This window comes from Anomaloglossus baeobatrachus, chromosome 4 (assembly GCF_048569485.1).
Source record: "Anomaloglossus baeobatrachus isolate aAnoBae1 chromosome 4, aAnoBae1.hap1, whole genome shotgun sequence".
Classification (NCBI taxonomy): Eukaryota; Metazoa; Chordata; class Amphibia; order Anura; family Aromobatidae; genus Anomaloglossus; species Anomaloglossus baeobatrachus.
Window position 1 is genome coordinate 78,711,753 of NC_134356.1, and position 278,772 is coordinate 78,990,524.

At 47.4% G+C, this 278,772-nt stretch overlaps 3 protein-coding genes across 4 annotated transcripts in view; all 3 read right to left on the reverse strand.

The window, feature by feature from the left end:
• Nucleotides 1-33,973: 33,973 nt before the first annotated feature.
• LOC142301233 (kinesin-like protein KIF27) lies at nt 33,974-129,631 on the reverse strand. Its single transcript, XM_075342255.1, has 18 exons — nt 129,603-129,631; nt 126,263-126,314; nt 123,661-123,737; nt 116,991-117,038; nt 113,944-114,090; nt 108,702-108,776; nt 103,865-103,947; nt 97,180-97,278; nt 92,642-92,767; nt 79,363-79,490; nt 77,884-78,095; nt 65,733-65,810; nt 61,501-61,651; nt 58,369-58,466; nt 57,903-58,040; nt 56,354-56,521; nt 45,667-45,817; nt 33,974-36,256 (listed from the first exon to the last, which is right to left on the reverse strand). The coding sequence occupies exons 1-18, from the start codon at nt 129,615-129,617 to the stop codon at nt 36,216-36,218; spliced, it is 1,887 nt and encodes a 628-aa protein (XP_075198370.1). The 5' UTR covers nt 129,618-129,631; the 3' UTR covers nt 33,974-36,215.
• Nucleotides 129,632-134,800: 5,169 nt separating this feature from the next.
• On the reverse strand, nt 134,801-183,825 carry WDR55 (WD repeat domain 55). Its single transcript, XM_075342256.1, has 9 exons — nt 183,734-183,825; nt 162,761-162,811; nt 162,267-162,421; nt 147,268-147,368; nt 144,557-144,644; nt 143,380-143,559; nt 142,106-142,205; nt 139,487-139,656; nt 134,801-135,572 (listed from the first exon to the last, which is right to left on the reverse strand). Exons 1-9 carry the CDS (start codon nt 183,749-183,751, stop codon nt 135,230-135,232), a joined length of 1,206 nt encoding a protein of 401 aa, XP_075198371.1. The 5' UTR covers nt 183,752-183,825; the 3' UTR covers nt 134,801-135,229.
• Nucleotides 183,826-206,472: 22,647 nt separating this feature from the next.
• The window catches only part of C1QTNF2 (C1q and TNF related 2), a 75,350-nt gene continuing 3,050 nt past the window's right edge, over nt 206,473-278,772 (reverse strand). For both annotated transcript variants that reach the window (XM_075342258.1, XM_075342257.1), the window contains exons 2-3: nt 211,574-211,831; nt 206,473-207,661 (exon numbers count right to left, since the gene is read on the reverse strand). In XM_075342258.1, the coding sequence (XP_075198373.1) occupies nt 207,009-207,661; nt 211,574-211,823 (903 nt within the window). In that variant the 5' untranslated portion in view covers nt 211,824-211,831 and the 3' untranslated portion in view covers nt 206,473-207,008. The remainder of the gene's footprint in view (nt 207,662-211,573; nt 211,832-278,772) is intronic.

Below are 278,772 nucleotides of genomic sequence, written 5' to 3' on the forward strand. Positions count from 1 at the left end.
GAGGGCTCACATATACAGTTAGGTCCAGAAATATTTGGACAGTGACACAATTTTCGCGAGTTGGGCTCTGCATGCCACCACATTGGATTTGAAATGAAATCTCTACAACAGAATTCAAGTGCAGATTGTAACGTTTAATTTGAAGGTTTAAACAAAAATATCTGATAGAAATTGTAGGAATTGTACACATTTCTTTACAAACACTCCACATTTTAGGAGGTCAAAAGTAATTGGACAAATAAACCAAACCCAAACAAAATATTTTTATTTTCAATATTTTGTTGCGAATCCTTTGGAGGCAATCACTGCCTTAAGTCTGGAACCCATGGACATCACCAAACGCTGGGTTTCCTCCTTCTTAATGCTTTGCCAGGCCTTTACAGCCGCAGCCTTCAGGTCTTGCTTGTTTGTGGGTCTTTCCGTCTTAAATCTGGATTTGAGCAAGTGAAATGCATGCTCAATTGGGTTAAGATCTGGTGATTGACTTGGCTATTGCAGAATGTTCCACTTTTTTGCACTCATGAACTCCTGGGTAGCTTTGGCTGTAAGCTTGGGGTCATTGTCCATCTGTACTATGAAGCGCCGTTCGATCAACTTTGCAGCATTTGGCTGAATCTGGGCTGAAAGTATATCCCGGTACACTTCAGAATTCATCCGGCTACTCTTGTCTGCTGTTATGTCATCAATAAACACAAGTGACCCAGTACCATTGAAAGCCATGCATGCCCATGCCATCACGTTGCCTCCACCATGTTTTACAGAGGATGTGGTGTGCCTTGGATCATGTGCCGTTCCCTTTCTTCTCCAAACTTTTTTCTTCCCATCATTCTGGTACAGGTTGATCTTTGTCTCATCTGTCCATAGAATACTTTTCCAGAACTGAGCTGGCTTCATGAGGTGTTTTTCAGCAAATTTAACTCTGGCCTGTCTATTTTTGGAATTGATGAATGGTTTGCATCTAGATGTGAACCCTTTGTATTTACTTTCATGGAGTCTTCTCTTTACTGTTGACTTAGAGACAGATACACCTACTTCACTGAGAGTGTTCTGGACTTCAGTTGATGTTGTGAACGGGTTCTTCTTCACCAAAGATAGTATGCGGCGATCATCCACCACTGTTGTCATCCGTGGACGCCCAGGCCTTTTTGAGTTCCCAAGCTCACCAGTCAATTCCTTTTTTCTCAGAATGTACCCGACTGTTGATTTTGCTACTCCAAGCATGTCTGCTATCTCTCTGATGGATTTTTTCTTTTTTTTCAGCCTCAGGATGTTCTGCTTCACCTCAATTGAGAGTTCCTTAGACCGCATGTTGTCTGGTCACAGCAACAGCTTCCAAATACAAAACCACACACCTGTAATCAACCCCAGACCTTTTAACTACTTCATTGATTACAGGTTAACGAGGGAGACGCCTTCAGAGTTAATTGCAGCCCTTAGAGTCCCTTGTCCAATTACTTTTGGTCCCTTGAAAAAGAGGAGGCTATGCATTACAGAGCTATGATTCCTAAACCCTTTCTCCGATTTGGATGTGAAAACTCTCATATTGCAGCTGGGAGTGTGCACTTTCAGCCCATATTATATATATAATTGTATTTCTGAACATGTTTTTGTAAACAGCTAAAATAACAAAACTTGTGTCACTGTCCAAATATTTCTGGACCTAACTGTACATCACAGGCAGGTAGGAGGGCTCACATATACATCACAGGAGGGTTGGAGGGCTCACATATACATCACAGGAGGGTTGGAAGGCTCACATATACATCACAGGAAGGGTGGAGGGCTCAAATATACATTACAGGAGGGGTGGAGGGCTCAGATATACATCACAGGAGGGTTGGAGGACTCACATATACATCACAGGAGGGGTGGAGGGCTCAGATATATATCACAGGAGGGTTGGAGGGCTCACATATACATCACAGGAGGGGTGGAGGGCTCAAATATACATCACAGGAAAGGGTGTAGGGCTCACTTATACATCACAGTCAGGTTGGAGGGCTTAGATATACATCACAGGAAGGGGCAGAGGGCTCACATATACGTCACAGGAGGGGACGGATGGCTCACATATACATCACAGGAGGGGTGGAGGGCTCACATATACATCACAGAAGGGTTGGAGGGCTCACATATACATCACAGGAGGGTTGGAGGGCTCACATATACACTCACATATACATCACAGGAGGGGGTGGAGGACTCATGTATACATCACAGGAGGGCTGGAGGGCTCACAAATACATCACAGGAGGGGTGTAGGGCTCAATAAATATTAGAGGAGGGTTAAAGGGCTCACAGCTACATCACAGGAGGGGGTGGAGGGCTCACATATACATCACAGGCAGGTAGGAGGGCTCACATATACATCACAGGAGGGTTGGAGGGCTCATATATATATCACAGGAGGGTTGGAGGGCTCACATATACATCACAGGAGGGGTGGAGGGCTCACATATACATCACAGGAAGGGTGGAGGGCTCACATATACATCACAGGAGGGGTGGAGGGCTCACATATACATCACAGGAAGGGTGGAGGGCTCACATATACATCACAGGAAGGGTGGAGGGCTCACATATACATCACAGGAAGGGTGGAGGGCTCAAATATACATCACAGGAAAGGGTGGAGGGGTCACTTATACATCACAGTTGGGTTGGAGGGCTCACATATACGTCACAGGAGGGGTGGAGGTTTCACATATACATCACAGGAGGGGTGGAGGGCTCACATATACATCACAAGAGGGGTGGAGGGCTCAATAAACAGAGGAGAGTTAAAGGGCTCACATCTACATCACAGGAGGGGGTGGAGGGCTCACATATACATCACAGGCAGGTAGGAGGGCTCACATATACATCACAGGAGGGTTGGAGGGCTCACATATACATCACAGGAGGGTTGGAAGGCTCACATATACATCACAGGAAGGGTGGAGGGCTCAAATATACATTATAGGAGGGTTGGAGGGCTCACTTATACATCACAGGAGGGGTGGAGGGCTCACATATACATTACAGGAGGGGTGGAGGGCTCACATATACATCACAGGAGGGGGTGGAGGGCTCACATATACATCACAGGCAGGTAGGAGGGCTCACATATACATCACAGGAGGGTTGGAGGGCTCACATATACATCACAGGAGAGTTGGAAGGCTCACATATACATCACAGGAAGGGTGGAGGGCTCAAATATACATTACAGGAGGGGTGGAGGGCTCAGATATACATCACAGGAGGGTTGGAGGACTCACATATACATCACAGGAGGGGTGGAGGGCTCAGATATACATCACAGGAAGGGGCAGAGGGCTCACATATACGTCACAGGAGGGGGCGGATGGCTCACATATACATCACAGGAGGGGTGGAGGGCTCACATATACATCACAGGAGGGTTGGAGGGCTCACATATACATCACAGGAGGGGGTGGAGGACTCATGTATACATCACAGGAGGGCTGGAGGGCTCACATATACATCACAGGAGGGGTGGAGGGCTCAATAAACATTAGAGGAGGGTTAAAGGGCTCACAGCTACATCACAGGAGGGGGTGGAGGGCTCACATATACATCACAGGCAGGTAGGAGGGCTCACATATACATCACAGGAGGGTTGGAGGGCTCACATATATATCACAGGAGGGTTGGAGGGCTCACATATACATCACAGGAGGGGTGGAGGGCTCACATATACATCACAAGAAGGGTAGAGGGCTCACATATACATCACAAGAAGGGTAGAGGGCTCACATATACATCACAGGAGGGGTGGAGGGCTCACATATACATCACAGGAAGGGGGGAGGGCTCACATATACATCACAGGAGGGGTGGAGGGCTCAGATATACAGTTAGGTCCAGAAATATTTGGACAGTGACACAATTTTCGCGAGTTGGGCTCTGCATGCCACCACATTGGATTTGAAATGAAACCTCTACAACAGAATTCAAGTGCAGATTGTAACATTTAATTTGAAGGTTTGAACAAAAATATCTGATAGAAATTGTAGGAATTGTACACATTTCTTTACAAACACTCCACATTTTAGGAGGTCAAAAGTAATTGGACAAATAAACCAAACCCAAACAAAATATTTTTATTTTCAATATTTTGTTGCGAATCCTTTGGAGGCAATCACTGCCTTAAGTCTGGAACCCATGGACATCACCAAACGCTGGGTTTCCTCCTTCTTAATGCTTTGCCAGGCCTTTACAGCTGCAGCCTTCAGGTCTTGCTTGTTTGTGGGTCTTTCCGTCTTAAGTCTGGATTTGAGCAAGTGAAATGCATGCTCAATTGGGTTAAGATCTGGTGATTGACTTGGCCATTGCAGAAGATTCCACTTTTTTGCACTCATGAACTCCTGGGTAGCTTTGGCTGTATGCTTGGGGTCATTGTCCATCTGTACTATGAAGCGCCGTCCGATCAACTTTGCGGCATTTGGCTGAATCTGAGCTGAAAGTATATCCCGGTACACTTCAGAATTCATCCGGCTACTCTTGTCTGCTGTTATGTCATCAATAAACACAAGTGACCCAGTACCATTGAAAGCCATGCATGCCCATGCCATCACGTTGCCTCCACCATGTTTTACAGAGGATGTCGTGTGCCTTGGATCATGTGCCGTTCCCTTTCTTCTCCAAACTTTTTTCTTCCCATCATTCTGGTACAGGTTGATCTTGGTCTCATCTGTCCATAGAATACTTTTCCAGAACTGAGCTGGCTTCATGAGGTGTTTTTCAGTAAATTTAACTCTGGCCTGTCTATTTTTGGAATTGATGAATGGTTTGCATCTAGATGTGAACCCTTTGTATTTACTTTCATGGAGTCTTCTCTTTACTGTTGACTTAGAGACAGATACACCTACTTCACTGAGTGTGTTCTGGACTTCAGTTGATGTTGTGAACGGGTTCTTCTTCACCAAAGAAAGTATGCGGCGATCATCCACCACTGTTGTCATCCGTGGACGCCCAGGCCTTTTTGAGTTCCCAAGCTCACCAGTCAATTCCTTTTTTCTCAGAATGTACCCGACTGTTGATTTTGCTACTCCAAGCATGTCTGCTATCTCTCTGATGGATTTTTTCTTTTTTTCCAGCCTCAGGATGTTCTGCTTCACCTCAATTGAGAGTTCCTTAGACCGCATGTTGTCTGGTCACAGCAACAGCTTCCAAATGCAAAACCACACAACTGTAATCAACCCCAGACCTTTTAACTACTTCATTGATTACAGGTTAACGAGGGAGACGCCTTCAGAGTTAATTGTAGCCCTTAGAGTCCCTTGTCCAATTACTTTTGGTCCCTTGAAAAAGAGGAGGCTATGCATTACAGAGCTATGATTCCTAAACCCTTTCTCCGATTTGGATGTGAAAACTCTCATATTGCAGCTGGGAGTGTGCACTTTCAGCCCATATTATATATATAATTGTATTTCTGAACATGTTTTTGTAAAAAGCTAAAATAACAAAACTTGTGTCACTGTCCAAATATTTCTGGACCTAACTGTACATCACAGGAGGGGTGGAGGGCTCACATATACATCACAGGAGGGGTGGAGGGCTCAAATATACATCACAGTCGGGTTGGAGGGCTCAGATATACATCACAGGAAGGGGCAGAGGGCTCACATATACGTCACAGGAGGGGGCGGATGGCTCACATATACATCACAGGAGGGGTGGAGGGCTCACATATGCATCACAGGAGGGGTGGAGGGCTCAATAAACATTAGAGGGGGGTTAAAGGGCTCACAGCTACATCACAGGAGGGGGTGGAGGGCTCACATATACATCACAGGCAGGTAGGAGGGCTCACATATACATCACAGGAGGGTTGGAGGGTTCACATATATATCACAGGAGGGTTGGAGGGCTCACATATACATCACAGGAGGGGTGGAGGGCTCACATATACATCACAGGAAGGGTGGAGGGCTCACATATACATCACAGGAGGGGTGGAAGGCTCACATATACATCACAGGAAGGGTGGAGGGCTCACATATACATCACAGGAAGGGTGGAGGGCTCACATATACATCACAGGAAGGGTGGAGGGCTCACATATACATCACAGTCGGGTTGGAGGGCTCACATATACATCACAGGTGAGGTGGAGGGCTCACATATACATCACAGGAGGGGTGGAGGGCTCAATAAACATTAGAGGAGAGTTAAAGGGCTCACATCTACATCACAGGAGGGGGTGGAGGGCTCACATATACATCACAGGCAGGTAGGAGGGCTCACATATACATCACAGGAGGGTTGGAGGGCTCAGATATACATCACAGGAGGGGTGGAGGGCTCAAATATACATCACAGGAGGGGGTGGAGGGCTCACTTATACATCACAGGCGGGTTGGAGGGCTCACAAATACATCACAGGAGGGTTGGAGGGCTCAAATATACATCACAGGAGGGGTGGAGGGCTCATATATACATCACAGGAGGGGGTGGAGGACTCAATAAACATCAGAGGAGTGGTAAAGGGCTCACATCTACATCACAGGAGGGGTGGAGGGCTCACATATACATCACAGGCGGGTTGGAGGGCTCATATATACATCACAGGAGGGTTGGAGGGCTCACATATACATCACAGGAGGGTTGGAGGGCTCACATATACATCACAGGAGGGGGTGGAGGACTCAATAAACATCAGAGGAGTGGTAAAGGGCTCACATCTACATCACAGGAGGGGGTGGAGGGCTCACATATACATCACAGGCGGGTTGGAGGGCTCATATATACATCACAGGAGGGTTGGAGGGCTCACATATACATCACAGGAGGGTTGGAGGGCTCACATATACATCACAGGAGGGGGTGGAGGGCTCACATATACATCACAGGTGGGTTGGATGGCTCATATATACATCACAGGAGGGTTGGAGGGCTAACATATACATCACAGGAGGGTTGGAGGGTTCACATATACATCACAGGAGGAGTGGAGGGCTCACATATACATCACAGGAGGGTTGGAGGGCTCACATATACATCACAGGAGGAGTGGAGGGCTCACATATACATCACAGGAGAGTTGCAGGGTTTACATATACATCACAGGAGGGGGTGGAGGGCTCACATATACATCACAGGAGGGGGTGGAAGGCTCACATATACATCACAGGAGGGTTGGAGGGCTCACATATACATCACAGGATGGTTGGAGGGCTCACAAATACATCACAGGAGGGGGTGGAGGACTCACATATACATCACAGGAGGGGGTGGAGGACTCAATAAACATCAGAGGAGGGGTAAAGGGCTCACATCTACATCACAGGAAGGGGTGGAGGGCTCACATATACATCACAGGCGGGTTGGAGGGCTCATATATACATCACAGGAGGGTTGGAGGGCTCACATATACATCACAGGAGGGTTGGAGGGCTCACATATACATCACAGGAGGAGTGGAGGGCTCACATATACATCACAGGAGGATTGGAGGGCTCACATATACATCACAGGAGGGGTGGAGGGCTCACATATACATCAGAGGAGGGGTGGAGGGCTCACATATACATCACAGGAGGGGTGGGGGGCTCACATATACATCACAGGAGGGTTGGATTGCACAAATATACATCACAGGAGGGGGCGGAGGGCTCACATATACATCACAGGAGGGAGCGGAGGGCTCACATATACATCACAGGTGGGGGCGGAGGGCTCTTATATACATCACAGGAGGGGGCGGAGGGATCACATATACATCACAGGAGGGGGCGGAGGGCTCACATATACATCACAGGAGGGGGCGGAGGGCTCACATATACATCACAGGAGGGGGCAGGGGGCTCACATATACATCACAGGAGGGGGCGGAGGGCTCACATATACGGCACAGGAGGGGGCAGAGGGCTCACATATACGTCACAGGAGGGGGCGGATGGCTCACATACGTCACAGGAGGGGGCGGAGGGCTCACATATACATCACAGGAGGGGGTGGAGGGCTCACATATACGTCACAGGAAGGGTGGAGGGCTCACATATACATCACAGGAGGGTGTGGAAGACTCACATATACATCACAGGACGGTTGGAGGGCTCACATATACATCACAGAAGGGGTGGAGGGCTCAAATATACATCACAGGAAAGGGTGGAGGGCTCACTTATACATTACAGGAAGGGGCAGAGGGCTCACATATACGTCACAGGAGGGGTGGAGGGCTCACATATACATCACAGGAGGGGTGGAGGGCTCAATAAACAGAGGAGAGTTAAAGGGCTCACATCTACATCACAGGAGGGGGTGGAGGGCTCACATATACATCACAGGAAGGGTGGAGGGCTCACATATACATCACAGGAGGGTGTGGAGGACTCATATATACATCACAGGAGGGGTGGAGGGCTCAGATATAGATCACAGGAGAGTTGGAGGCCTCACATATACATCACAGGAGGGGTGGAGGGCTCAAATATACATCACAGGAAAGGGTGGAGGGCTCACATATACATCACAGGAGGGTGTGGAAAACTCACATATACATCACAGGACGGTTGGAGGGCTCACATATACATCACAGAAGGGGTGGAGGGCTCAAATATACATCACAGGAGGGTGTGGAAGACTCACATATACATCACAGGACGGTTGGAGGGCTCACATATACATCACAGAAGAGGTGGAGGGCTCAAATATACATCACAGGAAAGGGTGGAGGGCTCACTTATACATCACAGTTGGGTTGGAGGGCTCACATATACATTACAGGAAGGGGCAGAGGGCTCACATATACGTCACAGGAGGGGTGGAGGGCTCACATCTACATCACAGGAGGGGTGGAGGGCTCACATATACATCACAGGCAGGTAGGAGGGCTCACATATACATCACAGGAGGGTTGGAGGGCTCACATATACATCACAGGAGGGGTGGAGGGCTCACATATACATCACAGGAGGGGTGGAGGGCTCAAATATACATCACAGGAAAGGGTGGAGGGCTCACTTATACATCACAGTTGGGTTGGAGGGCTCAGATATACATCACAGGAAGGGGCAGATGGCTCACATATACGTCACAGGAAGGGGCGGATGGCTCACATATACATCACAGGAGGGGTGGAGGGCTCACATATACTTCACAGGAGGGGCGGAGGGCTCACATATACATCACAGGAAGGGTGGAGGGCTCACATATACATCACAGGAGGGTGTGGAGGAATCACACATACATCACAGGAGGGGTGGAGGGCTCAGATATACATCACAGGAGAGTTGGAGGCCTCACATATACACCACAGGAGGGGTGGAGGGCTCAAATATACATCACAGGAAGGGGTGGAGGGCTCACTTATACATCACAGTCGGGTTGGAGGGCTCAGATATACATCACAGGAAGGGGCAGAAGGCTCACATATACGTCACAGGAGGGGGCGGATGGCTCACATATACATCACAGGAGGGGTGGAGGGCTCACATATACATCACAGGAGGGGCGGAGGGCTCACATACACATCACAGGAGGGGCGGAGGGCTAACATATACATCACAGGAGGGGTGGGGGGCTCACATATACATCACAGGAGGGTTGGATTGCACAAATATACATCACAGGAGGGGTGGAGGGCTCACATATACATCACAGGAGGGTTGGAGGGCTCAAATATACATGACAGGAGGGGGTGGAGGGCTCACTTACACATCACAGTCGGGTTGGAGGGCTCACATATACATCACAGGAGGGGGCGGAGGGCTCACATACATCACAGGAGGGGTGGAGGGCTCACATCTACATCACAGGAGGGGGGTGGAGGGCTCACATATACAGTTAGGTCCAGAAATATTTGGACAGTGACACAATTTTCGCGAGTTGGGCTCTGCATGCCACCACATTGGATTTGAAATGAAATCTCTACAACAGAATTCAAGTGCAGATTGTAACGTTTAATTTGAAGGTTTAAACAAAAATATCTGATAGAAATTGTAGGAATTGTACACATTTCTTTACAAACACTCCACATTTTAGGAGGTCAAAAGTAATTGGACAAATAAACCAAACCCAAACAAAATATTTTTATTTTCAATATTTTGTTGCGAATCCTTTGGAGGCAATCACTGCCTTAAGTCTGGAACCCATGGACATCACCAAACGCTGGGTTTCCTCCTTCTTAATGCTTTGCCAGGCCTTTACAGCCGCAGCCTTCAGGTCTTGCTTGTTTGTGGGTCTTTCCGTCTTAAATCTGGATTTGAGCAAGTGAAATGCATGCTCAATTGGGTTAAGATCTGGTGATTGACTTGGCTATTGCAGAATGTTCCACTTTTTTGCACTCATGAACTCCTGGGTAGCTTTGGCTGTAAGCTTGGGGTCATTGTCCATCTGTACTATGAAGCGCCGTTCGATCAACTTTGCAGCATTTGGCTGAATCTGGGCTGAAAGTATATCCCGGTACACTTCAGAATTCATCCGGCTACTCTTGTCTGCTGTTATGTCATCAATAAACACAAGTGACCCAGTACCATTGAAAGCCATGCATGCCCATGCCATCACGTTGCCTCCACCATGTTTTACAGAGGATGTGGTGTGCCTTGGATCATGTGCCGTTCCCTTTCTTCTCCAAACTTTTTTCTTCCCATCATTCTGGTACAGGTTGATCTTTGTCTCATCTGTCCATAGAATACTTTTCCAGAACTGAGCTGGCTTCATGAGGTGTTTTTCAGCAAATTTAACTCTGGCCTGTCTATTTTTGGAATTGATGAATGGTTTGCATCTAGATGTGAACCCTTTGTATTTACTTTCATGGAGTCTTCTCTTTACTGTTGACTTAGAGACAGATACACCTACTTCACTGAGAGTGTTCTGGACTTCAGTTGATGTTGTGAACGGGTTCTTCTTCACCAAAGATAGTATGCGGCGATCATCCACCACTGTTGTCATCCGTGGACGCCCAGGCCTTTTTGAGTTCCCAAGCTCACCAGTCAATTCCTTTTTTCTCAGAATGTACCCGACTGTTGATTTTGCTACTCCAAGCATGTCTGCTATCTCTCTGATGGATTTTTTCTTTTTTTTCAGCCTCAGGATGTTCTGCTTCACCTCAATTGAGAGTTCCTTAGACCGCATGTTGTCTGGTCACAGCAACAGCTTCCAAATACAAAACCACACACCTGTAATCAACCCCAGACCTTTTAACTACTTCATTGATTACAGGTTAACGAGGGAGACGCCTTCAGAGTTAATTGCAGCCCTTAGAGTCCCTTGTCCAATTACTTTTGGTCCCTTGAAAAAGAGGAGGCTATGCATTACAGAGCTATGATTCCTAAACCCTTTCTCCGATTTGGATGTGAAAACTCTCATATTGCAGCTGGGAGTGTGCACTTTCAGCCCATATTATATATATAATTGTATTTCTGAACATGTTTTTGTAAACAGCTAAAATAACAAAACTTGTGTCACTGTCCAAATATTTCTGGACCTAACTGTACATCACAGGCAGGTAGGAGGGCTCACATATACATCACAGGAGGGTTGGAGGGCTCACATATACATCACAGGAGGGTTGGAAGGCTCACATATACATCACAGGAAGGGTGGAGGGCTCAAATATACATTACAGGAGGGGTGGAGGGCTCAGATATACATCACAGGAGGGTTGGAGGACTCACATATACATCACAGGAGGGGTGGAGGGCTCAGATATATATCACAGGAGGGTTGGAGGGCTCACATATACATCACAGGAGGGGTGGAGGGCTCAAATATACATCACAGGAAAGGGTGTAGGGCTCACTTATACATCACAGTCAGGTTGGAGGGCTTAGATATACATCACAGGAAGGGGCAGAGGGCTCACATATACGTCACAGGAGGGAACGGATGGCTCACATATACATCACAGGAGGGGTGGAGGGCTCACATATACATCACAGAAGGGTTGGAGGGCTCACATATACATCACAGGAGGGTTGGAGGGCTCACATATACACTCACATATACATCACAGGAGGGGGTGGAGGACTCAATAAACAGAGGAGAGTTAAAGGGCTCACATCTACATCACAGGAGGGGGTGGAGGGCTCACATATACATCACAGGAAGGGTGGAGGGCTCACATATACATCACAGGAGGGTGTGGAGGACTCATATATACATCACAGGAGGGGTGGAGGGCTCAGATATAGATCACAGGAGAGTTGGAGGCCTCACATATACATCACAGGAGGGGTGGAGGGCTCAAATATACATCACAGGAAAGGGTGGAGGGCTCACATATACATCACAGGAGGGTGTGGAAAACTCACATATACATCACAGGACGGTTGGAGGGCTCACATATACATCACAGAAGGGGTGGAGGGCTCAAATATACATCACAGGAGGGTGTGGAAGACTCACATATACATCACAGGACGGTTGGAGGGCTCACATATACATCACAGAAGAGGTGGAGGGCTCAAATATACATCACAGGAAAGGGTGGAGGGCTCACTTATACATCACAGTTGGGTTGGAGGGCTCACATATACATTACAGGAAGGGGCAGAGGGCTCACATATACGTCACAGGAGGGGTGGAGGGCTCACATCTACATCACAGGAGGGGTGGAGGGCTCACATATACATCACAGGCAGGTAGGAGGGCTCACATATACATCACAGGAGGGTTGGAGGGCTCACATATACATCACAGGAGGGGTGGAGGGCTCACATATACATCACAGGAGGGGTGGAGGGCTCAAATATACATCACAGGAAAGGGTGGAGGGCTCACTTATACATCACAGTTGGGTTGGAGGGCTCAGATATACATCACAGGAAGGGGCAGATGGCTCACATATACGTCACAGGAAGGGGCGGATGGCTCACATATACATCACAGGAGGGGTGGAGGGCTCACATATACTTCACAGGAGGGGCGGAGGGCTCACATATACATCACAGGAAGGGTGGAGGGCTCACATATACATCACAGGAGGGTGTGGAGGAATCACACATACATCACAGGAGGGGTGGAGGGCTCAGATATACATCACAGGAGAGTTGGAGGCCTCACATATACACCACAGGAGGGGTGGAGGGCTCAAATATACATCACAGGAAGGGGTGGAGGGCTCACTTATACATCACAGTCGGGTTGGAGGGCTCAGATATACATCACAGGAAGGGGCAGAAGGCTCACATATACGTCACAGGAGGGGGCGGATGGCTCACATATACATCACAGGAGGGGTGGAGGGCTCACATATACATCACAGGAGGGGCGGAGGGCTCACATACACATCACAGGAGGGGCGGAGGGCTAACATATACATCACAGGAGGGGTGGGGGGCTCACATATACATCACAGGAGGGTTGGATTGCACAAATATACATCACAGGAGGGGTGGAGGGCTCACATATACATCACAGGAGGGTTGGAGGGCTCAAATATACATGACAGGAGGGGGTGGAGGGCTCACTTACACATCACAGTCGGGTTGGAGGGCTCACATATACATCACAGGAGGGGGCGGAGGGCTCACATACATCACAGGAGGGGTGGAGGGCTCACATCTACATCACAGGAGGGGGGTGGAGGGCTCACATATACAGTTAGGTCCAGAAATATTTGGACAGTGACACAATTTTCGCGAGTTGGGCTCTGCATGCCACCACATTGGATTTGAAATGAAATCTCTACAACAGAATTCAAGTGCAGATTGTAACGTTTAATTTGAAGGTTTAAACAAAAATATCTGATAGAAATTGTAGGAATTGTACACATTTCTTTACAAACACTCCACATTTTAGGAGGTCAAAAGTAATTGGACAAATAAACCAAACCCAAACAAAATATTTTTATTTTCAATATTTTGTTGCGAATCCTTTGGAGGCAATCACTGCCTTAAGTCTGGAACCCATGGACATCACCAAACGCTGGGTTTCCTCCTTCTTAATGCTTTGCCAGGCCTTTACAGCCGCAGCCTTCAGGTCTTGCTTGTTTGTGGGTCTTTCCGTCTTAAATCTGGATTTGAGCAAGTGAAATGCATGCTCAATTGGGTTAAGATCTGGTGATTGACTTGGCTATTGCAGAATGTTCCACTTTTTTGCACTCATGAACTCCTGGGTAGCTTTGGCTGTAAGCTTGGGGTCATTGTCCATCTGTACTATGAAGCGCCGTTCGATCAACTTTGCAGCATTTGGCTGAATCTGGGCTGAAAGTATATCCCGGTACACTTCAGAATTCATCCGGCTACTCTTGTCTGCTGTTATGTCATCAATAAACACAAGTGACCCAGTACCATTGAAAGCCATGCATGCCCATGCCATCACGTTGCCTCCACCATGTTTTACAGAGGATGTGGTGTGCCTTGGATCATGTGCCGTTCCCTTTCTTCTCCAAACTTTTTTCTTCCCATCATTCTGGTACAGGTTGATCTTTGTCTCATCTGTCCATAGAATACTTTTCCAGAACTGAGCTGGCTTCATGAGGTGTTTTTCAGCAAATTTAACTCTGGCCTGTCTATTTTTGGAATTGATGAATGGTTTGCATCTAGATGTGAACCCTTTGTATTTACTTTCATGGAGTCTTCTCTTTACTGTTGACTTAGAGACAGATACACCTACTTCACTGAGAGTGTTCTGGACTTCAGTTGATGTTGTGAACGGGTTCTTCTTCACCAAAGATAGTATGCGGCGATCATCCACCACTGTTGTCATCCGTGGACGCCCAGGCCTTTTTGAGTTCCCAAGCTCACCAGTCAATTCCTTTTTTCTCAGAATGTACCCGACTGTTGATTTTGCTACTCCAAGCATGTCTGCTATCTCTCTGATGGATTTTTTCTTTTTTTTCAGCCTCAGGATGTTCTGCTTCACCTCAATTGAGAGTTCCTTAGACCGCATGTTGTCTGGTCACAGCAACAGCTTCCAAATACAAAACCACACACCTGTAATCAACCCCAGACCTTTTAACTACTTCATTGATTACAGGTTAACGAGGGAGACGCCTTCAGAGTTAATTGCAGCCCTTAGAGTCCCTTGTCCAATTACTTTTGGTCCCTTGAAAAAGAGGAGGCTATGCATTACAGAGCTATGATTCCTAAACCCTTTCTCCGATTTGGATGTGAAAACTCTCATATTGCAGCTGGGAGTGTGCACTTTCAGCCCATATTATATATATAATTGTATTTCTGAACATGTTTTTGTAAACAGCTAAAATAACAAAACTTGTGTCACTGTCCAAATATTTCTGGACCTAACTGTACATCACAGGCAGGTAGGAGGGCTCACATATACATCACAGGAGGGTTGGAGGGCTCACATATACATCACAGGAGGGTTGGAAGGCTCACATATACATCACAGGAAGGGTGGAGGGCTCAAATATACATTACAGGAGGGGTGGAGGGCTCAGATATACATCACAGGAGGGTTGGAGGACTCACATATACATCACAGGAGGGGTGGAGGGCTCAGATATATATCACAGGAGGGTTGGAGGGCTCACATATACATCACAGGAGGGGTGGATGGCTCAAATATACATCACAGGAAAGGGTGTAGGGCTCACTTATACATCACAGTCAGGTTGGAGGGCTTAGATATACATCACAGGAAGGGGCAGAGGGCTCACATATACGTCACAGGAGGGGACGGATGGCTCACATATACATCACAGGAGGGGTGGAGGGCTCACATATACATCACAGAAGGGTTGGAGGGCTCACATATACATCACAGGAGGGTTGGAGGGCTCACATATACACTCACATATACATCACAGGAGGGGGTGGAGGACTCATGTATACATCACAGGAGGGCTGGAGGGCTCACAAATACATCACAGGAGGGGTGTAGGGCTCAATAAACATTAGAGGAGGGTTAAAGGGCTCACAGCTACATCACAGGAGGGGGTGGAGGGCTCACATATACATCACAGGCAGGTAGGAGGGCTCACATATACATCACAGGAGGGTTGGAGGGCTCATATATATATCACAGGAGGGTTGGAGGGCTCACATATACATCACAGGAGGGGTGGAGGGCTCACATATACATCACAGGAAGGGTGGAGGGCTCACATATACATCACAGGAAGGGTGGAGGGCTCACATATACATCACAGGAAGGGTGGAGGGCTCACATATACATCACAGGAAGGGTGGAGGGCTCACATATACATCACAGGAAGGGTGGAGGGCTCAAATATACATCACAGGAAAGGGTGGAGGGGTCACTTATACATCACAGTTGGGTTGGAGGGCTCACATATACGTCACAGGAGGGGTGGAGGTTTCACATATACATCACAGGAGGGGTGGAGGGCTCAATAAACAGAGGAGAGTTAAAGGGCTCACATCTACATCACAGGAGGGGGTGGAGGGCTCACATATACATCACAGGCAGGTAGGAGGGCTCACATATACATCACAGGAGGGTTGGAGGGCTCACATATACATCACAGGAGGGTTGGAAGGCTCACATATACATCACAGGAAGGGTGGAGGGCTCAAATATACATTATAGGAGGGTTGGAGGGCTCACTTATACATCACAGGAGGGGTGGAGGGCTCACATATACATTACAGGAGGGGTGGAGGGCTCACATATACATCACAGGAGGGGTGGAGGGCTCACATCTACATCACAGGAGGGGGTGGAGGGCTCACATATACATCACAGGCAGGTAGGAGGGCTCACATATACATCACAGGAGGGTTGGAGGGCTCACATATACATCACAGGAGAGTTGGAAGGCTCACATATACATCACAGGAAGGGTGGAGGGCTCAAATATACATTACAGGAGGGGTGGAGGGCTCAGATATACATCACAGGAGGGTTGGAGGACTCACATATACATCACAGGAGGGGTGGAGGGCTCAGATATACATCACAGGAAGGGGCAGAGGGCTCACATATACGTCACAGGAGGGGGCGGATGGCTCACATATACATCACAGGAGGGGTGGAGGGCTCACATATACATCACAGGAGGGTTGGAGGGCTCACATATACATCACAGGAGGGGGTGGAGGACTCATGTATACATCACAGGAGGGCTGGAGGGCTCACATATACATCACAGGAGGGGTGGAGGGCTCAATAAACATTAGAGGAGGGTTAAAGGGCTCACAGCTACATCACAGGAGGGGGTGGAGGGCTCACATATACATCACAGGCAGGTAGGAGGGCTCACATATACATCACAGGAGGGTTGGAGGGCTCACATATATATCACAGGAGGGTTGGAGGGCTCACATATACATCACAGGAGGGGTGGAGGGCTCACATATACATCACAAGAAGGGTAGAGGGCTCACATATACATCACAAGAAGGGTAGAGGGCTCACATATACATCACAGGAGGGGTGGAGGGCTCACATATACATCACAGGAAGCGGGGAGGGCTCACATATACATCACAGGAGGGGTGGAGGGCTCAGATATACAGTTAGGTCCAGAAATATTTGGACAGTGACACAATTTTCGCGAGTTGGGCTCTGCATGCCACCACATTGGATTTGAAATGAAACCTCTACAACAGAATTCAAGTGCAGATTGTAACGTTTAATTTGAAGGTTTGAACAAAAATATCTGATAGAAATTGTAAGAATTGTACACATTTCTTTACAAACACTCCACATTTTAGGAGGTCAAAAGTAATTGGACAAATAAACCAAACCCAAACAAAATATTTTTATTTTCAATATTTTGTTGCGAATCCTTTGGAGGCAATCACTGCCTTAAGTCTGGAACCCATGGACATCACCAAACGCTGGGTTTCCTCCTTCTTAATGCTTTGCCAGGCCTTTACAGCCGCAGCCTTCAGGTCTTGCTTATTTGTGGGTCTTTCCGTCTTAAGTCTGGATTTGAGCAAGTGAAATGCATGCTCAATTGGGTTAAGATCTGGTGATTGACTTGGCCATTGCAGAATGTTCCACTTTTTTGCACTCATGAACTCCTGGGTAGCTTTGGCTGTATGCTTGGGGTCATTGTCCATCTGTACTATGAAGCGCCGTCCGATCAACTTTGCGGCATTTGGCTGAATCTGGGCTGAAAGTATATCCCGGTACACTTCAGAATTCATCAATAAACACAAGTGACCCAGTGCCATTGAAAGCCATGCATGCCCATGCCATGACGTTGCCTCCACCATGTTTTACAGAGGATGTCGTGTGCCTTGGATCATGTGCCGTTCCCTTTCTTCTCCAAACTTTTTTCTTCCCATCATTCTGGTACAGGTTGATCTTGGTCTCATCTGTCCATAGAATACTTTTCCAGAACTGAGCTGGCTTCATGAGGTGTTTTTCAGTAAATTTAACTCTGGCCTGTCTATTTTTGGAATTGATGAATGGTTTGCATCTAGATGTGAACCCTTTGTATTTACTTTCATGGAGTCTTCTCTTTACTGTTGACTTAGAGACAGATACACCTACTTCACTGAGAGCGTTCTGGACTTCAGTTGATGTTGTGAACGGGTTCTTCTTCACCAAAGAAAGTATGCGGCGATCATCCACCACTGTTGTCATCCGTGGACGCCCAGGCCTTTTTGAGTTCCCAAGCTCACCAGTCAATTCCTTTTTTCTCAGAATGTACCCGACTGTTGATTTTGCTACTCCAAGCATGTCTGCTATCTCTCTGATGGATTTTTTCTTTTTTTTCAGCCTCAGGATGTTCTGCTTCACCTCAATTGAGAGTTCCTTAGACCGCATGTTGTCTGGTCACAGCAACAGCTTCCAAATACAAAACCACACACCTGTAATCAACCCCAGACCTTTTAACTACTTCATTGATTACAGGTTAACGAGGGAGACGCCTTCAGAGTTAATTGCAGCCCTTAGAGTCCCTTGTCCAATTACTTTTGGTCCCTTGAAAAAGAGGAGGCTATGCATTACAGAGCTATGATTCCTAAACCCTTTCTCCGATTTGGATGTGAAAACTCTCATATTGCAGCTGGGAGTGTGCACTTTCAGCCCATATTATATATATAATTGTATTTCTGAACATGTTTTTGTAAACAGCTAAAATAACAAAACTTGTGTCACTGTCCAAATATTTCTGGACCTAACTGTACATCACAGGCAGGTAGGAGGGCTCACATATACATCACAGGAGGGTTGGAGGGCTCACATATACATCACAGGAGGGTTGGAAGGCTCACATATACATCACAGGAAGGGTGGAGGGCTCAAATATACATTACAGGAGGGGTGGAGGGCTCAGATATACATCACAGGAGGGTTGGAGGACTCACATATACATCACAGGAGGGGTGGAGGGCTCAGATATATATCACAGGAGGGTTGGAGGGCTCACATATACATCACAGGAGGGGTGGAGGGCTCAAATATACATCACAGGAAAGGGTGTAGGGCTCACTTATACATCACAGTCAGGTTGGAGGGCTTAGATATACATCACAGGAAGGGGCAGAGGGCTCACATATACGTCACAGGAGGGGACGGATGGCTCACATATACATCACAGGAGGGGTGGAGGGCTCACATATACATCACAGAAGGGTTGGAGGGCTCACATATACATCACAGGAGGGTTGGAGGGCTCACATATACACTCACATATACATCACAGGAGGGGGTGGAGGACTCATGTATACATCACAGGAGGGCTGGAGGGCTCACAAATACATCACAGGAGGGGTGTAGGGCTCAATAAATATTAGAGGAGGGTTAAAGGGCTCACAGCTACATCACAGGAGGGGGTGGAGGGCTCACATATACATCACAGGCAGGTAGGAGGGCTCACATATACATCACAGGAGGGTTGGAGGGCTCATATATATATCACAGGAGGGTTGGAGGGCTAACATATACATCACAGGAGGGGTGGAGGGCTCACATATACATCACAGGAAGGGTTGAGGGCTCACATATACATCACAGGAGGGGTGGAGGGCTCACATATACATCACAGGAAGGGTGGAGGGCTCACATATACATCACAGGAAGGGTGGAGGGCTCACATATACATCACAGGAAGGGTGGAGGGCTCAAATATACATCACAGGAAAGGGTGGAGGGGTCACTTATACATCACAGTTGGGTTGGAGGGCTCACATATACGTCACAGGAGGGGTGGAGGTTTCACATATACATCACAGGAGGGGTGGAGGGCTCACATATACATCACAAGAGGGGTGGAGGGCTCAATAAACAGAGGAGAGTTAAAGGGCTCACATCTACATCACAGGAGGGGGTGGAGGGCTCACATATACATCACAGGCAGGTAGGAGGGCTCACATATACATCACAGGAGGGTTGGAGGGCTCACATATACATCACAGGAGGGTTGGAAGGCTCACATATACATCACAGGAAGGGTGGAGGGCTCAAATATACATTATAGGAGGGTTGGAGGGCTCACTTATACATCACAGGAGGGGTGGAGGGCTCACATATACATTACAGGAGGGGTGGAGGGCTCACATATACATCACAGGAGGGGGTGGAGGGCTCACATATACATCACAGGCAGGTAGGAGGGCTCACATATACATCACAGGAGGGTTGGAGGGCTCACATATACATCACAGGAGAGTTGGAAGGCTCACATATACATCACAGGAAGGGTGGAGGGCTCAAATATACATTACAGGAGGGGTGGAGGGCTCAGATATACATCACAGGAGGGTTGGAGGACTCACATATACATCACAGGAGGGGTGGAGGGCTCAGATATACATCACAGGAAGGGGCAGAGGGCTCACATATACGTCACATGAGGGGGCGGATGGCTCACATATACATCACAGGAGGGGTGGAGGGCTCACATATACATCACAGGAGGGTTGGAGGGCTCACATATACATCACAGGAGGGGGTGGAGGACTCATGTATACATCACAGGAGGGCTGGAGGGCTCACATATACATCACAGGAGGGGTGGAGGGCTCAATAAACATTAGAGGAGGGTTAAAGGGCTCACAGCTACATCACAGGAGGGGGTGGAGGGCTCACATATACATCACAGGCAGGTAGGAGGGCTCACATATACATCACAGGAGGGTTGGAGGGCTCACATATATATCACAGGAGGGTTGGAGGGCTCACATATACATCACAGGAGGGGTGGAGGGCTCACATATACATCACAAGAAGGGTAGAGGGCTCACATATACATCACAAGAAGGGTAGAGGGCTCACATATACATCACAGGAGGGGTGGAGGGCTCACATATACATCACAGGAAGGGGGGAGGGCTCACATATACATCACAGGAGGGGTGGAGGGCTCAGATATACAGTTAGGTCCAGAAATATTTGGACAGTGACACAATTTTCGCGAGTTGGGCTCTGCATGCCACCACATTGGATTTGAAATGAAACCTCTACAACAGAATTCAAGTGCAGATTGTAACATTTAATTTGAAGGTTTGAACAAAAATATCTGATAGAAATTGTAGGAATTGTACACATTTCTTTACAAACACTCCACATTTTAGGAGGTCAAAAGTAATTGGACAAATAAACCAAACCCAAACAAAATATTTTTATTTTCAATATTTTGTTGCGAATCCTTTGGAGGCAATCACTGCCTTAAGTCTGGAACCCATGGACATCACCAAACGCTGGGTTTCCTCCTTCTTAATGCTTTGCCAGGCCTTTACAGCTGCAGCCTTCAGGTCTTGCTTGTTTGTGGGTCTTTCCGTCTTAAGTCTGGATTTGAGCAAGTGAAATGCATGCTCAATTGGGTTAAGATCTGGTGATTGACTTGGCCATTGCAGAAGATTCCACTTTTTTGCACTCATGAACTCCTGGGTAGCTTTGGCTGTATGCTTGGGGTCATTGTCCATCTGTACTATGAAGCGCCGTCCGATCAACTTTGCGGCATTTGGCTGAATCTGAGCTGAAAGTATATCCCGGTACACTTCAGAATTCATCCGGCTACTCTTGTCTGCTGTTATGTCATCAATAAACACAAGTGACCCAGTACCATTGAAAGCCATGCATGCCCATGCCATCACGTTGCCTCCACCATGTTTTACAGAGGATGTCGTGTGCCTTGGATCATGTGCCGTTCCCTTTCTTCTCCAAACTTTTTTCTTCCCATCATTCTGGTACAGGTTGATCTTGGTCTCATCTGTCCATAGAATACTTTTCCAGAACTGAGCTGGCTTCATGAGGTGTTTTTCAGTAAATTTAACTCTGGCCTGTCTATTTTTGGAATTGATGAATGGTTTGCATCTAGATGTGAACCCTTTGTATTTACTTTCATGGAGTCTTCTCTTTACTGTTGACTTAGAGACAGATACACCTACTTCACTGAGTGTGTTCTGGACTTCAGTTGATGTTGTGAACGGGTTCTTCTTCACCAAAGAAAGTATGCGGCGATCATCCACCACTGTTGTCATCCGTGGACGCCCAGGCCTTTTTGAGTTCCCAAGCTCACCAGTCAATTCCTTTTTTCTCAGAATGTACCCGACTGTTGATTTTGCTACTCCAAGCATGTCTGCTATCTCTCTGATGGATTTTTTCTTTTTTTCCAGCCTCAGGATGTTCTGCTTCACCTCAATTGAGAGTTCCTTAGACCGCATGTTGTCTGGTCACAGCAACAGCTTCCAAATGCAAAACCACACAACTGTAATCAACCCCAGACCTTTTAACTACTTCATTGATTACAGGTTAACGAGGGAGACGCCTTCAGAGTTAATTGTAGCCCTTAGAGTCCCTTGTCCAATTACTTTTGGTCCCTTGAAAAATAGGAGGCTATGCATTACAGAGCTATGATTCCTAAACCCTTTCTCCGATTTGGATGTGAAAACTCTCATATTGCAGCTGGGAGTGTGCACTTTCAGCCCATATTATATATATAATTGTATTTCTGAACATGTTTTTGTAAAAAGCTAAAATAACAAAACTTGTGTCACTGTCCAAATATTTCTGGACCTAACTGTACATCACAGGAGGGGTGGAGGGCTCACATATACATCACAGGAGGGGTGGAGGGCTCAAATATACATCACAGTCGGGTTGGAGGGCTCAGATATACATCACAGGAAGGGGCAGAGGGCTCACATATACGTCACAGGAGGGGGCGGATGGCTCACATATACATCACAGGAGGGGTGGAGGGCTCACATATGCATCACAGGAGGGGTGGAGGGCTCAATAAACATTAGAGGAGGGTTAAAGGGCTCACAGCTACATCACAGGAGGGGGTGGAGGGCTCACATATACATCACAGGCAGGTAGGAGGGCTCACATATACATCACAGGAGGGTTGGAGGGTTCACATATATATCACAGGAGGGTTGGAGGGCTCACATATACATCACAGGAGGGGTGGAGGGCTCACATATACATCACAGGAAGGGTGGAGGGCTCACATATACATCACAGGAGGGGTGGAAGGCTCACATATACATCACAGGAAGGGTGGAGGGCTCACATATACATCACAGGAAGGGTGGAGGGCTCACATATACATCACAGGAAGGGTGGAGGGCTCACATATACATCACAGTCGGGTTGGAGGGCTCACATATACATCACAGGTGAGGTGGAGGGCTCACATATACATCACAGGAGGGGTGGAGGGCTCAATAAACATTAGAGGAGAGTTAAAGGGCTCACATCTACATCACAGGAGGGGGTGGAGGGCTCACATATACATCACAGGCAGGTAGGAGGGCTCACATATACATCACAGGAGGGTTGGAGGGCTCAGATATACATCACAGGAGGGGTGGAGGGCTCAAATATACATCACAGGAGGGGGTGGAGGGCTCACTTATACATCACAGGCGGGTTGGAGGGCTCACAAATACATCACAGGAGGGTTGGAGGGCTCAAATATACATCACAGGAGGGGTGGAGGGCTCATATATACATCACAGGAGGGGGTGGAGGACTCAATAAACATCAGAGGAGTGGTAAAGGGCTCACATCTACATCACAGGAGGGGTGGAGGGCTCACATATACATCACAGGCGGGTTGGAGGGCTCATATATACATCACAGGAGGGTTGGAGGGCTCACATATACATCACAGGAGGGTTGGAGGGCTCACATATACATCACAGGAGGGGGTGGAGGACTCAATAAACATCAGAGGAGTGGTAAAGGGCTCACATCTACATCACAGGAGGGGGTGGAGGGCTCACATATACATCACAGGCGGGTTGGAGGGCTCATATATACATCACAGGAGGGTTGGAGGGCTCACATATACATCACAGGAGGGTTGGAGGGCTCACATATACATCACAGGAGGGGGTGGAGGGCTCACATATACATCACAGGTGGGTTGGATGGCTCATATATACATCACAGGAGGGTTGGAGGGCTCACATATACATCACAGGAGGGTTGGAGGGTTCACATATACATCACAGGAGGAGTGGAGGGCTCACATATACATCACAGGAGGGTTGGAGGGCTCACATATACATCACAGGAGGAGTGGAGGGCTCACATATACATCACAGGAGGGGTGGAGGGCTCAGATATACATCACAGGAAGGGGCAGAGGGCTCACATATACGTCACAGGAGGGGGCGGATGGCTCACATATACATCACAGGAGGGGTGGAGGGCTCACATATGCATCACAGGAGGGGTGGAGGGCTCAATAAACATTAGAGGAGGGTTAAAGGGCTCACAGCTACATCACAGGAGGGGGTGGAGGGCTCACATATACATCACAGGCAGGTAGGAGGGCTCACATATACATCACAGGAGGGTTGGAGGGTTCACATATATATCACAGGAGGGTTGGAGGGCTCACATATACATCACAGGAGGGGTGGAGGGCTCACATATACATCACAGGAAGGGTGGAGGGCTCACATATACATCACAGGAGGGGTGGAAGGCTCACATATACATCACAGGAAGGGTGGAGGGCTCACATATACATCACAGGAAGGGTGGAGGGCTCACATATACATCACAGGAAGGGTGGAGGGCTCACATATACATCACAGTCGGGTTGGAGGGCTCACATATACATCACAGGTGAGGTGGAGGGCTCACATATACATCACAGGAGGGGTGGAGGGCTCAATAAACATTAGAGGAGAGTTAAAGGGCTCACATCTACATCACAGGAGGGGGTGGAGGGCTCACATATACATCACAGGCAGGTAGGAGGGCTCACATATACATCACAGGAGGGTTGGAGGGCTCAGATATACATCACAGGAGGGGTGGAGGGCTCAAATATACATCACAGGAGGGGGTGGAGGGCTCACTTATACATCACAGGCGGGTTGGAGGGCTCACAAATACATCACAGGAGGGTTGGAGGGCTCAAATATACATCACAGGAGGGGTGGAGGGCTCATATATACATCACAGGAGGGGGTGGAGGACTCAATAAACATCAGAGGAGTGGTAAAGGGCTCACATCTACATCACAGGAGGGGTGGAGGGCTCACATATACATCACAGGCGGGTTGGAGGGCTCATATATACATCACAGGAGGGTTGGAGGGCTCACATATACATCACAGGAGGGTTGGAGGGCTCACATATACATCACAGGAGGGGGTGGAGGACTCAATAAACATCAGAGGAGTGGTAAAGGGCTCACATCTACATCACAGGAGGGGGTGGAGGGCTCACATATACATCACAGGCGGGTTGGAGGGCTCATATATACATCACAGGAGGGTTGGAGGGCTCACATATACATCACAGGAGGGTTGGAGGGCTCACATATACATCACAGGAGGGGGTGGAGGGCTCACATATACATCACAGGTGGGTTGGATGGCTCATATATACATCACAGGAGGGTTGGAGGGCTCACATATACATCACAGGAGGGTTGGAGGGTTCACATATACATCACAGGAGGAGTGGAGGGCTCACATATACATCACAGGAGGGTTGGAGGGCTCACATATACATCACAGGAGGAGTGGAGGGCTCACATATACATCACAGGAGAGTTGCAGGGTTTACATATACATCACAGGAGGGGGTGGAGGGCTCACATATACATCACAGGAGGGGGTGGAAGGCTCACATATACATCACAGGAGGGTTGGAGGGCTCACATATACATCACAGGAGGGTTGGAGGGCTCACAAATACATCACAGGAGGGGGTGGAGGACTCACATATACATCACAGGAGGGGGTGGAGGACTCAATAAACATCAGAGGAGGGGTAAAGGGCTCACATCTACATCACAGGAAGGGGTGGAGGGCTCACATATACATCACAGGCGGGTTGGAGGGCTCATATATACATCACAGGAGGGTTGGAGGGCTCACATATACATCACAGGAGGGTTGGAGGGCTCACATATACATCACAGGAGGAGTGGAGGGCTCACATATACATCACAGGAGGATTGGAGGGCTCACATATACATCACAGGAGGGGTGGAGGGCTCACATATACATCAGAGGAGGGGTGGAGGGCTCACATATACATCACAGGAGGGGTGGGGGGCTCACATATACATCACAGGAGGGTTGGATTGCACAAATATACATCACAGGAGGGGGCGGAGGGCTCACATATACATCACAGGAGGGAGCGGAGGGCTCACATATACATCACAGGTGGGGGCGGAGGGCTCTTATATACATCACAGGAGGGGGCGGAGGGATCACATATACATCACAGGAGGGGGCGGAGGGCTCACATATACATCACAGGAGGGGGCGGATGGCTCACATATACATCACAGGAGGGGGCAGAGGGCTCACATATACATCACAGGAGGGGGCGGAGGGCTCATATATACATCACAGGAAGGGTGGAGGGCTCACATATACATCACAGGAGCGGGTAGAGGGTTCACATATACATCACAGGAGGGGGTGGAGGGCTCACATATACATCACAAGAGGGGGTGGGGGACTCACATATACATCACAGGCGGGTTGGAGGGCTCACATATACATCACAGGTGGATTGGAGGGCTCACATATTCATCACAGGAGGGTTGGAGGGCTCACATATCGATCACATGAGTGGGTGGACGGCTCACATATACACTCACATATACATCACAGGAGGGGGTGGAGGACTCATGTATACATGACAGGAGGGCTGGAGGGCTCCCATATACATCACAGGAGGGTTGGAGGGCTCCCAAATACATCACAGGAGGGGGTTGAGGGCTCAATAAACATTAGAGGAGGGTTAAAGGGCTCACATATACATCACATATTGGGGTGGAGGACTCGCATATACATCCCAGTCGGGTTGCAGGGCTCACATTTGCATCACAGGAGGTGGCGGAGGGCTCACATATACATCACAGAAGGGGGAGGTTGGCTCACGTATACATCACAGGAGGGTGTGGAGGGCTCACATATACATCACAGCAGGGGGTGAAGGGCTCACATATACATCACAGGAGGGGTGAAGGGCTGACATATACATCACAGAAGGGGTGGAGGGCTCACATATACATCACAGGAGGGGGTGGAGGACCCACATTTACATCACAGGAGGGTTGGAAGGCTCATATATACAATACATGCACATATAGACACACACAGCCTTGACACATTTACTTACACACACACTAGACATTACTACATCTTGCAGTTCCTGATCAAAACAAGACAGGAGAAGAGCCACCGGGACCTGCACAGAGGCTGCAGCAGCTGAGCAGTTACAGGACCTTCCTATTCAACTTACCGGTCATGTGAACAGGCACATGATCAGTTACTTGAAGTGAAATGTCCTGAAATTCCAAGTACAGAAAGTCCTTCAGCTGGACGGCTCCTGCAGCCTCTGTTCCTGTCTGGTAAGTTTCCTCTCTTGCACTGCGCTGATCTGGTTATATATTATGTTGGAACTTATATATATATATGTGTGTACAGGAGGGGAGAGGGCAGCTCTGTGTAAGCAGGCCGGGCCCCCCTCTTTGCTTCTGCTCCCCAAGCCCCATACACCAGAAAGTGCAGTAATGCCCTGATTGCGGCCCTGTGCCATTATAATCTCCACACATATTACATACACATATCTATACACACTATACATACAGTGCACTTACTGTATGTATAGTGTGTATACTACATATACATGTATACTACACACATATATCCACCACATGTACACTATTGCTTACATCAGTATTTGTAAGCGAATACTGGGAAAGAAGCATAAATAGATAAACTCTATTATGGAAAGTTCTGCACCTCATTTGTGTTTTGCACTTACTCCTGGTTTTGCCTTACAAATTCCAAACCCAAATCCAGGGCAAGATGTGTCTGTGTGAATGTGTTCTTAGTGTTACTAAGTATCCAAGGCCTGAAGAACGACAACTCTTCTGTAAAGTACTTAGGTTACAGCAGCAGGTGTCATACCCCCCCCCCCACCCCCTCGCATGTGTAGTGCTATTGCCTGAAGCTGAAGGAGCTGTGCGGCCTGATGTGAGCGCAAAAGGCCAATTCCTAAGGAAAGGATTTATTCTTGTACCCATAGGATAGAAGCAGCAGTAATATGGGATAGTTTTATTTATCATTTCTCTCATTTTCTTCAACTTCAGCCCCTCAATAAACAGATATGGTCCTGGTGCGAGGTGTGACAACTGCTGCAATCCCTCAAACCTGTAGTATTGCGGCCATTGTTCTGGGGTTCTAGAGAGGTATACTACAGGGAACACAGCGGAGGGAAGAAACACAGCGGGAACAAGAAAGTCTGAATGTCACTCCCTGCCTATAGAAAAACATATAGAATGACATTACTGATACTTATCTGACACTTTGTGATGAACTTTTCCTTAAGAGTCTGAGATGATTAAATCCCAATCTTCCATCTCTAGCATGGAGAGAACGCTGGTCGTGTTCAGCATCTAAGGGGACACATCTGCTGGGAAGACAACTGCTCTGCTCAAGTGATCGCCTACAACTGGTGCGTGTGGAACATCGAGCTGTGTCATAACGGAGAACACGATGATGTCATAAGAGAGAAGACGATGATGTCATAAGAGAGAAGACGATGATGTCAAAAGGGAGAAGCCCAGAACTAGCAGAGCAATTCCTACAACAATTCTGTATTTTCTATAGATTGAGAACATGGTAATAAATTGTATAATCTGCACATTTATTTAGCGGTACCTCTCTGTTAAACTCCTTCCCCACAAAATACCACTATGGAAAATTACCCCATAACCAGTATTATTATGAACAGGATAAAATGTACAAATATATAAAGGACTCATCATGGTACTAATATTAATCAGAGCCAGTTTTATCTGATGTACAGCTCTGACTCCTCTTTATAGAGATTGATTTAAAGGGAACCTGTCAGATCCCCTCCGCCCTCCAACCCAGCAGCATTCACAGTGTATGCCAAATTCCCTGCATAACCAGCCCTGTATACTGCTATTTACTAAAATCAATATTTCAAAAAAAGAATTTATAAAGTTTGCTGTTCCTATGCTAATTAGGGCCTTGACTAGTTGAAGAGTCGTTAGTTTCCCAGACTAGTCAGCCCTCTTTCCATGTTATCACGCCGATGTGGGTGTGATAACATGATTTCCATGAGCCGACATCATCGCAGCTCCTGGAAATCTTGTGCATGCACGCGGCTCGTTTTTGCAGTGTCAGTGCACCTCAGACGCTGGGTGCACCTCAGACGCACTTCCAATTATGCACAATGCGCCTCTCTGAATGGCGAGACCCATACACCCGGCCTCTGAGGACTGATAACATGGAAAGAGGACCGACTAGTCTGGGGAAACAACATCCCTTCGGCTGGTCAAGGCCCTAATTAGAATAGGAAAAGAGAAATTTATAAATGCTTTTTTTAAAACACTGATTTTAGTAAATAGCTTTATACAAGGCTGTTTAGGCAGGGAATTTGGCATACACTGTGAACGCTGCTAGTTTGGAGGGCATAGGGAACCTGACAGGTTCCCTTTAAAATTAATGATGAATACCTGCTGCCACCACTAGAGGGAGCATAAGAGCTACTGGAATAAAGCTATACATTACATGTTCTGTATATTCTCCTCTGGCATGGAGAGAAAGCTGGTCGTGTTCAGCAGCTAAGGGGACACATCTGCTGGAAGAAGACTGCTCTGCTCAAGTGATCGCCTGCAACTGGTGCATGTGGAGGATGGAACTGTGTCATAAGGGAGAAGACGATGATGTCATAAGGGAGAAGACAATGATGTCATAAGGGAGAAGACAATGATGTCATAAGAGAGAACATGATGATGTCATAAGGGAGAACACGATGATGTCATAAGGGAGAACACAATGTCGTCATAGACAGGAGCAGTCGGTGCTCGTGTCCGAAGAGTGTCAGTCCGTTCGGGGAGATGCCCATGCGAGACTGCACGAGTCACACGTAAGTGGAACTCCGGCCTCAGTGTCAGCCAGCATCTCACTCTGTATAAGCCGCTGCTGTACAGAGTGTGTAGCAGAGTTGACATTGCTCATTGCTCTCTCTGCTTCTCACACTGTATAGACTGTCTGTACAGAGTGATGAAGCAGAGGTGACATTACTCTCACTGTGGACTACGTCGGACTAAGGATTTTTTATAATAAAGATGGAGTCTCTAAATGTTTTTTTTTTTATTTCTAATAAAAAAAAATTCTGTGTTGTGTTTTTCTTACTGTTTACTAGAAATTCATGGTGGCCATCAGAAGAAAACCTCTCCTGCATCCCCACCATAAAAATCAGCGTTAAAATTAGGCAAAAGAACATCTAAACAAGCCTGATGCATTTTGAAAACAAGTCCTGTGGGCTAATGAGGTTAAAATAGAACTCTTTTGCCACAATAATCAAAGGTATGTGTGGAGAAAAAAAGGCACAGAATTTCAGGAAAAGAATATCTCGCCAACCATTAAGCATGGGAGTGGATTAAGCATTCTTTGGCGTTGTGTTGCAGCCAAAATAGGGGCAGGAGAATTGCACTGCAAACAAATGTGGATGACTTGAAATAACAGAGAATAAAAAATAAAATAAATAATAATAATAATAATCATGAACCAGGAGGAGGAGATCCAAGTGAAGGAGGAGGTGGAAGTGGTGGTGTAGGTGGAAAAGGTGGAGGTAGCAAACAGTTATTTTTTTATTTTTTATTTGGGGAGGCCCCAAAACATAGGGAATGGCAAAAAGAGAATAAAAATGGCTGGGTTTCTCTAGTCAGCTAAAGGTACAGACAAGTCTTGTGTAATCTACGCCTGGTTCATTTAAAGGAAAGTGACCTTGCCCACTTTGGGTGTGGACAGGCGGATGCGCCTGTCTGTGGTCACACACCCGGCTTTGCTAAGTACACGTTCTGACAGTACGCTTGCCACACAGCAAGCCAGCACCTTCAAAGAGTAAAGGACAACCTCAGGCCATGTATGTAATTTGGACACCCAAAAGTTAAATGGGGCAGACTCATCAGTTATACATGGAGATGTGTAGACATGTACTCTTGCACCATATTGAAACACTGCCTTCCGCTAATACGAACTGTATCTGATGGTGGTGCTGGATGTTGTGGCATGCTGAGGAAGGTTTTCCACATTTTGCCAAGCTAACCCTCTTTTCCGAGCAGGTGCCAGTGCCCCAGCTGCTTAGTCACTTCCTCCTCCTCTGCTTTGTTCATCCATTGAGCCCTCACTGTCCGGTAGGAATTCCATCAGTAGTGGATGTACCAAGGTGTTCTTGTATACCCGCATTTTCCGATCAAGCTCCAGTGACAGAAATAAGGATGGTACGTTTTCCTTGTAGTGGGGATCAAGCAAGGTGGCCACCCAGTAATCAGCACTGGTACCAATATGGGCAAATTGGCAGTCATTACACAGGCACCACAGCAAGCATTGGCTCATGTGTGCCAAGCTGCACAGAGGCAACGGCAAGCTGTCCTCGGTGGGTGGTCTATGGTTTGTATCTTCTGGTTTGAGTGCCATCCTGCTATGAACATGGTTCTTCCTCCTTCTCCTCCAAAACTGTCCCCAGGCTGGACAGTTGTGTATATGGTCACTGTTGGTACAAGAACCCACCCACCAAGCCATTCATGGTGTGAATGGTCCCTGTTACTCCTCCTCCTGTGCCACCAGCTCATCCAGTATTTCATGAAATTAACATATCGCCAACTATTAAGCATTGGGGCGGATCAATCATGCTTTTGGGTTGTGTTGCAGCTAATGTCAAGGGAAACATGTCACGGGTATGGATTCAATGAAATTTCAACAAATTATTGATGCAAACTTAACATGATCTGTAAAAAAGCTGGAGTTCAAAAGAGGATGGCTTCTACAAATGGATAATGATCCTAAACACACATAAAAATCCGCAATAGACTACCTCAAAAGCCGCAAGCTGAAGGTTTTACAATGACCCTAACAGTTCCCTGATCTGGAGAAACTAAGGCCCTGTGCCCACGCTGCGGAAAATGCGCGGATTTTCCAGAAATCTGCAGCACAGCTACCCCCCAGCCATTTCTATGGCATTTGGGAAATGCTGTGCCCATGCTGCGGATATTTCCGCAGCGGAAATCGTGCGGATTTTCGTGCGGAAAAATCTGCAGCATGTCAATTATTGTTGCGGATTTCTCCGCAGGGTCCCATATACTTACCTGCCTTGATAGAGACCCGAGTCACTTTCTCCGTCCGGTGTAGCGGCAGCGGCAGCAGTGCGGTGGATCCAGCCAGATACAGGAAGGAAAAGGTGGGCGGGGCCTGCACGAGCTCCGGTCATGTGACAGCCGGAGCTAGTTCAGGCCCGCCCACCTCCAGCACAGTGCACCAGACGCTGCCTGATAGTGACCCGGCCGCCGGAAAGGGAGGTGCTGCGTGATGGAGGTAAGTATAAACACCCCGATCACTGCAGCACTTGTTCTGCATTGAGGATGCAGTGCCGAAGCCATGGTACTGTATCCTCAATGCAGAATGTCCGCACTATATCCGCAAGACATTCCGCTGTATATCCGCAGCATTGAAATAGAGAAAGTTCTGTTGCGGATTTCTGGGAGCACCTGCGGAATGTCTTGCGGATATATCCGCAGGACAATGTCCCCGTGGGCACATAGTCTAAGGCAGAAAACAAGCACAATAGGGTCTTAACTTACAATAGAGGTGGAGATGAGATTAATATCTCCTCACCTGGGATAGTTGTGTGTGACACAACTACTTATGAGTGTGTATCAGGCTACTGCACATCCATGGGTGATTTACACCACAATAGAAGATGATCAGGACAAAATGCACTACTTCCTCGCTGTCTCAATGGCCGAAAAAGATTCCAAATGGATTCAGTTCAAAATGGTTTATTAGTCTACGCGTTTCAAGGCATTCCAGCCCCTTTCTGAGGACCAAACCATAGTTTTGTCCTAATGAAGGGGCTAGATTGCCTTGTAATGCGTACACTAATAAACCATTTTCAACTGAATCCATCTAGCATCTTTTTCGTCCATTGAGGCAGCGAAGAAGTACTGCATTTTGTCCGGGTAGTTCCCTGATCTGAACATCATTGAAAATCTGTGGCAAAACTTCAAAAGAGCAGTGCATGCAAGATGACCCTGGAGTCTCACAGAACTGGAAGATTTTTCCAAGGAAGAAGGGATGAGAATCCCACAAACAAGAATTGACACACTATACTGGCTACAAAAAGCATTTCAAGCTGTGATTCTTGCCAAAGGGGGTGCTAAAAAGTACTAACCATGCAGGGTGCCCAAACGTTTCATCGGCCCACTTTCCTTTTTGGTTAATTTAAAAATGTAAACGATGAAAATATATATATTTTTATGCCTAAAATATAAAGGAAATGTGGTGTCATCTGTAACTTTATGCCTTTTAGACATCGTTTCATTTTCAATTTGCTAAATGGTTGATAACAACAGTAATTTTGGCGAGGGGTGCCCAAACCTTTGCATGTAATTGTAGATAAGCACATGGAGCTAGTCACATCCGGAATTTATGGATGTGACTGGCCAAGTTTTAGTACAGGTCGGGTTAATTATCCTTCTCTTTACAATTACAGACACATTTAAATATTCAAACACCGATACACTATATACAGACAGTGGCTGAAATAAATATTGAACACGTCACCAATTTTCTTATTAAATATACTTTTATAAAGGTCTTGTTGACATTAATTTCTCACCAGATATCGGTAACAACCCATCCAATCCACACAGGCAAAGAAATCAAACTATAAATATCCATAAATTGATATGTGTAATAATGGGAAATGACACAGGGAAAAAGTATTGAACACGCCTACTGAAATGTATTTAATATTTCGTACAAAAGCCTTTGTTGGTGATGACTAGTGAAGAATGATCACTACAATGCTCGGTACTAGCTATAAGCAGGTCGGATGCTCAGACAGGCTTGACTTGAGTACCGAGTATAATGGAAGTCAATGGGAAACTCAAGTATTTTTTCTGGAAGATGTTCCCATTGACTTGTATCATACTCGATTCGAGCCCGACTGAGGGTCTGACCTTTTCGGTTTGAGTTCTGAGCACCCAAGCATGGTAATGCTCACATGCATAGCTTTAAGATGTCTCCTGTATAGAGAAACAGTGGTGACTGTGTGTAGACAGAGCAGAGCTGACCGGTGGGTGGCAGCTGTTAGAGGAAATTGCACCCCTCCCCCTGTGATATGAAGGCTGCCCAAGGCAGCTCCCTACCCTGCCTATCCCTTGTCCCAGCCCTGTTGATGACAACCCATTCTTGTCTAATGAATGCTTGACGTTTATCACAATTTCTGTGTTTTTATGTATGTTTGAGGATTGACCACAGGTTCTCAATGAGACTAAAATCTAGAGAATTTCCTGACCACGGACCTGAAATTTCAATGTTTTGCTCACCGAGCCACTCAGTTATCACTTTTGCCTTATGACATGGTTTCCGTCATGCTGGAACAGTCATTGTTCGTCATCAAATTGCTCCTGGATTGTTGGAGAAGTTGCTTTTGGGTGATGTTTAGATGCCATTATTTATTCATGGCAGTGTTCTTAGGCAAAATCATAAGTCAACCCACTTCCTTGGATTTATTTTACTCATATAGCACTATAATATTCAGCAGCACTTTACAGACATCATCATCACTGTCCCCACTGGCGCTGACCATCAAAATTCCCTATTAGTTCTGTCTTTGGAGTGTGGGAGGAAACTGTGTACCTAGAGGACACCCGTGCAAAAAAAACGAGAACTTCTTGCAGATTTTGTCCTTGATGGGATTTTGAACCCTTGGATAGAAAGCAACCCCCTACATAAATGGCCTCAGGACACTTTACTGAGTGGCTCTCAGCTTTTTATCTCCGCGCAGTCATCCACCAGATGTCCCAAACAGTCTGAAGGGGGCTTCAATAACTTGCAGAATGTACAGAGATCGTATAAGCTGAGGACTATGTTAAAGTTATTTTCTGATGAAGCCCCCTTAAGCCTGTTTGATACATCTGGAAGAATAGGTGAAAGCTGCCATAAGTCCTGGTTCATGAAAACAGTAAAGCATACCAAGTCCGTTCATGTGCGAGGGGCTTTTGTCCAAGGGAATGGGATAAATGTTGTGCTAGACTGAGACTGATATCCTGCGCCCTTCAAGCAGATCACTAGTCACGCGCCAACATGGGATAGCTTTCTTTCTATGCTGAAACCAATGCTGAAGTGCCATAGGACTGGCAACAGGTAAAAATCATAAGGCTACATGCGCACGCTGCTTTTTTTCCTGCTTTTTTGCTGCTTTTTTGGCTGCAGTTTTGTTGTCAGAACTTTCTGACATTTGACTTCCCAGCAAAGTCTATGAGAAGTCAGATTTGTCATGCGCACGTTGCAGTTTATTTGTCAGCGTTTTATTTGTCAAAGGTTTGTGACAAATAAAATGCAGCATGTTCATTCTTCCTGCGTTTTTGTCAACATTTGTCACAAAAACGCAGGAAAAACACAGGGTGTGAAAAACGCACCGAAAACGCACCAACAACGCACCTAAAATTACATGCGTTTTTTGTGACATTTCCAGGCTCTCTCTGACAAGGTGCAGTTTTGGCTGCATTTTGGCTGCAGTTTTGGCTGCAGTTTGTGAACACAAAAAGATGCAGCGTGCGCATGTAGCCTAACAAGCAAATTTTAGAGAAAAATCCCCACTGATCTTTGTTTACAGCGCTGCAGAGAAGACGCCTCGTCTCCCCATGTTACTGCTGCTCTGGCCTCAGTGGTGTTGGACACAGGACCACAGTCCTGGCTGCAGCAATCACGTGGGTAGACGGGCACGTTATTGCTGCGGCATGAAAAACACGGGAGGAGCACTGGATTGCCTTCATCAGATGAGTAAGGGTTCTTCCTTTATGATATTTCTCTGTAGGCATCTCTATTACGTAGAGTTGTCACTCAGGATTTCTTCACATCATTTCTTTTTAGCTCTGTTAAGCCTGAAATAGGACATTAAAGAAACAATTAAATATAATAATCAGACCTTTCTGAAATACTAATAGAGTATCCCATCATAAATATAGTACAACTTGCTGGATGCTCTTAAGGCCGCTTTACACGCGATCTCGCTAGTGAGCGTACCCGCCTCCGTCGGTTGTGCGTCATGGGCACATCGCTGCCCATGGCGCACAACATCATTAGGAACAGTCTCATGTACTTACCTGCCTAGCGACGTCGCTGCGACCGGTGCCGCCTCTTTTCTAAGGGGGCGGTTCGTGCGGTGTCACAGCGACGTCACTAAGCGGCCGCCCAATAGAAGCGGAGGGGCGGAGATGAGCGAGCAGGACGAACATCCCGCCCACCTTCTTCCTTCCGCATTGGCGGCGGCCGCAGGTACAGTGATGTTCCTCGTTCCTGCGGTGTCACACATAGCGATGTGTGCTGCCACGAGAACGACGAACAACCTGCGTCCTGCATCAGCAACGATATTCGTGAATAGAGCACCGTGTCAACGATCAACGATAAGGTGAGTATTTTTGCTCGTTAGCGGTCCCTCGTAAGTTTCACATGCAACGACGTCGCTAACGAGGCCGGATGTGCATCACGAATTCCGTGACCCCAACTGCGTATAAAGCGGCCTTTAGTCATTATTTTAACCACCAAGGTCCTGGATTGTCAGACATTCTGATCTTTTAGAAGTACTGGATACTGCAGGCACATGAAGGGTGTGTGGATATGAATACATATTTTTTTCTTACATTATATACACATTTCCAAAATGGACTCGGATCACAATGTTAAGGTTTAAATGGTTTGTCCACTGCTGGAGAACCTCTGCTTAATCAATTCAGGTCCCCATTGAATATAAAAACAATGGATACTCACCTCCCGCAGCAGCCACATTCCAGCAATGTCAGCACTGCTATTCCCATTGGGCTAAGTGACATTATTGTGTCATGTGACCCGTACACCAAATCAGGCACTACTGACTGGCGACACTGGTCACATGACACAACAATAGCAGCGCTAACAACACTGGAACAAAACTGCTGAGGGAGGCGAGTGTACATGCTTTATATTTTCTTTGTGGCCCTGAAAATTGATTAAACAGGTATTCTCTAATAGTGGAAAACCCCTTGAATATGGAATAGGGTCAACTCTATGTATTCATACAGATTGTAGAGCAGTCAGTGGGAGCTGTATAGGTATGTGCTGTGTACATCAGCTTCTACTAGCCGCAGCTCTTATGACAGAACCTTGGCATGAAGAGAAAGCATGTTACTGCCACCGCTGGACACCCTGGCATTGTGGTTCCTATACGGATGATATCCTTTCACTTTCAATGTTCACATGTTAAAGGGGTTGTCTAAAACTCCTAAAAGGGAATATATCACCAGGCTTTTGCCACATAATCTGAGAGCAGCATAACGTAGGGATCCTGATTCCAGCAATGTGTCACTTACTAGGCTGCTTAGTGTAGTTTTGATAAAATTAGAGTTTAATCAGCAGTAGATTATCATTACAGGACTACTTAGTGTGCTGCAGGTAGTCCAGCAAATTCATGAGCTCTGTATAACTGCTAGATCTGCAGCAGAGAAAACAGTAATTTTATTAAAATGACAGCAAACAGCCCAGTAAGCGATTTCTGGAATCAGGGTCTCTGTCTCTATATTATGCTGCTCTCAGATGGGGTGATGTGGCCGCTGATTGGCTGCAGGAATCGCAGGGTAAGTATAAGTTTTAACCTAACCCTTTCAGGAATGGGCAATTTTCCGTTTTTGCGCTCATGTTTTTTCCTCCTCCAAAGGCTATATAGTTATAACTTTTTATCCCACTGGCATAGCAATATGAAGGCCTTTTTTTTGTGGGGCAGATTATATTTTTGAATAACACCATTCATTTTACTGTATCATGTACTGAAGAAAAAAAAACAAGGGCCGGCACATCTGCTACTATATAAGTCATATATGCAGGTTCCAATGTACACTATGGCCATTAACAAAAAAACCTAGAATACAAACATATGCACAAGCACTCTGCAGCAAGGGAACAAAGAGCAGCACATGTGTAAAACTCAGGGTACTTGGTTAACATTTTTGTGATCAAAAAAGCATAAGGCTATATGCTACCCAGGACAACGTACCCGCGGACTTTGCCGCAGTTTTATCCACAGGTTTCATGCAGCTGCTGGCCGGAATCCGCAGCTATCCATTTTGTTGCGTTAAACCTGCGGGACAAGTTCCCAAAATATCTGCGGACGTCCCGCTCTCTATCTCCATAGTAGGAAGGCGGGACATCAGCAGATATTTCCGCATGAATAATTGACATGCAGTTATGTGCGGCTGTGGGATATACGCAGCATTTTCCGCAGCTGCACGTACCGCAGCATTGATACAGCATTCCCCAAATCCCATAGGATAACAAGGGGAGTGTCTGTACTTGCGTTAACCTGCAGATTTATCTGGAAAATCTGCAGCAAAGTCCGCGGGTATATTGTCCCGTGGGCACATAGCCTAAAAGCGATTGCATTGTGACAAGGTGTACCAAATCAGGATTGTCTCAGACTCCAATGACTTACCTCGCTATGTGCCAACCAGGCCTCAAGATAGAGGCAGGCATAAGAGTACCAGTGCCTGAGTGTATTGGGACCTGCCTGTGGAAAGCTAAATAGATAAGGTGCACAGTCCAGGGAGGAGGTACGGGCACGACCTGAGTACAAAAAAATAAAAACAAAACAAGGGGCAGCACACCTGTCACTATAAGTGTAATGTGCAGGTGTACATGGGCTGGGAATCATATATTCAGCTTTCAGAACCCAGTACAGTCAGGCCCAGGTCCTATTCTGCCCCGCCTATCTTGAGGCCTGCTAGCACATAGGAAGGTAAGTCACTAGAGTCAGGGAACATCCAGACAGGCGTTTTTATTGATACCATTTTGGGGACTATACACTTATATGCATATATCTTTTGATTACTTTTTATTGTAGTATATTTTTTTAGGGAGGTGTGGCGATCGAAAAAAAAAATTGCAATTGTGGCATTATTCTTCTTTTATCATTACAGTGTGTACCAATCAGGTAATTGCTTTTATTTTGGACACTTACGAATATGGAAATACCCGATATGTAATTTTTGTACACTTCCGAATATGTCAATACCGGTTATTTCTTTATTTTTCATAGGAGAAAAGGGGAGTTCATTTTTTTTAATAGTTTGTCATAATGTAACATGGCTTCATCATAATTTGGACATGAACCAAGAGTTTGCAATCTAACACTACATCTTACCCCTGTCCAGCGTTCATTGAAATAGAACCCCATGGTGTGGACAGGTAATTGAACTGGTATATCTGCTATAAAGCAGACAAAAAAGCCTGTGCTTTGTATATACAGAGATTGAGAAGCGATCCTTCTGTCACCTCTGGAGTTGGCTGAATTTCAAAAGACTTAAGACCCTGTCACACACAGAGATAAATAAATCTGTGGCAGATCTGTGGTTGCAGTGAAATTGTGGACAATCAGGTTTGTGGCTGTGTACAAATGGAACAATATGTCCATGATTTCACTGCAACCACAGATCTGCCAAAGATTTATCTCTGTGTATGACGGGGCCTTAACAGTAGCCGGATTGCAGCCAGGGCCAAATTGTGAATATTTAGGGTTTTGTGGTAAGCGTAGATCCTACAGTTATGGGAGACACATTTTCTGCATCGTGAGTCCAAGGAGAATAACTTGCATGTTATTACTTAACTATGCCGCCTGTGCATCAGGCCCAAATTCATATTGATCAAATGGATTATACTATCCATGCCAAGTTTCATCTCTATAGAAAGGTAAAATCGTGATAGGAACCATCACCATGATATCTTTTGTCTGAGACCTCCAGGGGCAAAGCTATACTGAAAGCTGGGTATCTCATAATTTTCTACAGACAGGAGCCACATCCCATGGACAGCCCCGGTCATTAAGGGGAGGCATGTGAGCATAAGCTTGATCTAATAAAAATCAGATTTTAGTTTTCTGTCAGTTTTACTATGCTGTTGTTCCATATTTTTTTAGTAGGAGAGCTTCCCTTCAAAAAAGAGAATTGTGTCACCCCTGCAAACACAGGTCAAGTACTTTTCTTTTGTTAATACCTTTTATTTTATGTAACTGTATACACTGTATTGTTTTGTCCCCTTTGTAACATTTTTGTGTATTTTTTATAAAGACTGCCTACTTTTCAGATTAAGAAAAGGAGAAATTCCAGCAACTCCAGGAGAAAGTAGAATTTTCTTTAAAAACAGATTCTTTATTGATAATAAAAATATTCCATCTAAGCAAGACAAAAATAGAGAGGCAAGACAGAGGAGCTGTTTCCTACGCGTTTCAACCTGAATAGGTCTTAATCATGGAATGCGCAGAGAAAATCTCTAAGACAGTATTTAAAGTCTGTGCACAACAAGAACAGGTTGAATTGATTGGATGTGTTACCACCCAGCTCATTTAATGCTGAGAGCACAGAGAGAAAAACAAAGGGAAGAATAGAAACTGAGACACTGCACCGAAATTTCAGCACAACAAATAATAAATAAAAAGAAAAAACACCAATATATATACATAAACTGATTAAAAATAGAAATAACCAGAGAGATCAAATGATAAGAAATATATATATGCCCGGTATAATTTATAGAGAAGGGGGCTCTTTTAAAGACAAGAAAGATTTTTTCTGACAGGGACAAAAAAAGGGAAAAAAGGAAAAAAATCGTTACTGCCCATATTGCTATATAGTGAAAATTTAAATTCAAATGTTAAAGGAATAACCTTGAACCATCAAATATTTGATAATCACTAGAGTATGATATAATATAATTATTAGTACTGAGAAAGGTATGTCCTATAAAGAACAAATAATATAGGGATTTCAAGTATACTGCATAACAAGATCTCTCCTCATATTCAGACCATGCGGCATTCTCGTGCCCAATTTAAAAATCCAGAAAGATTCTCTGTTGAGAATCTTTCTTTTAAGATCCCCCCCTCTCTTAGGTCTGGAAACTTTTTCAATGCCTGTGAAAACAAGATTATCAAGACATCTGTTGTGAACAGAGGCAAAGTGTCTAGAAACAGCAGACACATTTACCGCAGATGTATTTAATGTGTCTACGTATTCTTTGTTTAAGGGGACAACTGGTGCAGCCAACATATTGAACGTGGCAGGAAATACACTCAATCAAATAAACCACATTTGGGGTATTGCAGTTTATAAAGCGGTTAATGTTATAGGAAAGTCCTGTATAATTAGATGTAAATGATTTGCATTTTTTTGCATGTTTGCACGAGATGCAAAAGTTGTGCCCACAGCCAAAAAAACCTGTGCAGGATAACCAATTCTTAGAGATGGCATTGTCCTTTTTACTTACAACCAAACTAGGGGATAAAATATTGGCAAGATTAGGGGCTCTTCTGGCCACAAAATTGATTTTATTTTTAGTGAAAATCCGATTTAATAAATCATCGCTAAGTAAAATAGGCAGATGTTTTTGTACTATTTTAACTATATCATGGAATTGAGGAGAAAAATTCGTTATAAACGTCACACCATTATTCCTACTATACTTGTTCTTATTTTTATTATTATCTCTAAATAAATCCGATCTATCTATTTCATTAACTATAATTTTTGCCCGATCTAGACACCATTTCGGGTAGCCCCTGTGTTTTAGCTTGGTAAGAGCACAGTCCATTTTCACTTGTAGAACCTCTGGACAAGAACAATTGCGCTTTAACCTGATAAGTTCACCAAGCGGAATATTTTTGATGACATGCGGAGAATGACATGAACTAGCCATTAGAATGGAGTTGGAGTCCGTGTCCTTATGGTAAGGAAGGATCTCCACTACACTACCCTTCCCCATCAAAGTGACATCTAGATAATTAATGCTAGTGGAATTTGTTTGAAATGTGAATTTGAGATTAAAAGAATTTTGGTTGAGATGGTTAATGAAAGAATGTGCAGTGACCACATCCCCCTTCCATATAATTAATACATCGTCTATGTAACGTGTGTAAAAAATTATATGATCTGAAAATTCATTATCATCATTGAATATGTAAAATTCCTCAAAAATGGCTACAACAATATTAGCAAGGGAGGGAGAGAATTTCCCTCCCATGCTAACGCCACATTTCTGCAGAAAAAACTTTTCATCAAAGGAAAAATAATTGTGCGTTAATAAAAAGTTAATTGCAGTGATGATAAAATTTTGTTTGTGAATGGGATATGAACTGTGTTTTCTAAGAAACAACAGCAAACAATCAATAGCTACATGATGTGGAATAGAAGGATAAAGGCTGACAATATCACACGTCAGCCACATGTAGTTGCCCTGCCAGGATATAAAGTTCAAATTATTGATAAGGGATTTAGTGTCTCTGAGAAAACCTGGCAATTCTCTAACTAAAGGCTGCAAAAAATGATCCAACCAAGCACCAAGTTTTTCACCAAGGGAACCAATGCCGGATATAATGGGCCTAAATGGAGGGGGAAAAACACCTTTATGTAGTTTGGGGAGGGCATGGTACACAGGAATCACAGGATGATCCACTTTAAGATAGTCATACATTTTTTGTGTAAAAATGCCCCCCTCCAAACCAGCCTGAAGCATTTTATCCATCTTTACCTTAAAGAAATTGGTTGGGTCCCCTTGTAAATGTAAATAGAATGATCATCAGACAAAATGGCATGGTTCATTTTAAAATACAAAAGTGCATCCAAAACAACAACCCCACCCCCCTTGTCGGCTTCCCTGATAATTAAACCGGTGTTAGATTGTAAATCTTGTAAAGCCAAAACCTCTTGGGGGTTGAGATTGTTGTTTCTGACACCTGTGATCCTATCAAGAGCAACCAAATCCTCCTCAATGTGTTCTTGAAAAATATCTAATACAGATGGTCTGGACTGAACAGGATAAAAAGAAGAATTACTTGTGATAAACCTGTCAGGAAGAAAATCATAATTTCTGGATTCTGATTCAAGTTGCCTCAAATCAGAAAGTTTTTTCAACTCACAAAACCTAGGAATCACATTAGAATCAGACATATCAGAACCCAGAGTAAGACTGGAATCATCCTGTGAATCTTCATTATCGGTGAAGTGGCACTTCAAAGTCAGATTTCTGGCCAATTTGTTAATGTCCAGCAGCGTATTGAAGAGATTGAATTTATTCGTGGGACAAAAACTAAGTCCTTTAGATAATACTGATAAGTGGGGCTGTGAAAGAATCTGGGCTGAGAGGTTCCAAACTGGACAGGTTAATATCTCCGTTTCCTGCGGTCCGGATATCTGGTATTTCCGATGTTTGCGACCTCCTCTCCTGATGCGTTTTTTGAAGTATGGTTTTTCTTGTTTTTAAACCTTTTATCAAGTGGAGCGGGTGTCATAACTCCCTCCGAAGAAGAATCAGAAGAAATATCCACTGAATAATTCGTAGTAGCTGAGGAAATACTGGTATCGCCGAAACTGACTTTCCTGTTGTAGTTTTTTTGAAAAAACCTCTTATTTTTATATTGCGATCTTAAAATGGAACTTTGGTGCTGTTGATTCCTCCAAGTATAAATCTTGTCAGTCTGGTAGTCCATGGTGTCTCTGTCAAATTTACGTTTTTTCCTTTCTGCGATTTTATCATCCAAAATATTCAGATGTTTGTCCAAGTTGTCATTAAGTGTGGTAAAATCAGAAATGTCCTTAAATTTGTCCAACAAAGTCTCTGTTTCCAAAATAGATTTTTTAACCGCTTCTAATTCCTGTTCCTCATGCTTAATAATAAGCTCCATTAACTGGATGGAACATTTAGAAAGAATAGTATTCCAATCTGATAGGAAATTTTCAGAGAATGTAGCAAACGTCGGAGACTTAATAATCCTCAGACCACGAGGTATCATATTCTTGTCTACATATGAGCGTAATGATGTGGAATCCCACCATAACCTGGCTTCTCTGGATTTGTGTTTTTCCAACAATCTGTGTAGCTGAAGTAGCTCCTCATTATCTTTAACAGTAGCCTCTATAGAAGTAGTGCCATTGCGAGGGTTAAAAATGGAATTAAATTTAGTTCTCCTGTGCAGAGGTAGATCCATAAGGAGTGGAAAATAAGCAGGTTAAATAATCTTAAAAGAAAGATTCTCAACAGAGAATCTTTCTGGATTTTTAAATTGGGCACGAGAATGCCGCATGGTCTGAATATGAGGAGAGATCTTGTTATGCAGTATACTTGAAATCCCTATATTATTTGTTCTTTATAGGACATACCTTTCTCAGTACTAATAATTATATTATATCATACTCTAGTGATTATCAAATATTTGATGGTTCAAGGTTATTCCTTTAACATTTGAATTTAAATTTTCACTATATAGCAATATGGGCAGTAACGATTTTTTTCCTTTTTTCCCTTTTTTTGTCCCTGTCAGAAAAAATCTTTCTTGTCTTTAAAAGAGCCCCTTCTCTATAAATTATACCGGGCATATATATATTTCTTATCATGTGATCTCTCTGGTTATTTCTATTTTTAATCAGTTTATGTATATATATTGGTGTTTTTTCTTTTTATTTATTATTTGTTGTGCTGAAATTTCGGTGCAGTGTCTCAGTTTCTATTCTTCCCTTTTTTTTCTCTCTGTGCTCTCCGCATTAAATGAGCTAGGTGGTAACACATCCAATCAATTCAACCTGTTCTTGTTGTGCACAGACTTTAAATACTGTCTTAGAGATTTTCTCTGCACATTCCATGATTAAGACCTATTCAGGTTGAAACGCGTAGGAAACAGCTCCTCTGTCTTGCCTCTCTATTTTTGTCTTGCTTGGATGGAATATTTTTATTATCAATAAAGAATCTGTTTTTAAAGCAAATTCTACTTTCTCCTGGAGTTGCTGGAATTTCTCCTTTTCTTCATATGTTCTCACCCAGGTCAGGGTGTTTCCGTGCACCGGAGGTAAGATTTGGGAGTGAAGAGGGGAGAGCTGAAGTTTCTTCGTTTTTGACATTACTTTTCAGATTAGGTATATAAAATTGAATAGCTTTGTTCCTCTTGCTCTAAAATCTGCATCCCTGAACCCATACGTTACCTGTAACTTGTGTCCAATCAACCTGTGCATGAGCATCCCACAATCACATAATGGGAGGCTGATGGATGCTCGCATCGGTTGTAATGTCATTTAAATGCCAGTTGTTAGAGACTGAAAGTCTCGTTTCAATGGTTATTAGCCTTGGCTGTTAGAGACATATGCCAGCTATTTAATATAGCCAGCATCAGCCACTTGTGGAGCGAGCGAAGCTCCCCATGCAATCACCCTGATATGAATGTACAGTTACACACATATACACACAGGGATTTTGAAAACTATGAAACTTAGATTGACTTTCTTACTGTTTTGTAGTTCCTTGTTCTCGATTTCCAGATCTTGGTTTCGAGCAGAAAGTTGAACGGCATCCTGGATAGTTTCTTCTAGAAGTTTTCTGTAGCGATGTTCCTGAGTGTCCATTTGTTCCTCCAGCAACCCCCGATAAGCATGGAATATCTGACCACATCAGAGATAAGGCTATATTAGAAGTGGATATATAGAGAGAATATTTTATGCATCCAAACCTTTGAGCCATAATCTAATATTCTGTAAGTTTCCTTTGAGCTACTTGAGTCATTTATGCTGCAAGTCAACTGAAGGTGTCTGAAGACTTGAGCAGCAGATCCCTCTCGAAGTGGGTCACTTCGTGGGTTGGATGTGTTTCAATGCCTTAATTTTGAGCCTTCAGCTGTTGGTAAGTATAGGTATGTGTGAACGTAGCATCCACATGACCCAATGTATCCCAGGAGAACATTCCCCTGGGCATCACATTGTGTTCTTCCCTTAAAGGGAACTTGTCATCAGTTTTGGGGCCTATAAGCTGCGGCCACCACCAGTGGGCTCTTATAAACAGAATTCTAACATACTGTATATAAGAGCCCAGGCTGCTGTGTAGAACGTAAAAATCACGTTATAATACTTACCTAAACAGTCGCTGCGGTAGAGTTGGGTCATATGGGCGTCTTCGTTCTCCTGTACCGGGGCCTCCTCTTTCGGCCATCTTTGTTGTCCTTCTTCTGAAGCCGGAGTGCAGGACGAGTCCTACGTCATCCACACTCGCCGGCTTTGAGGTCCTGCACAGGCGTACTTTGATCTGCCCTGATTAGCCTACTGATGGTGGCTGCAATTTATAGGCCCCAAAACTGCTGACAGGTTCCCTTTAATGCATTGTGGGGCAAAATCTTTTACACGTCAGCTTTACACATATCAAGCATCCTCATGAGAGAAGTGAAAATATAAAACGTCACCCCTTAACCATTACGGTACTCCACGGTCTAGTTCTGATACTTATCTGCCCATTGTAGTTCGTGGATATTGCGACTTTGACCTGATCTCTAGTTCAGCAGATCTTTTTCTCTGGACTAGTTTTGGATGGCACTGACCACTGGATATTGTGAACCCATCACAAGACCTGGAAATGCTCTGACCCAGTTATTTAATTTTTATAATTTCACCCTGTTCAAAGTTACTCAGTTCCTTAAAGGGAAAATCCAAAATTAGAAAATCATGTTCGCTTTCTTCCAAAAATAGCACCCCTCCTGTCTACAGGTTGCTTGTGGTACTGCAAATCCGTTTAATTAAAGTTAATTGACCTGAATAGGGATGAGCTATATTATACACTATCTGTATGCATGAATGGTACTGTTTTTGAAAGAAAGCAGTAATGTGATTATTATTTTGGATAACCCCTTTAAGCTTGCTCATTTTTCTTGTTTCTTGCATATAAACCACAAGTACCATTGTTCTCTTGCCGCCTATTACATTCCACCCCTTGACAGGTGCCATTGTCACAAGATAATCGATGGTATTTGCTTTATGCATTAGTTGTATTGAAGGGAACCTGACAGCTGATACGTGCTGCCTACGGTTTGGGCATCATTTATCAGCTATCAGGTACCATTTAAAGTATACCTCTGATTATAAAACTACTTTCCATAAATCAGTAGTGCACTTGAAGATAAGAAACTTTATACTGTATTGTGAATTAGAAAATAAAATGTTTCTTTCTTCCCACTTCATGTTACTTTCTTTTCAACCTTCCCAATCTACCTTGCTAAATAATTCATACACCGAACAAAATGGATATGGCTTTTTAGCTTCACTGGTGAATCAGGTCACTTACTGCTACAAAGATTTCTAGGGAGGAGAGTAACTGCTTTGATGTGTCCTAAAGAAGAAAGACAATGCTTCCCATCTCTCACACACATAAGTAGCAGCAGCAGCAGCATGGAGGACATGATACAGCAATACTGAGCAGTGTAGCTGTTAATCCTAGTATATTGCTTTTTATGCCGTTCCCTATGAGATACGTTGAGTATGGCATGTTATCTGTAAAATATGTTAGAAGAGCTTGTACCTGCAAGATATACAGTTTATTGACCTTTCAGATATGTCGATAATGGACTAAAGGCCACTTTACATGCTACGATATCGCAAGCGAGCGTACCTGCCCCTTCGTTTGTGCGTCACGGGCAAATTGCTACCTGTGGCGCACAATATCGCTAACATCTGTCTCACACACACCTTTCTAGCGACGTTGCTGTGGGCAGCGAACAACGTCTTTGTTAAGGGGGAGGTTCATGCGCCATCACAGTGACGTCACACAGGGACCGACCAATAGAAGCGGAGGGTCGGAGAGCAGCTGCATTAACGACACGCCCACCTCGTTGCCGGAGGACGCAGGTAAGCTGCTGTTCGTCGTTCCCGGGGTGTCACACGTAGCGATGTGTGCTGCCTCAGGAATGACAAACAACCTACGTCGACAACGACCAACGAGATTTTGAAAATGAACGATGTGTCAACAATCAACGATTAGGTGAGTATTTTTGATCGTTAACACTCGCTCGGAGCTGTTACACGCAACGACGTCCCTAACGACGCTGGATGTGCGTCATGAATTCCGTGAGCCCGACGACATATCGTTAGCCCCCTTAACTTGTATCTACAGTTGAAACCAGAAGTTTACATACACTCTCTAAAAAGGCACATATATACATATTTTTCTGACTATCTGACATGAAATCATAATAAACCTTTCCCATTTTAGGTCAATTAGGAACTAAAATTATTTATATTTGCCAAATGCCAGAATTCTGAGAGAGAGAGAATTTTTAAGGCCTTTTATTACTTTCTGCAAAGTCAAAAGTTTACATGCATTTCATTAGTATTTGATACCATTGTCCTTAAACTTTATGACTTGGGTCAAATGTTTTGGATCTCCTTCCTCAAACGTCTCACAATAGTTGGTAGGAATTCGGTCCCATTGCTCCTGACAGACCTGGTGTAACTGAGCCATATTTGTAGGTTGCCTTGCTCGCACCGGCCTTTTTAGATTTGCCCATAAATTTTCAATAAGATTGAGATCAGGGTTTTGTGATGGCCACTCCAAAACATTGACTTTGTTATCCTTAAGCCACATTGTAACCAGTTTGGCAGTATGCTTCGGGTCATTGTCCATTTAGAAGACCAATTTCCACCCAAGCTTTAACTTCCTGGTTGATATTTAGAGATGTTGCTTCAGTGCTTCAGCACATAATCTTCTTTCCTCATGATGACATCTATTTTGGGAAGTGCATCAGTCCCTCCTGCAGCAAAACAACCCCACAACATCATGCTGCCACCCACATGTTTCACAGTTGGGATGGTGTTATTAAGCTTCAAAGCTTCTCCCTTTTTCCTCCAAACGTAACAATGGTCATTATGGCCAAATAGTCCAATTTTAGTTTCATCAGACCACGGGACATATCTCCAAAAATTTACCCCCTTCAGCCTGGGGTGATTTTCTGGTTCTCGTTTTTCTTTTTTGCTCCCCTTCTTCCGAGAGCCGTGACTTTTTTATTTTTCAGTCAGTCTTGCCATATGAGGGCTTGTTTTTTGTGGGACGAGTTGCACTTCTAAATTAAAGCATGAGTTTTACTATATAGTGGACTGGAAAACAGCAAAAAAAAATCCGAGTGGGGAAAAATTGCAAAAACAATTGCAATTGCATGATAGTTTTTGGGATATTTTATTCACCGTGTTCACTACATGATAAAACTGATGTGTCGGTGTGAGGCCTTAAGTTGATACGAGTTCGTAGATACCAAACATGTATAAGTTTACTTTTATCTAAGGGGTTAAAAACAAAAATCAGAATTTTTTCCCAAAAAAGTGGCACACTTTTTGTGTCATTTTCCGCGACCCGTAGCGTTCTCATTTTTTGGGAAATCAGGCTCCTTGATTGCTTAGGTTTTGCATTGTGAGCTGACATTTTTAATGATACCTTTTTTTTAGCAGGTGCAATGATTTTTGATCGCCTGTTATTGCATTTTGCGCAAAATTTGCAACGACCAAAAAAAATTAATTTTGGCGTTTGGATTTTTTTTTTGCCGCTACGCAGTTTACCGATCAGATTAATTGATTTTATATTTTGATAGATTGGGCATTTCTGAACGCGGCAATTCCAAATAGGTGTGCATTTTTTTAACTGTTTAATTTTCAATGGGGCGAATGTGGGGTGATTTGAACTTTTAGATTTCTTTATTCATGGTGGGTTTAATTCATATCTATTATCTATAAGGATTAATTTACCGTATTTTTCGGACTATAAGACGCACCGGACCATAAGACGCACCCTGGTTTTAGAGGAGGAAAATAGGAAAATAAAATTTTAAGCAAAAAATGTGGTCATGACACACTTATGGGGCGAGGATCTGCTGCTGACACTGTTATGGGGTAATGTCCTGCTCATATACTCCCCAGCCTGCTATATACCCTCATCCTGCTCATATACTCCCCATCCTGCTCATATACTCCCCAGCCTGCTCATATACTCCCCAGCCTGCTCATATACCCTCATCCTGCTCATATACTCCCCATCCTGCTCATATACTCCCCATCCTGCTCATATACTCCCCAGCCTGCTCATATACTCCCCAGCCTGCTCATATACCCTCATCCTGCTCATATACTCCCCATCCTGCTCATATACTCCCCATCCTGCTCATATACTCCCCATCCTGCTCATATACTCCCCAGCCTGCTCATATACTCCCCAGCCTGCTCATATACTCCCCATCCTGCTCATATACTCCCCAGCCTGCTCATATACTCCCCAGCCTGCTATATACCCTCATCCTGCTCATATACTCCCCATCCTGCTCATATACTCCCCAGTCTGCTCATATACTCCCCTGCCTGCTATATACCCTCATCCTGCTCATATACTCCCCATCCTGCTCATATACTCCCCAGCCTGCTCATATACTCCCCAGCCTGCTCATATACCCTCATCCTGCTCATATACTCCCCATCCTGCTCATATACTCCCCATCCTGCTCATATACTCCCCAGCCTGCTCATATACTCCCCAGCCTGCTATATACCCTCATCCTGCTCATATACTCCCCATCCTGCTCATATACTCCCCAGCCTGCTCATATACTCCCCAGCCTGCTCATATACCCTCATCCTGCTCATATACTCCCCATCCTGCTCATATACTCCCCATCCTGCTCATATACTACCAAAGCCTGCTCATATACTCCCCATCCTGCTCATATACTCCCCAGCCTGCTCATATACTTCCCAGCCTGCTATATACCCTCATCCTGCTCATATACTCCCCATCCTGCTCATATACTCCCCAGCCTGCTATTTGCGCTCATCCTGCTCATATACTCTCCATGCTGCTCATATACTCCCCAGCCTGCTATATACCCTCATCCTGCTCGTATACTCCCCATGCTGCTCATATACTCCCCATGTTGCTCATAAACTCCCAATGTTGCTCATAATATACCCCTATCCTGCTATATGCCCTCATCCTGGTGTATGGCCGCATCCTGTGGCACATAAAGAAAATAAATGTTCATACTCACCTTTCCTCACTCCCTGCACTTACCGTCTATGTCAGCGGCAACGCCGCTGAATGCAGCCGTCCCCCTGCAGCATTGCGATGTCCCCCGGTGGTATGTGCCGGCGGCTGCGTGTGGACACGTGCGCACAGCGATGACGTCATCGCTGTGCGCGCCGCTAGTTACGCAAGTCAGCTGACCGGACAGACGGGAGGAGGAGCGATGCTGCAGGGAAACGGTGAGTAATGTGTACTGATTCACTGCCCCCCGCACTGATGATGATGCGCTGGGGGCAGTGAATACAGCCGCACATGATCACTCCAGGCTGCAGTTGCCAGGGGTGATCATGCGGGCCGGCTGTTTATCCCTCGCCCATCCTCCCGCCTACCTGTCAGTGCCGGCTTCACCGCTGAGAGATGGGCGGGAGCATGGGGGTGCATATTAAATGAGCGGGTCCACGTGGTCACGGCAGGCTGCTACAGCCTGCTCGTGCCTCCGATGACCCGCTCCACTGCAGCACCCTCATTCCCCGCAGCCACAGTCAGACCATAAGACGCACCCCCCACTTTCCCCCAACATTTGGGGGAAAAAAAGTGCGTCTTATGGTCCGAAAAATACGGTATTTGCCCTATGCACTTTATATAATCTGACATTTACAGAATTTATTATCTTTTGATAGTGATATATATAAGATTTGTTTATATAACTTACACTGTGTGCAGAATTATTAGGCAAATGGGTATTTTCATCACATGATAATTTTTATACATGTTGTCCTACTGCAAGCTGTATAGGCTTGAGAGCCAACTACCAATTAAGTAAATCAGGTGATGTGCATCTCTGTAATGAGGAGGGGTGTGGTGTAATGAGATCAACACCCTATATAAGGTGTGCTTAATTATTAGGCAACTTCCTTTCCTTTGGCAAAATGGGTCAGAAGAGAGATTTGATGGGCTCTGAAAAGTCCAAAATTGTGAGATGTCTTGCAGAGGGATGCAGCAGTCTTGAAATTGCCAAACTTTTAAAGCGTGATCACCGAACAATCAAGCGCTTCATGGTAAATAGCCAACAGGGTCGCAAGAAGTGTGTTGGGCAAAAAAAGCGCAAAATAACTGCCCATGAATTAAGGAAAATCAAGCGTGAAGCTGCCAAGATGCCATTTTCCACCAGTTTGGCCATATTTCAGAGCTGCAACGTTACTGGAGTATCAAAAAGCACAAGGTGTGCCATACTCAGGTACATGGCCAAGGTAAGGAAGGCTGAGAAACGACCACCTTTGAACAAGAAACATAAGATAAAATGTCAAGACTGGGCCAAGAAATATCTTAAGACTGATTTTTCAAAGATTTTATGGACTGATGAAATGAGAGTGACTCTTGATGGGCCAGATGGATGGGCCAGAGGCTGGATCAGTAAAGGGCATAGAGCTCCACTCCGACTCAGACGGAGGTGGGGTACTAGTATGGGCTGGTATCATCAAAGATGAACTTGTGGGACCTTTTCGGGTTGAGGATGGAGTGAAGCTCAACTCCCAGACCTACTGCCAGTTTCTGGAAGACAACTTCTTCAAGCAGTGGTACAGGAAGAAGTCGGTATCGTTATACATGATTTTCATGCAGGATAATGCTCCATCGCATGCATCCAACTACACCACAGCGTGGCTGGCCAGTAAGGGTCTAAAAGATGAAAAAATAATGACATGGCCCCCTTGTTCACCTGATCTGAACCCCATAGAGAAACTGTGGTCCCTCACAAAATCTAATATTTACAGGGAGGAATAACAGTACACCTCTCGGAACAGTGTCTGGGAGGCTGTGGTGGCTGCTGCACGCAATGTTGATCGTAAACAGGTCAAGAAACTGACAGAATCTATGGATGGTAGGCTGTTGAGTGTCATCATAAAGAAAGGTGGTTATATTGATCACTATTTTTTGGGGGTTTTGTTTTAGCATGTCAGAAATGTTTATTTCTAAATTTTGTGCAGTTATATCGGTTTACCTGGTGAAAATAAACAAGTGAGATGGGAATATATTTGGTTTTTATGAAGTTGCCTAATAATTCTGCACAGTAATAGTTACCTGCACAAATAGATATCCTCCTAAGATAACCAAATCTAAAAAAAAAAACACTCCAACTTCAAAAAATATTAAGCTTTGATATTTAGTCTTTTGGGTTGATTGAGAACATAGTTGATGATCAATAATAAAAAAAATCCTCTAAAATACAATTTGCCTAATAATTCTGCAGACAGTGTATAACATCCACTTAATCCTTATTTTTATACCCTTTGGCACTATTTTTTTTCATGTGTGTTGACGCCCTGTTTTTGTAACCATTTTTGTCACATATTTTAAATTCATAAAGATGTTATATTTATGACTTTTTTGCGGCTTTTTGTCTACTGGTCCTCATTAATTATTCCGTTTGGTCAATTCCAGTCCCAAACTCATGCACTCAGTATATTTTATACTTACCTATTATATACTTTTATTATCATTGTGTGCATGCATGGGTTCTTCTTCTTGATTTAATGGGTTACATTTCTGACTTTGCAGAAAGTAATAAAAATGCCTTAAAACATTTTCTCTCTCATTATTCTGGCATTTGACAAATATAAATAATTTGGGTTCCTAATCCACCTAAAATGGGAAAGGTTTATTCTGATTTCATGTCAGATAGTGAGAAAAGCATGCATATGTGTCTTTGTAGATAGTGTATGTAAACTTCTTGTTTCCACTGTATGTTGTTTGTTGGCTGGTACCTGTAAGATATGTTATGTAAGGATTTCTAATTGTAAGATATGTAGTTTATGGGCTTGACCTGTAAGATATGTTGTGTATGGGCTTGTACGAGTAAGGTATGTGGTATATATATGGATTTGTACCTTTAAGATATGTTGTGTATGGATTTGTATCTGTAATGTATATACTGTAGTTTATGGGCTTGTAACTGTAAGATATGTTGATTATGGGCTTTACCTGTAAGATATGTTGTTTATGGGCTTGTAACTGTAAGATATGTTGATTATGGGCTTTACCTGTAAGATATGTTGTTTATGGGCTTGTAACTGTAAGATATGTTGATTATGGGCTTTACCTGTAAGATATGTTGTTTATGGGCTTGTACCTGTAAGATATGTTGATTATGGACTTGTACCTGTAAGATATGTTGATTATGGGCTTGCACCTGTAAGATATGTTATTTATGGGCTTGTACCTGTAAGATATGTTGATTATGGGCTTGCACTTGTAAGATATGTTGTTTATGGGCTTTACCTGTAAGATATGTTGTTTATGGGCTTGTACCTGTAAGATATGTTGTTTATGGGCTTTACCTGTAAAGGCCCCGTCACACTAAGCAACATCGCTAGCAACATCGCTGGTAACGAACAACTTTTGTGACGTTGCTAGCGATGTTGCTGTGTGTGACATCCAGCAACAACCTGGCCCCTGCTGTGAGGTCGTTGGTTGTTGCTGAATGTCCTGGGCCATTTTTTAGTTGTTGCTGTCCTGCTGTGAAGCACAGATCGCTGTGTGTGACAGCGAGACAGCAACAACTAATGTGCAGTGAGCAGGGAGCCAGCTTCTGCGGAGGCTGGTAACCAATGTAAACATCGGGTAACCAAGAAGCCCTGTCCTTGGTTACCCGATATTTACCTTTGATACCAGCCTCCTCCGCTCTCACTGTCAGTGCCGGATCCTGCTCTGTGCACATGTAGCTGCAGCACACATCAGGCAATTAACCTGATGTGTGCTGTAACTAGGAGAGCAAGGAGCCAGCGCTCAGTGTGCGCTGCTCCCTGCTCTGTGCACATTTAGCTGCAGCACACATCGGGTTAATTAACCTGATGTGTGCTGTAACTAGGAGACTGGGGGCTGGTCACTGGTTGCTGGTGAGCTCACCAGCAACTCGTGTAGCCACGCTCCAGCGATCCCTGCCAGGTCAGGTTGCTGGTGGGATCGCTGGAGCGTCGCAGTGTGACAGCTCACCAGCAACCTCCTAGCAACTTACCAGCGATCCCTATCGTTGTTGGGATCGCTGGTAAGTTGCTTAGTGTGACTGGACCTTAAGATATGTTGTTTATGGGCTTGTACCTGTAAGATATGTTGTTTATGGGCTTGTACCTCTAAGATATGTTGTTTATGGGCTTGTACCTCTAAGATATGTTGTTTATGGGCTTGTACCTGTAAGATATGTTGTTTATGGGCTTTACCTGTAAGAGATGTTGTTTATGGGCTTTACCTGTAAGATATGTTGTTTATGGGCTTGTACCTGTAAGATATGTTGTTTATGGGCTTTACCTGTAAGATATGTTGTTTATGGGCTTTACCTGTAAGATATGTTGTTTATGGGCTTGTACCTGTAAGATATGTTGTTTATGGGCTTTACCTGTAAGATATGTTGTTTATGGGCTTGTACCTGTAAGATATGTTGTTTATGGGCTTGTACCTGTAAGATATGTTGTTTATGGGCTTGTACCTGTAAGATATGTTGTTTATGGGCTTGTACCTGTAAGATATGTTGTTTATGGGCTTTACCTGTAAGAGATGTTGTTTATGGGCTTGTACCTGTAAGATATGTTGTTTATGGGTTTTACCTGTAAGATATGTTGTTTATGGGCTTTACCTGTAAGATATGTTGTTTATGGGCTTTACCTGTAAGATATGTTGTTTATGGGCTTGTACCTGTAAGATATGTTGTTTATGGGTTTTACCTGTAAGATATGTTGCTTATGGGATTTACCTGTAAGATATGTTGTTTATGGGTTTTACCTGTAAGATATGTTGTTTATGGGATTTACCTGTAAGATATGTTGTTTATGGGCTTTACCTGTAAGATATGTTGTTTATGGCCTTGTACCTGTAAGATCTGTAGTTTATGGGCTTGTACCTGTAAGATATGTTGATTATGGGCTTGTACCTGTAAGATATGTTGATTATGGGCTTGTACCTGTAAGATATGTTGTTTATGGGCTTTACCTGTAAGATATGTTGTTTATGGGCTTGTTCCTGTAAGATATGTTGATTACGGGCTTGTACCTGTAAGATATGTTGATTACGGGCTTGTACCTGTAAGATATGTTGTTTATGGGCTTGTATCTGTAAGATATGTTGATTATGGGCTTGTACCTGTAAGATATGTTGATTATGGGCTTTACCTGTAAGATATGTTGTTTATGGGCTTGCGCTTCTTCCTTGTAAAAGTGACAGAGCAAGTCCAGGTCCTTTTCTGCCTCATTTCTTTCCCTTCTTAATGCTTCTAGTTGCAATACCATAACAGACTTCTCTTTTTGTAGATGTTGAACTTCCTGCTCCATTGTGCTAATCTGTCAAAGGTAAAAGTACTAGAAGTTATGGTAGCAATTGTAATATTCAGCAAATGTTATACACAAGGCATGAGGCTTTCTCTAGCTCAGGATCCTGGAGCTCAGGTCAATGGTCAATGCTGTTATTTTACTTTTTGACTGGGTTAAAAATAAGAACCTGGACCGCTAAAGGATTTGAAAAACATGGCTGCTTTCTCATAAAACATTGTCAAATGTAACATTTATTGTACATGGAATATGTTTGTTCTCCCTTTGCTTGTGTTGTCTTCCTCCTTTCACGTCCCATCCAATACACATATTGAATTCTGTCTTGAGACTCGCACTACATTTAGACTTAGAACTGATGCCCAAGTATTCTCTCCTGGAAGTTTTACTTTTGGGGAGAATATCTCTGATAAATATAGCCCACCGTGTTTGTGTCATGGTTGTGCTGCTAGGTTATTATGCTGGATAATTTTCATAATTTCTTGAGATATTAAAGGCTGCTTTACACCTAGCGACATCGCTAGCTATGTTGCTCGTGAACACACCCGCCCCCGTCGTTTGTGCGTCACTGGCAAATCGCTGCCCGTGGCTCACAATATCGCTAGGACACGTAACACATACTTGCCTTCCTAGCGACGTCGCTGTGGGCGGCGAACAACCTTTTTTTTAAGGGGTAGGTTCATTCACCGTCACAGCGACTTCACACAGCAGCCCACCAATAGAAGTGGAGGGGCGGAGACCAGCCGCATTAACAACACGCCCACCTCGTTGCCGGGAGGACGCAGGTACGTTGTTGTTCGTTGTTCCCGGGGTGTCACACGTAGCAATGTGTGCTGCCTCAGGAACGACGAACAGCCTGCGTCCAGCACCAGCAACGATTTTTTTGAAAATGAAAGACGTGTCAACGATCAACGATTAGGTGGGTATTTTTCATCGTTAACACTTGCACAAAGGTGTCACACACAACGACGTCGCTAACGAGGCCGGATGTGTGTCACAAATTTCGTGACCCCAACGACATATCGTTAGCAATATCGTTGCGTGTAAAGCCCCTTAACACATTTCTCTTTTTGTTGTTTACAGCTTGTTGCCTTGGAAACCGACCACTACTGCTTGACAGTAAAACATGTACAGTGCCTACAAGCTCCTATCTGTTTAGCTTGTAAGCACTGTGCTGACTACCTCCTATTACCGGCCAGCTTCTGTACAGTTCTTACAGGATTTATAGCAGCGGTGGTCGGTCACCTAGACAATAAGCTGTAGATAATAGTAAAGTTTTAATATCTCAAGAATGCCTTTAAAACATAACAAGCAGTAATATTCAAGAGTGCTTGTTTTCATAAGCACTATCTGAAAATATCCATCTATGAAGATAGGAATAAGCCTGTAAACAAACCTCCTGGTTATCCTTGTCTTGCTCCAATCCAATAATTTCCATATGGATCAAGGCTTTGTGTTGCTCCTTCAACCATTCCCTTCTTGCTTGTGCCATTAAGAATTCCAGCTCCATCCCCAGACATTCTGATAATAACCTCTGCCAAAACAATGTTCAGTCAATAAGACTATCGTCATGATGCGTCACATTGCTTCTCCTATGTGTAGACGTTACCGGTGACTTTATAAATCTATATGCTGTTTTAATAATCCTTGGAGCATGAGCAGAGCAGTCCTGCTTGTCCTCTGAGGATCAACTGAGCGCTTCTGTCCCCTAATTATAGAGAACGAAGGGTCTTATAGGATCTAGACCCTCACTTATCAACACTTATGACATCCTTCAAGAGCAAGTACTTATGGATTAAGATTTTATATATTTTAAATTATGTAAATTAATGGTCACCAGAAGCTTTCCCCTTGCTGCCTACCTTATTAGATGTTGTTTCCTGGATACAGGTATCTCTTGAATTGTATTTTTCATTTTCATCCAGGGTGAAGTCACAGTTCTTGGTTGATTGTTTCATATCTATGAGGCAAAGTATTGACATTTATCAAAACTCAGCAACTAATATCACTCATGCAAGGTCATGCCTCCAAGTCAGTTTGCCTGTTAGTCAGTAGCTTGTGGATGATGCAAAGGGATGTCACAATGTTACTTCGGGATATCGAAGAACAGGGGCCTCATATACTGTCCCTTATGCTAGGGGACCCTAGGCTATCCCTCACTTCTGGATTACTTCTAATGGTGAAGACGCCAGAGTCCCATGTCTTACTATACTCCTGGGAAATACTACTCTGGTATCCCCCTCCCCTTAGGGAGGGACGGGGCAAGAGTGAGATGGTAAACAGATAAGGACATACAAGGAGAAAACAAAACACTGACACACTACACATACACACAGGAATAGACAAAGAGAGACTCAGGAGAAAAATAAGAGCAGGAGGGTATAAAAAAAAAGGCAATGAGGGTTAACTCCACAACCACACAAAGCAACAGGTGTGACACCAGATAGTCTGGATCACTAAACCTCCCAAGACCAACTAAAATAATTTACAGCTGATATAGGTGGAAGGATCTAGCCAGCTTATATAGGAGAGCAGATGTGACTGGCTTCCCACAGCAGATGATCAAAGGAGACTAATAAACAGACTAGCAGAGATTAACTCCTGCTAGCCAGCCTCTGAATTTGCACTTAGCCTGTTGATGCCCTAGTCTGCCTGCGTAGATCACAGACACCAGAGGAGTTATCAGGCCTAGTGTCAGAATCTGTAGTCTGAACAGAATCTGATGCTGCCATGGCAATTGGCAAAGTTTCTGAAAATTTCTGTGTGACAAGGAGTGACTTTTTTTTTTGTGGGGAGGTGTTGTTGTGATAGGGTTAATCAATCATACCTCCGATGTGTCTCTTCTGTACAATAAAATATTCAATATTGAAGTGTATTAGCTACACACCATTGACCATTAAAGATGTATGCTTCCTCTGTGTGTTCAATTGTGCAAACGTATAGAGAAATAATAGTTTATTGGAGGTGTCCTCCCATGCACAGATAATAGAAATTGGCAGGCTAAGTCTGGATTGTATTGTAAGGAACGCAACGTTGCATTGTATAATATGGGCACTGTTTGTAGTTGCCTGACAGCTCCAAAAATGGCTACCAAGAGCAGACTTGGGGCTAGCCACTCCATTTACCAGATGCCTGGGTTGCACTGGCCTCCACCCTATAACCCTTGTACAGGGATCTGGTCTTAAACAGGGGTCGGCTGATATTTGGTGTTGCAGGCTGGCAGAAATGATCAGTTAGCTAGATCAAAACCAGAAGGATAGAAAAGGTCCGAAAACATCATACAAGAGAATGGTCAGTAAACAAGCTAAAGTTAGAGAAAAATCCACTAAAAATGAGGGGTGGAAAATATGTGTGGACTAGGGGTGTGTGCACCAGGAAAGTACAACGATATCTGGCAGCTTCTAAAAAGAAGCTGAAGTACTGTAAGTGGTACGGGAGGTTTCCGGGACTGTGTTGCTGACACGACCTGAGGCGGTCTTGCTGTACATGTTTTCAATGTACCAAAAAGCTTACAAAAAATCTGTGTTGCGACACCTTCTGCAGGCCGCCAAGACCGTTATTCCTCGCCACTGGAAGACCGCAGACTCTCCAACCTTGGAGGAGTGGATCGACGAGGTGAATGCGGTCTATCGGATGGAGAGGGTACTGGCCCAATTGCGGGAGGATGTGGAGTCTGTGATCACAAAATGGTTTTATTGGGAATCCTATTTGGAGGGGTCTAGCTTGAACCTAAGGCTAGGTTCACATTTCCGTTGTTTTGCATCAGTCACATGCATTGCTTGATGCTTGTGACTGATGCGTTGTACAGCAGATGACAATAATTGTAATTAGAAAGCGGATTCCGTTGTAAAACGAGAGCGAGAGAACGATCAGCTGATCGCTCACAGAAGCCGGCCGCCGGGTGATCAGCTGATCGTTCACTGCAGCTGGCCACCGGGTGATCAGCTGATCGCTCACAGCAACTGGCCACCGGGTGATCAGCTGATCGCTCACAGCAACTGGCCACCGGGTGATCAGCTGAATGCTCACAGCAGCTGGCCGCCAGTTGATCAGCTGATCGCTCAAAGCAGCTGGCCGCCGGGTGATCAGCTGATCGCTCTCATTAGCCGGCTGCCGGGTGATCAGCTGATCGTTCACAGAAGGCGGCTGCTGGGTGATCAGCTGATCGTTCAGCCGCCGAGAGAGCATGCGCAGCGAAATCCTAAGGATTCCGCTGCTCAAAAAACATTACACTCTGCGTTCCTGCCACCCAACGGTCAGTCGTTCCACGACTGATCAGTCGGGCGGAGGATGCAACGCAAGGGCATCAGTCACAATCCGCCGCTCATATAAGTCTATGGGAAACAACGGAATCCGCCAAACGGATTGCATTGTTTATCAGAGCGGCGGATTGTGACTGATGCAAAACAAAGGAAATGTGAAGCTAGCCTAAGACATAACTTCACTTTTGTAAGACACTCTCCGTCTTCCCATATGGACATGGTTGGCAGGTGGTGGCCGCATGGTTTCTTCCTCTTTGCTCTCCCTTCCTTCCTTCTTCCTCTCACTCTGTGATACTTTCTCTATTAGAAGTTTTTCTCTTGTAATAAGTTTCCTTTGTGGGGGGGGGGGAGGTTTCTTGCATAAGGATTTTCTGTATTTGATACACCTGATAATTGTCACAACGAAGTATAAGAGAAACACTTTTTTTTTTTTGGTTGGACTTTGTGGTCCCTATATTCTCAATGTGGTATGTAAGATGTAATTACGTGTTGTGACCTGTTCTGTTTTTCATGAAAAATAATAAAATATTTAAAATATAAAAAGAAGCTGAGAGTATTAATAGGGTGTGGTGCTGTCCATTTTGCCAAGTAGGAAGTTCATTACCCGACTACACACACACCCGTACTGCCAGACTGGACGGCACTACAGGTTCACCAACACCAGCACCGCTAGCAAGAGGAATATGGTGACATCACAGAAGCAGGCCCTGGAAGAGATATGACATATGGTACCTTTATCTTTGCCATTTTCTTCCCAGTTCTCATTAAGTTGTTGCTGTCTACTCTGGTAAATCAGATTGACAAGTCGCTGGTGGGGAGAAGGATCAGCAGTGACAGGTTCTGAAATATCTGATAATCGATAACACTGACAGTTCTGGCATTCCTAAACCAAAAATATAAAGATCTGTAAGAAGGTATATAACTGTCTAGTATATATCATTACACCAACACAGGATGAAAGACTCATGGTATCTTCTGTGAGCCGTGAGCTGGAACACATGGACATATACACTATAGAAGTTAAACATGTACCTACATAGGAAGTAGGGGGATGCAGCTTAGACTAAAATGAAGAACAACATCTGAGACATTGTGTTATTTTGTCTTGGAGAAATGGTCAGGAAAGAAAAAGTAAATAACAACAGTTAAACATAATCTGTCACCAGGGTTTTGCTGACCCATCTATCAGCATTATGCAGAGACCCGGACTCCAGTGTGTGTCCCTTACAGGGCTTATTGCCGTAGTTTCAATAAAATCACTGTTTCATCTGCTGCAGCTCTGACAGTCCTCTCAATGATGAGCTCATGATAGATAGTCCAATATATATATACAGTCATATGAAAAAGTTTGGGCACCCCTATTAATGTTAACCTTTTTTCTTTATAACACTTTGGGTTTTTGCAACAGCTATTTCAGTTTCATATATCTAATAACTGATGGACTGAGTAATATTTCTGGATTGAAATGAGGTTTATTGTACTAACAGAAAATGTGCAATCCGCATTTAAACAAAATTTGACCGGTGCAAAAGTATGGGCACCTCAACATAAAAGTGACATTAATATTTTGTAGATCCTCCTTTTGCAAAAATAACAGCCTCTAGTCGCTTCCTGTAGCTTTTAATGAGTTCCTGGATCCTGGATGAAGGTATATTTGACCATTCCTGTTTACAAAACAATTCCAGTTTAGTTAAGTTTGATGGTCGCCGAGCATGGACAGCCGCTTCACATCATCCCACACATTTTCAATGATATTCAGGTCTGGGGACTGGGATGGCCATTCCAGAACATTGTAATTGTTCCTCTGCATGAATGCCTGAGTAGATTTGGAGTGGTGTTTTGGATCATTGTCTTGCTGAAATATCCATCCCCTGCGTAACTTCAACTTCGTCACTGATTATTGCACATTATTGTCAAGAATCTGCTGATAGTTAGTTGAATCCATGCGACCCTCAACTTTAACAAGATTCCCAGTGCCGGCATTGGCCACACAGCCCCAAAGCATGATGGAACCTCCACCAAATTTTACTGTGGGTATCAAGTGCTTTTCTTGGAATGCCGTGTTTTTTTGCCTCCATGCATAACGCCTTTTTGTATGACCAAACAACTCAATCTTTGTTTCATCAGTCCACAGGACCTTCTTCCAAAATGTACTTGGCTTGTCCAAATGTGCTTTTGCATACCTCAGTTGACTCTGTTTGTGGCGTGCTTGCAGAAACGGCTTCTTTCGCATCACTCTCCCATACAGCTTCTTCTTGTGCAACGTGCGCTGTATTGTTGACCGATACACATTGACACCATCTGCAGCTAGATGATGCTGCAGGTCTTTGGAGGTGGTCTGTGGATTGTCCTTGACTGTTCTCACCATTCTTCTTCTCTGCCTTTCTGATATTTTTCTTGGCCTGCCACTTCTGGGCTTAACAAGAACTGTACCTGCGTTCTTCCATTTCTTTACTATGTTCCTCACAGTGGAAACTGACAGTTTAAATCTCTGAGACAACTTTTTGTATCCTTCCCCTGAACAACTATGTTGAATAATCTTTGTTTTCAGATCATTTGAGAGTTGTTTTGAGGAGCCCATGATGCCACTCTTCATAGGAGATTGAAATAGGAGAACAACTTGCAAGTGGCCACCTTAAATACCTTTTCTCATGATTGGATACACCTGCCTATGAAGTTCAAAGCTCAATGAGGTTACAAAACCAATTTAGTGCTTTAGTAAGTCAGTAAAAAGCAGTTAGGAGTGTTCAAATCAAGAAATTGATAAGGGTGCCCATACTTTTGCACTGGTCAAATTTTGTTTAAATGCGGATTGCACATTTTCTGTTAGTACAATACACCTCATTTCAATCCAGAAATATTACTCAGTCCATCAGTTATTAGATATATGAAACTGAAATAGCTGTTGCAAAAACCCAAATTGTTATAAAGAAAAAAGGTTAACATTAATAGGGGTGCCCAAGCTTTTTCATATGACTGTATACAGTATATACAGACACACACATATGCTCTGGCTATTATTGCCCCCTAGTCATGGCAGTTTTGTAGTTTTGTACTTATGCACACTGTAATAGGAAAACGGTCAATCAGTGGTAGCATTAAAGGGAACCTGACGCGTCCTACGTCATACACACTCGCCGGTCCTGCGCAGGCGCACTACAATACTTTGATCTGCCCTGCTCAGGCAGATCAAAGTGCGCCTGCGCAGGACCTGAATGCCGGCGAGTGTGTATGACGTCGGACTCGTCACGCACCGGGGCTAGAGAAGGAGGACGAAGACGGCCGAAAGAGGCAGCGCCAGCACCGGAGACGCCCATCTGGCCAACCGAGCGACCGTTAGGTAAGTATTATAAAGTGTTTTTTATGTTCTCACAGTGGCCTGGGCTGTTATATACAGCATGTTAGAATGCTGTCTATAAGAGGCCGGTGGTGGTGGCCGCAGCTTATACGCCAAAAACGTGGTGACAGGTTCCCTTTATGTTAAAAAGAGATCATTACTAAGAGGACTAGCAGAGCTGCAGCAGATAAAAGGTTTTTTATAAATCAAAACTACAGCAAGAAGCCCAGTCAGTCTCGCACACAGCTAGAGTCAGGTTCTTGGTCCATAGTTCGTGCTTCTCTCAGTTGAGAAACATAACCCTAGTCACAACTCCCTTTTAAAGGATTTTCCCAAAAATTACATTACTCAAGTACCCACAAGAGAGTTTATAAAGGTACAATTGCTGGGAATGGGCACTAGAACAGTCATGTAGTACCAAGGTATTTGAACGAATCAGCAGTGGAGCATGCAGCCAGCTCCTAATATTTGAGTCCATGGAACTGATGGAGACAGCTGAGCATAATGTTCTACAATTTCCATAAGCCCCCAAAAAGTGAAGGGGTGCATACTGGACTGCCGCTCTATTCAATCTGCTCCTCATTGCAGTTATGTTGTGTGAAAAAAAAACTGGGAACTCCCCTTCTAGAGAAAATCCCTTTAATAAGGTTTTCATTGACGTTTTAAGTGGAAATCTTAAGCTGCTCCTAGATCTTTTTGCTATTAATCTAAGACACTAACGACCTGATTCATCAAGATATTTTGACCTGTTTTCAGGCGTAAAAGACCTTGAAACTTCACAAAATATTAGTACAACTTGAAGGTTGACCTTGACATCACATTTTATGCCACCTTAGTGAAGTAAATTACTCCAGTCCCTGATTGGAGTAACACTTCTGCTGGAGGCACACGGGACTTTCAAGATGTTTTTAATTCATTAACTATAGTTCACCTCTCCATGAATTATTTTCGTCTAAAGGGTGCTTTACATGAGACGACGGATCGTGCGATGCATCGTCGGGGTCACTGTTTTCGTGACGCACATCCGGCATCATACACGACGTCGTCTCGTGTGAAACCTCTGAGCGACGCAGTATCGCTCACAAATCGTGAGTCGTGTACTCGTCGCTCAGTTTCATAATATCGTTTATTTTTACTTGTGCCTGTTGTTCATCGTTCCTGTGGCAGCACACGTCGCTCCATGTGACACCCCGGGAGCGATGAACTCTGCTTACCTGTGTCCCACGGCTCCCACCGGCTATGCGGAAGGAAGGAGGTGGACGAGATGTTTACATCCCGCTCATCTCCGCCCCTCCGCTTCTATTGGCCGGCGGCTGTGTTACTTCGCTGTGACGCCGAACGTCCCTCCCCATTCAGGAAGTGGACGTTCGCCACCCACAGTGAGGTCGCTCAGCAGGTAAGTGCGTGTGACGGGGTTTTCACGACTTTGTGCGACACGGGCAGCGATTTGCCCGTGACGCACAAACGACGGGGGCGGGTACGATCGATTGTAAAATCGCACAATCGGTCGCCCCGTGTAAAGCAGGCTTTACTCTAGTGTTGCCTTCCCTAAGTTTATCATATACATTGCCAATGATAAAGAATCAAGACAGAAATGTGGAATATAAGACAAATTGTTTCTTCTCACCTCATGATGGCACCTTTTCTTTTCTCCAAGTTGTCGTGATACTTCTCTCTTTTCTTTCCAACTTTGTTTCTTCACCATCTGTGTGGCAGAAAACAGATAAAATGTATTTTTACTTGCATTTTACAGAAATTTTGTTTGGCTGAGACCAAGATACAAGTGAGTTATTGCAACAATAATCTGTACTGCAGGCTTAGTTCATGGGGAATTGAAGCTCGTAAAGAAACAACTGTATTATCAGCCAGTCTGCGGTCAACAAATCCTACTGCCATGTAGTAGCAGATCATACTGATTGAAAATTATATTTTAAGTCATTGTTGCAAAAAACAGTAGGACAGAGGAGGAGAAGTGGACAGGATTGTCTTTGTATACAGTTTTCTTTGTAGATATATTTATTTGCATACATTACTATGTAATTTAAAGACTTTTTTTATATTGTGCAGGTTAAGTGAATTTGTTCATTATTTACTGTTCAAATTCAATTATGTTCATACTAAATAACCTGTTGGATTAATGCTAAAGGCTTAACCAGTAAATAATACTCATATAATAATACAAACTCATCTGTTCAGAAATGCATATAATCTCCAATGACCTCGCTGCCTCACCACCGTGCCGAAGCTGCTGCCTCACCACCGTGCCGAAGCTGCTGCCTCACCACCGTGCCGAAGCTGCTGCTTCACCACCGTGCCGGAGCTGCTGCTTCACCACCGCGCCGCAGCTGCTGCCTCACCACCGCGCCGAAGCCGCTGCCTCACCACCGCGCCGAAGCCGCTGCCTCACCACCGTGCCGAAGCCGCTGTCTCACCACCGTGCCGAAGCTGCTGCCCAACCAACACCCCACCTACTGTCTCCTGTTTGAAAGAGGTGTCAGATTTTTACCTTGTGGGAGTGTCTCTCCCAATAATATAGGCTGAATGTGAGGGCTTTGTGTGTCCAGAATGCTGCTATATTCATAGATCATATATCAGCATAGCTTCTATTCTACACTCATTTCCTCTTCATTTGCTTTCTTCCTTTTTAGAATTGTTTTTTCATTGCTGAGTGGTGGCCATTGATGTGGTTTTTGTCAGTGGGGCAGTGTGGCCTGGAGTCATGGGGCTCAGCCTTGCAGCATGGGTGTTGTGAGGCCCCAAGTCGCCTACTGTGCTGGTGCCCTGTTGCTGCGGCGGTAGTTGGCACGAGGCATCGCACCTTTAAGGGTGCTTTGACACATCCGGTTTTCGCCGTCAGGCACAATCCGGCAATTTCTGGATATAGTCTTGTGTTAGTGCCGGATTGTGCCGCATGGCCTTGTGTTTCATCCGGCGAAATTTTCTGGTCTGGCTGCCGGAAAGGATGCACACTGGGACGTTTTTTTGTCTCAGGCAAATAACCACACCGCCCCAAATTCCGGCGCTGTGTGGCATGTTATATAATGAAAGTCTATCGGCGCCAGATCCATCATAATGCGGCAAAAAATGCATTCCACCGACGGATCCGTTTTTTTTAACTGAGCATGCTCAGATGAGATGTAAGTTCATTTCTGGTCTCTCTCTGTTGTTCGGTGGATCTCTCTCTCTCTCTCTGTCTGTCGGTTTCTCTCTGTCGATGTCAGTCTCTCCCTTTCACCCACTCTCTCATACTTACCAATCACTGGCGCGGCGCTGCACAGCTGTCACACTGCTCCGGTGGCTTCTCCAGCTTTTGAAAATGCCGGCCGCTCATTATTCCATCTCATATTCACTGCTTCCCCCCGCCCACCGGTGCCTATGATTGGTTGCAAGTCCAAAAGATGGTCTGGCTCACTGAGGGGTGCTCAGGGAAAAAGAGGCCATACTTGTAAAAAGATCCCGACACTCAGAGTAAAAAATTCAAAACAACAGGATTGTAATGAAACTTATGTTTATTAATGTAACGTTTCGGCTATTTGCCTTCATCTAAAAACTATTTGATACGAAGAAAAGCAAGGTATATTCATATGTAGAGGACATCAATGAACATTCTCGATGCAGAGATAAAGAGGGTATAGTGAAATCCTATGGATGATAAGGTGTAATACCGCTATGCAGAAGGCTGTGCCAAAGGTGATCAGCGGTGAAGTGTGATGATCACCTCTGGCACAGCCTTCTGCATAGCGGTATTACACCTTATCATCCATAGGATTTCACTATACCCTCTATCTCTGCATCGAGAATGTTCATTGATGTCCTCTACATATGAATATACTTTGCTTTTCTTCATATCAAATAGTTTTTTGATGAAGGCAAATAGCCGAAACGTTACATTAATAAACATAAGTTTCATTACAATCCTGTTTTGAATTTTTTCCTCTGAGTGCCGGGATCTTTTTACAAGTATGATTGGTTGCAGTCAAACGAGCCCCCACGCTGAGTGACAGCTGCTTCACTGCAACCAATCACAGCTCCCGGTGGGCGGGTCTATATCTTGCAGGAAAATAAATAAACGAAACCGGCGTGTGGTCCCCCCAATTTTGATACTAGTCAAGGTAAAGCCACACAGCTGAGGGCTGGTATTCTCAGAATAGGGAGCCCCACATTATGGGGAGCCGCCCAGCCTAAAAATTATCAACCAGCAGCCGCCTGGAAATGCTGCATCTGTGGCGCCCCTGACCTGGTCAGGCACCACTGAGTACTGCACCCATGCTGGTGTAACGCCCCTGTAAACTGGTCGTTACAGGGTATTAAATGTTACCCCATTTTTCCCGGGTAGGAGGAAGAAGGGTCCCCACAACACACACTAACATCACACTGGCAGGAAGGAGTTAACAGCATTTGCAGCATGAAGCTTGTTCTGAGTCCATGACTCATCCTGTCTCCTTAATGAGCAGGTGGCTGGACACAGGCAGGTCCCCATGACAACCAAGGGGAGGGGGGCCTGAATAGGAGTGAGTTTAGTGCAGAGCACAAAGAAGTTTCAAGCAGAACGTCAGAGGCTGCAAGGGAGTGCAGACGTCCAGAGAACAGCTCCTGTTGAGGAGATGCCACGAGACCAGGGCTGATAACACCTAGAGGAGGGGAATGGAGCTGAAGACTGGGGTTCCCTGGAGAAAGTTGTATCCGGTGGTGGTTGTGTTGGTCCGCTACCGGGGATGAGAGAGACAGACAGGCGGCGAGTTCCCAAGATGCTCTATGCCACGGGGACGGCACTAATGCACCGAAAGGGAGAGACCCCCAGAACACCTCACCGGACACCCCTTCCTCCTACCTGCCCGGGAGCGACCAAAGGCTACAGGCGGCGAGGACCAGCACCCGGGTGCGATGTGAAACGGACTTTAAATAAAGAACAACTGGAACCGCACACCGTGACTGCTGTGAGTAATGCAGCCACACTGTGCCCCCGGTGTCCCTGAGGACTGTTGCCCTGGGTCTCATTAACCTCCCGGGGCTCCCCCGCTCCACCCGTGGGGAGCGATTCCATCCGGCTGCCCGTAACACCTGCCCCGGAGAGAGACCGCGCAGCGGCGGCTGAACACCTGGCCGCAAACCACGGGTGGCGCTGCAAGCATCCCCCGTCCCCGTCCCGTTTCCTGGGGGAAAACGATGGCAAGCCCCCCCCAGGGACCCCGTTACCCTCCTTCCGTCCCCCTTGTAACACCGGACTGACGGTCGGACTTTCCTTTTTATTGAAACATGCCGGGGGTCACGGAAGCCGGGTCGGGCCACTCACAGCCTGACCCCGAATACCACCGGCCCGGTGACCGTGCGAGCCCTGCAAGCCCCGGCGTGGGCGTTTCACTGGCTCAGTATAATAAAGGTAATCACAGAGGCTGACTAGTGTGTGGACACACGGAACACTTAGTAACCAGAACACACACACAGCTAGAGGGGACCCCTGAGCAGACTCAGGGAGGGGGCGTGGCCCTCACCTTCCAGCTAGTGGTGGGTGGTGTCACTGAGAACGAGGGAAGTGTGCAGAGGCAGCCGAAGGAGCAGGAGGTGGAGGAGTCGCATCTGGAGGGCAGAGCAGTGGAGCAGGGCCCTTCCAGATACTGCACCGTTCGTGGCTGCTGGCGGGGGAGAAGGGCTACTGTTCAGTGCTGCCTGAAATCCACCTGGCGTAGAGGTGGCTGAGTAAGGGGACTGTCAGTAAACCCAGCCCGCACGGGGTTACAGGTCCCCAGAGCAGGGGCCCATTCAGTTGGCCTGCCAAACCTGCTGGTGAGGGCACTTTATGCGCCTCACCAAACTACACAGAGTCCGCAGCTACAGCAGCAACGAGGGGGCCCATAAGTGACAGAAGGCAAGCAGCCAGAATTACTCGGTCCACACTGCCCGCAAATGGGCTAGAAAGGGGAGAACGGCGTATGCGACTTCCCTGGGTGATCCCAGCAAGACTTCAGGTCGTGGGTCACCTCAAAACAAGAAGGGCTAGGAAGGCGAGTCACCAGTTACCCCTACGTCAGCCGAAGGGATACCTGGTTCCTCCTGGTTCATCATAGCATCGCCCGGGTTGACTCACAGCTACCATCTGAAAGTGAGTAAAAACCCTGAAAGACATTGCTGCTTGTGTGTGAGTTCTTCTGCGACCTGTGGTACTACACACTTACACTGGGCCCTGGGGCCAGCCTCACTCTCGGGAGGCTACAACATCTGACTGCATCTAACATCAGCCCCAGGCGTCCCCTAAACTGCAGTGGCGGTCACCCCTGACCGCAAATACAGAGAGTGGCGTCACGAATCCCCCATTGAAGGTAACCTACCTGTGACCAGAAGATTTCCAAGCCCGTGGAGACCCTGCGGCGTCCTGCATCACAAGGTAATGCGGGGCTCCACACATCCATTAGATGCGATAGTCCCGGGACCTTACCTAGCTCTTCCCGCATTGCTCTGGTGTGTTGGCAATCTGGGTAACAAGGAGTTAATGGCAGCCCATAGCTGCCACTAAGTGCTAGGTTAATCATGGCAGGCGTCTGAGACACCCCCCATGATTAACCTGTAAATTAAAGAAAATAAACACATACATCTGAAAAATCTTTTTTTCTTTTATACCAAATAAAGAACACCCTCTTTCACCACTTTATCAATCCCCAAATACCTCTCCAGGTCCGACGTAATCCACACGAGGTCCCACGACGCTTCCAGCTCTGCTACATCGGAAGCTGACAGGAGAACACTGCTGCTCTCTGTGAACTCCACGGAGGAACTGAAGTGAGTCAAGCTGTCAGCAGTGACATCACACAGGTTACCCGTGGCCACTGCTACAACAGATCAGTTTTTTAACGGGTCCGTCCCATCAGTTTTGCCACAATCTGCGACGCATCAGTCACAAACCGGATCCGGATGTGTGAAAGCACCCTAAGGCTTCAAATAAGTTAAGGACCCACTCATAGGTTTGCTGTGACGTGGCAGTGGCTTCATTCAGTCTGATCACAATGTTAAATCAAGAACCTCATGTTCAGATATATAAATGTTTGCCTGGCGGCATTAGATCAAAGTATGTTTTTTTTGATGTGCGATTCATGTCTTTTTCTACAGGATGACATACACAATAGATATAAGTCAATGAACTAGCATGTCATCTAAAATGTATGGGGGCCTCCGGACTTTCCTCTGAAAGTTTCTCAAGAGACATAAAGACCTGATCGTTTTAATTTTTCACCCATTTTTTGTTTTGTTGTTTAGTCTGTCAACAGCGCAGCTCCACTCTCTCCATGTAGAACCATATGAACTGTAATATGTATGGGAAAGTTTGTAGAGATAGATGTTGGCTGACAGTTATCTAGGGTGTATGTCAGCCAATATTGTGATCTACAGTAGAAGTAAGCCCCTCAATACCCACCAAACCTTTTGTTGTTTCTAAGGAAAAAAAACAACCTAAGAGAATTGTGCAAGCAGCTAAAGCCAGCTTTACACGTTGCAATTTCGCATACGATATCGTATGCGATTTGCAACGGCCCCATAGTATGTGCGGCACGTTCAATTTGTTGAACGTGCCGCACAAACGACTAACCCCCGTCACACATACTTACCTTCCATACGACCTCGATGTGGGCGGCGAACGTCCACTTCCTGGAGTGGGAGGGACGTTCGGCGTCACATCGACGTCACGCGGCAGCCGGCCAATAGAAGCGGAGGGGCGGAGATGAGTGGGACGTAAACATCCCGCCCACCTCCTTCCTTCCGCATAGCCAGCTGGAGCCACAGGACGCAGGTAAGATCTGTTCAATGTTCCCGGGGTGTCACACACTGCGATGTGTGCTGCCTCGGGAACATTGAACAACCTCATGTTCAATTCATGAGGAATGAACGACGTGCATGCGATGAACGGATTTTCGTTCAATCGCAATCGCATGTACCTGTCACACACTGCAATGTAACTTACAATGCCGGATGTGCGCCACTTACGACGTGACCCCGCCGACACATTGTAAGATACATTGCAGCGTGTAAAGCGGGCTTTACTCTGGTTTTCCTATTGAAAACACAGTCTGCTACGTCTGGGTATTCGCCTCCAGAAAGCGTTTACTCCCAAAAATGGCGCACGACAGAGCACACAGTGACTCCACCTGCACCATTATAGTCAATGGCCACGTCGGCGCATGCATCCGAAACCCATTTTGCGGGTTGTTTAGATGGAAGTCCTGATGGGACCACTGAATAGCAACGTAAGAGAAAAAGGAGTGATAGTGTTTGGCTAACAGCCAAATGTTTGGGCATGTTTAGTGTAGCTATCCATATGAAATAATCAAAATAATAGGGGAAAAATAATTGTAAAGAGTGCCAAATAATCAATCATGGGTTAATCATGTACTATTAATGAATAGAATGGCTAGGACCAGTATTTGTGTATTTGATGATCCTGAAAGATGCCTGTGCTGCACCCGTGCCAGCAGCCGCCGCTGCTCGGATCCGGACCTTCCGGGGTGGTGGCTCGGGAGTCTCCGGACCCGGGGGTCTCGCTGACACGCCAAATAAAATGGGGGACGTAGATGTCCGGGCTAGGCCGTAATAGGTTTGTGACGCCACCCACGGTGTGTGGTGAGGTGAGACACCACTGCTGCTGTTACGGGCCACCCGGGGGAGATGTTGTGCAGCAAGTTGTTAACCCCTCCGTGGGTGGGGATGGTGGCCCCAGAACCTGGTTGGTGCGTGCAAGGGATGGCGACCGCAGGGTTCTGCTGGTGTACTCACAGTTAGAGACACACACAAGTCTCTGGTAAACTAAGGTGATGGTGACCGGTGCCGCGGCCGATTGCGTTCTGGTCCCCCACTCGGCTGGTGGTCGCTATCCTTTTCATGCACCATTTTTTAGCAGAAAATGACTTCCCAGTGTGAAACGTAGGAGTCCGCTCCCGGCTGGATGTGGCCTAAGGAGCCGTGCCCGCAGACGCTGGTCCGTGGGATCTATGGGCCCTGGCGGTGAACTCTTATCCCTAATCGGTGGGCTGTTGTCTTCTATGAGGGACTTTGGGTGGGACAGGACCTCTAGTCTTGGCCTCAATCGGTTAATTAACCAGTTCCAGTAGGTTCCGGCTCCTGGCTTCAGGGTCCGAGTACCCCCCTTTGTGCTACGGTTCCCCGTGTCAGTACCGGCGGGCTACAACCCTGGTCCGGTCCACCTCGGTTCCACCAAGCTGTCTTCCCGTCTTCTACTGTCACCGTCTACCTCCTAGCCAAGGCACCAGGGCTCCTACCCTGGCACCGCTCAACTTGTACTTCACTGCAGGGGCCTAACTATGACTCCCTGGTTTTGCCAGGGCGTCACAATGCCCAGGCATTAATTATAGAACCCCCTCTCGGTAACTATAGTGTCCTGTAGATCTAGAAATGATCAAAATTGACCCCATATGACCTAGAATTAATAACAACCGGAATAATTTCTATGTCTACAGGGTGGATTAAACCCCATAGTCCCCGAAAGATATGGTGACTCACAATTAGAAGGGAAACCCATTAGTTCATGAATATATGTGCACTCTTTTGTGCAATGATCAAGGGATTCTAGAGCGTCAAAGCAGCTGAGCTGCAATAGCATGAACAACCCATACGTAGGTGTGTACTATTTCTGAAAGAAGGCAGCCATGTTTTCCTATTTTTAAGAATGCCTTTACAGTTCATTTAATCATATCCCCATGACTTCTATGCTCCATGTAATGGCATGTTTAGGTTATTCTTTGACATGCACTGTAATAATTGTAGTGGGAATACAATTAGCATGCAGAAGTCTTTCGAGCTCATACTTTTATATACAGAGCTTGTTTAACTCCAGCTAGTGGGTCGGCAATCTGAACTGAAGCAATACTTGTATGTCATTTTCCTTCTGGCTGAAACAGGTTGCCATGGAGACAGCACTATATGGCCTTTGTCTGGAAACAATGTCCTCCTAAGGGATCTCATCAGACCAAGCAGAAGTCAAAGATTTTATGATCTCAACCACAATGTTCTTACGAAAAACATCTGAAAAAACTGTTCAATTAGTAGAGCTGAGGGGACTCGCAAAAACCCTGCTCATTTTCTTAAAGAATCCGGATAAGGTCCGGAATCTGGTACCCATATAAGTCTATGGGAACCAGAATTCGGGGATTAAAAATGTGGGTGAAAGGGATAGGGGGATAGGAGCGCATGCGGTGTACTCACCCACGCTCCGTGTCATAGTGGCAAGCTGCTTCCGGGTCGTGCATTCACTTCCGGAGCTACATGGGTCTAGATCGTGCACTAAAAGTAAAGGTACAGTAGCTAGAATGTATGTGCTCCTTCCAGGTATGGCGTAATTTGTCACGTGATAGGGGGGCATGTTCAAAATGCAGCCCACGATGTGTTCTGCTTTGCTCAGCCTATGCGGCCTGCTTCATGAAGCAGGCAGCCCAGAATGAGCAGCGCCCACGAGGTGTACTCCTCTGTTCAGCCTGTGCCTCCTGGTGCATGAATCGTGCACCAGGAGGCCCAGGATGAGCTGCACCAGCGATGTTTCTTCCTCTTCTGAGCCTGCACTTCCCAGTGCATGAATCGTGCACAGGGAGGCCCACGATGAGCCGCACCGGCGATGTTTCCTCATCTGCTTAGTCTGCGCCTCCCGGTGCATGAATCGTGCACCAGGAGGCCCAGAATGAGCCGAGCCGGCGATGATCCGCTGACAGCGTCTATGAGCGGAAGCAGTCAGACGCTGTCACAAAGGCTGGGGGCGCGTCTGACTGCACCAATCTCAGACACCAGGCCGGATGGTGGGCAGGGAAAGCCATGCATATGAAATGAGCATCACTGGGAAGCAGCAGGAGCAGCGTACAGTCAAGCCAGAGCCTGGGTAAGTGTGAGGCTCTTGCTTCATTCTTATTTTCTTTATTTCTGCTTTATTTTTTTTTATTTTCTCGAGTGCCGAATCCTGATTAAACACCCAGAAGCCCGGGCCCGGGTCCGGCACCCGGGCAACTTTAAAACCGTGCGGATCCGGACTTTTACAGTACGGGTCCGCTCAGCCCTATTTATTAGTTCAACCAGGAAATTAAGTGATTGGGAAAGAAAAGAGTCACGAATGGCACACTGCTAAGAGAGAGCGACGAGCACATCTAGGGCTGTGCCTCATAGCCCTGAGATTAAGTATCGTGTCTACTGATCATCAGGCAACTGTTACTGTCTGCAAATCTTTTCAAATTCCCTCAGAAATATGTCCAACTACCTGTCCTTTGCTATGACTGCAAAATGCTTGGGTCCGGGTTTAAAGATGTTGACATTACTGGACTCACTGTTCAAGGGGTAGATTGCTCGTTCTAAAATTGGATTAATTTAAGCTGATACTCTTGCTTGGCTTGACGCTTGGCTCTCTCAGCCTGGACCACCTCCTTGGTTTTCTCAGCCTGTCACTCAGTGGCCTCTCACTCATCTTGGGCCTGCCCCTCTACAAGCTCACACGCTCTGCTTTGCGTTCTTGAGGCAAAAGCTGAATCTACATTTGAGGGTCACATCCTCCCTGTTGCTGCAGAATGCATGGCAAGGAACGGTCCGTTCCACTCTGAGAGCTAAGGCCGCTAGTGGCTCCTTCTGAATTGGATAGTCCTGGAACCAGATCCATAACTGGGTCTCCTAGTGCTCCACTGACTCTGGCCTCTGGTGCTACATTGCGCTGGTCCCTGGTATCATCCTCCACCAAGGTACAGATCAACATCTCTGGTTTTTTTGGACCTTCACTCTTCACGCAAACGCATCAGCACTGCTTTCTCATGCTTCTGATAAGCACCTGTCATCTTAGCAGTCACTTGCCAAATAAAAGATAGAACAGAAAGACAAGGGAGGGGAAGAGGTGTAACTGCTACACATACAGTAATGTCCCAGGTGTAATTAAACACTGAGTTCAATCAAAACTTTGCACAAAATGTGCAAGTTTTAGTGACAGGAACTCAAACCACTCAATCACTAATGCTTTATAATAACACCACTTGCCACAAAATTGTCAAGAACAGCACTTTGCTGCCTCCAATTGACAGGAGAATATACCATTGACTGACAATTAATGAACGAGGCGCTACCAGACCAACTATTGGGGAGCTAACAGAAAGGGTATCGTATATATTCAACCAATTCCAATTTCCAATTCATGGAATATATATATATATATATATATATATATATATATATATATATATATATATATATATATATATCGGTACAGTCGAAGCTAAGCTTCACAATAACCCAGGAAAAACTATTAGCTGCCACTACCAATTGCTTTAAAAGCCTATTGGATTCCCATTAATGGTAGCGTATGGCTTTAAGGTTGCAGTTTATAGAGCTGGAGGAAATAAACTATTACATTTTATATATTTCATCCAGGAAAATAGGGAGTGTTTATAAAAATATACAAAAGATGTTGAGAAAAGGGAACAAAACAATACAATAAATACAGTTGCAAGAAATAAAAAAGATAAACAAAAGAAAATTACTAAACCTGATGCCACTGCAATGGCTTCAGAGGTTAGAAGAGGGTGGTATTCCTTAAGAAAATGGACAGAACCCACAGCAAGCTGTACCTTCTAAAAAGTGACAAAAGATTTTGGCTTTTTATTAGATTAAAGTTACAACCACATACCTCCCCTTGATTAGCTCATATAGGAGACATTTATGGGATGTGCTCAGCCCTTCAGAATTTTAGGAGATCCCCAACTTATCTCCCCTGGAGTTCCCAGGAGGAAGATTTTAATGCAATACTTCCTATCACTATTTTACCTTTCCACAGATAGGAAACATGATATATGTACTGTCAAACATCCGCCTGATATTAATTTGGAGCTCATAGGCGGGCCTCACATATATGAAAAAATATGCTTTTTCTTCCTCTTGTGACCAAAATTTGATTTGCCTCCCATAAATATCAGATCCATACGAACCCCAATATTCATCACTCATCACCAGTGCCCAAGTGTTTAGCAAAGGCGCTTTGATGAGAGAAAGTGTATGCAGTTGGGAAGCAATTCTCCTCTGTGTAAACGAAACTCTTGCTGGCTTTTCCCAAGCATTCTTCTGTTGTAATTACCTGTCCACACCAGGGGTCCTAGCTGAACAAGGGGCAGGTTGTTAGATTGCAAGCTTTCATTCGTCGTCAGTTATAATTATTTTTTTTTCTCCCCAGCTTTACTTAATAAGTTTTACTTTACTTGTTCAGTTTTGGGGTGGATATGTTCTCTCAAAATCACCTGCAGAACAACATGTTTTCTAATACACGCCAGATATTGGTGTATATTATTGCCCAAATGTGGAAAAGCTCAAAATTAGTACATATTTCATTTTCAGCAGTACAGAAATGCATGTGCCTTCATCCCATGTTTAAATGGGTTGTCCCATATTAGAAAAAAATGTGGTTTCTCTCTTTCAAAAACAGTGCCACCTTTGACTAATCGGTTACACGTGGTACTGCACCTCAGTTCCATTCATTACAATGGGGAGGAGTTTCAATACCTGACACAAGGGATAGTCAGGAGCAACATGGTTTCTGAAAGAAAACAGTTATGTTTGTCTAATTGTGGATATGCCTTTAAACTAGCATAGGATAATCCAGTTTTAGTAAAAAGTATGAAAATAAAATGCATCACAAGAGGTGAGTAATCATGACATGAAACTGCCCCTAATAGGCCACAGCAGTAGATATAGGATTATCAAGCACTGAATGCAGTGACAATCGTGATTCTAGGTATAATAATTGGGATTGCAGCATTGTCACTGACCTGCAGCTCCTTCACGGCTTCTGCCAGTTGTCTGACTGCACTTTCCTCCAGTGTGTTATCATTTAGAAGCTGGGATCGCAGGTCTTTAATTTGTCCTCTAAGTTTTCGGGCAGTTTCCTCAGGGTCCCAGCGCATTGCTGAAACTTTTTTTGATATTCCTCTGACACGATCAGCTACTGACAGAGCAGAGAGGATCTCCTTCCCAGACAGCTCTGTAACAACAAAATGTGAGGATAGCCATCACAGCTTTCACTCCCCCAAATGCCTCATGGGCAGCCCTAGTGGGGTACACAAGGGGTAAATGAGGGTCAGGACTCTAAAGAGAATGTATATTGGATGGTATGAAATTGTTTACTGACCAAGTAGAGTCTTGAACAAATTTCGTCAGTTGTCACGGCAGCATCAGGCTCAGTTCACTTTGTATATTCTGACACTCCACCCCATGGTTTCTCGGGTGTCTTTGATCAACACAGGCAGACTCAGGCGTCAACCTGCTGTGTGTTTAGTCATAATCAGGCTAGGAACAGTTAATCTCTGGTAGCCTGCTTGTTAGGATCCTTTGATCACATATTGGGAGGAAACCAATCACTTCTGCTTCTCTCATATTTAGGCTGGATGAAATCTCCTACCCATGCCAGCTATAGAATGTTAGTCTGGGACACCAAAACTCACAGACCATCTGGAAAGTGTTGCTTTTTGCCTAGAGTGGTTGCGGAGATTACCCATCGTCTTGTTTCCTCCCTGCTCTTTCTTTCCTCCTTATCTTTTATTGTCTTTTACCTGTGTGAGAGTGTGCTGTCTGACAGAGTTTTGGTTTACCCTGTCTGTGTTTTTGTGGGTTTAATCTTACTCCTGTCCCAGTCCCCGCTGGGGTAGGGGGTTATCAGATCAGGGCTGCTCAGGAGCAGGGCCAGGAAGGGGACTCAGGCATCCCCACCTTTAGGGGTATCCCTGAGACTAGGGATAGTATAAGGCCCCTAGCCTGAGGGTCAGCTTAGAAGCCCTGGTTTTCTGCTATTCGCATAATCATTGTGACATAGATAGTTAATGTTACTGTGCATCTATCTACCTATCAAAATCATTATGGCTCTAATTCATTATTGCCTTTGCCCCTGTTTATTAATCTAGTATTGTATATTTTGCAATTATTTTTTTTTTCACTCAATTTATTATTCTATTTGTGCCTTTTTTAAAATCTAACAATTGCAAATGTTTTTGCCTGAATCATCAATTGCCAGTTTTTCAAAAGTCGCAAAATTTTGCCACAATTTTCAAGACTTTTGGCACCAAAAGTCTTATGAACAGTTTAAAAGAAAAAGAGAGCCCATTTTTAACTTTGCACCAAATTTATTAATTGCGGTCGCAATTTTTATGAATTTGGCATTGTAATGACAACTAATACCACAAGACAAAAAAGGAAAGGGACTTAAGAAAAACACACATTTTTATTCATTGATATAAATCTTTGGCTAAATTTACCTTCAATATTCAAGCAGGTAAGTAAAATGGTCAAGCTGTTTCCCTCCAAAGCTTCTTTCAAAAGTAAAGGAAGTAATTTCTCATTGCGTTCAGTTTTTTCTAGGATATGTAACAGTGGCCATGTGCTTCTAAAGGGAGTAAAGGATCATCATCATATTGATTGTAAGAGGTAGTACAAAGAGAAAATAAAAAAAACATATAAAATGGCGTCTCGTGCCAGATCAAACCAGCAAACCCATTAACCCTAGAACGCGCAACCATAGAAATCTACACTTTCACATACCTGGGGCCTTTTAGGCCTGTGTGCAAATAACATGGAGTAACTCAAATAGAAATACTTTTCAAAATTATTTCAGATGTGAAATTTACAAAACATTATAATTATGTGTATAAAACAAAAAAAAGGAATTACACCGGCTTAAAACGCCCAATATATGAATTCTATATAATTTGTTTTTTATATATATATATATATATATATATATATATATATATATATATACATACATATTGTGAGATACTGGGGCCATTGATATGTGACGGACGGTATGTATCTCCCAGAACGTGTACAGAAACATATTAGAGCCCTATATAGTGGTCAGTCCAGTAACCTCCAGGCCGGGTTATGCAGGTGGCTCATGGCCACAGTTCTCGTTTAAAAGCTCTTTGTAAAGGCCTGGGTGGGGCAGAGTCTGTTTTGTAAGCTGCAGAGCAGGAAGCCTGGGAAAGTTCAGGCCTGTGTGGAACGATTATAAGTCTGTGGACCCTCCTGGAACAGCCAAACGGGGTATCGTAAGACCGTCTCCTACGGCAAGGGGTGCCTGTGTGACGGGGACCCGTATGGACGGTGCATAACCCGGCTGTGTTCCGGATGACTTTACCTGTACAGCGAGGACAATAAAGCTGTTTGGATTGGACTGTTTTGGGTCACTGCCTCTTTGTCGTCCTGGGGGACCCCCACCCCGCTACATTTTATATATATATATATATATATATATATATATATATACATACATATATATATATACATACATATATATATATACATACATACATATATATACATACATACATATATATATATATATATATATATATATATATATACACATATATATATATATATATATATATATATATATATATATACAGACACAGTGCAGACCAACAGTTTGGACACACCTTCTCGTCTCTAGAACAACTATTAAGAGGAGACTGTGTGCAGCAGGCCTTCATGGTAAAATAGCTGCTAGGAAACCACTGCTAAGGACAGGCAACAAGCAGAAGAGACTTGTTTGTGCTAAAGAACACAAGGAATGGACATTAGACCAGTGGAAATCTGTGCTTTGGTCTGATGAGTCCAAATTTGAGATCTTTGGATCCAGCCACCGTGTCTTTGTAGAAAAGGTGAACGGATGGACTCTATATGGCTGGTTCCCACCGTGAAGCATGGAGGAGGAGGTGTGATGGTGTGCGGGTGTTTTACTGGTGACACTGTTGGGGATTTATTCAAAATTGAAGGCATACAGAACCAGCATGGCTACCACAGCATCTTGCAACGGTGTGCCATTCCATTCGGTTTGCGTTTAGTTGGACCATCATTTATTTTTCAACAGGTCAATGACCCCAAACACACCTCCAGGCTGTGTAAGGGCTATTTGACTAAGAAGGAGAGTGATGGGGTGCTACGCCAGATGACCTGGTCTCCACAGTCACCAGACCTGAACCCAATCGAGATGGGTTTCGGTGAGCTGGACCACAGAGTGAAGGAAAAAGGGCCAACAAGTGTTAAGCATCTCTGGGAACTCCTTCAAGACTATTGGAAAATCATTTCCGGTGACTACCTCTTGAGGCTCATCAAGAGAATGCCAAGAGTGTGCAAAGCAGTAATCAAAGCAAAAGGTGGCTACTTTGAATGACCTAGAATATAAGACATATTTTCAGTTGTTTCACACTTTAAGTATTTCATTCCACATGTTTTAATTCATAGTTTTGATGCCTTCAATGCGAATCTACAATCTTCTGAGTCCTGAAAATGAAGAAAACTCTTTGAATGAGGTGTGTCCAAACTTTTGGTCTATATATATATATATATATTATATATATATATATATATATATATACACAGTTAGGTCCAGAAATATTTGGACAGTGACACAAGTTTTGTTATTTTAGCTGTTTACAAAAACATGTTCAGAAATACAATTATGTATATAATATGGGCTGAAAGTGCACACTCCCAGCTGCAATATGAGAGTTTTCACATCCAAATCGGAGAAAGGGTTTAGGAATCATAGCTCTGTAATGCATAGGCTCCTCTTTTTCAAGGGACCAAAAGTAATTGGACAAGGGACTCTAAAGCCCGCTTTACACGCTTCAATATATCTCACAATCCGTCGTTGGGGTCAAGTTGTAAGTGACGTACATCCGGCATCGTTTGTGAGGTGTCTGCGTGTGACATCTACTTGCGATCAGGATTGAACGCAAAACCGTTGATCGCAAACACATCGTATCATTCTCTAGAATTGAGCGTTTTGTTGCACGAACCTAGTGAATTGTAACGTGTGACATCCCTCATACGATTTTGGTGTCTGAGGCTATGTGCGCAGGTGTGCGCTCTGCACCGCAGCTTAAAAAAGGTCCGCTTCAGAGCGCAGCTGAAAAGCTGCGTTCTGAAGCGCCTCACAATGTCTGTCATTCACTAATCTCTGTCAGTCGGTCACTATCTCTGTCCCTCACTCTCTGTCCATGTCAGTCTATCCCCCTCTCTCATATACTCACCGATCCCCGGCGCTGCACGGCATTCACACTGCTCCGGCGGCTTTTACTGTTTTGAAAAAGCCGGCCGCCCATTAAACAATCTGGTATTCCCTGCTTTCCACGCCCACCGGCGCCTATGATTGGTTACAGTGAGACACGCCCCCCACGCTGAGTGACAGGTGTCACACTGCACCCAATCACAGCAGCCGGTGGGCGTGTCTATACTGTGTATTGAAATAAATAATTAAATAATTAAAAAAAACGGCGTGCGGTCCCCCCCCAATTTTAAAACCAGCCAGATACAGATAAAGCCATACGGCTGAAGGCTGGTATTCTCAGGATGGGGAGCTCCACGTTATGGGGAGCCCCCCAGCCTAACAATATCAGTCAGCAGCCGCCCAGAATTGCCGCATACATTATATGCGACAGTTCTGGGACAGTACCCGGCTCTTCCCGATTTGCCCTGGTGCGTTGGCAAATCGGGGTAATAAGGAGTTATTGGCAGCCCATAGCTGCCAATAAGTCCTAGATTAATCATGTCAGGCGTCTATGAGACACCTTCCATGATTAATCTGTAAGTGACAGTAAATAAACACACACCAGAAAAAATCCTTTATTAGAAATAAAAAACACAAACACATTCCCTCATTACCAATTTATTAACCCCCGACAAACCCTCCATGTCCGGCGTACTCCACAGTCCTCCAGCGTCGCGTCCAGCTCTGCTGCATGCAGGTGACAGGAGCAGCAGAAGACACAGCCGCTCCGGTCACCTCCACGCAGGTAATGAAGACAGCCGGCGATCAGCTGAGCTGTCACTGAGGTTACCCGCTGTCACTGGATCCAGCGGTGGATGCAGCGGTGGCCGCGGGTAACCTCAGTGACAGCTCAGCTGATCGCGCTACTCACCTCAGTTGCTGACTGGAGCTGACCGGAGCGGAGGTGAGTAGCGCGATCAGCTGAGCTGTCACTGAGGTTACCCGCGGCCACCGCTGCATCCACCGCTGGATCCAGTGACAGCGGGTAACCTCAGTGACAGCTCAGCTGATCGCCGGCTGTCTTCATTACCTGCGTGGAGGTGACCGGAGCGGCGGTGTCTTCTGCTGCTCCTGTCACCTGCATGCAGCAGAGCTGGACGCGACGCTGGAGGACTGTGGAGTACGCCGGACATGGAGGGTTTGTCGGGGGTTAATAAATTGGTAATGAGGGAATGTGTTTGTGTTTTTTATTTCTAATAAAGGATTTTTTCATGTGTGTGTGTTTTTTTACTGTCACTTACAGATTAATCATGGAAGGTGTCTCATAGACGCCTGACATGATTAATCTAGGACTTATTGGCAGCTATGGGCTGCCAATAACTCCTTATTACCCCGATTTGCCAACGCACCAGGGCAAATCGGGAAGAGCCGGGTACTGTCCCAGAACTGTCGCATATAATGTATGCGGCAATTCTGGGCGGCTGTTGGCTGATATTGTTAGGCTGGGGGGCTCCCCATAACGTGGAGCTCCCCATCCTGAGAATACCAGCCTTCAGCCGTATGGCTTTATCTGGCTGGTTTTAAAATTGGGGGGGACCGCACGCCGTTTTTTTTAATTATTTAATTATTTATTTCAATACACAGTATAGACACGCCCACCGGCTGCTGTGATTGGGTGCAGTGTGACACCTGTCACTCAGCGTGGGGGGCGTGTCTCACTGTAACCAATCATAGGCGCCGGTGGGCGTGGAAAGCAGGGAATACCAGATTGTTTAATGGGCGGCCGGCTTTTTCAAAACAGTAAAAGCCGCCGGAGCAGTGTGAATGCCGTGCAGCGCCGGAGATCGGGGATTGGTGAGTATGAGAGAGGGCTGCTAACTTCAGTCACTTAGGAGATTAGCGGTCACCGGTGAGTCTTCACGGGTGACCGCTAATCAGGGCGCGACACAGACAGAGCCGCAGCATGACCGTGAAGTCGGGTGAAGTTCACCCGAGTTCATTCTGACAGTGCGGCTCTGTCTGTGTCTGCTGTCATCTGCCATTCAGCTCTGCTACATGGCTGTCTGTGGCGGCTGTTAGCGGCCATTCAGCTCTGCTACATGGCTGTCTGTGTCTGCTGTTAGCGGCCATGTAGCAGAGCTGAATGGCAGATGACATAGTAAAAACGCATCCCTACACATTACACACGCTTGGCAAGTCAATAAAAAAAAAAAAAAAAAGGTGCCCAATGCATACGTCACAGAACACATGATCTAAAGGATCGCACACAAAATTGACCAATTTAACATAGACTACTAACGCTCGTGTGACAGCAAATGAACGACCAACGTGAAATCTCATAGATCCCGTATGCAACCTGGGCGTGTCACATCGCAAATGCGATTGTACAACTAATTGCAACGTGTAAAGTGGGCTTAAGGGCTGCAATTAACTCTGAAGGCGTCTCCCTCGTTAACCTGTAATCAATGAAGTAGTTAAAAGGTCTGGGGTTGATTACAGGTGTGTGGTTTTGCATTTGGAAGCTGTTGCTGTGACCAGACAACATGCGGTCTAAGGAACTCTCAATTGAGGTGAAGCAGAACATCCTGAGGCTGAAAAAAAAGAAAAAATCCATCAGAGAGATAGCAGACATGCTTGGAGTAGCAAAATCAACAGTCGGGTACATTCTGAGAAAAAAGGAATTGACTGGTGAGCTTGGGAACTCAAAAAGGCCTGGGCGTCCACGGATGACAATAGTGGTGGATGATCGCCGCATACTTTCTTTGGTGAAGAAGAACCCGTTCACAACATCAACTGAAGTCCAGAACACTCTCAGTGAAGTAGGTGTATCTGTCTCTAAGTCAACAGTAAAGAGAAGACTCCATGAAAGTAAATACAAAGGGTTCACATCTAGATGCAAACCATTCATCAATTCCAAAAATAGACAGGCCAGAGTTAAATTTGCTGAAAAACACCTCATGAAGCCAGCCATGGGAAGAAAAAAGTTTGGAGAAGAAAGGGAACGGCACATGATCCAAGGCACACCACATCCTCTGTAAAACATGGTGGAGGCAACGTGATGGCATGGGCATGCATGGCTTTCAATGGCACTGGGTCACTTGTGTTTATTGATGATATAACAGCAGACAAGAGTAGCCGGATGAATTCTGAAGTGTACCGGGATATACTTTCAGCCCAGATTCAGCCAAATGCCGCAAAGTTGATCGGACGGCGCTTCATAGTACAGATGGACAATGACCCCAAGCATACAGCCAAAGCTACCCAGGAGTTCATGAGTGCAAAAAAGTGGAACATTCTGCAATGGCCAAGTCAATCACCAGATCTTAACCCAATTGAGCATGCATTTCACTTGCTCAAATCCAGACTTAAGACGGAAAGACCCACAAACAAGCAAGACCTGAAGGCTGCGGCTGTAAAGGCCTGGCAAAGCATTAAGAAGGAGGAAACCCAGCATTTGGTGATGTCCATGGGTTCCAGACTTAAGGCAGTGATTGCCTCCAAAGGATTCGCAACAAAATATTGAAAATAAAAATATTTTGTTTGGGTTTGGTTTATTTGTCCAATTACTTTTGACCTCCTAAAATGTGGAGTGTTTGTAAAGAAATGTGTACAATTCCTACAATTTCTATCAGATATTTTTGTTCAAACCTTCAAATTAAACGTTACAATCTGCACTTGAATTCTGTTGTAGAGGTTTAATTTCAAATCCAATGTGGTGGCATGCAGAGCCCAACTTGCGAAAATTGTGTCACTGTCCAAATATTTCTGGACCTAACATATATATACATATATATATATATATATATATATATATATATATATATATATAAAAATCGTTTTTTTTTGTCTAAAAGTTTTTTTATATAAAAGTTGTAGTAAACATGGTGCACAAATATTTCTTTTCAAAAACTTTCCTTTTCAACATTACTGATTACCCCAATAATTTTCACATATTTTTTTGGAAGAATGTTCCTTGCAGACATTTTGTCCACAAGTAGTACAGAAATTCCAGATTTCCTTTCCTTCCTTGCTGGACAAATATAACAGTGCTTTCTTTTTTTTTCTCTTGGCTCTGGATGTTCCTGAAAACGTATACTACATCGGATCATAGCTTCTGTAACTTGCCTTGGCAAGCATTTCGTGTTGCTTTGCTCCATCATGGTAGGCATCAAAAGTTCAAAGACAAAGTAAGACAAGATAAAGACAAAGACAAAGTCTTCCCCAGTAACAGTACAGACAAAAAGACTGAGGATCACATGTACACCAAGTAAAGGTCTAAAAGGTCCCAGGTATGTGAACATGGGGTAGTCCCAAAAAAGAGTTATTTTACTGAAATGCCTATAACAACTATATACCTGAGGAATACTTAGAGTTTCAAAATTCTAACTAAAGTAATCTTGCAGAAAATAGAAAACAAGTAACCTAGCAGGCCTGCGAGGCCCCAGGTATGCGTTCTAGGGTTAATTGTAGGCAGGAATGCCAAGCTTGTTGCCTCTTTACTAGCATTTATTATAATGAGGTTATAATACCCTTTTGCCTTTGAACCCATTATTTCCTTGCTAGCCTTGAAGTGATTGTGGGAAGAAAATTGCCTATTGTTAAGCACCTGTCTTGTCTTTGGGTACGAGTTATACTCCCTTCCCCTGTGACTGCTGTCCTTTGCTCTGCTGCATGTCCATTTTGCAAGTGGCCTGAACATCCTTAGAGACATAATCTCCCAAGGCCTATTATGACCTATTTGAATACACCCCTGTGCCTGAGTATTGAGTCCGTAATGTGTTTACTAGTTTTTTGGGATTTGCCACTATCCTTTTCCTTCTGTTTCCACCTTCTGCTCAGACTTCATGATTTTCCTTATTTGCATCTGCTCTTGATAACCTATCAATTGCTGCTAGCATCATTAGTAGAGTCTATTTTTCTTGCTTCTGCTGTTAGTTACCCATTGTTTGCTGCAAGCATCACAAAGTGTTTGAGAGACTGTTCTCACTACATTACAATCTGCTATGGATAAACTACATCTGTTCTGCATCTCTGCGTTCTGGTCTGTACTGCCTTGCTTAGTTGTCTGCTGCTAATTGAACTCCGAATGGAAATTTCATTGGTACAGTACTGTATCTGGGAGAAAAGCTGGGATCTGTTTGGCTGCCGAAAGCAACATCAATTCTAAGGAGCTATTGCACTGAAACGCGTTGAAATAAATCACTATATTTTCCAAAGAAGAGTCGAGTCAGATATATCATATGGCACTGCGGTGGTTAGCCCCTTCTCCTCCTACTCCCTTTGATCAAATCGCTACCGGCACTGCAGCAGCCGAGGATTTTCTCCCATATGCCCTTACAGTGGTTGTGACTCTCATAACCACCCCAGGTGAGCAACCTCTTATCTCATCTTCCCCCTGATCTCCACCCGGGTAAGACCCGATCTGTGCTGGTTTTGACTGTCCAGCTCCTGCATTGCTAATTGACCTCCGAAATTTATTGGGCGATTCATGGATCAAACACCAGTTAAACATGTGCATTCAAAAGTTTAGATAAGGTCACATTACGTTCACCTGAAAAGGTTAGATTGCAGGTGAAGCTGAAATTTCACTGGAAAGCCAAATATCGCTAATAATTTGTGAGTAGTGTATACTCCATACCATACCTGTTTAGTTGATCAACTGGACTGAAAATCTGAATTAGGTCCAAACTGTTTATATATGTAATTTTTTAATTACTTATATCTGCATGTACCCTTTTCTTACTATGTGTATGGGGATCCTGTGATGTATTTTATTGTCCAGACCTGAGTGTTTTTTACCATATATTATATATGATTTTTTTGCAGTATTATTAAAAATGTGATCATTTATACTACGCATGTTTTTTTTTTTTACTCCAGATTTTGTTGTGTATGTGACACTTCCACGGGGTCTGGGGTGACTCATTACTGGGCCACGGTTCTGCTTCTGGGACGCCGTGGTGGCCAGGCCCGATCCGTAACTCCGGGGCGGTGTCAATAAATGGGGGAATGATGATGGAGATGGTAGTTATTCGTGACACCACCTGTGGTGTGCGGCTAACATGGGAGCCGCCGCTGTGAGAGGTGTCCTCCCGGGGCAGATGGTTGCGCAGCTTAGTTGTTGCAGCTCTACAGACAGAGCTCAAGCCCCAGGGATGTTGGGAGTTGTAGTTTCCTGCTGCCGTGCAGCTAAGGCAAAGGCAGAGCGCGGGAAGAATTGGACGACACAGGGGTTGCAGTCAAAGTTCTTTTACTCACTCAGATGTTCTCAGCAGCACATGTCCGGTCATACGCCACCCTCAGAGTGCCGGGCTTCGCTGTGATGGGCTCTAGCCAATCTCGGGTAGCTCAGAGATCAAGACCGGTGCACCCTCCTGTGTTCCTTCCCTGGTCGTCTCTCTGCGCTGACTCTCTCCCGCCTGTCCTGTGCCTATGCACACAGTGCCCTGAGCCAGTGTCCGCGGACCCTGTCGGGTGACTTATAGCTCCGTCCCTTGGCCCTATGTGGTCACCTTTTCACTGGATGTGTACGGATGTTAGCCTGAGGCACTTGCAATGCCCTTCGGTGTTACTAGCGAAGTTATATTGTTCTTATCTAGCCTAGGGGCCGAGTCCCTGAAGGCGGCCTAGTCCCTCCACTTCTATCAGCTGTCCATGGAACAGGTCCCACGGGTGGCTCACACCCTTCGCTTAGCCCTGAAACTACTTTCTATTTGTCCTCCGTGTCCTCCTCTGTTCTCCTCCTTCTGGTCCTGGGACAAGTTCTTCCAGCCTCCTGTCCCCAGGACCTCTCTCCTGCAGCTCTGCTTCTTCCTTCTCTCCCCTCAGACCGTTTCTTCCTGTCTGTGTGAAACTGCTGACTCCCTCTTTTTTAGACACACCTTCCTCCCACTCACTACACTCTACCACCGAGTAAGCCGGAATAGGGTGCTATCACCAGTGGTGGCTATCTCTAGCATTAATGGGCTACCCCACCCATGTCCCGGTGGAGAGCTGCTAACTGAGAGTGCTATGTTGTGCATACCAGTGAATGACCTCCTCCGTACCCAGGATGGGATACCACACCTCTGGTTGAGGTGCAGTACCTCTTTGTTGACTGAATCTGCGGGGGCGCCACATATGAATTATATCAGTTTTGCAGTTTATCCTGTTTTTCAAACTGAATAGAAAAATTCACTTTTCTTTTTTTATGATGTCAATTGTGTTTCAGATGATCCTGACTCTACATCTGCAAACAAGTCTACTTTACGACCCTCATCACATCATTAGCCGTCAATCTAAAACAAGTCGTCAAAACGTTCCCTTGCCTACTGAGCCCTAACGTACAGGCCTCAGTCACAGATCTGAGTGCTGACAATCTAGCCACTTAATTCCTAGAAAAAAAAATCAACCATTTTAACCAAGACATTTTACACAATTCCCACAGAGCCTGAATCCCCTTCTCTCCTGCACCTCAAATTACATTTCCACCTTTTAGCCTGTTACAAAATAAGTGACCAAGATGCCAAAATGTGCATTCTGGGCCTGATGGATGAAGGAACTGACCTGTCCTTCCGAACTCCGACAGTATTGAGCATCCTACAAATTCTGCATCAGGCCAGAAAGCTTCTGGCATACCATTGGCTAGCCACTTCTTCCCCGACCATTAGAAAATTAAAAAAAACAAGATGAACAATGCAATACATCTAGGAAGAGGTGTTTATTTCAAAATAAATACTTTATACACATTCTATAAGGTCTGGGATAGGTGGATTGATACCCGTGTCCAGGGCCGGATTATAGGCAGGGCAGGCGGGGCTGCCGCCCAGGGGCCCCCACCACAAGAGCCTCCAAGGGGGCCCCCACCACCAGCTGTCTTCGGCTCCCTGTGTTGGTGGCCCCCATGATCATAGCTGGCTTTATCTATATGTGAGTAGTGCAGTTGCACAGTGTGCCGTCCGCCAGGCTCCAGAGGGGGGCGGTGCAGGGAGACAGATGTCATTTTGATTTTCAGTTTCCTCTCTGCCGCTGCTATCTGCCCGAGAGGATTGTGGGGGCGGGAAATTCATCGTCTCTGATGTGTCACCAGCCATTCTGCTGCTGTGGATGCAGCTAGAGCCTGCACCGTCCATGAGAGATGCAGGCTGTGATAGAAGGACGATGTCAGCTGTGAGAGTAAGGTCACTCAGCAGGGCAGGGGGAGGGGGGTGTAGAGGGGGCCACAGTGCTCTCCAAGTAACTCCACAACAGAGCAATCAGTAAGGGGGAATAACTGCATATAGCTGCACATGAAAGGTGGAGACAGGGACATGGGGGGGGGGGTCATTTTACTGCAAGAGGTGAAGTGTGTATGAACGACCTACATAGGAGCTACATATTGCAGTATAGTCACTGCCACCCATCATTGTTTAAACCTACCTACACCTCCTTAATTACACTATTCCCTTTTCATATAATCAGAATGTAAGCCCCTTCCCTAGATTATAATCATATAATAATGCCCCCTCCCCCACTAGATTGTAATCATATGATAATGCTCCCTCCCCCACTAGATTGTAATCATACAATAATGCCCCCTCCCCCACTAGATTGTAATCATATAATAATGCCCCCTCCCCCACTGGAGTATAATCATAGGATAACACTCCCCTCACCTGGAGAGCAATCATAAAATAATGCCCCCCCCCCCTTCCCCTGGAATATAATAGAGTAAAACACCTCACTAATGGAGTATAATCATAAAATAAAGCCCCCTCCCTAGAGTGGAGTATAATCATAGAATAATGTCCCCCATCCCTTTGACTATAATCATTATCCCCTTTTTGAGTATATTCATACACTACCTTATTGTGATATAAACGCCTCCTGGAGTATAATTACATACACCCCTTGCAGTAAAATGATGCCCCCCGGAGTTTAATGTGTTCTTTCCATGTACATGTGCCAGACATATTGCTGAGTGCCATTCACTGACAGCTATCAGTTTTGTTATTCATATTGACTTCATAAAATTTTGTCATAGTATTATAGTACTCAAAATTTAACTCCTTCACCCCGATTTTCCGTTTTTTTTTTTGTTTTTTTCTCCCCTTCTTCTGAGAGCCGTGACTTTTTTTTATTTTTCCATCAATCTTGCCATATAATTTTATTTTTTATTTATTTTTTGTGTGACAAATTGTACTTTTGAGTGAAATCATCAGTTTTACCATATATTGTACTAGGAAACAGGGAAAAAAATCCAAGTGCGATAAAATTGCAAAAAAAGTGCAATTGCACGATTGTTTTTGGGTTATTTTATTCACCATGTTCACTATATTGTAAAACTACCATGTCAGTATGATGCCGAGTTCATAGATACCAAACAGGTATACTCTTACTTTTATCTAAGGGGTTAAAAAAATTCAGAAGTTTGTTAAAAAAAAAAATGTGCTTTTGGTGCCATTTTTTGAAACCCGTAGTGTTCTAATTTTTTGGGATGTTAGGCTCAGTGACTCCTAATATTTTTGCATCTTGAGCTGGTGTTTTCAATTATACAATTTTTATGAAGTTGCTACTTTTTGATCGCCCGTTATTGGATCTTTTTAAAAATTTTGTGGCGACCCAAAAACATAATTTTGGCATTTGGATTTTTTTCTCGCTACACCATTTACCGATCTGATTAATTGATTTTATATTTTTATTGATCGGGCATTTCTGAACTCTGAGATATCAAATATGTGTATATTTTTTTAACTGTTTTATTTTCAGTGGGGCGAATGAGGCATGATTTGAACTTTTTATTTATTTTTTTACATTTTGTATTTATTTTACTTGTCCCCTTGAGAGCTATAAGGATCAGCAGTCTGATCGCTTGTGCATCCCTGTTGATCAGAGCTGTACAGCTCTGATTAGCAGAAATACAGCATTCCTGTGTGAGTCGGCGCTCTATCGACTGTGACAGAAAATATGTCATGATAGCAACAGGGGTCATTACATGGCCCGCCGCTACCATAGCAACCATCGACTTCCCGTGATCGTGTCAAGGGGCCACCGATGGCGGCAGGGAACAGCGCGATCCTTGATCTTTCTGTGTGTAAGTGGAGAGCTGTGAGTGATCCTGGACTGTGTCTGTATTGTAGTACTGTAAATCTGAATGTGGCAGAACAGGATAAGATAAATGTTCATTGGATTTATATCTAAATGCTACAGTTCGCGCTTTACTGTTATGGCTAAAAATGTTAACGTTATGGGGCCCCCACCAGATTTTCTGCCCAGGGGCCCCCACCAACCTTAATCCGGCCCTGCCCGTGTCTACTGTCCCTCACCCTACTTTGAGATAAAATGATGGATCAATTCATAGCTCTTATACTTTGTACTCATATGTTTGTATGTTAAAAGTTGAAATCTTGTTTAATAGAAACAAACCTAATTTTAAATAAAAAGAAACCAGTGAATCTAACTTTTAACAGAAAGACAGAAAAAGGACATATAAAAACATAATTTAGAGGATATTTTTCATTTTGGTGGAAATGTTGATTATAAAAAAAAAATCCCAGGCATCACTCAGATAATGTCATACGTACATATTTTCCTTGGTTTGTAATGATTTCTCGCTAAGTTCAAAAATCTTCACCATGGATCGGACATACATTGATGACCCTGTGTTGCTGCCTCGTTCACTTCTCTCCATCGTAATCTTAAATAATATGCTGCAAATGAATAAATCACATATATTAGAGTTTTGTATATGTTATAAACTTATCAGATGAGACAGTACAGGGCACTCCTTCCTTTCTTAATCCTTCCTCCCTTTTGTACCCCGTTTCTGTTAAAGAAAAGGTGTCATCCAAAAAAAAATTTCAATAACTGAAAAAAATGTAAACTATTAATGTTTTGTTTAAGTATTATTTGTTTTTAATTAAGCAAAATATTTTAAAAAATTAAAAAGTTTGATATTTTCCACTCTTAAACACTAGGGGGAGCAGCTGCTGAAATCCAACTGTAGAACTACTGTAGAACTAGCTCACATTACAATTGCAGTAAAAGTGAGTGGAATTTGCTCTCCTGTGTGTGATGTCACTTCCCCCTCCCAATCTGGGTGTTTCCAAAAAGATAAGGGAAGATGAAGTTTAGGGTCACAGTGCAGAGCCATTTTGGTGGTGACCGCAAAGTGATCCTAATATTTCTTAAGTGTCACCAAGGACAGATGCATGGTGCTCTGCCGCAAGAATGTCCACCTGCAATGCTCTGCAGCATGCACGCCTGCAATGCTCTTCTGCACGCCTGCCCGCAGTGCTCTGCCGCACGCACTCCCGCAATATTCTACTGCACGCCCACCCACAATGCTCTGCCGCATGCACGCCCGCTTGCAATGCTCTGCCATATGCACGCACGCCCGCAATGCTCTGCCGCATGCACGCAAGCCCACATTGCTCTGCAGCATGCACTCTCGCCCCCAATGCTCTGCCACATGTGCGCAATGCTCTGCTAAACACACGCCAGCAATGCTCTGCTGCACGCCCGCCCACAATGCTCTGCTGCATGTACGCCCACTTGCAATGCTCTGCCGCATGCATGCCTGTCCGCAATGCTCTGCCACACACACACCCACAATGCTCTGCCACATGCATGCAAGCCCGCAAAGTTCTGCTGCATGCATGCCCACAGTGCTCTGGCACATGTACACACGCCTGCAATGCTCTGCCGCCCGCCCGCCCGCAGTGCTCTGACCACTGATGTACATAACACATCATGAGCAGGTGTCGGTTCATGCATGTTTATGTGCTATGTACGTCATGGCTTTAAATTGTCACTGTGTGAAAACACAGTGACAGCTCTTTGTCGGAAGCGGTCACTCACAGCTGACCAACACGGCCAGTAAAGTGGAAACCAATTTCATCAGTCCCCACTCTCTGATCTCTGTAATCAGTGGGTGAAATATCAGCACTTCCAAAACTTTTACCGCCGGAGCATGGCTCAGCTGACACCTGAGCTCCTACAGTAACAATTAGGATCGGCGTGCATGCCACCCCTGACTGATTATCCATCTAAATGCTGTGATCGAGAGCGATCATGGCATTGGAAAGGTTGGGTGTAATCTCTTTTAATTAATATTAAAGTTAACATTTCACAGAAATAAAGTAAAAACAAACAGGTACAGCATTATATAGCCGAGGGAACCACCTCCCGGCTGCAATATCACACATTGGCATAGGAAAGGTTGTGAGACAGAGGGGACTCCCTCTCGCACCCCCATCAGCACCCCCTTGACAAAATCATGGGGAGCCAATAGTTAACTTGTCACACAAGGACCTACTGGTGTGCCAAGTATGGTGGCCTGTTGGACCCAGCCATAGGTAGAATCTAACAGGCGTTCTGCCTATGTGATCTAAGTGGTCACATATATTGCAATACATGTTTACTTTAATGCAGTGACCAGTGATCAGAAAAATGAAGTTTAAAAAAGTAGAAAAAAATGTAAAAATACGATGAAAAAAAAATTGCAAAAGTTATTCAAAAACAAAAAAACAAAACACAACATAAAGAACAAAAAATATTACATCAATAAATATGATTATTTATATAAAAATAAACTAATAAAGTACACATATTCGGTAATGCCGCATCCAGACCATCACTATCTATAAAAAACTGTCTCACTATTTAATCCCTACAGTAAAAATAATAAAGACATCGCAAAAAACTATGCGTTTTAATCATACCTTTGATATAAAAGTGGAATAAAATGCTATAAAAAAATAAAACAAATGTAAATAAAAATGGTATCTCAAAAACCGTCATTTTGTCCTTCAAAAAGGAATCTACCGCACAGCTCTGTCAGCAACAAAATAAAAATGCTATAGCACTCAGAATACAGCAATGCAAAAACAATACTTTCTTTAAAATGGCTTTTATTGTGTAACAGTGTCAAAACATAACAAAATGATATAAATGTGGAATCACAGTAACCGTACTGTCCCGAAGAATAAAGATGCCTTTATTCACTTTTACCGCACAATAATTGGCAGAAAAAAACTATTTCTGAATTGCTGTTTTTTGTTAACTCTTCCTCTCAAAAATCTGGATGGAAAGCAATCAAAAAATATTATGTGCCCGAAAATGGTACCAATAAAAACACCAACGCATCCCACTAAAAACGAGCCACCACAAGATTCTGTTGACACAAATCTAGAAAAGTTATAGCTCTCAAACTAAGGTGATGCCACTCTCAAAAAAAACAACTAATTTTTTTAGTGTGTGATCAAATTTGTGTGATTTAAATGTATTTAATATTTACCAAATATTAAAAAAACAATATAAATCTGATGTCATAACAATTGCACCTACCCTAAGAATAATGCCGTCTAATCACTTATACTGCACAGTGAACAGCGTAGAAAACATATAAAACCAATTCTTGACCTGCTGTTGATTTCTTCATTCTGCCTCCCAACAATCGCAGAAAGGCTTGGCTCATATTTATTCTTGTCCCCATCTTATAGTAATGTCCCACTTTCTGGTCCCCATCTTATTATAATGTCCCACTTCCTGGTGACCATCCTGTAGTAATGTCCCCTTCCTGGTCCCCTACTTGTAGTAATGCCCCATCCTGGCCCCCTACTTGTACTAATGTCCCCCTTCTTCATCCCTATCTCATAGTAATGTCCCCATTCTTGGTCCCCATCTTATAGTAATGTCCCCATCTTGTAGTAATGCCCCATCCTGTTCTCCTTCTTGTAGTAATGTGTTGCATTCTGGCCCCCATCTTCTAGGAATGCCTCATCCTTCTCCCATCTTATAGTAATGTCCCTTCCCGGTCCCCTTCTTGTAGTAATGTCCCATCCTGGTCACCATCTTATAGTAATTTCCCATAATATGCCATTCTTCACATACGCATAAAAAAAGATTCTTCTCACCTTTCCTCGGTTCTCTAGGCATCCTCTTTTCTGCACATACGGTTTGTAGGCAACGTAGACCCCTTGATTGTAGTTCAATCCAAAGGGCCTACTCCATCAGCACTTTATTTCTGCCGACATCAGCTGCTGGCCTGGGAGTGGCTGGCTGCTGGAATTGGTACAGCTGTGCAGAGAGCTTTTCTTTGCATAATGCCAGCAATACATTTCAATTGAACAGAAATACCGCGCTGACGGTGGTGACCCCCTGCACCGGGCTACGATCGTCAAGAGCTCTACTGTGCCTGTGGGCTGCATATAGCAACCTCAAGGATCGCATATGGCCCGCGGGCCACGTGTTAGAGACCCTGATGTAGATCCATTAGCAGTTGGTGCTGTCCTGAACATAACTGAACAGACAGCATCCCAATAGGCAAGGTATATGAAAAACTGTACTTGCAAAGATAGACTTCACAGGTGATTTAAATAAAAAAACAAATGCATTTAGAATAAGAGTTACAATTAAAAAGGGATAGGTAAATATTAGAGATAAAAAGGTTTGTATAAGTTGATCCCAATAAATTTTAGAGTTGTTTCCTGCTTTAAAAGGGTGCAGTATTTAAAGAGGTTGTCCAATACTTACACATCCTTAGGATAGGTCATTAATATTTCAATAGTGACAGACCTTTTTAAGTCAATATTCTAGCTCACAGCCAGGGAGTTTCTGTGCATGTCCAAATCAAAGGATATACTGTAGCACATCAGTAATAATTAAACAATGTACACTGACGTGCATAAGGGTAACAATGTTTTGAACTTTTGACTTCAGGCTCCATATCTCACCATTCACTACAGCTTTGAGTACGAGATGACCTTCTTTTTATAGACCATCATCTTGGCTATATCATACATAAATTTGATTTGCAACTATTTAATATAGGGAGATTCACTGCATTGTTACTATTTTGCACCTAAAAAGCTACATTTTAATTTTTATTATTTTTTTTAAATATTTTGTAAATCCACCTTTGACTTTAAACACTGCCTGAATCCTTCTGGGCATGCTCTCGATAACTAATCATATGCTAAATAGATGCAAGTCAAATTTATGTATGAGATAGCCAAAATGATTGTCTATATGTCTATACAATGATAATAAACTAAAATATGCCATAAGATAATGTGGATGGAAACTCAAGTGAGAAAAAAAAAAGTATTTTGTGACATACGTATAATTTTGGTCCTCCAGCTGCTCCCGGCCACAATGATACAGGCCATAAGCTTCCTCTGGACTGGTAATCATCATTTCACTGGCCCCATCAATAGCCCTGTGAAGGGAAATGTTTTACTTGCTTCAACAAGACAAATAAGGTTCACCAGATATAGCAGTGCCAATCATGTAATGATAAGTGTAGCAGTAAGTTATAGAGCTAGAGCAATATATATATATATACTAGCTGTAGTACCCAGGTGTTGCCCGGGATAGTAACTGTCACTGTCTCTCTCCCCAGTCTCTGTCTGTCTGTCTCTCTGTCTCTTTCCCTGCCTGTCTCTGTGAGTCTGTCTGTGTCTATGTCTCTGTGTCTATCTCTCTGTCTGTCTCTGTATCAGTCTCTCTGTCTCTCTCTATCTCTGTGTCTGTCTGAGTGTGTATATCTGTCTCTATCTCTGTCTCTTTGTCTCTCTTTGTCTCTCTCTGTGCCTTTCCCCGGTCTGTGCCTTTCCCCGGTCTGTGCCTTTCCCCGGTCTGTGCCTTTCCCCGGTCTGTGCCTTTCCCCGGTCTGTGCCTTTCCCCGGTCTGTGCCTTTCCCCGGTCTGTGCCTTTCCCCGGTCTGTGCCTTTCCCCGGTCTGTCCCTTTCCCCGGCCTGTCCCTTTCCCCGGCCTGTCCCTTTCCCCGGCCTGTCCCTTTCCCCGGCCTGTCCCTTTCCCCGGCCTGTCCCTTTCCCCGGCCTGTCCCTTTCCCCGGCCTGTCCCTTTCCCCGGCCTGTCCCTTTCCCCGGCCTGTCCCTTTCCCCGGCCTGTCCCTTTCCCCGGCCTGTCCCTTTCCCCGGCCTGTCCCTTTCCCCGGCCTGTCTCTTTTCCAGGCCTGTCTCTTTTCCAGGCCTGTCTCTTTTCCAGGCCTGTCTCTTTGTCTCTTTCCATTGTCTGTCTGTGCCTCTCACTTTCCCTGTCTGTGTCTGTCTGCCTCTGTCTGTCTCTATCCTTCTCCACCGACATCTTATTACCTCACACATGAGCTTCTTATACTAATAATGTCTTCCGTTCCTATAGCAACCAATCACAGCTGCTAATAATAACCTGTGGCTTCCAGCTCCATTGACTCTAAAGGAGACAGGATTTTTGGAGAGTAACTGTAAAGCGCGGGGTTAAATTTTCCGGTCAAAACATAGTCTATTCAAAACAAGAAAGCCTGCGGAGACACCATCACATGTTTCTCAACGCTGGCAGCAAACTAGCCAGGTCTTACACCAGGAAGGATCAACCACGGGAAGGGCAGTCTCTAGTCAAGGAAACCACCTATGCCAAACATGGTATCCATCCACAGACAGCTGTTTCGGGGTATTTGCCCCTCATCAGTGTGGAGTAGGAAACTGGCTAGTGGGAGCAATGCCTTGTAGAAGACTATATAAGCAAGGATGGTTGACCTTAGGGAGATCAACATCCAACACCGCGGAGACACTATCACGTGTTTCTCAACGCAGTGATTCTAGAGCAATGTCCCCTGGGAAATATTCAAAACAAGAAAACCTGCGGAGACATCACATGTTTCTCAACGCTGGCAGGAAACTAGCCAGGTCTTTCACCGGGAAGGAACAACCATGGGAAGGGCAGTCTCCAGTCAAGGAGACCACCTATGCCAAACATGGTATCCATCCACAGACAGCTGTTTCGGGGCATTTGCCCCTCCACACTGATGAGCAAATACCCCGAAACAGCTGTCTGTGGATGGATACCATGTTTGGCATAGATGGTCTCCTTGACTGGAGACTGCCCTTCCCGCGGTGTTGGATGTCGTTCTCCCTAAGGTCAACCATCCTTGCTTATGTAAAACATAGTCTATGACGTTCCCTGAGTCACATGAGGCGTCTGTGCAAAATTTCGTGATTGTAAATACGATGGTGCTGATTCCTTTAGCGGGGACACACACACACACACACACACACACACACACACACACACAGCACTATATATATTTTATATATACATATATGTTGATAAAAAAGATAAATTATTTATGATAGTGGGCCAAAATTCAGTTATTGCAATTCATAAGACATCCGTTATTTTGTTATGTCCATTTGGCTAAGAGTATTAAAGTTTATGAATTTTATATACAAATTTTGCTTTTTAAACTTCTTTTTATATATACAAATTTTTAATTGTTTGCAATCTTTTTCATGTTTAGTTGTACAATGTCGTAATAATCCATGTATTAAAAATCTTTTTGTATGTAGTTCGTGAATTCAACCTGTTGTGCAGAGGTTTTATCGTTCTTCCTATATATTGTTTTATTGCAATATATTTGTTTCCCCTGAAAATTAAGACCTAACCCAAAAACAAGCCGCCCTAGCATGTTAAAGGATTTTTTGAAGATGCTTGAAATATAAGTCCTACTCCAAAAATAAGCCCTAATTACAGTCAGGGCTAGCGTTAAGGGAAGTGGAACTGCTTAATTTCTCAGGGCTCCCGCTCTCTTAGGAACCCCAGCAGTTGTATTCCAAGGTTAAGATTGTTTAAGGACCTGTGATGACTTCACACTCTTGTGACATGATGAAATCAAAGGTCTATTAATTGCAGAGGTCTGAAAGAATTGAATAGCACACAGGCTGAAATGTAGGACTGACATAAGGGTAAGAGAGAAGAAACTGGGCAGTTTCACAGGAGCTCCATTCTCCGAGGGGCCCCAGCGATCATATCCTGATGATAACACTGCTTCAGGACCTTTATGACATGACATCATGTGACTAGGTTGTCACCAAGAGGACTCTTAATTGCAGAAGTATAAAGCTGAAGAGGAGACAGACAGGCAAGCATGTATGCAGTGTATGTTTGTATGTGTGTGTGTAGATAGATAGATAGATAGATAGATAGATAAATGATGGATAGATAAGAGATAGATACATAGATAGATAGATATTGTAGATAGATAGATAGAATATAGTCGATAAAGGGAGGATAGATAGAAAATAAGGCCTAGCAAATGTTTTAGAGTAAAAATAATATAAGTCCCTGTATTATTATCGGGTAAACATTCAATCACATAGATGACTAAAGATCTCTCCTGTAGAATTAGAGGAAAAATTGGTTGAGCCGTCACAAATAACCAAGCAGCAAAAACAGTTTCTGATGTTACATCTTGAAACCCCATTTTGGCATATATCAAATTGGCTTTATTTTTATTCTCTTAGTTGAGTCTGGGCTATAATGTTCTTGATAGTAGGAGCCCTACGGAAAGTTAGGGCTGAATTTTTAGGTAAATGGCTTCCCAGTATCGGATATTCACGCAGAATCTGGAAATTTTCTTGGATGATATTTCTGATATTTTATGGTAGACATAAGTGGTAATTAAATTGCTTTCATATCTGTCGTTTCTTGTGACTTTGTTGTATGGCTCAAGAAGGGATACTTGATCAAGTTTACTAGTATTTTGGAAAGGACATTTGATCAGATTCTTGGGGTATTTTTGTTTCTAAAATCTTTTACTGAGTGTATTAGACTAGGTGGTGAAATTTATATCTAGGGTGCAGTTTTTGTATCCTTTTAAACTTGTTTTGTGGAATGTTGTCCAGCAATTTTATTTAGTGTCTACTATTGTAGTGGATGTAATGTTAGTGTCATCCTTTTTTGAAAGAAAAAAAAATTGTATCGATCTAATTATTAGTTATAAAATGGTCAGGCTTAAAAAAGCACTGTTTTCTGAGTTTATCGTGGAGGAAAAAGATAGATCCCAGTTATTTCTATTGATGTTCTTTAGGAAGGAGTGCTTTCAATTGTCACAGATGAAGAACAGGTCATCAATATATCTCTTGAAGCTAATGATGTTGTACTTGTAAGTATCATCAACATTGCATCGGTCTTCTAAAACACCCCAAAACAAGTTTGTATAATTTGGTGCTATTTTTGACCCCATGGCAGTCCCCTGCAATTGGTGGTAGTGTACCCACAGAAAAGTAAAAAAAAAACCCATTTGTATATGAATTCCAAATCCTCACAGATTAATATTTTTTTTTTATCTGTGAGCCTATTGGTAGTGGATACGAATTTTTCAAAGCACCTGATGCCTAGATCTTGAGATATATTTGAGGGAGGCAACATCTATTGTCAAAAAAGTATAGGATGGACTCCAAATGCAATCACTTAGAAGGTTGATTAGACGTGTGAAGTTTCTAAAATAACTTGATAGATGGAGGACATGATCGTCTACACTGTGTGCAGAAATAGTAGCCAAGTTGTATTTTAGAGGATTTTTTTTATTATTGATCAACAACTATGTTCTCAATCAACCCAAAAGACTCATAAATATCAAAGCTAATTATTTTTGGAAGTTGGAGTGTTTTTTTTTTAGATTTGGCTATCTTATCTGTTTGTGCAGGTAACTATTACTGTGCAGAATTATTAGGCAACTTAATAAAAAACAAATATATTCCCATCTCACTTGTTTATTTTCTCCAGGTAAACCAATATAACTGCACAAAATTTAGAAATAAACATTTCTGACATGCAACAGCAAAACCCCAAAACATTAGTGACCAATAAAGCCACCTTTCTTTATGATGACACTCAGCAGCTTACCATCCACAGATTCTGTCAGTTGCTTGATCTGTTTACGATCAACATTGCATGCAGCAGCCACCACAGACTCCCAGACACTGTACCGAGAGGTGTACTGTTTTCCCTCCCTGTAGATCTTACATTTTATGAGGGACCACAGGTTCTCTATGGGGTTCAGATCAGGTGAACAAGGGGGCCATGTCATTATTTTTTCATCTTTTACACCTTTACTGGTCAGCTACGCTGTGGAGTAGTTGGATGCATGTGATGGAGCATTGTCCTGCATCAAAATCATGTTTTTCTTGAACGATACCGACTTCTTCCTGTACCACTGCTTGAAGAAGTTGTCTTCCAGAAACTGGCAGTAGGTCTGGGAGTTGAACTTCACTCCATCCTCAACCTGAAAAGGTCCCACAAGTTCATCTTTGATGATTCCAGCCCATACCAGTACCCCACCTCCACCTTGCTGGCGTCTGAGTCGGAGTGGAGCTCTCTGCCCTTTACTGATCCAGCCTCTGGCCCATCCATCTGGCCCATCAAGAGTCACTCTCATTTCATCAGTCCATAAAACCTTTGAAAAATCAGTCTTAAGATATTTCTTGGCTCAGTCTTGACGTTTTATCTTATGTTTCTTGTTCAAAGGTGGTAGTTTTTCAGCCTTCCCTACCTTGGCCATGTCCCTGAGTATGGCACACCTTGTGCTTTTTGATACTCCAATAACGTTGCAGGTCTGAAATATAAACTGGTGGCAAATGGCATCTTGGCAGCTTCACGCTTGATTTTCTTCAATTCATGGGCAGTTATTTTGCGCCTTTGTTGCCCAACATGCTTCTTGCGACCCTGTTGGCTATTTGTCATGAAACGCTTGATTGTTCGGTGATCACGCTTCAAACATTTGGCAATTTCAAGACTGCTGCATCCCTCTGCAAGACATCTCACAATTTTGGACTTTTCAGAGCCCGTCAAATCTCTCTTCTGACCCATTTTGCCAAAGGAAAGGAAGTTGCCTAATAATTAAGCACACCTTATATAGGGTGATGTCATTACACCACACCCCTCCTCATTACAGAGATGCACATCACCTGATTTTCTTAATTGGTAGTTGGCTCTCAAGCCTATACAGCTTGGAGTAGGACAACATGTATAAAAAGTATCATGTGATCAAAATACTCATTTGCCTAATAATTCTGCACACAGTGTATATATTTTGAGAGGTTGCTGCTGGTGAGTGAACCAATACCAGAGATGATTGGTCTTTATGGATTTTCAGTATTTAATTGAAGAATGCCATAGTAGTGCATCTAACCCCTTCACACGTGGGCAATTTTCAGGTTTTTTTTACTCCCCTTCTTCCAAGAGCCATAACTTTTTTATTTTTTCATCAATATAGCTATATGAGGGCTTGTTTTTTGCAGGCTGAGTTGTACTTTTCAATGACACCATTCATTCTGTCACATACAGTATTGGAAAATGTCAAAAAAAATTCCACGTGCGGTAAAATTGCAAAAAAGTGCAATTCCACAATTATTTTTTTATTCACCATGTTTATAAACTATATGGTAAAACTGACCTGGCTGGCAATATAATTCACCAGGTCAGTATGAGTTTGTCGATGCTAATCATGTATAGTTTTACTTTTATCTCAGTGATGATTTTTTTTCTTAGAAAATTTCTCAAAAAAAGAATTGAGATTTTTTTGCCATTTTCCAAGAGCCGTAGCGTTCTCATTTTTCGAGATCTGTGGCTGTGTGAGGGCTTATTTTTTGGTCTTGAGATGACATTTTTAATTTGGGGTAGATGTAATGTTTTGATCACTTGTTATTGATTTTAATGCAATGTTGCAGCAACCAAAAAAACATAATTCTGTTTTTTTTTTCTCTTGCTTTATTGACTGTACCGAATGTACACACGTGGATCTGCAGCAGCTACATCTCCTTCACTAATGCATCGTTGTGTCACACAACTACAGCAGGTGAGCGCAATCTCTCTATGTATATAAGACCTTGGTGAAATGAATGGGACAACACTGAGCTAATAATTGTTAGTGTGTATGTGTGTAGGAGGAGTAGACATTACCTGTGTACACAATGGATATACATGGAAACACACATCATACTTTTAGTATTTCAATTAATACTTACGTTCCAAGCGCAGATATGTAGACTGCCGCTAGGTCTTGATTGTAGGGATTAAACAAATCCATAGCTTTTCCATCTGGGTTAAACTTAACAGAAATAAAAACACATTTAGAATAGGCCCATTTTTTAACTTCAGCCTTACTGTGCAATTATAATTTAATGACAAAATACTGTCTTCCAGTAACAATGGGCTATGGACTAAGTATATAAAATATGTCTTGGATAAGAGCAGGGATCACAGTGCTGGGGTTAGTCTGAATTGTGCATCTTGTGTTTTTTATGAAGACCAGTTATGAAATACCCGAATAAGGTCTGACTTCTCAGTAGCATCACATGCATTTGCTATACATCTTGATAGGGTGCAACATGGCACAGGCCGGTAGCCATGGGCAAGGTACTCATCTCCTATGCCCCGCCACGCTACATGAAAATGGGAGTCCTCGCTAGGTGTGCATGCTTGTGTCATACTCACTACCTGGGCGATACACCTCCACAGACTGCTTGTTGCCATTGGAGATTGCAGAACAATTCTTCACAGACATCTTGCATCAAGCTGGCATGTGCACTTTTCATTTACATATAATAGCACTTCATTTTCTAGACAATTCGTACTTTTGTATCTCATAAAATTCCCCTCAACAACCTCGGGAAACCTCCTGTTCCCTTCTGAGGGCTCCACGGGTTTAGGAGTAACGCTACGGTTGCTCACAGCTACTCTTAGTTCCTTGTGAGGGATCCCCTAGAGCGGTCACATTGGTACTGCTACTGAAAAAGTCCATTGCTGGATGGTCATGGACTCCTGGCTGTAATGCACCCTCAGCTAACCGTAGAGGAACTTGTGTCCCAATATGGTGACCATATCGTCCTTCTGATATACACAATTGAGTTCCTTTTCCCTATAGTCAACTGTTCACTAGCCTCCAATACAAGTCTTCCTCTTTCTGTCCCTTCTACTTCCCCTAGGTTTCTCTCCGTACTGTTTAATTGGCCTCCCTGGCCTGGGTTCCAGTCTATCGAATATTCCAGTCTACGAAAGGTTGTGGTCTATCACGTATCCTGTCTTGTTTCCTCGATCCTTATGACATATTACAAGATTTCTGGCTCTTCCTCTCCTCTGTGATTACACCCTGTAACAAGGCAGTCTGCTAATCTTCAGACCTTAGGTCTCTCTTGTCTAGATGTCAGACCCTATCTGTAGCTCTTCCCTTACTGAGCTAATCTCCACTATTAACTCTACATGCACCTGACCAAATACATCTCATTTACCAAACATATAAAATCACATTTTAAAACAGTTCATTGCATTACAGAGCAACATATTTTTTTCACGGGGGTTTGCGCAGCACTTCCTTACAGAGGCAGTGATATGTAAAGGGTAATAAAGGGGCATACAGGTGTATAGGGGCAAGTAAGGTACTGCTACCTTCTACGTCAATATAATCCATACGTACTAAGTTCCTTTAAAGGGAACCTGTCACCGGATATTCATAATACTTACCTAACGGTACGTATTGCACTGCGCAGGGTAGATCAAAGTGCGCCTGCGCATGACCACACTGTTGGCTAGTGTAGATAACGTAGAACGCGTTATCCACACTAGCTTTAGAAGGCGGACAAAAGTGGCCGAAAGAGGAGGCGCGAGACCCAGAGAACGAAGATGCCCATCCGACCAGTCTTGTCTGCACCGAATGTTAGGTACAGTAAGTATTATGAACATCCGGTGACAGGTTCCCTTTAATGGCAGCTTCACATAGCCAAAAAATCATAATTAAAAGGAAGTATCCACTGGGAAAAAATCTTTTCATTGCATTTCATAAGTAATACAAAATGAATGTACTAATATATATTATTTATCAAATTTGCCTCATATCGAGATCCCTTAGGATTAAAAGGGAATCTGTCAGCAGGTTTTTTGCTACGCAAACTGCTGAGGACAACATGATATAGGGGTTAAAAAACAAAAATCCATTATGCTGTTGTTTACTTAAGCTAAAGACTTTATAATTTGGTGATTATCATTGCTAGGTCTAGCTGGCATGTGCAGGACAGTCAGTCAGTCACACCCCCTTCTGTGACTGACACCTCACTGTGAATGTACATTCTCTATAGAGGGCCTAGTGTGGGCTCTGCTGCTAAATCTAAAACTTTTAATTATATCAGAACAGCTGCAGCCAGTAATCTAAGTGTTACATCGTTGGTTTTAGAGTCTCTTTGCCTACATTATGCTGCTCTCAGATGAGGCAGCAAAAACCTGCTGACAGATTCCCTTTAACTCAGTGTTCAAGTACAGTATGTTGACTAGAGCTGCATAATGTCTAGAAACTGAAGGTTTGATACCTTAATGAACAATGAGATTAAATTGGATTGGAAAAGAAACTGACTAGTAGGGACCTGCCATTATTTACTTTTAGTAGCTGTGTTGAATTTCAAAACGTATTAAAATATATGATAGGTATCCAGCGATGCAAAGAAACCAGTGTTGCGGATGTAAAAACAGCTTTAATAGATTAATGTAATGACCATGGCCCCCCCTTTTTTTTCAGACCAACTTGTTTTGGCAATGCCTTATAGCAGTGCCTTAATCATGGTTAAGGCCAAGCCATAAGGCATGGCCGAAACGCGTTGGTCTGCAAAAATAAAAGAGGGGGGGCTATGAGCATCCGTCATTTTTAATGCCACAGTCTATTTTGGATATTTTTACATTGATCTATTAAATCTGTTTTTATGTCTGCAACATTGGTTTCTTTGTATCGCTGGATACCTATAGCTTCTGTTCTCAATACTGCATGGTCCACACCCAGGCCACTACGAGCTGATCCTAGGAACCTCATACAAGGTGGAAGGGTGTGCTGACTTATTGCAGTGTTTGATTAAAAAATACATGTCATGAGGAAGAATAGAATTTTTAGCCATTATATAACTTGTGTCCTGCATTTTTGACCAGTTTTTTCCTCTACAAGCTCTAATTTTCACTTGTTTCTGAGCTAGTGGGAGAAGACTAGCTGCTATGATGCCACGGCACACACACATGAAGGATTCCTACTTTCCTGTCTTTATGTAGCACATGTTCCAATGCAGCACATTTCTCTGATAAGTTATATGATAAAGTTTCTTATATTCACAGTAACCATTTAAATCCTGATGAAGAAAAAAACTAACTACTGTGCACTTATGGTATAAAATATAATTGTGATTCATGGAGATTTACACTTTTATCCAAAAACAGAAGAAAAGAAGGGAAAACCTGAAAAAATAGTAAGTAAAGACTATTTAGACTTCAATAAAGCAAAAAAAAAAAAAAGACAGCACTTAAAAAACTGTATTAAAAATAGAACGTTTTCATTGACCCATATTAATACATTGTGACAATTCAGCTCATCAGAACATACAAATGAACTGGAATGTCACATTATATTGATATGGGTCAATAAAACCCTCTTTACTCAGAAGCCTGCGCCCAGTTTTTTCCTTATGTTCCTTTTTTCTTCTATTATTGAATCTCAGTTATTTTTATATCATAAGCTGGTAACAGTTAGCTATTACTTTAAGATTTATATAATCAGCATCACAGCGAATATAAGAAACTTTGTTTCCATAGTTTTCGGTATAGAAAATGTACTTTCCTCCTCCCAAATTTGGAAGGAATATAGGGGTGCGTCTTATCGTGTGAATGCACCTGGCTCGCTGTGGGTGGGGCGAGCAGCGGTGTTGGAGCGGGGTCACAGGACGCAGGAGTAGTGTTGCCTCCGCAGGAGACCAGTGGTCGCAGAAGCAGTGAATATTCATTTGTCTCTTAAAGGAAAATGAATATTCACTGATCGTGCAACTCTCAGCACCGAGGTCTGTGATAGTAAAAATCTTCACAGTCATATACTAATCACTGATGCTGACACAAAGAGGTGGTGGGATTATGGGCATGGGGAGCAGTGAATATTAATTTCCCTTTAATGGAGAAATGAATATTCACAGCTCCTGCTGCCACCAGTTACCTGCAGTGGTGATCCTGCTCCTGCCTTCGGCATGCCTGTGACTGGAAGTGCATGACAATGACGTCATGTGTTGCCGGTCATTTACACGCCAAAGTCAGTTGCTGGCATCAGTAGAGGACGTCACACGCCAGGGGAGCGGAATGAAGGTGACTAGAATTGTTTATATTTTTGTATGTGCGGCACAATGGGAGGTATATGTACCTTGATGGGCCCACGATGGGGGACATATATACCAAGATGGGGAACATATATACCAGGCTGAGGGACATATATACCAGGAAAGGGCCAAGTATGGGGGACATTAGTACAGAATTGGGTGATATTACTCCCTTAACAGTGCCAGCAGCAGATCCCCCTCTTAACAGTCATGACCACATTTTGGTTCAACTTTTTCCCCTATTTTCCTCCTCTAAAAGCTAAGTACGTCTTATGGTCCAATGCTTTTTATAGTCTGAAAAATAGGATATATAACTTATCAGGGAAATATTCTGCATCTGAACAAGTGTTATCCCTCATGTCTGTTTGTAATGTGTAAAGGAGACACCATAGTAGCTAGTCTTCACCTACTAGCTCAGAGACAAATGAAAATTAGAGCTACAGCCTGCATAGGGGAAGACTGTTGAAAAATGGTGGATACCTGTCATATCATGCTACAGTTATTACCCATAACAGGCATGTTTTATTCGGTTCTAAGAGGCAACACAGCTCACTAGTAAAAAAAAAAGACACTATTAAATGTTACCATTTCAATAAGATTGTCAAAAACTGAAGTTCATTGTTCATATGACCTTAGTTGTACAACTAATCATGATGTATCAAAATCTGTGGTTATGAAGACATTTATGACATACCTGCATAAACGCTGCTGTAATGAGACACTCCTCATTGCTGAATAAATTAACTCCCTGAAATACTTGTTCCAGGACCTGATAAAATCCAGATGTAAAAGTTAAATCATTATGAAATCGGTGTGTCTGAAAATCGATCTGTCCTCAGGCTATACTTCTAGGTGAGTGCAGCACAGTATGAGAACCGGTCCGCTCTCCTTTTAGTTCAAACAGCAGAAAATTATTAGCAAATTTGGCTAATAGGAATGATCCTATGATACACTAGACACAAACATTCCAGTCTTATTGAAGGTCTTGTTGGAGTTTGGTCGAATCCATGAAGAGATGCACGTACCTTAATGAATTTGGTGCATCTTCTCAGTGGGATGCACTTCATGCGTCTCACCAGAAATGCTACTCCGGTTTGACTGGAGTAGTATTTCTGGTATAAAAAATACCGGACATTTTGCTGAATTTGAAAGGTGGGCATAGCCACGACCTGTCTTGGCTCCTCCCAGGCTTCCCCATTGAAGCTGCTTTAACCCCTCTTGAAAACGCCAAGAGTCGCAAAATTTTAGCACCATTCTGTTTTCCAACAGTTTTCTGATGAGGACACTGATGAATCGCCCCTAAAGTTTGAGCCTGGTGTATCTAAAAGGGCAGTGTTCTCCCTGCTGACCACAGAGTGATAGATCAGCAATTACCACTAACTTAAGGGAATGAACAGGGATCACAAACTGTGGGTGTTTTTTTGTTATGGCTGCCATTTACCAAAAGGCACAATATTTTTGTGTTGTTTTGGTAAATAGGAGCGTGAATCTGTCCCCATACTACATTATGCTTTCCTTACATATATTAATGAGATAGACCTGGCTCACTCAACGTGGGGGTGCTCTGGAATAATAAGTCCAGTATTACAAAAATATATCCGGCACACCACAATGTAAGAGAGGAATCTTAGGTTTGGTTTGAAAAAAATGATTATTTATTGTGTATATACAAAAAAGTCCGTCCAACGTTTCGATCCAAAAGGATCTTTCACAGGGACAATGGGACTAAATGTATAAAAGGATTGTCAAATCGCATCAGTACAAGTAATGATGGTCATCAAAATATATGGGAAGAATGCCTAAGCGGTCTCAGTAATTATACTTTGTGATATGGTGCTGAGGGAGTGTCCAAGGACACTCCCTCAGCACCATATCACAAAGTATAATTACTGATGAGATTTGACAATCCTTTTATACATTTAGTCCCATTGTCCCTGTGAAAGATCCTTTTGGATCGAAACGTTGGACGGACTTTTTTGTATATACACAATAAATCATCATTTTTTTCAAACCAAACCTAAGATTCCTCTCTTACATTGTGGTGTGCCGGATATATTTTTGTAATTCCTTACATATATGTCACGCTGTCTTTCCAGCGAGACTCGTCCTCATTTAATTGGACGTTTTTTCTTTTTAGCACCTGAGGGGTTAATTCTTCTTTTGCAAGTCTACTTAGAGGCATTTCCCCAGGTGCTCTAAGCCATTAATTAGGCCGGACCTTTAAAAGGTTCCAGCATCCTTCACACAGGGCTGGTTATTTTCTCTCCACAGTTGATAGAGACAGCCTGTGTGTTTGGTCGTGCTATATTCTAGTTCCTGTAGCCTTCTGCAAACAAGGTGAAGTTTGCAGAAGTGATGTTATTTAGTTGTTTTTCTTTATTTTATTTTTGTGCTGTTCCCTGGTGTTGTCCCGTTGAACAGGTAGGGGGTCTCTAGACCAGGGTCCGTGTAGGAGACAAGGACAGGTCAGAGGGTCACGTCTTGCTACCTTCAAGTGTACCCGTGGCTTGAGGGCAAGTCAGGGTTCTCTAGCTTATAGGGTCAGAGAAGCCCCTGTCCTTGGGTAGCGGTCCATACGTGTGATAATATAGGAGTCTAATGACAGGTCCACGTTAATATTTGTTACACTAAAATCATACCCTTATTGGTAGTTACTAGTTAGTAAAATCTAGCATCTTTGGAATATATCTTACCCTTTTGATGCTTCTACATTAATTTTACAAGAGTTACTGTACATGGAATTCATAAGCAAGCTGTTTTAGATTAATATTTTACCTGTCCCCGACTGCCGACGGTAAATAAATTTCAATGCTTGCTACTCTTTGTGCAGTGACAATCTTTGTTTATGGTCGGCGGTCAAGCTGGGATCGGAAGCCCCAGAATCCTGCAAGTGCCGAGATTCCAGTGCTGAACATTAGTTCTCACCGGCGACATCATCGGGACCGAACTGTCCTGATGATATTATAACAGTGATATCTTCTCAATGTCGCAAACAATTTCGATTGCAACATTTAGAAGTCTGTGAGAAGGAATTGACCCCTTCTCTCATCCCCTTAAGCACCCTTGCGACATGATCATAGGGGAGCCAAGAGTTGTCAAGGCAGCTGGAGGTCATAATTACCCATAGAGTCATAATAGTAACTACACCAGTAGATGAATTCCCATAGGGGTGTTGCTTCCAAAATGGGGTCACTTGAGGAAGGATTTCTCTCTTCTGACACTTAAGGACTCTGCAAATGGTGTCTGCAAACTATTCTAAAATAGCGTTCCTTCCCTCCTGATCCCTGCCATGTGGCAAAATAGTACTATGGAGCCACATATGGCATATTGCCACGTTCAACACATATTGTCTAACAAATTTTGGTGCCATTTTACCTATGTAAAATCTGGGACTAAAGCTAAATTTTACTTGGAAAAATGTAATTATGTTTTCTTTACTGCCCAATTGTATAAACTTCCATAAAGAACCTATGATGTCAAAATGCTCAATGTACCCCTAGATCAATGCATTGAAAGGTGTAGTTTATAAAATGGGGTCACTTGTAGGAGTACTTTGCTGTTCTGGCACCTCAGGGGCTTTGTCAATAGTTCAAGGGTCACTTCCCCTATTTAGGCACATCAGGGGCTCTGCAAATGTGACATGGCATCCATTATCTATTTCAGCCAATATTGCCGTCCAAAAGTCAAATAGCGCTCATCTGTTCTGAGACCTGCCATGAGCCCAAACAGTAGCTTTGCACAGCATATAGGATATCGGCATAATCTGGAGAAATTGCGCAACAAATTGTACTATCCACTTTTACCTGTTGCCCTTGTGAAAATGCAAAATTTGGGGCTAAAACAACATTTTTGTAATGCAAAAAGTTTTGAGCACTTTGAGGGGTGCAGTTTTTATAGAATGTTGTCACTTTGGGGTACCTTCTATCACCTAGGCATATCAAAGTCCCTTTAAATGTGATGTGGTCCCTAAAAAAATGGTTTTGAAAATTTTGGTGAAAAAATGAGAAATTGTTGATAAAATTTTAACCCTTCTAACTTCCTAACAAAAAAAATAATTAAATAATGTCTCAAAAAAGTGCTGCTGTAAAGTAGGTATGTGAGAAATGGTATTTATTAATGATCTTGTATGATATAACTATTTGGTTTAAGGGCATAAAAAAATCAAAGTTCAAAAATTTCATAATTTTAACATTTTTGATATTTTCATAAATAGACACAAACCACAATTTACCACTAACATGAACTACAATGTGTCATAAAAAAAAACAACTTTCTCAGAATCACTTGGATATGTTAAAGCATTCCAGAGTTAGGGTATGTGCGCACGTTGCTTTTTACTTGCTTTTTACCTGCTTTTTTGCTGCTTTTTCTTCTGCGCTGTTTAATGCCAAAATGGATGTGTTCTTCTATTCAAGCAAAGTCTATGGGAATTTGGGTTTCTTGTTCACACTATGTTGTTCAAAAGGCTGCCTTTTTGAGGCAGAACTTTGGTCAAAAACTCAGCTTTTCAAAGAAGCAACATGTCAATTGTTTTTGCCATTTGGGTTTTGCACTGCAAAGCTGAGTTTTTGACCAAAATTCTGCCACAAAAAGGCAGCATTTTGAACAACATAGTGTGAACAAGAAACCCAAATTCCCATAGACTTTGCTTGAATAGAAGAACACATCCATTTTGGCATTAAACAGCGCAGAAGAAAAAGCAGCAAAAAAGCAGGTAAAAAGCAACGTGCGCACATACCCTTAAGGCCCATTTACACACAATGATATCGCTAACGAGATATCGTCGGGGTCACAGTGTTCGTGATGCACATCCGGCCTCGTTAACAATGTCGTTGTAACGATCGCAGAAAGGTGTCAAATCGTCGTTCATTTTTAAAAAATCGTTCCTCGTTTGGAACGCAGGTTGTTTGTCGATCCTGCGGCAGCATACATCGCTATGTGTGATACCGCAGGAACGAGGAACAACATTGTGACGTGCCACCGACGTGGACGGGTGCTATCGCTAGCGATGTCGCAGCGTGTAAAGCCCGCTTTATAACCACATATAGTGACACTGGTCAGAATTCTAAAATTCGCCCTGATCAGGAAGGTGAAAACAGGCTGTGGCGCGGAAGTGTTAATTGTACTATATGTTTCTGTTTAACACCCAGTTGGGTGTAATATTGTGAGTAGGGGGATTCATCTGTATAGTTCACTCCTCTTTGCATAAATACATGAATATGACATGTACATATTAGGAATTCAATTGGTTATCAGACTTACAATGGTATATAGAAGCTGATGTGATTTTAATACTAAATATAAATGGAAACAAAAGGAAAAATATATATTACAAAAGATGCGTGTTTTACATTTTGTCCTAACTATATGGTCAGTGGTTGAAGCTTTAGGGCACAAGCGCATGCTGAGTATTTGGTGACTTTTTTATCTCAGTATTTTTATGCTAAAACCAGGAGTGGAACAGAGGAAAACATTTATAGAAACACAGCCACTCCTGGTTTTGGCTGACAAATACTGCGGTAAAAAACGCACAAAATACTCAAGATGTGCACGTGGCCTAAAGAAATTTCGGCTTCCCTCATTTCCATATCAGAAGGTAAGCGGGGTCACTGACATCACAATTACTCATACATGTCGGATATCACACTCACTACTAGACATGGGTGAACCATCCGGGTGGCCAAACCCAACAGTAACACAGACTTCCCTGAGAAGTCAGTGTTTAGGGTCTGTCAACACTAGGTGTCCGATACGGACCATGAACTTTACAGTTCGAGTTAACCCTTTACTACTCATATCACCAGCATTGCTCACCTCCCGATGTGGAAATGAGAGAAATCAGAATAACCCTTCAATGTTAATGAGCATCAGGTTTGTCATTTTGAATTTATCTTTATTTCTGGACCACCTATCCAAAAATCCCAGACACTAAATACCTGATATATGAATCCAAATTGATTCTTATCATTCCCATGTAAGAAGTCCATGCCATGATTGTGACACCCATGAAGTAGAATAGAGGTGTTGTATCCCGAAGGAACTGTATTCAGCATGGACTGAATAAATTCAAAAAAGATGTTGTCCTTCAAAATCAAGAAACACGAGAAAATGTTAATCTGTAGTTTGTTAATTTAGGTCTATGGCAGCTGTAGACACAGAACAATAGGGAATTCGTAATCAAAATTTAGTAACGGTCCTACATTCTAAATTTTAGTCCAATACATTTTTATTGAAACTTTTAAAGGTGAATAGAAGCAAAATAAAAAAAACAGATGTAAAAACATCAAATAAATACCTGCAAACATACAAATAACCTTTCAAAATAGGTGAAATACTAAAAAGCAGTGCTTTTTTTGCAGTGGTACGTGCCGGTACGGCGTACCGAAAAATCTGAAGAGCGCTGAGGGCCAGCACCTCTGGCTCTGTCCACATGGCTAATTTGTAAACTATACAAATTAGCCATGTGTGGAGCGGAGGCACAAACAGAGCAGCTACTGGAGCTGCAGGACCTGCGATGATGTCACGTACAAGTGACTCGGGTGGCGCGGAGCCATGGAGTTTTGCCCAGCGGGAAAGAAGCTGGAGAAGATGGAGGAGTGCAGGGTATGTGAGAGAAGGGTGCAGAGGGCTGCAGGCTGTGCAGGAGGAAGAAGGATGCAGGGGGGATAGAGTGAGATCAGGGCTATGGAGAATTGAGAGACGAGGGGGATGGAGGATGGAAGGAGCAGGGGGATGGAGAATGGAGAATAGAGAGACCAGGGGGATGGAGAATAGAGGGAGCAGGGGGATGGAGGTTGGAGGGAACAGGGGGATGGAGAATGGAGGGAGCAGGGTTTTTGAGTTTTGTTTCATCAAACTTGTCTTAGATGGATAAAATAATGCACTATTACTCGGTCGGTGCGGCTACGGCATGCAAAAGACCCTGAACAGACGTGGAGACAGAAATAAATCACATGATAGAGCAGAATGTGCCATCCGGTTTTTCAACTATCGAACTACCTGCATCAGCTAGTGTTCATGATACTAATGAATTTGGTTGAAATTTGGCGTTTCTTATAGAATACAGCCTAGGTAAGTCGAAAACCATATTTTGCAAGTGAAAAAAAAGATTATACAGTATTAAGGCCGCCTTACACGCTGTGATCTCGTGACCGATATCGCTAGCGTGCGTACCCGCCCCTATCGGTTGAGCGACACGGGCAAATCGCTGCCCGTGGCGCACAAAAATTGCGCGGACCTGTCACACTACTTACCTGCCTAGTGATGTTGCTGTGACCGGCGAACCACCTCCTTTCTAAGGGGGCGGTTCGTTCGGCGTCATAGCAACGTCACTAAGCGGCCGCCCAATAGAAAGCAGAGGGGTGGAGATGAGCGGGACGTAACATCCCGCCCACCTCCTTCCTTCCTCATTGCCGGCGGCCGGAGGTAAGGTGAGGTTCCTCTTTCCTACGGTGTCACACATAGCGATGTGTGCTGCCGCAGGAGCGACGAACTACATCGTACCTGCAGCAGCAACGACAATCGAGAATAGAGGGGCATGTCACAGATTAGTGATTTTGAACGTTTTTGCAACGATTCAAAATCGCTCATAGGTGTCACACAAAACGACATCGCTAAAGCGGCCGGATGTGCGTCACAAATTCCTTGGCCCCAACGAGATCGCTTAAGCGATGTCGTAGCGTGTAAAGCGGCCTTTAGTCATTTTTTATTTTTCTTTTGTAATCTGAATTACATAGTTTTTGATTGAAATTAGCATACAGACTACAAAACTGAATAATGAGAAACAGGGCCACACCGTCCATTGGACACGTTGAGCAGTTTGCTCAAACGACACTATATTCAGGGGGGCAGCAATGCGGCCGGGGGGGGTGGAGCTGTATGGGGACTGCCGTTTTCCGCCGCCTAGTGCCTCAACAGGTACCTGTGCACAGGATCTCCCAGCCGCCCGACAGCATCCCCTCCTCGCTCCTCAATCTCGGCCACCAGCTGACATGACAGATCCCCCCCTGCTCCTCAATCTCGTCCGCCGGCGCCTGACAGCAACCCCCCCTTCGCTCCTCGCCCCAGAGATGCGTACCGGCAAATATTTTTTTACAAAAAACGCACTGCTAAAAAAGTAATCCAGCACCAGGGCAGAACCAGTTAAAAGGGATAGCAGGGGTTAAATTTTAATAACCCAAAGACTTGCTCTCTTAAAGGGAACATGTCAAGTCCAATATGCACCCAGAATCACGACAGTGCTGGGTGCATATTACTGATCCCCGCCTAACTGTCCCTGTATACACTAGCATAGATAAAAGAGATTTTTAGAAAAAGTATTTCTAAAGATCTTTTACCGTATGTTAATGAGTGAGGGCATTAGTCCCCTGGGCGTTAGTTTCCTTGCCAGTCGCCCCCATTAGCATGTTAGTACGTCCCTGTGGGTGTGCTATCATGCTAATGAATACGCAGCGTCACAGGATGACCTCACTCACCTCTCCGCCACCATCGTGTCCAACGGGGACTTTTGCCTCAGTGTGCATAACCGCGGAGTTTGGTTCATGCGCACTACTTCAGTTTGAAGTCAGGACGTGTACACCCTGCTTCATCCTGCAGGGTAGGAGTCGATTTTTGTAATTTTCAGTGTCAAGCTACAGGTCTACATCCATGATTCCTGTGTCCCTGAATGAAGTGTTACTATTTTATGAGTAAAACTTTATCTCAAGACTCAGTGAGTCTTTGTGATATATTTAATAATGTATACTTTGTATTCTGAGATCTAAGGATAGATCCATTTAACAGTATCATAGGGCTCTATTATCTATTATGCCATTAGTTCAGTTCAATAAACCCGTGGACTGAAATTTGATTTCACAGTATGGACACAAAACTGTGCCCATATTACACTTCAAGAAAACTTAACTTAATTGCAATAAAGCCAAAAAAACTATAAATAAATGAAAATTACAAGAATTATCAATTAATTAATAATTAATTTACATACCTGTCCACTTTTAAAATTGAAGACACTATCAAATGTGAAGTGGTATTCCTGAAAATGTGAAAAAAATAGTTAAAGGTTTCTATTGGAAATATAGTAGTTAAATATTTAGATAAATGTGAAAGACTGAGACACAAGTGATGGCTTGATTAGTGCCCTACATATCTGAAAAACATTATTAAATTAGATTCTATTTAAAAAAAAACTATAATAAAAAAAATTTAAAGTTTATTGTTGTTTAAAACATGAAGATTCCTTTTTTTAGGACAGTTGGCCAATGGTACATGTGGTAAACTTTTGGCCTTCAGAGTAAAATAATTATTTCTAGCTATTTTAGCCCTGCCTCGCCCAGCGTGGAGATGGACCCACAGTGATAGTCTCTCCCTCCGTCAAATTCGTCAGGATCAGGGAGTGTGTTCATTCTGCAGAAAATGTACATCATTGAACCTCTAGGTAAGGCATTTTAAGTCATGGAGGTGAAAAATTTTTTCAGCACCATAAAAAAAGTTTTTAGTATTTGAATATGAGTTCAGAGTAAGAGCTTTACCTTTTAATATCCACAGCTGCTCCTATCTCTTGAACCCTTGCTTAACCCACACTATCCTTGACATGTAACCACAATTGCCAGTGATTGACTACCGAAATCATGTCAAGATGGAGTAAGTAAAAGCCAGGATGCAAATGCCTTGGAGGAAAGTAATTTTCAGTTGACATAATATTTAATTAGCAGGAAAACCCTTCATAGTTTCAAGGATATGGAGAGAGGTGAGCGAACCTTAAAGGGAACCTGTCAGATGCAATATGCACCCAGAACCACAAGCAGTTCTGGATGCATATTGCCAATCCCTGCTTAACCATCCCTGTATACACTACCATAGATAAAGAGATCTTTAGAAAAAGTATTTCTAAAAATCTAATATAATATGCGAATGAGCGAGGGCACACTAGCCCCCTCGGCGTTAGTTGCCCTTCCTTGATTCAGTGAGAGGAACAAAATTAAAATTTTGTAGTTGTGATACCTTTTAATGGCTAACTAAAATAAAAATGAAATATGATGTTATAAAGCAAGCTTTCAAGACATCTCATGTCTCTTCCTCAGGCATAGTATGACAAAATATCTGAAGAAACACAAATATATACACAAAACAGGGCAGAGCGATGCATAGTAAAAGGACATTAAATAAACAAACACTGAGCTTGGAAAGTGAATCCTTAATTAGCTTTGATTAGTGGTGTGAGTTTTATTGTCCCAATATCCATGTAGGATCAGAGGCCTGGTGCCCTCAGTCTCTGGAGCTGACCTCTCAGATTTTGTAGTGAGTCATAAATCCTCCTGACAGGATGAGTCCTTTGTCCACAGAGTTAAACATTGTGATGAATTTGTATTCCCAGACCCTGCGATGGCTCTGTGATCTGAAGTTGCCTTTTAATATGACAACTTTCATGTGGTTTATGTTGTGTCCTGGAGCACAGAAATGTTTGGCCACAGGTAAATGGATTTTTTTTTGTCAGTAATTGTGTGGCTCTGAGATCTAATCCTTGCTCTCAGTCTCTGTCCTGATTCTCCAACATAGAGGCCCCGAATAGGACAAATAGTATGCCCATGGTTCTCTGTGCATATTGCACCTGACAGGTTCCCTTTAAGTTCGATGTCCAGAGTTCGGGTTCGGAAGCAGACTTCCAAAAAAAAAAAAAAAGGCTCGGGTTCGAAGTTTGATTGAGTTATGAGAGCAAACCACTCAAAGGCTGGAGTCACACTTGCAAGTGACTCGGCAATCTTGCATCGGCATCACGCGGTATGGCCACACACACTCTCTGGACAGGAGCGTTTCAGCTACATAGAAATACATGCAGCTGACCCACTCTTGTCAGGAGAGAAGCCAGCCACACCTGATGATGCGATACGATAATTGTGCGAGTCACATGTTTGTTTGAGCGCACCCAAATGAGCAGTGCTGTGTGAAGCGATTTCAGTGTTTGATCGGCTCACATTTGGGGTAAAATCAGTGTGAACAGATGTAGTGTGCGCACACACACACACAAAAACAAATATGTGAAAAACCCTGCCTACATGTGGGTGGAGCCACGAAATTACTTCCATTGCGATTCGGATCAAGTCAGGGTCACAAACCAAACTTTTTTAAGGTTCGACTGTACCTGCCGAATCGAACTTCACAGGGTTCACTGATCTCTAGATATGGACACTTTTAGGGGTATTTTATTTTTTTTTACTTAAATTCATGTATTTTGGGGTAAAAGTAATTTTTGCAATTGAGTTTTGTTAAAAATTTTGCACCATTTGCCTTCTATAGCCTTTGTGTTACCCTAACCATGGTGCTGCTGGGTCAGAAATATATTTGTCAGCTCTGCCGGTATGAGGAGCGTGTGTCCAATTAAACTCAACGTGTAGGGTTTTTTATCTGTGATAAAATAGTATGCTCTCGCAAACAGGATAACATTAGCGTATATTTTTTCCTCGCATTCTTTCAAGATCAATAACTTTTTTTTTTTATTTTTCCGTCGACATAGATGTGTGAGGACTTGATTTTCTGCTGGACAAGATGTAATTTTGACTGGCCAATCCACGTAATTATTTGATCTTTTGGAAAGGAGTAAAAAAATTCCAATTGTGATGAAAATGCAATTCCACCATTGTTTTTGGGTTACGTTTTTACGGTGTTTAATGTGTGGTAAGAATGACCCACTAGTATGATTTTCCATGTCAGTCTGATTATGGTGGTGTTAAACATGCATAGATATTTTCTATTTATGTGATGAAAAAAAAATCAGAATATTGCTTGTTTTCAGACAGTGGGCTGATGTTTTATTCATACCAGTACATGTGATGGTTGGACTGCTAATTAATACATTTTTTTTAGGATGGTAATGTGACCAAAAAAGTGTAATTCTGAGGTTTTGATTTTATTTTCTTTGTATTGATCAGTTAATTTTATGTTTTAAAAAATTGAAATTTTAAAATTACAGCGATACCAAGTATGTTTTGTTTGTTTTTTTCCTTTACTTTCAAGGGGGAAAAAGGTGAGTGATTTGAACTTTTATGTTTATTTTTTGTGTATTTTTAAAAATGTATCGTACGTTATTTTTTTTAGTCCCGTTAGAGTAGAGGACTACAATCTACAATGGTTTTATTGCTTATATTATATACACCGCAATGCTACACTATTGTAAAATGTAGTCAAAATCTCGGTCTCACATTCTCAATTGTCAAAGAATCATAACGATTACGCAAATGACCCTCTGATCAAACACTGATCAGAGGTTATTGAGAGTGTAGTCTTAAGGCCCCTTTACACACTGAGACTTTCTAGCGATCCCACCAGCGATCCTGACCAGGCCAGGATCGCTGGAAAGTCTCTAAACAGTCGCTGGTGAGCTGTCAAACAGGCAGATCTGGCCAACGACGCAGCAGCGTTTAGAGACTTTCCAGAGATCCCAGACCTACAGAACAACCTCGCTGGTAGGGAACGGTATAGCACGCCTACGAGAAAGTCGCTAACGATGTCATTGTAACGGTGTCAAACACACCGATGCATGCTGCGCAGCGGGAAACAAAGGACCAAAAAATGGTCCTGAAAGATTTGTAGGGATCAGCAACTTCACAGCAGGGGCCCGGTCGCTGATGCGTGTAACACACTGCAATGTCGCTGGGGAGGTCGCTATTATATGTATATAGAAATGTGGCACTCCTTGTTCGCTGGTGCTTGGATAGGGTCCCACCCCGATACAAAATATCAAAAAAATCCAGCACTCAAAGCAATGAAATGAAATTGTTTTGAATTTTTATTCATTCGTTTATAGAAAGCAATTTTGTGTAAATATTAGTTGACGTTTCGGTCTTCCGACCTTCATCAGATTACACTACAATAAAGAAATACATAAAGAATTTTTAGATGTACAGAAATATAATGGCATAATACAATCATAGTATCAGAAAAGGCAGAGATTTCACCAAACAATAATACATTGACCATAAGAAATCACATGCCAACAAAATGATGACAAAAAAAGGGAAAATCGAAAAAAATGAAAAATCGAAAAAAATAATCTGTCAATTGAGCCACTTAACTGGCAGACACAATGCCCTCCTAGATATAAAGGTAGGAAATGTGCTAATAAAGAATAATTGGTAGAAAAAGATGTAAGGACCAATAATCATGTCCTACTAATTCAATATTAAATTACAGAAAGTGCAAAGTAAAAAAGGAGCACTCAAGACTAATCAGACAAAGTCAAACAGACAATAGGAAACAATGCCATGGGGTAACACTCACCAAAAAGGCTCTGATATAACATATGGAAAATCCTGGAGAAGAGGGAAAAGCTGCCCGTCCGGGTCTGTGTGATCTGACAGCCCAAAGCCCAAGTTTAAATAGACCGCTTATTTAGCGTATATCATGTTACGGAACGTCACTTCCGGTCCACAAACCAGAAGTGACGATCCTGACTGGCAATATGTAAAACCAAATGGTTGGCAAACTCGGACTTACACAGACTGCCCATGCCACTTCACATCCAACAAACTGGACAAAAAGTGGTACGCCAGCATATAGGATATAGTAGAACAAAAGGATAATTACAATAGATCGCTTGATTAGCGCATAACATATCGCGGAACGTCACTTCCGGTCCGCAAACCGGAAGTGACGATCCTGGCTGGAAAACTGTAAACCAAGTGGTTGGCAAACGCGAACTTGCGCAGACAGTCCACCCCACTTTACATTCAATCGACTAAACGAAGAACACGGTCATACGGAACGAATGAGAAATTTCTAAGAGATAGACCACATGTATCAACAGTGACTAATAGACCGCTTAATTCGCGTATATCATGTTACTGAACGTCACTTCCGGTCCACAAACCGGAAGTGACGATCCTGACTGGCAATATGTAGAACCAAATGGTTGGCAAACACGGACTTGCGCAAACTGCCCATGCCACTTCACATCCAACAAACTGGACAAAAAGTGGTGCGCCAGCATATAGGATATAGTAGGACAAAAAGGTAATTACAATAAACTGCTTGATTAGCACATAGCATATCGCGGAACGTCACTTCCGGTCCGCAAAACCGGTTTGCGGACCGGAAGTGACGTTCCGCGAATTAAGCGGTCTATTAGTCACTGTTGATACATGTGGTCTATCTCTTATAAATTTCTCATTCGTTCCGTATGACCGTGTTCTTCGTTTAGTCGATTGAATGTAAAGTGGGGTGGACTGTCTGCGCAAGTTCGCGTTTGCCAACCACTTGGTTTACAGTTTGCCAGCCAGGATCGTCACTTCCGGTTTGCGGACCGGAAGTGACGTTCCGCGATATGTTATGCGCTAATCAAGCGATCTATTGTAATTATCTTTTTGTTCTACTATATCCTATATGCTGGCGTACCACTTTTTGTCCAGTTTGTTGGATGTGAAGTGGCATGGGCAGTCTGTGTAAGTCCGAGTTTGCCAACCATTTGGTTTTACATATTGCCAGTCAGGATCGTCACTTCTGGTTTGTGGACCGGAAGTGACGTTCCGTAACATGATATACGCTAAATAAGCGGTCTATTTAAACTTGGCCTTTGGGCTGTCAGATCACACAGACCGCAGACCCGGACGGGCAGCTTTTCCCTCTTCTCCAGGATTTTCCATATGTTATATCAGAGCCTTTTTGGTGAGTGTTACCACATGGCATTGTTTCCTATTGTCTGTTTGACTTTGTCTGATTAGTCTTGAGTGCTCCTTTTTTACTTTGCACTTTCTGTAATTTAATATTGAATTAGTAGGACATGATTATTGGTCCTTACATCTTTTTCTACCAATTATTCTTTATTAGCACATTTCCTACCTTTATATCTAGGAGGGCATTGTGTCTGCCAGTTAAGTGGCTCAATTGACAGATTATTTTTTTCGATTTTTCATTTTTTTCGATTTTCCCTTTTTTTGTCATCATTTTGTTGGCATGTGATTTCTTATGGTCAATGTATTATTGTTTGGTGAAATCTCTGCCTTTTCTGATACTATGATTGTATTATGCCATTATATTTCTGTACATCTAAAAATTCTTTATGTATTTCTTTATTGTATTGTAATCTGATGAAGGTCGGAAGACCGAAACGTCAACTAATATTTACACAAAATTGCTTTCTATAAACGAATGAATAAAAATTCAAAACAATTTCATTTCATTGCTTTGAGTGCTGGATTTTTTTTGATATTTTGAGGTCGCTATTATGTCACAAAACCGGTGACGTTACAGCGATATCGCTAGCGATGTTGCAATGTGTAAAGGGGCCTTTAGTGTAATCCTATTTTCTTGAATGAGAGAATTATAGCTCACTGCAGGAGAAGATGGAGAACAGAATTTCTCCACCTTCTCCATTGTCTGAGTCTGTGGAATTGGGACTGCACTTGGATGTCAAGGATTGACAGTATAATTTAAATGTTCAACAGCCTTGCCCAGAACTCGGTGCTACCTGCAGTTGTTAGAGACAGATGCTGGCTATTAAATATAGCCGGTATCTGCTGCGTGTGGAGGGATCTTAGCTCCTGAGCCCCTTCACATCAAGAACCCCTTAACAGGATGAAAATACAATACTTTTGCAGGAATGGGTTAAACTGTATGTCTTCTTCTGCACCCCCCTCTATTTATAGCAGGAAAATAGGCTTTACCTTAGTTTCACTGTCAGTTTTATCTCTGAATACTAAGCTCTTGTGGTCATCAGTGACACACACAGTTTTTTCTTGATCTGCAAGGAAAACAGACACTTATTCCAATTTCAGAAATAAATAAATCCTTGTTAATCTCATATCCAATAATCCAGTATTTATTCTTCACACAGATTTGACAAGTCCAAAACCAAGATTTTAAGTAGAAGAATCAATTGGGAGAATAATAAACTGATGCAATCATTTATAAGCATATTTATTTTTTTTTACTCACATAGCACTATTAATTTCTACATCATCACACCACAACATCATCATCATCATCATCATCACTGTCTCATTTAGGGCTCACAAATCTAAATTCCTTATCAGTATGTCTTAAGCCTGCTTTACACGTGTCGATATGTCGTGTGATCGCACCCGTCCCCATCGTTTGTGTGGCACGGGCAATTTCTTGCCTGTGTCGCACAAAGTCGTAACCCCCCCGTCACACGTACTTACCTTCCAAACGACCTCGCTGTGGGCGGCGAACATACTCTTCCTGAAGGGGGACGGACGTTCGGCGTCACAGCGACGTCACACAGCGGCCGGCCAATAGAAGAGGAGGGGCGGAGATGAGCGGGTCGTAAACATCCCGCCCACCTCCTTCCTTCAGCATTGCCGGCGGGACACAAATAAGCTGCAGTTCATCGTTCCCGGGGTGTCACACGGAGCGATGTGTGCTGCCTCGGGAACAATGAACAACCGGAGCACAGAGGACGTTCGATTTTTAGAAAATGAAGAGACGTGTCAACGAGCAACGATAAGGTGAGGATTTTTGCTCGTTTACAGTCGCACGTAGCTGTCACACGCTACGATATGTCAAACGATGCGACCGACGTGACCTCGACGGCATATCGTTAGATATATCATAGCGTGTAAAGCAGCCTTTAGGAATGTGGCAGGAAACCTTATATCTTAAAATATAAATTAATAGTCTTCTCTATGGTCACCTTTATCATGGGGTGTCATTCATCTGTTATTTCGAGATGTGCATTCATTGATAAGCAAAAGGGTAACAATTAGTGATAACTGAACATCCTTGCCACTGCTCCATATTTGATTGAGCATTGGGGTGCTTGTGATCCATCGCCATATTGGAGTCCCCGCCCTGCATGTTTCGTGGCTGTTTTTCAGTCAATAAACATGTGCAGATTGCATGCTAAGCACAATAATGTCGTAGCTATGTTAGCTACTGGCATTACTGTGATTGGACAGCTGCATCATATCTATATAAGACTCAATAATGCCATGCTCATCACACTCTACCTCTGAAACAGTGTAGGGAAAGCTGCTGGAGATGGGATAGTATATTAGTGTAGCATTAATGACATATATGCAGGGATTATTTCTGTACAGTCCTTGCTCATGCACCCTAAAACCAAAATTCCTTTTCAGGGCTACATATATTCTATTCTAGCCCCTATTACTACAACTCTCAGCTGCATTTAGTGTAGGAAAAGTTGATGGTGAAGCCATTGCGTATTAGTTTTGCATTAAAGGCATATAGGCAAGGATTATTGCCTTACAGTCCTTGCTGCTACATCGTAAAACCAAAAGTCATTTTCAGTCATACATCTATTCTATTTTAGTGCCTATTAATACCGCTCTCAGATGCATACCTAATTTAATATGCACAAGGCGTGCGCTAAGGGGCGGGGTAGTGGATGCGTTGCTGACGGTGCACACAGATGATAAGGCCATGGGTTAGGTGAGACTGTGCCTGCTGCATGAGCATACCAAAGACGTTCATCCATGAGAACTATGATGTCAACTGAAAATTCTGACAGGCTGACTCTTATCAAAATGAACAAGGCCTGGATTAGCCCAGACTTCTCAACACTACCAGATGACAGCAGCAGAACATAAAGTTCTATAGATATAAATAAAAAGGACAACACAGTGTCACAGCAGGACAATGACCGAAACATACGTCAAGATTGGTGAAGAAATGGTTCAATGACAATGAAGTAGAGGTGCTTGATTTGCCCCCACAGTCCCCAGAACTAAACCCTAATGAACACTTGTGGGTAGAGTTGAAGAAAAAGCTCTATACATACTCAAGTGAGTTGACCAGTATGCGCTAACATTAAAAATGTGCAGAAGAAACCTGGGATCAGATTTCGGTCAAAACATGCTTGAATCTGATCGAGAGCATGCCCAGAAGGATACAGGCAGTGTTGAAAGGTAACGGTGGATGTATAAAATACTAACAAAATAATACAAATAAAAAAATGTATTTCAAGATGCAAAACAGTAACAATGCAGTGAAATTACAGAAATCTGCATAACTAATCATATGCTATATAGTTGCAAGTCAAATTTATGTATGAGATAGCCAAGATAATTGTCTATAAAATGATGCTAGTTTCATGTTCAAAGGTGTAGTTGACGGTGAGATATAAATCCTGAAAGTCAAAAGTTCAAACATTGTTACCCTTTTGCTCCTCACTGTAGTGAGGTGAGGGTGGGAATATATTTATCTTTCTTTTTTTGCTATAATCTGACCCCATTGTTCACAGTGCTCAAATTGCAAAATATTAAAATGGTATGAAATGCTCATTACCTTCTGACTGCCAGAGTCCAACTATAGCCTTCACACATACTTCTTGTCCAAGCTGTAAGAAATAGGAAAATCTTTAGAGGCTGACAAACAATTCTGTATTGGGCTAGGAGGGCCATGAGCTTGAAGGGATTGCAATGCATTAAATGCTAGGTACAATGTTGCACACAGTTTTTTTTATTATTCATTTGCTAAATGTAAAGTTAAGCAACGTTATACGTAATCTTCATTAAAAATTCTACCATTTTGCTGCTGCAAGATATATTTAGCTGAGTGGTTTGCAAAAATGTTATAAATCCATCAGAGTTTCTGCTTTCTATGTTATCCCTCCCAACATTAAGTTTTAGAGATGTCAGCAAGGAGAGAAGGGGACTGCACGCAGATTTCTCCGGAGAGGAGGGAAACTGTCTAGAATATAAGTGAGGGTAGAGAAAACAGACTGCAGAAAAGAGGAAACAACAAGAAGAGTAGATAAGTGCAGGATAGAAGCTGTGCTTAACTGATGACAACAGGATTCTGGATATACACAGACCTCATATCCAGCCTGTATTACTGGGAAAGACACTGCCACAAGAGAAAAATACACAGCAGACTGCAAAATGCATGAGGCTACCGTAAAACTTACTACATATATTGTGTAGAAAAATCTTTTTTTTTTCTCCATGTCAATGATGTCCATAGTCTGTAATATAAATCTCGGGCCACCACAGCACAATTTTTTTTTTTTGAGAAGTGAGAGGGATGGGTTGAATATGACACAGAAATGGGTCATTAACAATTCAAAGCTGGTAACAGACATTCATGGAAAATGCAAAAAACATAAAGAGGACCAACCACCAGGATTTTGCTATACGAGGTAAAGGCAGCGCCATACAGGTACTAGGATGTTGAACGTAAGCATACCTTCCGTTATGAGATTGGATGTTTTATTACAGTAATATTTGCAAGTAAAGTCAGAGAAATGTACAGTTAATTGATTGACTTGTGCAAGAGGGGCGAGAATATGTGGGCTGGGTTTTCCTATCTATTCCCGCCTCTATGACAGTTACCGGCGCCTGGTCATTAGTATTTATGAGTATTACAGCATACTCTTCACTAAGATGGTGCTGGAGTCAGCACCTGCACATAGCGCTATCTCCAGTGCCATCTTTGTGAAGACTCTGTCTTCCTTCATTGGCCTAATAGATGCGCCGCCCTCGCATCCTCAGCTCTTGTTGAGATTGCTGGAGCGTGCACAGTCACAACAGAAATGGAGACCGCCAGTCCCCAAGATCAGCTCCCGCACATGACCGCAGACCGCACCTAGAAGAGGAGCCGCACACTTCAGAGGAGACTGGTGAGTTGATTTGGGGGGTGGTCTCCACTTCTGTTGTGACCACGTGCGCTCCTGTAGTCACAACGAGAGCTGAGGATGCATCCATCAGGCTAATGAAGGAAGACAGTCTTCATAAAGATGGCGCTGGAGATAGCGCTATGTGCAGACGCCGACTCCGGTGCCATCTTAGTGAAGAGTGTATTGCAATACTCATAAATGCTAATGAGCAGGCGCCAGTGGCGGGAATAGATAGGAAAACCCGACCCCCATATTCCCTTCCTGTTGCACAAGTCAATCAAATAACTATATAATTTCTCTAACTTTAATTGCAAATATTACTGTAATAAAACCTCCAATCTCATAACTGAAGATATGCCTGGATTCAGCATCCTAGTGCCAGTATGGCACTGCCTTTACCTCAAATAGCGAAATCACGTTGGTTGGTCCTCTTTAATGACTATGAAAATAGCTCAACTAGCTGTCGATGGGGGAGGATTCCCTTATTACATCTGTGTCTTATCATGGCGTATGGACAGGGATTGTTTTTACGAGACAATTTATTTAAAGATTAATTGCAGAGCCTAAAAAAAAATGTGTTGAATAAGTGCTTCCCCGAATACCACTGTCACGGTTTCCCCTCCCCGTCCACATGGCTAGGGGGTGGAGCCTTCTCCCGCGTCTCACCTCCGGAGTTGGGATGCTTTAAATACTGTCATCTCCGGTGAACCAATGCCGGCTATAAGCTTAGCTCTGCTTTGCTTCTGAGTGATGGTCCCTGTAAGTGTGATCCAGATCCGTCCCGCTCTGTGCTCTAAGGCTAGGTTCACATTTCCGTTGTTTTACATCAGTCACATGCGTTGCTTGACGCTTGTGACTGATGCGTTGTGCAACGAATTGGAATTCATTGTAATGAGAAAGTGGATTCCGTTGTAAAACGAGAGAGAGAGAATGATCAGCTGATCGTTCACAATAGCCGGCCGCCGACTTTTGAGAGCGATCAGATGATCTCCCGGCAGCCGGCTTTTGTGAACGATCAGCTGATCGTTCTCATTAGCCGGCCGCCGGGAGATCAGCTGATCGCTCTCATTAGCCGGCGGCCGGGAGATCAGCTGATCGCTCACAGAAGTCGGCCGATCAGCTGATCGTTTGGCCACTGAGACATTCATTTGAATGACTAAACACAAGATTTGAGCATGCGCAGTGAAAACATAAGGATTCCGCTGCTCAAAAAACTTTACATGCTGCGTTCCTGCCACCTGACGGTCAGTCGTTCCATGACTGATCAGTTAGGCGGCGGATGCAACGCAAGGGCATCAGTCACAATCCGCCAAACGGATTGCGTTGTTTATCAGAGCGGGGGAGCGTGACTGATCATAAAGAACGGAAATGTGAACATAGACTAAGCCTCTGTCTGTGTTCTGTTCCCTAGTCGTTCTGCCATTCCTCTGTCCCACCACCTTCCTTCCCACAATAGCCCCGGTTGTTCCCCCCTCTCCTACCTCCCCACTCGGTTGTTTCCTCTGGCACTGACTTCAGCCTGATCTCGACTCCTCCACTGCTAGTTCCTCCGGTCTTCCTGCTGCCCGTACTGTGTATGACCAAGACCCGTCTGTCCATCCCCCGCAGCTGTCCGGCTGATGCTGGCAGACACTGCATTAGCACACACTGGGAGTTCCCCTCCTTGCTCATTCAGCTCCGTGTAGTGTCTTTCCCTGCAGGACTCCAGCTCCCCCTGCTGGCAGCCTGACAACCACTGACCACAGCCAAGTATATTCTTGCTGTCTGGGTTCATAGTTTTAGGGCTTAAAGAAGATACATGTACACCATGTACAACCTGTAACGTTCAGTGATGTGTATATCAGCTGTCCTCTATCTTTCCTCTATGGAAATAAAATGCTTGTTTGTCCAGGCCGAGCTCCATGACATGATGGCATTTTATAATCTAACTCTAAAGGACATAAGGCACCATCACAACATGTACTTTTCTTCAATTCATTACACATAATATTGACAGGAGAAAGTGCCTACCTGTCCGATGTCCATCTTGCTGTGAGAAAATGCTGCCAGCGATCTGGTATAGAATTACTCTACATTATTAATAGGCATCTCCAATTCTACTGATGTCAGCCGTTCAGTTCAGATTCCATTTGACTTGATCAGAAAAGCAGAAGAAGCGAAAAAGGGAGATCCACCTGCAAACCTGGAGACAGTACAGTCAGGACCCTCTCCTACGAGCGGGGGAGAGATTTATGTTATACAGTGCTTCTTCGAGTTCCAATATTAATTTGCATTGGGACTACATCCGTAAGTAGAAAACATTTTAACTTCAGGCAAAACTCAGTAAAGTTTCAAGTAACTGATTCCTGAAATGGCAAAATATCCACCCAAAAAAACTGTTAAGGACCTGAAGAAACCCTGTGTCCCCTTCATATTAACCACTTCACCATCCAGCCTGTTTTCGTCTTCCTGACAAGGCCAAAGTTTCCAATTCTAATTAGTGTTACTTTATAAAGTAATAACTCTGGAAAGTTTCAATATTTCCCAGTGCTTCTGAGAATGTTTTTTTATGACACATTGCGCCACCCTACTCACGTTGTGCCGCCCTACTCACCGTGCTCTGCTCCACCCAGTGCCTGATTATTGCTCCGAGTTGCCTTTTGCTGGTTGTGAGTCATAGGGGGCAGCGCCACACTCTGCAGGAATTTGTATCCACCTTGTCCTGCAGAGATTTGCTTCCCCAGCCTATAACCTACTAGGAGCTAATATAATCAGGCAATTCCACCCTCCATTTCTTGCCCGAACGTTGGTTCCTAGTCAGTTTGTCTGCTGGTGCCCTGTTTATGCCTTTGTTTGGTTCTCCCATAACTGACCCGGCTTGAATGCACTCTGTCTGACCTCTCTGATCCTGACCTTTGTTCTCTGGGCCTGTGCTGTCTGTCCTGATTTTGGACCGTCTGACTACACCTCTGTCTTGCCCTCCTATACCTCATTAGCATGTCTCTGACCCTCCGATCATCTCCTGCAGTTCCAGAGGACTGCCCTGGAGAGGCATCTGGTGTCTACCGGCAACACAGCCTATCCTAACCATCAATAGCACTAGAGAAGACTCGCTAGACACAGGGTAAACAGCTCAGTTTCAGGGTGTTTGCAATCTTCTTACAGTCTTGGCATCTTTATGTAGAGGAACAATTCTTTATTCAGATCCTCAGAGAATTCTTTGCCATGAGATCCAAAAATGAACTTCCAGTGACCAGTATGTGAGTGTGTGAGTGCTACCATCAAATGTAACACACCTGCTCCCCATTCACACCCCCTCACACGTGACCTCCCACCTAGTTTTAATAACCAGCGCAGCCAAAGTAGCAGCTGCGGGCTGCAACCTTCAGCTGTCTGCTTTATCTTGCCTGGTTATCAAAAATAGAGGGAACCCAATTACTTTTTTAAATTATTTAAAAAACAACATGGCATCTGCCCTATTTCCAGCCAAGGTAAAGCAGATTGCACTGTCAAATACTCACAGTGCAATTTAAATCTCCACACCGGGGATCGTGCTGTTCCCCGCCTCCATTGGTGGCCCCAAGACTCGATCATGGGATGCCAATGTGTTGTCACGGTAGCGCGGAGTCCGCTGATGACCCCTGACACTACCATAACTTATTTCCTGTGAGAGGCAACAGAGTGACCAGCACTCACAGGAGAGCAGCATTTCTCCTGATCAGCAATGCTGCAACATCGTCTTAATCAGGAGAAACGGTCGCAGTGTACAGTGTACATTAAAATGGAACAACAAGCGATCAAAACAGCGCATCTACACAAAAATGGTAGAATTAAAAACGCCAGCTCAAGACGCAAAAATAAAAAAAAAAAAAACCACAACACGGATCCCTGAACCTTAGATCCCGAAAAATAAGAATACTACAGGTCTCAGAAAATGGTGACAAATGCACTATTCTTTTTTTGGACAAACTTCTGAAATTTTTTTTTACCACTTAAATAAAAGGTATTTACACATTCATACAGACGTGAGGCATCATAATGACATGTCAGTTTTACTATAGAGTGAACATGGTGAATAAAAAGAAACCAAAACCACTGTGGAATTTCACTTGTCTCACTATTTCTAAACATTTGGAATGGTTTTCCTGTACACTATATGGTAACATGAATAGTATAATTCAAAAGAACAAATTGTCCCACAAAAAAATAAAAAAGTTATGGCTCTCAGAAGGGGAAGAAAAAATGAAAATGGAAAACAGAATATTGTCTGAGGGTGACGGGGTTAAAAAGTAATCCTTGAAGTTCTAATGTAATCCAATGAAGTAATGTATAACGTCGTCCATTGATTCCTTTGAATGTTTTCAGAATAAGGCTGCCAGTCAGTGGCAGTCAGATAAGACGAGTGAGGACGTCAGTCACTGAGTCACCGTTCGCGAGATCCTCCTGGCTGACAGACAGTAACCTAGTCTCTCTCTCGCTCTCCTGTCTCAACTCACCTCTCCTTCTCATCTCCCTGATTATCTCAGCTCTCCTCTCCTTGAGAGGAGCTCTTATCTTAGCTCTTATCTCCCTCCCTTCTCACTGGCTCTCAGCTCTCCCTCTCCTCCTCCTCTCCCTGACCATCTCAGCTCTCCCTGACCATTTCAGCTCCCAACTCCGTCTTTGTCTCATCTCCTACTCTCTTTCTCCTCTTCCTCACCTTCTCAGATCTCCTCTCCTTTGCCCTCTCTGACTGTATCAACTCTCCTCTCCTCTTTCTCTCCCTGTGCTCCCTCTACCCGATTGTTTCAGCTCTCATCTCCATCTTTTCTCTGCTCTTCTCTCCTGGACCGTCTCAGCTCTCTTCTCCCTTTCCTGTCCCTCGCCTCTCCCTCACTATCTCATTTCTCCTCTAACTTTCCTCTCCTCTCGGTGTCAGCTCTCCTCTCCCCGAATGTATCAGCTCTTTTCTCTCTCCTTTCCCTCTCCTCTCCCTTATCTTCTTAGCTCCCTCTTCTCGACTGTCTTCTCTCTCATCTCCCTAACCATATCAGCTGTCCTCTCCCTCTACATGACTGCCTCAGCAAACCTCTCCCTCTCCTCCCCCCATTCCATTTCCTGTCCCTCACTGTCTAAGTTATCCTCTCTTTACTCTCCTCTTCACTCCGTCTCATCTCCCAGAGTCAGCTCTCCTCTCCCTTTCCTCTTCTCTCCCTGACTGTCTCACCTTTCCTCTACTTTCCCTCTCCTCTCTGACAGTATTATTGCTCCCTCCCTCACCATCTCAGCTCTCTTCTTCTCAACTGTCTCGGCTCTCCTCTCCTTTGCCTATTGTCTCTGCACATCACATGGCATATACTGAGACTGCTATATACATCACACAGGATACACTGAGACTCTGCTGTACACATACATACACATTATATATATATATATATATATATATATATATATATATATATATATATATATATATATATATATATATATATATATATATATATATATATATATATATAATGTATATATAATGTTATACACACACACACACACACACACGACGTAAGATACACTGAGGCTGAAGTGTATGCATCACATAGGCTAATCCAAATCTCTGGTGAAGACATTAGGTAGGTGCATTAGCAATGTAATGAATCTCTGTCGTCATGGGAAAAGTAATATGTATTAGGCAAACCATATTCCAATATTAAAAGGAGAAGACGAAATCAAGAGGACAGACAACCCAAACATCAACTAATATAGGTATACAATAGGTATAGACAGAAACCTCTACATCGTTCTTTAATGATAGCCTGGGCTGCACCATGTAAGGAATAAATAAATATAAATGAATAAATAACGTGTGTGTGTGTGTGTGTGTGTGTGTGTGTGTGTGTGTGTGTGTGTGTGTGTGTGGTGTGTGTGTGGTGTGTGTGTGGTGTGTGTGTATGTCCGGGATTGGCATCTGCACCGTCGCAGCTACAGCCACAAAATTTTGCACACTCACACGTCTGGACCCCGAGAGAGTCACAGGCTATGTTGTGAAATTTTAACCCCACACGTTCCAATTTACCAATCAATTTTGCCCCTATCTACATAATGGGGAAAAAGTGAAACGAAAAGTGTATCCGCACCGTCGCATTTACAATCACAAAATTTTGCACAGAAACCTCATGTGACCCAGGGAACGCCGTAGACTATGTTTTGACAGGAAAATGTAACCCCGCGCTTTACAGTTACTCTCCAAAAAACATGGCTCCATTAAAGTAAAAGGAGCCTGGAACTACAGGCTATTAGTAGGACCTGTGATTGGTTGCTATAGGAACAAAAGACATTCATAGTATAAGAAGCTTATGTGTGAGGTAATAAGATGTCGGTGGGGAGACGGGGAGAGAGACAGACGGGGAGAGAGACAGACGGGGAGAGAGACAGACGGGGAGAGAGACAGACGGGGAGAGAGACAGACGGGGAGAGAGACAGACGGGGAGAGAGACAGACGGGGAGAGAGACAGACGGGGAGAGAGACAGACGGGGAGAGAGACAGACGGGGAGAGAGACAGACGGGGAGAGAGACAGACGGGGAGAGAGACAGACGGGGAGAGAGACAGACGGGGAGAGAGACAGACGGGGAGAGAGACAGACGGGGAGAGAGACAGACGGGGAGAGAGACAGACGGGGAGAGAGACAGACGGGGAGAGAGACAGACGGGGAGAGAGACAGACGGGGAGAGAGACAGACGGGGAGAGAGACAGACGGGGAGAGAGACAGACGGGGAGAGAGACAGACGGGGAGAGAGACAGACGGGGAGAGAGACAGACGGGGAGAGAGACAGACGGGGAGAGAGACAGACGGGGAGAGAGACAGACGGGGAGAGAGACAGACGGGGAGAGAGACAGACGGGGAGAGAGACAGACGGGGAGAGAGACAGACGGGGCACATTACTTGGCCAATTTAGTTAAATCTGTGTGGAATATCTGTGGTGTTGAAATATATGTTGTGAAATGCTTCTATTAGCTTAGTTTTTGCCTTTTAATAATTACATTTCTATCTATTTGTTTTGTGTGCAGAATACATTTTTGTTAATACATTCTATTTTATTAACAACAGTTATTAACCCGGGCAAAGCCGGGTAGTACAGCTAGTTCAATATATTCTCGTGATAAGCTAGCCAAGCTCCAGACATAGCAGATGTACATCCCAACCACTACAAGGCCAAACATATTCACTTGAAACACACATCACTTGACAGATTATAAAAAAAAAACATGTTTATTTGTTTGTTTTAAGCTGGTTATCTTGTGACATCTCCGGATATGATCTTAGCAAAACACAGATAAGAAAAGCCATATCTGTAAGATATTGACACCACGATGGGCCGACAAGAATGGAGCAGAAGCATGTGGCGACATCAATACAAGATGGAGCTTGTAGTTCTGGGAACATAACCGGGGCATCGCTTGTATGCCACTCACTGTTCTGTGTAAACGTAGACATGAAGGGCACCGTGTCTACAGATTTTAAAAATGGCTAGAACAGGAAAGCTATAAAATATATTTTGTTTTTCAGCTGATTAAAAACTGGTAACATTGATTCCTGGGAAGATCGGTATTCTGTGCTCCAAAAATGGATGTCTGCATTGCCCCCATAAGTCCTCGGATCTTGTGTTTTATATTATTCACTTAGTCACTGTCCGAGTCTTCGCTGTCACTCTCCTCTTCATCTTCTTCATCCTCCTGCTCTTTTTCCTTTTCCGCTTTCTCTTCCTTCAGATCAGCAAAGAAGTCATCAGCTCCTCCAAACGCTTTCTTGCTCAAGGCCGGCAGCTGCCTGTTCTTCTTCCGTTTCCTGTACACATCCACAGTAATGGAGCTAATGCTTGACATGTCCCAAAATTTTACTTTCTGGTCATGGGCGCAGCTTGCTAAAAACCGGCCATCTCTGGACTTTGCTAGTTGCTCTATGGGCTCTCCTGGATGCTGGCCCACTGTGCCAATAACTCTATTGGGTAAAATATTAATGGCCCTATGAAAAAAAACAAATCTTATCAATCGTCCGATTACGGTATCATGCAAAAAAACCAAAAACAAACACCTTATGTTCATGTAAATAATAATTTACACATAAAATGATTAAATCTAACACATTTATGAGTGTCCATAAAATCTGCAGCACATTGCGGTACCAGAAAAATGTATGAGATTTTACTAATACCCATCCACATACAGTCATGGCCAAAAGTTTTGTGAATGCTACAAATATTAATTTTTACAAAGTCTACTGCTTAAGTTTTTCTAATGGCAATTTGCATATACTCCAGAATGTCATAAAGAGTGATCAGCTTAACAGCAATTACTTGCAAAGTCAATATTGGCTAAGAAAATGAACTTTAACCCCCAAAACACATTTCAACATCATTGCATTCCTGCCTTAAAAGGAGCAGCTAACATGGTTTTAGAGATTGTTCCATTAACACAGGTGTGGGTGTTGATGAGGACAGGGCTGGTGATCAATCAGTCATGATTAAGTAAGAATGACACCACTGGACACTTTAAAGGAGGCTGGTGCTTGGTATCATTGTTTCTCTTCAGTTAACCATGGTTATCTCTAAAGAAACACGTGCAGCCATCATTGCTCTGCACAAAAATGGCCTAACAGGGAAGAGTATCGCAGCTACAAAGATTGCACCTCAGTCAACAATCTATCGCATCATCAAGAACTTCAAGGAGAGAGCTTCCATTGTTGCCAAAAAGGCTCCAGGGCACCCAAGAAGGACCAGCAAACGCCAGGACCGTATCTTAAAACTATTTCAGCTGCGGGATCGGACTACCAGCAGTGCAGAGCTAGCTCAGCAATGGCAGCAGGCTGGTGTGAGTGCTTCTGCACGCACTGTGAGGCGGAGACTGCTTGAGCAAGGCCTGGTTTCAAGGAGGGCAGCAAAGAAGCCACTTCTCTCCAGAAAAAACATCAGGGACCGACTGATATTCTGCAAAAGGTACAGGGAGTGGACTGCTGAGGACTGGGGTAAAGTCATTTTCTCAGATGAATCCCCTTTTCGATTGTTTGGGACATCTGGAAAACAGCTTATTAGGAGAAGAGGTGAGCGCTACCACCAGTCTTGTCTCATGCCAACTGTTAAGCATCCTGAAACGATTCATGTGTGGGGTTGCTTCTCAGCCAAGGGAATCGGCTCACTCACAGTCTTGCCTAAAAACACAGCCATGAATAAAGAATGGTACCAGAATGTCCTCCAAGAGCAACTTCTCCCAACTGTCCAAGAGCAGTTTGGCGCCCAACAATGCCTTTTCCAGCATGATGGAGCACCTTGCCATAAAGCAAAGGTGATCACTAAATGGCTCATGAAACAAAACAGAGATTTTGGGTCCATGGCCTGGAAACTCCCCAGATCTTAATCCCATTGAGCACTTGTGGGCAATCAAGAGACGGGTGGACAAACAAAAACCAACAAATTCTGGCAAAATTCAAGCATTGCTTATGCAAGAATGGACAGCTATCAGTCAGGATTTGATCCAGAAGTTGATTGAGAGCATGCCAGAGAGAATTGCAGAGGTCCTGAAGAAGAAGGGTCAACACTGCAAATATTGACTTGCTGCATTAACTCATTCTAACTGTCAATATAACCTTTTGGTACTCATAATATGATTGCAATTATATTTCTGTATGTGATGTAAACATCAGACAAACACAATTAAAAATCAGAGGGCAACAGATCATGTGAAAATATAATTTTGGTGTCATTCTCAAAACTTTTGGCCATGACTGTACTGCATATTAATTTACACTGCAGATTTTTTTTTTTACCATAGTTTAATCCATGATAAATCCATAGGAGGATCCAGAACAAATCTGCATTTAGCTCATACAAATTCAATGATGATTGTTTCCATGCAATTTAAAGAGACTCTGTCAACTGATTCATGGTGGCCATACGCTGGGTAGCATCAATCAGAGCCTGGTTACATGATCGCTGACAAATAATACTTTTAAGATCAATAGCCAGAGATGAGACTAGTACAGCATGGCATCTGGCCGGCTCTTCCCAGCGCTGCTGTAGGAGTTTGGTTCTTTCCCTCACTTGTACATAAGGAGAAACCTGTCAAAGTGAGGGAAAGAACCAAACTCCTACAGCAGCGCTGGGAAGAGCCGGCCAGAGGCAATGCCGTACTAGTCTCTTCTCCAGCTATGGTCCCCGGCTGGATCTTTAAGGTTTATTTGATCTAACATACCTGGCTGCAATAGTGCGCTCCGATTCATGCTGCCCGCGGTTTGGGCAGCATGAATCAGATGATAGATTCCCTTTAAGTCCACTCACAAATCAGCCTTTCCTACACATTACTAATCAATCTATGTCTCCATCATCTTAGGGACATAAGTATAGTTCGTTTTCCTCTCCAAATGAAAGCTACTGAATGAGACATCACGTGATGGTACATCACCTTTATCTAATCAAGACAAAGATCAAGCCTAAAACTAGCTTTACTGAGAAATGTACTACACGCCTAGGCGATGTTCCCACCACAATTGTGCATTATACATGGCCCCTCAAACAGTTACCCCAGATGGATCGAACTTGATGCCTATATTGTGGCCTATACAATCCAATGACTAATTTAAAGGGGTTGTCCAACTAAAAAATTTTATTATTTTTAGACATGGTTTAAAAATAATAAACCTGGATCAAGCTCAGGGCGCTGCAAAGGCCTGCGCAGGCCAGCTGTAATGTGCTGCAGTAGTCAAGGGACTAGGGGAACAAGTCAGCGGATTTTTCTTCAAAGATGAACTCTTAGGCTGGGGCAACACGGGGCACTAGTGCGATCCTCACATGACTGTCACTGTGACTGAGGTCCGATCATGCGATTGGACCACAGCTGCGGGGTGGGGGGGTGGGGGGGGTAGGGGTGACGGCACTGATGAGGGGAGGGCCAGCGCTGCGGAGGGGAGGGAGGGATTTATCTCCCTCGCTCCTCCGTTGCTGGCTATTGCCATTCTTGCCCTGCAATCGCAGTACACCGGTGTACTGCGAGTGCAGTGCGCCCAATAGACTTGAATGGGTGCGAGAGAAACAAGGCTCGCATTGCACTCGCAGCATGCTGCAATTGTTTTCTCGGTCCGATTAGGGCTGAAAAATAATCGCTCATGGGTGCTGGCACATAGGGTAATATTGGTCCGAGTGGAATGTAATGTTTTATCGTACTCCACTTGCTCCGATTTTCATGGCGTGTGTCTTAGGCCTTATAGTCACCTGACTGCTGCTACCAGTCACAAGCTGCAGCGGTGCTGTGACTTCTGAACAAAGCAGACATTTCTGCAACCAGCGTAGAGTGATCTGAGCTGGATAAACCAAGGCACTCAAAATGGGAATATGTTACTGTTCATTATTTTTAATCAATCTATGCCTGAAATAAAAATGATGATTTTACTCTCAGACAATTCTTACGGCATTGCCCGAGGATATGCCATACATTTCTGAGATCGGAACAAAATAGATGAAGTAACGAATGGACAGTCAAACAGTGCTCACCATAAACATAGGCCCATTACATGCAAAAAAGGATAGATGTCACTACTATACACCATGCCTGCTTTACAAGGATTTTAGACATTAATGTACAGACATGCATACTGCACTGGACAAAAACATTGTGCTGTAGGATAAAAGATGTAACTTTATCAAGCCCAAGCTATAGGTGTTATACGGAGTCCTGTAAAGGGTCATGTGTGCCTATGGCTAGGACTAATGAGCAGCAATTGAGGACGCTGAAGCTCCTGTCTCTGTGGTGGCAGAGGGCCTCAAATGTTACTTGTAACTCCTTGACGTTGCATAGACACAAAACTCTGTATCATACTGTTGTAGATACCTTGACTTAATGCCAAGGATAAGAGGTAAATATGAAAACATGAATATCTTGCCCACTGACCTAATGATGCCATCCATGGACCCTGTGCACACAATGTTATCATTAATAGGGATCATACAGTCTATGGACTCAGCCTTCACTGCAAAGCGATCACTTGTTGCTCCAAAGCCATTCCAGTTGAACAGATAGATGGTTCCCTCGCTTGAACCGCACACCACCTTTTTGCCTTTCTAATGAAACAAAGGAATGTATTAGATAAGATAACATATCTTGATTTGTAAATAATTATTTGTATGGAAGTTGACCCGTGATGTGGATACTTCACAACAAGATTTGCATTATTAACTGAAGTTATTGTACATTTTACCCGTAGAGTTCAGAAGGGCAAAGAGAAAAGTAAAAACTGTGCAACAAATTCACAATGTTGTGAAATTAGGATTAGTCATAGATCTGCAAGAAAATACTCTGAAAAAAAACAAACAAACCCAAGATGCTGTCCCTGGCACTGCCTTGGCTTCACTGACCGATCCTCTGCCAGTCTCTAGTCCCCCTGCTCCCTATGATGAATCACAGTCATCTGCCACTTGCTGCTGTGCACACATGGGAAGACCAGTCATTGCAGGAGCACAGGTCGCACAGAGACCAACAGTGGACCGGGCAAGGGAGCCAAGAATGTGCAAAATTATTATAGAAATAAAAATCTTACGTGCATTTGTAAAGATCCACTTATAAAGTTCCTGACCGATTGTTGTCAAATTTTGACACAATGTCAACCCGAACCCCGCAAGTGTTTCGGTCCACTCATCCCGATTTTGACGCAATGTCCCCCCAGAGCCCCACAAGTGTTTCGGTCCACTCATAGTGATCCACGCATGCGCGCAACTGCATAAAATTTCAACTGTTCACGCTGTTTGTAGACTAACTTTTGGTAGGATTAAGGGCCCGTTACACGCTACGATATATCAAACGATATGTCGTCAGGGTCATGTCATTAGTGACGCACATCCGGCGTCGTTAGTGACGCACATCCGGCATCGTTTGACATATCGTAGCGTATAACAGCTACGAGCGTCTGTGATCGTATACTTACCTTATCGTTGCACGCTGACACGTCGCTCATTTATATAAAAAAAAAAAAAAAAAAAAAAAATATAATATATCGAACGTCCTTTTGTGCTCCGGTTGTTCATCGTTCCCGGGGCAGCACACATCGCTCCGTGTGACACCCCGGGAACGATGAACTGCAGCTTACCTGCGTCCCGACGGCAATGCGGAAGGAAGGAGGTGGGCGGGATGTTATGTCCCGCTCATCTCCGCCCCTATTGGGTGGCCACTGTGCGACGTCGCTGTGACGCTGAACATCCCTCCCCCTTCAGGGAGAGGATGTTCGCTGCCCACAGCGAGGTCGTTTGGAAGGTCAGTACGTGTAACGGGGCTTACCGACTTTGTGCGACATGGGCAACAAATTGCCCGTGCCGCATAAACGATGGGGGCGGGTGTGATTGCACATGCGATCGCATGATAAGTCGCCGCGTGTAAAGCGGCCTTAAGGCACAGCCACAGAAGTACAGAGAAGTCAAGGTGCACTTGTCGACTTCCAAACCAAAACGTATTCAAGTAAATACAAGGCACTCTTCAAATATAGTTTATGTGTAGTTTATCTTAAAAAAACCAGGGGATTGAAAACATTGTCAACCCCCTGTTTTTTTAAAATAAACTACACGCAAATTATATTTGAAGAGTGCCTTGTATTTACTTGAGTTCGTAGACGAACAACTGTGCTATATGCTGTGTCATTGCAATCCACGCATGCGCAGAAAATTTCAACTGTTCATGGTAGACTATCAACCGCGCTCTATGGTTGGCACCGAGGCGAAAACAACGCCAACAGTATAGAGATGCAAAATGACGGTCATTTTCTCACTCACTCGACACATGATTGTCCAAAACATGATACGAAATATTAATCAGCCAAAACTCTGCAACGGCACGCGGCTTGCAGTAAAAAAAAAAAAAAAAAAATTGATGAGCAACATAATAGAAGCAATGATTTTGACGGAACCTTACAAAGGTGAAGATGTCCTCATTCCTCGAATTCCCATTATTCCATCCGATATACCGTTTCAATTCAAGAGAGTGCAATTCCCTGTTTGATTGGCGTTTGCAATCAACAAAGCACCAGGTCAAGCTTTAGAATTGTGTGGTCTGTATTCACATACGGATTGCTTCTTCAGCCATGGACAATTGTATGTTGCATGCGCTAGGGTTGGCAAACCAGACAATCTTGGTAAAACCAAAAATATTGTATACCCACAAGTGTTGACAAATTAAACTCTTGCTGGAAACGTATCTTCGGTTTCATTTCTTATCCGTTAAACGAGAATGTGCCACAGCGAAGCGTAGCAGGGTACAGCTAGAAGGTTTTTATTTGTTTAATGTATTTTAAAAGCTCTTATTTGCATTGGATTTTCTGTGGATTTACGCTGTGGAAATTTTCAGCCATAATTCCACTCTTTGTAAATGTAGCGTTAATTATAACATTATAAATAGGTGTACTTGCACAGTCCAGTCACTGCTCTACTGTAGGAATAAATAGGTTCTTTGACATTTTCCCCAACAGTGCAAATGTAATATAAAATAAAAAATGTAAGGAATCCATAAAAGCAAGGCACAACAAACCTTCATTATAGCTACAGATGTCAAATCTCCATTCTGGTATTCAGAAAGCAACTCAAACCTGCGCCGCTTAATGTTGAACACCCCCATGGTTCCATCTCCACTAGGGAAAAAAAAAAAAAAAAAATTGGATTACAGACATTCTTCTACAAAAACGAAAAGCCATTCAGGTGTATTTTATATGTACCAATCTTAGAAGATGAGACTTCATCAAGACTGGGCAAAGTGCGGCCCAAAAGGTCACATACGGCTCTCTGGCTGCTCAAGTCCGACCCACGAACCGAGACAGCTGAAAGGCTTACAACACAAGAGACTATGTGGGGACTCATGATGTATATAGGAGGCTGTGTGGCGCTCATGATGTATATAGGAGGCTATGTGAGGCTCAAGCTCTATGTAAAGGAGTCTGTCGGGGCTCATGTTGTCTGTAGGAGGCTATGTGGTTGCTCAACCTGTAGATAGGAGGCAATGCTGGGATCATGCTGTATATATGAGGCTATGTGGAAGCTCATATTGTATATAAAAGGCTATGTGGGGCTCAATGTAAATAGGAGGCTATATGGGGGCTCATAATATATTTAGGAATCTATGTGAGGGCTCACACTATATATAGAAGGCTATGTGGGGGCTCACACTAATATTGAAGGGCAATGTGGGGGCTTACTCTGTATATAGAAGGGCTACGTAAGGGCTCTCCCTGTATACAGGAGCTATGTGAAGGCTTACATTGTATGTGGAGGCCTATGTAGGGGCTCATACTGTATATTTGGGCAATGTGTTGGCTCATAAGGTATATAGAGATGCTATGCGCAGGCTCATACTTTCTATAGGGGCTATGTAGGTACTCAATGTAAATAGGGAGGCTATAAGTTGGTTCATTCTGTATATAGGGGAGCTATGTGGGGGCTAATACTGTATATAGAGGATGTCAGCAGTCTTAATTGTGATCAATATTAATTGATACAATATTAAATATGAATTCTATTAATATTGAGTAGAATTAATTTCAGCCTATTTGTGCAGCCCTCCACACCAGTCACAGTCTCTAATGTGGTCCCCTTGAGAAAATTAAAATTGCCCACGCCTGGACTAAATAAAAAGTTAGGAGACAGATGAGAATGTGATTTTAAAGCAACCCTCAAGATGAGCCACAACCCCCCACCAAAAAAAAAACAAAAACAGATTTGCGGTTACGTAGTTGTGTAATGCCACAATTACCAAACGTCCTTATACTGTCTGACCATATCATAGTGCACATAGTAGTATACAGTATATACCTGGCTGTGAGGAGCATCTTTTTGTTCTGATCAATGACCATGTCACTTATGTATTCCTCATGATTCTTCATCTCCATGAAGGCTGTTCCTCTCCGGAGGTCCCACACTTTTAACATCCCATTGTCATCACCCGTGGCAAAGAGGTTCTCATCTATTAGGAGTAGCCTGTTCAGAGCAGAGCTGTGAAATCAGGCAGAAAATGGTTAATTTAACTAGAAAAATGTGTTGTGTATTTATTGATAAACAAGATGCAGATATTAAACTGGATGATGTCTGAATAAATATATGATCAAAAAAAACAAACATTTTATTTGTCTTCTTTCCATCTATCCAGTGGCCATTTGAGTCACTAGTACTGGACCTGTCTGATGTCGCCTTAGTATTGTACTCTACTGACATCTAGTGGTCATACTGAAAATTGCAAACACCTTTCTGGACCTTTACTAAGCAAGCTCAAAGGGCAGAATAATTGGCTGATAAACACAGTGCATTGGTAAGGGACGACTTCTTCAAGTAGTATCAGATGAAGTGAAAACACACCCCCTGCAGAGGTGCACACTAAGGGGCACTTTGCACATTACGACATCGCAGCTGCGATGTCGGTGGGTTCAAATGAAAAGTGACGCACATCCGGCGTCGCAGTCGACATCAGAGTGTGTAAATCGTTTTTGATACGATTAACGAGCGCAAAAGCGGCGAAATCGTATGATCGGTGTAGTGTCGGTCATTTCCATAATGTCGCGGCAGCGATAGGTACGATGTTGTTCCTCGTTCCTGCGGCAGCACACATCGCTGTGTGTGAAGTCGCAGGAGCGAGGAACATCTCCTTACCTGCGTCCCGACTACAATGAGGAAGGAAGTAAGTGACCGGGATGTTTGTCCCGCTCATCTCCGCCCCTCCGCTTCTATTGGCCGCCTGCCATGTGACGTCGCTGTGACGCCGCACGACCCGCCCCCTTAGGAAGGAGGCGGGTCGCCGGCCAGAGCGATGTCGCAGGACAGGTAAGTGCATGTGAAGCTGCCGCAGCGATAATGTTCGCTACGGCAGCAATCACAAGATATCGCAGCCCCCCCGGGGGCGGGGACTATCGCACTCGGCATCGCAGCATCGGCTTGCGATGTCGTAGTGTGCAAAGTGCCCCTTAGTGTCTTACAGAGATATAATTGGGACTCTTACTCATGGGCCTTAGTGATGCGTTTCACCAGTTTTCCCTCTTCCACATTAAGGATATGAATGGATTTGTCTCTGGAAACTGTGAAAAGTTCTGGAAAAAAAAAAAAATCAACAGTGAAATATTACATAAAATATTTTTGCCCCAACCAGCCTACCGCCCCTCAATAAAAAGACAGTATGAAATAAAATTAGTAAAAAAAAAAAACAAAACAAAAAAAGTTGCATAAAGAAGCCAATGTGTCTGGCTGTATTTGGATATCCTATGGCAGTGAAAGGAGAGAGCCATGCGTGCACAGACATCTCTCCTGGCCGAACCAGGTGGAACAAGGGATAGACGACCCCATTCTGGGGATAGGTGCAGGCTCCACTGGAGGATACACCTAGATGTGACATCAGACAACCCCTATAACTAGTGCAGTCCATATGATTCACCGCAGTCTGCACCAGGCTTACAAAGTGGTTATAGGTAGGGGTGAGCGGGCCCCTGGAAGTTCGGGTTCACCGAGACTTTAGGTAAAGGTTTGGCTCGGGATCCAGACTTCACCCCAGACCTCGAACCTCATAATTCAATGGGCACCCGAATGTCTGTGCTGTAAAATGGTCGTAGTAAGGGCAGAGGAGGCTGTAAAAGGAAGCAAGATGGGAACAATTGCCCTGCAAACAGATGTGGATAGGGAATAAATAAAAAATGACGTGGAGTTTCCGGTAAGTAGACAACTCCCAGACAATGAGAAATTCCAGGTCTGCCGCTTACTAGGAGTGACTTATGGAGCGTTGTTCTGAGAACTAAGCTCCATAGGACTAGATGGGCATTGTGGGAGATTACAACATTGGATTACACTGGAACTTCCAGGATTTATTTTTTTTAAATAATAAATTGGCGAATGAGGGAGTGTGGAGGGAGTGTTTATTCAAACTTTTTTTTTTTTTTCCTGTGGCTGTGTGTCTTAACTTTACACTTGCCGGGTTAGCAATGGGAGTGTCTTTTAGGCTGCTTTCACACATCCGGTTTTTCCTGTGCGGCACAATCCGGCGCTTTGCAGAAAAACCGCAACCGTTTTTTTTTGCCACCGGTTGCGGTTTTTTTGCATAGACTTACATTAGTGCCGTATTGTGCCGCATGGGCTTGCGTTCCATCCGTTTTTTTGCCATATGCGGCAGATTTAGCCGATGCGGCGGCCGAATGGAACGTTGCCTGGCAGGGTTTTTTGTCCGGCAAAAAATACTGCATCGCGCCGCATCCGTCCGATGCGGCGCGATTTGCAATGCATGCCTATGGACGCTGCATGCGGCGTCCTGCGGCAAACACTGCATCCGGCCGCCGCATGCGTTTTTTTCCACTGCGCGTGCTCAGTAGCCTGCGGCAAGCGGCAAAAACCGGATGGGCCGCATGTCAAAAACTTATGCAAAGGATGCGGTGTTGTCGCCGCATCTGTTGCATAGGTTTTAGAGCCAGATTGGCCGGCTCTGCTAAAGGAGTGAAAGCAGCCTTAGGCTATGTGCGCACGTTGCGTAAATTCATGCAGTTACGCTGCGCTTTGCAGCGCAGCGTAACTGCATGCGTCCTGCGTCCCCTGCACAGTCTATGGAGATTGTGCAGGGGCCGTGCGCACGTGGCGTCTCAGAGCACAGCGCTTCGGCTACTGCCGAAGCGCTGCGCAAAAAGAAGTGACATGTCACTTCTTTCCTGCGCTTTGCCGGCAGCTCCTGCTCTGTCTATGGCAGGAGCTGCAGGCAGAGCGCATGGAATCGGCGCTCACTACGGATATTTCTGCAGCGATCTAAAGTGCACATGTGCTCTTCAGATCGCTGCAGAAATTTCTGCAGGGCTAGTACGCAACGTGCGCACATAGCCTTAGACACCTATCCATTACTTTTTTTTTTTAATTCTTTATTTATAAACAGACCCAGACAGAACAAAAACAAGTAAAACTTAACCCCCTTATACATAACTATGAGGGTGAACAAACTCCATGTACAGTTACAAAACCAATTAAACCCCCACCACAGTGTAAAGGGTGCTTTACATGCTGCGACATCGCTAACGATATATCGTCGGGGTCACGTCGTTAGTGACGCACATCCGGCGCCGGTAGCGATATCGCAGCGTGTGACACCAAGGAGCGACGATCAACGAGCGCAAAAACGTGAAAAATCGTTGCTCGTTGACACGTCGCTCCTTTCACAAATATTGTTGCTGCTGCAGGTACAGTGTTGTTTGTCGTTCCTGCGGCAGCACACATCGCTATCTGTGACACCGCAGGAATGACGAACATCTCCTTACCTGCGTCCACCGGTAATGAGGAAGGAAGGAGGTGGGCGGTATGTTCCGGCCGCTCATCTCCGCCCCTCCTCTGCTATTGGACGCCTGCCGTGTGACGTCGCTGTGACGCCGCACAAACCGCCCCCTTAGAAAGGAGGCGGATCGCCGGCCAGAGCGACGTCGCAGGGAAGGTAAGTCCGTGTGACCGGTGTTAGCGATTTTTTTTCTCTCCATTGTGAACAGCACTCGAACGCTGAGTTTGAGTTCCAGACCCCCCCTGGTGTCCGGTATACCGTAAGCCCTAAACTTTATTGTTCGGGTATGCTCATCCCTTGTTATAGGGCAAGCACAGACTTATAGGACCCGACTATACCTCTGTATTTATTATTATCCTACTGACATTTTTTTGTTAAGTCCAAACAAACCCCCATGACAAAAAAAAGTTTCTTACGCTGGCCATCACTGGAAAAGGCAGCGTCCCTACACGACTTCAGATGATGTCCTGAAGACCAGAGTTCTTTGTTCCCATCCTCAACGCAGGAATATGAATACCTAGAAACAAGACATGGTTCATGACACTCCTGCTGTATGGCAAGCTGAGGCTCTGAGTCTAAGGCTATGTGCCCACGCTGCGGAAAATGCGCGGCTTTTGCCGCGGATTTCTCGCGAAAAAGCCGCGGATTTTCCAGAAATCTGCAGCACAGCTACTCCCCAGCCATTTCTATGGCATTTGGGAAATGCTGTGCCCACGCTGCGGATTTTTCCGCAGCGGAAATTGTGCGGATTTTCGTGCGGAAAAATCTGCAGCATGTCAATTATTGTTGCGGATTTCTCCGCAGGGTCCCATATACTTACCTGCCTCACCGGAGTCACTTTCTCCGTCCGTTGTACAGGAGCGCGGTGAATCCAGGTCAGGAAGGAAGAGGTGGGCGGAGCCTGCACGAGCTCCGGTCATGTGACAGCCGGAGCTAGTTCAGGCCCGCCCACCTTCTTCTGCAGACGCTGAGAGAGTGACCCGGCTGCCGGAAAGCGAGGTGCTGCATGATGGAGGCAAGTATGAGCACCCCCGATCACTCCAGCACTTGTTCTGCATTGAGGATGCAGTGCCGAAGCCATTGTACTGTATCCTCAATGCAGAAAGCCCGCACCATATCCGCACGACATTCCGCAGCATGGAAACAGACAAAAGTTGTGGTGCTGTTTCCTGGGAGCTCCTGCGGAATGTCCTGCGGATATATCCGCAGGACACTGTCCCCGTGGGCTCATAGCCTAAGGCTGGATACATCTGTTTCTAGGACACACCATTTTTTTTCCCCATATGTCATCTGTTTTGCATCCGGGTTTTTTAATCCGGTTTAAAAAAAAAAAAAAAAAAAAAGATTTTAGCAATGGATCAATTAAACAATAAATGGGAAAAATAATGTAAAATGGATAATAGAACATGGGCTGAGTTTAATGGGACAAGTACTGATCCATAAAAAAACTAAACTTTATGAATGGCCCCTTTATATTATGGCTCAGTGTGCGGTCCATTTTAAAAACAGCATACAGATGAGAAAGAATGGCTGTGTGCAACAGGGCTTAGGCTATGTGCCCACGCTGCGGAAAATGCGCGGATTTTGCCGCGGATTTCTCGCGGAAAAGCCGCGGATTTTCCGAAAATCTGCAGCACAGCTACTCCCCAGCCATTTCTATGGCATTTGTGAAATGCTGTGCCCACGCTGCGGATTTTTCAGCAGCGGAAATCGTGCGGATTTCCGTGCGGAAAAATCTGCAGCATGTCAATTATTGTTGCGGATTTCTCCGCAGGGTCCCATATACTTACCTGCCTTGATAGAGACCCGAGTCACTTCTCTGTCCGGTGTAGCGGCAGCAGCGCGGTGGATCCAGCCAGGTACAGGAAGGAAGAGGTGGGCGGAGCCTGCACGAGCTCCGGTCATGTGACAGCTCCGGCTGTCACATGACCGGAGCTCGTGCAGGCTCCGCCCACCTCCAGCACAGTGAAACCAGACACTGCCTGACAGGGACCCGGCCGCCGGAAAGGGAGGTGCTGCATGATGGAGGTAAGTATAAACTTCCCCGATCACGGCAGCACTTGTTCTGCATTCAGGATGCAGTGCCGAAGCCATGGTACTGTATCCTCAATGCAGAATGCCCGCAGCATATCCGCACGACATTCCGCAGCATAGAAACAGACAAAAGTTGTGGTGCTGTTTCCTGGGAGCACCTGCGGAATGTCGTGCGGATATATCCGCAGGACACTTTCCCCGTGGGCACATAGCCTTACTGGCCCTAATTCCTCCTTCGTTTAGTAAGTTGTTTATTACAGGCAGACCCCCCCCCCATGGGAACCACCACTGTGCAGACCTAGCGACATGCATGTGTCTTTCTAGATGTAAACATATGGTTTCAACTGTATATACAATCCTTTACTGAAAGGCCACAGAGACTGTAGCACCATTAAGTAAGAGGCACCACTAACCAATCAACAAAGTCAGAGACAAGGTTGTTGAGAAGTACAAGTCAGGGGTGGGTTCTAAAAAAAAAAAAAAAAAAAAAAAAAAAAAAAAAAAAAAGTAAAATATTCCAATTTCTGATTGATGAGCCCCAGGAAGCAACATCAAATCCATTATCATCACATGGAAAGAACAAGGTACCACAACAAACCTGCCAAGAGGGCCACCTACCAAAACTCTCAGCCCAGGCATGGAGAGCATTACTCAGAGAGGCAACAAAGAAACCAAAGATAACCATGAAGGAAATGAAAAGAGTTACCAAGTAAAGACTGGTATATTTGTCCATACGATCACAGAAGTTGTACATTCCATTGAGCTGGCCTTTATGGAAGAGTGGCCAGAAAAAAGCGCCTTTATTTACAGCCAGAAATAGGAAGGCTCGTTTAAAGTTTGTCAAAAGACATGTTGGAGACCTCCAAACGTGTAGAGGAAGGTGCTGTTTTCAGATGAGACCAAAATGTAAAACGTTTTGGCCACCAAGGAAAAATCTATATCTGGTGCCAAACCTACACAGCTCATCACCTCAAGAACACCATCCCCACAGTGAAACATGATGGTAGCATCATGCTGTCGGGATTTTTTTCGGCAGAAGGGACAGGGAAAAAGGTCAGTGTTGAGGGGAAGATGGATGGTGTAAAATACAGGGATATTCTTGAGCAAAACCTGTTTCAGTCTGTCAGTCATTTGAGACTGGGATGGAGGTTCACCTTCCAGCAAGACAATGAACCAAATCAGGATGATAAAGAAACACCTGAGTGGCCTAGTCAAAGCCCAGATCTCAATTCATTTGAGAATCTGTTGCCAGACTTGAAGACTGCTGTTCACCAAAGGAAACCATCTAACTTGGGGGAGCTGGAACAGTTTTGGTCTTGAGGAATGAGCAAAAATCCCAGTGGCAAGATGTAGAAATCTCAGAGACTTATCCAAAGCGACTTGCAGCTCTAATTGTCGCACAAGGAGGCTCTACAACGTACTGACTTTATGGGGGTGAATAGTTATACACACTGAAGTCTTTAGTTATTTTGTCCTATTTGTTGTTTGCTTCACAATAAAATGAAAACCAAATGTTCACAGTTGTAGGCATGTTCTTTCCATGAACTGATGCAAACCCTCAAAAACTAGAGTGAAATTGCAGGTTTTGGAGGTAGAAAAAGTAGATTTTGGGTACTCACCGTAAAATCTCTTTCTTGGAGCCTTCATTGGGGGACACAGAGACCATGGGTTGTATGCTGCTGCCACTAGGAGGCGACACTAAGCAAAACAAGGAAAACTCCTCCTATGCAGTATACACCCACCAACTGGCAATTGTACCTCAGTTAGTGAGAAAGCAATAGGAGACAACAGTAGAAAAAACGAACAATCGTACAGAAGTGGACATTAAACTCAACATTCAACAGAAACATTGAACAGTAACATATGTCCAACACAAGGGCGGGTGCTGTGTCCCCCAATGAAGGCTCCAAGAAAGAGATTTTACGGTGAGTACCCAAAATCTACTTTTCTTTATCGCTTCATTGGGGGACACAGAGACCATGGGACGTCCTAAAGCAGTCCCACGGGTGGGTCTAATGTGACACTCAGGGGTGACCTCGGTCCACTGCAGCCTGCAGAACTCGTCTACCGAGGCTCGCATCGGAGGATGCGAAAGTGTGGACCCTGTAGAACTTTGTGAAAGTGTGAAGCGAAGACCAGGTGGCCGCTTTGCAAAGCTGCGACGCTGGAGCGTGGTGACGGACCGCCCACGAGGCTCCCACCACCCTGGTGGAATGGGCCGTAATCCTGAGTGGGCGCGTTCTCCCTCTTACCTGGTAGGCTTCCAGTACGGCAGAGCGAATCCATCGCGCAATGGAGGACTTGGAGGCAGGTAGGCCTCTGCGCGGGCCAGACGGAAGTACAAAAAGGGAATCCGACCGTCTGAATTGAGAGGTCCTGGAAATGTACAAACTGAGAGCTCTGACCAAGTCCAGCTTGTGGAGAAGAATCTCACGAGGGTGCGAAGGATTCGGACAAAAGGAGGGGAGAACAATGTCCTCGTTAAGATGGAAAGAGGAAACCACCTTGGGCAGAAAGGATGGAACCGGACGGAGGACTACCTTATCCTGGTGGAAGACAAGATATGGAGAGCGACAGGAAAGCGCCGCTAGTTCAGATACCCGCCTGATTGACGTGATGGCAACTAAGAAGGTGACCTTCCAAGAGAGGAACGTGAGGGACATCTCCTGCATAGGTTCGAAGGGGGAATGCTGGAGAACAGACAAAACCAGGTTGAGGTCCCAGGGCTCCACCGGAGGTTGAACGGGGGGCGCCGCATGCGCGGCCCCCTGAATGAATGTACGAACCTGTGAGCGAGAGGCAATCCTCCTTTGAAAGAGAATAGAAAGAGCAGACACTTGCCCCTTGAGGGAGCTGAGTGCTAATCCAGCATCCAGACCAGACTGTAGGAATGACAACAGAACTGGCAAGGAGAAGGTCATGGCTGCGACCTGGGTAGCTTCACACCAGCGGAAATAGGCCTTCCATGTCCGGTGGTAAATGCGGGAAGAGGAAGGCTTCCGAGCTTTGATCATAGTCTGGACGACCCTTTCTGAGAATCCCGCAGAAGTTAGTACTGCGGCTTCAACAGCCATGCCGTTAAATTGAGCGACTGTGAATTCTGGTGAAGAAAAGTTCCTTGGGTGAGAAGGTCCTGGACGTCTGGAAGTCTCCACGGAACGTCGGCGAGAAGGTGCACGAGCTCTGCGTACCACGGGCGACGAGGCCAATCTGGGGCCACGAGAATCACCGGAACTCCCTCCGCCTTGATCTTTTTGACTAGCTTGGGTATAAGCGGAAGTGGAGGGAAGAGGTACGGCAGAGAGAACTGCGACCAGGGGATCGCTAGGGCGTCCGTTGCGAGCGCTAGTGGGTCTCTTGCTCTGGAGACGAACTGAAAGACCTTGTGATTCCACCTGGAGGCCAGGAGATCCACGTCGGGGGTCCCCCACCTGGAACAGATCTGCTGGAAGATTTTGGGATTAAGGGACCATTCTCCCGCGTCGAGGCCCTCTCGGCTGAGGAAGTCGGCGGCCCAATTGTCCACGCCCGGGATGTGGACCGCCAAAATCGCTGGGATGTTCTGTTCGGATTTGAGATACCTCTCTCATTGCCGCTCGGCTGCGTGTTCCGCCTTGATGGTTTATGTAGGCTACAGTGGTTGCATTGTCGGACTGCACCCGAACTGGGTGTCCGTGAAGCAGAGCCTTCCAATGAAAGAGAGCTAGGCGAACTGATCTGAGTTCCAAGATGTTGATGGGAAGCTTGGTTTCCGGCTCGGTCCAGCGACCCTGAACTGTGAGGTCCTGTAAGGTGGCCCCCCATCCTAGCAGGCTGGCGTCTGTCGTGACGACCTTCCATCGAAGGGGAAGAAATGATCTCCCTTGGAGGGTGAGGGGAGAGCATTTCCACCATTCCAATGACTCTCTGACTCGAGGAGGGATCGCTATCGGTCGATCCAGGGAGTGAGGGGACTTGTCCCATGCTGCGAGAAGGAGGCCTTGAAGGGGGCGAGTGTGGAATTGACTGTAGGGCACCGCTTCCATTGACGCCACCAGCTTCCCGAGAATGCTCATGCAGTATCGAAGGGAGCAGCGAGGTGCGCGTTGGAGCTTCCAAATCCCTCTGAGAATAGCTGCGCGTTTGTCCTTGGGCAGAAGAACCTTCGCTTGTGTGGTATCGAAGATCATGCCGAGGAATGAGATGCGTTGAGTCGGGATCAAAGATGACTTTGGTCTGTTGATCAACCAGCCGAGACGGGATAGAGTATCCAGAGTGATGTTGAGACTGTCGCGGCACTCCGCCGCCGAGGGAGCCTTGATCAAAATGTCGTCTAGATACGGGATGGCTAGAATTCCCCGGGTCCGAAGAATAGCCATGACAGTAGCCATCACCTTGGTGAAGACTCTGGGAGCTGTCGAGAGCCCGAATGGGAGGGCAGTGAACTGGAAGTGTTGCCCCTGAACCATGAAGCGTAGGAATCTCTGATGAGCTGGAAAGATCGGGATGTGGAGATAGGCGTCCTGGATGTCCACCGAGCAAAGGAACTCCCCTGGTTCCATGGACGCTATCACTGAGCGCAGAGACTCCATGCGGAATCGCCGGAGGCAGACCCGCCTGTTGAGGCGCTTGAGATCCAGGATGGGGCGGACTGTGCCATTCTTCTTGGGTACCACGAAGAGGTTTGAATAAAAACCTCGGAATCTGTCTTGAGGGGGTACGGAGATGATGACCCCCGAGTCTTGCATGGCCTGAATGGCTGCGAAGAAGCCCTTTGTGAGGGAGGGATCCTTGGGGGGTTTGGACTGGACGAAGCGAGAGCGTGGGAGCGAAGAAAACTATCTTGTAGCCATGAGAGACGACGTCTCGAACCCAGGCGTCGTCTATCACGGAAAGCCACGTGCTTCTGAACATGCGGAGACGACCGCCGACCCTGGATGGGGACCCGGTGACGGGAGCCCAGTCATGCGGAGGAAAATCTGTGGGATCTGGACCTGGAAGACTTGGGCTGCTGGCCACGGGAACGCCAGGAACGCCAGTGGGGTGTTGCCTTAAAGGAGGGCTTCCGTCTCTCCTGACGCACTGGGGACCGCTCCCGACGTGAGTTGGTGTTGGTGGAGAATTGACGAAAGGGGCGAAAGGGAAAAGGCCGCCGCTTTGGAGGGGCACGAGGGGTCCTCTGTTGGGGGAGGAAGGTACTCTTGCCTCCCGTAGCCTCAGAGATGATCTTGTCCAGCTTTTCTCCGAAGAGTCTGGCACCGACAAAGGGAAGACTGGTGAGAGACTTTTTGGATGCTGAGTCCGCGTTCCACGCTTTAAGCCACAGGGCTCTGCGGATTGCAGTAATGTTGCCGGCTGCCAGGGCAGCGGAAGCCGCAGAGTCAAGGGACGCAGCGACTAGATATTTTCCGGCATGAGTGATCTGATCTGCCAGATCTGCCAACTCTGGTCTGGGAGCGTCAGCCAGGATACCACGCCGAAGGAGCTTTGCCCAGGCGGAGACAGCCTTGGAAACCCAGGTGGTTGCGAAGGCTGGAGTGATGGCAGAGCCGGAGGCTTCAAAGGCCGACCTGGCTAAGGATTCTATGGTCCTGTCCGAGGGATCCTTCAGGGAGGCGCCATCAGACAGCGGCAAGGTGGTGCTGGACGAGAGTCGGGAGATCGGAGGATCCACTGAAGGGGCCACTGACCACTTCTGAAGAAGTTCCGGTGGGAAGGGATAAAGGACCTGAGCCCGCTTGCGCTTCTGGAAACGCTTGTCGGGGTGTTCCCACTGTCTGGAAAAAATATCCTCAAACTCCCTGTGGTTGCCAAAGCTTTTTGGCAGCTTCTTGGCTCTCTTGAAAGGGACTGATTGACAGGTAGGTGCCGAATCAATATCCTGTACCTCTAGGGTCTGATTGACAGCAATGACCAGACTGTCCATCATACCGGTCAGCTTGGATATGTGTTCAGAGTCCAGATCGGAGTCAGAAGCAGAGTCCTGGTCCGAATCTGGAGCTGCCGCAGAAGAGGCAGGAGACAGCGAGCGTGATGCTCTGGCGACCATAGCAGGGCTAGGGGAGCTGGAGGAAGACCCAGAGAGGGACCGCTTCCTAGACCTCCTGTGGGTTCTGCCTTGCCGGGCTGGAGGCGCTGCGGGCTCAGACTCGCTCTGGGTCGCCGGGGGGACTCCAGAGGAGGAGGCGGACAGACGGTCTATGGCCGAGGCTAAGGATTGAGACATGTTAGTTAAGTTGTCCACTGACTGGGAGAGAGCTGAGGCCCACCCAGGCATGGGGGCCGAGTCCTCGTTATGGGCGGTGGGGGGCTCCGTAGTAGTCATGTTAGAGGTGCTACAGGCTACGCAGATGGGGGAGGACTGCCCTGAGGGAAACTTCTTTAGGCAAGAGGAGCAGGCGAAGTGAAGCACTATGGCCTGTGTCTGAGAGCGGGTCGCTCTTTTGCTGGACATGGGACAGAAGAGAGGGAATGAGGCAAGGGAAGAGAGACAGGAGGATGCCAGGTGGATGAGGTACTGGGGAAGGAGCTGCCTCCCAGTGGCAGAGCTTACCCAGATTCTGGCGTCCTGTACTTGAGCTGTCTCTGTATGCAGGTGCTGTGTCCTGTTCAGTGATGCAGGCTGAGGGAGCAGAGGTGGGGGCTCCGAGGAGCTGCAGGGACGTGAGGCCGGTGGCTGCACGTGGAGCGTGTCTGCCGCACAGGAGATCGCAGGGCAGTGATTGCTGCTGAGGGCCCAGGCCGGAGGAGGAGCAGAAAAAGAGCGCGAAAAAACGGCGCGCAGATTGCAGGTATCGGCCGGGAGAGAGAGAGAGAGAGAGAGAGGAGGCCCGTGGTTGGCTGAGAAAGGGCGCGCAGAGGCCTCCTGTGATTAGCTGCTGGAGCGGGCGGGCCTGCTAGCAGAGAGGGCTCACGCGATAGGCTGGCCGGGAGGGGGCGTGGCCGGACGGGAGCTAGGCCGGAGGGAAGCCGGGGACTAAATTTTGAGATGAGGCCGCAGGGGGAGCCGAGGACGGGGTCGGGGCTGTGAGGGGGAGCCGAGCGTACTGCCTGGAGGGGAGCTGACCCGGGATAATGGAGCTAGGTATAATCATTTAAAGAGACAGTTTTTTTTTTAAAACGGAGCCCCCCATGACCCGGGACAAGGGATGGGTACCTGTCCCGGTGGCTGATAGTCCCCTTTGGCTTAATCTTGTCCTCCTTTGATCCTGGCCTCCTGGAAATGACATAGGGAGACGGGAATTTTCCAATGATTTTTCGTCTCCCCTCCCTGATCAGGCCGGCTGTGGAGGGCGGGCGTGCAGGGGGAGGGGGGCAAGGACCATCCGCCTGTCCCTCTGTGCGGATGCCCCCCAAACAGTCTTGAGAGTGTTAGGGGGGTAGGGTCCTGCCAGACAGGCACGGAGGTCAACGGAAGTGGCGGACGGACCCCACTTCTGTGCGACCGGCCTCTAGGGGGGGGGGAGAGCAGGGTGAGCGATTACACCCTGTCGCCCGACGAGCTGTGTCTGAAACGAAAAAGGGGAAAAAAATACAAACCTGAGGGGCTGGGAGCAGCCCCAAGTGTGTCCACCTCCTATGGACACTAAGCTTAAACTGAGGAACGATTGCCAGTTGGTGGGTGTATACTGCATAGGAGGAGTTTTCCTTGTTTTGCTTAGTGTCGCCTCCTAGTGGCAGCAGCATACAACCCATGGTCTCTGTGTCCCCCAATGAAGCGATAAAGAAAACATGCACAATGCCAAGGGGTTGAATACTTTCGCAATGCACTGTATTTATATTATACACAGAGCTTTACAAGAGGCACATTATGTACCGTACTACCTGCAGTGCACACATATACACAACAGTGTTGCATGACTACATATACAAGCAGCTACACAGATCTCCAACATGCACAGTCAGCTATCCTGCCTACACACACACAGCTGTATTCTATACACACACACACACACACACACACACACTGTATTCTATACACACACACACACAGCTGTATTCTATACACACACACAGCTGTATTCTATACACACACACACACACACTGTATTCTATACGCACACACACACACGCACACAGCTGTATTCTATACGCACACACACACAGCTGTATTCTATACGCACACACAGCTGTATTCTATACGCACACACAGCTGTATTCTATACGCACACACAGCTGTATTCTATACGCACACACAGCTGTATTCTATACGCACACACAGCTGTATTCTATACGCACACACAGCTGTATTCTATACGCACACACAGCTGTATTCTATACGCACACACAGCTGTATTCTATACGCACACACAGCTGTATTCTATACGCACACACAGCTGTATTCTATACGCACACACAGCTGTATTCTATACGCACACACAGCTGTATTCTATACGCACACACAGCTGTATTCTATACGCACACACAGCTGTATTCTATACGCACACAGCTGTATTCTATACGCACACAGCTGTATTCTATACACACACACAGCTGTATTCTATACCAGAGGTTCCCAACTCCAGTCCTCAAGGCACACCAACAGTGCATGTTTTCAGGATTTCTTTAGCATTGCATGGGTGTTGGATTCAGCACCTTTGCAGGTGATTAAATTATCACCTGTGCAATACTAAGGAAATCCTGAAAACATGCACTGTTTGTGTGCCTTGAGGACTGGAGTTGGGAACCTCTGTTCTATACACATACAGCTCTATTCTATACGCACACACACAGCTCTATTCTATACGCACACAGACAGCTCTATTCTATAGGCACACAGACAGCTCTATTCTATAGGCACACAGACAGCTCTATTCTATAGGCACACAGACAGCTCTATTCTATACGCACACAGACAGCTCTATTCTATAGGCACACAGACAGCTCTATTCTATACGCACACAGACAGCTCTATTCTATACGCACACAGACAGCTCTATTCTATACGCACACACACAGCTCTATTCTATACGCACACAGACAGCTCTATTCTATACGCACACACACAGCTCTATTCTATACGCACACACACAGCTCTATTCTATACGCACACACACAGCTCTATTCTATACGCACACAGACAGCTCTATTCTATACGCACACAGACAGCTCTATTCTATACGCACACAGACAGCTCTATTCTATACGCACACAGACAGCTGTATTCTATACGCACACAGACAGCTGTATTCTATACGCACACAGACAGCTGTATTCTATACGCACACACACAGCTCTATTCTATACGCACACACACAGCTCTATTCTATACGCACACACACAGCTCTATTCTATACGCACACACACAGCTCTATTCTATACGCACACACACAGCTCTATTCTATACGCGCACACACACAGCTCTATTCTATACGCACACACACAGCTCTATTCTATACGCGCACACACACAGCTCTAGTCTATACGCGCACACACACAGCTCTAGTCTATACGCGCACACACACAGCTCTAGTCTATACGCGCACACACACAGCTCTAGTCTATACGCGCACACACACAGCTCTAGTCTACACGCACACACACAGCTCTAGTCTACACGCACACACACAGCTCTAGTCTATACGCACACACACAGCTCTAGTCTATACGCACACACACAGCTCTAGTCTATACGCACACACACAGCTCTAGTCTATACGCACACACACAGCTCTAGTCTATACGCACACACACAGCTCTAGTCTATACGCACACACACACAGCTGTATTCTATATGCACACACACAGCTCTATTCTATACACACACACACACACACAGCTCTATTCTATACACACACACACAGCTCTATTCTATACACACACACACACACACAGCTCTATTCTATACACACACACAGATCTGCTGCACGTGGAGTACACAACAAGATCCTTCCAGGCTTGTAGCTGATAACATGACGCAAGACGCAGTATAAGGCTATGTGCACACAGTGCGTTTTTCTCGGCGTTTTTGCGCGTTTTTCGGGTGCGTTTTTGGCCTCAAAACTGCATGACTTTGCTTCCCCAGCAAAGTCTATGAGTTTTCATTTTTTGCTGTCCCCACACAGCGTTTTTTTTCAGCTGCGTTTTTGTGGGGACCACAAAAACGCAGCATGTCAATTATTCCCGCGTTTTTCACTGCGCTTTTCATCCATTGAGTGCACTGGGATGTTGAAAGACGCAATGAGAAACGCAAATAGCTGCGTTTTGGTGCGTTTCTAAGACCAAAATACGTAATTACTTACTGGCAATGTGTTTTTTCTGAACCCATGACAGCACCACGAGAGAGGGGATCCGCCCTTCAAGGACAGGAAACCTCCAGGATAAAAAGGGGCGGTACCTCTCCCCGCATCAGTTGGTTTACAGAGCATGAAAGGACCTCCGGAGGAAACAACATTATAACAACCAGCACCAACATGAACCCCGTGCAGCTAAAAAACAGCCAATTATCCACATGCAGGGAGAGAATGTAAGGGTGCTGTCATGGGTTCAGAAAAAACACATTACCAGTAAGTAATTACGTATTTTTCCAGCACCCATGACAGCACCACGAGAGAATTACATAGATAGAGGAATAAGCCAAGGGGGGGGAAATCACAGAACTGAGCTCCCCAGGTGAAGCCAGTAAGGATAAGGCCAACTTATAGTGCCTATAGCGAGTGAAAGGGGAAGATCACGTGGCCCCTGACAAGCTGCTCAATGGTGACATACGATCTTGCAGCCCAGGAGATGTCATCGCCCTTGTGCAGTGAACTTTCAGACCTACAGGCACATACCTACCACAAGCCGAGCAGGCGAAGAAGTGGCTTCGCAGATACACCCACCAAGTGGATGTAGAAGCCTTGAGCGTCTAGCGATCACCCTGAAAGAAAACAAACCGGACCTGCCTCTGCTGCAGACAGATATTCCATAAGGAACCGCTAATGTCCAGGCAAGGCCCCCCCCTCCCCTTCCTGATCTTGCCGACTATCCCAAAGGATGGAAGAACAATTCCCTTTTGAATGAAGAAAACATGACGTACTATCAGGAAGCAAGGAGGGGCAGGTTTCAGGACACCTTATCCTTGAAAGCTGAGGAATGGTGGAACTAAGATAGGGCCTGGAAGTCACTAACCCTACAAGCTGATGTGAAGGTGTCAGGAAGTCTGTTTCAGAGACAGAGTAGTGAATGACATGGACTCCAAGTGATCAATGGGGTTTGTCAGGGCAGATAGGACGAGAATAAGGCCCCCCAGGACCATCCTGGATCTCTGGAGGCTCCCTGTTCAAGGACAGGAAACCAACTGATGCGGGGAGAGGTACCGCCCCTTTTTATCCTGGAGGTTTCCTGTCCTTGAAGGGCGGATCCCCTCTCTCGTGGTGCTGTCATGGGTGCTGGAAAAAACACAGCTATAAACGCAGGAGGTGGGTAGTAAAGTGACGTGTACAGGAAGAGGATTCCTTCTGTCAGTATATACAGAAGCGTGAATCCTCCCGGTACCGTCACCGCCGCGTCCACCTCCCGTCCTGTGCATGTATGCTGCCGTGCGGCGTCACGTACAGGCAGGAGGTGGAAGCGGCTGCGAAAACAAAAGTTAACAGTAGAAAAAAAAAAAGTTATACTCACCTGTCTGCAGCCTCCCGGTGCCATGCCCGCTCCCATCTCCTCTCACGGTATCGCCACCCCCGCTCCGGCTGTGTGCAGACGGCCGGGAAAGCTCCGATGGATGCAGGACCTGGCGATGGATCACCTGATGCAGTCACCTGACGCATCAGCTGATCGTAAGTATCGCGGTGACGCGGGCGCCCGGCCGGTATCAGCGGATGCGTCAGGAGACTTCATCCCTGATTACCGGCAGCTGCTGCAGCGATCGGACGGGATCAGACTCCCGCCCCATCGCTCCAGGAGCTGCCGGTAATCAGCACATAAGTGAGTATTATTTTTTATTTTTTTTTTTTGCACCGATGCATCTGCTGATTGTATAATCGGCTTTTATACAATCAGCTGATGTGTGATGGGATTCAGCCCCTAGAACCTGACACATCATCTGATCGCTTTGCCTTCCAGCAAACCGATCAGATGATATTGGATCCGGATTGGACGGCGCGGGACCCTGACCCAGGATTACTGCGGAGGGGGGTTCTTTATTTCAATAAAGATGGAGTCACTAATTGTGTTGTGTTTTATTTCTAATAAAAATATTTTTCTGGGTGTTGTGTTTTTTTTTTATCTTTACTAGAAATTCATGGTGGCCATGTCTAATATTGGCATGACACCATGAATTTCGGGCTTAGGGCCAGCTATACAGCTAGCCCTAACCCCATTATTACCCGGCGAGCCACCCGGCATCAGGGCAGCTGGAAGAGTTGGATACAGCGCCAGAAGATGGCGCTTCTATGAAAGCGCCATTTTCTGGGGTGGCTGCGGGACTGCAATTCACAGCGGGGGTGCCCAGAAAGCATGGGCACCCTGCACTGTGGATTCCAATCCCCAGCTGCCTAGTTGTACCCGGCTGGACTCAAAAATTGGGCGAAGCTCACGTCATTTTTTTTTTTAAATTATTTCATGAAATTCATGAAATAATTTTAAAAAAAAAAAGGGCTTCCCTATATTTTTGGTTCCCAGCCGGGTACAAATAGGCAGCTGGGGGTTGGGGGCAGCCCGTACCTGCCTGCTGTACCCGGCTAGCATACAAAAATATGGCGAAGCCCACGTCATTTTTTTTGTTTGGGGGGGGGGGGGGCAAAGAAATCCTGCATACAGTCCTGGAAGGAGGATGCTGAGCCTTGTAGTTCGACAGCTGCTGTCTGCTCTCCTGCATACACTATTGGATGGAGTATGCTGAGATTTGTAGTTCTGCAGCTGTCTGCTCTTCTGCATACACTAGTGGAGAATGAAGAACACATTGAAGAAGGAAATGACATCAGACTTTTTTTTGTTCACTGATAAAAAAACGCATAAGGACGCAGTGAGCAAAAACGCAGCAAAACGCAGCAAAAAAACGCACCAAATCGCGGCAAAACGCGTGCGTTTTTTGCTGCGTTTTTTCGACGCAGGTGCGTTTTTGTGCGTTTTTAGCGGCCAAAAAGGCACAAAAACGCAGCGTCAAAAAAACGCACTGTGTGCACATAGCCTAACCAGTATCCATACGTGTTCTGGTAGTTTCCTCTCATGCCCAGCACCCTTCAGACTGGTCAGTGCAGGGCAGGAGAGAGAGGACAGATTTCGGAGTGACCGGGCAGGACACTGTGCTAAAGTCCTCAATAAGAATAAGCTGCCTCTGGATGATAAGATGCACACACTTTATGAATAAGATTTTGTTTTGTGCTAAAAAGGTGCACATTATTGTTCAAAAACATGGTAGATGAGCGGAACATAATGACTTAGGAATCAATAGTATTCGAGAAACAAAACAATGAAGACTTACACAAACACATCTCCATCTAGGTCTCCAGCTGCGAGGATGTCCCGACTGGGGTGGAAGGCAATGGTGTTCACAGCAGCCTCGAAAAATATGTCCCCGGGAGTGTCCCTCACCCGGGGTTCTGCGGGGCCTGGAGTATCATCAAGTTCTTCGGACTCCTAGTAAGGTTAATATTATAAAGATATTTAAATACATGTCATAAAATGTGGGACAATGGGACGTTTGGTCCCTAATTACTAGTCAAGAATTGGCCACACAAGAGCAGCCATTTTTGAATCTAGTCAATGGGGAGAGGGGACAGAAGAACCACATGCACCATTTCTAGAAGAAATCAGCCAGGTCTTCTAAATATATTCTAATAAATGTAAATTGTGACAAATCCACCAAAGCAAGAGCCGCTTTGTGCAGAAGATGTCCTATAGGCGCTATGTTAAGCCTTCGTGACTCCGGCTTAGATGTTGTTCATTTTTAGCAGGACTATAAGGGCCCATTCTGACCTGCTGTCTTTCTTCATTGCTTGAGTCCAGGTCTTTACTGATTGGCACCGTCTACAAAAGGAAAAGAAAAAAAAATGAAATAAATAATAGAAACCAGTGAATCTATTTGCAGCACCCTTGTCTGGCAGTCACATCAGTATACCATGGCAGTCACACGGGGGCCCTGCAAACCACTTCGTACCTGCCTGACTCCTCTTTTGGTTAGTAGGTGATGCATGCATGATATTGTGTCAGGCCCACTAATCAAAGACGCTGGAGGGTGAGGGATCTGCAACACGGGGCAGAGAGGAGGCTAAAGGGAGAAGGCGGTAAACTGTTCCCCAGAGCACCCACATGCAGCAAGATCCCAGGCCAGGAGGTTAGATGTTCTTCAGTCTGGCACTTTTTTTTTTTTTTTTTTTTACAGAAAATGCAGACGACATGAAAACGGTCATTTGCAACTTGGGCCATACCAAGCTTAGTAGAGCCAAACCTGATCACCACCAGCATGCTCAGGCACACGTGATCCAAACACCCGACTAGGTGGGCCGAATGTCTGGGTCCACAATCACTGTCTGCAGGTGATCCCACTGACTTTTCCCCTGTGCTATATGCTGGTCAATCCCCTGTCCAGGACATAGGTGAAACTGTCTTTGCACATTCGCAAACACCATCAGCAACTACGGCCACTTCTATGACCAAGCGCAGCGTCCAGCTGTCTCTACCCCAGGCCTTGGAACGCAAGCAGAAATACTCAGCCACCCATAGGCTCAAAACACTAAATAGTTAATGGCAAGGTCCACATAACCCTGGACAAGTGGATAAATACTTGGGCTAGGGATGCTAAATTTCCCTGTCGGCACACTGGGTGAACCTCGTTGAGGCGGGAAATTAGTTAGAGCCTGGGTCAGCACAGGTGCTACCGACATCTGGAATTTCGGGCTATAGTTCCATCACGGTTTCCTCCACCACCTACGCCAGTTCCAGCACCCTTTCCACCTCTATCGCTAAAACGTCATCCCTATCAGTCACAAGCTGGAAGCAATGCCGCGGTGACGCGGCAACAGCCTCTCCTGAAACTCATATCTTTAGGTGACAAACAACACACTGCCGCAGAGTTGTTGAAAGGTATAACAGACCAGACAGATCTGTGGCTCTCACCGCTGAACCTCCAACCAGGAATGGTCATGTGATAAGGCAGCTTGGGAAGCTGACACACTTACCATGTCTGGTCCATGTGATCAATTTAATGGTTCAGTGCTTTCTGAAAACCTACCCAAATTTGCCTCAGCTAATTATGAAGGTGCGCCACATGTACACCCATTTCTGCAAGTCAGATACAGCTGCTATCGGTCCGTACGTGATGCAGCGGCTCTTGAAAGTGCCAGCTCACCAACTGATCTCCGACCTGACCCCGCACTGGAACTCAACATTACATACATACTATATGTATGGCTTTGTGAGCAGCAGAGGGACATAGTTGAATACCAGCTGCAACATACCAGTCGGTATTCCAGTCAGACTATGCACATAAGAATGGTAAAGTGGCCCTGATGTCTGACATCTGTGCTGTTCTCCAAAACTTTGAGGAACCTACCAAGATGGTGAGCGGGGATGAGGCTATAATGTAAAAATCCTGCTTCTGTGCCTACTGTGATAACATGCTCGGGGACCGCCTTTCTGGGTTCAAAGGACATGTAGGTTCGGTATTCACCTCAGGCAGACAGCCGACTTCCAGGTGTAACTGACGCTTGGTCAGATTTATTGCAGTAAAGCACAAAAAAAAACAAAACCCACCAACAAAATAAATCCTTGCCTGTCCAGCGCTAACTATTCAGGATGATATCCTCCTAACTACAGACTGGAGGGCTTCTCCCTTCCAGCTAAACCATACAGACATCGAGCACTGCTCCCACTCACAAGTGTCTCCTACACAGACAGGCTTTCTGTGTTCCCAGACGGAGACCCTCCCCCAACTTCCCAGATTCCTTTTACCTCCGTCCTTCACATCCCATTAATCCATTAGTAGCCAGGTGATCCAGCCAGGCTAGGTCACATAGGACCGATACCGGGGCGAGATATACCTGCCCTCATCCACTAATCCCACGAGTCTCACACTACTGAAACGCTTGCTGCTTACAATGAAAGAGGAAGATTTGCGGGTGGGACAGGTGGAGATGTTGGAGGAAAATATTCAGGATACTACCATCCTCCCCAGCCTCATCTCATCTTCACAGCAGGGTGATATTACGGAGGAGGAGCACCAGAAGATGGTTGCCTGCGCGAGTACTACTGCCAATGGAGGAGCAGGAGATGGTTGCCTGTGCTACTGATGGTACTACCCCCAGTGGAGGAACAGGAGATGGTTGCCTGTGCTACACAGGGTCCTATCCCCAACAGAGAATAGGAGATGTATAGTCGTCCCCCTGACAGGGACAGGGGATTCTTGCCCATTGGAAGTTTGGCACACATGGCAGAATTTATGTCCTGTTGCCGTTCCATGGACCCTCATGTTATACACATTTTTGGCAAAGCAGATTACCAGTTTTACACTCTTATCGACCCACACTACAAGCAAGGAGAACTTTACAGCTCTCATTCCTGCGGTCGAGAGGGCTACTAAAATGGTGCAATACTAGAAGGCCATTGGAGAAAAAAAAATAAAAAAAAATAAAATCGGTCAAAAATTCCCATCTGGCAAGGCTGGCGGCAGAGGTCATAGTTCTATGTACAACCAAGGAGTGGAGAGGAGGGAGACACACAGCAGGAACAATAAAGGCAGCCTTCCCTGCCACAAGCGTTTTATCCAAGCATGTCTTTAGTGCCGCTGGGGGCAAAATAACAGCTAGGCTCATCCACTTAACTGACAATGCTGACAAGCTGACTTATCAAAATGAACAAATAGTGGTTTAGCCAGAATCTTCAACCCCACTGGATGACAGCAGCTGGACCTCAAGTCAATTGAAATATTCCTTTTGTGTTATATTACCATGCACAGCTTTCTTCCTAAACAAGGGTAGACAGTCCATGGTTTCTTCTTTTTGTGTCCTCCTCATTCACCACATCAACCTGGTCATGATGACACCCTCGCTGTAACTTTTCCATAGTTGTGTATGATGGCATAATAGATAATTCTTAGGCTAGTTTCACACTTGTGTTTTTTTCCTTCAGTCGCAATCCGCCGTTTTGGAAAACAGCAGAATCCGTTAACGGATTCCGCTGCTTCCCATAGACTTGTATGGACGACAGATTGCGACTGATGGACCTGCGTTGCTTCCGCTGGCCGACGCTGCGTTTCTTCCGCCGGGCAGAAGGAAAGCAGCACGTAACGCTTTTTGACCAGCGGAATCCGTAGGCTTTCGCTGCGTATGCCTCTGTCTGGCTCCCTGCACACGTAACCAGGGTACACATCGGGTTACTAAGCAAAGCGCTTTGCTTATCAACCCGATATTAACCCTGGCTACGTGTGCAAGGAGCCAGCGCTAAGCGGTGCATGCTAGTAACAAAGGTAAATATCGGGTAACCAAGCAAAGTGCTTTACTTAGTTACCCGATATTTACCCTGGCCATGTGTGCAGGGAGCCCGACACTTCCCCGCTCGGCTCCGCCCCCTCCCGCACTCCACTCCGCATGTACACACACACACACACACACACACACACGTCTCCAGCCATGCAGTCCCTGGCACTGACGTCCTCAGCGCCATATAATAATAATCATAATTATAATAATTTTTATTTCTATAGCGCCAACATATCTGCAGCACTTTACAATTCAGAGGGGACATGTACAGACAATATGAGACAATACAAAATAATACAAAATAACAACATTAAGATACCAGGAGGAGTGAGGGCCCTGCTCGTAAGCTTAGTCTATGAGGAAATAGGGGAGGCTCAAAAGGTGAATGGGGGGGGGGGGGGGAGAAAAGCACCATGGCCCCGCTTGGCTCCACCCACCCCGCACTCCGCCCCCCGCACACATTCTCGCCGGCTGAACAATCGGCTGATCGCCCGGCTGCCGTGTGCGATCAGCTGGTCACCCAGCTTTTGAGAGTGCTCAGCTGATTGCCCAGCAGCCGGGTGATCAGCGGATAGTTCACAATAGTCTGTAAACTCTGAAGAAAAAGAAAAAAAAAAAAAACAAAAAAAAAAAACAAACAGATTTCGTTGTTTTGTACGATCCGTTGCATCTGTTGTGCCACTATATGCAACGCATCCGTCACACAACACAATGCAACGGATGCCGTTCAACGCAAGGGTGAAACTAGCCTTAGAAGCCTACCTCAAAGAATCTCGTCTATTGAATGCAAATTCTTTCTGTGTTTTTGAGTCAGAAATTAAGAATGTTTTCAAAATTGAAAAAAACAAACAAAAAAACCCTGGAATCAGAGTGCCTTCTGTATGCCTGATGCTGGCTGTACTGCCATTCCTCCTTCCCATTTTGGCTAGGCTTCGCACTGTCTGCATGTCCTTCACCACTCAGAGTCAAGAGTGTGTTCAACATTGATCCAAAACTGGAATCAGAGTTTCTCCTATACGTCTGTTGCTGCCATGCCTTCTGGTTGCCTAAAGCCAGCTTTACACGTTGCAATTAGTTGTACAATCGCATTTGCGATGTGACACGCCCAGGTTGCATACGGGATCTTATGAGATCACACGTAGGTCGTTCATTTGCTGTCACACGAGCGTTAGTAGTCTATGTTAAATTGATCAATTTTGTGTGCGATCCTTTAGATCATGTGTTCTGTGACGTATGCATTGGGCACCTTTTTTTTTTTTTTTTTTATTTATTGACTTGCCAAGCGTGTGTAATGTGTAGGGATGCGTTTTTACTATGTCATCTGCCATTCAGCTCTGCTACATGGCCGCTGACAGCAGACACAGACAGCCATGTAGCAGAGCTGAATGGCAGATGACAGCAGACACAGACAGAGCCGCACTGTCAGAATGAACTCTGGTGAACCTCACCCGACTTCATTGTCATGCTGCGGCTCTGTCTGTGTCGCGTCCTGATTAGCGGTCTCAGGAAGGACTCACCGGTGACCGCTAAACTCCTGAGTAACTTAATTGAGCAGCCCTCTCTCATATACTCACCGATACCCGATCCCCGGCGCTGCACGGCGTTCACACTGTTCCGGCGGCTTTTACTATTTTGAAAAAGCCGGCCGCCCATTAAACAATCTCGTATTCCCTGCTTTCCCCGCCCACCGGCGCCTATGATTGGTTGCAGTGAGACACGCCCCCACGCTGAGTGATAGGTGTCTCACTGCACCCAATCACAGCAGCCGGTGGGCGTGTCTATACTGTGTAGTGAAATAAATAATTAAATAATTAAAAAAAACGGCGTGCGGTTCCCCCCAATTTTAAAACCAACCAGATAAAGCCATACGGCTGAAGGCTGGTATTCTCAGGATGGGGAGCTCCACGTTATGGGGAGCCCCCCAGCCTAACAATATCAGCCAACAGCCGCCCAGAATTGCCGCATACATTATATGCGACAGTTCTGGGGCTGTACCCGGCTCTTCCCGATTTGCCCTGGTGCGTTGGCAAATCGGGGTAATAAGGAGTTATTGGCAGCCCATAGCTTCCAATAAATCCTAGATTAATCATGTCAGGCGTCTATGAGACACCTTCCATGATTAATCTGTAAATTACAGTAAATAAACACACACACCTAAAAAAATCCTTTATTAGAAATAAAAAACACAAACATATACCCTGGTTAACCACTTTAATCAGCCCAAAAAAAGCCCTCCATGTCCGGCGTAATCCAGGATGCTCCAGCGTCGCTTCCAGCGCTGCTGCATGGAGGTGACCGGAGCTGCAGAATACACCGCCGCTCCGGTCAGCTTCACACAGCAACTGAGGACAGCCGCGCGATCAGCTGAGCTGTCACTGAGGTTACCCGCTGTCACTGGATCCAGCGGTGGCCGCGGGTAACCTCAGTGACAGCTCAGCTGATCGCGCTACTCACCGCCGCTCCTCTCACCTCCACGCAGCAACTGAGGTGAGTAGCGCGATCAGCTGAGCTGTCACTGAGGTTACCCGCGGCCACCGCTGGATCCAGTGACAGCGGGTAACCTCAGTGACAGCTCAGCTGATCGCGCTATTGCCTTCATTAGCTGCGTGGAGGTGACAGGAGCGGCGGTGTATTCTGCAGCTCCTGTCACCTCCATGCAGCAGCGCTGGAAGCGAAGCTGGAGCATCCTGGATTCCGCCGGACATGGAGGGCTTTTTGGGGCTGATTAAAGTGGTTAACCAGGGTATATGTTTGTGTTTTTTATTTCTAATAAAGGATTTTTTCAGCTGTGTGTGTTTATTTACTGTAATTTACAGATTAATCATGGAAGGTGTCTCCTAGACGCCTGACATGATTAATCTAGGACTTATTGGCAGCTATGGGCTGCCAATAACTCCTTATTACCCCGATTTGCCAATGCACCAGGGCAAAATCGGGAAGAGCCGGGTACAGTCCCAGAACTGTCGCATCTAATGTATGCGGCAATTCTGGGCGGCTGTTGGCTGATATTGTTAGGCTGGGGGGCTCCCCATAACGTGGGGCTCCCCATCCTGAGAATACCAGCCTTCAGCCGTATGGCTTTATCTGGCTGGTTTTAAAATTGGGGGGGGACCGCACGCCGTTTTTTAAAATTATTTATTTATTTCACTACACAGTATAGACACGCCCACCGGCTGCTGTGATTGGGTGCAGTGAGACACCTGTCACTCAGCGTGGGGGCGTGTCTCACTGTAACCAATCATAGGCGCCGGTGGGCGGGGATAGCAGGAAATACGAGATTGTTTAATGGGCGGTCGGCTTTTTCAGAACAGTAAAAGCCGCCGGAGCAGTGTGAATGCCGGGGATCGGGGAGTATATGAGAGAGGGGGATAGACTGACATGGACAGAGAGTGAGGGACAGAGATAGTGACCGACTGACAGAGATTAGTGAATGACAGACATTGTGAGGCGCTTCAGAACGCAGCTTTTCAGCTGCGCTCTGAAGCAGACCTTTTTTAAGCTGCGGTGCAGAGCGCACACCTGCGCACATAGCATCAGACATCAAAAATCGTATGAGGGATGTCACACGTTACAATTGACTAGGTTCATGCAACAAAACGCTCAATTCTAGAGAATGATACGATGTGTTTGCGATCAACGGTTTTGCGTTCAATCCTGATCGCAGGTAGGGGTCACATGCAGATACCTCACAAACGATGCCGGATGTGCGTCACTTACAACTTGACCCCAACGACGGATTGTGAGATATATTGAAGCGTGTGTAGCGGGCTTAAGTGGGTAAAATGCCTGATTGTACAATCATTCTCTACGGGTGACCATACTGCCTCTTTCCCTGTGCTACATGCTGCTCAATCCCCTCAGGTGTGCATGTCTCCCACCCTGAACCTGTCTTTGCACATTTGCAAACACCATAAGCAACCATGTCCATTTCCTTGTCCCAGCGCAGTGTCCAGCTGTCTCTACCCCAAGCCTTGGAGCTCATGCGGTAATACACAGGCACCCACAAACCAAAATAGTAAACAGCCATATATCTAGACTGCTTTCTGCTACAGTTGGCGTTTAGGCTTGTGGCCATTACTCGGTACCTGATCCACACCCCTCATGATTTTACATGTTGTGGCATTCCCGCCTTACACAATCTCGTGGCCCATAACATCACCTGCACCTCATAGTCATTTTGAATAGATCTCACACTGACGACAGATCCTTACCAATTTACCTATTAATACCGCAGTTAGCAGCCTCCGTAATTTAGTGTGCGCCAACCATGCAGTAACGGAGTGGGAATTAAACATGCTGCTGCTGCTGCTGCTGGTGCACGCACAGATCAAGATAGTTGAGCAGGTGAACCTTTGCCTGCTGCATGAGCACAACCAAAAAAACCTCACACCCCACACCAACCTTACGGTACCACTTAGCAGGGTGGTGTGAGATAACACTCCTAAAGGCCGAACACTGCCCAAAAGTTGTTGGCAGATACCGTATTTTTCGGACGATAAGACGCACCCTGGTTTTAGAGAAGGAAAATAGGGAAATAAATTTTTAAGCAAAAAATGTTGTCATAACACACTTATGGGGCGAGGATCTGCTGCTGACACTGTTATGGGGGTAATATACCCAAATTCTCTACTAAGGTACCCCATCCTGGTAATGATCCTCCTGCCTTGTATATTATCCCCATCCTTGTATATATGTCCCCCATCCTGATAAATACCCCATTCTGGTACGTGCTCCCATCCTGGTATATGGCCCGCATCCTGTGGCACACCTAAAAACAAACGTTTATACTCCCCTTTCCTCACTCCACACAGCATCACTCGTCTTGCTGTCTGTGCCACCAGCTGCCGCTGACCTGTGTGCAGCCGTGTGCAAAGCGATGATGTCATCGCTGTGCTGTGCTCACCGCTCTCCACACACATCAGCGGGAAGGCAGACAGGAGGTCATCGCGATGCTGCAGGGAACAGTGACCGGTGAGTATACTTATTCACTGCCCCCACACAGATGATGATATGCAGGGGGGGTGGGGTCAGTGAATATAGCCACACAAGTTCACTCGAGGCTGTAGGAGCCCGGGATGATCACGCGGGCCGGCTGTTTAGTATGCATGCAGCCCCCGCCCATCTCTCAGTGCCGACTTCATGGCTGAGAGCTGATGGGCATCGGGATGCAGTGCATATGAAATGAGGCTAATGAGCGGGCCAACGTGGTCACGGCAGGCGCTGCTACAACCTGCTCCTGCCTCTGATGACCAGCTCCGCCACCACCAAACCCCCCTTCCTAGCAGCCATCGGACTAGGACGCACCGCCCACTTTCCCCCAAAACTTTGGGGAAGAAAAGTGCGTCTTATAGTCCGAAAAACACAGGTTTTTTTTGTTTTTTGTTTTTTTTTAAATAATCAAACAATTTAATCTCTTGCTGCATGTACAAACCTTTCTTTGAATTCTAGATAGTCCTTTCAGTAAGTGCATAGGCTATACCAGGTAGGAGGATGAATCTTTTTACAACTGACAAAATGTAGTCAGAAGCCCTCCTCTGTTTCTTGCTGCATGTATAATCCTTTCTTAGAATTCTAGATAGTGTCCTTGCAATAAGTGCATAGACTGTACCAGGGTAGGAGTCCTACACCTTAAAAATGGTCAAGAGATGTTGTCTGAGGCCCTCCTCTACATGTCTTCCAGGAAATATTCTAGTCCTCCTAATTTTTGGCAGCCCTGGCACTTACTGCGTAGCCTTTATGAGTAAAGCAGTCCCACTAGCGAACCATTTGAACATAATGTGTATGAGGTCCTGCTTTACGTCTAATACAGGGTGTATTACAGTCCTTTCTTCTAATTTTTGGCAGTTCTTGCATGGTCTGCATAGACTTTCTGAGTTTCAGAGCGCCTCCTACATAAATTAAACAGGATGAATCTAACCATGTCACACACACCGCATGCCCAGATAAGGTAGTAATATGCTAAAATTACATTTACCGGGGCGTGTCCAGGATGCTGAGCTGAGTGGACGTGGGGAAGAGGAGCTCCTGTTGACCCTCAGCTAAATCAGCACTTATCATAAGCATAAACCTACTCACCGGCTCTCAGGATGGGACCACGGAGGATTAAACCATCGCAGCAGGCATCGGTGCCCCCCCCGCTGCACACCACGGCGCTGGATACTTTCTTGGGCCTGGAACAGGGTCCAGGGGAGGCCCGGACGCCATCTTTCCAGGAGCATGGAGGGGAAATGGAGGCACTGGCCCGGCCTGCTAAGCAGCAAGAGAAGGAGGAGTGGGTGAGCGGGGACACAGGGGAAAGTGGAGGAATCTCTGCAGCAGTTCCAACAGGGAATGCCTTGGCTCAGCAGCCCTGCACTGCATCGGATCCTCAGGCACAGCAGCAGCAGGCCCAGGAGCACATAGTGGCTGTGGGAGATAAGGTGGAGGTTGGGGGGCAGCCCTCCCCACTGCCGGGAGAAGAAGGGACTGCAGCTACAGCTGGTAATATCAGGGAACAGAGCAGCCTGCTTCCCCCCTCTGGGCCTCGGTGTGGAGATCAACTTCCCCAGCACCAGACTAAAACTCCAGTGTCTATTACTGCAGGTGCTCACCTTAAAGGGCCAGACACCTTCTATAAGGACATGCATGATTTCATAAGTAAACTTCCTTCTAAAGAGGACTTTCAATGCCTCATACATGAGGTTAAAGCAACTTGCAGGTCAGAAATAGCTGAAGTGAGGAGAGATTTGCAGCAATTGTCTGGCAGAATTGAATCCCTGGAGGAAGAGCATGACATCACCAGATCCCATGTATCAGAATTACACAAACTGGCAACATCGCAACAAAAAATTATGGAGGATATGCAGTCTCACATAGAGGATCTCGACAACAGAGGACGCCGTTGCAATGTCCGTGTGAGGGGGGTCCCAGAGTCAGATGGGCCCGAGGACACAAACTCCATACTACAATCCATCTTTAATGAAGTGTTGGACGCTCCCCCTTCTAACATCATCAAGCTGGACAGGGCACACAGGGCTTTACAGCCGAAGAATTTATCCACCCAACCCCGGGACATCATTTGTTGCATTCACGACTTCTCCACCAAAGAACTGATCATGGCTAAGGCTAGAATGAGGCGCACGGCATCTGTGTTCAATGGCAAGGAAATCCAGCTTTTCCCGGATCTTTCTCGCATCACACTCCAGAAAAGGCGGCACCTCAAACCCCTCCTCACGAGCCTGAAGGAGCACCAGGTTCCATACCGCTGGGGTTACCCGTTTGCACTAACAGCGCGCAGAGGGGGTAAATCGGCGACCCTTCGCACTCCAGCAGATACCACTCTGTTCTGTGAAGCACTGGACATTCCAGCGGTCTGTATCCCAGATTGGGACTTGCAAAGGTTGGAAGGTCCGCCCCCTCCCGTGTGGTCCAAGGTGAGGGGTGGAGGGCGTGGGGCTTTGGGGGGGGAGAGGAGGTAGGGGCCGCGGGTCGCTCCCCTCCCCGGCTCGCCGTTGAGGACACTCCTTAACCTGGTTGGTGCCTATTTCTTATACCCTCTGAGTTCCAGTGGCTGAGCATGCTTTGTGATACTGTGACTCTCTCTACAGCAAGCCTCTGACTGTCCATTGTGTCATCTGCGGCCCTCTGGGTCTGTTGAGCTGCATAAGGGGGGGGGGGGGGCTGTAGCCACAATGATGCCGTGGGGGGTAGGGGGGTTGGCGGGAGCCCGGTCCCCTTACTTGGAGTTAGTGGTTGAGGTTTTTTTTTTTTTTTTTTTCTCCCTTGTTTCCTTTAGGCACGGGCCCGTGCCCACTGGACTGATCCCCGTGGGAGGGCTACTGGGGAGTGAGGTGGGTGGCTCTCTCAGCCAAGACGGGTTGGGGAACCTCCCTCTAGGTCTCTCCCTTCCGGGTTTACCCCCCGGGAATCTATGCCTAAGGTTTATGCATTTTGGTTAATGTTCTTAATTCATGTTCATTTCTATGTTTGTCCTTGTCTTCCCCCCTCCCCGATGTTTTTTCCTTATGTGTCCTTTCAGGTACCACCCCTTCTAGAGTCCCTGGGAGCTGCGGCCCTTTGTCGTATGGACCGTCTCCTCTGGCCGGCTTCACAGGGGAAGTCATGCCCCCGACGGTATAGGTGTGCCATTAGCTTTTTCTTACTTCTAAGTTTTAGATATGACCCGCATTATCTCTCTTAATGTAAAAGGTCTGAATTCACCCCGTAAGAGGAAATTGCTGCTACAGGAACTGAAAACATCAGGTGCAGACATAGCCTTTATCCAAGAAACACATTTTGTGGAATCAAACACTTTCAAATTTGCATCCCACCGCTTTCCCATCCATTACTCGGCTTACTCGGGCTCCAAGAGGGGGGGAGTTGCTATTTTAATATCCTCCAGTTGTCCTCTACAAATTACGGGTTCTCACTGCGATCCAGAGGGTAGATATGTGATTCTGGAGGGCCAACTGGAGGGATCCCCGCACATACTGGCCAACATTTATGCACCTAATGAAGGGCAGATACGCTTTCTTAAGAAAATACTCGATCTGATAGGCGGACTGGCACCGGCCTCTACGGTGTTGGGGGGAGACTTTAACATCCCCTTTTCGGAGGTGGCCGACAGACTCTCTGTGGGTGGACACCCTCCATCGGGTGCTTCGAAAAATTTGTCCCGGGACTTTCGTAGGCTCATTAGATCAGGCGCTTTATACGACGCTTGGAGGGTGGACCACCCGGGAGAGAAGGCCTTTTCCTTCTACTCGCATCCGCATCAGACGCACACCAGAATAGACTATTTTTTCATTGACTCACAGCTGCTGGGGCGTCTTGAGCGGGTGGAGATGGGATCCATTACGTGGTCAGACCATTCCCCACTCACAATGGACTTCAAGAAAGATGGTCCTCGACCTAGGCCTCAGCATTGGCGCCTTAATGAATCTCTGATCAAAAATCCCGACACTAGGGCCTTTTTAAATAAGCAACTGGTCGAATTCTTTCAGTTGAACACGGGCACGGTCACGTCGCCGGCAACACTCTGGGAAGCCCACAAGGCAGTGATGAGAGGACTATGCATTAGAGAGGGCGCCAGGGCTAAAAAGAATGCCACAAGTCAGCGGGACTCTATAACGGCCCATCTTAAGCTACAGGAGGGGAGACTGGCGGCTGCCCCATCACTGACTATTCTTAGGAGAGTCATCAGCCTTAGAGAAAAGTTGAGAGACTTGGCAATTGGCAGAGCAGAAAAATTGCTAACCTTTTCCAAACAAAGATACTATGAAAGGAGTAATAAGGCTCATACCTTACTCGCCAGGCAGCTTAAGAAGCGCGCTACATCCTCATGCCCTCAGGCTCTGCGCGACGAAAAGGGCATTATCCACTATCACCCCGCTTCAATAGCTGACATTTTTTTCAATTACTACAGCAAGCTTTATAACCTTCCGGTTCCCCCGGGCATGGCTTCGCTCGGGGCTGGGGCACTTGGGGACTATTTTTCGGCCCTTGAGCTCCCTTCACTGCCTTGCGGAGCAGCCGCGGCTTTGAATGAAGAGATTACTACAGAGGAACTGGAGCAAGTTCTGGAAGCCCTGCCTGGCGGGAAGTCACCGGGCCCGGACGGCTTTACTTATTTTTATTACAATGTGTTTGCGGCGGAGCTCCTCCCACACATGGCCGCCTTGTTTAACTCTTTCCTTCAGGGTGACCCTATCCCTCCATCCATGCTACACTCCCATTTAATCCTCCTGCCCAAGCCACCCAGGGACCCATTGGACTGTGCTAATTATAGACCAATAGCCCTTTTGAACTCCGATTTGAAGATGTTCACCAAGCTCTTGGCGGCCAGGCTTAATCGATGGTTGCCCCAACTCGTGTATAAAGACCAGGTGGGTTTTGTCCCTTGCCGTCAGGGGGGTGACAACACCAGGAAGGTCATAGACCTGGTGGATGTGGCAAATCGGACGAAGCAACAGGCGTTGGTGTTGAGTCTAGATGCAGAGAAGGCTTTTGACCGCCTTGCGTGGCCTTTTCTCTTCAAGACACTGGAGGTCTTTGGGATCTCGGGTGGCTTTATGCGGGCCTTGAAGTCCCTGTATAGCGCTCCTACGGCCTCTATCAAACTCCCCCTCCACATCTCTAAGCCTTTTCTCATCTCCAATGGCACCAGGCAGGGGTGCCCCCTGTCCCCCCTCCTTTTTGTGCTATGCATAGAGCCCCTCGCGGCCTCGGTCAGGAGCAACCCAGACATCTCGGGGGTCCTGGTCAGGAATAAACCGTTTAAAATCTCGCTTTTTGCCGACGATGTGCTCATTACACTTACTAACATCCATGTGTCCCTTCCAATTTTAATGTGCACCTTGAGTAGGTACGGGAGCCTTTCGGGGTATAAGATCAACTCTAGCAAAACGGAGGCAATGCCCTTGAATCTCGACCCGGTGGCCCTGGATTACCTGCGTTTGAATTTTAAGTTTCGTTGGAAGACAGATGCGGTCAAGTACCTGGGGGTTAACCTCACATCTACTTATGATTCCCTCTATAACCTTAACTTCCCCCCCCCTTTTCCGAGAGCTGAGAAATCTTTTGAGCAAGTGGTTGCCCCTCCCTCTTTCGTGGATGGGGCGCATTGCGGCGGTTAAAATGAGCTTGCTCCCAAAATTATTATATTTCTTTGAAACCCTCCCAGTTAAGGTACCAATAAAAGAGCTGAAGTCCCTTCAGGCGGCTATCCTTAGATTTATTTGGTGTAACAAACGTCATAGGGTGGCCAGGGAGGTGTTGATGGCTCGGAGAAACAGGGGGGGGGCTTTCTGTCCCGGACATCCTAAAATACTATTGGGCGGCCCATCTTAGGAGGATCCCCTGTTGGGTGTCCCTTTGGGCATACAACAGGTGGACTGAGATTGAAAAACTTTGGCTGGCGCCTATACATCCAAACGCGCTCCTGTGGCCCCCGGCCCGGTGTGATTCGCCCCCCCCTCTTCTTGGACCGATGCAGTTCACTAGGGACCTCTGGGCATTTTGCATTAGAAGATTTCCTTTGGCATCCCCCTGCTCCCCTCTGGTGTCCTTCATATACCAACCCTTGCTCCCAAGCAGTCTGGAGTCGGACATGGTGCACCCCTGGCTCAAGGCAGGTCTATTCAGATTTGCAGACATTATAGATGGAAGTACAATGCAGATCCATTCCTTTGAGTACCTTAGAGATAAATTCTCTCTCTAATCGAGAGTTTTTCCAATATCTGCAGATCAGAGACTTGGCTGGCTCCTTGTTTGGCAGGGCAGGGGCCTCGATTCCCACAGATTTTGAGAAAATTTGCAGAAGGGGCACTGATACTAAGGGACTAATTTCGGAAATTTACATTTTGCTTTCTGAGTCACGGGAGGGGCCCGAGGGGTCTTTTCCATACATGCGGAAATGGGAGTCTCTATTGGGAAGGCGGATACTTCCTCAGGAATGGGCAGCAATCTGGGGAAACGCCGCCAAGACGTCAATATGCACACTATATAAGGAAAATATCTATAAAAATTTGCTATTTTGGTACCACACTCCAGATTTCCTTCATGGCATAGACCCCTCCATACCGGCTTGTTGCTGGAGATGCGGGGGAGGCAGGGGCACCATTCTGCACATATTCTGGTCCTGTCCAGGGATAGTCCCCTTCTGGGAGCGGGTTAGAGGGTTGATCCATAAAGTACTATATATAGAGGTTGATCTTGATCCCCTGATCTATGTTCTGGGTCTTGGGAATGGGGGATTGGGAAAAACGGCCTCTAAGCTTTTGTCCCACATCCTTACGGCGGCCAGATGCTTAATTGCAAAGAATTGGAGGCAGCCAGGGACACCCTCACTCCAGAGCCTCAAGTATAGATTACTGGACGTTAGACGCATGGAACATCTCACGGCACTATTGCATGACACAGTTGACAGTTTCCAGGCCGTGTGGGCACCATGGGACTACTTTGCGGGACAGGAGGATCTGTGAGACTGAGGCCTATGGGTCCTATGGAAAGAGCATGGACTCTTGAAACCCTTCCCTCTTCCCTCCTATTTCTCCTCTCCCCTCCTAACCCTCCTCACCTGTCCTGTCATTGTTTGTCTAGGTTCGATAAGAATTCTGAATTTTATGTTTTATTTTATGTATGAAAAACGTAAATTGAAAATCTCAATAAAAATTCAAAGTTTAAAAAAAAAAAAAATTACATTTACCGGTGACAACCGGCCAGCATAGTTTTATTTCCCCCTATACCACATATGTCAAACACTGGCCCGTGGAACAAATCTGGCCAGAAGGACGATTTTATTTGGCCAATAATGAGAGCTATGTGGGGCCCATTATTCTGTACGAAGGACTATGTGAGGTCCATTGTTCTGTATGTAGGACTGTGTGGCCCATTATTTTGTATTGAGGTCTATGTGGGGCCTACGTCTAAGTTGGCCTGCGACTTTGTCCAAATTTTTAATTTTGGCTCTGTGTATTTGAGCTTGACATCAATCAGCCCCTGAAGAGTGTAATGCGTGCCTGTGGGCTGTGATACACGGCTCTGGGTTGTAAAATACGGGTCTCTGAGTTCTATAATGTGCTTGCAAGATTAGATACGCGGCTCTGGGTTAAATGATGTGCATGCTGGATTAGATACGCAGCTCTGGGTTATATTTCGAGCCTGAGGGATTAGCTACTTGGCTCTGGGCTGTATGCTGGGATGGGCATTACATAAGATGCTCTGCTATGTCAGTGTAAGCCTCCTGACATAGCAAACCTGAGTCAGTGATCAGAACACAGAAAATAATGACAGTGATGGCCAGGGGGAGGGGGGTGCAGACCAGCCCCACATGCCCCTCCCTTGGAATGGCACTGTCAGTGTTAAAGGGATGGTGGGGTGTGGGTCACGGCCCCACACTTTAAGCAGAGACAATGCCAGCCGGGGAGAGGGGAGTGCGGGGTATCTCGGCACTTCCCGGCCGGCACTGTCAGCAAGGGTGTTAGTTCCCTTGGCTAGTCGGCCCCATTAGCATGTAAAATAAAATAAAATAAGAAGAAAAGTACTGCACAATGGGGAGCAGAGTCCAATAATGTTTATGAAAGACAATTTTATTGTAGCAAAAATATCCATAAAATCATTTTAAAATGCAAAAAACACACTAATTAACACGGTATGAGTCTCCCCAACAGCTCATAGTAATATAGTGGTATACCATAACATTATATAATAACAACCAGAGCCGAGATAACCCCTCAATATACATCACAATGATAATGATATTGCATATACATAAGTGAAAATGCTTGACCAATGAAAATATACACATTAAATCACAAACAAGGACATGTGAAATTACACATAGTATGACAATCTATAATAATATCATATAGGATGACAGACCCAAAATAGTAGCAGGGAAGCACTAATGTGGCAAGATCACAGTGCAAGATAGTGCAAAAAGATTATCCCAGCAAGGGGTCAGGTGGAAGACACTTGCCCTGAGGAAGCTGCTGATGCAGCGATACGCGTGGGTTTTTGCCCACAGGATCTTTTTGACTCTCCCCCTCCTCTTTACCATTGTGGAGCCTTGATTCCCCTCTTCCACCTGACCCCTTGCTGGGATAATCTCTTTGCACTGTGGACGACTCCCTGCATTATATCGGTATGGCATACCATCTTCATCTTGCTCCTGGCCAGGACGTATAGGGTTGTGATCTTGCCACATTAGTGCTTCCCTGCTACTATTTTGGGTCTGTCATCCTATATGATATTATTATAGATAGTATGACAATGTGTAATTTCACATGTCCTTGTTTGTGATTTAATGTGTATATTTTCATTGGTCAAGCATTTTCACTTATGTATATGCAAAATCATTATCATTGTGATGTATATTGAGGGGTTCTCTCGGCTCTGGTTGTTATTATATAATGTTATGGTATACCACTATATTACTATGAGCTGTTGGGGAGACTCATACTGTGTTAATTAGTGTGTTTTTTGCATTTTAAATGATTTTATGGATATTTTTGCTACAATAAAATTGTCTTTCATAAACGTTATTGGACTCTGCTCCCCATTGTGCAGTACTTTTCTTCTTATTTTGTCTTGCCCCTTACTGCACGGGTGAGCATGGAGGTTATTTATATATTATAATTATATATTGGCTGTGCATCCTTTTGCCCCCAGCCCCATTAGCATGTAAGCACGCCCCTGTGGGTGTGCTAGCATGCTAATGAACGCGCAGTATCAAAGGCACGGTCGCTCTCACCTCTCTGCTGCCACAGCGCCCGACGCTGGATTGCGGCTCAGTGTGCATGATCAGGGGTGTACTTACATGCTAAACGGGATGACTAGCCAAGGGAACTAATGCCTTTGTGACTAGTCCCTCGCCCACATTAGCTTTTTTCTAAAGATCCCTTTATCTATGCTACTATTGGCTGGGACTGCTAGGCAGGGATTAGGGTACTTTCACACTTGCGTTGAACGGTATCCGTTGCATTGCGTTGTGTAACGGATGCAACGGATGTGTTGCATATAGTGACACAACGGATGCAACGGATGCTGCAAAACAACGCAATTCGTTTTGATTTTTTTTTTTTTTTTTTTTCCCGGTTTTACCAGCGGCAGACTATAGTGAACGATCAGCTGATCGTTCCCTGCAGCCGGCCGCTGGGTGATCAGCTGATTGCTCCCAGTAGCCGGCCGCCGGGTGATCAGCTGATCGCTCCCGCCCGCCGGGTGATCAGCTGATCGCTCCCGGCTGCCGGGTGATCAGCTGATCGCTCCCTGCAGCCGGCTGCCGGGTGATCAGCTGATCGCTCCCTGCAGCCGGCTGCCGGGTGATCAGCTGATCGCTCCCTGCAGCCGGCTGCCGGGTGATCAGCTGATCGCTCCCTGCAGCCGGCTGCCGGGTGATCAGCTGATCGCTCCCTGCAGCCGGCTGCCGGGTGATCAGCTGATCACTCCCGGCCGCCGGGTGATCAGCTGATCACTCCCGGCCGCCGGGTGATCAGCTGATCGCTCCCTGCAGCCGGCCGCCGGGTGATCAGCTGATCACTCCCGGCCGCCGGGTGATCAGCTGATCGCTCCCTGCAGCCGGCCGCCGGGTGATCAGCTGATCGCTGTCACTTGCCGGCGCCCGGGCATGCCGGCGGGCGGGCGCTCAGCTGAGCGCTGTTGCTTGCCGGCGGCCGGGCATGCTGGTGGCCGGTCATTCAGCTGAGCGCTGTCGCTTGCCGACGGCCGGGCGCTCAGCTGAACGTTCGGCCACCGCGAGCCAAAATAAAGTTTGATTTAAAAAAAAAAAAAAAAAAAAAAAAAAAAAAAAAAAAGAGCATGCGCAGTGAAATCCAGAGGATTCCGCTGCTCAAAATAACGTTACATGCTGCGTTCCTCCCGCTGGGCGGAAGCAACGGAGCGTCGCCCAGCGGAAGCAACGCAGCTCCTTTTGGTACAATCCGTCAACCATACAAGTCTATGGGAAACAGCGGAATCCGTTAACGGATTCCGCTGTTTCCCAAAAGGGCGGATTGTAACGGAAGGAAAATAACGCAAGTGTGAAAGTACCCTTAGAAATATGCACCCAGAACCTGACAGGTTCTCTTTAAGACACAACGTAAGCCACAAAGAGCCACAAACAAGCAACAACTGAAGTCAGCTGCAGTAAAGGCCAGCAAAGCATCGCAAAGAAGGAAACCCAACATTTAGTGTCAGAACGCACTTTGCTTTTTACCTGCTTTATGAAACTGCAGCGTTTAATGCCAAAATGGATGTGTTCTGCTTTTCAAGCAAAGTCTATAGGAATTTGGTTTTCTAAACCGCACTATGCTGTTCAAAATGCAGCCTTTTTGTGGCAGAAATTAGAGCAGTGCAAAACCCAAATGGCAAGAACAATTACAAGAGAAGTGAGAATTATGTCATCTGTGAGTGTCCTACCACCGGGACCCCCACCTCATGAAAACAGGGCTCCTTTACGGTTACCCCCATTTAAAACACAGATGTAATTGAATATTCTACTCTATTAATTGTATAGAGGACAGAGAAAAATAGTGGAGCGCTCCATTCAAAGGGGTGATTTGATTGGTGGAGACCAGCAGCCCGACCCCCATCACCGATCTTGTGTATAAAGAGAAGCCGTAATTGTACGCTAACCCATTAACACTAGAAGTCCCAGAAATCTCGAGCTCCTTAGGGTTTCAATGGTAGAAATGTTAAATGACCCCTCTCTGGGACTTCTAGTGTTAAAGGGAATGTCCAGTGCAAACAAGTTCTCTAGCACGGACCTGCACCGAATGGCAGAAAGGGAGCTTTAATGATGGAGCGACAATTATTTCTGGGGCTGCTGTAAAACGCAGAGTTCTCAGCGGGCTAAAGGCGAGGTGGGCCGCCACACGCACGCCGGACTAGCGGTGGGGGTCGTTGCACGCACGACGGTGTTGTGACGAGTTGACCGCCGCACGGACGACTAGCGGTGGTGGTGGGGGGGTTACGCACACACACCGGACTAGTGGTGAGGGTGGGGTGCCGCATACATGCCGGACTAGGGGCGAGGAGGGGGGGGGTGCCGCACACATGCCGGACTAGCGGCGAGGAGGGGGGGTGCCGCACACATGCCGGACTAGCGGCGAGGAGGGGGGGTGCCGCACACATGCCGGACTAGCGGCGAGGAGGGGGGGTGCCGCACACATGCCGGACTAGCGGCGAGGAGGGGGGGTGCCGCACACATGCCGGACTAGCGGCGAGGAGGGGGGGTGCCGCACACATGCCGGACTAGCGGCGAGGAGGGGGGGTGCCGCACACATGCCGGACTAGCGGCGAGGAGGGGGGGGTGCCGCACACATGCCGGACTAGCGGCGAGGAGGGGGGGTGCCGCACACATGCCGGACTAGCGGCGAGGAGGGGGGGTGCCGCACACATGCCGGACTAGCGGCGAGGAGGGGGGGTGCCGCACACATGCCGGACTAGCGGCGAGGAGGGGGGGTGCCGCACACATGCCGGACTAGCGGCGAGGAGGGGGGGTGCCGCACACATGCCGGACTAGCGGCGAGGAGGGGGGGTGCCGCACACATGCCGGACTAGCGGCGAGGAGGGGGGGTGCCGCACACATGCCGGACTAGCGGCGAGGAGGGGGGGTGCCGCACACATGCCGGACTAGCGGCGAGGAGGGGGGGTGCCGCACACATGCCGGACTAGCGGCGAGGAGGGGGGGTGCCGCACACATGCCGGACTAGCGGCGAGGAGGGGGGGTGCCGCACACATGCCGGACTAGCGGCGAGGAGGGGGGGTGCCGCACACATGCCGGACTAGCGGCGAGGAGGGGGTGCCGCACACATGCCGGACTAGCGGCGAGGAGGGGGGGTGCCGCATACATGCCGGACTATCGGCGAGCAGGGGGTGCCGCATACATGCCGGACTAGCGGCGAGGAGGGGGGGTGCCGCATACATGCCGGACTAGCGGCGAGGAGGGGGGGGGGGGCTGCCGCATACATGCCACACTGCACGCCGCGCTCACCTCCATGGGCGCCGCCATGTTTCTATCCTGAAGCCAGGTCCTGGCAGCGGTGTAGAGCGGAGTGATGTTACATTGAGGAACTCCAGCCACTGTTTCCTGCAATCTACAAGGACCTGGGTGATGACGTTTCTGGGATCACGTGACCGCTCGCTGCCGCCCCCCGAGTATTGCGTGTGAAGTGCGGGGTGTCACTGCTTTCAGCCGCTTTATATCCATGGCAACGTGCTAACAATGCACACACATATTCAGATTTTACCATGTAAATATAGTCTATTCACCCATTAGTGTAGGAAAGTGTAAACGCTACATGAGCTGTTATTTTTTGGTGTTGTGTTTTTTTTATGCTTTCATGTCTCCTCTCCTTCCTACAAGGGCCATAGCGTTTCATGCTGCTCCCGTCCACATAGTCGTACACTAGGTGCTTGTTGGGAAATTGGGGAAAGAATGCAAATGAGTTGAAATGGAGAAAAAAAAATAATTTTAACATTGTTTTTAAGATTTGTTTTTACAGTGTCCATTATGGAAGCACAAGTCTCCAGGTCAGCGTTACCAAACCTGTATAGTTATTTTATTTGGTGTCTTAAAACAATTCTCAACTTAGTAATAAACAAAAATTTGGTTTGTGTCACCAATAATTGTTATCATTCCATAGATGGAGCTCTGTAGATAGTAGATAATGTACAGGTAATAATAATGTGATCACCAATGACATACATAAGAGCTCTGTATATAGTATATAATGTGAGTGTACTGGTAATAATACCAGATTCACCTTTGACATTATACACAGGAGCTCTGTATATAGTGCAGGTGTACAGATAATACAGTGATCACCGATGAGATTATATACAGGTGATCTGTAAATAGTGTGATTGTACAGATAATAACCTGATCACCGATGACATTATACACAGTAGCTCTCTATATAGTGTACATGAACAGATAAAAATACAGTAATCACCAATGGCATTATACACATGAGCTCTGTATATTGTATATATTTTAAGTGTACAGGCAGTGCAGTGATCAATGACATTTTTACACAGGTGATCTGTAGAGAGTGTAACTGTACAGATAATACTCTGATCACCAATGACATAATACAAAGAAGCTCTGTAGATATTATATACTGTAAGTATACAGTTAATACAGTGATTACCAGTATACTCAGGAGCTCTGTATATACTATATAGTGTAAGTGTGTGACTCGCCCCAGAGCTATGAGGTACTCTGTCTCGGGCCTGGTTACGTTGGGACAGTTCATTGGGTGGCCGTTGCCTGGTTCCGTGACCCCGGGGGTCGCTTTAAAAAGGGGGTTATTTACAGGGGAATTGTAATAACAGTTTTTATCGTGACGCCACTTGCGGGTTGTGGCTATTTTAGTGGAGCCACCGCGGTACAGTTCTCACTATTGGTGCTGGTGTTAGTGGCAGCCTGGATGTTGGGCCCTCCGCAAGTAGCGCCAGGCCCCAGGAGATAGATGATGTTGTTGGAAGAAGAGGGATTGCAATGTAACTGGTCTCTTTACTCACTACTCTGTAAAGGCTGGCAACCCGATGAAGGCTGGTCCTCACCACTGGTCCTCATAGTTCCAGTGCCGGGGTGGTGACCTGGTGGCTGTCTTCTCCTGCACCTGTCTCTGGTTAGTGGGTCCCCGTGGCTTGGAGTGTCGTGGGGTACCCTCCAGGTACTCTCTCAGTCTTAGTCCATATGAGAGGTAGCTTGAACCCTGTGGGGTTGGTTCCTCTAGTCCTGTTCCCCGGTTCTCCCATTGTTACTGTGTCCTGAACTTTACAGTGAGTGAGGTCCTGGATGGTCCCCTCACTGTGCAGATTTTATCAGGTCTGCCTGGAGCGTTTGCCTGACCTAGGGCTCTGTACCCCATTGGTGCTATGGTTCCGGGTGTACTCCACCGGCAACCACACGCCTGGGCCCTCAGGTCACCGTTACACTCTCCTGTCAGTACGGTTGCATCCGTCTCCTCTCACTTCCACTTACTGACTGTCTGACCCCTCCCCCCTGGTTGTCGTCTAGTGGACTGGATGGGTTCCACCCATAGGTGGCCATCCATTGGGTCCAACCCTAGCCTGTCACCAGTCTTTGGCAATGGGGAAAAACAGGGATTGAATTGTGTTTTACTGTTACTGGCACTGGTCTTCTGGGTCCCTGTGGGTAGGCCCTGCATCCTGGCTAGGATGCAGTTCCCTGTATCTCCTGATGGCTTCAGGGGCGCTACATGTACAGGTAATACTGTGATCACCAATGACATTATATGCACAGGAGTTTTTTATATAGTATCTAATGTAAATGTACATTATGTAGAGGAGTTCTATATCTAGTGTAAGTGTATACAGTACAGATAAATCCAGTGACTTATTGGTGACATCTCAAATTGAAGTCATTCATTGTCTTGTTTATCCGGTGCAGAACACTGCCTTCTTCCAGTCACAAGTCATTTCTGCAGAATGAAACACACAGACATCTTTGCCTGATCATTTTATAGAACCCTCCCCACTACCCCACCCAAATCTACACAGCACCCACTGGAGAAGAAATGCAACATAGGGCTACCCTGGTACTGTGCACAGTATTATTCCATTATTGTGATCCTCTCATAGTAGTAATGTTTCTCTTTTTGGTCTTTATACAGTACTAATGTTAATGTCCCATTGTGTGGTCTTATACAGTAGCAATGTTCATCTTTGTGCCCATTTACAGCAGTAATGCCCCACACTCCGGTGGCACCCATGCAGTAGTAACATGTCCCATTCCAGCTCCCTGTTTCAAGATTAGTGGATTAACTCTCGTGATTGCCTTCCAATGTTGATTCCAAGACTGTTCACACCAGTCAGCTTTGATATTACTAGCAGCAACAAGTTTTATTGGTTCCGTATATAAATCAGCAAAACAAAACACAAAGGATATAAAATAGATCCTAGACTGGTCGCTAACTACAGAGCTGGGTCTAGTGCACTACTCCTTAGGCTAAGTTCACACTTCCATGGTTTTGCATCAATCACAATCCGTCGCCTAGAGGAATTACGGTATCCTGCAAAATATTTTGCAGGAATCCTGTTTTTCCCCATAGACTTATGTTAGTCGGATTGCGACTGATGATGCCGGGATACACATCGGGTAACCAAGCAAAGTGCTTTGGTTAGATAACCGATATTTACAGTGGTTTCGGGTGCAGGGAGCCCGCGCTAAGTGGTGTACGCTGGTATCCAAGATAAATATCGGGTAACCAAGCAAAAAGTGCTTTTCTTTTAGTTACCCGATATTTACCCTGTATACGTGTGCAAGGAGGCCGACACTTCCCCACTTGGCTCCGCCCCCTCCCGCACTCCGCATGTGTACACTCACACACACACACACACACACACACTTGTCCCCAGCCCTGCAGTCCCCGCGGCACTGACGTCCTCAGCTCCACGGCCCCGCCCCTCGCGCTCCGCCCCCTCCCGCACTCCGCATGTACACACGCATGTAGTCACACACACACACACACACTCATCCCCAGCCATGCAGACCGCGGCACTGACGTCCTCAGCTCCGCCCCCGAACTCCGCCCCCCGCACACAACGGAGTCCGACAACGAAATTCTTTTCTTTGTCATCCGTTGTCATCCGTTGTACAACGCATCAGTCACATGCGTCAAGCAACGTATGTGACTGATGCAAAACAACGGAAATGTGAACTTAGCCTTACTAAACAATTGCTTTACTAAAAGCAACTTTCCCAGGAGGAGAGAGGACCCTCATCTTTTGGACTCTGCACTTGTATAGCGTATTTGAGCATTGATGGTGATTAGCCAAAGTCATCACCAACACCTCAAGTGGCAAACTGGAGCAGGAGAATACACAGTTCCCGGCTACCAAGCTGGTTTATTTACATAGTCTAAAGGGTATTTTACATGCTGCGACATTGCTACCGATATATCGTCGGAGTCACGTCGTTAGTGACGCACATCTGGCGCCGGTAGCGACATCGCAGCGTGTGACACCAAGGAGCGACGATCAACGATCGCAAAATCGTCCAAAAACGGTGATCATTGACACGTCGCTCCTTTCTTTAATATCGTTGCAGCTGCAGGTACAATGTTGTTTGTCGTTCCTGCGGCAGCACACATCGCTTTGTGTGAGACTGCAGATACGACGAACATCTCCTTACCTGCGTCCACCGGCAATGCGGAAGGAAGGAGGTGGGCGGGATGTTAGGTCCCGCTCATCTCCACCCCTCTGCTTCTATTGGCCGGCCGCTTAGTGACGTCGCTGTGACGCCGAACGCACCTCCCCCTTGAAGGAGGGATTGTTCGGCGGTCACAGCGACGTCGCTGCACAGGTATGTGCGTGTAACGCTGCCGTAGCGATAATGTTCGCTACGGCAGCGATCACCAAATATCACACGTACGACGGGGGTGGGTAGTATCGCTCACAACATCGCTAGCAATCGGTATTCATGTCGCAGCGTGTAAAGCACCCTTAAGAGAGGAACCCATGGAAACACTCCATCAACCACTTTACCCTTTGTAAGGTTTCACCCCATATGTGACGCCCTGGACTAGCCAGGTAGTCACATACATACCAACATACACACCCCCACCCTAGGCAGTTACAACAGTCAGACAAAAACCCTTGTTGCCTCCCTCCAGGGGCTGATGTCCACACCAGGTGGGGCGGAGCCAGGCGGTTGGCCCCACCCACCGAGGAGTTCACAGGCCTGGAGGCGGGAAAAGTGTCAGTTCAGTCTTGGAGGTGAAAGTGAGAGGAGTAAACACTTGAGGTGTCTGGGTAGGAGCCCAGGCACTGACAGCAAGGTTGGCAGATGGTGGTGGCCGTCTGCAGGAGTTGGTGGAACTCCGCAGAGCCGTAAGAACCGGGGTCGGGCGTCGGCCCGCCGGTACCGGACCGGGGAACGGAGTGAAACTAAGCACACAGGCAGGGCCATCGGACCCCAACCAGGCTTGGAGCCGCCGTCAATAGTCAAATCCGAATGTGACAGGAACCCCAGGGGTTTCCTAACAACCAAGTCCCGATTGAAGGCAACCGTCCACCCAGAGAGGATATACAGCCACCGCCACAGGCTAGAGATCCAAGGGCCAGCGCCTGCGGGCAAAACGGGCTCCTACGGCACCTATACGCCGGGGAGCAGACTACCGATGGGCAACCACAGGAGTCAGAACATTTCTAAAAGGTGCAGGGAAAGACAGCCACCATCAGCTGTCCGGGGAGAGCACAACAACAACACTGCAGCCGGCTGCGGGACCCGTCCATTGGGCCGTTTTGGTTTACCAACGACTCTGTCAGTGATTGTCTGAGTTAGTACACCAGTGCCGTCCGGCACTGCGCCGCGCAGTCCCTGCACCCCAGCCATCCGGCCTCCCCGTTACACCACCGGGCCCCAGGATTACCAACCCCCTACCCACGGAGGGGGACAACATCCTAGCTGCAACCTACCATCTCTCCCGGGATCCCCGTTACCAGCAGCGTTGGTGCCAGCATCACCATGTCCCGTGGGTCACGAACAATCTCCCTAACCAAACCATCCCTTTTCACTCACGGGCGAGAAGCGCTGCTCAAGTCCCCGGGTCCGGTCCACCGCTCGAGCCACCGAGCAGCAGCAGCAGAAGCTCCGGACCCGAGCGTGGTGAGCGCGTCCCCCTCCGCCCGCAACAACTTGGCGTCACGAACAGGATAGAACCGATCTACCTACCCGTAGAAGTGCGCCTTGCGGTCTCCGCCGGCGGCGGCCGGCCGAAAAATTTGAAGCGCTGCCATCTTTGGCACGAAAATCTCCCGCTCGAGCATCTTCCCCGAGCAGGGAAGGCGCGAAAGCGAAGCCCCGACCCAACAAACGGCAGTGCTAGAAAGAACCAAGGGGGGGCGGGTGAAAGCCTGCCTAATGTAGCCGAGGGCATAAAAAGCGGGGACGCCAGGACTCTGCAACATATCCGGTTCCTGGAAGTCTGCCAGCAAGCATGTCTGTCCCGTCCGGTGATGCCGAAATTCCTGAGCCCACGCCAGGAACGGCAGCGTGGGTGGAAGCCCGGACCGCACAAATGTGCTGCCGCCTTCAAACCCAGGTCCGTTTCTTGATGGAGCGCTGGGTGGCCGAGATGGAGGAAGTGGCGGCCGCCGTGCGGAGACGCGAGGTGGAGGCAGTGTTGGAGGAGCGGGTAAGTGACCCACGCCCCTGTGTCCGAGAAGGACCGGCCGCTGCAGCTGAGGGGCCCGGCCTGCGTCCGCTCACCCTCCTGCCTCCCCCGCCATCCGTATCAATTGCTGTTGCCCCTCCGCTCGGTCCGCTACCCCCAACACCAGTAGCGGAATCAAACCTGTCCGCCCTAGAGGACCGACCTGGGGGCGTTGTCTGTGAACGGCCCACATCCCTCCCGCTGCCATGGAAGATCCCGCGGGAGGTGCCCGTCCGCGACAAGAAGCCGTCGGCCCCGGAAGTGACCGTACCTGAGACCGTCCCGGCCCCGGCAGTCCGCCTGGCCGTGGAAGAACTGGCCGCTGCGGGCCCGAAGGCCCAACCGGTGAGGCCAGCTGTCCCTGAATCCCACACCTCAGCTGAGGCTGCGCCGGGCCCCCACTGCAAAGCAGCAGTCCAGGCCACGTCACCGCAGGACCCACATAAGAGAGTACCGGTTGTGGTCGGTGTGGGCGCAGTCCAGCGGGGTCCGACCCGAGCGCAGGGTTATGCCAACACCCCTTACTGGGACAGGGAGCCAAGCCAGTTGGGCCGAGAAATTGCCGCCAGGGAGCAGCAGAGGGCTGAAGTGATGGCGCGAGTTATCAAGGAGAAAGACGCTCTCCGCAATACCACCTTTCGGGTGCGGGGCCGGGTGTATGAAGGCCAAGTCCGGGAGTTTGACCCGCGAAGGGGGTTCGGCTTTATTTATGAACCGGGCCTGGAGGCCGAAGTGTTTGTGGCTCGCCGCGACGTGAACTCGCACCTCCCAACGGGCCACCAAGGTCGCGATCTGTTGCCAGCGACCTGGTAACCTACACCCGACACTGCGGGGAGAGGGGCTGGTTTGCCCTGAACGTTAAACAGAGGGAAAGCTGCAGTGTGCAGATGCGGCCCCAGCCCCCTCCTCCACCGTGCCATCCGGATATCAAGCTGGAGGAGGTCCTTGATGAGTGTGACCTCAAATAGTGGCAGCGGCCCTCCGTTGCAACCAAGTTGTCCTCGTTGGGACCCTCAGCACTTTGAATGAATACAAATCAACAGAGTTTTCACCTTATTATCTACCGTGATTACCCCGGACGTTGCCGGCAAGTTGTCCCCGGATGGTCCCTATGTGTTTTATTGTCTGCATGAGGAACTGCTCATGGACATGGCCGAGAACTGGCAGGCCACCCACAAACTGGTGAGTTTGTAAATAGTTTGTTGGGCCGTTTTCCGTCCGTGCCACCTCCGGAGAGGCAGATTGGAGGAAGACCCCGCAGCAGAGGAGGCTGGGGCCCGGCCACCACCTGGACCGTTGGCCATCCTCCGGGGGTCAGGGGTCCCCCTGGACGTGGGGTCCCCTGAAGTGACAGCCGGGTGCGAGACACCGTACCCGTTCCCGCTCGGGTAACTTGGACTGGGGAAGAGGGGTGCTGCCCGTTTCTTAGGGGCAGCATCAAGGTTTAGGTTATTTGGGAGGGAGAGTGGATGACCACGAACCCATCCATTTAATAAAAATGTTTGAAACGTTAAAGTACCGTGCCTCCCGTAAGGGAAGATTTCTAAAGATGCATATGTTGAATGTTTAAATGTTATTTATCTTTTGCAGTTTGAAAAATAAAACCAGTGATGGACGGGCAGCCCGCGGACGATCTGCATTTTACCAAGGGGGAGTGTGAAGCCCTGGACTAGCCAAGTAGTCACATACATACCAACATACACACCCCCACCCTAGGCAGTTACAACAGTCAGACAAAAAGGCTTGTTGCCTCCCTCCAGGGCCTGATGTCCACACCAGGTGGGGCGGAGCCAGGCGGTTGGCCCCACCCACCGAGGAGTTCACAGGCCTGGAGGCGGGAAAAGTGTCAGTTCAGTCTTGGAGGTGAAAGTGAGAGGAGTAAACACTTGAGGTGTCTGGGTAGGAGCCCAGGCACTGACAGCAAGGTTGGCAGACGGTGGTGGCCGTCTGCAGGAGTTGGTGAAACTCCGCAGAGCCGTAAGGATCGGGGTCGGGCGTCGGCCCGCCGGTACCGGACCGGGGAACGGAGTGAAGCTAAGCACACAGGCAGGGCCATCGGACCCCGACCAGGCTTGGAGCCGCCGTCAATAGTCAAATCCGAATGTGACAGAAACCACAGGGGTTTCCTAACAACCAAGTCCCGATTGAAGGCAACTGTCCACCCAGAGAGGATATACAGCCACCGCCACAGGCTAGAGATCCAAGGGCCAGCGCCTGCGGGCAAAACTGGCTCCTACGGCACCTATACGCCGGGGAGCGGACTACCGATGAGCAACCACAGGAGTCAGAACATTTCTAAAAGGTGCAGGGAAAGACAGCCACCATCAGCCGTCCGGGGAGAGCACAACAACAACACTGCAGCCGGCTGCGGGACCCGTCCATCCGGCCGTTTTGGTTTACCAACGACTCTGTCAGTGATTGTCTGAGTGAGTACACCAGTGCCGTCCAGCACCGCGCTGCGCAGTCCCTGCACCCCAGCCATCCGGCCTCCCCGTTACACCACTGGGCCCCGGGATCACCAACCCCCTACCCACGGAGGGGACAACATCCTAGCTGCACCCTACCATCTCTCCCGGGATCCCCGTTACTAGCAGCGGTGGTGCCATCATCACCAACTCCCGTGGGTGGCGTCACGAACAATCTCCCTAACCAAACCATCCCTTTTCACTCACGGGCGAGGAGCGCTGCTTGAGTCCCCGGGTCCGGTCCACCGCTCGAGCCACCGAGCAGCAGCAGCAGAAGCTCCGGACCCGAGCGTGGTGAGCGCGTCCCCCTCCGCCCGCGACACATACAGTATTAGCACCAACTTTTTATGCCCCATAGCAGTTGTAATGTCTTCCATTTTGGCCCTAAACATTTTTAAGCTATCAGCCACAATGGGGGTATTATTAACATATGAGGCCACATTGTAAGTCAATATTTATGCATTGGGAGCACATTGTGGGAAATATTAATGTATAGGACCACAATGGAAAACATTGTCCATGTCGTCCCATTCAGTAATAATTTTTAACATTGTGTCCCCAGTCAATAATAATGTCCCCACTCTGACTCCTGTGAGACTGTGACCGGGGTTATCTATGACGGCCGGTATGTCTCGCCCCGGTTGTGCTCACTCCATGATAGAAAGTAAATCCACTCTAGGGTTAATGCTGTTTCCCTACAGGCTGAAGGAAGGGTTAAATAGAATCAGGAACGAGGGCAGGTGTGCCGGGTGTGAGGGAGTGAACAGAACTCCCTGAGGTTTCTGCTGGAGAGGCACATGTATTGTGTTATGGACTTTTGTTTGGACATTAAAACCGTGTGCTGTGAACCTTAATGCCTGGATCCCGTGTCTTCTGCTGCGCAGCCGACCGTGCTACCTCACATATGGTGGAGAATCGGCGGGCATGACAGCCGGTGAGGTGTAGCATCCATCCCTGGTGACCCAGCTGCGCATGTCCTGGATTCGAGCGGCTATACTACAGCCCAAACCCGGCGACGCCATGGAGGACATACTAAAGCATTTGGCTCAGGCTAATGCACAGCAGCAACAGACCAATGCACACCTGCTCCAATTCTTGCAAGTGCAGGAAAAAAAACTCCAAGAACAGTTGGATCAGGCCAATGCACGTCAGCAGCAATCCTTGCAAGTGCAGGACAAAAGGCACCAAGAACAGATGGAGCAGGCCAATGCACGTCAGCAGCAAGCCTTGCAATTGCAGGAAAAAAGGCACCAAGAACAGATGGTTCTCCTGGCCAAGTCGATCCGTGCCGGACCGGCAGCAACAACCCCGGGACCGGGTGACGACGGCAGCGTCCGGAAAGCGGTGAGACAAGCGTTGCAAAAGATGACCCCGGGTGATGATGTGGAAGCGTTCCTGGCGGTGTTTGAGCGGGTGGCCGAGCGGGAAAAGCTGCCGACCCCGCAGTGGGCTGAGGTATTGTCGCCCTATCTGACGGGGGAACCCCAAAAAGCGTACCTGGACCTCTGTGCCGAGGACGCCATTGACTATGTGACCCTGAAAGCCGAAATACTGGCTCGGTTGGGGGTGAATACCTATGTACGGGCTCAGCGGGTAAATCAGTGGTTCTATGAGGAAGCCAAACCCGTACGCTCCCAGGCCTATGACTTGTTGCATCTTGTAAAAAAGTGGTTGCAGCCTGACACTCTGAGCCCGGCGCAAATGGTGGAAAGGGTAGTAGTGGATCGTTTTGTGCGCACTTTACCCGTCACCGTTCAACGGTGGGTCCGACAGGGTGACCCGAGTACCCTGGACCAATTAGTGTCCCTGGTAGAGCGGCATGTGGCTACGCAGGACTTGATACGGGACACTGAGACTTTGCGTACCGCCCGTCGGTCCGGCCCCTCCAAGCCTAGGGCCAAGGACCCACCGCTGACAACGGTACAGGAGTCCCCTACCGTCCCGTCTGAGGCCGCGGCTGCCATTCCTGAGGTCCGGAAGGTTCTGTACCCTAAACGACAACCCGTCAAGGGGGTTTCCGTCCCCATTAGATGTTGGCGGTGAAAGCGGGTGGGACATATGGAAGCCCAGTGTCCACTCACCACGGAGCCCATGGATTGTGGGGTTACCCGGCGGGGTTCAATGTATGCTCAGGTGGTGTGTACCGCTGACCTGGTCTCCCCAGAGACGGAGCCCCACTTGTGCCAAATACAGGTGAATGGATGTCCGGTTACAGGATTGTTGGATTCCGGAAGCTTAGTGACTCTTGTGCGATCCACCTTGAGAGCTAAAGTAAAGGCCACAGGACGCACCGTGGGGGTGGTTTGCATACATCGGGACCGCCGCAACTATCCCACGGGGATTGTCACCATCACAGCACCTTGCGGTCAGGTGCAACATGAGGTGGGAGTTCTTAACACTCTTCCTTATGACGTGATCCTAGGAAGGGATCTGCCCTATTTTTGGACTTTATGGAGGGGACCCCCTAAGACCCCTCAGATATTGGTCGGTCCGGGACCTGAGCCCTACAATCCTGAATCCGGGACACCTGCCATAGGGGTCACCATGATAGGGACAGAGTGTGAACCCGATAGGTCGCCCCTAGAGGTATTGGCAGGAGAGGCTGAGACGGTCGAGCCCATCCCGGAGTTGGAGGCGTCCCCGGATACGTTTGGGACAGCCCAACTCCAGGACCCTACGTTAATACATGCCCGGAGTCGGGTGACAGTAGTTGACGGGGTGGCACAGCTGCCCGGTGCCCAGGTAAGGTACCCCCATTTCGCTCTTAAGCAGGATTTACTCTACCGGGTAGATTAAATACGGGGCGTAGGGGTAGAACAGTTGGTGGTGCCCCAGCCGCATCGCCGGCGGGTCCTCGACTTGGCTCATAAACACCTGATGAGTGGCCACCTAGGGGTCAAGAAAACGCAGGAGCGAATATTGCAAAGGTTCTATTGGCCCGGGGTCTTTAAGGAGGTAAAACGGTTCTGCGAAACCTGCCCGGAGTGTCAGCTTACTGCACCCCTGACCCATTTTCGCAGTCCGTTGGTACCGTTACCCATTATAGAAGTCCCTTTTGAACGGATAGGGATGGATCTGGTGGGGCCCCTCGTAAAGTCCGCTCGAGGGCACCAACACATCCTAGTGATCGTTGACTCTGCCACCCGGTATCCCGAGGCGATACCTCTGAGACATACTGCAGCAAAGCTTATAGCTCGGGAGTTGTTTGCTGTGTTCTGCCGGGTGGGATTGCCCAAGGAGATCCTTACGGATCAGGGGACCCCATTAATGTCTAAAGTGACCAAAGAGCTATGCCGGCTACTCCAGATCAAGCAGTTGCGTACGTCTGTGTATCATCCTCAAACGGACGGTTTAGTCGAGCGTTTCAATAAAGCCCTGAAAACCATGCTAAGAAGGGTGATTTCAAAAGACTGGAAAGACTGGGATATGATGCTTCCCTATTTGATGTTTGCCATACGAGAGGTGCCACAGGCATCCACGGGGTTTTCGCCTTTTGAATTGTTATACGGGCGACATCCCCGGGGGGCCGCTACAATAGACAAGCCACCGTGCGGACCTTTAAACCCGGGGATCGGGTGTTGGTATTGATCCCCACGGCGGAGAGCAAATTCCTGGCTCAGTGGCAAGGCCCCTACGAGATAAAGGAAAGAGTAGGGGTGGTTAACTATAAAGTATTGCAGCCCGGTAGGCGGAAACCTGAACAAATATACCATGTCAACCTATTAAAACCTTGGCAGGAACGGGAAAACCTGATGGCTGTTTTTTCCCCACCTCCCTCCTCTTCGGGTCGTTCACATCCGGCTCCAGCGACCTCCGGAGAGGACGAACCGGAAGTAAGGATTGGAGAAGCCCTCACCAAGCAACAGAGGCGAGAGGCCAGACGGTTGGTTCAGCAGAACCCCGATGTCTTCTCCGAGCTGCCCGGTAGGACCAGTCTGATACGACATGATATTGTCACCGAGCCCCACCTGAAGGTACGCCTGAAGTCATACCGGGTACCGGAGGCTCGACGACAAGCCATATCGGAGGAAGTAAAGACAATGTTACGCCTGGGGGTCATCGAAAAATCCCGGAGTGAATGGGCTAGTCCGATTGTCCTAATACCAAAACCCGATGGCTCCTTAAGGTTCTGCAATGACTTTAGGAGATTGAACGAAATATCCCAGTTCGATCTCTACCCCATGCCCAGGGTGGATGAGCTGATTGATAGGCTGGGACAGGCGCGATATTTTACCACGCTCGACCTGACCAAAGGGTACTGGCAGGTGCCACTAACTGAGTCCGCCAAGGAGAAAACCGCTTTTGTTACGCTGGAGGGTCTCTTCCACTATGTTGTCTTGCCTTTTGGGTTACATGGCGCTCCGGCCACGTTCCAGAGGTTGATGGACTTAGTGCTGGAACCCCACCAGGCGTATGCATTAGCGTACCTGGATGACATCATTATTTACAGCTCCGATTGGCAGACCCACTTGGAACAGGTACAAGCGGTGGTGGACGCGCTTCGAACAGCTGGATTGACAGCCAATCCCAAGAAATGTGCATTGGGACTCACGGAAGCCCGCTACTTGGGCTACGTGATAGGCCAAGGAGTGATTAAGCCCCAAATTAACAAGGTTGAGGCGATCCAGAAGTGGCCTAGACCCCTGACCACGAAGCAGGTTAGGGCCTTCCTGGGTATCGTGGGGTACTACAGGAGGTTTGTAAAGGATTTTGCGGGACTATCAGCCCCCTTGACGGACCTTCTCAAAGGCAAGAAGTCCGTCATGGTGCGCTGGACTCCGCAGGCCGAGGACTCCTTCCGGGCCCTGAAGGAGGTCCTGTGCGGACAGCCCGTTCTGGTCAACCCTGATTTCCGGAAGGAGTTCATAGTACAGACTGACGCCTCGGAGATCGGCCTGGGGGCAGTGCTGTCTCAGGTGGTTCAGGGGGAGGAACACCCCGTCACCTTCTTAAGTAGGAAGCTCACCCCTCCCGAGCGGAATTATAGCGTAGTGGAGAAGGAGTGCCTGGCGATCAAGTGGGCCTTGGAGTCCCTACGCTATTACCTGCTGGGACGGCAGTTTCGCTTGGTGACGGATCACTCTCCACTGGTCTGGATGAGGTCCGCCAAGGAACGGAATGCCCGGGTTACCCGGTGGTTCCTTTCTCTGCAAAACTTCCGGTTTACGGCTGAACACCGGGCCGGTAGGTTGCAGGGCAACGCCGATGCCTTGTCCCGCGGCCCGTGTTTGATGGCGGGAGTTCAACCCCGCACGCTTGAACTGAGGGGGGGGTATGTGAGACTGTGACCGGGGTTATCTATGACGGCCGGTACGTCTCGCCCCGGTTGTGCTCACTCCATGATAGAAAGTAAATCCACTCTAGGGTTAATGCTGTTTCCCTACAGGCTGAAGGAAGGGTTAAATAGAATCAGGAACGAGGGCAGGTGTGCCGGGTGTGAGGGAGTGAACAGAACTCCCTGAGTTTTCTGCTGGAGAGGCACATGTATTGTGTTATGGACTTTTGTTTGGACATTAAAACCGTGTGCTGTGAACCTTAATGCCTGGATCCCGTGTCTTCTGCTGCGCAGCTGACCGTGCTACCTCACACTCCATACATTAATACGTTTCCCCACACACTTAAGCTGGTTTCAGACGTCCATGTTTCAGGTACGTGTGACATCAGTTTTTTAAAACGGATGCCACACGTACCCATGTTATTATTTGCTGTTAATCACACGTCCATGTTTTCACACGGACCGTGTGACCTCTCATGACCCCGCACGCACACACGCAGGCTTCTCCATTTTTTTTCTCCGGCAGCACGGGTGTCACACGGACCGCATACTGATGTGATCCATGCGACAGGTACTGGAGAAAACACGTGTCTTTTTAATAAAAAGATTTTCTATATTTACCTCTCTCCAGCGATGCTGTCTCCGGCTCTGCTGCCTCCCGCTCCTTATCGCTGCTCATTATACTCATTGAATATTCAGTGCCCTGTGGAACTGGAAGCCGGAGCAGTGCTGGGGACTTCAGTGCCGGAGACCACATTGCTGGGTGAGTATACAGCAGAGTGTGTGTGTGTGTGTGTGTGTGTTTGTGTGTAGTGAGAACCTGGAAGCCGGAACATCGCGGGGACAGCATCGGGGACTCCTCACAGTTGTCAATGAACTCTGATGAACCCGTGAAGCTGTTGCGCAAGTGTCCTAGAGTTCATTGGGAACTCCGATGACCTCCTGGATGTCACTGTGCTTGCAGAATACTACCTGTCCCTGCGGTGCTGTGCTTGGTAGTGCTGTACCCAGCGCCGCTCCGGCTTTAAGGTCCTGAGTGCGGTGAATAATCGATGAATATAATGAGCGGGGGTCAGGAGCGGGAGGCAGCAGAGCTGGAGACAGCAGGTAGATATGGAAATTCTTTTTATTGCACTGACCCGTGTTTTCTCCGATACCTGTCACATGTATGCAAACATGGATGTCACACGTGTGTCACACGTATAACACACGTATGACACACGTGACCATAATCATGTGTGTGACTGGTGTTGTGTAAGCTAGAAAACACCAGTGGTTAACCTTATCTTACCCAGAATAAGTACTGCATCTTAAAGGAGATGCAGTACTCTGTGGCGGGTGAAGCCTCAGGGGCGCCACACTGGCAATAGTGGCCAGCCACAGTCTTCGTGAGTGATTGGCTGTGGGTGGTGTTTCACCGCTCATCACAGCCCAGCGTGTCTCCTGCTTTCAGCACTTTGCTGTGTGGGAGGAGGGAGCTGGGAGCTGATGGGCTGTCACACTGAGCTGTGCTGAGCGGTGAAACACCGCCCACAGCCAATCACTCACGGAGACTACGGCCGGCCGCGGTGATGTTATGTGATCAGGAAGTTAACGTGACATCATGGAGCCCGGGGGTCAGACGATAGGGAACAGTGGTCCACAATAGCGCCTCTCACATGCACTATTGTCAACATAAGGTATTTGAGAGAAACATTGTTTCTCAACATAATATCGATCTAGCAAATAATAAATATGGGTGAACCAAAAGGCAAAGCACCAGAATTGACGCATCTAATGTGAAGCTCCACCACTGGTATTTTTACGCTGTAAAGGGCCAAATAACCATGGACCTTCCAAGCTTGATAATATCCGCTCTCAGCTGTCTGCTTTACTTTTTCTGGTTGTTGAAAAAGGGGGACCACACGTCGTTTTTTTTTTAATTATTTATTTATTAGTAAAGGCACTAAAATGGTGCAAGTTTACAGTATGTAGGTGGGTTATGAAATTATATATCTACAGTATGTCTCAAAAGTGAGTACACCACCAGCATTTTTATAAATATTTTATTACATGTTTTCATGTGACAACCGTGAAGATATGACACTTTGATACAGTGTAATGTAGTCAGTGTACAGCTTGTATAACTGTAAATTTGGTGACGACTCAATAACTCAACACACAACTATTAATGTCTAAACCAACAATAGTGAGTATACAAATGGCCAAATTGCTCCCAAAATGTAAAAATTTTGTGTGGCCGCCATTATTTTCAAGCACTGCCTTGACTCTTTTGGGCATGGCGTTTACTAGAGCTTTACAGGAGCCGCTGGATCCTCTTCCCTTGTCCATGATGCCATCACGGAGCTAGTGGATGTTAGGCCCCATAGATGCTCAATAGGTTTAGATCTGGCGACATGCCTGGCCAGTCCAGCACCTTTACCCTCAGTTTCTTTAGCAAGTCAGGGGCCATCTTGGAGATGTGTTTGAGGTCATAATCATGTTGGAATACTTCCCTGCGACCGAATTTCCGAAGGGAGGGGATCATGCTCATTCATGGGAATTCATGGTTCCGTCAATGAAATGTAGCTCCCCACAGCTGGCAGCACTCATGCAGCACCAAACCATGACCCTCACAACCAGCTAGTGGGAAAAACAAACTTATCTTTGCACTCCTCACCTGGTTGACACCATTTGAACCAAATAAGTTAATCTTGGTCTCATCAGGCCACAGAACTTGGCTCCAGTAATCCATTTCCTTAGTCTGCGTGTCTTCAGCAAACTGTTTCTGGGCTTTCTTGTGAATCATCTTTAGAACAGGCTTCCTTCTTGAATGACAGCCATGCAGACTGTCACGCTCCCCGTGTCCCAGCACCACTCCTTACCCACTGATCCAGTCCACGTGTCCACTGGTCATGGCTGCCGCTCCCGCTCTTGCTCCCCAGAGTCCTGTTCCTGGTCTCAGGAGTCTGATTCTGACTAATGTTCTGTATAGGACCGGGCCGCGCCTGGTCTTATAGCCCCAGCACTGCTGCAACAGGAAATGACCTGAGGCTGTGCTGAGTATATAAGACTGGCCTTGCCATGTGGGTGGGGCCTGATCATCGTTTGTGTTTCTATGCCTTGTCTTGTGAGCTAGGTGCTCAGGTCTTTGTTCCTGTTTCCTATTACTGCCTTAAAGTACGCTGTGACCTTAGTGACCTGGTCCTGTCTTTGCTTCCTGATACCTGCACCCGTTCCTGCCACGTTAGTGCTCCAGCTACCGTGTACCCTGCCCTCCAGGTGGGGTGCTCGGTCCAGTGGATCTACCTCCTGGGCCTACCAGTCCTCCCCGGCCCTCACAGTATGATCAGGCCATGGATCCCGCTGGAGCACAGGCCATGGATCCCGCTGAGGCACAGAAATCAGAGCTGGCTGAGCTGCGCCAGAAGCTGGCGCAACAGCGTGGAACCCTGAACCGGATGCTGAAGTTCATGACGTCCGTGGACCACCGGTTGTATGCGCTGCAGACCGCCGCCTCGTCCACGCAGCAACCAGTCTCCAGGTCTGAACCAGGTTCTTCTACAGCCTCGCAACTTCGCCTTGCAGCTCCGCCTCGCTACGCAGGGGATCCCAAGTCCTGCCGAGGCTTCCTGAACCAGTGCTCCTTGCACTTCCAGTTGCTCCCGCACTTGTTCACCTCAGACCAGGCTAAACTGGCATTCCTGATGTCACACTTGGAAGGCGAAGCTCTAGCCTGGATTAACCCCCTGTGGGAAAATGAGGACCCGATGATCACCAACATCCAGGAGTTCCTGCAAGCTTTCCGAAGTACGTTCGATGAGCCCGGACAAACTACCGCAGTGACCTCTTCGCTTCTCCGGCTACGCCAAGGGACCCTGACCGTCGGCCAATACACCATCCAGTTCCGCACGCTCGCCTCTGAGCTGGGCTGGAACAATGAGGCCTTGACGGCGGCCTTTTGGGAAGGTCTCTCTGGCCGCATCAAAGACGAACTAGCCGGCCGTGACGTTCCACGAACCTTGGACGCTTTGATTTCCCTGGCCACTCGGATTGACCTCCGTTTTCAGGAGCGTGCCCAGGAGGTAGTCCGGGAGAAGCGACCACCTCGCCACATCTTGCCCCCACAGAGGTCTGCCGCTCCCTCGTCCCTGCCTTTCCGTGACTTATCGCCAGAACCCATGCAAGTGGACAGTCTGACCCAAGCCAAGCAACGCCGTGCAGAACGGCTCGCCCGGGGCCTGTGCTTCTATTGCGGAGACGGTTCACATATGCTCCGTTCTTGCCCGGTGAAACCAGGTAGACCCCAGGTCCAAGGGATGGTGGGAACCTCCACCCTTGCCACCGAAATCCCTTTGGTTCCAGTTAAACAGACTGTCCGGGTGACGAAAGAGGGGACCCGGTTTTCAGCTGAGGCCCACATCGATTCCAGGGCAGCAGGCAACTTTATTCACCTGGCCAAGGTAGACAAATAACAGGTCCCTGTCACCCCGCTGAGGAAGCCTCTCTGGTTCGTCTCCGTAGACGGCAAACCGCTCTACGAACCTGTCCGGTTTACTACCGAGCCCGTGAGCCTCCAGGTTGGCACTTCGCATACGGAGACCATCGCCTTCTATGTGATCCCGAGGATGGCTCCTGAGCTCCTGTTGGGCCTGCCCTGGCTGAAACTCCATGACCCTGTTATTAGTTGGCGCTCTGGCGCGATTACCCGCTGGAGTCCCTTGTGTCATGTCACTGCCTACAGCCTGTTCCTCGGTCCCTGTCACCTGAACCGTTGGAACCACCGACCCCTGAAGAAGAGACGACGCTAACCAGTGTCGTTCCATCGTCCCCAGTCTCTGAGACCTTGATTCCACCATCTTCTGGAGATGAGACTTTGATTTCACCGCCTTCTAGAGTTGAGACTTTGAGTCCAGCGGCTACTGAGGATGAGACTATGACCGATACCCGGTCCGAGACGCCCGATCCGGTCGTCCAGGATTCCAGTCCTGCTTCTGACTGTCCTTCCCTTTCCGTTGCCTCCCTTGCCGCTGACATGGGTTCCCCGATACGGGACATAGTGGCCATGAAAACGGTCCGGGGTAAGCAGTCCTTCCTGGTCGATTGGGTGGATTGCGGTCCTGAGGCCCGGTCCTGGTTGTCCTGGAAGTATGTTGCTGCCTCTCTTCGGTGCGCCTTCATGTCTCGGCCGAGGAGAGGGGGGCTTCAAGGGGGGGGTACTGTCACGCTCCCCGTGTCCCAGCACCACTCCTTACCCACTGATCCAGTCCATGTGTCCACTGGTCATGGCTTCCGCTCCTGCTCTTGCTCCCCAGAGTCCTGTTCCTGGTCTCAGGAGTCTGATTCTGACTAATGTTCTGTATAGAACTGGGCTGCGCCCACTCACCTGGTCTTATAGCCCCAGCACTGCTGCAACAGGAAATGACCTGAGGCTGTGCTGAGTATATAAGACTGGCCTTTCCATGTGGGCGGGGCCTGATTATCGTTTGTGTTTCTATGCCTTGTCTTTGTTCCTGTTTCCTATTACTGCCTTAAAGTGCGCTGTGACCTTAGTGACCTGGTCCTGTCTTTGCTTCCTGATACCTGCACCCGTTCCTGCCACGTGAGTGCTCCAGCTACCGTGTACCCTGCCCTCCAGGTGGGGTGCTTGGTCCAGTGGATCCACCTCCTGGGCCTACCAGTCCTCCCCGGCCCTCACACAGACTAATTTGATGCAGTGTATGGTTTGAGCACTGACAGGCTGACTCCCCACCCCTTTAACCTCTGCAGCAATGCTGGCAGGACTCTTACGTCTCTGGATATGACGTTGAGCACATGTGTGGCGCCCCTGCGGCTCCAGTCGCCACAGAGTATTACACCTTATTTAAGGTGCGATATTCGCCTTGGGTAAGGAGGGGGGTTAATCACCGGTGTTCCTCATTCACACTTTACATACAGCTTAGGAGCCTTCTCACTGGGAGCTGGACTAGGGTAGGCAGCGGGTTGGCCACCACGAAGCATGGGAATTTCCCGGTCACTAGGACAACCACCTGGTAGGCGGGTTCTACTTGGGGTAGAAGTAGGAGCAACTTTACACAGACCTTAGTCAGTCTACCAGGGACATCAGTTCTGGCGACACAACACCACCACCTTATTCATTTTCTTCTTTAACTGGGCCTAGGCTTGGATCGGAACGCTCAGCCGGGGTTCCTCAGTACTGGAGGGTCAACTCTTACAAAGGACGCTTTCTAAACACTGGTGGCTTCTTCCAACTTATCCTAGGTCAAAGGGGTCCCTCGCAGCGGTGACCAATGCTTCTGCGGCAACAACTGGGCTTCTTAAAGAACTGTAAAGTAAAGACACCTAGAACCGCAGCAGCCGACTCGGACTCTTATTACCGGCGCCCACGGCCACCGCCACCAATACTCCCCTCCTCATCCTTCCCAGGGCCCACTCCACCTGTGGAAAGTGATACCATCCTCGCTGCTACTATCATCAACCCTGGAGGACAGCGACAGCAGCGGGGGCGTCACGACATTCCTAACCTCCACCTCATCATACCCCTTTTAATGTGGACACGTCGGGGCAAGAAGCCGGGCAGGGCCACCCGTGACATCCCCGGAACCGACATCACCGGCCCGGCGACGAGTAAGGTTAACCACCCTGCCTCCTGGGTGCCACGCATGCACTCAACTTCTTTGGTCAATCATGGCGAGGCCTGTTCTGAGTGGAACCTGTGTTGTTAAACCGCTGTATTGTTTTGGTCATTGTGCTGCAGCTCAGTGTTAGGGTGTTGGCAATCTTCTTATAGACTAGTCCCTCTTTATGCAGAGCAAAAATTATTTTTTTCAGATACGCAGAGAATTCTTTGCCGTGTGGTGCCATGTTGAATTTCCAGAGATCAGTATGAGAGAGTGTGTGAGGTATAACACCAAATGTAACACACCTGCTCCCCATTCACACCAAAGAACATGCAACACTAATGAGTCACATGACACCAGGAAGGAAAATGGCTAATTGGGCACAATTTGGCCATTTTCACTTAGGGGTGTACTCACTTTTATTGCCAGTGGTTTAGACATTAATGGCTGTATGTTGAGTTATTTAGAGGACACCAAATTTACACTGTTATACAATCTGTACACTGACTACTTTACATTTTATCAAAGTGTCATATCTTCAGTATTGTCCCATGAAAAGATATAATAAAATACAGAAGTGTGAGGTGTACTTACTTTTGTGATATTCTGTATCTATTATATTTAATATCTTTCTATCATATACCTACCTATATCTTTATATTATTAATTTTTCCTTTGAGATGTGCGCGTAAAAATCGGACGGCATATGAATGGTCTATGTTCCGTCTGATTTTTCTCTCGCACCCATTGACTTGCATTGGTGAGTCTTGTCAATATACGCGGCCATGCACAACAGGCTGCAATTTTTATTTTTCTCAGCTCAATTATAGCTAAGGAAAAACTCGCAGATGATCACCGCTTCATTGACTAACATTGGTGCGAGTGCAATGCATTTTTTTTATCACATTGCACTTGTCCAATTTATACGGAAGTGGGAGTGAGGCCTTAGGTTAGAGATACATGGCTAAGTAAGTTGCAACTGATGTGATATCGAATGAGGTGTATTAGGACACACAAGTTAATGCACATTTGCTAAAAATCAAAACTTGTTGGACTCTACTGTGACCACATTTAATATCCTTATTTGCGATTTGATACAGCAACATTACAATATTGATATCACACATCCAAAGTGGCCCTATAGTTATAGCGGTTGGGAATTATGCTGTCTTGTAGTCCCTATAATAAAGAGTTTTGGTTTGGAGGGGGTCACTGCCGTTAGACTCTCTCCGTGTCACGCCGAGCATGACCGGTTGGGAAAGTGACTGGACAGGGGGCCTCTGCCGCTTACCCTCATGCTAATACAATGCCCTAGGCTTTTCCTCTACCCAGAATTAAGCTTGAAGGTAGCAATGTCTGAGCCCCCTGCCTCCCCTTATCTCCTGTCCTGGTCCTGGTGACTATGTCCCCACCACCCCAGGGAACAGTCTGGGACAGAGATCCCCAAAACTTCGCCAACAAAAAACAATGGACAGGGGGTATAAACTGCAACACATGCACACCAAAGACCCAGACAAGGGAACTACAAAAAGGTGCACAGCACGACAAAGAGACCTACGAAACATTTTCATTATAGCACAAAGGTGTTGAGCCCATACCTACTCCAATAGTATTGAAAACAGGAAAAGGACAATGGAGTTTTATAGGTGAAAACATTAAAATACAATTTTATTATAAATACATTTTAAAAATACATGAATATGTGCTGGTTTACATGACACGACATGATGATAAATACAAGAAATGAATATACAAAAACTAGCAAAGAAGAAGCACGGGTGGGCATGAAGTAGTGACTGAAAATACACTGTTTCCTGGCACAACCCAAATAACACAATCCCCAAACCTGGAAGCACAATGGCGTTACACACTGAGAAGCGATCATAATTCTTTGCGAAACGTACGTCGGATCCTCCAAACGGAGCTCTCCCTCCATCGGTACGCTGTGTGCACTGGCACCTTAGGTAATAACCCTGCTGCTTCCCAACTTCTTCTCAGTGTGTAACGCCATTGTGCTTCCAGGTTTGGGGATTGTGTTGCGCCAGGAAACGTTGTGTTTCCAGTCACAACTCCATGCCCACCCACCATGCTTCTTCTTTGCTACTTTTTGTATATTCATTCTTGTATTCATCATTATGTCGTGTCATGTAAACCAGCACATAATGATGTATTTTTAAAATGTATTTATAGTAAAATTGAATTTTAATGTTTTCACCTATAAAACTCCATTGTCCTTTTCCTGTTTTAAAAAAGGTACGCAGGCAGGAGTAACAAAGTTAAGGGGAAAAGTAATAACAGAGGGTAGTTAAACACAACTCGGCAACAAGCAGCAGCACACTTCTCACCACTCCAGGCCTAGCATCAGACTGAACTGAATAACCAGCATCCTCTGCAGGGAGCAGAGGGCTTATATTCAGGCTGGAAGTGATCAACCGCTGACAGCTGAGCAGAACTGGGAAGACTACTGCTACAACAGAAGAAGGAGGTAACCGCTCATGAGTCCAAAGGAAAACAACATGTTTAATGTGCATGGTCTCAGATGGTAACGAAGAGCTAGCCCTGAGCCTGTCCATAGTCACAAGACACATAGTGACAATCGTGACACTCTGGTAAAACATTTATGGAGTATCCAGTCAATATATCATACATTTTTTTCCTGGAAAAATAAGTGTTTATTGCTACAAAATGATCCAGTTCTGGTTACAATAAAGGTTTGGTCATAACTGTTTAGAAGCGTCAATCCTCAGCTCGCATCCTTTGCTTCCATGACCTTGATCTTTTTCTTTATTTCCTCCATATATTCTTGGTCAGGGTAAATGAGAAATCCTGTAAATAAACTGTCTGTCCAGTACGGGTCATAGAAGAGTCCATTCTGTTCGGAGTAGAATATCTGTAACCAGACTTCATCTCCAGCCTTGAGTGGAAGTATGGTGGAGCCTGAGGCAATGTCATGGTTCCCAGTGTTTGCATCAAAAGTCTTTATTTTGTATTGACCGTTGTGGACCAGTCCGATGGCCAAATGCTTGTTGGCTAAAGTGATGTCATATGTAAAGAAATAAATCCCAGGTATGCTACATACGTATTTTCCACTTGTCGCATTATAATGTCCTCCTTCGTTCATGAGGATTTTGTCAAATTTAATGGGCAGACGTTCTTTTGGGTAACTCTTTGTAACTGCTACAGAAAATGCCGACTTTCCTTTCTTGGACCCACAAGTGCATGGTCCAGGCATACCGGTATCACCTTTTTTACCTTTTGGACCCTTTATTCCTCCTTCCCCTAACTTTCCAGGATCACCACGAATGCCTTTGGGTCCCCTTGGGCCAGCTCTTCCTATGGCACCCTGCTTGCCTTTGGCACCTTGTTTTCCTGGATTTCCAACTCGACCCGGAGTACCTATGGAAGGAAGATATTGGCTGGATTACGTTCCATCAGTAAATATTTGTAAATTGGACATATAAAGAAGAACCATCAATAAGTCAAAAGTGGGAAGTTGTTGCTCTCCTAAGTATTGTACTTTTCTTTTTTTTTTGTTACATTTTCATGGTTTTTACTGAGAGATTGTTGCTCAAAGGATAATAATACGGAGCAACCTAGGCCCCCCACCCCCTCCCCAACAATCTATGGGCCACACATCCTTGGTAAAACCCATAAAAACTAGTGCTAAATTAACAGGATCATATATCTGGAACCATATGCTTGGGGCAGTTTTGTTAGAATCCATTTTTTTCTCAATTCTAGATGTAGCAGTGGTCTAATTACTGAGTTGTATTTAACCTTACCCACACACATGACTGACAGCTCCATGTGTACACTGTGTATTGTGAGGGAGCTTCCAGTCAGTAATGAGGGCGAGATTACACAGATTAGCCTGACTGCTGTTCACGTGAAAGGTAATGTGTCATGAGTGGGTCATGGCCTGATGTGATAGCAGGAGAATCTGGGATCAATAGATCACAGAGTGTTATTGATCGCAGATCATTGAGTTTAACTACGGTCAGAGGTAGAGGGTCCCACGGTACCGCATATAAACTCCATGACCTCACTGCTTACAACTGCGGCTCAGTCAATCTCTACCTGTAGCCGAAGCGTGTGGTCATGTTCTGTAATGTGCCCGTGCGCTACAACACTGCTACGACTTCTTCAGTATGTAGCAGAGCTGGTATCGTTGTTTTACCTTGTTTGGATTATGTTGGAACTGGGTGTTTGAATTTAATAAATTGTAAAAAAAGGGGTTTTTTTTGTATATTATTTCAAATAAAGAATTTTTTTCGGAGTTTGTGTTTATTTCTTTTCACTTACAGGATTAGTAATGGGGGGGGGGGGTCTTATAGATGTCTCCCATTACTAATCTAGGGCTTAATGGTACATGTGAACTCTAATTAACTCCTAATATTACCCCGATTGCCACCGCAATCGGGATGAGCCGGGTAAAGTGCCAGAATTGTCACATCTAATGGATGCCACAATCTTGGGCAGATGCAGGCTGCTATTTTTCGGCTGGGATGGAGAAATAACTCTCCAGCCTGAGAAAATCAGCCCCCAGCTGTTGGCTTTATCATGGCTGGGGAACTGAACGCCGTTTTTAAAATTATTTATGTACATAATTTAAAAAAAAGAATCCTCTTATTTTGATACACAGCCAGGTAAAGCACACGGCTGGGGGCTGCAGCCTGTAGTCATATGCTTTATCTGCGCTACATATCACAATATTGGGGGACCCTATGCCAATTTCTTTATTTGTATACCACTATACAGTGACGCAGATAGAGTGTGTGATTCCAACCAATCACAGACGTTGTTGCACAAGGTGGGGGCACTGTCTGACTGCAAATAATTACAGATGCTGGGACGGGGAAGCAGTGAATATGTGTAAAGTGTTAATGAATGGACCCGGAATGCTGTGTTACAGCCGTAATGTCCCATGTAGGGACATTAGGGAGTGCAGGGATCAGCCTCATATCAGTTTTAGGATGTTATTCTGCTCCCTTCTCCCTAGCGCCAGGGTCATGGTGTTGCTACCCTGGTGTTGCATTTTTGTTGTGACGCTTGCCGGGAGTCATCACTTACCTGGCGTGACACCTGCAGTCACATTGTGGCATAATGATAATCTTCTGCTGATACAGCACACAGCCTAGTAAGTGACACATCCCTGGAATCAAGCTCCCCTCTGTTATGCTACTCTCAAATTTCATAGGAACAATCTGGTGACAAATTCCTTTCGAAGAAAAAAAAAATGCGCCTTTGGTATTGTTATAACCCTACTGACATGGACAATCAAATTTCCAGATCATTTTAACTGCAGAATAAATTGTGGAATTGCATTTTTTCCCCCGTAATTTTACTTCACTTGGAGTTTTTCACATTATACTGTATGATAAAATGGATGGGGATCATTCAGAAATACAACTCATCCTATATAAAAACAAGTCCAGTAGGAAAATAAAAAAATGTTGTCTCTTGGAAGAAGGAAAAATTAAAGCGCAAATATAAAAAAATTGCTGGGTCCTCAAGGGGTTAAAGGAGACTTGCCACAAACAACCTTTATTCACCTGAGGCTATAGTGGTAATCTGAAGATAAATAGCGTTTAAAATCTGTGTAGCTAATATACTGGAAACACGATAACAAGATTTAATTGGTGCTGCTGGAAAATAGTATAACTTTTTATCATCAAATGTTCAGAAAATTAGAGTTATTTGTTAAACTGAAAGGGTACGTGACCACGGTCAGAAATAGCAGCGTTTTGTTGAAATCTCCCGCCCACTGTGGTTCTTTGTAACGCAGCGTAAACTGACAAGAGGGTGGCTTTAAGATTGCGCAAATCTGCTGCGCCCAGAACCCTGATCGTGGGCATGGAGAAAACACCCTGCGTCTAGAACGCAACGTGTCCAGATCGTGGGCACATACCCCAATATCCTAGTGTTCACTTCAGCATCTAAAATTGCTTTTATCTCTACTGACAACTTGCTCTGCACACACACTGTAGAGCAGCTGTCAATCAATGTGCCGTGAGGTGATTACAGCTCGCTCTCTGTATAGTGACTGTTACAGCTCCCTGCACCTCCCCAATGACTGAAAGTGAGGAGCTGCATGGTGAATACAACATCATATTGCCCTGTAGTCATTTTTCTACTCAGATGGCTACACAAGATATAAATGCTATATACAATGTGTCCACCCATATCCTGTTCACCACCATTAACTTGAGAACGGTGGCAGCTATAGACATAGAAGTGGTGTCTAGGTATAGTAAAGTAGCCATGCGCTACACAATGAAACCATCTATAGCGCCACCTGGTGGAAAACAACGGAGTTAGCATTTTTATCTTGAAAACGGAACGAGATAGAGAAAAAAGTGAATTAAAAAATTGTGGGGCAACATCAATTCAATACGAATCGACACCTTGCGTACAGACATACAGATATGAAACCCATGACACCACCCAAAAATATTGAATGCTGGTCACGCATATGGCGCTCATTTAACTTTGATGCTCACAGTGGCCATCATCAGCTGCAATGCACATCTGCACTCTGGACAGCATACTGTATCTTGCTGCACGTTATGCAATATGGTAGGTGACACGTTTGCACAAGCATCTGTGATACGTCGTCGTCGTCCTGCAATGTTGGTGGAGGGGCCGCATACACCTGCTGTTTGATGTGACCTCACAGAAAGAAGTCCAATGACGTCAGGTCAGGTGAGCGTGGAGGCCACTCCACGAAGCCACCATACCCAATGACTTGTAGGAAGGTCTCCAAGCCTTGTGAGTTTTACACATTCTAATCCTAGCATTTCTATATGGAAGGTGTCAATTCGTATTGAATTGATGATGCCCTACAACTTTGTAATTCACTTTTTTTCTCTATTTTGTTCTGTTTTCGAGATAAAAATGCTAACTCCATTGTTTTCCACCAGGTGGCGCTATAGGTGGTTTCATTGCGTAGTCCATGGCTACTTTACTATGCCTAGACACCACTTCTATTCCTATAGCTGCCGCCGTTCTCAAGTTAATGGCGGTGGACAGGATATGGGTGGACACACTGTATACTATATGGAAAGAGCATTCCTTTATGTGACAGGGGGTGTCCCATTATAGGCAATTATGCAATATCCACATTGTATGCCATAGATATCTATATGTGGGTCCCCCATCAATCTCCGCTCCATCTGCTGCTATGGCAGTTGTGGCTGGAGTGGTGACACATGCGCGTTTCTCTTCATTCACTGCTATGGGAGTCCTCATAGAAGGGAATAGACAGCCTTGCAGTTGTGGGAACTTCCCCTTACAGCAAACACTAATTACCTTCATATCCTTGCTCTCCTTTATCACCATCTTTTCCATCTTTGCCATCTTTTCCTGGGAATCCAATTCTTCCAACAATACCAGCTGACCCGGGATGTCCTGGTACTCCCGGTGGACCTGCGGGTCCAGGTAAACTACAGGACAGCTGAGAGGAGCCTTTCAGGTAGGTGGATTGTCCACGAACAGTGCTGCTAACAAGGTTATCTGCTGAGCAATGAGCAAACCAAACGAGGAGCAGCAGCGACATCATTGTGGACCCTGTGTAAGGATGACAGTAAAAAAAGATACCATTCACCTTAGAACAAAGCCTACAAGATTCAATATTCATATGTTAAGATGCTGAAGGTGAACACCGGGGTACCATGTTTCTTGGAAAATAAGACATCAGATTGCACATGTAGCGCCCCTGAAGACCTCAGGGTGCTACAAGGTTCTGCATCTGTGACGCCCTGGACTAGTCAGGTCGTCCCAGGTAGTCCCACACACACACCCCCTCCCTAAAAAGGTGACAGCAGCCAAACTTCAAAACCCTTGTCACCTCCCTCCAGGTTTGATGTCCACACCAGGGGGGTGGAGCCAGGTGGTTGGCTCCTCCCATCGAGGAGTTCACAGGCCTGGAGGTGGGAAAAACAGAAGTTCTAAGTAGATTAGCTTTGACAGCGGACTGGAGTAGTCGAGTTCAAGGGCAGACCTGTGACCAGGTCTGCCATAGTCTACAGGTGTCTGGGTTGGAGCCCAGTCACCTTTGGCAAGGAGTCAGACGGTGGTGGCTGCCTGCAGGAGCTGGGATTACAGTCGGTGGAACCGTAGGGACCGGGGTCGGGCGGTGGCCAGCCGGTACCGAACCAGGGAACCGATTGGAAACCGGACCACCAGGAGGGGTACTCCCCTACCCATGGAGGGGGTCAACACCAAGCTGCGCAACAACGTTCCCGGGAGGCCTAGTCAACAGCAGCGGTGGTGTCCATCTATTCACAACCCATGGGTGGCGTCACAAACTTAAATCTCCTACAAACCACCGTGGCTCCGGCCGTGGATCTCCCCACCGAAGTCTCTGCATGTAGCGCCAAACCCCCCTTTACAGAGCGACGTGACCCCCGGGTCCGTGGAGAGCTCAAGCCACCCACCGGCGAGCACGGATCCGAGCGGCTCGGCAGCCGTCCGAGCCCGCGAGGCGGTACACATCCCCACGAGGATGCCGGGCCTACTCCCTTAGGGACCCGGAACCCCAGTGCCGGTAACACCAAAAACTCAGGTAATCCCAGTTTTCCCCAACAATCCCCCATACAATGGTACCCAGCTAAGGTGGGACCAATGGATGGCCGCCTAGAGGTGGAACCAGTCCAGTCCACTAGTTGACCAGGTGGGAGGGGCAGACTGTGGAGAGTAGTCGGGAACACAGGAAGACAATAGTCAGAAAGGAGAAGGGAATCTGCATTGAAAGAGAGCAGACATAGAGAGTTGACAGTGGAGCAACACCCTGACTCGGGTTAACGGTGACTTGGTACCCAGGAGAAGTGGTTGCCGGTGGAGTACTCCCAGAACTACACACCGACGGGGTACAGGACCCTAGGACAGGAAAGAGCTTCAAGCTGACCTGACAACACCTGCACAGCAAAGGGGACCATCAAGGACCTTGCTGACCCTAAAGAATCCAAAGACTCAGTAGCAAAGAGAGAGCCGGGGACAGGACCAGAGACTCCATCCCCACAGGGTTCACGCTACCATCAGTCAGGTGGACAAAAGTGGACAAACCACAGAATGGGGACCCTCAGTGTTCTATACCACGGGTCGCACTTACCAGAGAACCAGACTGGCACTGGGACGAAGGGGACATGGAGGCAAAACCAGCCGGCCTCGGGCAACCAGCTAACATCTCAACAGTGAGTAAACCAGTTACACTGAATAACTGTCTGGACTCCTTCTTCCGACGCCCACCGCACCATACACCCGCTGGGGCAATACCCTTCTTGCGGAGGGACTACCATACTAGCTGCAATACCATCAGCCCCAGTAGAGACATTCTGCAGCGGCGGCTCCCTATACTTAGCCGCAACACCGGAAGTGGCGTCATGAATAAACTCTATTCACAAATCTCCTGTAAATATCCCCATTACAAAAAGAGCCCAGGGCACGGAACCGGGTAACAGCCACCACCGTGACATTCCCAAGACGTACACTGCCCAGAACCAAGTACCTCATATACCTGGGTGCTACAAGCACATTTGATCGCACATACACAATAACTACATCTGGCAATACCGATTTTTTTCAGGCCGGCAGAGATAGATCGGACACAGTGCAGTTGAGCATGACGACCTGCGGTGGAACCCATAGTGGAACGCATTGATGCATTCCACCGCAGGTCCTTCATACGTTCCACTGCAGATCTTCGTGCTCCACTGCACTGCGTCCCAAGTTCCCCTGCCAACAGTAAAAAAAACGTTATCGCCAGATGTGGTGTGAGTGTGCGATTTAATGTGTGATTGTGTGTGCGATCTGATGTATGTGTGCAATCTGATGTTTGTGGTTGTGCAAACTGATATCTGTGCGTGTGCAATCCACTGTAGTTCCTCCCGTTCTGTGTCTGGTGAGTATAATTGCAGGGTTTTCTGTCTCCTCCCTTTGGGGGTGTCTGCTTTCTATAATGAAGTGTCATGCATTATTTTTTAACTTTTTTAGCTGCATGGAGACTTCATTATTGAACCACGACTAGGGTTTATTTTTCGGGCTAGGGCTTATATTTAAGCCTTATGTCGAAAATGCTGAAAATTCCTGCTAGGGTATATTTTTGGGGGAGGGCTTATTTTTCGAAAAACAGGGTATTGGTGAACGTGCACTGTGCTTGCTGGGTATTTGGTAATTTTTTATTACCTCAGTATTGAAAACTTGATAAGATCCAACAGCACCAATTAAATCTTATAATGATCTCTGCTTGCAGTAATTTCCTAGGGACCTTCATGATTTACTTTAATCTAATATATAAAGCTGCGTGTATGTATGTATATATGTATGTGTACCGCCCCGTGCTCGGCCGCAGCCGAGCCGCTCAGGTCCGGGCTCGTTCGGTGGGTGGCTCGAGCGCCTCCGGCACCCGGGGGTCACGTCGCTCTGAAGGGAAGCTGGTGCTACGTGAAGGAAGATGATCTTCAGTGGGGAGGTTCACGGCCGGGGCCGTGGTATTTAGGGATTTAAGTTTGTGACGCCACCCACGGGTTGTGGTGAGTGTGGGCACCACCGCTGCCATTAACTAGGCTCCCGGGGACAGTGTTGTGCAGCCTGGTGTTGACCCCTCCGTGGGCAGGGGGTGATGGTCCTGGGGCCCGGTGGTTGCAAGCTGCGGGCGTGTTGGTGCGGCGCGGGCACTGTTGTACTCACTATGACAGATACACCGGAGTCTCTGGTAAACCAAAAGGATGGTGCTCGGTGCCCGCAGCCGACTGCGCTTGGTCCCCCACCCGGTTCGGTGGTTTCCGCCTTTCTCCTGCACCTCGTTTTGTAGATTTTAACTGCCTACGCTTCAGTGACGGTAGTCCACTCCCCGGCTGTGTGTGTGTCGGGGAACCCGTTTGCCCACAGGCGCTGGTCCGTGGGATCTCTCTGCCTGTGCGGTGGCTTTCTATCCCCCTCGGTGGGCTGTTGCCGTCTTTCGGGTATTAGGACGGGAAAGGACCTAAGGTCCAGACCTCAATCAGTAAATTAAACGTGGTCCAGTGGCTTCTGGACCTCGTTCTGGGTCTGAGTACCCCTACAGGTGCTCCAGTTTCCAGTTGGTTCTCCGGTTCGGTACCGGCGGCCCACTACCCTGTCCCGGTCCCTTACAGTTCCACCAGCCGTCTTCCCGGCTCCTGTAGGCGGCAACCACCGTCTGCCTCCTGGCTACAGGGTATTCGGGCTATGACCCAGATCCCTGACAGACGTTTACTCCTTTGCAACTACTCCACTCTTCTCTCCAAAACTAATCTGATCTATTGTGTTTTCCCGCCTCAGGCTATCCGAACTCCTCGGTGGGCGTGGCCAACCGCCTGGCTCCGCCCCCTGGTGTGAACGTCAAGACCTGAGAGGGGTGACTCAGGGTTTTTAGGTTGGCTGCTGTTACCTTGTTAGGGGACGGGTGTTTGTGCAAGGGCCTACCTGTGACTACCTGGCTAGTCCAGGACGTCACATATGTGTGGCTGTCCACTAAAGGAATCTGCACCAGATGTGTGAGGTAATATTTTGGCTGTTATTAAAGTTAGCACAGATTATGTGTCAGTTAATATGATTTCGGTGGTGAGAGGGGGCAAGACATAGAGACAGAGAGAGATGAAAAGTGAGAGAAAGAGAGAGTGGGAGAGAGACTTAATTACTGTCCCAGGCAACGCTGGGTACTACATCTAGTTGAATATAAAATTGTTGTAGTCATGCGATACTCACTAGGATGTGTGGCCCCCGTGAGGCTCTGGTCGCCACAGGGTACTGCACCCCAATTAGGGTGTGGTATTTATCTCAGGTAAGGAGGGTGTTAATCACCGGTGTTCCACATTCACACACACTACATACAGCTTAGGAGCCTTCACACAGAGTGGGTTGGCTCAAGGTAGGTAGGGGGGTGGCCATACGAACATGGACTTCCCGGTCACTGAAGCCAGCCACCTGGGTGGGCGGATTCCACTTAGAGTAGAAATAGACACACACACACACACATCAAAAACAGATCCATCAGGACCATAGTTCTGGCAACACATCTCTGGAAAACTTGGACTTTACTAGGCCCAGGGGCTTCGAGTGGGAGCTCAGCCAGGGTACCTAACTGCAGAGGGGGACACCCTAGAAATAGGACTCTCACTCCTTCACTCTCAAAACACCGGTGGTGACCCCTTACCGGATCTGCGATTAACCGTAACCTATCGTGGCAGTTACCAGTGTGACCAGGCTGTCAGCTAAGTTTGTGAGTAAATTACACCCTAAACCTGCATAGACTGTGTTGGCACCATCCTTACCGGCGCTTAGGCGACAACGCCATTACTACCCTTATCATCCACCCAGGGCCCACTCCATCTGTGGAGAGCGACACCATCCCGGCTGCCTTAACACCTGCCCCGGATAGGAACCCAGAAGTGGTGGCTGCTACCTGCCGCATACCACAGGTTGCATCACGACAAACTTTCCCAAATACCCTGCTTCCCCCACCATTTAACTGTACGCCTTGGGGAAACGGAACTGGGCAAGACCACCCTGTGACAATGCCTGACCCGAGCCGAAACAGCCCGGCAATGAGTAGGCTGACCGCCTGCCCCGTGGGGCGCTACAGGTGCATGTTACAAGATTTAGTTTTGAAGCGCCCAATTAGTTTATCACACTACGGCCGAGGTCACACTAGCGTATGACATCCAATATGAGAGAATCCGATGTGATCTGCTAATGATCCTCGGCCCAAACTCTGCTGCGAGCATGAGCTGAGTGTCATTCACTGTGATCTGATTCTCTTGTACGCAAGAATCAGATCACAGGTGAGGAGGAGGGAGATTAATCTCTCCATTTTCTTCATTACTTGATTTGTCATGTCAGCCTGCACTCAGATGTCATCCTTGCACACAATGTATGGTGAAAACACATAGGATAGATGATAATTAGGGATTATTCGTTCCGCCAAATATCCGACGAATACCTCGCAGCTATTCGAATATTCGCGAATAACCGATGCCCAATGCAAGTCTATGGGAAACTCGAATAATTTTTTGTTGTACCCGTGGGTGACCTATGGTGACTGAGGAAAAGGCTGAAATGGACGGGAAACAGCTGAAACAGTATGGGCACAGCCTGTAGAAGGTGCCTCACTGCATTTCTGCCCCCTCCCGATTCATCCAAGGTGGCAGGACGCACACAAATGCGCCGCCCGCATTCACCCTCTTCCTCTGATTTCTGTCGCATGTGCCATGACACATGCAACAGAAAACTACTCCCCGGGTCCAGCTAAGTCCGCCCCATACCTCCCTGGTGTCTCCCGGTGACCCCCCGCTGTTTTACCTTTTTTGCAGCGCTGATCCCCCGCATCCCTCCTCCTTCACAATGAACGCTGGGCGCATGCGCAGAGCGCGGCTGTCAGCTCAGCTTAGCTTCCTGTGTTCAGTGAGAACGGCTGTGGAGCTGCGCTGGCTGCACGCACTCTGCTGCTGTGACCCGGGAAGTGTGGGTGCAGATTCTTTTCACCCACACTACTCACATGGAGGGTCTGCACTCCTAGAAAATGGGAGACACGTTCCCTGAGCATGCTTTCCATATTCTAGAAGGTCCAGAGTCGTCGTGGGACTTCCGAAATGGATTACAGGAAAAAAAAATTTCACAATAAATTGGTGAAAGAGGGAATGTTTTGGGGAGTATTTTTTCAAATAATTTTTTTGGTGATGTCGGGTATCTGATAGACGTCATGACATCACCAACTGCTGGGCTTGATGTCAGGTGACATTACACATCTGGTATCAACCCCATTTATTATCCCGTTTGCCACCGCATCAGGGCAACGGGATGAGCTGGGGCGAAGCGCCAGGATAGGCGCATCTAATGGATGCGCCACTCCTGGGGCGGCTGCGGCCTGCTATTTTTAGGCTGGGAAGGACCAATAACTATGGAACTCCCACCCTGAGAATACCAGACCACAGCTGTCCGCTTTAACTTGGCTGGTGAACCAATTTGGGGGGAGCCCCATTTTTTTTTTATTATTATTAATTTATAAATAATTATAAAAAAGAGCCTGGGGGCCCTCCAAATTGGATCCCCAACCAAGGTTAAGCTGCCAGCTCTCGTCTACAGGCTGCAGCCATCTGCATTTCCCCAGCTGGCTATCAAAAATGGGGGGGACCCCATGTCGCTCTTTTTTTTTATTTTTTTTTTTGGCTAAATACAAGGCTAGGCACCCTTTAGTGCCACATGAAAGTCACTAAAGAGTGCCAGCTTAGAATATGGAGGGGGGATGGGACATTATATGTGTTTGACATCGGTCTGCCTGTCTATCTATCCATCTATCCTTTTTAATCTATCTATCCATTCTCTCTCTCTCTCTCTCTCTCTCTCATCTCTCTCTCTCTCTCTCTCTCATCTCTCACTCATCTTTGTAGCTGAATAATCTGCTTCTGGTTTCTCTGCTGCAATACAGAGGTCAAGATTGCCAAATCTTCCTATGCTTTTCATTACAGGCAGTGGCTCAATGGGTAGAACTGCTGCCTCAGGAGAATTAGTTCACGAGTTTGAGTCCCGGTCGTCCCGGTAAAAAATGTATTTATAATTATAAATTATCATTATTATTTATTTAGAATTATAATTTAATTTAATTATGCACTGAGGGGAGGAGCCGGACATCAGCTGTGAGCCGCGCGACACACCTCTAAAATCGGAGCAGTTCACGGAATGAGGCTGCATTGAGCGCTCGCTCACAGACGTCGCCGAGTGTGGATTATGCCGGACCTGGATATTTGGGGGCTTAATAAAGTGGTGAAAAAGGGGCTTTTTGGTGTTTTATTTCAAATAAAGGATTTTCGGTGTATGTGTTTATTTACTTTACTTACAGATTAGTGATGGTGTGTCATAGACGCTGCCATTACTAATCTTGGATTTAGTGGCAGCGATGCGTTGCCATTAACTCCTTATTACCTTAATGGCCACCGCATCACGGCAATCAGGAAGGGCAGGTGACACGCCGGAACTGTCGCATCTAATGGATGTGACATTCTTGGGGCAGCAGCAGGCTGATATTCTTGGCTGCGAGAGGGGGGGCCGTAACCATGGCCCTCGCCCTCCCCACCCTGAGAATACCGTCCCGCTGCTGTGTGCTTACCTCGACTGGGAAATTTGAAGTAACAATTATATCTATAAACCCTTAAAACATCATTTTATTATTAAATTTAAAAACATCCAAAATACACACTATAGAACCTAAAGTGCACAGGTGGAGAAGGGAGGAGGGTAAAGGATAAAGAAACCCCTAAATATAAACCTCCCTCCTGTCCACTACCTCACGCGGGGGTTGGCACCCTAAAAGCACGATATGGTGCCCCCACTCACCGCCGGCTATCCTTAGCCTGCCCTAATTCACCCTAGCGGCAGGTATGAAAGGTGCTCAGAAACTCATAAAGTGCATAAGTGCGGATAGCCAATGAGGTATAAAAAGAGGATCATGTAAATCAATTTGCCTTAGAGGTTAGGCGAGGATGCGCCAGAAAATGTGGAGGGGACCTTAATAACTGTCTCCTAACCACTCCCTACCTCCAGCGGGGGTCGGCACCCTGAAAACACGATAACATATGGCGCCCCCACACCACGAAGGCTGCCCCTAAAGAGTCCCTATTGCACCCTATCAGACAATATGCATACAAATATAAAGTGCCTGTGCTGTGGACCTAAAGTGCATAGTGATAAATAACGATAAGAAGGCACTTTTACTAGCATGCAATAATAAATTTACAGCAGCATTTTAAACCAGAAAGTGCATGTGCTTAATCAAAGATACAGGGGACTAAGAAAGGGGTGTACTCATCACTGATACATGATCCAATTGTCGCCTTTGGTTGCCTCAACGCATTTCTCCCTCCAGGGTCATCAGGAGGCCTGATATTCAACGTGACAGACAGATGTAAAGATGAGCAGATGAGAAAAAAAAAACCAAAAACCTCTTTTATACCTCATTGGCTATCCGCACTTATGCACTTTATGAGTTTCTGAGCACCTTTCATACCTGCCGCTAGGGTGAATTAGGGCAGGCTAAGGATAGCCGGCGGTGAGTGGGGGCGCCATATCGTGCTTTTAGGGTGCCAACCCCCGCGTGAGGTAGTGGACAGGAGGGAGGTTTATATTTAGGGGTTTCTTTATCCTTTACCCTCCTCCCTTCTCCACCTGTGCACTTTAGGTTCTATAGTGTGTATTTTGGATGTTTTTAAATTTAATAATAAAATGATGTTTTAAGGGTTTATAGATATAATTCTTACCTCGACTGGGTATCATTTGGGGGGACCGCACGTCGTTGTTTTACATTATTTATTTATTTTACTACACAATATAGACCCGCCCACAGTAAGACAGCTGAAACTCAGCATGGGGGCGTGTCTGACTGCAACCAATCATAGGCGCCGGTGGGTGGGGAAAGCAGGGGATACGAGATGGATTAATGTGTGGCCGGCATTTTCAAATGCTGGAGAACCCGCCACAGTGTGACAGCCGTGCAGCGCCGCGCCCGTGATCGGTGAGTAAGAAAGAAAGAGGGAGAGACCGACTGACCATAATGGCCGCTGGCTTATATAGCCCTTATGGCGCCGTGCGGCAAAGCCAATCACAGTAACACCCCAACAAAGATGGCTGCGGTGTTACCGTGAGGGCAAGCAACGTCAGATGCGTTCATTGGCTGGAAAATGGCGCCAGTAAGTCCAGAAACGAAAATGAAAGTACCGGAGTGAATACCATATTAGCCGTCGGATAGTGGATACCTCAGATACCCTATTAGCCGTCGGATACCGAATAGTGGCGAATACATTCGCTCATCCCTAATGATAATGTGTTAATCGGTGAGTTATTCCACGTGAGCCCTTCAGCCGATCAGCAGTTGCTATTGGCCTGCTGAGCACTCACCTTGGACAAGCGGAAGAGTTTTCAGTGCATGGCTCATGTGACAACATCAGGAGGCTGAAACAATGCTGGTGGTGGAGTTCAGAATACAGTATATTGTATTTATTTTTCAAGATGGACTAGTTTATTTAAAAAGGGGTCGACCACTACCCCTTTGAAAAATAGTAACATTATTCAGAGAATTGCAGTGATTGCCAATTATTGGAAGTAGTGAAGTAAGATAAAAGCAATTATTTAATGACAAAGTGCTCTATGATTTCGATAAAAGACTTGCAGATATACATCTAAGGCCAGGGTCACATTATGTTTTTGCTACAAATTTGTGGCTCCATAGGGATTTCTGTTCAAAGGCCTAAAAAACAGGATTTGAATGGAACGTAGTTGACCATGGTATTGTGGCTTAAAAAGTCAGACTGTAGAAACGGAGGCCAAACAGAGCATAAAAGGACTCATTATAGTGAATGGCTCCATCACAAGTTCGGTCCAAATCCTGTTCTCTAGGCTTTCAGATGGAAGCCCTAACAGAGCCCCAAACGTAGTGTGACCCTGGCCCAAGAATGTGTTCAGAGCTAGATGTGATCCTAACATATAACTAACATGCTCCGTAGCTGGAATCCTGCTATATTAAACACAGCTGGACCAGTAATAGGAAACCAGACGCTCTACGAAGCAAACATGGGAAGTGTCCACATTGTGCTCCCTCGCAGTGTCCGCTGTCAGATTGATGCTGCTTTCATGGACTTATACGTTTGATAAATCTACTATACAGACTGTAACAGTGTTGGCCTGAGCTGCCAAGGGCCCGCCAGTAACACTAACTCTGGGGGCCCACTGTTCATATAGCCTCATTCGCACATTTATCTGTACTTCTATGTAATAATGCACAGGGTAGTTTGATGAGTGAATGATGAGATGCTGCTTTTTTCTGTACATAGTCAATGATGTAATGGGGCCACATACTGCTCATATCGGGAGGGTAAGGGCGACTTTGCACGTTGCGACATTGCACGTGCGATGTCGATGGGGTCAAATCGAAAGTGACGCACATCCGGCGTCGCAGTCGATATCGCAACGTGTAAAACCTTTTTGATACGATGAACGAGCGCAAAAGCGTCGTTATCGTATCATCGCTGCAGCCTCCGACATTTCCATAATGCCGGTGCAGCGACAGGTGCGATGTTGTTCCTCGCTCCTGCGGCAGCACACATCGCTGTGTATGAAGCCGCAGGAGCGAGGAACATCACCTTACCTGCCGCCGGCTGCAATGAGAAGGACGGAGGTGGGCGGGATGTTTACGTCCTGCTCATCTCCGCCCCTCCACTTCAATTGGCCGCCTGCCGTGTGACGTCGCTGTGACGCCGCACGACCCGCCCCCTTAGGAAGGAGGCGGGTCGCCGGCCAGAGGGACGTCGCACGGCAGGTATGTGCGTGTAAAGCTGCCGTAGCGATAATAATCGCTACGGCAGCTTTCACTACATATTGCACGTGCGACGGGGACGGGGACTATCGCTGCAGCATCGGTAACACATTGTTACCGATGTCGCAGCGTCCAAAGCCCGCCTAAGTGTCTCACTCCAGCACAGGGGCCCACCGGAAGATTCCCCTGTTCCCCCGTGGGCCAGTCCGAACCTTGACTTTAGGGAAACATAGCCTGGTTTTATGTCTGAGGGACAATGTCGGGGGACAAGCCACAGGGCTCGGGGGACAGCCTCATAGGCATACATAAGAAATGAATTCAGGTCAGGAGATTCACAGTTGGTCTGAAAATCAAAGTCTGTAGATGGACAGTGAATCTCAAAACACATGAAACCTGCCTGAGACCCGCAACACACATCCGTGTAATTTGTACGTGTGCGGTACGTATTTGCACGTACCGGAGACACGTACAAACGGAGACCCATGTTAATCAATGGTAGATGGCACACACACGTAAAATCGCACGAAACGTGTGTCCGTGAGGTAAGTACGTGTGTGCGCTTTTCTACACGGACAACATGTCCGTTTTTGGCCGGCAGCACGCAGGCACGGATCCGCTTTAGTCTATGGGTCCGTGCCTGCACGTACCGCACACGGAGTATGTCCGTGTTCAGCACGTTTCGTGCGTGTGCGTTTTTACACTAGCGATCTTATTTTTATTTTTTTTAAATTAAATTCAGTATACTTACCTTTTTTTCTGCTGCTCTCAGTCATACTTACATTGGCGTTTGTTTTTTTTCTTCCCCCGGCTCATACCGCTCCCCGATCACCAGCGAGGCGAGGAACAGCTGTGCACAGAATACGCGGCAACAATTACTTTGAATATGCCGGCCGCTCATTAATCAATCTCGTATTCCCTGCTTTCCCCACCCACCAGCACCTATGATTGGTTGCAGTCAGAAACGCCCCCCACGCTGAGTGACAGCTGTCTCACTGCACCCAATCACAGCAGCCGGTGGGCGTGTCTATACTGTGCAGTAAAATAATAAATAATTAAAAAAACGCCGCTCCTGTCACCAGCTGCCTTCATTAGCTGCGTGGAGGTGACAGGAGCGGCGGTGTCTTCTGCAGCTCCGGTCACCTCCATGCAGCACAGCTGGAAGCGACGCTGGACCATCCTGGAGTATGCCGGACATGGAGGGCTTTTCTGGGCTTATTAAAGTGGTGAACCAGGGTATATGTTTGTGTTTTTTATTTCTAATAAAGGATTTTTTCGTGTGTGTGTGTGTTTATTTACTGTAATTTACAGATTAATCATGGAAGGAATCTCGGGGAGACGCCTGACATGATTAATCTAGGACTTATTGGCAGCTATGGGCTGCCAATAACTCCTTATTACCCCGATTTGCCAATGCACCAGGGCAAATCGGGAAGAGCCGGGTACAGTCCCAGAGCTGTCGCATCTAATGTATGCGGCAATTCTGGGCGGCTGCTGACTGATATTGTTAGGCTGGGGGGCTCCCCATAACGTGGGGCTCCCCATCCTGAGAATACCAGCCTTCAGCCGTATGGCTGTGATTGGGTGCAGTGAGACAGCTGTCACTCAGCGTGGGGGGCGTGTCTGACTGCAACCAATCATAGGCGCCGGTGGGTGGGGAAAGCAGGGAATATGAGATTGATTAATGAGCGGCCGGCATATTCAAAGTAATTGTTGCCGCGTATTCTCTGCACAGCTGTTCCTCGCAGCGCTGGTGATTGGGGAGCGGTGAGTATGAGAGAGGGCTGCTCACTTCAGTCACTCGGGGGATTAGCGGTCACCGGTGAATCCTTCACAGGTGACCGCTAATCAGTACGCGGCACACAGACAGAGCCGCGGCATGACAATGAAGTCGGGTGAAGTTCACCCGAGTTCATTCTCATCGCGCAACTCTGTCTGCTGTCAGCTGACATGTATCAACGACATTGTGCAATACACAAACGGACATTCCACATACACATACACGGGCATTTTACACACAAACACGGACATTTTACACGTACACACGGCTCGCATACGCCATCACACGGATGCCATACGTACCGGAGAAACACCCCAAAAAAACGGAACACGGACCCGAAAAACGGACCGTGTCACACGGACGTTTTTTTTTGCAGAAGTGTGTTTTAGGCCTTAAAGGGTTATTCCCATCTCCATGATGCTATCCCAATGTAGTAGGTGTAATGATAATAATTATATTTGAAAATACCTCCAATTAGAAAAGTAGTATAGTTCTTCTGATTCACTATGTCGCTTACCTCATGTTCAGGGGATTGCAGGACCTTAGGACCTTAGGTATCCATGGTTATAACCACTAATAACTAACTGTGACTATATGCGTGGTCATAACCATGGATACCTAAAGGTCCTGCAATGCCCTGAAAATGACTTAAGTGACATAGTGAATCAGAAGACCTATACTATATTTCTAACTGGAGGTATTTGCTAATTTTATTATTATTACACCTACTACATTGGGATAGGATCTTGGAGATGGGAATACGGGGTGCATTACACGGTGCGATATCAGTATCGATATCGCTAGCGATAGAGTACCCGCCCCGTCAGTTGTGCATCACGGGAAAATCGCTGCCCGTGTCGCACAACCTCGCTTACACCCGTCACACGCACATACCTGCCTAGCGACGTCGCTGTGACCGGCGAACCGCCTCCTTTCTAAGGGGGCGGTTCGTTCGGCGTCAAAGCGACGTCACTAAGCGGCCGCCCAATAGCAGAGGAGGGGCGGAGATGAGCAGGCCGAACATCCTGCCCACCTCCTTCCTTGCTCATTGCCGGTGGAACGGAGGTAAGGAGATGTTTGTCACTCCTGCGGTGTCACACATAGTGATGTGTGATGTCGTAGGAACGAGGAACAACTTCGCTACTTACCTGATAACGATTTTTTGTAATTAAACAACCTCTCCAAGACAAACGATTTTTGTCTTTTTTGCGATCGTTTTAGGTCGCTCCAGCCTGTCACACGCTGCGACGTCGCTAACAACGCCGGATGTGCGTCACAAACACTGTGACCCCGACGATATATCGTTAGCGATGTCGCAGCGTGTAAAGCCCCCCTAACCTTTCTAATGAAAATGTTTTCTATACATGCTATTTAACTCCAGTGTTTATATAAACAATTCACCATAAGGCATCTGGATGTCTCAAGTTCCTTGAGGCACTTACTCCAGTTTTGGCCTGTTGCTCAATTTTACTGGACTAAGTTATAAAGGGTTATTCCTAAAATAGTAAGCTATTCACTGTCTGTAAGATAAGGGATAATGTACTAATTGCGGGAGTCTGATTGCTGGGACCCCTAGCGATCCCAAGAACACAGGAACCAAGCTTTACAGAGCCCATTCATGAATGGAGACTCACTCATTGTCTATCGGACGGACCACAAGAGAAAGTTGGGCAAGCATGCCGCTATTTCTGGCAGGAGAAGACAAGGAATGGTCGCGCCCTGTCTTAAATGGAGCTGAAGTGCGCATGTGTGACCATTATCTATGGGACTGCCACAGAAAGCCAAGCACATTTCTCACTGTTTCTGGCAGTATCATTTAGAAAATCATCAACAACTCTGCAGAGTGTAAATTCATCCTTAGGCCATGTGCGCACGTTGCATTCTATTCCGCAGCGTGTAAAGGCCGCTTTACACGCAGCGACATCGCTAAAGCGATGTCATTGGGGTCACGGAATTCGTTACGCATATCCGACCGCTTTAGCGATGTCGTTGCCTGTGACACCTAAGTGCGATCAAAAAAGTTCGCAAAATCGTGCAAAATCGTTTATCGTTGACATGCTCCCCTATTCCCAAATATCGTTGCAGCTGCAGGTATGATGTTGTTCGTCGTTCCTGCGGCAGCAGACACCGCTATGTGTGACACCGCAGGAACGAGGAACCTCACCTTACCTGCGGCCGCCGGCAATGAGGAAGGAAGGAGGTGGGCGGGATGTTACGTCCCACTCATTCTGCCCCTCCGCTTCTCTTGGGCGGCCGCTTAGTGACGTCGCTGTGACGCCGAACGAACCGCCCCCTTAGAAAGGAGGCGGTTCGCTGGTCACAGCGATGTCGCTAGGCAAGTAAGTAGTGTGATAGTGCGATTTTGTGCGCCACGGGCAGCGATTTGCCCGTGACGCACAAACGATGGGGGCGGGTACGCACGCTAGCGATCTCGCTAGCGAGATCGCAGCGTGTAAAGCGGCCTTAAGTCACTGCCTGTGCATCTCAGAACGCAGCCGAAAAAGATGAGACGCATTCGGCAGAACGCAACGTGCGCACATCCCTGGAGAATTCATGCTTTCTGGATGCTTTCTCTGCCATAGACAGAGTGGGAAAAGCATCCAGAACGCACATTTTCATAGTGCGGTCCCACTTGGCTCTGCAGCATCCCCATAGACTTGCAGCAGAGCCGAGTGGGATTGCACTGTCAAAAAGAGCATGGCTGGCTGCGAGACAGAGACGCGCAATCAGAATGAACTCGGATGAACTTCACCCGACTTCATTGTGATCGCACGGCTGTGTGCCGCAGCTTGATTTGCGGTCACACATGAAGGACTCACCTGTGATCGCAAATCCCCTGAGTGACTGCAGTGAGCCGCGCAATCAGCTGTGCTTTCACTCAGGTTACTAGCTGCCACAGCAGCAGTCCTCCACCTGAGAGCGGTGGCTGCGAGTAACCTCAGTGGCAGCACAGCTGATGTCGCGACTCACTTCAGTTGCTGCATGGAGCTCACAGAAGCGGTGGTGTTCTACTGCCGCTCCTGTCAGCTTCCGATGTAGCAGCGTCGTGGGTCCTTGCGTGGATTACGTCGGACCTGGAGTTGTTTTTGAGGGGTTAATAAAGTGGTGAAAAAGGGTGTTTTTTGTCTTTCATTCCAAATATAGGATTTTTTTGATGTGTGTGTTTATTTTATTTAACTTACAGGTTAATCATGGAAGGTATCTCGGGGAGACGCCTGCCATGATTGACCTAGGACTTAGTGGCAGCTATGGGCTGCTGCCATTAACTCCTTATTACCCAGTTTGCTACCGCACCAGGGCAATTCGGGATGAGCCGGGTAAAGTCCCGGGACTGTCTCATCTAATGCATGCGTCAATTCTGGGCGGCTGCTGGCTGATATTGTTAGGCAAGGGGGCTCCCCATAACGTGGAGCTCCCCATCCTGAGAATACCAGCCTTCAGCCGTGTGGCTTTACCCTGGCTGGTATCCAAATTGGGGGGGACCGCATGTCATTTTTTTTTCAATTTTTTATTAATTATTTTTATGTTCGATATAGACACGCCCACCGGCGGCTGTGATTGGTTGCAGTGAGACAGCTGTCACTCAGCATGGGGGCGAGTCTGAGTGCAACCAATCATAGGTGCCAGTGGGTGGGGGAAGCAGGGAATACTAGATGGATTAATGAGCAGCATTTTCAAAAGAGGAGAAGCCGCCACAGTGTGAACGCCGTGCAGCGCCGCGCCGGTGATCGTGGATCAGTGAGTATGAGAGAGGGGGTGGGAGAGAGACACCGACATGGACAGAGAGAGAGATAGAGACATAGAGAGAGAGAGACCGACCGACAGAGAGAGAAAGACGAAAGACCTGCCTTTGTTATGTTAAAAAAAACATGCAGATCGCAACAATAATGCAGTGCAAACACACTGCTTCACATTTTGGCAGTGTTTTTCTACAACTCATTGATTTCAATGGGTGTAGAACTCAGTGAAAATGGCAAAAACAATCGACATGCTGCTTCTTCAAACGCAGAGATTTTGACAAATTTTACGCACCTAAAACGCTGTGTTTTTAAAAGCATTGTGCGCAAAAGAAATCCCTAATTTCCATAGACTATGCCTGGAAATCAAAACGCATGCAATTTGGCATGAAAACGCTGCAGCTCAAAACGCTGCGGAAGCGCAGGAAAAAAAGCAAAGTGCGCACACAGCCTTAAAGTTCACTGCTCAGATGTAGCTTTATGGCTCAAATATATTTGTCTCGGTGCAATTTTATTGATGCTGTCATTTCTTGTGTAGCGCCCCTGACCTGGTCAGGCGCCACTGAGTACTGCACTCAGGCTGAGTGAGTACGAACTGGTAATCCCAAAGGCTGACTAGGGTGTGGACACACACCGACACGTAGTAACCAGGACACACACGCAGCTTAGAGGGGACCCCTGGGCAAACCCAGGAAGGGGGCGTAGCCCTCGCATCCCAGCTAGTGGTGTAGTGATGGGCAGTCCGGCTCTTTTTGGTGATCCGGTTCCCATGGCTCCGCTCACCAAAAAGAGTCGGATCTTTCAGATCGTTCTCAGCTCCTTATTAAATATGTGTTCACCCCAGGTGAACACATATTTAAGACTATAGTAATGCCGCCAAAGCCCCGCCTACCCGTGGCTAAGCCCCGCCCACTTACAAGCGGCCAATTAGATTGCTGAGTAGGCGGAGTTTAGCCACGGGTGGGCGGGGTTTCGACGGCGAAAAGAGCCGTTTAGAGATTTTAGTGGCTCACTCTAGTGATCCGGCTCCTGTCGTTCACAGCAGGGAGCCGGATCTTTGTGTCGGATCGTTCGCGACCAACACATCACTAGGTAGTGGGACTGGAAGCTAGGAAGTTGTGCAGTGGCAGTTAAAGGAGTAGGAGTGGAGCAGCCGCGTCTGAGGTGTAGAGCTGAAGAGCAGGACACAGTCAGACCCTGAACCTGTAGTGGTTGCTTGCAGGGGAGAGCGGCTACCCAGTAGGGCTGCCTAAAAACCACCTAGTGAAGAGGTGGCTGAGTAAGGAGACTACCGGTAGGCCAGGCCCGCATGGGGAAACAGGTCCCCAGAGCAGGAACCCATCTACTCGGCCTGCTAAACCTGCTGGTGAGGGTGCTGGATGTACCTCACCAAACCACACACAGTCCGCAGCATCAACAGCAACGAGGGGGCCCATAAGTAAAAGAAGGCAAGCAGCCAGCATTACTTGGTCCACGCTGTCAGCAAACGGGCCAGAAAGGGGAGAACGGCAGTTGCGACTTCCCTTTGTGATTCCCGCAGTATTACAAGTCAGGGGTCACCCCAAACAAGAAGGGCTAGGAAGGCGAGTCAGCAGTCACCCCTGGATCAGCCTGAAGGATACCTGGTTCCACCTGGTTCATCGTAGCATCGCCCTGGTTGTTTTTCTGTACCAGCAGAAAGTGAGTAAAAACCCTGAAAGACATTGCTGCCTGTGTGTGAGTTCTTCTGCGACCTGTGGGACTACACACTTACACTGAGCACATGGGGCCAGCCTCACTCTCGGGAGGCCATAACACCAGACTGCATTTACCATCAGCCCCAGAAGCTCTCTAAACTGCAGTGGCGGTCACCCCACTGATCGCAATTACCGAGAGTGGCGTCACGATTCCTATTGAACTTAACCTGACATACTTGTTGCCAGAGGATTCCCAACACGTGAAGACCCTGAGGCGACCTGGAGGTGAGCGGGGGCTTCACACTTGATTGCTCAAAATTTCGCAACTAGTCAGTAGCTGTTGCACTTAGTTTTATATCAAAAACTCTTGTGTCTTGTACATTTAATAGAAGAAAAACATTAACAAGTATAAAAGGTACTTTTCTTTTTCATGTAGATCATGAGGCTGTACAAAATATGCGACCTTCAAAGCATTTTTTAAATGATAATATAACAGTGAGAATCAGCGTACGCCCATACTGACCCCTCTGAACCCCTACCACTACAGTTGACGCCATAGGGACCATCCATTCACTCACACTTGACCACTGATTGACTAAAGTCTGATGGACAGATTGTCGTAACTGCTGATTCTATATTGTGTGGCCAACAGTCATATCCACCTGCGGCCGCCAATGAGCAGAGTTTACAATAATACTGAAATGTAACCTGCGAACTTGTGCGGTTATTTGCCCCTACAGGTCAGCGTAGCTTATGACGACATGCAATAGTGCAGTGTGTGAACACAGCTTAAGGCCCTGCGCGCACGCTGCGTTTTTACCCGCGTTTTTTTTGCGCTTTTGCTGCAGAAATTTCTTGAGAAAATAGTTGTAACCTTTCTGCAGGCCTTCCCCAGCAAAACCTATGGGAAAAAAAATTTGTTGTGCGCACACTGCGTTTTATTCTCAAGAAAATTCTTTCTGCAGAATTTCTTGAGAAAGAGTGAGCATGTCACTTCTTTTCTGCAGATACCTTCGTTTTTTGCCATAGACAATGGTAAAAAAAACGCAGGGACCACCGCTTTCCCATCCATTACTCGGCTTACTCGGGCTCCAAGAGGGGGGGAGTTGCTATTTTAATATCCTCCAGTTGTCCTCTACAAATTACGGGTTCTCACTGCGATCCAGAGGGTAGATATGTGATTCTGGAGGGCCAACTGGGGGGATCCCCGCACATACTGGCCAACATTTATGCACCTAATGAAGGGCAGATACGCTTTCTTAAGAAAATACTCGATCTGATAGGCGGACTGGCACCGGCCTCTACGGTGTTGGGGGGAGACTTTAACATCCCCTTTTCGGAGGTGGCCGACAGACTCTCTGTGGGTGGACACCCTCCATCGGGTGCTTTGAAAAATTTGGCCCGGGACTTTCGTAGGCTCATTAGATCAGGCGCTTTATACGACGCTTGGAGGGTGGACCACCCGGGAGAGAAGGCCTTTTCCTTCTACTCGCATCCGCATCAGACGCACACCAGAATAGACTATTTTTTCATTGACTCACAGCTGCTGGGGCGTCTTGAGCGGGTGGAGATGGGATCCATTACGTGGTCAGACCATTCCCCACTCATAATGGACTTCAAGAAAGATGGTCCTCGACCTAGGCCTCAGCATTGGCGCCTTAATGAATCTCTGATCAAAAATCCCGACACTAGGGCCTTTTTAAATAAGCAACTGGTCGAATTCTTTCAGTTGAACACGGGCACGGTCACGTCGCCGGCAACACTCTGGGAAGCTCACAAGGCAGTGATGAGGGGACTATGCATTAGAGAGGGCGCCAGGGCTAAAAAGAATGCCACAAGTCAGCGGGACTCTATAACGGCCCATCTTAAGCTACAGGAGGGGAGACTGGCGGCTGCCCCATCACTGACTATTCTTAGGAGAGTCATCAGCCTTAGGGAAAAGTTGAGAGACTTGGCAATTGGCAGAGCAGAAAAATTGCTAACCTTTTCCAAACAAAGATACTATGAAAGGAGTAATAAGGCTCATACCTTACTCGCCAGGCAGCTTAAGGAGCGCGCTACATCCTCATGCCCTCAGGCTCTGCGCGACGAAAAGGGCACTATCCACTATCACCCCGCTTCAATAGCTGACATTTTTTTCAATTACTACAACAAGCTTTATAACCTTCCGGTTCCCCCGGGCATGGCTTCGCGCGGGGCTGGGGCACTTGGGGACTATTTTTCGGCCCTTGAGCTCCCTTCACTGCCTTGCGGAGCAGCCGCGGCTTTGAATGAAGAGATTACTACAGAGGAACTGGAGCAAGTTCTGGAAGCCCTGCCTGGCGGGAAGTTACCGGGCCCGGACGGCTTTACTTATTTTTATTACAAGGTGTTTGCGGCGGAGCTCCTCCCACACATGGCCGCCTTGTTTAACTCTTTCCTTCAGGGTGACCCTATCCCTCCATCCATGCTACACTCCCATTTAATCCTCCTGCCCAAGCCACCCAGGGACCCATTGGACTGTGCTAATTATAGACCAATAGCCCTTTTGAACTCCGATTTGAAGATGTTCACCAAGCTCTTGGCGGCCAGGCTTAATCGATGGTTGCCCCAACTCGTGTATAAAGACCAGGTGGGTTTTGTCCCTTGCCGTCAGGGGGGTGACAACACCAGGAAGGTCATAGACCTGGTGGATGTGGCAAATCGGACGAAGCAACAGGCGTTGGTGTTGAGTCTAGATGCAGAGAAGGCTTTTGACCGCCTTGCGTGGCCTTTTCTCTTCAAGACACTGGAGGTCTTTGGGATCTCGGGTGGCTTTATGCGGGCCTTGAAGTCCCTGTATAGCGCTCCTACGGCCTCTATCAAACTCCCCCTCCACATCTCTAAGCCTTTTCTCATCTCCAATGGCACCAGGCAGGGGTGCCCCCTGTCCCCCCTCCTTTTTGTGCTATGCATAGAGCCCCTCGCGGCCTCGGTCAGGAGCAACCCAGACATCTCGGGGGTCCTGGTCAGGAATAAACCGTTTAAAACCTCGCTTTTTGCCGACGATGTGCTCATTACACTTACTAACATCCATGTGTCCCTTCCAATTTTAATGTGCACCTTGGGTAGGTACGGGAGCCTTTCGGGGTATAAGATCAACTCTAGCAAAACGGAGGCAATGCCCTTGAATCTCGACCCGGTGGCCCTGGATTACCTGCGTTTGAATTTTAAGTTTCGTTGGAAGACAGATGCGGTCAAGTACCTGGGGGTTAACCTCACATCTACTTATGATTCCCTCTATAACCTTAACTTTCCCCCCTTTTCCGAGAGCTGAGAAATCTTTTGAGCAAGTGGTTGCCCCTCCCTCTTTCGTGGATGGGGCGCATTGCGGCGGTTAAAATGAGCTTGCTCCCAAAATTATTATATTTCTTTGAAACCCTCCCAGTTAAGGTACCAATAAAGGAGCTGAAGTCCCTTCAGGCGGCTATCCTTAGATTTATTTGGTGTAACAAACGTCATAGGGTGGCCAGGGAGGTGTTGATGGCTCGGAGAAACAGGGGGGGGCTTTCTGTCACGGACATCCTAAAATACTATTGGGCGGCCCATCTTAGGAGGATCCCCTGTTGGGTGTCCCTTTGGGCATACAACAGGTGGACTGAGATTGAAAAACTTTGGCTGGCGCCTATACATCCAAACACGCTCCTGTGGCCCCCGGCCCGGTGTGATTCGCCCCCCCCCTCTTCTTGGACCGATGCAGTTCACTAGGGACCTCTGGGCATTTTGCATTAGAAGATTTCCTTTGGCATCCCCCTGCTCCCCTCTGGTGTCCTTCATATACCAACCCTTGCTCCCAAGCAGTCTGGAGTCGGACATGGTGCACCCCTGGCTCAAGGCAGGTCTATTCAGATTTGCAGACATTATAGATGGAAGTACAATGCAGATCCATTCCTTTGAGTACCTTAGAGATAAATTCTCTCTCTCTAATCGAGAGTTTTTCCAATATCTGCAGATCAGAGACTTGGCTGGCTCCTTGTTTGGCAGGGCAGGGGCCTCGATTCCCACAGATTTTGAGAAAATTTGCAGAAGGGGCACTGATACTAAGGGACTAATTTCGGAAATTTACATTTTGCTTTCTGAGTCACGGGAGGGGCCCGAGGGGTCTTTTCCATACATGCGGAAATGGGAGTCTCTATTGGGAAGGCGGATACTTCCTCAGGAATGGGCAGCAATCTGGGGAAACGCCGCCAAGACGTCAATATGCACACTATATAAGGAAAATATCTATAAAATTTTGCTATTTTGGTACCACACTCCAGATTTCCTTCATGGCATAGACCCCTCCATACCGGCTTGTTGCTGGAGATGCGGGGGAGGCAGGGGCACCATTCTGCACATATTCTAGTCCTGTCCAGGGATAGTCCCCTTCTGGGAGCGGGTTAGAGGGTTGATCCATAAAGTACTATATATAGAGGTTGATCTTGATCCCCTGATCTATGTTCTGGGTCTTGGGAATGGGGGATTGGGAAAAACGGCCTCTAAGCTTTTGTCCCACATCCTTACGGCGGCCAGATGCTTAATTGCAAAGAATTGGAGGCAGCCAGGGACACCCTCACTCCAGAGCCTCAAGTATAGATTACTGGACGTTAGACGCATGGAACATCTCACGGCACTATTGCATGACACAGTTGACCGTTTCCAGGCCGTGTGGGCACCATGGGACTACTTTGCGGGACAGGAGGATCTGTGAGACTGAGGCCTATGGGTCCTATGGAAGGAGCATGGACTCTTGAAACCCTTCCCTCTTCCCTCCTATTTCTCCTCTCCCCTCCTAACCCTCCTCACCTGTCCTGTCATTGTTTGTCTAGGTTCGATAAGAATTCTGAATTTTATGTTTTATTTTATGTATGAAAAACGTAAATTGAAAATCTCAATAAAAATTCAAAGTTTAAAAAAAAAAAAAAAAAAAAAACAAAAAAAAAACGCAGGGACCAATGTGCACAAAAAACGCTGCATACATTGCATTTTTGCTGCTTTTTTGGAGAATGAAACCAAGCACTACACAGCAAAAAAAAGTATCAAAAAACATCAAAACCTGCTTTTTGAAAGCAGCTTCTTTACTGCCAAGAGAGCAGTTATTGCCTGCAGAAAAAAGCAGTACAAAACTAATGTGTGAATATAGCCTTTTGGCTATGGGGAGGCGAAATGTGGATAAAATAATTTCTAAACTAGTGTTATTTGTAAGTATAGGCAATTATACAACGTGCAATACTTTGATAATTTTGATGCAAATAATGGCAATGCAACCAAAAGGACACTGACTTCAAGAATTTCTCTCATTATAGTTTCACCCCTTTGTGTTTGGCCACGAGAACCATCTTTTTCCAGTGATCCTGGATAATACAGTCAAATGAAAAAGTTTGGGCACCCCTATTAATGTTAACCTTTTTTCTTTATAACAATTTGGGTTTTTGCAACAGCTATTTCAGTTTCATATATCTAATAACTGATGGACTGAGTAACATTTCTGGATTGAAATGAAATTTATTGTACTAACAGAAAATGTGCAATCCGCATTTAAACAAAATTTGACCGGTGCAAAAGTATAGGCACCTCAACATAAAAGTGACATTAATATTTTGTAGATCCTCCTTTTGCAAAAATAACAGCCTCTAGTCGCTTCCTGTAGCTTTTAATGAGTTCCTGGATCCTGGATGAAGGTATATTTGACCATTCCTGTTTACAAAACAATTCCAGTTCAGTTAAGTTTGATGGTCGCCGAGTATGGACAGCCCGCTTCAAATCATCCCACAGATTTTCAATGATATTCAGGTCTGGGGACTGGGATGGCCATTCCAGAACATTGTAATTGTTCCTCTGCATGAATGCCTGAGTAGATTTGGAGCGGTGTTTTGGATCATTGTCTTGCTGAAATATCCATCCCCTGCGTAACTTCAACTTCGTCACTGATTTTTGCACATTATTGTCAAGAATCTGCTGATACTGAGTTGAATCCATGCGACCCTCAACTTTAACAAGATTCCAGGTGCCGTCATTGACCACACAGCCCCAAAGCATGATGGAACCTCCACCAAATTTTACTGTGGGTATCAAGTGCTTTTCTTGGAATGCCGTGATTTTTTGCCTCCATGCATAACGCCTTTTTGTATGACCAAACAACTCAATCTTTGTTTCATCAGTCCACAGGACCTTCTTCCAAAATGTAACTGGCTTGTCCAAATGTGCTTTTGCATAGCTCAGGCGACCCTGTTTGTGGCGTGCTTGCAGAAACGGCTTCTTTCGCATCACTCTCCCATACAGCTTCTCCTTGTGCAAAGTGCGCTGTATTGTTGACCGATGCACATTGACACCATCTGCAGCAAGCTGAAGCTGCAGGTCTTTGGAGGTGGTCTGTGGATTGTCCTTGACTGTTCTCACCATTCTTCTTCTCTGACTTTCTGATATTTTTCTTGACCTGCCACTTCTGGGCTTAACAAGAACTGTACCTGTGTTCTTCCATTTCCTTACTATGTTCCTCACAGTGGAAACTCACAGTTTAAATCTCTGAGACAACTTTTTGTTTCCTTCCCCTGAACAACTATGTTGAATAATCTTTGTTTTCAGATCATTTGAGAGTTGTTTGAGGAGCCAATGATGCCACTCTTCATAGGAGATTCAAATAGGAGAACAACTTGCAAGTGGCCACCTTAAATACCTTTTCTCATGATTGGATACACCTGCCTATGAAGGTCAAAGCTCAATGAGGTTACAAAACCAATTTAGTGCTTTAGTAAGTCAGTAAAAAGTAGTTAGGAGTGTTCAAATCAAGACATTGATAAGGGTGCCCATACTTTTGCACCGGTCAAATTTTGTTTCAATGCGGATTGCACATTTTCTGTTAGTACAATAAACCTCATTTCAATCCAGAAATATTACTGAGTCCATCAGTTATTAGATATATGAAACTGAAATAGCTGTTGCAAAAACCCAAATTGTTATAAAGAAAAAAGGTTAACATTAATAGGGGTGCCCAAATTTTTTCATATGACTGTATATGTATTGATCCCAAGTCATCACTGCCTATGCTCCTTTTTGTCTAAATTTTCTGTTTTGCGTATGTGGCGCCCCAGCGGTCTGGTTGCCACAGCAGTGTTTCCCTCCTCTAAAGGGTTAATGCTGAGCCTGGAGGTAGTTGGGGAAGTCCATTGGCCTGTAAGTACCATCATTCAACACAGTTTCTCTCCCAGGCCAGAAGAGGGAGCCCTAAACGTAGAGTTCCAGGGAGCATTTCTTAAGCTCTGACCTGGGGGAGGAGTTAAGTAGTCTGTGAGGAGAGTTCAGGGAGAAAGGAACTCGAGTAGTGTGGTGTGTGAGCTGGGAGCTGAGCCGGACCGCTCAGCCCAGGAAAACACAGTCCACAGAGAGGCAAAAGAGGAGAAGGACCTTGGGGAGTGGAACGCAGCCAGCTCACCCCGACGTCATCGCTGAAAAACAGAATACCGGAGTTCGGGGCCACTCGAGTACCAGTAGTCGCATCCGGAGCAGGAGAGGACTGCAGGTCTTCGTCCAACCCACACCCTGAGATGCAGCTGTAGAGCCAGGGCTTGGAGCCAGGATAGAAGGAGCGGCACCTGTGATAGCCCACGCAGCCCGCCATATGGGGGGGGTTATAAATTACCTCAGAAGAGCAACAGAACGGGTCTCAGCATTGCTGAAACAGTGGGACCCCGCCTACCCAGACAGAGTGTAGGGAGCAGGCCTCATTACTCACCTGGCCAGTGTGCATCCGTGACTGCCTTCAGGCCACTGGATCGCCACTACCACCTGTAACAGGCTCCCTGGAGGTCACCGACTGAGGACAAGTAAAGGAGTAGGTAAAAGAAATCACTGTCTGTGTTTGTTCCTTTCCACTGCCCTGTCGGTCCTACACCTCGTCCACAAACACCATAGACTCTACCAAGCACCAAAGGTTGCCCCGGGGTACCCGCTCTACCTGTGGAGAGCAAGAAACACCTCAGCTGCCATAACATCAGCCCTGGAGGTCCCTTCCAGCAGCTGCGGCTCCATAGCTGCAAATTACCACAGGTGGCGTCACAAATCTTATATAAACTTTATTACCATCTCCCCCATACCGCCATTTTAATTGACTCCACCAGGGTCACGGAGTTGGGCCCTGCCACCGCTGACTACCCCGGACTAGTCCGGCCCGGCACCGAGTCACCTAAGGCCCTGGGGCGGGCGAGTCACGTATATAACTATTATTAGCATTAGCAACTATCATCTATCAATAAGCTTACATTACCTTAGTGAAATTTCAGACGATACGCCAAGCGTTTTCAGAATTTCGGAGAATGACTTCAAAAGTTTTTTCTGGTGATAAAATTGACTCCAGAAAGAAAATATCACAATGAATTTCTCAGAGAATATCATTTTATCCCCGGGCGATTTTCGTTTTTCCATTTTTATTTTTTTTTTGCTCCCCTTCTTTCGAGAGATGTAACGTTTTTATTTTTTCATCAATCTTGCCATATAAGGGCTTATTTTTGTGGGATGAGCTGTACTTTTCAATGAAACCATTGTCAAGTGCGGAAAAACTGCAAAAAAAGTGCGATTGCACAATAGATTTTGGGATATTTTATTCACCATGGTCACTATATGATAAAACTGATGTGTGGGTGGGATGTCTCAAGTCAGTACGAGTTTGTAGACACTAAACATGTATAGGTTTACTTTTTTCTAAGGGTTTAAAAAAAATTCACAATTTTGTCCAAAAAAAGTGGTGCACTTTTTGCACCATTTTCCGAAACCCGTAGCGTTCTCATTTTTCAGGGTCTATGGCTCAGTGACAGCTTTTTTTGCATCTCAAGCTGACGTTTTTAATGGTATTATTTTTGCGCAGATGCTATGTTTTGATTGCCTGTTATTGCATTTTGCGGAAAATATGCGGCAACCAAAAAACATAATTTTGGCGTTTGGAATTTTTATTGCCGCTACGCCATTAACTGGTCAGATTAATTGATTTTATATTTTGATAGATCGGGTGTTTCTAAACGTGCCAATACCAAATATGTGTATATTTTTTCTTTTTTAACCCTTAAATTTTCAATGGTGCGAATAGAGGGTGATTTGACCTTTTAGGTTATTTTATTTTTTTAAAACCTTTTTTTACTTTTTTTTATTTTACTAGGTCCCCTAGGGGACTACAATGATTAGCAGTCTGATCGCTCTTCCATTTCTCCAGATCACAGCTACACAGCTGAGATCTGGTGAAAAGCAGCTCTCCTCTCTCACACTGCCTCTGCCGGCAGTGAGAGAAAGTGACTCATGATATCTACAGGAGTCATCACATGACCCTGTGCTATCATGGCAACCACCAGAAGTCACGTGAACACGTGACGTGACTTCCAATAGGGGTGGTTAAGTTATCCTTATGGCAGCGCGCTGATATATCTCGCTGTCAGATTTTGGCAGCGAGATGTAAGGCGTTTAATAGGCGCGGGTGGAACATGATTCCACTCGCGCCTAGCAGGCACACGTCAACTGTTGAAATCAGCTGAGATGTGCGTGGATCACCGCACGCGATCCATGACGTACCCAGTACGTCGTGCCATGAAGAGGTTAAGGGTTCTCTCACATCTTCGTATAAAAAAAATCAATCCCATTCTCCTCCATGACCATTGAGGAAGGATTCTCCAGTCGTGCTGTATGTGTGTTACCCACCAATACCATCTGTAAATAATACACGAACTGCATGTGACTTGGTTTAAAATTGGCCACAGCAGCCTTTATTACCTATTATTTACATACTAACACAAGGGGGCGCCGTCCAACGGGCGACCCCAACAAATAACAATAGGTAACACAGTAACCAATACAGTAAATATACAACCCTGGGTAGGCCCAGTCCAGGAACCACTTCTCACTCCAGTATCCCTGGCCGCAACACACCGACCCAGAGATGAGGTATTAATCACCTACGGATTAACCCCCCAACTTTGCAGAACCCCGTGCCTGCAACATCCCGGAACCTGGAGCCACCATACCAAGATGGTGTCTCTCTGTCCAGTTACCATTGCCTTCAACCGCCTCTGGACCAGACCTACCCCCCGCTGCTGTGACAAAGAAACAACCCAGACAAAATTCCCCTCGGTATTAAACACAAGGGAGGGTGGGCGGGGATCGCTCCATATCCGGAAGTCAAGAGAGAGGGGGGTAAGTCAAGGTCCTTTACTTACACCCCTCAACTGTCCCACCTCTTCCTCCAGGGAACTCCTCCTACCCACCAATCCCTCTATTCTGCCTTATAAACAAACCATTCCTGTTTCCATTAACCCCATCACTCCTTCCCTTCCCTCTAGTCATGTCGCCCCTCCACCCTATGGGTTCCATGGCTTTCTTGACCATTGAGGAAGGATTCTCCAGTCGTGCTGTATGTGTGTTACCCACCAATACCATCTGTAAATAATACACGAACTGCATGTGACTTGGTTTAAAATTGGCCACAGCAGCCTTTATTACCTATTATTTACATACTAACACAAGGGGGCGCCGTCCAACGGGCGACCCCAACAAATAACAATAGGTAACACAGTAACCAATACAGTAAATATACAACCCTGGGTAGGCCCAGTCCAGGAACCACTTCTCACTCCAGTATCCCTGGCCGCAACACACCGACCCAGAGATGAGGTATTAATCACCTACGGATTAACCCCCCAACTTTGCAGAACCCCGTGCCTGCAACATCCCGGAACCTGGAGCCACCATACCAAGATGGTGTCTCTCTGTCCAGTTACCATTGCCTTCAACCGCCTCTGGACCAGACCTACCCCCCGCCACAGGACAGGGCACGTGACTCCTTACGTGGCCTGGACCCGCCACACACCAAAAGCTTGTACCACACCTCCACGCAATCACAGCGTCCACAAAACAGCACCAATAACGTTAAGATACACCCCCATCGCATCTCCAAAACCACCAGTTCAGCGTCACCAACTTTGGCGCCGCCCCCAATAAGGCTCGATTGATACTGCCTACCGCACGAGCCCCACGCCATTCCAACCTGGTCACACTATCAAAACTACCCCACGCTTAAGCCCGGGTATGTCTTCCACAATGCAACAAACCAACAACAATTTTTTTTTTTTTTTTTTAAACATTCATAAATAACTTCTCGAGGTACCAAATCGCTGCCTCCCACTTACTGGACCAGTACCATCGACCCGTCCAGACCCAACTGGCAAAATTCGGGCGAGCCTCACACCCCCGAGGCCTCGAGAACCAACGAATGCCCAAATATCCAAATGAGGCACACCCTCACCACAAAACCCAGAGGTTATAAACCCACAGATAACACCAACCTGTTACACCAACCCATTCCACTCCCAAAATTACTCAAACGCCCCCATTGGCCTTAACCCGATAACAACTGAGGCCAAACGTAACGCCGACAAACGAGAGGACTCCCACCTCCCAATACTTTTCACAACCCCTTTTCTGAGACCACCGAGGGGCCTCCGTGGCAGCCCAATCCAGAAGGAATACGACCCGTAGTATTCCGGGCGCCCACCCCCGCCACTTGCAATCAAGTCTGCAGCACTGCCACAAAATGGTACCTTAACTAACGTGACACAACAATAACCCTGGGCGTCCTCATAACATAATTCCGCACCCGGGACCGCATACAACAACACCAACCTTCACCATCCGCCTAACCTGATTCAGTGAGCGATGAAGCCGGCGCTCAACCCACTGCACCACCGCGGACACATCCTCCAACATTCAACCTCCGCTCTTAACCGTAGATGGGCTGACCAACCCCACAATCTCAAAGCCCCCCAAAAGGCTAACACGAACCGTTGTGGACAAGAGGAAACAAAACCCGCTCGTGCTCAGATGAACATAGCAACCACAAAACACTCACCAAACGCTGCCACAAAACAACGGAGACAGACCCTTGTGTCCCGCTCCCTCACACCCGTACGACAAAACCCCTTCAAGGCCTGCCGCGCACTAAGATCCTGCGAAAAAATCTCTCCACATCTAATCCTCAACAAGACAGCCACAGCCGCCACCCTCTGCTCCACTGCCGACGCCGGCCTAGCAACCTGAAAACCGTTACTCACCACTGCTAACGCCGCCACCAAATACTCCACCAGGCTTTCCTCACACATGGCCCCAAACCACGTTATCCGCGCCACCCACACTTCTGGATATCAGCACCAAATAACCTCAGTCACTGAGCTCCGAGCCGCTCCCCAACACAGCCACACCAGACTCCACAAGCCCTCCGGACACACCGTGCCCACCTCGTCTGCTACCCGGCCTCAACTCTCGAAACCTGCAGAGCTGGAAGGAAACAAAGCAGCTGCTATACCCTTGGCGATCCCCCAGTACTGGTTGCGCCACGCATAATTTTTTTTTTTTTTTTTAAAAAACGCATACAATTGAGAAACCAACTGCCACAAGTACGCCACCCTTGGCCCCAGGATTAGCAAACCAACTATTAATCTAATTCTCCACCAACTGATAGTCAGAATGACAGCACATCTTCCTCTCGGAAAAAACTGCCAACCTCCACAACTCGACCCCTACCACCGATTGGAAGTGCTACCCACGATGCCCAACCCGAAAACAACTGGACCCGCTGCAACCGAGTACCGCAGCCACGTTCCATCAGGTACCACCTTACCCAGCCAGAATCCGCGGCCACTAAATCGCCGTAAGAAAAACAAAAAACCTCCTACACCATCAGATCATCATTGATCTCCCTCGTGACCCACACAAATGATCCGATGGCTGCACTCTTGGCGCAGCCATCGCCAGCCGTCCAGCAGACACTCGCCCCAGCGGCGTAACTCTGCACCCGTGGTTCGACCGCCCCAGCAAAGACTGCACCGCCTGAAACCACACCGTCTCAGCTGGCCTAACTGCCTCTATCACAGCCCATAGGACCACCCCATTACCCACGAAGCCTACCTCTCTGACCATAACATCAAACTTTATCCCCCACAAACCGTATCACTGGCGTTGGACCCTCAGTCTTCGCCTGCGCCAACCGGCCCAAAAAAAAAAGAGTATCCACCACCATCTGCAATGAAACAATCAACCCAAACGAATCATCAACCCGCCAACCCGATGGAAAAAGAATCAACCTATAATTAATGAGAGGTGTAAGCTTGGACACACCACGCACCAAACACTCCACCAAGGAATAACCGCCTCCAAAGGAACATAAAGTGGGACAAAACCCATTAGCCCCCACCGATCAACATAATAATAACTCCCCTCCCCCCCGCAGCACCCGAACTGCTAGCTAGCAGGGTAGACCAGTAACCACCTAATGCCGCCTCCAAAACCGCCTTTGCCATCAATGCTCCACGGCTCACCGCCTTTACCAAATCCCACCCTCTGTCAAACGACACATAATAAACCGCCGACAATTCTGGAGCCAAGCAGGCATACACCGATGACTCCTCCAGATAAGATACGTTTTGAACAAGCCGAAATATATACATATATATATATATATATATATATATATATATATATATATATACATATACATACATATACATACATATATATATATATATATATATATATATATATACACACATACACACACACATACATACACATACATACACATACATATACGGCTCCTTTCCGGCACTGCCCCCCCAACAGAGAAACCCAATCATGACAAGGAGGGCCCCGAATGGCCCACCCATCCTGCCCAAAGCCACTTCCTGACCCCTATTTCCACCGACAACCACCAGGCGTCCCCTAGCCCAGCGCAAACTTCCAATAAGGAGGCGAAGATCCACCAATACAAATAGAAAGACACAGAATTACTATGATCTTTACCACCACCCAACACTTATGCTTAAGACAACCGTCCGCGCCAAATCTGCACCACCCATCATTCTATGCCCCCCAAACAACCCTCATTGTCCGTGTCGCCGGGGTTCCAAGCCCCGAACCACCAACTGCCCCCCAAAAGGGGATGACTAGGAGCCGCCATCCACTGCAGCCCTAAGGATGTGCCCGTATGATCCTACCGCATACCGGCACGCAACACCTTCCCTTGCTGAAATTACTCAGCGTACTGAAGCCAGACTAAACCGCCATATGACCTAACACGCCACCCCAAATGGATCCATATAACCAAACCATGCCGAACCAATTACCCAATTCCTTCCCCTGATACCCTTGCCAAAAACGCAAATCCCCGCAGCCACGTTGCAAATGTACGAGGGGTGAGCCTCCACCGGCGCTCTCCCCCCCCCTCTACTTATCCTTCCCGGAATCACTTGGCTTAACCTAATCCAGGTGCCACTGTTCCAGGGGGAGCAGCGAAATTATTTCTACACTTTCCCTCATTCAAATCTTATCCCTCACATCCTCCAGCAGGTGAGCCCCCCCCAACGGGCCTTCGAAGTACCCATACCTCTCACACTTGGCCACTGTCATCCAGACGCACCACCTCACCCCCTCTTCTTTCCTCACCACTCACTCTGTCACAGCCCTTGCCGCCTCTGCCCGAAAATGCTCCCCTGCCGCCTCATGCGCCCTCACTCTGCTTGCCGCACCTGCGCCCACTAACCACCGATCCCGTCCATGCCCCCGGCGGTGCATGCGCACTCTCCACAACCGTATATACCACTGCAGTAAAATACCCCATGCCTGATCAAAACACAAAAACCCACTCGGCGCTGCCGTGTCCGCAGCCGCCCCCCCACCAACTGCGCCCCAACCCTGCCGAATCCACGGCCGTCTCACCCGACCGCGACCCGGCGTATCCTGGAATAAAAGTCACGCCATCCGGACATCTGATTCTTCCGTCGCTGCTTCCTCCTCCTCCTCGCTGGAGCCAACCGCCTCTGGCTCATGTAACGCAGACGCCGCCGAAGCGCTGCCACCACCACGGCCGTCCTCCTGGTACGCCGCGTGGGCACCATCCTCCAAGCTCCATCTTCTGTCCCGCGGCGACAACCCCGGAAACCGTCCCGTCCCACGGGCTGCCACCGCGGGCCTCATCTTCTGGCCCGACCCCCCCCCCCCGCTGCCTGCAAGGACGGGGGGGTACCTGTGGCCCGACCCGCTGCCAGCAGACTCCCATCCAGAGCCGCCAGCCTTCTGCCCTCCTGGGCCCAGAAGGCATCCGTCCGCCGGGCCCTCCCCCCCCTGGGGGAGACCGCCGCTGCCAGGAGCTGCACGCCTGCTCTGGGTGACCAGGCAGGGACCGCAGGGCCCCCGCCGTCACCCCCACGTACCGACGCCTCCCGGGCATCCGTCGCACCAGGCTCGCCTGCCCTGGTGCCGGACCCCCTGCTGGCTGCAGCCCCCCGGCCCCCCCCCTCCACCCGCGGTGGGGGGGGGGGATAACGCTGGCCTCCGTCCTCGCCGGGCGCTCTCCTGGCCAGGAGCCGCCGCATCCAGCCCTCCTGGGCCCGTGAAAGCCTCTGTCCGCTGGGCCCTCCCCCTCCTGGGGGAGACCGCCGCGGCCGGGAGCTGCACCCTGATCTGGGTGACCAAGCAGAAACTGCAGGGCCCCTGCTGTCACCCCACTCACCGCCGCCTCCTGGGCGCCAGTCGCACCAGGCCCGCCTGCCCTGGTGCCGGACCCACCACTGGCTGCAGCTCCGCGGCCCCCCCCCCGCCGTCCGCGAGGGGTAAAGCTGGCCTCTGTCACAGCCGGGCGCTCTCCCCGTCCGGGAGCCGCCGCATCCAGCAATCCAGGCCGCGGCTCGGACCGGAAGTAGGCCGCAGACTAGCCACGCCCCCTTCCCGGTTGCCGCGGCCCGGACGGAGATTCCTCCCGCGGCCGGAGCAGCAGCTAAGTACTGCCCTGCCCCACGTCACTACCGCGGAGGGTCCCCGAAGGGGCTCTCGCATCTCCTCCTCGCTCCCCCCGCACACGGCCAGTACCTGAGAGATGAGGGGAGGGGAGGACGCCGCCCGCAGCTGACAGGGGAGCGAGGGGAAAGTGCCAACGGGTTAACCCCCAGCAGCCAAGACGTGGGACCGCGCTGCCAGGGACCCGTGCACTGCCATGATGAATCCGCTGGTCCCGGATAGCAGCCATCCTGTCGCACGTCCGGATCGTTCCATATCCGGAAGTCTGGTGATGTGAGGGGCTGGGGAACCTCCATCATGACGTCCTTGTACAGATCTTTGTGTCCTTCTAAATACTCCTACTCCTCCATGGAGAAATAGAAGGTGACGTCCTGACACCTTATAGGAACCTCTCCAGTCAGATCGCTCCATATCCGGAAGTCAAGAGAGAGGGGGTAAGTCAAGGTCCTTTACTGATGTGAAGCCCCACAGGTGCTGTATCGGTGCATACCTTCAGGGACTCCACGTAGCTGGTGCTGGTCACAGGTAGGGAATCTTCGGTTTTGATCGTGACGCCACTCTCAGTATTGCGGTCAGTGGGGACCGCCACTGCAGGTTGGGGGACGCCTGGGGCTGATGGTGGGTGCAGTCGGATGTAGTTGCCTCCTGAGAGTGAGGCAAGCCCCAGGGCCCTGTGTAGGTTTGTAGTACCACAAGTCGCAGAATGACTCACACAGGCAGAAATGTCTTTCAAGGGCTTTACTCACATTTGATGGCAGGGTGAGTAGCCCGGGCGTAGCTGGGATGAACCAGGTGGGAACCAGGTATCCTTCAGGCTGACTTTATGAGGGTGACTACTGACTCGCCTTCCTTAGCCCTTGGTGGTTTGGGGTGACCCCGACTTTGAGTCCCTATGGGGGTCACCCAGGGAAGATGCTGCAGCCTCTCTCCCCCTTTGGTTTGCCGTTTGCTTGTTCCCCGGACCAGGCCACTCCAGCTGCTTGCCTCCTGTGACCTATGGGCCCTCACTGCGGTTACGTGGCTGCGGCTTTTGTGGTGTTGTGGTGTGGGCTTTGAGAGCCCCACACCGGCAGGTTTAGCAGAAGAAAGCTGGATCTATCTTCGCTTCGGGATCTGCCGCCCGGTTGGGCCTGGTGCTCTCTAGCAGTCTCCTTACTTCCCACTCCGTGCTTTCTCTCTAGCTGAAGCTGGCTTTCAGGTAGCACTCCTAGTTGACCGTTCTCCCCCGTCAGTAGCCACTGCGCGGGCGCTGTTAGACAGCATCAACCCCACAGGTCTGCTCCTCACTGAGCCCCCTGGAGTTCTCTTCTAACTGACTCACTGCTCCTCCTCTCCTGTTCTTGCCTACGCCACCTAGCAACCAGACTCTCCACCACACCCCTTGAGAGGAGATGGAGGCTTTTGGCCCCCTCCACTATTCCAGTGAAGGTCAAGGCTTTTCCCCCTCCTGGGATCCCCAGGGGTCCTCTCATGGGTACATGTGTGAGAGCTGATCACTATGCGCCTGTGTTCCACACCCCAGTCAGCCTTCTGGATTACCTGTGTCGTACTGTCCCCAGCAGGGGTGCAGTACTCAGTGGTGCCTGACCAGGTCAGGGGCGCCACACTTACACCCCTCAACTGTCCCACCTCTTCCTCCAGGGAACTCCTCCTACCCACCAATCCCTCTATTCTGCCTTATAAACAAACCATTCCTGTTTCCATTAACCCCATCACTCCTTCCCTTCCCTCTAGTCATGTCGCCCCTCCACCCTATGGGTTCCATGGCTTTCTGAAAAGTGGGACAAGTGAAAGAAATCCATTTAGTATTCCATATGTCATGCGAGTGTATGCCAGTCTGTGTTTTTTTTTTCTCGAATAGAGAAGAGGACACTATTTATAGAGGGAACAGAGGACAGGTGAGAAGGAAAGATGGGCTCGAGAATAGGGGCATTACTACATGATGGGGACCAGGATGGGACCATTACTACAAGATAAGAATCAGGATGGGGACATTACTACAAGATCAGGATATTATTACAGGATAGGGGTCAGAATAGGGACATTAACACAAGATGAGGACAAGGATGGGGAGATTACTACAAGATGATGACCAGGATGACGGACATAACTGCAAGATAGTTACAAGGATGGGGACATTACGACAAGATGTTGGCCAGAATTACTATATGGTGCGAATTGTAAGACAATATTACTGTATGGGGCCAACTGGGGAAAAAAAAATGAAAAATGTTCAAAATAAAGCATGAAAAAATATTTTACCACTACAAATGCTGTTTTATGTATAAACTTAACTAAACTAAACAAAAAGGAGACGTTTGTTATCGTTACATCTGTAACAACTTAAACTATAAAACTGTACTCTGACTCAGGCTTAAAACATTAAAAAAATCCTAACGCTTAGTGTCACTAGGAGTTTTGCACAAAACTCACTGATTGTCATGGTGGCATCAGACGCTGTTCACATTACAGATCCTGAAGCTTCACCCTATGGTTTCTCTGGTGCTTCTGAGCTACACAGGCAGGTTCAGGCGTTGACCATCTGTGGGTTCATTCATGATCAAGCCAGCAAGTGTTAACCTCTACTAGCCAGCTTGTTACCTCTGGTATCACATGTTGTTGGAAGCCTATCACATTGGCTCACTTCCTATTTAAGATGGTGAAATCTGTCCTCTCCTGCCGACTATAGTTTATTGCTGTGTTGGTCTGTGCGCTGTTGTGTACCTTTCCTGCTGATGATTGTATTGTTTGGAATTGTTGTGGAGATATCCTGTTGTCTTGTTGTTTCTTCCTTGCTCTTATTTTCCTCCTAAGCTCTAATTGTCTTATACCTCTGTATGAGCGTGCCAAGAGATAGACTTTTGATTTTCACTGTTTGTCTGTTTCTGTTGGCTTAGTTACTACTGCGCCGGCCCTCCCCTGGAGTTGGGGGGGTATAAGATCAGGGCTTGTCAGGAACAGGGCCAGGAAGGCAGCTCAGACATCCTCACTGTAATGCCTGATTGGAGCCACAGACTCAGACTGGCTGTAAGGGGAGTCCAGAGAAAAGCCGCTCACAAAGCAGGACCCCAAGAACTCTGCAACCCTTTAACCCCTATACAGGGATGTGGAATTACACAGAGCTCCAGAGATCACTACCTGTGGTAGCCTGTAGTCTGTGGTCATCAGGCAGGGTCAAAAACAAGGAGATGCAAAACAGGAACCGAATCGGCAGGCAAGGGCGTAGTGAGGAGACAAAGCAGAGGTCAAATCCGGAACTGGCAGCGAGGTACAAAAACGACAGGCAGGAGGGTAGTCAAAAAACAAGCAAAGGTCAGCGCACAGGAATCAACATACAAACAGCACATGAGGCAGGAGTACAGTGGTCATGTGACAGGAGGGGGAATAAGAAAGGTGTGGTGTCTTTCCATTGGCTGCCGGTGAATGTTGGCAACTTCAGCTGGAAGACACACACGCCACCTACAGTCAGCCAGTGGTACTGCAGGTTCCAGGGAAACCCAGCCTAGTGGATGAGCAGAGCCTGTGCTCCGCAGAGCCACGGGCACCGACTCCTCTCCCATCACCAGCACTATCCATGGTGGGAACACGGCGTCGTCTGGGGAGCAGAAGTCACAGGAGGGGGCTCCGGTGGGGACATGACACTCACCTTCAGAGATAACTCTGAGATCAGGGACAGCTAGGGCCGCCTAGCCTGAGGTCCAGTCTAGGAGCCCCTGTCCAATGTTGTCGCCATAATCACTGTGACATTTAACATCCAAACTTTCTGGCTGAGTTTTACTTTGCTTACTTTCCTGCCTCAGCTCCATGGATTGGTCATAACTCAAAATATTCGTTCTTTGAGTTCAGGAGAGTAAATTGAAAACAGAAGAATAGATATGTCTCCAGTATGCTGTGCGTGGGCATACTTTAGGAAAACCTATTGAGAAAATGTCATACCTAAAATTTAGCACACATGTACAACACTCCTGCAAGAATTCTAGGTTATGAAGTAGTTTTTGCAGGACAGTAATAACTTATCTTTGGTAGTAAATAAAAACAACAATGCTTAAGCACTTTGGTCTAAAAACGTTTACATCTAAGCTATGTTCCCACAATGAGCTTAAAGTTTTCGATGTAGCAGATTTTCAGCACCTATTATGTAAATTACGTTACTTGAGTCTATTTTTACATGCTTTTTACTGTGTTTTTGATGCTGCTACAGTATTTTTGCCTCTTGTTGATATGCATGCTTTATATAGAGCTTTGTTTTTGATACTTCTTGGTATTTGGCTTTGACAAAACTCTATTTACAAAGTCGTGTGTGTATTAGGCTAGTTTCACACTTGCGTTGAACGGCATCCGTTGCATTGCATTGTGTGACGGATGCAACGGATGCGTTGCATATAGTGGCACAACGGATGCAACGGATCGTACAAAACAACGGAACCTGCTTTTTTTTTCTTTACAGTTTTACCGGCGGCAGACTATTGTGAACGATCAGCTGATCACCCGGCTGACGGGCGATCAGCTGAGCGCTCTCAAAAGCCGGCTGCCGGGCGATCAGCTGAGCGTTCTCAAAAGCCAGCTGCCGGGCGATCATCTGAGTGCTCTCAAAAGCCGGCTGCCGGGCGATCAGCTGAGCGCTCTCAAAAGCTGGCTGCCGGGCGATCAGCTGAGCGCTCTCAAAAGATGGCTGCCGGGCGATCAGCTGAGCGCTCTCAAAAGCCGGCTGCCGGGCAATCAGCTGAGCGCTCTCAAAAGCCGGCTGCCGGGCGATCAGCTGAGCGCTCTCAAAAGCTGGCTACTGGGCGATCAGCTGAGCGCTCTCAAAAGATGGCTGCCGGGCGATCAGCTGAGCGCTCTCAAAAGATGGCTGCCGGGCGATCAGCTGAGCGCTCTCAAAAGCCGGCTACCAGGCGATCAGCTCAGTGCTCTCAAAAGCCGGCTGCCGGGCGATGAGCTGAGCGCTCTCAAAAGCCGGCTCCTGGGCGATCAGCTGAGCGCTCTCAAAAGCCGGCTGCCGGGCAATCAGCTGAGCGCTCTCAAAAGCCGGCTGCCAGGCGATCAGCTGAGCGCTCTCAAAAGCTGGCTGCCGGGCGATCAGCTGAGCGCTCTCAAAAGATGGCTGCCGGGCGATCAGCTGAGCGCTCTCAAAAGCCGGCTGCCGGGCAATCAGCTGAGCGCTCTCAAAAGCCGGCTGCCGGGCGATCAGCTGAGCGCTCTCAAAAGCTGGCTACTGGGCGATCAGCTGAGCGCTCTCAAAAGATGGCTGCCGGGCGATCAGCTGAGCGCTCTCAAAAGATGGCTGCCGGGCGATCAGCTGAGCGCTCTCAAAAGCCGGCTACCAGGCGATCAGCTCAGCGCTCTCAAAAGCCGGCTGCCGGGCGATCAGCTGATCGTTTGGCCACCGAGAGACAAAACAAAGTTTCTATGATTTAAAAGAAAAAAAGACGAGCATGCGCAGTGAAAAAATAAAGGATTCCGCTGCTAAAAAACGTTACATGCTGCGTTCCTTCCGCCCAGCGGAAGCAACGCAGCGTAGGCCAGCGGAAGCAACGCAGGTCCATCAGTCGCAATTTATCGTCCATACAAGTCTATTGGAAGCAGCAGAATCCATTAACGGATTCCGCTGTTTTCCAAAATGGCGGATTGCGACTGAAGGAAAAAAACGCAAGTGTGAAACTAGCCTTACCTGCATTTTTTACCTGTGTATTTCCTGCCTATATTGCAATTCAATGGCGAAAAATCTGCTCATACAGTAAACCTCCGAGTACTCACATAGAAATTGACGTCGTGGATTTGAAGCACACACCGCAGGTCAGTTTATGCTGGATAAAAAAAGAAGCACAATGGGTAGGAGATTTCTATAAATCTATTCACTTTGCCGGAACTATAAGACGCAGCAAAAAAATATAGTATCAAAAACTCACCTAACACTCATTGTGGGTACACAGCCTTAGGCCCGTTTCACACGTCAGTGAAAAACAATGACGTTTTTCTGGCGTGTAAAACACGCACATGTCCCTGCGTGTGCCGTGAATCACGGCACACGTGGGTTGTCTAAGTGCAATCCGGGCTCCGTTATCCGTGGCCCGTGATTACACTTAGAAATCAACTCACCTGCGCCCGCTCCCGCTGTCCATGGTGCTGATCGCTCCCGCGACGCAGCATCCGGCTGGCGGTGACCCCCGCAGCAGCTGCTTCCGGGTCGGCTGTGTCGCGCATAATGAATATGCGCGACAGTAATCAGCCGGCTTAGAAGCAGCAGGGAGGACGGGCTGCAGAGGACATCGCTGGACGCCGGGTGAGTTAAAATGTTTATTATTTTAAATGCATGTTTTTTTCTGGCACGTGTTTCACGGACCACACCACTGCGTGGTCCGTGGAACATCAGTGATGCCAGAAAAAAATGGACATGTCTCCGTGCAGCAATCACGCACACGCGGGTACGCTGCACGGAGACACGTGCAGTGAAAAATCACTGACGTGTGAGCAGACCCATTCATTATAATGGGTCTGCGTATGTCAGTGATTCTGGTACTTTAAAAAAAAAGCACAAACGTACCAGAATCACTGACGTGTGAAAGGGGCCTTAGGGCTCACTCACATTTGCACATAAATTGGACGAGTGCTATCTGATGTTTTATTGAATAGCACTTGATCCAGTGTTATATTATGGGGCACACCTGATCTGCATTTTTTTTTCTCCTGCCAATTCGGCATGAGAAAAAAAAATAAATTAAACATTGCTGTATGCTGCGATTGGCAGCACATCTCAGATCACGTGCACACATACAAATCTGAGTGTGTGCGAATCACTGAGCCAGGCAATTGAGAGATTGACTTCTCCATCCTCTCCGCACCTGTGATCTGATTCTTGCATGTGAGAGAATCGGAGCACAATTACTGACCCTCAACTCACACTTACAGCAGAATTTGGGCCTAGTGTCATTACCATATTGCATCTGATTCTCTCACATCAGATGCTGTACACTAGTGTCACTCTGGCCTTAAAGTGCAAATAACTTTCATTGAAAAAATATTCAATTTTGACGTTTACAGCTCCTAGACAGACCTATATGTTTCCATGGTCTCAGATAACAATCTGATCTTGAGTTGATAATTCCCTGCAACCCCCTATTAGGCCAGGGCCACACTGGCATATAGCATCGGATGTTAGAGAATTGGACCGATTATGCTAATGACACTTGTTCCGCTTCTCTCACATGTGAGAATTAGAGCACAAGTGAGGAGGGGAGATTAATCTCTCCATCTTCTCCATTAACTGTCTCTGCGTATATTGGACTGCACTTGAACGACATCCCAGTGAAGTCCGACGTATCAGTCACAAGCATAGACTTGTATAGGTGCGTGTGATCCGAGATATGCTGCCAATGGCCAATTTTTTCTCATGCGGAATCGGCATGATAAAAAAAATCAATCTGTTCTGACCCATAGTATAACATTGGAGCTAGTGTTATCTGATAAAACATTGGATCGCACTCGTCCGTGTCATATGAAGGTATAGCAAACTTCTTGGGTTATCAAATGATATGCAAATGACCCCCTTGACTAGTCAATGGAGCGTTAATGCCAGTCAAGCAAAGGTTGCCTCTCTGAAGCCGGGATACGTACACCATGCTTCAGAGGCCTGAAGCCTTGCACATGTGTGTAATTTGTATAGTACTGGTGGTGACATCAACTTATGTAAGTCATATTATCACGCCAACAGGAGCGTGATAACACGCTAGGTGGGCTGACTAGTCTGGGAAAGTAACGCTACATTGACTAGTCAAGGGGGTATTTACATATCATAAATGGACATCAGAAATACTTTTTCTAAAGATCTTATGTCGCGGGCGGAGGAGGGGACGCTGCGCTCTCCCACTGCTCGGGTCCGGCTGCCGCTGCTCTGCGGCTGCTGCTGCTCGGTGGCTCGAGCGATGGGCCGGATCCCGGGGACTCGAGCGGCGCTCCTCGCCCGTGAGTGAAAAGGGGTGGTTTGGATTTTGGGGATATTGTCCGTGACGCCACCCACGGTTGTGGTGATTTTGGTGACACCACCTCTGCTCTAGACGGGGATCCCAGGAACGGTGACTGGGAGCAGCTTTGTTGTTATGTCTCCCCTCTGTGGGTAGGGGGTTGGTTGTCCCGGGGCCCGGTGATGGGGTAGGGCTGGATGACAGGCGGGTTGCGGGGCCTGATGAGGTTCAGGGTCGCAGGGGCAGCGCTGTGCCGCACGGCACGGAGGTACTCACTCAGCCCAATGATGATGACACAGTTCACGGTACAACAAGCGGCTGGATGGAAGGGTCCCTCGGACGGCTGCGGTGTTGTTGTTCCCTGCAGGTTAGCGGTGACTGTCTCTCCCTGCACCTATGTTCTATGTTGATTCCGATGGGTTCCCACCGGTAACCCGCTCCCCGACTTGGATGTAGGCCGGAGGAGCCCCTTGTGCCCGCAGGCGCTGGCCCTGGGAAACGGTTGCCCTTGGCGGTGGCGGTGTCTCCCCTTCACGGTTGGATCAACCTTGCTGATCTGTCCGGGCCACACACCCGGACCAACTTCAGGCTGTCTTGCTGTCACTTTTCTCTTTCCACTTTTACTACTACAACTGCTTTCTTTCCTCTCCAAACTCTATCTCTCTACTTCACCTCCTTCCACTTCCTCCTCCAAACTAGACTGCCTGTTTTCCCTCCTCCAGGACTGTGAACTTTTCGGATGGAGACCAACCGCCTGGGTCCACCCCCTGGTGTGGACATCAGCCCCTGGAGGAAGGCAACAAGGGTTTTGTGTCTGACCTTGATGTGCCTGCAGGGAGTGTGGGGCGTGTAGGTGTTGTGCTCTGTGGCCCCTGGCTTGTCCAGGGCGACACATTCCCCCTTAGCAAAATGCAGACCGTCCTCAGGCTGCCCATCCATCACCAGTTTTATTTTCACCAACTGGAAAATATAAAAATGTAAACGGTAACAGACATACAAGTATAATAACATCTTCCCACATCGGGAGGTACTCTTACTTAAACGTTACGGTAAACGGTTACGGCTTCCGCTCTCACCCACCCAAGCAACCTGGCCCTGATTCTGCCCCTAAGCAAATAGGCAGCACCCCTTGACCCCAGTCCTGCACAAGTTGCCCGAGCGGGTTCTGTCCTTTCCAGGGGACCCACGTCCATGGGGAACCCCTGAAACCCCCAGAGGGTAGCCACCGGTTCCGGTGGTGGCTGGGCCCCAGCCTGCTCCACTGAGGACCCTCCCTCCAATCTGCCTCTCCGGAGGCGGTAACGGTGGAAGCTGCAACAACATTTTTATTTACAAGCCACTAAGTTTGTGGTTGCCCTCCAAGTTCTCAGGCATGTTCATAGAAGTTCCTATGCAAGATGAAGGGGGTCCCAATGGGGACCAGTTGCCGGCTACGACCGGTTCAAATCACGTTGACAATCAGGTGAATCTTCGGTTTAATCATTTACTTATCATTCTTTTAAACGGTACTTTCAACACACACACAATTTTTCCTCTTTAAAGAACATTTTCCCTGTACCTAAGTGGGGGTCTACCTAGGTTGGGCCGAGTGGACCTCCGAGGTCCGGTATCAGTGGGGACAGGCAGTGGGGCAGAGGGAACAATCAGTTCCTCTTCCCTGCTATCGTGTGGGGCAGGCGGAGGCATAGGGGAGTTGGGCACAGGTTCACCCCTGGGCACTGGCACTGGCTCACGGTTGACCGCTTCCATCACTTCTTCATCCACGGGTTGTGGGAACAGTATCACTGGAAGAATCACCGCGCCGTTCTGTGTAGGCCAGTCCACTGGGAAGTCACCCATCACTGTGTGGATTACCTCTTTTGCCTTCTCCGCTGGTGGAGGAACCGGAACTTCAGCCGCTGCTCTCAATGCTGGTGGGCACTTCTTTAGATGGTCCCGGGAAACTGTGGCCAAGGTGCCCCCTTGGTCACGACTGATCTGGTAGGCCTTCCCATATTCCCATCCTGTGGGCTGTATGACATATGGGGTTTGCTCCCATTGATCATCCAGCTTGTGGGTCCTCCTCCTTCGCTTCAGCACCACATCTCCAGGCTGGAAAGGGCCAGCAGACGCCTTCTGGTTGAAGTGCTGCTCCTGTTGTTCCCGACTCTGACTCAAGTTCTTCTCAACATATTCCTGAATCTGTCGGTACTGTACCCTCCGCCGAGTTTCCCATTCAGCTGTCGAAGGGAGTGCTTCTGGGGCTTCCAATCCCATGTCCAGATCCACCGGTAGCCGACCGAGGCGAGCCCTCATCAGGTATGCTGGGGTGCACTTCGTTGAGCTGGAAGGGATATTGTTGTACATATCGACCAAGTCAGGTAGCTTCTCTGGCCACAGGTTCCGCTCTTCTAGCGGCAATGTCTTGAGGAGGCCCAGGACCAAGTGGTTCATCTTCTCACACATGCCGTTGGTTTGGGCATGGTAAGGCGTGGTCCGGATCTTCTTGCAGCCGTACAACTGACAAAACTCATGGAACACCTCCGCTTCAAAGGCCGGGCCTTGGTCTGTAAGCACCTTCTCAGGGTATCCATGTGGTCGACAGAAATAAGCCTGGAACGCTCTAGCGGCGGTACGGCCAGTTAGGTCTTTAACTGGGACAACCACCATGAACCTCGAGTAGTGGTCAACTATGGTTAGAGCGTAGGTGTACCCACTTCGGCTGGGGGTGAGCTTTACATGGTCCAGGGCGACCAGCTCCAGCGGTTGATGTGTAACAATCGGGTGTAGGGGCGCCTTCTGGCTGGCCTCGTCCTTCCTTCTCAGTGTGCAAGGGCCGCATTCTCGGCACCAGGCCTCTACAGACTCCTGCATCCCGCTCCAATAGAACCGCTCTCTCAACAGCATTTCCAGCTTCTTCCACCCGAAGTGTCCGGCACCATCATGGTACGCCTGTAGAACGGTGGGCACATTAGCTTGGGGAATCACCAACTGGCGGATTTTCTCATGAGTCTTTGGGTTAATCAGCTCACGGTACAACTTCCCCTGATGTAGATACAGCCGGGTCCGTTCTCGCCACAGGCGTTGGGCTTCCGCTGGGGTGGCAGGGTCTATTCCAGCAGCGCCTTGCTCCACCAGGATCTTGACTAGGCGGACAGCGGGCGCCTGGTTTTGAGCTTCCTGCCACTCCTGACTGGGCAGCGGGTCCAGGTTCACCCGTTGTTGGTGGACATGTACCTTCTCAGTTGGTGGCTGGTGAAATGCAGGCAACTCGATCTCTTCGAGGTCGTCATCCTCGCACCCTTCTTCCGACAAGTGGGGCATCCGAGAGAGTGCATCAGCATTAACGTTGGCACGACCGGCCCTGTATTTGATGGTGAAATCGTAGTTGGCTAGCCTGGCCACCCACCGCTGTTCTAACGCACCCAACTTGGCCGTGTCCAGGTGGGTCAGCGGATTGTTATCCTTGAAAGCGGTGAATTTTGCTGCAGCCAGGTAATGGCGGAACCGCTCGGTGCTAGCCCACACCAGCGCCAGGAGCTCAAGCTTGAAAGAGCTGTAGTTCTCAGGATTCCTTTCAGTCGGTCGGAGCTTTCGGCTAGCATAAGCAATCACTTTTTCCTTCCCATCTTGGACCTGGGACAAGACTGCCCCCAAGCCCACATTGCTGGCATCGGTGTAGAGGATGAACGGGTAGCTGTAATCAGGATACGCTAGGATCTCCTCTCCGGTCAAGGCCGCTTTCAGCTGGCGGAAGGATTCCTCATGCCTCTCTTCCCACACCAGTGGGGCTCCGAGGGGTCTACCACCTTTGGTCTGTCCCACGAGGAGGTCTTGCATGGGGGCAGCCATCTTCGTGTATCCCTTGATGAAGCGACGGTAGTACCCCACCAGACCCAGAAACTGCCTTACTTCCCTCACTGTGGTTGGTCTCGGCCAGTCTTGGATGGCAGTGATCTTCTCGGGGTTGGGGGTGACACCTTCTGCACCCACCACATGCCCCAGGTACTGCACTCTGGGTTTCAGCAGATGACACTTGGAGGGCTTCAACCTCATCCCATATTTGGCAAGGGATGGCCAGGTGCTCCAGGTGGGCTTCATATGTCTGAGAGTATAGAATCACATCATCCAGGTATAACAGGACGGTCTCGAAATTTAAATGCCCCAGACAGCATTCCATCAGCCGTTGGAAGGTTCCAGGGGCGTTGCACAGCCCGAACGGCATACTATTGAATTCACAGAGCCCCATTGGGGTGGTGAAGGCAGTTTTCTCCCGGTCCTTGGGTGCCACGGCCACTTGCCAGTACCCGCTGGTGAGGTCAATGGTAGAGAAGTAGTTCGCGGTTCTCAGTGCGGCCAAGGACTCTTCAATACGGGGCAGTGGGTAAGCATCTTTATGCGTTATCTGGTTAATCTTCCGGTAATCCACACACATCCGTATGGTGCCGTCCTTCTTCTTAACCAGTACCTACGGGGCGGCCCAGGGACTACAGCTGTCCCTGATAACCCCTGCCTCCCTCATGTTCCTCAACATGTCCTTGGCACATTGGTAGTGTGCAGGGGGAATAGGCCTGTACCTCTCTTTGATAGAGGGGTGTTCACCGGTGGGGATATGGTGTTGGACCCCTTTAATCTGCCCAAAGTCTAGGGGGTGTTTGCTAAAAACTTGCTCATACTCCCGTACCACCCGGTATACCCCTTCTTTGTGATGTGTAGGAGTATCGTCAGTGCCTACATGTAACTGTCGGTGCCACTCATCTAACTCCCCTTGGGGCGGGTGAGTGCTGGCAGTCGGTGGTGAGGTTGTGGGGACTGCCTCGTGGATGGTGTGGGGATCCAGAGTGAGCAGCTTAGCAAGTGTAGCATACCGGGGAAGCCTGACTTCTTCTTCCCTACAGTTCAGCACCCTCACAGGCACTCTCCCCTTCTTTACATCTACCACCCCTCGGGCGGCCATTACTGTGGGCCAGTGCTCGGAGGGCATGGGCTCTATCATGGCAGGGTAGTCACGCCCCTGAGGCCCTACTGCTGCCCTCCACCAAATCATCATCTCACTCCTAGGGGGCACAATCAACGGGGCAACATCCATCACTCTCACCCCACCAATCTCTCCTCCCGTCGAGTTCACATGCTGGCGGTACATCAAGGCTCGGATCTCACGCTGCACAGCTCTCTGTCGGCTCCCCGACGCCGTGGCGGCCAGCTGCTGCAGTAGGGTCAACACATCACTCATACAGTGCTCCATCACATTGGTTCCTCGCACTATCTTCGGGTTATGATCACTGGGTTCATTCATTATCACAATCATACCCTGATGTTGCAGTTCAGCTCGCCCCACAGTCATGGCCACTTGTTTGTATCCCACTTGGGTCAATGGGAGTCCATCAGCAGCAATCAGTGTTATACTAGCATCTGGGGGAGCCAGCTCGGCGGTCCCCCAATACCGTTGATACAATGTGTATGGTATGGTGGTTACCTGTGATCCAGTGTCCAGGAGAGCCATCACTGGTATGCCGTCCACAGCCACGGGGATGATGGGTCGGGCCCCGATGTATCGGTCCCGCCAGTCTGGGGGGCCATGGGGTTCTACTCCTGAGGATTGGCCCGTGGCCCCAGGGGTTGCTCGTTTAACGGACACCGTCGGGAGTAGTGGCCGGGTTTGCTGCACCTGTAACAAATCAGGGGTCCATACCGTGAGTCATTGGTTCTTCTCCGCTGCATCCAGGGGACGTCCTCAGGACGGTCGGCGAGCTGTATCTTTGCCGGAGGCTGGGATCTGGTCTGAGGCTGGAGTGCGGCGAGGATCTTGGCGAAGTCTCCATCCATGCGGCGGACCTGGGCAGCCAGTTCTTCCATCGTGCTGCTTGGAGCTGTAGCTACAGGAGATGCTGGTAGGGCAGGGCCAACCACGACGGGGGCCGTCTCAACTGGCCACGGGGCTGGTTCCAAGACTTCCGAAGCTGGGGGTTGCAGAGCTTTAATGCCCCGTTCCTTCAAAACAGCAAAGTCCACATCAGGGTGTTCTAGGACCCACAGCCGGAGCTGTTTGCGATCCTCGGAGGACCTCATCCCCTGCACAAATTGCTCTACTAACATTTTGATGCTGACCGCCTCATTGATGGTGTCCACCCGCTTCAGTGTGCGGAGGGCGGTTTGCAGACGTAAAGCGTAGTCCCGAATGCTGTCCACAGGCCGTTGCCGACATTGGTAAAACTGCATCCTCAGCTCGGCTTCGGTACGGGTCTCAAAGGCAGTCTGTAGTTTCTCAAAGATGGTGGCTACAGAGAACCGGTCCCCCTCGGCCCAGATCTCCGCCTCCTGCTCAGCCGCGCCGGTTAGCTGCCCCAGCACTACCGCTGCACGTTGCTTATCAGTCAGGGGGTACAATTCTAGGAGCGGGCTAAGCTTCTTCCGGAAGACCTGTAACGCATCAGGTTTCCCGTCGTACTGCGGCAGCCAGGTAGCTCCGGGCACATAGGGCAAGGAGAACGGCATCACCTGAGCGAGAGCGGGGACTGCGGCACCCCCCGCCAGCGCGGCCGGGACCTGGGCAGGCCCATTCCCATGCACGAGTGCCACTGCGGCTGCGACCGCCGCTCCTCCAGCAGCTCCGTCAGGCGCAGACATCTTGTTTCCGTCCCCCTTAGCCTCTTTCCGGCTCCTCCTCTCTCGGGGCGGGGTTTTGGCCTTCGCGCCTCCACTACTCAAGGAGACGCTCGAGCGGGAACTCTTCGCGCCAAAGATGGCGGCTTCTGAAATTTTCTGGCCGGACACCTCCGGCGGTAACAAGGCGCACCTCTACCCAACGGCAGAGCGGTAAGATCCTGTTCGTGACGCCAAGTTGTCGCGGGCGGAGGAGGGGACGCTGCGCTCTCCCACTGCTCGGGTCCGGCTGCCGCTGCTCTGCGGCTGCTGCTGCCCGGGGACTCGAGCGGCGCTCCTCGCCCGTGAGTAGAAAAGGGGTGGTTTGGATTTTGGGGATATTGTCCGTGACGCCACCCATGGTTGTGGTGATTTTGGTGACACCACCGCTGCTCTAGACGGGGATCCCGGGAGCGGTGACTGGGAGCAGCTTTGTTGTTATGTCTCCCCTCCGTGGGTAGGGGTTTGGTTGTCCCGGGGCCCGGTGATGGGGTAGGGCTGGATGACAGGTGGGTTGCGGGGCCTGATGAGGTGCAGGGTCGCAGGGGCAGTGCTGTGCCGCACGGCACGGAGGTACTCACTCAGCGCAATGATGATGACACAGTTCACGGTACAACAAGCGGCTGGATGGACGGGTCCCTCGGACGGCTGCGGTGTTGTTGTTCCCTGCAGGTTAGCGGTGACTGTCTCTCCCTGCACCTATGTTCTATGTTGATTCCGATGGGTTCCCACCGGTAACCCGCTCCCCGACTTGGATGTAGGCCGGAGGAGCCCCTTTTGCCCACAGGCGCTGGCCCTGGGAAACGGTTGCCCTTGGCGGTGTCTCCCCTTCACGGTTGGACGGTTGCCTTCTTTCGGGACTTGACTGTTTGGAAACCCGGAGGTCCCCTTCACTAACGGATTCGGCAACTTCACGGCGACTCCTAGCCTTGCCGGGGTCTGAAAGGCCCCTGCCAATGGTGCTGGCTTCTCCTTGTGTACCGGTCCGGTACCGCCGGGCCACCGCCCGTCCACGGTCCTTACGGAAAACTCCGATAGGCCACTCCTGCAGACGGTCACCACCGTCTGCCAACCTTGCTGATCTGTCCGGGCCACACACCCGGACCAACTTCAGGCTGTCTTGCTGTCACTTTTCTCTTTCCACTTTTACTACTACAACTGCTCTCTTTTCTCTCCAAACTCTATCTCTCTACTTCACCTTCTTCCACTTCCTCCTCCAAACTAGACTGCCTGTTTTCCCTCCTCCAGGACTGTGAACTCTTCCGTGGGTGGAGACCAACCGCCTGGCTCCACCCCCTGGTGTGGACATCAGCCCCTGGAGGAAGGCAACAAGGGTTTTGTGTCTGACCTTGATGTGCCTGCAGGGAGTGTGGGGCGTGTAGGTGTTGTGTTCTGTGGCCCCTGGCTTGTCCAGGGCGACACACTTATGTGTGCAATGTAATAAAGCAGAAGCCCCCACCCTTTCTGACCTTGAGAGCCACATTTAGATCTGAAGGATGGTTGCAAGCTAGATCCCTCACAAAAGTGACACAAAGAGACCCCAGTACTGGTATAACGACAGCCAAAGCTTTTCCACAGATATTACACCGAGGCAGTATGCCAAGTTCTAGGTGTACCTGTACCACCTTGGGGCTCGGCCGGCTGCCAAGCCGCTCAGATCCGTGCTCGTCGATGGGTGGCTCGAGCTCTCCACGGACCCGGGGGTCACGTCGCTCTGAAAGGGGGTTGGCGCTACACGTAGGGACTTCGGTGGGGAGGTCCACAGCCGGAGCCGCGGTGGTTTGCAGGGGATTTAAGTTCGTGACGCCACCCACGGATTGTGGTGAATGGATGGACACCACTGCTGCCGTTGACTAGGCTCCCGGGGACGGTGTTGCACAGCTTGGTGTTGACCCCCTCCGTGGGTAGGGGGATGATGGTCCTGGGGGCCCGAGGGAGGTGCTGAGGCGAGGGGATGGATGCGTGCTGTGGTGTCGGTGCGGCGCGGTGCGCGGCCCGAAGGCACTGTTGTACTCATTATGACAAACGTGCTGGAGTCTCTGGTAAACCAAACAAGATGGTGAACAGTGCCAGTAGCCGGCTGCAGTTTTCCCCTTAACAGGTTGGTGGTTTCCGCCTTTCTCCTGCACCTCACTTGTGTAGAAATCACGACTACTATGCCTGAGCAACGGTAGTCCGCTCCCCGGCTTGTTATGTGTCGGGAGAGCCCTCTTTCCCCGCAGACGCTGGCCCCTCGGGTCTCTATGCCTGGGCGGTGGCTTTTACCCCTATGGTTGGGCTGTTGTCTTCAGTCGGGTCTTATGTGGGAAAGGTCCTAAAGTCCAGTCCTCAATCAGTAGATTCGACTCAACCCAGTTGTTTCTGGGCCTCGTACTGGGTCTGAGTACCCCTCCTGGTGCTCCGGTTTCCAATCAGTTCCCCGGTTCGGTACCGGTGGGCCACCGCCCGTCCCCGGTCCCTACGGTTCCACCGGCTGTAAACCCAGCTCCTTCAGGCGGCCACCACCGTCTGCCTCCTTGCCAGAGGTGACTGGGCTCCAACCCAGACACCTGGTGTAGACTTTTGCAGGCCTGAGCACAGGTCTGCCCTTGAACTTGACTCCACTTCACTCCACTGTCAAGACTAATCTACTGTTTTCCCGCCTCCGGGCCTGTGAACTCCTCGGTGGGTGGAGCCAACCACCTGGCTCCGCCCCCCTGGTGTGAACATCAAACTCGGAGGGAGGTGACAAAGTTTTGTAGTTTGGCTGCTGTCACCTTACTAAGGGTGTGTGTGTGTGTGTGTGTGTGTGTGTGTGTGCGTGTGTTGGACTACCTGGGATGACCTGGCTAGTCCAGGGCGTCACATACCTACCATACTCCCCTTTCCGATCTGATCTTCTGTGTGGGGCTACTCACAAAAGTCATCCTTCTGGAGACCTGCTCTTCATAGCCGATTGCTAGACCTGGTGCTAATGTACTAAACCTGAAGACAGCCGAGATCCACACATCATGAGCCTGCGAGCCACAGGTTGGGGACCCCTGTAATAAGGGGACTGTTAGTGTCGCGGGCGGAGGAGGGGGCGCTGCGCTCTCCCACTGCTCGGGTCCGGCCGTGGCTGCTGCGGCCGCTGCTGCTTGGTGGTGGCTCGAGCAGTGGGCCGGATGCCGGGGACTCGAGCGGCGCTCCTCGCCCGTGAGTGAAAAGGGTGGGGATTGGATGGTGGGGATTTGGTTATTGTCCGTGACGCCACCCACGGTTGTGGTGATATTGGTGACACCACCGCTGCTCTGGACAGGGATCCCGGGAGCGATGACAGGGAGCAGCCTGGATGTTAGTTCTTCCCTCCGTGGGTAGGGGGTTGGTTGTCCCGGGGCCCGGTGATGGGGTAGGGATGGATGGCAGGCGGGTTACGGGGCCTGGCGGGGTGCAGGGTCGCGGGGCAGCGCTGTGCCACACGGCACGGTGGTACTCACTCAGCCAATGATGAGGACACAGTTCTCGGTAAAACACACGGCTGGATGGACGGGTCCCACAGACGGCTGCGGTGTTTCTCCTCCCGGCAGGTTGATGGTGACTGTCTTTCCCTGCACCTATGTAGTGTAATGGTTTCAATGGGTTCCCACCGATAACCCGCTCCCCAGCTTGAATGGGTGCTGAAGGAGCCCCTGTTGCCCGCAGGCTCTAGCCCTGGGAACTTTAGCCTTGGCGGTGACTATCTTTCCCTCTCTCGGTTGGACGGTTGCCTTCTGACGGGACTTGGCTGCTGGGAAACCCAGGAGGTTCCCTTTGCTAACGGATTTGTCAAATTCACGGCGACTCCTAGCCTTGCCGGGGTCCGTAAGCCCCTGCCGGATGGTGCTGGCTTCTCTTTGCGTACCGGTCCGGTACCGCCGGGCCACCGCCCGTCCACGGTCCTTACGGTTAGCTCCAATAGGCCACTCCTGCAGACGGTCACCACCGTCTGCCAACCTTGCTGATCTGTCCGGGCTACACACCCGGACCAACTTCAGGCTGCTTAACTGCCACTTTCCTCCTTCCACTTTCACCTCCAAAACTCATCTCAACTGCCTCTTTTCCCGCCTCCAGGACTGTGTACTCCTCGGTGGGCGGGGCCAACCGCCTGGCCCACCCCCTGGTGTGAACATCAGCCCCTGGAGGAAGGCAACAAGGGTTTGTGTCTGACTTCGGTGTGCCTGACCGGGAGTGTGGGGTGTGTAGGTGTTGTTCTATGACGACCTGGCTTGTCCAGGGCGCCACATTCCCCCTTAGTAAAATGCAGACCGTCTGCGGGCTGCCCGTCCATCACCGGTTTTATTTTCACAAACTGGAAAAGATAAACGGTAAAACAAGTTACAATTATAATAACATCTTCCCACATTGGGAGGTACTCTTACTTAAACGTTGCAAAACGGTTACGGCTTCCGCGCTCTCCCACCCAAGTAACCTGGCCCTGATGCTGCCCCTAAGCAAACAGGCAGTACCCCTTGACCCCAGTCCAGCACAAGTTACCCGAGCGGGTTCTGTCCTTTTCAGGGGACCCATGTCCATGGGGAACCCCTGAAACCCCCAGAGGATTGCCACCGGTTGCGATAGTGGCGGGCCTGGGCCATCACTTCCCTCCAGGCCCATCCTCCAAATCAGCCTCTCTGGAGGCGGTTACGGTAAAGCCAACATTTTTATTTACATACCACAAGTTCGTGGTTGCCCTGCCAGTTCTCGGGCTTGTCCGTAGTAGTTCCTACGCATTGATTGCAAACAGTCCCCACGGGGACAACAGTGCTTTGTAGCCAACGGGCTACCACAAACAAAACTGTAGGGTCCCAACGGAGACTTGCCGTAGGGTCCCAACGGGGACTGTCAGCTGGGTCCCAGGGGCCATCCACAACACCTGGCTCCGGTACAGCTTCCTCCTGCAGCTTTCCCACAGTCCACCATTGAACAGCACGAGCCCCCAACGCCACCCTCACACAGGGGTGACACTGTCCCACAGGACTCCATTTTTAGCTGCCGATGATGCGGGTACGACTGCTCCTCCAACCGGACTCCTTAGCCTTGAGGGCCGTCTGGAACGTCAGCAGAGTCCCAATGGGGACCGACAGCAAGGTAACCGGGAACCGCTATCATGCTCTAACTTTTCTTTCTTAATCAGCAATCCCGCGGCGCAGCTGCCTTTGCTGCTGCTCCCGGCGCGGAGCACTTTCTGCTTGCTCCGGTTCAGGTGGGGTGGGGGATGGGCCCAGCCGGCGTCCCCCCGTGCCGGCTATGACCGGTACCTTCAATAATGAGGGACCCCGCTGTGACATGGCCTGCACTGCCTCCTGGCAGCTGCATCCCCGCTGTGCCTCCGGTGCATCTTTGCTGACGGGCTCAGCCTTCGACTTCTTCCATGGAAGCGGATCAGGGCGGTCACGAGCTTCTGCTGCAGGTCGGTCTGCCGGGGCGGATTGGCAGGGTACCGCTACCGGTGGTGGTGGTAGCGGGCCTAGTGGCGGGGCAGCAGCAGCCAACATGGGTAGCGGGGGAGGTAGCAGGGCGAGCGGGTATGGACCTGGTCCCTTGGCTGCGATGACCGACCCACTAGGGGTACAGGGGCGTGGGTCACTTACCCTCCCTTCCAAGACTCCCTCCACCTCGCGTCTCCGTATGGCCGCCACCACTTCCGCCATGTCGGCCTCCCATTCCTCCAGGAGGAGCTGCCTGCGGGCATGCGGACCTGCAGACGGCTGCTTAGCTGGACGGTCTGGACTTCCACCCACGCTGCGGTGCCAGGAGCGGGGACCACGGTGTTGTCGATCGGACTCAGCATCCTTAGCAGCGGCCTCTTCCAGGAACCAGTAAATGGCCGCAGGGTCCTGGCGTCCCTGCTTCCATAGCCGCGGGCTACATGCGGCCAGACGCCATCAGTCCCCCTTAGTCTCTTTTCCGGCTCCTCCTCTACAGGAGCGGGGTTTTGGCCTTCGCGCCTCCACTACTCGAGGAGACGTTCGAGCGGGAATTTTTCGCGCCCAAGATGGCGGCTTCTCCAATTTTTCGGCCGGACACCTCCGGCGGTAACAAGGCGCACCTCCACCAGACGGCAGAGCGGTAAGATCCTGTTCGTGACGCCAAGTTGTCATGGGCGGAGGAGGGGACGCTGCGCTCTCCCACTGCTCGGGTCCGGCCGCGGCTGCTGTGGCCGCTGCTGCTCGGTGGTGGCTCGAGCGGTGGGCCGGATGCCGGGGACTCGAGCGGCGCTCCTCGCCCGTGAGTGAAAAGGGTGGGGATTGGATGGTGGGGATTTGGTTATTGTCCGTGACGCCACCCACGGTTGTGGTGATATTGGTGACACCACCGCTGCTCTGGACGGGGATCCCGGGAGCGATGACAGGGAGCAGCCTGGATGTTAGTTCTCCCCTCCGTGGGTAGGGGGTTGGTTGTCCCGGGGCCCGGTGATGGGGTAGGGATGGATGGCAGGCGGGTTACGGGGCCTGGCGAGGTGTAGGGTCGCGGGGCAGCGCTGTGCCGCACGGCACGGTGGTACTCACTCAGCCAATGATGAGGATACAGTTCTCGGTAAAACACACGGCTGGATGGACGGGTCCCACAGACGGCTGCGGTGTTTCTCCTCCCGGCAGGTTGATGGTGACTGTCTTTCCCTGCACCTATGTAGTGTAACAGTTCCAATGGGTTCCCACTGGTAACCCGCTCCCCAGCTTGAATGGTGCTGAAGGAGCCCCTGTTGCCCGCAGGCTCTGGCCCTGGGAACTTTAGCCTTGGCAGTGACTGTGTTTCCCTCTCTCGGTTGGATGGTTGCCTTCTGACGGGACTTGGCTGCTGGGAAACCCAGGAGGTTCCCTTCGCTAACGGATTTGGCAAATTCACGGCGACTCCTAGCCTTGCCGGGGTCCGTAAGCCCCTGCCGGATGGTGCTGGCTTCTCTTTGCGTACCGGTCCGGTACCGCCGGGCCACCGCCCGTCCACGGTCCTTACGGTTAGCTCCAATAGGCCACTCCTGCAGACGGTGGTCACCACCGTCTGCCAACCTTGCTGATCTGTCTGGGCCACACACCCGGACCAACTTCAGGCTGCTTAACTGCCACTTTCCTCCTTCCACTTTCACTTCCAAAACTCATCTCAACTGCCTCTTTTCCCGCCTCCAGGACTGTGTACTCCTCGGTGGGCGGGGCCAACCACCTGGCCCACCCCCTGGTGTGAACATCAGCCTCTGGAGGAAGGTAACAAGGGTTTGTGTCTGACTTCGGTGTGCCTGACCGGGAGTGTGGGGTGTGTAGGTGTTGTTCTGTGACGACCTGGCTTGTCCAGGGCGCCACATTAGGAAGGGAATTTAGTTAGGTACACACAACTGCTGGTGGTTCTGGGGGCAGAGGGGACCTGACATATATTTATTGTTTTTTCTCCTCCCTCAGTCATTGTTTGTACATACATAAACCATGTAACAATAAAGCCATTGTTTGTACATACATAAACCATGTAACCATAAAGCATGGTTAGTGCTTTATGACTGTATTTATTCTTCTCTTTAGAAATGTAATAAGTAAAAATAAAGTTTAAAAGAAAAGAAACCATTACAAAATAAAATAAAAAAAATTGTCCTGTCCATTCAGTCGCCTGACTACTAAAGCCACTGATTGCCTGCAGGGTCAGATACACTCAGGAGTCAGGACTTATCATATCAGGTGGTGGCAGTGACCACTGGAGTAGAAGCACTGGATGATGTGCAGATGATTGAAAGGTACTAGAAGCCCTTTTTAAACTGTCCCCCAAGTGGGGAAAAGCCTATCTAGGGCTATATTCATTAATTTATGCACAGTTTGCAGCTTAATACTCTTTATCCAGTAAGAGAGTCTAAAATATGTGAAGCAGAAATCCAAGAATATCTATTTCTGTCACTTATTAAAACTTGTGGCTTTACTGTCTGGATTTAATATGACATTTTCCATTGGCAACTGCCAAGTCGAAATCCTGAAAATCTCTCGAGAAATGAAAATGGCCACCAGGAATCCCTTTACAATCTCCAGCAAAGCTGTGAAGTAATTGTATGGCTGGAGCTTGTATGGAAGAAACAAATGACACATGGCAGCTATTTCTGTCCATTGTTTGTCTGAGACTTAACAATAGGCTTCATCCATAGTTGCCTCATTTTTAGAAGTCACTTTCGGGGCGATGTGGCATGCAATGTGATGTATAGATATGATTTTTATATGTAAACACCCCCCTCATATAGTTGTCCAAGCCACATACTCATAATGAATGTAAAAATGCATTATCAAAGTGACCCCCTAAGTAGGGACAGTAAACCCCCCCCCCCGACCCCGGATTCTCAATAACCAATAATACCAGCAAGGTTCCCCATAAGCAGTGCCAGCAGAGTGCCTCAATACAGTGTCCCCAGATACAGAGTGCCAGCAAAGTGTAGACATTCTGCTGTCCTACTAAAGGGGGCTCCCGTTATACACATGTAGACAGCTGTCACTGAAGACAATGCAGTACCATAAACACAGCTTCAGAAAACTCCTTTTGCCAAAGTTTTTGGGGAAGACTTGCCTGCTCTGCTGCCCATCGAGGAGATCTCTTTTTTCAGGACATGTGTGAAGCCCCACAGGTGTTGTGTCGGTGCATTACCTTCAGGGACTCCACTCGGCTGGATCTCGTCACTGGTAGGGAATCTTCTTCTTGTCGTGACGCCACTCTCAGTATTGCGGCCAGTAGGGACCGCCACTGCAGGTTGAGGGTCGCCTGGGGCTGATGGTGTGTGCAGTTAGTTGGAATAGCCTCCTGAGAGTGAGGCAAGCCCCAGGGCCCGGTGTAGGTGCGTAGTACCACAAGGCGCAGAATGACTCAACACAGGCAGGATGTCTTTCAGGGTTTTTACTCACAGTTGATGGCAGGGTGAGTGACCCGGGCGTAGCTGGGATGAACCAAGTGAGAACCAGGTGTCCTTCAGGCTGACTTGTGAGGGTGACTACTAACTCGCCTTCCTTAGCCCTTGGTGGTTTGGAGTGACCCCGACTTTGAGTCCCTATGGGGGTCACCCAGGGAAGTTGCTGAAGCCTCACTCCCCTTCGTTTGCCGTGTGCTTGTTGCCTGGGCCAGATCACTCCAGCTTCTTGCCTCCTGTGAGCTATGGGCCCTAACTGTGGCTACGTGGCTGCGGCTTTTGTGGTGTTGTGGCGTGGGCTTTGAGAGCCCCACACCGGCAGGTTTAGCAAAAGAAAGCTGGATCTATCTCCGCTTCGGGATCTGCCGCCCGTTTGGGCCTGGTACTCCCTAGCAGTCTCCTTACTTCCCACTCTGTGCTCTCTCTCTAGCTGGAGATGGGTTTCGGGTAGCCCTCCTAGTTGACCGTTCTCCCCCGTCGGTAGCCACTGCGCGGACGCTGTCAGACTACAGCAGCCCAGGGGAAGGGGTCAGCTCTCCTCGGAGCTCCCTGGACTCTGCTCTGAACTGGCTCACTGCTCCTCCTCTCCTGTTCTTGCCTACGCCACCTAGCAACCAGACTCTCTTACCACACCCCTTGAGAGGAGATGGAGGCTTTTGGCCCCCTCCACTATTCCAGTGAAGGTGAAGGCTTTTCCCCCTCCTGGGATCCCCAGGGGTCCTCTCATGGGTACATGTGTGAGACCTGATTACTATGCGCCTGTGTACCACACCCCTGTCAGCCTTCTGGATTACCTGTGTTGTACTGTCCCCAGCATGGGTGCAGTACTCAGTGGTGCCTGACCAGGTCAGGGGCGCCACATTCCCCCTTAGTTATCACCAGCACGTCCTCGGGCTGCAAGACAACATTTTAAAATGCATAAAACATTAAAACATGTAAAACATTTTTAAAAGCACCAGGTACCATACATCACCACACTCCACCCACAAGTCCGTTAACCCACCCAAAACCCTTTCACGTTGGCCGCGACTTCAGCCACTTCTGGCAGGATGTAGAGGCGGCTTTCATGGGCTGGTGGTCTTCAGGGTATACCTGGCCTGGTGGATCCGCGCCTTCAGCCTCTTCTGGCAGGATGTAGAGGCGGCCTCCACAGTTGGTGCTGATCAGGTACCCTCTTTGTGGTGGAGAGCCAGGCCCCATAAACAGGCATGCTCTCTGGTCGCAGGTGAGCCAAGGCCCTATATACGGACGGGCTCCTCCTGGTTGCAGACGAGCCAAGCCCCTAAACAGGCTGACTCTGGTGGTGGTGGTGCCCTCTGGTGTAACTATTTACACTGCGAGAGTTTGTGGCTATAGCCAGTTCATAGCCTTAAGGTTTATTTCTCACAATAGTTTTTGTGGGCACATTCTTGAACTTTAAAACGTTGCAAAACAACTTTCCAACTGGTCAAAACTTGCTGTACTTTACTTGAACTTATGCAGACTCCTCTTCACCAGGGCTTGGGCCTGTAGGGCTGCGGCACCTGTTGGTTTCTTGACCTTTTTCCTCATCTGTAGTTGTCTCTTCATTAGGTCTTTGGTCTTTTCTTTCTTTATGGCTGTCTTTCCTTTCTTCTTTGGGACATGGCACTACATCCAGGGCATACCAGCCTCTTTCTCCTTGATGCAGGGTAAACTGTACGGAGTCTCCTGTACGCAGGTTCCTTCCAGGATGTCCTCTGGGCAGATTAGCTCTGACGTCTCTCCTATTAACAAAAATGCCTTCTTTGATACCAGGTGCTATGATGAACCCGTATCCTGACTTGAGGCTGAAGTCCTCCACTACTCCTCTGCAAAGGGGTCCTCGGACCTGTGCTTTGGCTCTTCTCAGGAACCTTTTTTCTTGTAGGTCTCTGGCCGTGATGTCATCTCTCTGCTCTGGGGATGGCGGTGCAGGGAAAGACTGGGTTCTACTGCGGCGCTGTGTCCTGCGGGCTGGATTCTGCGAAGTGCAGCTCACAAGCTCCCAGGTAGGGCGGTTGGGCAGGTCTTCTTCGTCAGCAGGAGGTGTCAGGTCTTCCTCGTCCCAGCGGGAATATGGCAGCATCTCCGGCTCTGGGACTAGCACTGCTGCTGGCTCCGGGGGCAACTCCTCAGCTTCTTGCCCTCCTCTCCCCCTTAGTTCTTCGCTGCACTCTGGTCGTGGCAGCGCCGGGGATGAGTGTTCCTCAGCTGGCCCAGGCGGTGGACTCTTCAGCGTGGTTGCTGCAGGGGTTGCCTTAGGGGTGTGCGGAGGGAGCATGTATCGGTCCACCATCTCCTGTGGGAACTTGGCCTCCAGGTCAGCCTTCAGCTGCCAGTATGCGGAGTCTTCACCTATCAGGGATTTCCTTGCAGGGACCTCCTTAGACTGGGGAGCGGTGTCTGCTCTGGCCTTGCAGGCCGGGGTAAATGGTGATGTAGTCTTTTCTTGGCGGGCCGCGCAGGGCATCGCTGCGGCGGCCTGGTCTTGGCGGGCCGCGCCTGGCATGGCGGCGGCCTGGTCTTGGCGGGCCGCGCCCTGTATGGCGGCGGCCTGGTCTTGGCGGGCCGCGCCCTGTATGGCGGCGGCCTGGTCTTGGCGGGCCGCGCCCTGTATGGCGGCGGCCTGGTCTTGGCGGGCCGCGCCCTGTATGGCGGCGGCCTGGTCTTGGCGGGCCGCGCCCTGTATGGCGGCGGCCTGGATCGGCGTCGCAGCTGCGATGGGATCTGTGCAGGCTGGGCTGGGCGTCGCTGCAGGGATCGGAGCTTGGTGGGCCGAGCAGGGCATCGCTGCGGCGGCCGGGGCTTGGCGGGCCGCACCTGGCATGGCTGCGGCCTGGCTCAGCGTCGCCGCGCCGGGCGCCTCTTCTGGGACCGCGGTCGTAGCAGCAGGGGTTGGAGCACTTGCGCTGGCCGGGGCAACTCTGGACTCACCCATCAGTGGCACCATCGGGATCTGAGTCGTCGCCGCTCGATCTGGCAGGCGTCGCGCGGCTCCCTCCTCGTAGGTCCGAACCGCCGCAGCCATCTCCAGAAGCTCCGTGCGTCCCTCACTGAGCTGTCGCATGATCCTGGCCTCCAGCTGATCGCAGAAGATAGCAAGCTCCCGGCACCACCAGGCAGCAGAGCCTGGTTCTGGGTATCCACGTCCGGGCTCCATCTCTTCTCTCTGCAGCAGCAGGCTTGTGGCTCTCTTTCCTTCCCGCCGTCTCAGGACGCTTCCGCTCCCTTCACAAGCGAGGTCAGAACTCAGCAGGGGATCTCTGGGTAGCCACACCTCTTCGTGGGCGGTAACTTCTCCCAGCGCGGGCTGCTGTTGTTTTTCAGCGTGCTTTTCATGGTGGCAATATGGCGGCGCTTCCAATTTTCCAAGCGGACCGCCCAGGCACATGGTCACCTGTCTGAACAGGTCTAGTCCTTATCCTGTTCGTGACGCCAGATGTGAAGCCCCACAGGTGTTGTGTCGGTGCATTACCTTCAGGGACTCCACTCGGCTGGATCTCGTCACTGGTAGGGAATCTTCTTCTTGTCGTGACGCCACTCTCAGTATTGCGGCCAGTAGGGACCGCCACTGCAGGTTGAGGGTCGCCTGGGGCTGATGGTGTGTGCAGTTAGTTGGAATAGCCTCCTGAGAGTGAGGCAAGCCCCAGGGCCCGGTGTAGGTGCGTAGTACCACAAGGCGCAGAATGACTCAACACAGGCAGGATGTCTTTCAGGGTTTTTACTCACAGTTGATGGCAGGGTGAGTGACCCGGGCGTAGCTGGGATGAACCAAGTGAGAACCAGGTGTCCTTCAGGCTGACTTGTGAGGGTGACTACTAACTCGCCTTCCTTAGCCCTTGGTGGTTTGGAGTGACCCCGACTTTGAGTCCCTATGGGGGTCACCCAGGGAAGTTGCTGAAGCCTCACTCCCCTTCGTTTGCCGTGTGCTTGTTGCCTGGGCCAGATCACTCCAGCTTCTTGCCTCCTGTGAGCTATGGGCCCTAACTGTGGCTACGTGGCTGCGGCTTTTGTGGTGTTGTGGCGTGGGCTTTGAGAGCCCCACACCGGCAGGTTTAGCAAAAGAAAGCTGGATCTATCTCCGCTTCGGGATCTGCCGCCCGTTTGGGCCTGGTACTCCCTAGCAGTCTCCTTACTTCCCACTCTGTGCTCTCTCTCTAGCTGGAGATGGGTTTCGGGTAGCCCTCCTAGTTGACCGTTCTCCCCCGTCGGTAGCCACTGCGCGGACGCTGTCAGACTACAGCAGCCCAGGGGAAGGGGTCAGCTCTCCTCGGAGCTCCCTGGACTCTGCTCTGAACTGGCTCACTGCTCCTCCTCTCCTGTTCTTGCCTACGCCACCTAGCAACCAGACTCTCTTACCACACCCCTTGAGAGGAGATGGAGGCTTTTGGCCCCCTCCACTATTCCAGTGAAGGTGAAGGCTTTTCCCCCTCCTGGGATCCCCAGGGGTCCTCTCATGGGTACATGTGTGAGACCTGATTACTATGCGCCTGTGTACCACACCCCTGTCAGCCTTCTGGATTACCTGTGTTGTACTGTCCCCAGCATGGGTGCAGTACTCAGTGGTGCCTGACCAGGTCAGGGGCGCCACACATGCCCGGATAGTACTTATAAGTAACACACTGTATGGACCTCTGAATACCCAGATATGTCCATGAAGTTGTGTAGAGGAAAGGCAATTCTGGCATCTAAATAGGAAAGGGTTCTTCACACTTAGAGCAGTCAGTGTGAAGCTAAACCTGGTGCAGTTAGAGGCAAAACCACCAGGAATCGCCCAAGCACAACCAGACAGGAACTAATAGAAGAAAACCCTAGGTGGCGCAGAAATTAGGGGAGGGTAATCAAACAGGCCAAGGTCGATGCACAGAGAGGTAATGTTCAGGACAATAGAGAAAACCGAGACAGAGTCAAAGTGCAAGACGAAGTCGGTACACAAAGGGAGTCAGTCAGTAGGTAGGGATGAGATCAGTCAACAGTGATGGGAATGAGTGGAGCAGGTGGGTAATACAGAGGGAGGTGAACGGAGGCAGTAGGACAGAACACCTGGACAAGCAGAACGGAATAAGGAGATGAGACGTTGGGGGTCACAGGAAACTCAGGGAATGCAGACATGGGCAGAGGGAGGAAGTGGGGAGAGCTGGAGGAGGGGAGCGGTAGCAGGACCGGATCAGAGAAGACACGAGCAGATCAGAGCCGAGTACTTGCCGAAATCGGAAATATCACTGGCAGCGCAGCAGCAGGGTCGGCTCTGTAATAAAGCGGAGGGGGGTCCAAATCGAGGTCCAGAGGACTCCTCCCCCAAGGTCAGGGAGGGGCCAAAAACCCGGAGGGGACCAAAAAGGGTAAGCCAGCTCTGCAGGAGATCGGCTCGCAGAGCAAAGGCGATAAACTGGCTCTGCAGGATGGCGGGCCTGCTGAGCATGGTCATGACAGTCAGATGGTAGAATGCCCTACCGCAATAGGTAGTAATGGCAGACACTATGACAGCTTTTAAAAAAGGGCTGGAAGCTTTTCTCACAACACATGGTATTGTAGAGAATGTATAACTGGGGGACAAAAGTTCAACGTTATGATCCTGTCTTTAACCTATGTAATTATGAGTAAGGGTACTGACATGGCATGTCTGTTGAATCACCCCAAACCTATACAGCGCAATACATCCCTGATTTTTTAACTATTCTCCTCCCTAGGTCTGGATCCTTTGTCTATCACATGTTGGGGAAAGACTTGAGAAAAACGACCATTACCCCCATACAGTTGGTCCAGCACCTAAAAAGTGTTTTTCTAAAATATCTATGCTTACACCCTAACCACTTTTGTAATTAGCTGTATTATATAATGCCCTACATGTCTCCCTATCTAGCAATCTCGAAGTGTGTCAGAAGCTGTTATCTGTGATAACAGATGTAACACCAGTGCTACCCCCTGATGGTGATTCGTTTGATGGTGGTGATAGAAGCTTTGGGGTGGCACTGGTGTCAGGTGATCAAGTGAATAAATCATGTCTATCACAGCTCCTATCACCATGGATCCAGGATGTCTTCAGAGGTGGGAGATGCCAGAAACTAGTAACTATCTACCCCCTGATGATGTCCACTTCCAGGAGGGGAGTTCGGGGCTGCAGGGAGGTGAGTGCAGCCCCAGCCTCCTGTAATATTAGACTCCACTTAAATCAAGCGTCACAGAAAGTGAAGTAAAAAACCCCAAAACATTTAGGTAACAATAGCTAGATAGGGGGAAATGTAGGGTATTGTAAAATAAAGCCAATTACAATAGTAGATGGGGTGTAAAGATAAATATTTAGGTAGGACATTTTAGGTACTGGACAAACCCTTTAAAGAGTGGCATCTGGCCTGTGATATCTAGCAAATTCAGCAGGAAAGTTCTAATGCCAGAATAAAATATCTGGACCGTATTTACATACTTGCTAAAAAGGAATTGTGCAGTGTTATTCACATCTGTCCTTAAAATGCCCCTAGCCATCCTTGAGTGACTTGTGAGGATGTATTGTAGTTTAAAGGGGTTGTCTCAAACTAAATTTATCATCAATCCACATGTTTATGATAAATCTGTGACCGTTGTGAGTGTAACTATTGGGACCACCGGCAATCAAATCATGAGAATGGGGGTCCCAAGATCCCCACTCTATATGGGGAACTTAGGATCCCATTTGTGATGATCACTAGTAGCCTCAATGGTCAGTCTACCAGAAATTATACATTTACTGACCAATGTTATGAACATAAATTACTCCCACACGGGTAATGGAAAAGGTGAAAGCATGGCCGTACCCAACTGGTCCCTGTATAGACTAAAAGACCCTAACCGCATAACTAACAGCACCACCTTGGACCTAGCTCCCTAAAAAGCAGTCAAGAGGTTTCTTGTGCCTCCTGAAGGACAAGAGGGGAGGCCACCACACACTGCCTACAAGGGGAGAGGAAGGTGTGCAGGAAGAAACAGAAACCCAATGTGAGATAAACTAAAACAAGTTCACAAAAGATGAAAGGATGAAGAACCGGGAAGGAGAATACATCGACTCACAACAGACACTCATCTGGTGGTTACTTCACAGGTAAACACCTAAGAAAAAGGGCTGGAACGCCCAGACACAAGTCCATACAAAAGTACAGCCAACAAGGAAGCGCAGTGGGGGTTGAACATACATTACCAACCCAGGATATGAAAGGGCAAACAATAATGAGAAAATCAGAAACGCCTGGAGAGGAGCAAATCATAAAGGAAAACAAAGACCAAAGAAACCATCAGCATTTGGACAGGGAAGAAAAGGCAATAGCCCAGCAGCCAGAGGGACCGACCACGAAACCACAGGTTACCGGGTCGAATCCTCAAATTGAGCCATGACGACCAATTACCTTCAGAAGCCACCTAATTAGTAAACTGAGTCCACCTGTGTGTAATTTATTCTCAGTATAACTACAGCTGTTCTATAAAGGCCTCAGAGATTTGTTTGAGAACATTAGAAATCAAACAGCAACATGAAAACCAAGAAACACACCAGACAGAAAAGGAATATAGTTGTAGCGAAGTGTAAGGCTATGTGCGCACTGGAAAATGGAATTTTCTCAAGAAAATTCCGCAGGCACTGAAAGATTACCGCACCCGCGGTAAAAAAACCACGGCAAACCGCACCCGAAAACCGCATGCGTTTGCCGCGGTATTGTTCGCGGTATTGCCGCGGTTTTGCCGCGTGCGGGTTGGTACATGTGCTTTATTGCATTCAATGCAATAAAGCACATTGAAAAAAAAAATAATAATTTCCTTCTGAGATAGATAATAGATAGATAGATAGATAAAGAGACAGATAGAAGAATAGATAGAGGGATAGATAGATAGAGGGATAGATAGATAGAGGACAGATCGCTGCATTTCTCACGGTCGGTAGTGAGTTCACATTACCGGCCGTGGGAAATGACCGGTAATTACCTCTGCTGTCTCGCTGCGAGCCTGCATTCATTCAGCGCTGTGTCTGTGTCAGTCGCGGCTGGATGTAAGCAGTGCAGGACCTGTGGATTACGCCGGAGCTGTGGATTATGTCGGAGCTTTGTTTCGGGGGAGGTTAATAAAAGGGTGAACGAGGCTTTTTTGTGTTTTATTTAAAATAAAGGATTTTTCGGTGTCTGTGTTTTTTCACTTTACTTACGGGTTGATCATGTCAGCTGTCACATAGACGCTGCCATGATCAAGCCTGGAGTTAATGGCGGTGATCCGCCGCCATTAACTCATTGTATTACCCTGACTGCCACTGCATCACGGCAGCAGGAAGAGCCGGGGACACTCCGGTACTGCCGCATAATGGATGCGACAGTCCCGGGGCAGCTACGGCTGATATTCTCGGCTGCGGTAGGTGGGAGGAAGGCGGGGGACATTAACCCTGCCCCTCACCCTCCCCAGCCTGAGAATGCCGGGCTGCCGCTGTGTGCTTACCTCGGCTGGACGGTAAATATACAGCGGAGCCCACGTGTTTTGTTTTCTATATTTCCATTTGATTTCTATGTGTGTTCTATATGTCTGTGTTCTATGTCTGTGATGTCTGTCTGTGTCTGTGATGTGTGTGTGTTTACTCTCTGCTCCGCTTCCTCTTCCTGTCATAATGACATCACTTCCCTGCAAAACCGCAGGCAAGCAATGTACATTACCGCAGGTAAACCGCGAAATACAGCAGGGAATAACGCAGGAAAACGCAGTGAACCGCACAGAATTTCCTGCCTGCGTTATTCCCTGCGGGATTTCACGATAACATGGCAGTCAATGTAGTGAAATCCCGCAGCGATGTGCGGAAAAGAAGTGACATGCACTTGTTTTTGCTGCGGGAATCCTGCAGCAAAACATGCAGCTGGCAAATTCCGCCCAGTGCGCACAGGATTTTTTTTTCCCATAGGTTTTGCTGGTGATTCACTGCAGAGATGTTATGAACATTTTCTGCAGCGAAACATGCAGCAAATCCGCAGAAAATCCATGGCAAAATCCGGTAAGTGCGCACAGGGCCTAAAGCAGGGTTAGGGTAAGAAAAAAATAACCGAAATTCTGAATATCTCATGGAACATTGTTCAATCCATCATCCAAAAATGGAAGGAGTAAGGCACAAATGCAAACCTATCAAGACATGGCTGTCCACCTAAACTCACATCCCAAGCAAGGAGAGCACAAATTAGAGAAGCAGCGAAGAGGCCCATGGTCATTCTGGTGGAGCTGCAGAGAAGTGGGTGAAAAATGAAGTGGTGCACATTTTTCTATTATACTTTCTTTCTTTCTAATTGATCCACTCCTGATTTTTGGCTTACAAATACTGATGTAAAATTCTGCGAACGTGTGTGAACATGGCGTCAGTCGTATACTCCACAAATCTGGCCTATATAGAAAAGTGGCAAGAAGAAGGACATTTTTGAAAGCAAGGCATAAGAAGACTCATTTGCAGTGTGCAAAAAGCCATGTAGGGGGCACAGCTAGCATGTGGAAGAAGGTGTTCTAGTCATATGAGACTAAAGTAGAACTTTTTGGGCTAATTGCAAATTGCTACATGTGGAAAACTAACACTGCACATCTCCCTGAAAACGCCATCCCCACCGTCACACATGGTGGTGGAAGCATCATGCCGTACAGATGCTTTTCTTCAGCAGGGACATGGAAGCTGGTCATAACTGATGGAAAGATAGATGAAGATAAATACAAGGCAATCCTGGAGGAAAACCTGTTAGAAGCTGAAAAGGACTTGA

Coding starts and splice junctions, on each gene's coding strand:
- LOC142301233 (XM_075342255.1), bottom strand. Junction 58,467..61,500: donor AGAAAATGGCAAAGATAAAG/GTACCATATGTC, acceptor TTTGCCTCATAG/ATATGAAACAATCAACCAAG. Junction 45,818..56,353: donor ATAAACAACATATCTTACAG/GTAAAGCCCATA, acceptor TGATGTGGTCAG/ATATTCCATGCTTATCGGGG.
- WDR55 (XM_075342256.1), bottom strand. Junction 144,645..147,267: donor CTTTTCCAGTGATGGCCAGC/GTAAGAAACTTT, acceptor TTTTTTTTCCAG/AACTTTTCACAGTTTCCAGA. Junction 135,573..139,486: donor TCCATGGATGGCATCATTAG/GTCAGTGGGCAA, acceptor TTTTTTTCATAG/GGCCATTAATATTTTACCCA.